General features: G+C 43.2%; 1 protein-coding gene and 1 long non-coding RNA gene across 4 annotated transcripts; one reads left to right on the forward strand and one right to left on the reverse strand.

The window, feature by feature from the left end:
• Window positions 1-29477: 29477 nt before the first annotated feature.
• On the reverse strand, window positions 29478-224992 carry EPB41L1 (erythrocyte membrane protein band 4.1 like 1). 3 transcript variants are annotated; one of them, XM_069752310.1, is made up of 25 exons: window positions 224468-224972; window positions 138551-138583; window positions 88398-88586; window positions 87277-87420; window positions 87076-87180; window positions 85510-85552; window positions 84753-84828; window positions 78614-78832; window positions 75889-75976; window positions 72056-72208; window positions 71813-71910; window positions 69582-69757; window positions 67685-67815; window positions 60573-60605; window positions 57946-58104; window positions 44518-44619; window positions 39272-40480; window positions 37854-37964; window positions 36930-37244; window positions 36311-36421; window positions 34093-34197; window positions 33937-34011; window positions 33039-33119; window positions 30507-30623; window positions 29804-30419 (listed from the first exon to the last, which is right to left on the reverse strand). In XM_069752310.1, the coding sequence occupies exons 3-25, from the start codon at window positions 88560-88562 to the stop codon at window positions 30411-30413; spliced, it is 3825 nt and encodes a 1274-aa protein (XP_069608411.1). In that variant the 5' UTR covers window positions 88563-88586; window positions 138551-138583; window positions 224468-224972; the 3' UTR covers window positions 29804-30410. The 3 variants fall into 3 exon arrangements, with proteins under 3 accessions (XP_069608409.1, XP_069608410.1, XP_069608411.1); XM_069752308.1 differs by lacking the exons at window positions 37854-37964; window positions 39272-40480 and having other exon boundaries at window positions 29478-30419; window positions 224468-224992; XM_069752309.1 differs by lacking the exons at window positions 37854-37964; window positions 39272-40480; window positions 60573-60605 and having other exon boundaries at window positions 29478-30419; window positions 224468-224958.
• On the forward strand, window positions 138947-157839 carry LOC138667610 (uncharacterized). The gene is made up of 3 exons (XR_011318854.1): window positions 138947-139018; window positions 143987-144164; window positions 157687-157839. It is a non-coding gene; the product is annotated as an uncharacterized lncRNA (long non-coding RNA).
• Window positions 224993-288358: the final 63366 nt, after the last annotated feature.

Consider the following 288358-nt stretch of genomic DNA (forward strand, 5'->3'; position numbering starts at 1 on the left):
TCAGTTACAGAGTGTTGGCAATCTTCTTGTAGCTTAGGCCATCTTTGTGTAGAGCAAAAATTCTATTTTTCAGATCCTCAGAGCATTCTTTGCCATGAGGTGCCATCTTGAACTTCCAGTGATCAGTATGAGAGAGTGTGAGAGGTGTACTCACTTTTGTGCTATACTGTAAAGTTACTGTGCACAATGTATGGCTAAATAGAGATGTAAAGGGGACAATAAATTACAAAAAAATAAAGTGTGTAGAGAACTAAAGCAAGAGTATTGTGACGAGGCATTTTAAAAACAAAGAAAAAATAAATTGAGTTAAAAAAAATAAGGGAGCAAAGATTGAGAAAGAGAGGCTCATTACCAAAGAATGCAAAATATGCCACAGTTGTGTTTAGTATGTTAGTCCTTTCAACAACTCTGTGGTGGTGTGCTGTTTGTCACATAGACATATTAGTTGCAGAAGAGCTTGTTGCCACTTCATCAAGGCAGTGCTTCCAGCTTGTGAGTTGACCAATATGGACAATAATTTGGAAATAGAAGATGAGGGGGCACAGGAACTGGTGTAGGAGGTGGGGGAAACCCTGATGGACCTAGGAACCACAACTTTAGTTGTTAGTAGCACATGTACTGTCACAGGGTCCAACTCTTCTCCGGCCTCCACAACGTTCACGTAGTGTGCTGTCAGGTAAATGTAGTGTCCCTGGTCACAAGCACTTGTCCACATGTCGGTCGTTATTGGACCTTCTCAGAAACTGCGTTGGTCAGGGAACGTGTGATGTTATGGGATACGTGCTTGTATAAAGCGGGGATGGCACAACTGTAGAAATAATGGCGGCTGGTGACCGAGTACTGATGGAATAGCCATCCTCCAATGGCTCTGTAAACTGTTGGCCTCTGTTCGCACAGCATGCATTTTGTAGCACTGGGCAGCCCCCCTTTACGTGCGTTACTAATAGGCTGTAAGCCAGATGCTCTGCATTGCCTGTGTGAATAATGCCACATACAGACTATTATCTCTTCTCTTTTTGTGCACTAATACCAAACAGCCAACACTGGATTGAAAGTGGTTGTTTCATCGGTATTTTTTTGCACCTGTGTGCTTGCCATCATTAATCGGGTCTGCTGCACCCTGCTAGTGCATTTGGTTGGAGGCTTCAGCAGGTAAACATCTCTGCTTTTTTCTCTGTGTCTTTTTTCAATTTTTTGGAGGATTTCAAAGTCCTCTTTTTGTGTCGGGCTATTGACCAAGTACCGAGGGACAGCCGCCGCCATGAGGTTGTGGAATACCTAAGTGCTGCCTCGGGGTAACTCTCGACTCTGCCCTGTATTTCAAACCGCAAATCCAAACTCTTGCCACCTCCTGTCGCCTCCAACTCAAAAATATTGCCAGAATCTGTTCCTTCCTCAGCCCACAATCTACCAAAACTCTTGTGCATGCCCTCATCATCTCCCGCCTCGACTACTGCAACACCCTCCTCTGTGGCCTCCCTGCTAACTTTCTTGCACCACTCCAGTATGTCTTCAACTCTACTGCCCGGCTAATCCACCTCTCTCCTCGCTACTCCCCTGCTTCTCCCCTCTGCAAATCCCTCCACTTGGCTCCCAATTCCCCAACGAATCCAGTTCAAACTACTAACACTGGTCTACAAAGCCATCCACAACCTGTCCCCTCCCTATATCTCTGAACTAATCTCCCAATATCTTCCCTCACATAATCTCCGATCCTCCCAAGACCTCCTACTCTCCTCCATACTTATTCATTCCTCACACAACCGCCTCCAATATTTCTTCCGAATATCCCCCATCCTCTGGAATTCCATGCCTCAACACGTCCGACTATCCACCACCTTCGGATCCTTCAGACGGAACCTGAAAATCCATCTCTTCAAGAACGCCTACAGCCTGCAATAACCATTCCGCCGCCTCTCCATCGCCAGAGCCGCCGCCTCTCCATCGCTGCCGCCTCGCCCCTACCTTCTGCCTCTTCCCCACTATCCCATAGAATGTAAGTCCGCAAGGACAGGGTCCTCTCCCCTCTGTACCAGTCTGTCACTGTAAACTTGTTTACTGTAAACGATATCTATAACTCTTTATGTAAACCCTTTCTCATGTACAGCACCATGGAATTAATGGTGCTATATAAATAAATAATAAGTGTCCACAAGATTAAACGGTGGCATTTCCAGGGCAAGTAGTCTAGAAATGTGGCCGTTTAGTGTTTGGGCATTTGGGTGGGTGGCTGCATATTTCTGGTTGTGTTGCAATGCCTGAGGTAGCGACAGCTGAATGCTGCGCTATGACAAGAAAGTGGACGTGGTTGATGATAGTCATTACAAATGTGCAATGACAGGTGCAGGGTGGGAGGTATCTGCATCCTCGATAGGGGATTGGCAAGCACATAGCACAGTGGAAAAGGCAGTGGTGTCACCTGCAGACACTGACTGTGGACAATAGAAAGAATTGGAGTCAACTGGACTGGATTTTGCTTTTATTTTTATTTTTCAAAAGAAAATATAGTGCATACAAAAGAAACATTTACATTGTCGACATGACCCAGTCAACGTGTTTCAACTGCACTAAGCAGTCTTACTCATGACTCATGAGTAAGACTGCTTAGTGCAGTTGAAACGCGTCGACTGGGTCATGTCGACATGTGAATTTTTCTTTTATATGCACTACATTATTGAGCATGACTCCAAAATTTTTTTATTTTCCTTGATGTGAGGCCGGTGTCTGAGCCCCAGATGCATGAGCATAGAGCTACAAGGTGAGCTGGAATCAAGTTTCCATAACTGATTGTTGACCCAGGGGTTTGGCCCACCTAGTCGAGTGGATGACGTGCCTGAGCATGCTGTTGGTGGCCCTCCAGTACTGGCCAGGCCCCTGCTGATCTTAGTACAGTACAGATTCTTGTCAGCACATTCTAAGAAAAACACCAACTGGGGAACACTTCATCCTTGGCCTGGGACCTTGCCGTGTGTAAGTGCTCTGGGGAACAGTTGGAAACCCCACTGCCTCCTATTGTGCTGCGGATCCCTCTACCTCTATGCTGCTGGGCTCGCTTTGCATGCAACTTTACCAGGTTGGGTGAATGGCATCATCATCCACCACCATGTCTTCCATTTCCGCCTCCTGATTTGTTGAAATCATCATTTATCTCTTAAGACACTAATTATCGATTGTGGATGCTCAAATATTTGGGCTTCACTACACACCATCTCCTCATGTCCCTCTTGAAACGTGCAGTGCAAGAATCAATAAATTGAAAAGTAAAGAGCTCCTCGGAGTGTCCGAGTGTGGAATCATTTGTCTCCTGGGACTCGCCAAGGTGGCAGGAAGAAGGATCAGGGTGAGGATTATGTCGTCTAGGCCTGTGGCTAGTGAGACTGGACCATGTGGAAGACAGGGTGGTGCTGGAAAACATACTGGAAGCATTATCTGCCATCCAAGTGATTGCAAAGTTGCAGCTTCTAGAGTGTTGCCCTGTGCCCCACCCCTGCAAAGTGGAGCATGAAGCTAGGTCTTGTGGGTGAGCGTGTTTCTTCCACAGCAGGCACAGTTTCAGCTGACCCATGGTTTCAGCCTCTGCGTGCACCATCAGCAGCACGTCCACTTCCCTGTTCCTTACCCTACGCCTTGCACATATTAAAGTAGGTATGCAGCTAAGAGTGGTATTGACCCCTTCACCTCCGGAGCTTTTTTCGTTTTCGTTTTTCTCTCCCCTCCTTCCCAGAGCCATAACTTTTTTTATTTTTCCGTCAATATGGCCATATGAGGGCTTATTTTTTGCGGGACGAGATGTACTTTTGAACGACATCATTGGTTTTACCATGCCGTGTAACAGAAAACGGGAAAAAAATTCCAAGTGTGATGAAATTGCAAAAAAAGTGCAATATCACACTTGTTTTTTGTTTGGCTTTTTTGCTAGGTTCACCAAATGCTAAAACTGACCTGACTATATGATTCTCCAGGTCATTACGAGTTCATAGACACCTAACATGTCTAGGTTATTTTTTATCTAAGTGGTGAAAAAAAATTCCAAAGTTTGCTTAAAAAAAAATTAAAAAAAATTGCGTGATTTTCTGGTACCCGTAGCGTCTCCAATTTTCATGATCTGGGGTCAGGTGAGCGCTTATTTTTTGTGTGCCGAGCTGATGTGTTTAATACCATTTTGGTGCAGATACGTTCTTTTGATCGCCCGTTATTGCATTTTAATGCAATGTTGCGGCGACCAAAAAAAACGTAATTTTGGCATTTTGATTTTTTTTTTCGCTACGCCATTTAGCGATCAGGTTAATCCTTTGTTTTTATTGATAGATCGGGCAATTCTGAACGCGGCAATACCAAATATGTGTATTTTTTTTTTTTATTGTTTTATTTTGATTGGGGCAAAAGGAGGGTGATTTGAACTTTTATATATTTTTTATATTTTTAAACACTTTTTTTTTTTTATTTTGGTATGCTTCAATAGCCTCCATAGGAGGCTAGAAGCATGCACTACACGATCGGCTCTGCTACATAGAGGTGAAGTACAGATCACCTCTATGTAGCAGAAAGGCAGGTGTACTTTGAACGCCGACCACAGGGTGGCGATCAAAGCAATCGACCATCAACAACCATAGAGGTCTCAAGGAGACCTCTGGTTGTTATGGCAATGCACTGCCATTGGGTGCTGGGTCAGCGGTTTGAGCACTCCCGGCCGCACGGCCGGGAGCGCTAAATGCCGCTGTCAGCGCTTGATGGCGGCATTTAACTAGTTAATGGACGTGAGCGGATCGCGATTCTGCTCTCGCTCATTGCGCGCACATGTCAGCTGTACAAAACAGATGACATGTCGCGGCTTTGAGGTGGGCTCACCGCCGGAGCCCACCTCAAAGCGGGGGATCTGCCAGCTGACGGAATAGTACGTCAGCTGGCAGAAAGGGGTTAATAAAATAAAATAGATGATGATAGCCCTGATAAGGAGTTTTGGTTTTAGGTTTCTCCAGGAAGGATTTTAAGGCTACAAACCATGACTATAAGCCTGAAATGCACTACTATCCCTTCTGCAGTAGCTATCCCTACACCAAATACAGCTAAAAGCAGTATTTATATTGAATAGAATAGATGGAGCCCTGAAAAGGAGTATTTGGTTATAGGTTTCTGCAGGAACGACTGTAAGTCGATATAAACCCTGACTGTAGGCCTGCAATGCAAACTTTCCCTAGATATCCTTACACTAAGTACAGCTAGCTAGCAGCGGTAATTATATTGAATAGAATACATATAGCCCTAATAAGGACTGTTTGGTTATAGGTTTCAACCAGAAGGACTGTTGGGTAATATAAACTCTGACTAAAGAACTGTAATGTACTACTAACTATTCTCCAGCAGCTTTCCCTACACTAACTATAGCTAACCGTGGTATTTATATTGAATAGAATGGATGTCGTTGTGATAAGGACTATTTGGTTATAGGTTTCAGCAGGAAAGATGGATGGGCAATATAAACCCTGACTATAGGTCTGTAATTGTCTGTAATGCAAGCTTTCCCTTCTCCAGCAGCTATCCCTACTGTGTTTCTGGGATACAGTGTGGCGAGCATCACGTTACTGGGTCTTATATAAACCCTATGACATGACTCGCATGGCCAATTAACATCATGCCAGTAGCCAGCATGGCTACGGCATTATTGTGATTGGCAGACAATCCCCGCATGTTTGGTGGCTGAAAAACAGCCACAAAAGATGTGGGGCGGGGACTCGAGCATGGCACTCGTTGTGCAATCAAGCAGTGCCGAGCATGCTCGATCATCACTGGTTCCTACATAAAATGAGAACATTTGGACTAGTGAAAAATATGTGTAACTGGGTTAACAAATTGTAGAAGGCATAGAATTTTAATATTTGCAGATCTATGAAAATAATTTTATGCCCAAAAAAGACAAAAGTATTTTAAGTGTTACCTTTATTGGCTATCACTTAGCCAGTTGTTAACCCAGTTACACATATTTTCTCCCAGGTGCCATTATTCTCATTTTATGTACCAACCTTTGATGTGGCACGGTATCAAACACTTTTCAAAAGTCCATATAGACAACATCCACAGCATTACCCTGGCCCAGTCTGGAACTTCTCTCCTCATAGAAGCTCATCAAATTAGTTTGACAGGACCAATCACTCGTAAACCTAGGTTTATATTTGGTTATGAGGTTATTCTTATTGAGATACTCTAGGAAGCATCTGTATTTTACCCACAGTAGAGGTTAAGCTTACTGGTCTATAATTTCCTAGTTCAGTTTTTGTCCCCTTTTTGAATATTGCCACCACATTTGCTATACACCAGTCCTGTGGTACAGACACTGTTGTGATATCCTTGAATATTAGAAATGGTAGTCTGTATCTCTGTACTTAATTCCTGCAATACTTTGGGGTATACACCATCCAGGTACGGGAGTTTGTCTACTTTAGTATTTTTGAGGCAACGTTGTACTTGCTGCTGGGTTAAGCTGATGACATTTAATTTAGAATTTCTAGCATCCTTAATCATGTAATTTTTCATGGGATTTTCTTGTTTAAATACTGTAGAGAAAAAGTCATTTAGTAGATTGGCTTTCCCTCATCCTCTACCACCATTTCACCCAGACTATTTTTGAGGGGGCCAACACTATGTTTTTGCGCTTATTACGGTTTATGTAGTTGAAGGATATTTTTGGATTGTTTTTTACTTTTTTCAATGAGTCTCTCTGTCTTTGCTAATTACTTTGTGGGGGCACCACAGAACATGAACAATTGGGATCCAACCCTGACCTCAGAAAACAAATCTGCACAAAAACAAGAAAAAGCAGAGGCCATACAAAAAGGGGATCACCAAACCGCATGGATTTGTACAAAAAAACAACACCGCTTTATTAAGGTGCAAATACAGGACAGATCATTTTAAAAAAACATCTAAAAACACTTAGAACAATGCCTATAATATGGCAAGTGCCTGTACACAAGGTGAAAGGGGGAAAACAGGAACACATACAGATATATATCTCAGTGACCTATATGGACAGCATATTAATAAAGTGCAAACAACATGATAACACAAATAAGGCCTAAATAGCTAATAGAGCTGCACATGAAAAAATATACTGTGGTACAGGAAATGTGCTAAAATATGCAACATATGACAGTACTAAACATGGGATCCTGAGATCACTAGTAAGGCCCCATAGATAGATGGCACGTAACGTAGTACACAAATAAACAACACTATCTGAGTATATAAACTGCTAAGATATACAAAATGTGCTGAAGGCATACAGAGTGCCGACATGGGATCCTGAACTCAGTGGTAAGGCCCTATAGATATATGGCACATAATGCAGTAGGGTATTCGCTTTCTCTTTGTGCCTGTAGGTGTTATCTTAGGGCTTTTTGCCCGGAGGTGTTATGGGGTTTTTTTGCTTATAATGCATATTTAGGTACATGGTTTACTGATGGTACTATACTGCTACTTGCTTATTTTTAGGTGTGCATTACTGAGTACCATGGGACATAGGGCCTCTATGCTTGTTCTACTTTATACACCCTTTATGTATAGTTGGATTCATTCTCCTGTTTGAATTTAGGTACTGTTACCAGTGTGTGCGTACTGCATTATGTGCCATATATCTATAGGGCCTTACCACTGAGTTCAGGATCCCATGTCGGCACTCTGTATGCCTTCAGCACATTTTGTATATCTTAGCAGTTTATATACTCAGATAGTGTTGTTTATTTGTGTACTACGTTACGTGCCATCTATCTATGGGGCCTTACTAGTGATCTCAGGATCCCATGTTTAGTACTGTCATATGTTGCATATTTTAGCACATTTCCTGTACCACAGTATATTTTTTCATGTGCAGCTCTATTAGCTATTTAGGCCTTATTTCTGTTATCATGTTTTTTGCACTTTATTAATATGCTGTCCATATAGGTCACTGAGATATATATCTGTATGTGTTCCTGTTTTCCCCCTTTCACCTTGTGTACAGGCACTTGCCATATTATAGGCATTGTTCTAAGTGTTTTTAGATGTTTTTAAAATGATCTGTCCTGTATTTGCACCTTAATAAAGCTGTGTTGTTTTTTGTACAAATCCATGCTGTTTGGTGATCCCCTTTTTGTATGGCCTCTGCTTTTCTTGTTTTTGTCTCTCTGTCTTTGCTACATTCATTTGCTTTTTACACAATACATTTTTTTCCTCTATAATTATTTCATACCTCCTCACCTCTTGCTTTACTTCCCTAAACACTTTCATTCTGTCATTTACAGGTCTGTTTAGCCATAGTGGTTTTCTCCCATTTCTAGCTTGTTTACTCCCATAGGGGGTATATTGGGCACAGGTCCTATTCAAGATGCTAATAAGTGTCCAATTTGCTTTGTGTGCTTTATTTTCAAGGACATTGTCTCAGCTTATGGCACTAACATGATCTCTCAACTGTTTGAAATTTGCCTTCTTGAAGTTTAGTGTCCCTTTAGCCACTCTACTATATATCTTATTAACCCCTTTAGCCCCCAAGCCTGTTTTCTCCTTCATAAACAGACCAAATTTTAAAATTATTACCAGTGTCACTTTATGTGGTAATAACTTTGGAACGCTTCAACGGATCCCACTGAGATTGTTTTTTCGTGACATATTGTACTTCATGATAGTGGTAACATTTATTTGATATGACTTACGTTTATTTGTGAAAAAACTGAAAATTTCAAAAGTTTTGCAGTTTTTAAACTTTCATTTTTATGCTCTTAAATCAGAGAGTTTTGTCACACAAAATAGTTAATAAAGAACATTTCCCACATGTCTACTTTACATCAGCACAATTTTTGAAACATAATTTTTTTGGTTCTGAAGTTATAAGGGTGAAAAGTTGACCAGCGATTTCTCATTTTTCCAACAAAATTTACAAAACCATTTTTTTAGGGACCACATTACATTTGAATTGACTTTGAGGGGTCTATATGACAGAAAATACCCAAAAGTGACACCAATCTAAAAACTGCGCCCCTCACGGAGCTCAAAACCACATTCAAGAAGTTTATTAACCCAACAGGTGCCTCCCAGGAATTTTTTGAATTTGGAAGGAAAAAAATAACATTTACCTTTTTGTCACAAATTTTACTTTAGACCCCAATTCATTTTATTTGTTTCAAGGGTAACAAGAAAAAAGGACCCCAAAATTTGTTGTACAGTTTATCCTGAGCATGCCGATACCCCATATGTGGGGGAAATCTACAGGGTGGGCCATTTATATGGATACACCTAAATAGAATGGGAATGGTTGGTGATATCAACTTCCTGTTTGTTTCACATTAGTATATTGGAGGGGGAAAACTTTTCAAGATGGGTTGTGACCATGGTGGCCATTTTGAAGTTGGCCATTTTGGATCCAACTTTATTTTTTCCAGTGGGAATAGGGTCATGTGACAAATCAATCTTATTGAGAATTTCACAAGAAAAAGAATGGTGTGATTAGTTTTAACATAACTTTATTCTTTCATGAGTTATTTACAAGTTGCTATCAGTGTGTCAAGAGTAGGAGAAGAGGGTTGCATTGAAAATCCAACACAATGGGCAGCACTTTGAACACATTTTATAAGTGGTCATAAACTTGTAAATAACTCATGAAAGAATAAAGTTACATTAAAACCAATCACACCATTGTTTTTCTTGTGAAATAAGTTTGATGTGTCACATGACCCTCTTCCCATTGGAAAAAATAAAGTTGGATCCAAAGTGGCCGACTTCAAAATGGCCGCCATGGTCACCACCCATCTTGAAAAGTTTTTCCCCTCCCAATATACTAATGTGCCACAAACAGAAAGTTGATATCACCAACCATTCCCATTTTATTTAGGTGTATCCATATAAATAGCCCACCCTGTACTGTTTGGGCACACGGCAGGGTTCGGAAGGGAAGGCACGCCATTTGACTTTTTGAATGTACAATTTGCTGGAATAATTATGGGACGCCATGTGTTGTGAATTCTGTGGCAGAGCTCCCTCCTGTGGTCACAAGTGGTACTTCGGCTGATTCTCTCTGGGAGCTTCCGTTTGTGGAGGAAAGTGGTACTGCGGCTTCTGAGTTTCCTCCCTCAGGTGATCTGGTGAGGTCGTTAGGTGCTTCTCTACTTAACTCCACCTAATGCTTTGATCCATGCTTCCTGTCAATGTTCCAGTGTTGGACTTGTTTTTCCCTGGATCATTCCTGTGGCCTGCTGCTCTGCATAGCTAAGTTCTTCTTTGCTATTTGTTTGCTATTTTTTCTGTCCAGCTTGTCTAATTGTTTTGCTGGAAGCTCTGGGACGCAAAGAGTGTACCTCCGTGCCGTTAGTTCGGTACGGAGGGTCTTTTTGCCCCCTTTGCGTGGTTTTATTTAGGGTTTTGTGTAGACCGCAAAGTTATCTTTCCTATCCTCGCTCTGTTAAGAAAGTCGGGCCTCACTTTGCTGAATCTATTTCATCCCTGCAGACTGTGAGCCCTCGCGGGCAGGGTCCTCCCTCCTTATGTACTCGTGTGCCTTGTTATCTGCTCATGTTTAATGTATTTGTCTATATTTGCCCCGTATTCACATGTAAAGCGCCATGGAATAAATGGCGCTATAAAAATGTATAATAATAATAATAATCCCTACGTTTGTCTTTTCATCTTAACTCACAGTCATTATATGTGGGGGGCTGCCTTTTCCTTTGGGGTATTTCTCTGAGGCAAGGTAGGCTTATTTTCTATCTTCAGGCTAGTTAGTTTCTCAGGCTGTGCCGAGTTGCATAGGCAGAGTTAGGCGCAATCCACGGCTGCCTCTAGTGTTGTTTGGAGAGGATTAGGGATTGCGGTCTGCAGAGTTCCCACGTCTCAGAGCTCGTTCTATTATTTTGGGTTATTGTCAGATCACTGTATGTGCTCTGACCGCTATGTCCATTGTGATACTGAATTGCCTATCACAACAGTACAGGAAGCCAAAAGTGCTAATGATTCTCAATAGAGGGAAAAAAGAAGTTCTGAGACCATTTTTTTTTCTTTGCACTGTGTTTTGCCTTTTTTTTCCCCTAGACATTTGGGTGGTTCAGGACACAGGTGTAGCAATGGACATTAAAGGTCTGTCTTCATGTGTGGATCAGCTCACGGCAAGAGTTCAAAATATTCAAGATTTTGTGGTTCAGAATTCTTTGTTAGAACCGAGAATTCCTATTCCAGATTTGTTTTTTGTAGATAGAACTAAATTTCTGAGTTTCAAAAATAATTGTAAACTATTTCTGGCTTTGAAACCTCGCTCCTCTGGTGACCCAGTTCAACAGGTTAGGATCGTCATTTCTTTTTTGCGTGGCGACCCTCAGGACTGGGCATTTTCTCTTGCGTCAGGAGATCCTGCATTAAGTAATATCGATGCGTTTTTCCTGGCGCTTGGATTGCTGTACGATGAGCCTAATTCAGTGGATCAGGCAGAAAAAAATTTGCTGGCTCTTTGTCAGGCTCAGGATGAGATAGAGGTATATTGCCAGAAATTTAGAAAGTGGTCCGTGCTCACTCAATGGAATGAATCTGCGCTGGCAGCTATATTCAGAAAGGGTCTCTCTGAAGCCCTTAAGGATGTCATGGTGGGATTTCATATGCCTGCTGGTTTGAATGAGTCTATGTCTTTGGCCATTCAGATCGGTCGACGCTTGCGTGAGCGTAAATCTGTGCACTATTTGGCGGTATTACCTGAGATTAAACCTGAGCCTATGCAGTGCGATAGGACTATGACCAGAGTTGAACGGCAAGAACACAGACGTCTGAATGGGCTGTGTTTCTACTGTGGTGATTCCACTCATGCTATCTCTGATTGTCCTAAGCGCACTAAGCGGTTCGCTAGGTCTGCCACCATTGGTACAGTACAGTCAAAATTTCTTCTGTCCGTTACCTTGATCTGCTCTTTGTCATCGTATTCTGTCATGGCGTTTGTGGATTCAGGCGCTGCCCTGAATTTGATGGACTTGGAATATGCTAAGCGTTGTGGGTTTTTCTTGGAGCCCTTGCAGTGTCCTATTCCATTGAGAGGAATTGATGCTACGCCTTTGGCCAAGAATAAGCCTCAATACTGGACCCAGCTGACAATGTGCATGGCTCCTGCACATCAGGAGGTTATTCACTTTCTGGTGTTGCATAATCTGCATGATGTGGTCGTGTTGGGGTTGCCATGGCTACAAGCCCATAATCCAGTATTGGATTGGAAATCCATGTCGGTGTCCAGCTGGGGTTGTCAGGGGGTACATGGTGATGTTCCATTTCTGTCAATTTCGTCATCCACCCCTTCTGAGGTTCCAGAGTTCTTGTCTGATTACCAGGATGTATTTGATGAGCCCAAGTCCGATGCCCTACCTCCGCATAGGGATTGTGATTGTGCTATCAATTTGATTCCTGGTAGTAAATTCCCAAAAGGTCGACTGTTTAATTTATCCGTGCCTGAGCACACCGCTATGCGCAGTTATGTGAAGGAATCCCTGGAGAAGGGGCATATTCGCCCGTCATCGTCGCCATTAGGAGCAGGATTCTTTTTTGTAGCCAAGAAGGATGGTTCGCTGAGACCTTGTATAGATTACCGCCTTCTTAATAAGATCACTGTTAAATTTCAGTACCCCTTGCCATTGTTATCTGATTTGTTTGCTCGGATTAAGGGGGCTAGTTGGTTCACCAAGATAGATCTTCGTGGTGCGTATAATCTGGTGCGAATCAGGCGAGGCGATGAATGGAAAACTGCATTTAATACGCCCGAGGGTCATTTTGAGTATCTAGTGATGCCATTCGGACTTGCCAATGCTCCATCAGTGTTTCAGTCCTTTATGCATGACATCTTCCGAGAGTACCTGGATAAATTCCTGATTGTGTACTTGGATGACATTTTGATCTTCTCGGATGATTGGGAGTCTCATGTGAAGCAGGTCAGAACAGTTTTTCAGGTCCTGCGTGCTAATTCTTTGTTTGTGAAGGGATCAAAGTGTCTCTTTGGTGTGCAGAAGGTTTCATTTTTGGGGTTCATCTTTTCCCCTTCTACTATCGAGATGGATCCTGTTAAGGTCCAAACCATCCATGATTGGACTCAGCCGACATCTCTGAAAAGTCTGCAAAAGTTCCTGGGCTTTGCTAATTTTTATCGTCGCTTCATCTGCAATTTTTCTAGTATTGCCAAACCATTGACTGATTTGACCAAGAAGGGTGCTGATTTGGTCAATTGGTCTTCTGCTGCTGTGGAAGCTTTTCAAGAGTTGAAGCGTCGTTTTTCTTCTGCCCCTGTGTTGTGTCAACCAGATGTTTCTCTTCCGTTCCAGGTCGAGGTTGATGCTTCTGAGATTGGAGCAGGGGCTGTTTTGTCGCAGAGAGGTTCTGATTGCTCAGTGATGAAACCATGCGCTTTTTTTTCCAGGAAGTTTTCACCTGCTGAGCGAAATTATGATGTGAGCAACCGAGAGTTGCTGGCCATGAAGTGGGCATTCGAGGAGTGGCGTCATTGGCTTGAAGGAGCTAAGCATCGCGTGGTGGTATTGACTGATCATAAGAACTTGACTTATCTCGAGTCTGCTAAGCGTTTGAATCCTAGACAGGCTCGTTGGTCGCTGTTTTTTGCCCGTTTTGACTTTGTGATTTCGTACCTTCCGGGCTCTAAAAATGTGAAGGCAGATGCTCTGTCTAGGAGTTTTGTGCCCGACTCTCCGGGTTTATCTGAGCCGGCGGGTATCCTCAAGGAAGGAGTAATTGTGTCTGCCATCTCCCCTGATTTGCGGCGGGTGCTGCAAAAATTTCAGGCTAATAAACCTGATCGTTGTCCAGCGGAGAAACTGTTTGTCCCTGATAGGTGGACGAATAAAGTTATCTCTGAGGTTCATTGTTCGGTGTTGGCTGGTCATCCTGGAATCTTTGGTACCAGAGAGTTAGTGGCTAGATCCTTTTGGTGGCCATCTCTGTCGCGGGATGTGCGTACTTTTGTGCAGTCCTGTGGGATTTGTGCTCGGGCTAAGCCCTGCTGTTCTCGTGCCAGTGGGTTGCTTTTGCCCTTGCCGGTCCCGAAGAGGCCTTGGACACATATCTCTATGGATTTTATTTCAGATCTTCCCGTTTCTCAAAAGATGTCAGTCATTTGGGTGGTCTGTGATCGCTTTTCTAAGATGGTCCATCTGGTACCCTTGTCTAAGTTGCCTTCCTCCTCTGATTTGGTGCCATTGTTCTTCCAGCATGTAGTTCGTTTGCATGGCATTCCAGAGAATATCGTTTCTGACAGAGGTTTCCAGTTTGTTTCGAGGTTTTGACGAGCCTTTTGTTGTAGGATGGGCATTGACTTGTCTTTTTCCTCGGCTTTCCATCCTCAGACTAATGGCCAGACCGAACGAACCAATCAGACCTTGGAAACCTATCTGAGATGCTTTGTTTCTGCCGATCAGGATGACAATTTGACCTTGTCCCAGGAGAAGGCTCAACGTTTCGCTAATCACAGACGCCGTGTGGGTCCCCGACTTCGTTTTGGGGATCTGGTTTGGTTATCTTCTCGTCATATTCCTATGAAGGTTTCCTCTCCTAAGTTTAAACCTCGTTTCATTGGTCCGTATAGGATTTCTGAGGTTCTTAATCCTGTGTCTTTTCGTCTGACCCTCCCAGATTCTTTTTCCATACATAACGTATTCCATAGGTCATTGTTGCGGAGATACGTGGCACCTATGGTTCCATCTGTTGACCCTCCTGCCCCGGTTTTGGTGGAGGGGGAATTGGAGTATATTGTGGAGAAGATTTTGGATTCTCGTGTTTCTAGACGGAAACTCCAGTATCTGGTTAAATGGAAGGGTTATGCTCAGGAAGATAATTCCTGGGTTTTTGCCTCTGATGTCCATGCTCCCGATCTTGTTCGTGCCTTTCATGTGGCTCATCTTGGTCGGCCTGGGGGCTCTGGTGAGGGTTCGGTGACCCCTCCTCAAGGGGGGGGGTACTGTTGTGAATTCTGTGGCAGAGCTCCCTCCTGTGGTCACAAGTGGTACTTCGGCTGATTCTCTCTGGGAGCTTCCGTTTGTGAAGGAAAGTGGTACTGCGGCTTCTGAGTTTCCTCCCTCAGGTGATCTGGTGAGGTCGTTAGGTGCTTCTCTACTTAACTCCACCTAATGCTTTGATCCATGCTTCCTGTCAATGTTCCAGTGTTGGACATGTTTTTCCCTGGATCATTCCTGTGGCCTGCTGCTCTGCATAGCTAAGTTCTTCTTTGCTATTTGTTTGCTATTTTTTCTGTCCAGCTTGTCTAATTGTTTTGCTGGAAGCTCTGGGACGCAAAGAGTGTACCTCCGTGCCGTTTGTTTGGTACGGAGGGTCTTTTTGCCCCCTTTGCGTGGTTTTATTTAGGGTTTTGTGTAGACCGCAAAGTTATCTTTCCTATCCTCGCTCTGTTAAGAAAGTCGGGCCTCACTTTGCTGAATCTATTTCATCCCTACGTTTGTCTTTTCATCTTAACTCACAGTCATTATATGTGGGGGGCTGCCTTTTCCTTTGGGGTATTTCTCTGAGGCAAGGTAGGCTTATTTTCTATCTTCAGGCTAGTTAATTTCTCAGGCTGTGCCGAGTTGCATAGGCAGAGTTAGGCGCAATCCACGGCTGCCTCTAGTGTTGTTTGGAGAGGATTAGGGATTGCGGTCTGCAGAGTTCCCACGTCTCAGAGCTCGTTCTATTATTCTGGGTTATTGTCAGATCACTGTATGTGCTCTGACCGCTATGTCCATTGTGATACTGAATTGCCTATCACAACAGCCATGTCACGTTTGGAGAGCCCCTGATATGCCTAAACAGTGGAAACTGCCCACAGGCGACATTATTTTGGAAACTGGACCCCCTCATGGAAGTTATGTGAATATGTGGTGAGCATCTTGAACCTGCAGGTGCTTCACAGAAGTTTGTAATATTGAGCCGTGAAAATTAAAAAAAAAACGCATTTTTCAAACAAAAATGTTTTTAACCCCAATTTTTTTATTTTCACAAGGAGTAAATGGAATGCAAAATTTGTTGTGCAAATTCTCCCGAGTCTGCAGATACCCCATATGTGGGGATAAACTACAGTTTGGGGGCACGGCAGGGCTCAGAAAAGAAAGAGTAACGATTTGGAATGCAGACTGTGAAGGAATGGTCTGCTGATGTCGTGTTTGGATAGTCCCTGATGTGCCTAAATAGTGGAAAATCCCTCACAAGTGAAAACTAGACCCCTCAAGGATTTATCTAGATGTGTGGTGAGCACTTTGAACGTACGGGTACTTTAAAAAATTTTACAACGTTAATCTGTAAAAATTAAATAATATATATTTTTCCCACAAAAATGTTATTTTAGACCCCAATTTTTTCACAAGCATAGCAGGAGAAAATGGACCCCAAAATTTGTTGTGCAATTTCTCCTGAGTATGCTGATAACCCATATGTGGTCAAAAACTACTTTTGAGGCACACTGCAAAGCTCAGAAGGAAAGAAGTGTAATATTGGAGTTCAGATTTTGCTGGACTGGTTTGAGAGTGCCATGTCACACTGACACAGCCCCTGAGGTGCCAAAACAGCAGAACCCTCCATAAGAGACCCCATTTTACAAACTACACCGCATGTCGGTTACATAATTTTATACCATTGGGCAGTGATGAGAAAAATAGTTACATTTTTATCTCCCAAACTCCAAAGACATACTAATAGGGAATTTAGAATGTGATTCCCAATGGGGAAAGTGATGATGTCTATAAGGCTCCGTGGAATTAATGGCGCTGTATAAGTGAGTAAAATGAATATACTGTGAAGTCTGAACTAGGAAGGGTAATGCTATGGTTTTTGTTCTTCAAGGGAAATCTTTGACAATTGTATGGAGGTCTCAAGCCAGGCCCTCTTGTCCAATACCAGTGTCTAACCTCAAATTTGCAAAAATTCCCACAAGCACTCTAAAAATTTTGTAGAAAGTTTTCCCATAAGAGAGTAAACCCTTATAACTGCAAGGAGCAAACAAACTCCATATTAACTCCTATGGATTTAAAATGGAATGCCATAAAAGCTCCCTTAGGTGTAATGTGGAAGTGTCCATACTTTTGACCAAATAGTGTAGATCCTAAAAATTATTTCACTCTGCTTTTCTTGCTTTCTTAACGGGAACTTGTCATTTTGACTTGCAGTCTGATCTGCAGGATGCATACCATGAAGCAAGAGGAGCTGACCAGATTGATATAAAGGTTTGGAAAGTTAGGAAATTGTAAAGTATAACATGTATATTATTCATTACATTCATTTTCATTTTAGCCTCATGAGTTAAGCGGGTAGTGTTAGAAATGATTGACTGATATCTCTTCTTGTACTATTACTCAAGGAGGCTAGAAGTCATTGAGTAGGAATGCCTACTAGACTCCTAAACTCAGACCGAACAGAGGTAATAAATGTATAGTCATGCTGTAACTACATACAGTGGGGAAAAAAAGTATTTGATACACAACCGATTTTGCAAACATTCCCACCTACAAATAATTAAGAGGTCTGTATTTTTTATCGTAGGTACACTTCAACTGTGAGAGAATCTAACAATAAAAAACTGGAAATCACATTGTATGATTTTTAAATAATTAAATAGCATTTTATTGCATGAAATAAGTATTTGATCACCTACCAACCAGCAAGATTTGTGGCTCTCACAGACTTGTTAGTTTTTCTTTAAGGAGCCCTCCTAGTCTGCGGTCATTACCTGTATTAATTGTACCTGTTTTAACTTGTTACCTGTATAAAAGACACCTGTCCACACAATCCATCACACTCCAACCTCTCCACCATGGCCAAGACCAAAAAGCTGTCTAGGGACACCAGGGACAAAATAGTAGACCTGCACAATGTTGTGATGGGCTACGGGACAATAGGCAAGCAACTTGGTGAGAAGGCAGTAATTGTTGGCACACTTATTAGAAAATGGAAGCAACACAAGATGTGTTGTGAATTCTGTGGCAGAGTTCACTCCTGTGGTCACAAGTGGTACTTCGGCTGATTCTCTCTGGGATCTTCCGTTTGTGGAGGAAAGTGGTACTGCAGCTTCTGAGTTTCCTCCCTCAGGTGATCTGGTGAGCTCGTTAGCTTCTTCTCTACTTAACTCCACCTGATGCTTTGATCTATGCTTCCTGTCAATGTTTCAGTGTGGGACTTGTTTTTTCCCTGGATCATTCCTGTGGCCTGCTGCTCTGCAAAGCTAAGTTTTGCTTATGTTATTTTGTTGCTATTTTTCTGTCCAGCTTGCTTTATTGGTTTTTCTCGCCTGCTGGAAGCTCTGAGACGCAGAGGGACCACCTCCGTACCGTTAGTCGGTGCGGAGGGTCTTTTTGTCCCCTCTGCGTGGTTTTTTATAGGTTTTTGTGCTGACCGCAAAGTTATCTTCCCTATCCTCGTTCTGTTCAGCTAGTCGGGCCTCACTTTGCTAAATCTGTTTCATCTCTATGTTTGTGTTTTCATCTTACTCACAGTCATTATATGTGGGGGGCTGCCTTTTCTTTTGGGGAATTTCTCTGAGGCAAGGTAGGCTGATTTTTCTATCTTCAGGATTAGCTAGTTTCTCAGGCTGTGACGAGGCGCCTAGGTTCTGGTCAGGAGCGCTCCACGGCTACCTTTAGTGTGGTTTGATAGGCTTAGGGATTGCGGTCTGCAGAGTTCCCACGTCTCAGAGCTCGTTCTATTATTTTGGGTTATTGTCAGTTCACTGTGTGTGCTCTGACCTCCATGTCCATTGTGATTCTGAATTGCCTTTCATAACAAAGATGACTGTCAATTTTCCTCTGTCTGGGGCTCCATGCAAGATCTTGCCTCATGAGGTAAGAATGCTTCTGAGAAAGGTCAGGAACCAGCCCAGAACTACATGGGAGGACCTGGTCAATGACCTGAAGAGAGCTGGGACCACAGTCTCAAATACTGCCTTTAGTAACACATTACGCCGTCATGGGTTAAAATCCTTCAGGGCACGCAAGGTTCCCCTGCTCATGCTAGGACATGTCCAGCTCCATTTGAAGGTTTCCAATTACCATCTGGATGATCTAGAGGAGACACAGGAGAATGTCATGTGGTCAGATGAGACCAAAATAGAACTTTTTGGTATCAACTCCACTAGCTGTGTTTGGAGGCAGAAGAAGGATGAGTACAACCCCAAAAACATCGTCCCAGTCGTGAAGCATGGTGGGGGAAACATCATACTTTGGGGGTACTTTTCTGCAAAGGGGAAAGGACGACTGCACTGTAACTGGGAGGATGGATGGGATCATGTATTGCGAGATTTTGGCCAACAACCTCCTTTCATCAGTAAGAGCATTAAAGATGGCTGGTGGCTGTCTTCCAACATGACAATGACCCGAAACGCACCATGTTTCATCAGATTGCACTAGAACCAATATTATGCAATGGTTCAGTGCAGATCTGCAATTTTTTTCAGACTGAATCGGTCTTTTATAAAAAAAAATTGCAGCATGCTGCAAATGCCTCCGGAATTCGGATCACGTGCACCCATACAAGTCTGTGGGTGTGTGTGAAACTGTGACCCCGGCCTTATACATATTAGTAATACAGAGAGATCTCAACATCGACTAACATGTGTAAACCCCTTTAAAAACAATACAGTATATAAAATGCAGTACTATCTCATCCTATTATTATAGTGGTACAGCATTGGACATGTTTGGTCCTTTTGCACTATGCAGAATTTTTGTATCAGTGATTGTGTTTACAATGTTGTATATTATATACCCAAATTAGGGCACACCAGAGATTCCAGGGACAGCCACCGAGGAGCGGGAGCGCCATTGTCGAACTCCTTTAGGGTGCCACCCTCCGCTGATAGGTAGAGTCTCAGAATCAGGTTTCCTAGTAGAGAGAGATAGCATATCTTGGTATAATATCAGTGATTTCTACAGTGTGTTATTTTGTTTGTTTGTCAATTACTGGACGGTAGTCCATTTTAAGTATATCTAATAAAGTATTCCTGACCCCGGCTTTACTCATTTTAGTCAGGGTGCTAGAGACTTAGATCATGGGCGGAAAAGCATTTAGCTACTGACATTTGAAATCAGATAGACAAGCACTTTTAAAACCACGATGAGGACTCAACATTAAGCTCTGGGTTGAGCAAAGTGAACACAAGTGGCTGAACACATGTAAATGATTACGTTTCATTTGGTCAACTTTATTGTGCTTAACGTGTGTTACCAACCAATATTCCCTTTGTTTCCTGCCTTGTATCGAGAAGGTAAACACCAGAAATAAGGGGTGATGTTCTTTGGTCTAGAAGGCTCCTACCTTTTGAGAGAGCCTGAAGAAGAAAATATGACTGCTGTAAGGCAATTGATGGAAAGTGCTGAATATTTTTTTATTTTTGCGATGTCATGTTGTGGTGTGGGTTATACCAGAAATATTCTTCTCTCCATGGAGATTTTTTTCAATTAAATTACTTTCATTGTTCTTTCCATGATTGAATACTTTCCTACTGAGCATAAACTGGCTTGTAAATTGGTCTCCCATGAAACTGGTTTTTGCGTTTGTTAGAGATTATATAAGAAGAAGGGACTGAAGGATAGTATTTTCTGTGCAGAAAAAAATGGAGAAACAAATATTAAAAGGGTTCTGTCAGCAGTCTGGACCCTGCCAAATTGCCAACAGCGCTAGATAGGAGACTTGTTCAGCTTATTAAACATTCCTTTCGGTATTATTATAGCAGCGGCATAAACGAGAAACCCTAGTTTTAATCAAGTACTCGTCTCCTTCAATTGTCCAGAAGGTTGTCCCTAATTCTTAAGTGCAGTTGTCTCTATGGAACAATTGCTCCTTACTGCTGTTATTCACCTGTTTTGGCTCAGATGCCAGCTCTTTTTTTCTTCCCCTGGAGCGAATTCCTTTTCTATAACATCATGCTAGGTTTCTGTTGTGACACGGCAACTAACTTTGACATCATCACACAAGGCCTTTTAAGACCAACTCAGACAGCTATATTCTGTCTGAGTATTCAGTAAACTTTGCATTTAGTTATACAGGTACTTATTGAGTTTGTCTCATCATCCATTTTTCTCTCTGGCTAAAGAAGTAGTTTATCATCTTTCTGTATTCACTTTTAGGCTCAGACCTGTGGTTAACCATCTGTTTGTTGTAAGCATAACAAACTCTTCTCTGCCATACTGGCACTGTTCACTCTACAACACTGCTGCAACCATCTGTAATCATCTCTACAAGCAAGTATCCAATTTGACTGTTCATAACATCTGCCTGCGTTTAAACATTTGTTTGCTGATTGCCTACATGTTTGCCATTCACTTTCTTCTGATAGCATACAACTCTATCATTAACTATTTCTGGACTGACTGTCTACAGTTCCTGTGTATATCCACACTCCTAGCCTTATGTCTTCTGGTATTTCCTGCTTCACTTGTCTTCCTGATTTCCTACATATACTGCAGTCCTAGTCCTTACTGAGTCATTTGTCATCCAGCATGTACAACCCACTGTTCCAGCGTCTTCAGTCCATGCTGCTGTATTGCTCATCTTGACCTACAGCTTAGAGAATTGCGCTCACATGGTGAGCCTATAAGGCTGCCATCACACGCTCAGTATTTGGTCAGTATTTTACATCAGTATTTGTAAGCCAAAACCAGGAGTGGGTGATAACCGCAGAAGTGGTGCATATGTTTCTATTATGCTTTTCCTCTATTTGTTCCACTCCTGGTTTTGGCTTACAAATACTGATGTAAAATACTGACCAAATACTGATAGTGTGACGGCAGCCTTACAGCTTCCCCCTGTTCTTGAGTGACAGCTGTAGCATCCAAATAAGAACCCGCTAAGTAATTTTAACGTAAAAAATATGTTTGTAATGCTTTTTCTTGGTGGAATTTTTTCTGTTTCTTATCTTAACCCCTTTGCAGGAGGTGCATTTGTGCCCAGAGCAGTTCTATTACGGCACCGCAATTGCGCGGCCTCACGCTGAGCGCAGCGGCAATCACATGCGGGTGTCGGCTGTGACAGCTGACACCTCACAGCAACGCTTGCGATCGTTGCTAGCACCGATCATGGGCATTTAACCCCTCTGATGCCACTGTCAGTAGTGACAGTGGCATAGAGAAGCATCCCTGCGCGCTTCCCTCAACACAACGCGATGCGATCGTTTTGTTCTGATGGTCTCCATGGAGACCCCTGGCACCAAGATGGCTGTTGGGTTCTTCCGGGTCCTGCAGGGAGGTGGCTTGTGAGCACCTGCTGAGAGCAGGTATTGGCATGCCTCCTTCCCTACCTGTCAGATCCTGATCTGACACTTTGCTGTGCAAAGAATCAGATCAGCAATGTAATATAGTAATGTCCCATAGTGAGACAATGTAATAAAGCTAAAAAAAATATTATAATGTGTAAAAAAATATATATATTTTTTTTAAAAATCCCCATATAAATAAAATAAATATTTTTCCAATAAATACATTTATTTATGTAAACAAAAAAACCCATAAAAGTACACATATTTGGTATCGCCGGATCTGTAACGACCCGCTATATAAAACTGTCCCACTAGTTAACCCCTTCAGTGAACACCAGAAAAAAAGGCTAAAAACAATGCTTTATCATCATACCGCCGAACAAAAAGTGCAATAAAGCATGATCAAAAAGACGGATGTAAATAAAATGGTACCGCTGAAAACGTCATCTTGTACCGCAAAAAACAAGCCCCCATATATATTTATAGCTCTCAGAATAAAGTGATGCAAAAATAATTATTTTTTTCTATAAAAGTTTTTATTGCGTAAAAGCGCCAAAACATAAAAAAAGATATAAATGAGGTATTGCTGTAATCGTACTGACCTGAAGAATTAAGCTGTCTTACTAATTTTACCACATGCGGAACGGTATTAAAAAAAAAAAAAAAAAAAAAAGCTATTCCTGAATTGCTCGTTTTTGTTCAGTCTGTCTCCCAAAAATCAGAATAAAAAGCGATCAAAAAATGTCATGTGCCCGAAAATGGTACCAATAAAATCGCCAGCTCGTCCTGCAAGAAGAAGCCCTTATATGACTCTGTTGGCCGAAATATGAAAAAATTATAGCTCTCAAAATTTGGTTGATGCAAAAACTAGTTTTCGCAATAAAAAGAGTATTTTAGTGTGTGACAGCAGCCAAACATAAAAACCCCATTTACAGTTACGTCCATATATATTTGGACAGAGACAACAATTTTCTAATTTTGGTTATAGACATTACCACAATGAATTTTAAACAAAACAATTCAGATGCAGTTGAAGTTCAGGCTTTCAGCTTTCATTTGAGGGTATCCACATTAAAATTGGATGAAGGGTTTAGGAGATTCAGCTCCTTAACATGTGCCACCCTGTTTTTTAAAGGGACCAAAACTAATTGGACAGATTAAATAATTTTTAATAAAATGTTCATTCTTAGTACTTGGTTGAAAACCCTTTGTTGGCAATGACTGCCTGAAGTCTTGAACTCATGGACATCACCAGACGCTCTGTTTCCTCCTTTTTGATGCTCTGCCAGGCCTTCACTGCGGTGGTTTTCAGTTTCTGTTTGTTTGTGGGCCTTTCTGTCTGAAGTTTAGTCTTTAACAAGTGAAATGCATGCTCAATTGGGTTGAGATCAGGTGACTGACTTGGCCATTCTAGAATATTCCACTTCTTTGCTTTAATAAACTCCTGGTTGCTTTGGCTTTATGTTTTGGGTCATTGTCCATCTGTAGTATGAAACGATGACCAATCAGTTTTGCTGCATTTGGCTGGATCTGACCACACAGTATGGCTCTGAATACCTCAGAATTCATTTGGCTGCTTCTGTCCTGTGTCACATCATCAATAAATACTAGTAACCCAGTGCCACTGGCAGCCATGCATGCCCGCGCCATCACACTGCCTCCACCGTGTTTTACAGATGATGTGGTATGGTTTGGATCATGAGCTGTACCACGCCTTCGCCATACTTTTCTCTTTCCATCATTCTGGTAGAGGTTGATCTTGGTTTCATCTGTCCAAAGAATGTTCTTCCAGAACTGTGCTGGCTTTTTTAGATGTTTTTTAGCAAAGTCCAGTCTAGCCTTTTTATTCTTGATGCTTATGAGTGGCTTGCACCCCGCAGTGAACCCTCTGTATTTACTTTCATGCAGTCTTCTCTTTATGGTAGATTTGGATATTGATACGCCTACCTCCTGGAGAGTGTTGTTCACTTGGTTGGCTGTTGTGAAGGGGTTTCTCTTCACCATGGAGATTATTCTGCGATCATCCTCCACTGTTGTCTTCCGTGGGCGCCCAGGTCTTTTTGCATTGATGAGTTCACCAGTACTTTCTTTCTTTTTCTTTCTTTCTTTCTTTCTTTCTTTCTCAGGATGTACCAAACTATAGATTTTTCCACTCCTAATATTGTAGCAATTTCTCGAATGGGTTTTTTCTGTTTTCGCAGTTTAAGGATGGCTTGTTTCACCTGCATGGAGAGCTCCTTTGACCACATGTTTACTTCACAGCAAAACCTTCCAAATGCAAGCACTACACCTCAAATCAACTCCAGGCCTTTTATCTGCTTAATTGAGAATAGCATAACAAAGGGATTCCCCACACCTGTCCATGAAATAGCCTTGGAGTCAATTGTCCAATTACTTTTGGGCCCTTTAAAAACAGGGTGGCACATGTTAAGGAGCTGAAACTCCTAAACCCTTCATCCAATTTTAATATGGATACCCACAAATGAAAGATGAAAGTCTGAACTTCAACTGCATCTGAATTTTTTTTTTTAAATTCATTGTGGTAATGTTTATAACTAAAATTAGAAAAATGTTGTCTCTGTCCAAATATATATGGATGTAACTGTAAATCTAGTATCGCTATAATTGCACCGACCCGAAGAATAAAGTCATCTAATCACTTATACCGCACGAGGAACGGCATAAAAAATAAATAAAAACAATTCTTCACATGCTGTTGATTTTTTTCATTCTGCCTTCCAAAGATCACATTAAGGCTCAGCGCACATTTAGCCTGCGCTCTGCATAGAACCAGGGTTTCCATGTAAATCTCTGAAATACATGATTCAGACAGAACCTCTGGTGGAAGATTCCCTATAATGAGGCAGATGGAGGCACTGTGGACGCTGTCTGACCTGTAATCCGGCTGTGTTCATCTTTTTTAGGATTGCATAAAAGTGCCGTTGGCCACAGTTTTGTGCACTACTGAAAAGGACACTGCTGAACAGAGGCCAGACGGAGTCAAGAATAACTCTGCTGCCTCATAGTCAATGGATCTCTGGGGGGTATCATCTGAATCATGTCACTCAGAGATTTTAGATGGAAGCCCCAAAGTAAGTGCTCAGCATAGAGCGCCAGATAACTGTGATCCCAAACGTTATGTAAAATGTTTCCAATAAAAGCTCCCACTCAATCCACAAAAAAAAGCAAGTCCCCACTCAGATCTGTCATCTGTTAATGGAAATATAGGGGGATTCCACGTTTCTGGTAGCACAAAGGCTCTGGAAAAGCAAAATGGCTCCTCACCCTCCAAAAGAAATTCAGCAAATTCTCCGCTCCCAATTGCCCCCCTCCCTTCTGAGCCCCAGTGTGCCTAATCCACAGGTTTGGCATTTCTGTAGTGATGAGAGCCCACCTAATTTACAGGTGCGTATCTCCAGCATGAGCTGGGCATAATGCACTGGTCACTACAGCGTACTGGTCACTACAGCATACTGGTCACTACATCGGCAGATTGCAATTTTGAGGCACATCAGGGGCTCTTCAAATGCGACATGGCGTCCGCTAATTATTCCATCAAATTTTGCATTCAAAAAGTCAAATGGCGCTCCTTCCCTTACAAGCCCTGCTGTGCGCCCAAACAGTGATTTTTCCCCCACATATGGGGTATCGGCATACTCAGGAGAAATTGCACAACAAATTGTATGCAGCAATTTCTCCTGTTACCATTATGAAAATGCAAAATATGGAGCTAAAATAGATTTGAGAAAAAAATTTTTTTTTATTTCCACATCTCCATGCTATAAACTTCTGTGAAGCACCTGTGGGTTCAAGGTGCTCAATACACATCTAGATAAGTTCCATAAGGGGTTTGGTTTCCAAAATGGTGTCACTTGTGGGGGGTTTCCACTGTCTAGGCACATCACGGGCTTGCCAAACGCAACGTGGCAACCGCTAATTATTCCAACATATTTTACATTCAAAAAGTGAAATGGCACTCCTTCCCTTCCGAGCACCCAAACAGTAGATTTCCTCTACATATGGGGTATCGGCGTACTCAAGAGAAATTGCCCAAGAAAATATATAGTCCTCAAAAATAAGTCATGCCTAGGTAAGGCAGCTTTACAAAGAATAAATACATCCAAGAAGAGAAGAAAAAAGCTATTGCCTTAAAAATATCAACAATTTTATTTCAATCAAATTAAACAAGTAAAATGTAGCGAATAAATAGCAAAAAGTTAAAAAATGTGCAGACACAAAGTGCAAAATGTAATCAGTCCAGTCTGTGCAGTAATAGCGCCGAGGCTTATACAATAAATAAATAATAGCATGCAGGTATATGAAAAATCAGTATGCAAAAAAGGTATATAAGGGAAAAAAGTGAAAATCTCTTATATGACAGGCGAAAAAAGCCAAAGTAGTCAAAAACTGCGGTAGTGTAGTGCTGTAGTGCACTGAGCCTAAATAGCAAGGAAAGGCTAGTACGAAAAGAGTGCTGTGCCATATGTAGCAATTAGATGTCTAAGTAAGGGGTGCAGCCTAATGTGGCAGTAAAAAAAGTAACTCAGCCCAAATAGATGAAAGCAGTCATAAATAACCCACTAAATGTAACGCCCAATGGCGAAGGCACATTACCTTTCAGGCATGGACCGATTCCCCGACGTGCGTTTCGCGTGCAGCTTTTTCGAGGGGTGGCTCAGTGCACTACAGCACTACACTACCGCATTTTTTTACTTTTTGCTATTTATTCGCTACATTTTACTTGTTTAATTTGATTGAAATAAGCTTTTTTCTTCTCTTCTTGGATGTATAAAATATATAGTCCATTTTCTCCTGTTACCCTTGCAAAAGTAAAAAAAATTAGGTCTAAAGGAAAATTTTTGTGAAAGAAAAGTAAATGTTTATTTTTTCCTTCTACATTCCAAACATTCCTGTGAAGCACGTGAAAGGTTAAAAAAAACTTCTTGAATGTGGTTTTGAGCACCTTGAGGGGTACAGTTTTTAGAATAGTGTCATTTGGGGGTATTTTCTGTCATATAGGCCCCTCAAAGTGTTTCATAAAGAAATGCAAGTCATATCGAAGAAATTTTAACGCTATCATAAACTACAATATGTCACAAGGAAACAGTTTCATAATCACTGGGATCCTTTGAAGTGTTCCAGAGCCATTACCTTATAAAGTGATAGTGATCAGAATTGTAAAAATTGGCCCGGTCAGAAAGGTGAAAACAAGCTTCGTCTCAAAGGGGTTAATGTGTAGCCGACATACACCTGGTATCATCTATTGTCTCACATAGCTTCTCTGTAGCAGGCTATAATAAATTTTCTTGTATTTGCTATGTTTTCACTAGAGTGGCTATAAATGTCAGTTATTTTTACGAGTAGGGAAAGCCCAACTGTATCTCATTGTCTGCCTTCAGATTGGCTTTTATGTGAAAAATAATCTACTATTTTTTAACTGATAAGTATTATGTTTATATTGGACAACCTCTTCTCAATTGTTATATTCCCCCATGTAAAATGAACAGTCTAAACTCACCTCCACTGCCATTGCCGTTCCAGTGTTTATTATGTCATGTAAGCCTTGCAGCTTATCAGCGCCGGTTAACTCTCACTTCCTTTTGACAAAACACCCAGAAGAAGTTAGAGCTGCTGCTGATTTCTGTCTGCCGTCAAATGTCTGAAAGAAGTGAAAGGGAAGCAGCCGCTGCTTGGCTGCAGGGCTTGAGTGACATAACAACGTCACGCAAGCCCCAGGAGACCAGGCGAACAGAAAGCTGGTAAGGCATGGTTTGGCCACAGCAGAGGCAGCCGGTCGTTTCTGACTTCAGTTACGTTAGACGCTGCCGGCCTGCCCTCTGTTCCTAAGCTGCCGGTGTTCCCCGTGTCCTTGCAGCACATTATATGTAGCAGTTGAGGGCCCAAAAGTAATGAGGTGCAAGCGTGCACTCACCCATTCGTCATCCAACTTTCCATTCCTCCATCTGACCCCTCATTCGCCCAACCACTGGCCCACCCACCTGCTACTGTTCTTGTGCCCCCCTCCCCTGCTCATGCAGTGTGAGGTTTTTCATCAAAGTTTTTATTCTCTTAATATATTGCAGTCATAATATTATATAGCACTATGTTCTTACAATTGCTCATATTGCCCTTCTGCCCAGCTTTTTCTTCTCTTTTTTTTCTGCTCTATGTAGAAACGGGAAGTCTTTTATCCCTGCATTTATCATTCCCCTCTTTAGCTGATCTCTCCTTCCCCTGCCAGAGATTTTTGCAGTGACTGATGTGATATACAGGATAAATTGACCTTGTGTTTTTACATAGAGCTTAGAAGGATTCAGCTAGTCAGATGTTAATCACATGATGTCATAGACTTAATGGAAAAGAGAAGAATTAGCTGAGAAGAAAGGCAAAATGAGCAATTGTAAGTACATAGTGCTATATAATATGCTAATTGCAATATATTAATATAAACATTTTGATAGGAGTGCTTCTAAGCAAAAGAATATACAGTCTCCCATTGGTTTTGCCTGATCTAAATGTCCATAACTTAACTATTAGTGGTATAGGTCATAAAAGCTAAATCCGTAGTGGCTCAAAACAGAGACACCCCCTCACCATCCATAGGACCTTAGCTCCTTTTTAATTGTGAAATATTGTTAAATGGGACAGCTTGTGTCAATAGAAAAAAATATATACATAAATATAATGAAGGTTGATTAGGACCTTACATGTTTTCTGCATCCCATCGGTGCTAGATGAGAGCTATGCCATGATTTATAGTGAATAATGAGATCAAGACCATCCTTTTTTTTTAAAGCCATTATATTGCTGAAATGATCTGTGCTTTTCAAAGTGCCAAGATCTGCTTTCATTAAGACATCATAAAATCCTGAGACAGGGCTCGCAATAGTCTTGAGTTTATTTCCCAGTGGATAATCCGGTGACGTTGTGTGTATAAATACTACCTAGGAACACTGGGGTCTGAATCTGACCAGAACAACAACCGCATGAAGCATGGAAGTTTTCCCTTGGTGTCCTTGGCCTATTCACACATTGTGGTCATTATGTAATTTGTATGCTCTATTATGGTAGCCCCATCTGGGTGCGCAGTTCTCGGGACATAGAAGGAGCTTCGTCCTGCAGGATGGGCATGGCATGTCTCGCCTTTCGCTGCCTCCTTGCTCTTCTCTACTCCCACTGTTTATCTCAATTCTAATATTATTACACATCCCCTTGAAATGATTGATACTCAGAATAAGGAAGAAGTCACATGTCACACTGACTTTGTTTTTATTGGCTATAGAGCAGTGATCACGGTGCACAGGGAGGAGGAGGGACTGGGGAGAGCACAGCATTGCAGTGGATCAGGCCTCCCCCTGTGCGACGTTAAAACCTTTTAACACATATGGCTCAGCCTTTCCCCCCCAACTAGCTAGGACATCTGACTCCACAGCCGGCAACCAATGGGTTAATTGTGCAGCAAGTCCTACTAGCGAGGTCCAAAGAGCAAGAGTCTAATAAGAGTATTTGCAAAATTTCAGTCGCCTTTCATTTCCATATTACTAGCTGTGCCGAACAGAAAATCATACTAAACGGGACCAGGGTCAAACATTGTATTATCAGAACAGACTCCACTGCTGCAATTCTATCTAATGTGACAATTCCACTGCAGATTATCAGAACAGAATCGTACAGCGCTAAGTATCTAGATGAGAGATTTCCTGGCTGAAGTATATCAGGTTTCTAATGCGTATAACAAATGATGAGTTTATGAAGAATTATTAACCCCATTGTTGCTGGAGCACCCTGAAGAATGTTGAGGGATTCCCTTCAGTGAAATCTTCAATATTACAAAGCACAAATTTCCTAACTGCGCAGATCAGATTGACTCTGCAGATGCCGCATGCATTCTAGTCACGCATTGCTAGGCATGCTTCTCAGAAGAGGAGCTGTCGTAGAGCGGATGCACAAGAAGGAAGTGTCCCATAGTCATCTTCACAAGAGATGGTACTCTGCTCCCAGGAAGGTGACAAGTCTTTCATTGTCAGGGAATGCTGTCAGCATGGTTTCAGAGGCCTCCTGCCGATTTTGAGGCTTTGCAGCTGGCATGAGCTGTAGGTTTAGGGAAGGGAGGACAGTCTTTATTTTATGAGACAGGGGTAGAGAAAGGGAGATTGAAGGGAGGATTCACATCCAAAATCCAAGGTCAAGATTGCTAGAGAATGGAAAAAAAAATATATTGTTAATATAAATGATTTTCATGCATCTTAGCCACTGCTCTGTAAAATGTAGGGCGTTCTACCTGCTGTTTCTCGCTAGGCTCCTCAGGAGAAGGTTCTGTTTCACAGTATACCACCGCCTTGGTGACCAACATATCTGGGTGTTGCAGCTTTGCCTCTTTAATAGCCATGGCTAGGGCCTAGAATCAAACAGGTTTAGGATAATGTGGTTCGGTTGATATTTTGTTTAGGATTGCTTCAAATACCGTACATTTTTGTTCGGTGTGTTAAATGCTTTTTAAAAAGTAACAACAGTTTTCTTGGTGGTGATTTTTATTTTGCTACATTTCGAAAGTGCATTTTTTTTCTGACACTTTCTGAGTTCTACGGAAAAGCTACATAGATGGCGTGAGCCACTGAGCTCATTCACTGGCTGCAATAATGTTGACATGATGTCGTCACTGCAGTCATACAATAGAGACTGGTTGGTAGAAGAGGCACAACGCTGGCCCTAAGCAGGGTAAGTAAAGCATAGTTTGTTTTGTTACACACAACGAAAGCTAAGTGCATACTTTTCTATAGTTCTTACATACCAGTTGGCTATCACTCCTGAAGAACTTTTTAAATAGGGAAAAGTGTTGAGTTTTTTGACACTGGATCTGGTTATATAGAGTAAACCTCCCTTGGGACAAGGTTGACTATTTATTTGGCACTGATTTCATTATCTCCTTTGATAGAGGTCGGTCTATGATATTATTTGTAAGTTTCTGATATTGGATCTGATTGTACAATATATATCGCCCATGATAGAAGTTTGTCATGTGTGACACTATACAGTTTACTGATAACAGTTGGTCACTTCAATAATTTGTGCTTAAATTACTATATAGTTACTCTGGACTAGTCCATTGGTTGTATTTGATATTGATCAGTGACATAAGGCTATATCTAACCTATGCAAGTAGAGACTTTGGATACAGAATATTCCAACAGTTTTATGGCTCCATTTTGATTTACCTACCGGTAAGTACAGACTATTGGATACATACTAGTCCATGTGATTATAGTTTAAATAGGATGCAATAGGGGATTATCAAGGTCAGCCATCACTGAGCAGGGGCACCACATGATTTAGAGTGAAATCCTCAGTGGCCAGGCAGGTTAGCATTAGGGATACGATAGGGTGTACCACAGGTCTACATAATCCTACTATCTGGTATAATCCCCTTTGGCATCCATTTCACTCTGTCTTATATGTGTGTTTACCTATATTTAGAATGTATTTTATGTCATTGATTAAACTAGACTTTTTAGAGATTTAATATTAAAATGTATTTTTTAATTGGTACATTTTTTTGGTGAGCCATTATTGTCGAATATGTACTTTACATCTATACATTTTATGTCTCTTTGTTTTGTAAAACCTAACTTGGCCTGGGGAAAAAAATGACTGTTAAAGCGCCACTCAGGCATTTTGTTTTTTTCTTTGTAAGCCCCCTGCCCCCAGTCATATACTCACACTCCGGCGGCGGCCTTGTTTTTAGGCACCACACAGGTCCCGCAGCGCCATCTTATGATCGTAGCTTTTGACTGTCAGTAAATCAGAAGTTACGTCAAAAGAGCTCAATGCAAGACTTGTATTGAAAAGTGACTTCCGCGTCACTCCATGAAACACTGGAGCTGCCGGCAGGTCACTTTTCAAAGGAGACAGACTGGAGCGAAGCTGGAAAAGGATGAAGGCGGTGGCAGGTGAGTATGAGACAAGGGGCAGGAGACTTGGGATCACACATGCGAGAAACGCATCCGTGTCTCGCATGTGAAATCCAAGCTCTGGCGCCGGCACTCCAGAGTGGAGCGTGTGGCCGCATAGCAACACATGGAGCCGCACGCTCCGCTCTGGAGTGCCGGCGCCAGAGCTTGGATTTCACATGCGAGACACGGACGTGTTTCTCGCATGTGTGATCCCGGCCTTATACTTACCCACTGCTGTCTTCACCTTTTTTCAGCACCACTCAGAAGTTACATCACAAGCTCTCCATGTATGAGGCTTTCATAGACTTGTATTGAGTTGTGACCTCCGGCTTGCCCAGCAAACACTGCAGCGATTCAGCAGGTCACAAACTGCTGGAGACCTCCAGGAGCGGGGATAATAGAAGGTGAAGACGGCAGCGGGTAAATGTAAAACTAAGGGCAGGGACCTTACATTAGAAGCATCACTCCAGCGCTGCAATAAAAACAACACAAAAAAAAACAAAACACTGGAGTGGTGCTAAAGGGGTTTCCTCTTTCAGCAATATGTCATTGTCTCTATTTTATAAATAAAGGAAAGGCTGCAGACCAGTTACTGTATCTATGATCTAGTTAAAGTACCTATTCCCATTAATGAACATTTAGTTGAAATGTCGTTCACATAAAAGCTGTCTTTACCAACCCCTTGATATACAAGCAAGAAGGGCAAAAAGTCATTAATTTTAACACAAATAAGGCTTGTGCAAAAATTAGCTTTTAACTCTGAAATTGTTATTTGCCCCACTGAGTCCCGCTTTAAGGAGGTAAGTACTGAAGTACTGCTGTAACATTGCTGTACTCTGAGCGGTCACATACTGCAGCATTACCTGTTCTTGATCCACATCTTCATCTCCAGTAATAATTATTCTCTTCTCTATCCTTGTTTCTGAAAATCCACCTTTTACTGTCTGCTTGGGCATATTGGACAAAGAAATTAGTGAAATCAGCTATACCAAAAGAACAAGGTAAGCACAGCGATATAATAGGTTAACGATATTAATTTTCCACATAATTAATTTATTCACTGTATTCCACATATACAACATACGTTCTCCTAGTTATGTACATATCAGAGAGACTCGCCCTACTCTATACAGGAAAACCTAGTATTAAAGTACAATGGGGCTTGATATGATCAATAGCATTAAGCATTTTCTATGTAGAATTCGGAACTCTGTGAATTTTACCTAAATAAGAATTGTTAAAGGTCACCCCAAATGTGTGATCATCTAAACTGTCTGTGGCCAAGCTTTATAGGAAACTACAATAAAGTGAATAAGTTAGCTATATTTTAAAGAACCGTATATAGCGCAGTTTAAGGGTTTTTTCTGTATGCTGTAAACTGCAGAACACTTGACATATACCAGACAGAGGCCAAAAGGACACTTTTTTACCCGCCGCCTAGTCTTAGTAGGGCTTTTCTGATTTAGGACTGACTAGGGCCTAAGAAACAACACCTGTTTTGTATTCGCTTAGGTATCTACCCATTGCAGGCTGTTCTAATCTACCTGTTATGCCCAGCTACTGTTTCAGCAATTTGGTTCTAAAATATTCTAAATGATTAGTGATCTATGTTCATCAGTCCCAGAAACTAGTCAGGACTAGTAAAAAAAATAAATAATGACAAAGAATAGCAAAAACATTAATCGCCTAATAAATCTGCCAATTTAAGAGTATTAAAAAAATGTGCATAATTTTAGCATGTATTGGCTGAAATGTCCTCACCTTTGTCACATGGGTAGTTGTAGATGATGACAATGTTTCTGCTGTGCCGTGAGTAATATTTGCAGTATGGGAAACCTAAGGAACAAATGTACTTGGTAACAGTTTTTAATCTAACATGAACATCCTAGTGATACTGCGCTTTCTTGTATAACTTACATGTTGGGTACGAGCCACATCGGCTTGTAGAGGGTGGACGCTCTCACCAGATGCTACAGCTTTTGTCAGATCTCCTCCTCCAAGGTCTGTCCTGTTCTCCTCAGCCTGTCAAGGTGCAACAACAATCACTAGCCATATCTTACCGGATGTTTTCTTTATTCCGAGCAGTTTAGGAGTCATGGCTATAGAAAAAATTCTTGAAGTTTTAAAGATGTTATCAGTCTCTAGATGCCATCGGTCTATTGTAGTTCAAAAGCAATTGCATAAATATTACCACCATCCGTACAGAGAGTGGCATACCCTAAAGGTGCCTTCACACTGACCAATTTCACAACGATATCGCTCGCGATCCGTGACGTTGCAGCGTCCTGGATAGCAATATCGTTGTGTTTGACACGCAGCAGCGATCAGGATCCCGCTGTGCAATCGTTGGTCGGAGCATAAAGTCCAGAACTTTATTTCGTCGCTGGATCACCCGCAGACATCGCTGAATCGGCGTGTGTGACGCCGATTCAGCGATGTCTTCACTGGTAACCAGGGTAAACATCGGGTTACTAAGCGCAGGGCCGCGCTTAGTAACCCGATGTTTACCCTGGTTACCAGTGTAAATGTAAAAAAACCAAACACTTCATACTTACATACCGGTGTCTATAGCGTCCCTCGGCGTTCTGCTTCCCTGCACTGTCAGCGCCGGCCAGCCGTAAAGTAGATTACAGCGGTGACGTCACCGCTGTGCTTTACGGCCAGCCGGCGCTCACAGTCAGTACAGGAAAACACAGCGACGGGGGACAGACACCGGAATGTAAGTATGTAGTGTTTGGGTTTTATTACATTAGCACTGGTAACCAGGGTAAACATCGGGTTACTAAGCGCGGCCCTGCGCTTAGTAACCCGATGTTTACCCTGGTTACCAGGGGACTTCGCATAGTTGGTCGCTGGAGAGCTGTCCCCACCGTTCTGCTGCCTTTTCTCTTCTGCACATTTTTTTGCAGTGTTTTTTTACAATAGGTTTCTATGGGCAACCTAAAAAATACCTATAAAAACATAGTCATGCTTTTAAGTGATGAATCTTAGCGTTTCTACACTTCTTAAAAATCTGCACCAAAAATGCATAAAAAAGAATATAATTTATCAAAAACGCAGCAAAAAAATCCAACAGTCGTAGCAGATTGCTAGGGTGTATTTTGGTATGAACACCGACAGAAAAAAAAGGCAATGTAAAAAAGCAGAGTTTTTGCAATTGGGAACATGGTGGGAGGAGGTTAAGAACTGCTGGCACCTGGTCACCACAGGTCATACCGTAATTACTTTCTATCACCTATAAAATATCAGACTTTTAATAGGTGCTGGAGGCTTGGGAGGTTGTTAAAAAGGCAAAATAACATATACTGTGTGTGGTTCTACCCAAACCAGTTGTAGTCTACCAAGTCTCAACCATGTTACTTCCAACAGAATGGGCCTACTCCATCACACGTATTGATGCTCTTCCCAGAGACAGTGTTACACAGAGGAGTAAACCCTATATAATAAAATATTGAGAAATAGAGGAACAATGGGCATGTCATTCACTATTTTTCTTATGAGTGTGGCACTATCCTTGGGCTTGAATGGGAAAGTTATCTGTGCAGGTTTTCCACCCATCGAACACTGAAATAGGGTCAATTTGAACTCTGGAATATCCCTTCTGTGCTCCATAGTGGACACCAAGACTACAAATGATCTTCTAACCAACAATGGTACAGTGCATATCACATTTGGATAGCTTATAAAACACTGTAATTATTTACTCTTAAAAATAATAATATTTTTAATTTCTATAGCACCAGCATATTCTGTAGCACTTTCTATTTAATCAGCATTATATTGGAAAGATCTTTGTCTTATCATCAGGAGATTAACACTGGAGGACTAGTTGTTTCATGCTATGTAGTCCTCCATATTATTGAGTTTTGTATAACCCCAACCCCACTACTGTTTGACAGCTTTCTGTGTACCCTGTGCATAGGCAGAATGCTGTCAATCACTGGTGTGAGTGAGAACTTAGAGAACTGATAGATGTGCAACAGAGAAAACTGTGATATCAAAATGACAGCATGCAGAGTAGTAAGAGACACATCGCTAGAATCAGGACCCTATCTCATTGTGCTCTCAGATTACATAGCAAAAACCTGGTGATAGATTGTCTTTAAATTAGGCTCCTTCATTTTAAAATTGTTACCTGAGTGGTTTGTACCGTAGAAATCTGTGTTTGCGTAATAGTTTCTCCATCTGTTCTGCCGACTGCATCCATACTAGTGATGACCTCGTTCTGCACTGTCTTCAGGTGTGACTATGTGACAAAAGAATAAGGTTACTGGATTTAGACAACTAACAAACATAATAAATAGCTTATGAATACGTGTGATCTAAATAAAAATTGAAAAAAACATGCACAGGATGGGTAGATGATGTTTAATAAAATGATTTACATTAACATGCTAGAAAATCTATTGATGTCATTGGTCAGCACAGATGACATCGTCGACATTACTAAACTGAACAGACGGATGCTTTCAGCATGCACATGGTGGTATCATAGTACAATGACATGCAATTTCTAGTAACAAGCTGGGAATACTAAACACAACAAGGATGGATGATGGATGTAGAGACGTACATAAATGTTGACATGTTTGGCCACATCATGCATTTCCAGCACCTTCGATGCATTTTAATGTTTTTGAGATGTACTGCAAACCTGGGCAGCCAATTTTAGATGCCTCAGGTTAAGTATTTATTGGTAGAACTGACAACATGGACAAGGGTATGTCTGGAAACTCCATGCTGTAACTTTGTACCTCCGTTGTCTCCTCCTCTGACTTGTCTCCATCATGTACTTCCTGGAATGCAGTTGCAAGGTTGTCCATTGCGCCTCCATCACCTTGGTCTCTATGCAACTCTGGCAGGCTACGTCTGAAATCCTCAAAGCCTACATTCGAGTGGTAATCTCCAATGACTGTGAAGTCCACCTCCGCCTCAAGACTGGATGTAGAACTGACGGTAATGCTTGAGCACTTCCTCTCAATGCTCAGTTGGTTGTCTTTGAGGAGCCCTGCACTTTGCTCCTCTTCTACTGATGGACGTCCTTCATCTGCTTCCCTGCTGCTCATTCTCTAAAGGGATTCAAAAAGCCATGATGGCGAAAGGTCTCAGTGCGACATTACTCAAAGATGAGGAGAGTGGCATGGTGAGTTCAGATGGACTTGTGATCATGCCTTTTCATAAAAATGGAAAATCTATGCACAAGACTATTAACATACCATTTTTATAAATTGGTAACCCTTGCAATAGGTATCATATGTAATTTACAATGTAAATAAAATTCAAATCCTACTGCTCCTCCTATGTGAAAATGTTTTGTTCATCAGTGGAAAATAGCAGTTCAGTGTTAGTTGAGGTTATCAAGCATTTTTAGGCTTTGTATATAACACCAGACTCTCATTAGACCCCTGTAAATGTAGTTCTACACCACTGTAACATTATGAAGAAATATTAAATATGTCAGTAAAACTACACTAAAACTGAATATTATGCAGATATAGAATATATTTGTATGTTGTGTTACAACGTTTAACATTTATATATAACAATATATATTTTTTGTATTTTCATAGACCATATTTTGCTTGATATAAACCAAAGGTCACATTTATTCTGCAGCCCCCTGGGTGTACAATAACTAACAAAATGCAAGCAGAATCAGGGCAGGCCATAGCCCTGACCTGAAAAAGGACAATCCCGGATTTTCTATAACCCTGGTCCGGCAGGGAGACCTCTCTGAGAGCTGACGGGATGTCCCTTTCCTCCCAAGATGTTGACTCAAGTGGTTGACTCTAGAGCAGGAGAGAAGGGTTAGAGTGAAGAATTTTCAAGGGGCAGGGAGCAAGACCTGCAGCACAATGCATGAGACTGATGCTGGGCAGCGCAGCATCAAAGCGAGGCTCGAATGGACGCTGATTCACTAAGTTGTATTAAATTGTTACCAAGGGGCCCTATTGGATGTGCATTCTGTTTTTGTATATATACAGTATGAAAAAAGGAAGCGAAACAGTAACTAAAAGGGAATATAGGGAAAAGTCTGATGAATGTAGAAATAAAACAAACAGGTCAGAAGTAATGATGAGCGAGTGTGCCCCTTACTCGATATTTCCGAGCATGCTCGGGTGATCTCCGAGTATCTTGGGCGTGCTCGTAGATTGTTTGTGTCCCTGCAGCTGCATGATGTGCGGCTGCTAGACAGCCTGAATACATGTGGGGGTTTCCTAACAAACAGGCAATCCCTGCATGTTCAGGTTGTCTAACAGCTGCCATGCAGCTGTGGTGACACAAACATAATCTACGAGCACGCCCAAGATACTCGGAGATCACCCGATCATGCTCGGAAATCTCGAGTAACAAGCACACTCGCCCATCACTAGTCAGAAGCCTATAGACATCTCAGTGTGGATAGGTTGGTTCAGATTGTAGAAACGCTTTAAGAATACATTTCGTCGTCTTCCTAGACTTAATACAGCTCAGTGAATCAGTGTCCAGATGCATAGCACAAAAGCAAGAAAACAGCAGCCTCAGTGCAGTGAGTGGGGAGGAGGTGGGATGGAGATTACTAACTCCTTCTTATCCATGAAGGCGCAAATCGCAAGGCGTTTCAATCCAGTTATGCATTTAATGTGGGACATGAACTGCAGGGTACCTGCCAAGCATTGATTTTCCCAGACGACTAAGAAAATTACTGCAGGAGCCAATAAACCACTGTCATGTCATTGAAAGCGCCTGATTCCTGGAGTGGGGAAGATGTATTTTAGTGATGTTACCAGATTAGTTAAGAAGAGGATGTAGCTTCACCTCTCTTCATCTTTCCAACAGCTCTCCTTCCCGTCTCCTCTTTTGCTTCCATGCTTTTCAGACTGATATTTGGGGACGGGGTATTCTAAGCCAGATGGTACTCCAGCCAGAAGCAGATGGTAGGAGAGTATTGGCACAGACAGGCAGACAGATCCCATTATGACACCATGCCCCTTCGGATACACAAACAGGAACCTGGCGTGCTAGCCAAACCACAACACTCCAATGCCAAGCAGGTTTGGTGCCTCCATCCCTCCCCCCTACAAACATGCTACTGATGAGGATTTAGCACAGTTACCGCTGCATCGGTGAGTGTTATTTCACAGCCTGAGTCTGGAGATGAAAGGTCTCCAGGAGTGTCTGTTGTGGATTCAGCAGGACTGGCATTTCCTTCTTGATAAGGACCAGCATGGTGCCTAGGATTTGATTGAACAAGAATTTGCTCACTTTGATTGCTGACTGCAGCTGCCTCTTGATGACCCCGTTCTCTGGGAAGGCTCACTGGCAGTGGTATGATGGTTGGTAGCATAAAGTGAAGCACTGGTGGACCCCAATCTTCCAAAGGTAAATCTTCTGTGCCCCTCTCAGCTGTCATCTGTACACTTGAAGACAAAGGCTCATTCGGACATTTTGATTCCAAAACCTCTTCTGTGTTTTCTCTACCTGTTGCACAGCCATCTTCAATAATTTCTTCAGGATGATCATCTGGCATTAGGATATCAGTCGTGACATATTCCCTTAATGTTTCATCATGTTGACTCTCCCTTCTACCATTAAATACAGATTGCATTTGCTCATGACGATGCTGAAATGATGTAAACATGTCCATTTCCTCTGTATTTTCTGATTTCTTGGGTTGCTGGTACCCAGAACTCTCACACCATATTAACGTTTTTTGTTGGTCTTCCCAGTGAACATCATTGTTCCACTCGCCTTCTGTTTCATCAGCGCTGTCATCAGCTTCTTCTTCGTCACATAAAATAACACGCCTGCTCTCTCCAATTTCCACAATTGTCCTGCTCATATCATGAGACCTTTCTGATGATCCAGAAGCTAGCAATCCCCTCTCTGTCCACTTTATAGAGGGATCTTCTCCATCTACTTCTTCTCCCCTACTCCAGACTTGGCCTTGTTTTACATTGTCCATCTTTATAGCCCATTCTCTGCTATCATCTGCAGGAGCACCATCTGGTGCTGTCCTGGCTTTACTTTCCACTGTGTCCCATTCTCCAGTTACCATTACAAGACGCTGTTCCCTTTGGGTTAACCTGATTCTTCTCTCCACTCCCTTTACCACTGGTACTGCTTTGTCTGTCTCGGCCCCTTTCTCCTTGTGAGGGTCCTCAGTTTCTCTTTCCACCCTATCCATTGGAAGTTGGAAGTGTTCTTCCATGTCGGGGGTCAAATCCTGCCCACTGATGTGGACAGTTTGAGATTTTGGCACCTCTTCAAAGGACGTATTAAAGTTTTCTGTACTCCTTTCTATAAAAACCCAATGCTCCATGCCCTGTACAGTAATCAGAGCAAGATGGGTTAGCTGCTAATGCACAGTGACACTAAAAATGTCCATTATATTATAAGATAACATTTGTTTCTCTCAAAAGGACACGTGTAAACATTGTTGACAAATGAACATTATTGAAGTTTGTGATCATATAAAATTAGACATTTACACACAAAACACAGCCCTGTTATATGTGCAAGGGTGTTGAAAACAATACAACAATAACTAGTAATGAGATAAGTTCCTGTAGCTGCTATGAGCAGTGAGTCAATCAAACTTTCAGGGAATGTGCTCCTCAAATTGATCAGTTGAACAAAAGTGTTATATGGGCTTGCACAGAAAAAACTACCTGTGCTTGTAGTATGAATATAGCTGAAGAACATAACTTCAGAAACAGTCCTCTAGGAGATGAATAACATGAGAAGTAGATTTCAACACAGAATTAAATTCCTTAATGAAACACAATGTCTTATGTCACAAAATTCAGACTGATAAATGTAATTTCTTCTGGAAGTACTTAATAGTAACACAATGCTATCAAAAGGCACGAGAGCTGACTAGAAGCTAATATATAATTATATAATTCATTGTTCTCCCAGGATAAAAACATTTCGCAGGCTATAAAAAATCCTGGCAGCTTATTGCATCACAAAATAATGACTAGCTTTAAAGCCTTCACTGCTTCATTCGCACCTTCCATGTAATGCCACAGTGATCTTTGTTAACAATGCTGCATTGATGATGTGCCATACCAAAACAGGTCTCATCACTTGCCACTGGGATCACAACATACATACTGACATCGCCACTAAGGCCAATGATTGGCTCATTAGTGATGAGTGAATCAAAGTCCGGTGCTATGTTATACATGCATAACACTGCAACAATGATGTTGTTCTGGGCATACAAATCAGAAGTGGTGTCAGGTATTCCAACAGGTAGGAGGCAGTTTGTAAGGTTCCCAAAAAGTGGCCATCGGCCACTGATGCAGCCGATGTAGCAGAGACCAGTGAATCCTACTCATCTCTAGGAATAATATATTGGTACACCATTTCAACATTGCAGTGATGTAAACAGGAGAGTATAAGTCTAGTAGCACTGAAGTAGCTTTTGGTTTAAGAGAAAATTAAAGCCAAAAACATTAACAAAATACTCAATTCTTCTCACTTTTTATGTAATACCTAAGTGTTACATATTTAAAAACTGCATGTGTGAATCTAGGCTTTTTAAGATAAGCCCTTGTGAGCCCTGGTGGATGCACAAACTATTTTTTTTATATATTTTGCTATTTTAAAATATTGGCATACACTATGGGTCAAAATTTGGACACAGCTGTTCGTCCTATGGTTTTCCATAAGCATGAAGGCACACAAACAAGGTGTAAAGAAACATATGTGACATAACCTAGAATGTGTCAAACCTTAGATTCCTCAAAGTACCCCCTTTACTCTGATGACATCTTTACACACCCTTGGCATTCTCTTATGTGGCTTTAACAGGTAGTCATTTGAAATTAGGTTCCAAGAAGTATGCATTTTCAAGAGTTCATTTGTGGAATCACCAGCCTTCACAAAGTGTTTGCGACCATAAACTGTGTTTTGCAGAGGCATTGTTGGCACACAGTTCCATACGGTGCTGAGTCGGGGTCCACAACTGTTCTAAGGCAGAATATGGCAAGAACCACTCAACTAAGTAAAGAGAAAGAACAATCCATCTTTACTTTAAGACATGAAGGTCAGTCAATCTAGAAAATTGCTAGGACCTTGAATGCATCCTCAAGTGCAGTCATGAAAACAATCAATAATGAAAGTGGCTCTCTTGAGAACCGTCCCAGGAAAAGAAGACCTAGAATTACATGTGCTGCAGAGGATAAGTTAATAAGATTTATCAGCCTCAGAAATCCCAAATTGACAGCAACTCTGATCACAGTCCTCATTAATAATGCAAAGGAATCGAATAGCAGATACATATCAACATTAATTGTCAGGCTGAGTTTGCAAGAAGCAGGCATTATTGTTGAATTGCTGATAAGAAGCCACTAGTGAGGACAGCAAACAAGAATTTGTATTGCAAGAGGACTAAGACCCAAAATGCTCCTCCAGCCTATATAATGGCTATGTGACCAAGCGGCTGAGGAATGGAGTGCTGCATCAGATGAGATGAACTCCAAAATCACTCGACCTAAGCCCAATTGAAATGGTTTGAGATGAGTTGGACCACATAATGAAGGCAAAGCTGCCAAAAAGTGCACAGCACATATGGGAAATCCTTCAAGACTGTTGGAAAGCCATTCCAGGTGACTACCTGAAAAAACTGCTTGAGAGAATGCCAGGGGGTAAAAAAGGTTTACAACATATTCTGGTATGTTTGACACATGTTTCTTTACTGCTTGTTTCCATATGTGTCCCCTTCTGGTTTAGCTTCATTCACGTGGAATATATAATGTTCACATCCCAATCAGAACAGGAAAAAATATTGCAAATTTTTGATTAATACTGAACATCAAAATCAGATCATTGATAACAAATACTAATAGAGATCCTTTAATAATGTTTTGGAAAAACTATCAAACTATCAAAACCAGATTGTTTTGTGTGTCTTAAGTTTAAAACTATACATGTTTCATTTAGATTGTCATTTAGATTGTCCTCTACTTTATCATTGACCTTTAGGGTAGGTCATCAATATCTGATTGGTCGGGGTCGGACACCCGTCACTCTCACCAATCAGCTGTTTTCAGTGTCAGATGCCTCTGGCCGGAAGTGCTCAATTGCGGAGCTGCTCCCTATTCAAATCAATAGGAGGCGGATGTGCAGTACCCGATTGCGACAAATATCAGAAAACGGGGCAGCTCCGCAATTGAGCACTTCTGGTAGCAGCCGACACTGAGTACATCTGATCGGCTGGGGTACCAGGTGTCAGATCCTGACTGATCAGACATTGATGACCTATTCCAAGGATAGGCCATCAATGATAAAGAAGTGGACAACCTCTTTAAAATAAAAGATGGGACTAATCTTCTAACTTAAAACACTGTCTTTGATGAAATAAAATAATATTTTTCCTTGCTTGTATTTGAATGGGTCTTTTGTGTATTTAACCTCATATCTGAGTCATGTTTTTTATGCATATATTACAGTGATTTAGTGGTACGCTATGCCGCTCCATCATCCACATGTAAAAAAAAACATGAATATATGAACAACACCGAAACGGGAAAAAAATTATAAACATTAGAGCTTCTACTTCTTTGTAAATACATATGCACATCATAAATATTTAGCAACCCTCAATATGTTTATGTTATATTGGCCTTTTAAACATCAATACCTTCAGATTATCTGTCACCTGTTGAGTATGATGGATGTCATCACTCCGTGATGCCTACTAAGTGTTAAATAGGAAATGATGTGTCTGGGGGCCACTTATCTTTTTTTTTCCTATGGCAATAAACTAAACATATTTTTAGTCAACTGTCAACAAGTATGTAAAGCAGTCATTCTCAACCAGGGTTCCTTGTGTTATTAACCTGGAATATGGTCAGGGGTTTGCTGGAACACAGTAATAAATCACTACTACAGAAAAGAGGGAAACGGTCTACAAATCTGAATATAGTGCTTGACTAGAATTATTGAATGTTTTACCTTTCCCTACATGAGTCTCTTTGGGGTAGGAATGAGGATAAGGGAACCCTGGAAGTTTAGTAATTTTTCAGTGTTTCCCCCATTCTGTTATGATTGGGATTTAATACTCTGAAGTGATGACCAGTTTAACCAAAAATTGCTGTTACAAAAGAATACATACAATACATAATGAGGAACACATAGTCTAAAATGATCAAGTATGAAATTTTAGATTTGGATCGTAGTGAAAGATGTGTAACAGCTGCGCATAATAATGCAAAACAAATCTGTATACAAATGAAAGAATTCTGTTTTTTCAGAGATTTCAGATCCTGGTAAACTGGTCAATTTCTAGATCGAAGAAATCTTTATAACATATTAATCAAAGTAAATAATATACAAAGTAAGGTGAGGCACCTCGGGAGATGAAGCCAAGCTTTTTTGGGTGAAAACATCTGAATCCTGGGCAGCAGCGGTATCATGCTCATCCTCCTCTCTTTTGCCAATTTCTTCTGTGTCCTGTTGAACACCATAAAAAGGAAAATTAAGACACATTACAGCAAGTGGAGGAACTTATCGTCTCATAAGATGAGATGTGGACCCTAAATACAGGGTTATATGCCGTGGACACCTGCATATTTTTTTTTTTAATTATATTTTTTTATTTATATATTGGTCAATTCCAAAAATCACAGTTCTTCAAAATATTCTCCAAAATATTGTCTTTCTTTAGTTATGGGAGCACTATAATAATAACTGGTGGTTATCATGCAACCCATCATCAGACTATCTTGGAATATTTCAGAATATGATAATCATATCTCAGTAAGCATCTGCAAACTGCAATTTGTTGTCTTGCTGATTGTTCTGGCTATAAAATGGTGATGTGCCTGTAACACGTTGATGGGTATTCCACGCATTAGTGCTTTTACTACTTTCTATGTAAATACATACTAAATGATTCTGGACGTCACATATCCCTGTACTGCATTTGTTCTGCACTAAACACTATAAATATTTACACACTCCAATGCATTCTGAACAGTCGGGTGCCAGCTTGCTCAAAATTCAGGGGTAAACTAAATGTTGTGGCATCCAGACAATGCTCAAGAACCACTGGACAGAAGAAACCCACAACCTATAATAAGACAAAAAAAGTCAAATTATGGTCTTTGCATATGTATATAAATCTTTGATATAGATTTTGACCTTTCTCACTTTGCTACACAAATATTGGTGCAGATGTAAACTTTATGCAGAAAGTATTCACAATATTTGGAAGAAATGTATCAGAACAAATGAATAGCCAGTTAACCAGTTCATGAGGGCATTCTTTAAAACAGCGTAGATGTTGCATGTTGGCATTTTGCATTATTTTAGTGTTACTTTATAAAGTGTGGAATCCATAATGATTTACAAAATTCTGTATTAAAGTTGTGAAATAAAATATAAAAAATTATGTCTAAAAATAACATATAAAAGTCACAAATGTTTGTACAATAAGTACGATTTTGCAGAAAAAAATTGTGACTTGTCTTTATGATTCTCACCCTTAGTGTATAACGTATATCTGATATATACAATTGTATACTAAGTGTATCTAACAGTACTAGATGTACTGTATATAAGTATGCTGGGCATCTAAAAGTGCAATTGAGGTATAGAAATAAGTGCCCTTTTGACGTCTATTGTTAAAAAGTACACCCTATATTGAAAAGCAGTTTTAAATAGTTATGCTCATGTCCACTGCCCAAATGCCTAAAATAGACATATGGTGTATACAGTGATTGTACACATTACCACTCATAGTGCAAACCTACCATAACCATGTTTACAGGGGTTCTCTAGTCTCAGAAAAGCCAGAAGCCAGGCGAGACAAATCGGCATATGACCGCAAGTATGGGAATCGCACACATGTGCTCACTTAATTGCCCACCCGCATATAGAATACAGTGGAATCTTGGCAGTTTCAGATCCAGCGCCCCAAAAGACTTTTAAATAAATTACAAATTTAAAAAATCATAATTGCTGTTACTAGCCCCACCCCCGTTAAACTGTGTCAAATATATAAAAATAATTTTTATGGAATGGAGTAAAATTTTAACATGTATTTCAGTGGCCTTGTGATCATAAAAAAGTAGAAAAATAAAAAGAAAGGTTGAAAATATCAAAATTAGATTATATACAGTACAGACCAAAAGTTTGAACACACCTTCTCATTTAAAGATTTTTCTGTATTTTCATGAATCTGAAAATTGTACATTCACACTGAAGGCATCAAAACTATGAATTAACACATGTGGAATGATATACTTAATTTCAGTAGTTTCACACTTTTTTGTTATGTCTTATATTCTAGGTTCTTCAAAGTAGCCACCTTTTGCTTTGATGACTGCTTTGCACACTCTTGGCATTCTCTTGATGAGCTTCAAGAGGTACTCACCGGGAATGGTTTTCACTTCACAGGTGTGCCCTGTCGGTTTTAATAAGTGGGATTTCTTGCCTTATAAATGGGGTTGGGACCATCAGTTGTGTTGTGCAGAAGTCTGGTGGATACACAGCTGATAGTCCTACTGAATAGACTGTTAAGATGTGTATTATGGCAAGAAAAAAGCAGCTTAGTAAGGAAAAAACGAGTGGCCATCATTACTTTAAGAAATGAAGGTCAGTCAGTCTGAAAAATTGGGAAAACTTTGAAAGTGTCCCCAAGTGCAGTTGGAAAAACCATCACGCGCTACAAAGAAACTGACTCACATGAGGACCGCCCCAGGAAAGGAAGATCAAGAGTCACCTCTGCTTCTGAGGATAAGTTTATCCGAGTCACCAGCCTCAGAAATCGCAGGTTAACAGCAGCTCAGATTAGAGACCAGGTCAATGCCACACAGTTCTAGCAGCAGACACATCTCTACAACAACTGCTAAGAGGAGACTTTGTGCAGCATGCCTTCATGGTAAAATAGCTGCTAGGAAACCACTGCTAAGGACAGGCAACAAGCAGAAGAGACTTGTTTGGGCTAAAGAACACAAGGAATGGACATTAGACCAGTGGAAATCTGTGCTTTGGTCTGATGAGTCCAAATTTGAGATCTTTGGTTCCAACCACCGTGTCTTTGTGCGACGCAGAAAAGGTGAACGGATGGACTCTACATGCCTGGTTCCCACCGTGAAGCATGGAGGATCAGGTGTGATGGTCTGGGGGTGCTTTACTGGTGACACTGTTGGGGATTTATTCAAAATTGAAGGCATACCGAACCAGCATGGCTACTACAGCATCTTGCAGCGGCATGCTATTCCATCCGGTTGGACCATCATTTATTTTTCAACAGGACAATGACTGTTATGTTTGCTAATGACAGGTGTTATGAAGGCAATCCAGAAACACAGTGTGCTTAGCGATCAGAGCGCACACAGTGATCTGACAAATACCCAAAAATACAAGAACGAGCTCTGAGACGTGGAAACTCTGTAGACTGCACACCTGATCCTATCCTAAACACAACTAAAAGCGGCTGTGGATTGCGCCTAACAACTACCTAGGCAACTCGGCACAGCCTAAGAAACTAGCTAGCCTGAAGATAGAAAAATAGGCCTGACTTGCCCCAGAGAAATTCCCCAAAGGAAAAGGCAGCCCCCCACATATAATGACTGTGAGTAAGATGAAAAGACAAAACGTAGGGATGAAATAGATTCAGCAAAGTGGGGCCCGATATTCTAGGACAGAGCGAGGACAGTAAAGCGAACTTTGCAGTCTACAAAAAACCCTAAAGCAAAACCACGCAAAGGGGGCAAAAAAAACCCACCGTGCCGAACTAACGGCACGGCGGTACACCCTTTGCGTCTCAGAGCTTCCAGCAAAACAAAAGACAAGCTGGACAGAAAAAAAGCAACAAAAAAGCAAAAAGCACTTAGCTATACAGAGCAGCAGGTCACAGGAACAATCAGGAGAAGCTCAGATCCAACACTGAAACATTGACAAGGAGCAAGGATAGCAGCATCAGGCGGAGTTAAGTAATGAAGCAGTTAACGAGCTCACCAGAACACCTGAGGGAGGAAGCTCAGAAGCTGCAGTACCACTTGTGACCACAGGAGTGAATTCAGCCACAGAATTCACAACAGTACCCCCCCCTTGAGGAGGGGTCACCGAACCCTCACCAGAGCCCCCAGGCCGACCAGGATGAGCCGCATGAAAGGCACGAACAAGATCGGAAGCATGAACATCAGAGGCAAAAACCCAGGAATTATCTTCCTGAGCATAACCCTTCCATTTAACCAGATACTGGAGTTTCCGTCTAGAAACACGAGAATCCAAAATCTTCTCCACAATATACTCCAATTCCCCCTCCACCAAAACCGGGGCAGGAGGCTCAACAGATGGAACCATAGGTGCCACGTATCTCCGCAACAACGACCTATGGAATACATTATGTATGGAAAAGGAGTCTGGGAGGGTCAAACGAAAAGACACAGGATTGAGAACCTCAGAAATCCTATACGGACCAATAAAACGAGGTTTAAATTTAGGAGAGGAAACCTTCATAGGAATATGACGAGAAGATAACCAAACCAGATCCCCAACACGAAGTCGGGGACCCACATGGCGTCTGCGATTAGCGAAAAGTTGAGCTTTCTCCTGGGACAAGATCAAATTGTCCACTACCTGAGTCCAGATCTGCTGCAACCTATCCACCACAGAATCCACACCAGGACAGTCCGAAGACTCAACCTGTCCTGAAGAGAAACGAGGATGGAACCCAGAATTGCAAAAAAATGGAGAAACCAAGGTAGCCGAGCTGGCCCGATTATTAAGGGCGAACTCAGCCAACGGCAAAAAGGACACCCAATCATCCTGGTCTGCAGAAACAAAACATCTCAGATATGTTTCCAAGGTCTGATTGGTTCGTTCGGTCTGGCCATTAGTCTGAGGATGGAAAGCCGAGGAAAAGGATAGGTCAATGCCCATCCTACCACAAAAGGCTCGCCAAAACCTTGAAACAAACTGGGAACCTCTGTCAGAAACAATATTCTCAGGAATGCCATGCAACCGAACCACATGCTGAAAGAACAAAGGTACCAAATCAGAGGAGGAAGGCAATTTAGCCAAGGGCACCAGATGGACCATTTTAGAAAAGCGATCACAGACCACCCAAATGACTGACATCTTTTGAGAAACGGGAAGGTCAGAAATGAAATTCATCGAAATATGTGTCCAAGGCCTCTTTGGGACCGGCAAGGGCAAAAGCAACCCACTGGCACGAGAACAGCAGGGCTTAGCCCTAGCACAAATCCCACAGGACTGCACAAAAGTACGTACATCCCGTGACAGAGATGGCCACCAGAAGGATCTAGCCACTAACTCTCTGGTACCAAAGATTCCAGGATGACCAGCCAACACCGAACAATGAAGTTCAGAGATAAGTTTATTAGTCCACCTATCAGGGACGAACAGTTTCTCTGCTGGACAACGATCAGGTTTATTCGCCTGAAATTTTTGCAGCACCCGCCGCAAATCAGGGGAGATGGCAGACACAATGACTCCTTCCTTGAGGATATCCGCTGGCTCAGATAAACCCGGAGAGTCGGGCACAAAACTCCTAGACAGAGCATCCGCCTTCACATTTTTAGAGCCCGGAAGGTACGAAATCACAAAGTCGAAGCGGGCAAAAAATAACGACCAACGGGCCTGTCTAGGATTCAAGCGCTTGGCAGACTCGAGATAAGTCAAGTTCTTATGATCAGTCAATACCACCACGCGATGCTTAGCTCCTTCAAGCCAATGACGCCACTCCTCGAATGCCCACTTCATGGCCAGCAACTCTCGATTGCCCACATCATAATTACGCTCAGCGGGCGAAAACTTCCTGGAAAAGAAAGCACATGGTTTCATCACTGAGCAATCAGAACCTCTCTGTGACAAAACCGCCCCTGCTCCAATCTCAGAAGCATCAACCTCGACCTGGAACGGAAGAGAAACATCTGGCTGACACAACACAGGGGCAGAACAAAAACGACGCTTCAACTCCTGAAAAGCTTCCACAGCAGCAGAAGACCAATTAACCAAATCAGCACCCTTCTTGGTCAAATCGGTCAATGGTTTGGCAATGCTAGAAAAATTACAGATGAAGCGACGATAAAAATTAGCAAAGCCCAGGAACTTTTGCAGACTTTTCAGAGATGTCGGCTGAATCCAATCCTGGATGGCTTGGACCTTAACTGGATCCATCTCGATAGTAGAAGGGGTAAAGATGAACCCCAAAAATGAAACTTTCTGCACACCGAAGAGACACTTTGATCCCTTCACAAACAAAGAGTTAGCACGCAGGACCTGAAAAACCATTCTGACCTGCTTCACATGAGACTCCCAATCATCTGAGAAGATCAAAATGTCATTCAAGTAAACAATCAGGAATTTATCCAGATACTCACGGAAGATGTCATGCATAAAAGACTGAAACACAGATGGAGCATTGGCAAGTCCGAACGGCATCACTAGATACTCAAAATGACCATCGGGCGTATTGAATGCAGTTTTCCATTCATCTCCTTGCCTGATTCTCACCAGATTATACGCACCACGAAGATCTATCTTAGTGAACCAACTAGCCCCCTTAATCCGAGCAAACAAGTCAGATAACAATGGCAAGGGATACTGAAATTTAACAGTGATCTTATTAAGAAGGCGGTAATCAATACACGGTCTCAGCGAACCATCCTTCTTGGCTACAAAGAAGAACCCTGCTCCCAGTGGTGATGACGATGGGCGAATATGTCCCTTCTCCAGGGATTCCTTCACATAACTGCGCATAGCGGCGTGTTCGGGCACGGATAAATTAAATAATCGACCTTTAGGGAATTTACTACCAGGAATCAAATTGATAGCACAATCACAATCCCTATGCGGAGGTAGAGCATCGGACTTGGGCTCTTCAAATACATCCTGATAATCAGACAAGAACTCTGGGACCTCAGAAGGGGTGGATGACGAAATCAACAAAAATGGAACATCACCATGTACCCCCTGACAACCCCAGCTGGATACCGACATGGAATTCCAATCCAATACTGGATTATGGGTTTGTAGCCATGGCAACCCCAACACGACCACATCATGCAGATTATGCAACACCAGAAAGCGAATAACTTCCTGATGTGCAGGAGCCATGCACATGGTCAGCTGGGCCCAGTATTGAGGTTTATTCTTGGCCAAAGGTGTAGCATCAATTCCTCTCAATGGAATAGGACACCGCAAAGGCTCCAAGAAAAACCCACAACGTTTAGCATAATCCAAATCCATCAGATTCAGGGCAGCGCCCGAATCCACAAACGCCATGACAGAAAACGACGACAAAGAGCATATCAAGGTAATGGACAGAAGGAATTTGGACTGTACAGTACCAATGACGGCAGACCTAGCGGGCAATCGCTTAGTGCGCTTAGGACAATCAGAAATAGCATGAGTGGAATCACCACAGTAGAAACACAGACCATTCAGACGTCTGTATTCCTGCCGTTCAACTCTAGTCATAGTCCTATCGCACTGCATAGGCTCAGGTTTAACCTCAGGCAGTACCGCCAAATGGTGCACAGATTTACGCTCGCGCAAGCGTCGACCGATCTGAATGGCCAAAGACAAAGACTCATTCAAACCAGCAGGCATAGGAAATCCCACCATGACATCCTTAAGAGCCTCAGAGAGACCCTTTCTGAACAAAGCTGCCAGCGCAGATTCATTCCACTGAGTGAGTACTGACCATTTCCTAAATTTCTGACAATATACTTCTATATCATCCTGACCCTGGCACAAAGCCAGCAAATTTTTCTCAGCCTGATCCACTGAATTAGGCTCATCGTACAGCAATCCGAGCGCCAGGAAAAACACATCGACACTACTCAATGCAGGGTCTCCGGCGCAAGAGAAAATGCCCAGTCTTGAGGGTCGCCGCGCAAAAAAGAAATAATAATCAAAACCTGTTGAATAGGATTACCAGAAGAATGAGGTTTCAAGGCCAGAAATAGCTTACAATTATTTTTGAAACTTAGAAACTTAGTTCTATCTCCAAAAAACAAATCAGGAATAGGAATTCTTGGTTCTAACATAGATTTCTGATCAATAGTATCTTGAATTTTTTGTACATTTATAACGAGATTATCCATTGAAGAGCACAGACCCTGAATATCCATGTCCACACCTGTGTCCAGAATCACCCAAATGTCTAGGGGAAAAAAAAAAAATGAACACAGAGCAGAAAAAAAAAAAAAATGATGTCAGAACTTTTTCTTTCCCTCTATTGAGAATCATTAGTTAGGGCTCCTTGTACTGTTATGTTTGCTAATGACAGGTGTTATGAAGGCAATCCAGAAACACAGTGTGTTTAGCGATCAGAGCGCACACAGTGATCTGACAAATACCCAAAAATACAAGAACGAGCTCTGAGACGTGGAAACTCTGTAGACTGCACACCTGATCCTATCCTAAACACAACTAAAAGCGGCTGTGGATTGCGCCTAACAACTACCTAGGCAACTCGGCACAGCCTAAGAAACTAGCTAGCCTGAAGATAGAAAAATAGGCCTGACTTGCCCCAGAGAAATTCCCCAAAGGAAAAGGCAGCCCCCCACATATAATGACTGTGAGTAAGATGAAAAGACAAAACGTAGGGATGAAATAGATTCAGCAAAGTGGGGCCCGATATTCTAGGACAGAGCGAGAACAGTAAAGCGAACTTTGCAGTCTACAAAAAACCCTAAAGCAAAACCACGCAAAGGGGGCAAAAAAAACCCACCGTGCCGAACTAACGGCACGGCGGTACACCCTTTGCGTCTCAGAGCTTCCAGCAAAACAAAAGACAAGCTGGACAGAAAAAAAGCAACAAAAAAGCAAAAAGCACTTAGCTATACAGAGCAGCAGGTCACAGGAACAATCAGGAGAAGCTCAGATCCAACACTGAAACATTGACAAGGAGCAAGGATAGCAGCATCAGGCGGAGTTAAGTAATGAAGCAGTTAACGAGCTCACCAGAACACCTGAGGGAGGAAGCTCAGAAGCTGCAGTACCACTTGTGACCACAGGAGTGAATTCAGCCACAGAATTCACAACAAATGACCCCATACACACCCCCAGGCTGTGTAAGAGCTATTTGACCAGGAAGGAGAGTGATGGGGTGCTACGCCAGATGACCTGGCCTCCACAGTCACCAGACCTGAACCCAATAGAGAAGGTTTGGGGTGAGCTGGACCGCATAGTGAAGGCAAAAGGGCCAACAAGTGCTAAGCATCTCTGGGAACTCCTTCAAGACTGTTGGAAGACCATTCCCGGTGACTACCTCTTGAAGCTCATCAAGAGAATGCCAAGAGTATGCAAAGCAGTAATCAAAGCAAAAGGTGGCTACTTTGAAGAACCTAAACAATTTTCATGGGCATGAAAATACAGGAAGATCTTTAAATGAGAAGGTGTGTCCAAACTTTTGATCTGCAATATGTATATATATATATATATATATATATATATATATACACATGGTCTGCTCTTGAACTAGTTAACCAGAGTAATAGTGTTCTTGTACTTGCACTTATAATTAGCCAGGAAAGAGGCATTGAAGGTTACAGAATGGAACATTATGACAGGAGAAAGATCTGAGCAACAGACTGTTAAGTTATGGTGCCATATGTTAATAAGAGCTGAAAAATATAGAACATGCCATCTTAAAAAATAAAGAAGGCTGAGATGGTTGCAGGGGAAAAAAATACATTTCGACTGCTTTAGGCCAATCAAAATGTGGTGAGCTGCAGCCGAGGCCTCCAATAAAGCTCCAGCCCCTAGGTAAACGCTTTGATAAATCTCTGGGGAGACTAAGAGAAGTAGAAATCTGATCAAGCTGAATTAAGATGTTCCAGACAGAACCTTCAGAAGAAAACTCTCTATGGGGTTCTGGATTAATGAAGCGATTGCCACGCTATATCTACGTGGAAGGATGACTGCAACGTTATTAAAATTCTCTACATGATCACGGACAAATTCTGGCCTCCTTAGACATCAAAGGAAAAACAAAATAATATCTATTCACTACAGCTTGATTATGTCACTGATAAAACGCTAGGACGAACTAAATCCATTTAGATACCATTAGTTATATCTACCGTATTTGAAAATCCCACTTGAGATCCATCTTTTCCATTAAATGTTAGATCATCAGATGCCATTTTGCAATAGGGTGTATATTTTTATTCTCATATACAGAATAGCAGGAATCGAGAATGTTTTAGTAGGAATTATACAGGCAAGACCACTAAAAAATACCGTAGGTAGCATTAGGGCCTGGTGTACAGCATGACAGAGTAAAAGGTAAGCCAAGGTCCTGTGCACAGTGACAGAAGGGAGAAGGATTCATTCTATAGCAGTGTGTGGTTGAGAGGATAACAAAGAACTGCAGCACTTTAGTGCAATCATAGAATCTGTGTTTGACATGCGCTGGTTAACTGAGCAAACAATCAAAGTTTACAACTCATTCCAAAAGAATTACCATTTTATTACAATGTCACCTTTATGATGGATTTTATTTTCTGCAGTCTGCATTTTGAATTGATAGTATAACAGTAAACATCAGATTATTGTCAGTTCAACCTTTTCTTGTAAGGAGTCCCAATTTCCCCCCAGTGACAGATGCTAAATTGAGATTCTGGTTTGGCTATTATCCTAGTCATGTGACAAGGCTCGGTAAAGGGTCGACATTGACTGTTAGGATTGCTACTTCCAATAGGTGGCACTAGAGTTCTAGTTCTCTTCCTCTCTGAAGAGACAATTTGCATATTTCCCAGAGAAGCATTGCGGCTTTAAGTCTCCTCACCTCGACATGCTTATCATGTCACACTCCGCAAGGAGAAACGATACTTCTTGGATCCCGGTCAGACGCCTCTCAATCAGCCAAACCAGATCTCCACTTTGCACTGACGAGGGGCAGTACCCCGAAACACAGTGTCTGCAAATTGAGATTCTGGTTTGGCTATTATCCTAAGTCATGTGACAAGGCTCGGTAAAGGGTCGACATTGATTGTTAGGGTTGCTACTTCCAATAGGTGGCACTAGAGTTCTAGTCCTCTTCCTCTCTGAAGAGACAATTTGTGTACTCAGGGAAGGTAAGCCTCTAGGAATCTGGCATCAGAGGATTCTCCTCTCTACTCAGTCAGGACATACGGCATGCTCGGCCACTTTGAGTGGGCATGTATGGGGTGGTTAGCAAGAATATTTGGCAGCCAAGCAAACATTTGCCCAATAGAAATCTAGTCCCCGATTTATCAAAGCAATAATGCCAGAATTTTGATGTAAATTGCTTTGAAAAGTCACAAAATTTTTATGCAACTCAGAGTTGCGCAACAATTTTGCAACCTCTGGCATTTTCACGCCAGTTTCTCTCGGCTCTGCCAAAATAGGTAGAGCTGGGACGGGACAGAGATACATCAGGGGTGTGATCCTATAGCTCACCTATTTCATGACAAGCTGTGACGTTTCCTAGAGTTTCAGAGACTGGAGTAAGATTTTTTTGGTATATGCCTCTAAATGAATCAAGAGCATCTGACATCAACACACCCTCTCATCAAAGAAAATCACTGGTCTTGTTTTTCATAATGTCATCTCCAAAATGGGATTGTACTAGCTGCTATGATGTTCTGTCGCTCTCAGGAGCATTGGACTTACCCCTCTCCCAATGCTGTTCCTTCTTTAATGAGCTAGTAAAAGGCTCTTATTAGTTTCCAGAGTAAGCTCGACGTGTTATTATAGCCTTAAAGAGAGTATTACAGTCCAAACTGAAAGTACAAAATAAGCACGTAACCTTATAGTGGATGATAGAGAAGAGCGAACATCGTCGGTTCCCTCCTTATTCGGCACACTATGGCACTTCCCGAAGAAGCTGCATCGGGAATCCAGATACCTGTAGCGCTCCCGATGATCAGGTGTCCGGCACCACAGCTGCATGTGTCGCGATTGTGTGACACTCACAACACATGCATGTAGAGCCTGTTATGACTGTCACAATGCCGCGACACATGCAGCTCCGGAGCCGAACAGCTGATCGTCTGGAGCTCTCCAGGTATCCAGGTTCCCGATGCATTCTTTGGTAAGCACTATAGCTTGCCGAATAAGGAGGGAGCCGACGATGTTCACTCATCTCTAATGGATACAACCCCATTGTTCTAGTCACTGTCTCTGTCCTGCAGAAACTGAAGCTTGACCAAACATACTAATTAGAGAGCTTAGTGCACCCTGGGTGTTGCCAAGAAGCTCAGTGCACTGTTCCACCCATTGGTTTTGCATTACCCTCCTCCCTCATTGGTGATTGACAGCAGTCAGTCAAGCCAGCGCTGTCCATTACAACAGAGGAAAAACCAAGCGGAGCAGTGCCATGAGCATCTTTGCCACCTCTAGGGTGTTTCTACTGTTGCAATCATGATGATTTTTTTAAACATTTTTGTGTTGAAAGTAAAATTTTACACTGAAGTGCTGCTCTCAATCAAGCACTGCAGTGGAGCAGTAGAAATATATAATCTGTTACTTTACGTCTTATGATTCCTCTTAATGGGTCTACAATTGACATTGACTTTCATGCTTCCAGTTGTCACTTTTCTGAGAGTAGGAAAGAAAGTGATCCAGCTCCCGGTACGTTATGGATAAAATCGAAGATTTATTCTTGTTCATTTAAAAGAAGATATCCAAAAACATTTACCAAAAATATTGGAGAAAGGGGGAAAACATGGGAGAAAAAACAGTCACCAGACGAGTTTCGAACAGTCCACGGTCTTAGACTTGGTGTGAAGGAAACATGGGAGGAAAAACATATAATCACCGGACGCGTTTTGAACAGGACATGTTCTTAGACTTGGTGTGAAGGACACATCGGAGGAAAAACATATAATCACCAGACTAATTTCAAATAGAACATGTTCCTAGACTTAGTGTGAAGGAAACATGGGAGGAAAAACATATAATCACCAGACGCATTTCGAACAGGACATGTTCTTAGACTTAGTGTGAATTACCAAGTCTAAGAACATGTCCTTTTTGAAACACGTCTGGTGACTATATGTTTTTCCTCCCTTGTTTCCCCCTTTTCTCCAAATCTTTTTGGTAAATGTTTTTGGATATCTTCTTTCAAATGAACAAGAATAAATCTTCGATTTTATCCATAACGTACCGGGAGCTGGATCTCTTTCTTTCCTGCATCTAGTTGAGCGCTCGCAGCGGCGCTGATCATGGACTCCCGGACCTGCTGCAGCTGGTGGAGGGTGAGCTGATTTATTGCCTTGCATCTACTTTTCTGAGAGTGCAGAGATCCTGAAACATTAAAGACAGTGCAATAGCCAGCCATTGAGTGAAAGTGTGAAAAGGTGTCGAAATAATTTTGTGAATTGAAACAAGTACCAACCATAAAAAAGTACGCCAATCACCAACTATGCTATCCAGGCTCTGAACAGTCAGATTTTTATCAGATTAATATATTTTGACACCTCAGATAAAATAATTTATTATGAAAAAAAAGTGATGGAACAGAATGAGTTTCTACCTGTTGGTTGTTATCAAGCTTGTAGGTATGCCTGCTACTCCGACATCTAGTATCACTTTCATTAGCCCTGAAATCTACTATGCATTGAATAAAAATTACACATAAAGACCACATATAAATTACCTATCTACTTTTGGCCAGCTCAAAAACTCTACACATATCCCTAAAGTCTGAGAGTGGATTTATAGCTCACCAAGAGTTCTGTAAATGCCCGAGTTATGGCTCAACTCCGAAAAGGACTGCACAATGGGTAACACTCTGAGCGTTCCTTTAAACGGGGATCCATTACTGACCTCATGTTTAGAGGAAGACGATGTAGGCGAGGAGGGCAGCCTCTTTTCCCGCCCACGCTCTCTGTGGACTAGTTTGCTGTTGGGTTGTTTTAGAGTTCTCTTCAGCTCGTTAATGCTAGCCTGGTGCTTCAGTAGGACATCCTGGGACTTGTCCAGGAACTAAGAAAGGGATAAACAAAAAGGTGTCAGTGCTCAACTCCTAACCCCTTCACTCCACCACATGCTGTAGACCTCTGGCAGTGAAGGGGTTCCTATATTTAAAAGAAATAAAAAAAAAATAACTTGTGATTTATAACATGGCCATGAAGGATGCAGAGTTTCAGCAGACATGTCCACCACGGATCTTCTAAACTGATAATGTTTTATTAAAATGGGGAAATAAATGTAGGAAAGATGCAGGGTGGGTAGGAAATAAAGACAGACGGTGACTTAGAGAGCATTTGTGGCGTGCCTCTATTCTCTTGACTTGACCAGACTTGGCAACTCTGTGATCTATCAAAATTATCTAGTTTCTAGGGGCACTAATATTCAATTTAGGGGCCGACATTCAAGTTTAATTGTCACTTGCTGAACAAAAAATTAGAGAATACCCCAGAATACTCCAGAATCAGAGAATACGTATATATGTCCAGAGTTACTAATAAAAAGACAATGACGTTATTTAAAAAAAAAGGATTTGTAGATTTATAAATCAGTAGACTTTATACATGTAAAAAAATTAAGATCTAAAGTATAAACTGTACACATTTCTACATAGGGTTTTTTTTAGACCCGATAAGGCTATGTAATCCTTGAGTTCAGTAAGAGAATGAGAGAGCTGATATTAAGGTGTATTCATGAGCTAAACTCAATCTGTGTCAACCCACCCAGTCTGACTTGCAATTGCGACTTGTACTGAGCAATGTGAGAGCAGCAGCAGGGAAGAGGGACACTGAGGAGCTGTCATGTCAATCAGGATAGGTGGAAATAACTTGAATTTAGCTTAGTAGTACACTTGCCTCTCTCTTTTCCTAGGCTAATCAAATGCTTATTTTAATATCAAGGATTATACAACCACTCTGACATGGATCAATGTCTTCAGGTCTGAGATTCATTTAATAATGAATGCAATTACCACCACGGTTTATGGCAAAAAGTGATAGTGTCTTCAGAAATTAATCTACTTATGCCAATAATATCTTGTCACTATCCCTTCTATATCTTGCTCTATTTTGGCACTTTTCAGAATATCCTTTGTTGTGAATTACCTTTGCAACATTCCCATAATTTTCTTTAGCATGCATAAGCTCTTCAGCAATAGTCTGTGTGGCCAGATTCTTTTACAATGTCCTGTTCTGTGAACAGACTCTTCCGAGATCCTTTTAAAGGGGTATTCCCATCTGGAACATTTATGGCATATCTACAAAAGATGCTATAAATGTTTGATAGATGCAGCTGTGAGCACTGGGATCCGGATCTCTCTTGGTAATGGAGCCCAGGAATGGAAAGATGGACACACATGCACAGCTATGGCAACTACTCCATTTCTGACAGTGGACAACAGGCTCCTGTTCTCAAAGTATTCTATATTTTTAGCATATTATGTCGATATGCCATGAACGTCCCAGATGTTACAACCTTGTGTGGATATGCTCTAACACAATATTCTAAATGTTATTTCTTGTTGTGTAGATTGTGGTTTATTTGCGATTCCTCAAATGTTCCTTTCAGTACCTGAAAGACACAGTCTTTAAAGGGAACCTGCCACCATGAGCATTCAGTCCAGTCTGCAGGCATCATGTTATAGAGCATAAGAAGATGAGCAGATATATAGTTTTGTGAGAAAAGATGCTGTATAACTTGTATTTTGATCATTTAGTCCTCTGCTCTGTCTGGGATTTTCGGTCCAGTGGGCGGTCCTATCAGTGACTGACAGCCATTTCTGTATGCGCTCCATTACAAAGAAAGCTGTCAGTTACTGATAGAACCGCCCACTGGACTGAAATCCCAGACAGAGCAGAGGATTAAATGATCAAAATACAAGTTATACTGAGTCTTTTCTCACAAAACTATATATCTGCTCATCTTCTTACTTTCTAAATCATGGTGCCTGCAGACTGGCCTGAATGCTCATGGTGGCAGGTTCCCTTTAAGTATGTTTTCCATTTTCTGTTCTAGAGTCTGGGTTAAAATTAGGTTCATATACCTAAATTCAAAAGTGCAATGTAAAGGACTGTAAATTCATCTGTCAGGTATACAACTTTTTCCCGACACTAGACTCCAAAAATTAAAACAGAATTGTCCGCAGTCATTATGACTGTTCTCTAGGACTATGCTATTTTTATTTTTTATTACTGTGTAGTATAATAAAATATACACGTGTGCACACCCATAGATATACTTTCCAGAATAAACTGAGGACCAATAATCTATTACATTAGTCACCAAAGGGCTGATTTAATGCATTTAGAAAAGGGTTAATAGGTGAATAGGATGTAGGATAGATTTTAGGATAGGCTGATGGGATCCACAGTGACAAAAGTACTAAGGTACATCAGGGAATAGATGGGTACTAGCCGGATGCTAGGTTTAGGGAAGGTAAATGGGAACTAGGGTAGGTAAATGGATGTTTGGTTACAGGTGGGTACCTCCTTGTGCCGGGGCGTGCTTTCTTGCTCCGACTGGTAGCAATAGGCAAGAAACAGAAGCAAGCAAGTGTGAGAAACACAGCTGCACATACAGACATACACGGATTCACAAGAGTATAGATAAGCAACAACAAAACATCTAGATCTGTGTTTTACTTGTGGACATAAAATGACATAAATCATATACTCATATCTGAAAATATGCAGCGAGGTAAGTGCACATAAGAATACAAAAGCCTATAAACACACAAGATGCATAAAATACAAAATAAAATACAAAATGCACATGAAATTTCAAGAAACACATGGACAAAATCAAATGGCTTAGGGTGCTTTTAGACTGCGTTTAGGCTCCCGTTCAGTGGTTCCCGTTGGGGCTTATGCCCGAAACCCCCGCAAAACGGGATTCGGGCGTATGTGCCGACGAGGCCGTAGACTATAATGGTGCCGATAGAGTGAACATGCGCTCTGCGGTGTACTATTTTCAGCCGTGTACGCCTACTGGAGGTGGGCACTCAGATGTAGTAGACTGCGTCTGGGTGTCCGTCTCCAGTAGGTGCATATTCCTGAAAATGATGTATGGCAGAGCACATGTTCACTCTGTTAGCACCATAATAGTCTATGGCTCCGTCAGCACATACACACGAATCCCGTTTTACGGGGGATTCAAGCGTAAGCCCCAGCGGGAGCCACTGAACGGGAGCCTAAATGCAGAGGGAAAGCCCCCTTAAAGGGAACCTGTCACCTTGTACATGCAGTACGATATAGAGAATGAGAGACTGAGCAGAATAACATATTAGTTTGTTGGAAAAGATTCAGTATAACTTGTATTTTATTAATTAAAATCCTTGGTATTTGTATGTATTTGAGTCCAGTGGGCGGCCCTACTAGTGATTAACCGTGATCTCTGCATGCACAGTCATACTGGGAAGACTGAATAGGACCGCCCAATGGACTCATACATACAAATACCAGAGATTTTAAGTAATACAAATTATACTGAATCTATTCCCATACAAATGCAATTGATCTGCTCCTCATGCTCTATAACATCCTGCCTGGATGACAGGTTCCCTTAAATACACTTACTGCATAACATCTGTCATTTTCTCTATGCGCAAATCAGAAGCAACCACACAGATTAGCCCAGATACAAGTTGTGCCCGTGCACCATTTCCTTTGGGGCATGGAAGGTTAGGCTTGGGTCCCCGCTACCAAAGAAATAATGTCCTTCATTCTAGTTACATATAGTGAATTGGTTTGGTGGTCCATGCATCTTCATGGTGGGAGGTTTTCTATTGTTTGTGAATATATGTGTAGCAGGCATGAGAACGGTGTCTGCAAGCTACCAATGCTATGGCTGTGCCGTTCTGGTCTTCTCTGCTAGCAGAACTCAAGTTTCGCAGTAAGTGTGGGAATCTTGCTCTGAGGTTTATACGCTTGTGTTCTGAAGTGTTCTGCAGGGAACTTTAGCAACCTGTAAAACCCAATTTGGATTGGAATAGAAGCGTTGGAAATAAAAAAGTCAGTAAATGAATAAATAAGGATTTATTGAGTCTGTATTTTTACAGTTGTGCATTATAGCGTGGTCTTTTTACTGCCTTTACAGTACATTGGATTGTGTGTGGGCAAAGCAAAAATAAAAGACGGCACCCCCTATTACTATGGTATTTCATATCCAAATAATGTAGATGCCAGAAAAATGTTCTCACTTGTCTGTTGGAGATTTGCTTTTACAACTTTCTGAGAGCTAAGCATAATCTTCACCACACCACATGATATGTTACATATTGTACTCTGCATGTTAAAGGCTCTGATATTTAAAGGGGTTGTGCCAAGATTGGAAGTTATCCACTGCCCAAGATAGCCAGCTGATCTTCAGCAGCCCCATTAAGAATGAATGAAGCAGATGTGCACACGGTCGACCAAGACTCCATTCATATTGCGTTCCTCAGAGCCCAAATTCTTGGGATCAGGGATCGGTGGAGGATTCCAACAGTTGGGCCTGCAACAATTTGGAAATGACCCCCTATCCAATGGATAGGGAATAATTTCCAAACTTGATAAAACCCCAACTTTGTCTATTTTATCATCCAAAAGAACCAAGCAAATGCCAAAATGATTATTTCTCACTGTACTGAACGGAATATTTAGTCAGAGATAAATAAGGAAACTTATGTATGGCTTCACACCAGGTCACTGTCTGAAAAATAAGTTAGAAATTTTGTTGCACACCATATTTAGAGCCATGATTGGTTTGACACATTTATTATTCCAAAAATTGGCCAAATCTTAATTTTCTGGGATTGTTGCACCAAATTTATGAGGAGGGGTGCTTTTTACTCTAGTGCAAAAACAGTCCTATGCTGGGTTTAGAAATGCCAGTTTAAGTACATTTTCCTGCAGTCTTTTTGCAGTGTGACAGCTCCATTGACCATGGCATTTCACGGGACTACATTGTGTTGTATATGCATGAAACCTGTAGGATATATTCATATGTAAAGGATACAATATGGATGGTCCTCTCAGATATTCCACCTTACTCGCTGATCATGAAGATGCCCTAGCAGGCATCTATAAACATCACGTCATTGGCACCGCTCACCTCCTGACACGGAAGTGAGCGGCACCTGACAATCCCTTTAATACACCATTCTTTTTTAGTTCACTCGTGGCTTAAAGGGAATCATAGGAATTCCAATTCTTACAACCTACATGCCTATATAGACTGCTTAGGAAGGATGATCCTACTATCAGATTCCCTTTAAGGGGAACCTGTCACCCCCAAAATCAAAGGTGAGCTAAGCCCACCGGCATCAGGGGCTTATCTACAGCATTCTGGAATGCTGTAGATAAGCCCCCGATGTATCCTGAAAGATGAGAAAAGAGGTTAGATTATACTCACCCGGGGTGGTCCCGCTGCGGTCCGGGTCCGATGGGTGTCGTGGTCCGGTCTGGGGCCTCCCATCTTCTTACGATGATGTCCTCTTCTTGTATTCAAGCTGCGGCTCTTGCGCAGGCGTACTTTATCTTTCCTGTTGAGGGCAGAGCAAAGTACTGCAGTGCGCAGGTGCCGGGAAAGGTCAGAGAGGCCCAGCGCCTGCACACTGCAGTACTTTGCTCTGCCCTCAACAGGGCAGACAAAGTACGCCGGAGCCGCAGCGTGAAGACAAGAAGAGGACGTCATCCTATGAAGATAGGAGGCCCCGGACCGCGACGCCTGACCGCCCGCCCGCCCAGGTGAGTATAATCTAACCTCTTGTTCTCATCTTTCAGGTTACATCGGAGGCTTATCTACAGCATTCCAGAATGCTGTAGATAAGCCCCTGATGCCGGTGGGCTTAGCTCACCTTCGATTTTGGGCGTGACAGGTTCCCTTTTAAGCTCACAAAACTGGACCCAAACTGCATAAATGATCCAGACATGAACTCTTCATACAACTTTTTTTTTTTGCAAAAACTATCAAACATGTCAAGGTTGTTATATTGTGCTACTGATGATATTGACCTTGAAGGAAGTCTTGTCATGCCCCAAAAGTAGCCTTAGGCCTTAATCACACGTTTCTATAGGATCGCTATTTGTAAGCCAAAATCAGGATAGGGGGAACAACTATATGGCCATATTCACATGTTCAGTATCTGGTGAGTTTTTTACCTCTGTATCTGTAAGTGAAAACCAGGAGTGGAACAATCAGAGGAAAAGTATAATAGCCACATATGCACCACTTCTGCATTTATCACCCACTCCTGGTTTTGGCTTACAGTTACTGAGGTAAAATACTGAGGTAAAATACTGAAAGTGTGAATGTGACCTATATGAAAGAATCTGATTAAATCTGTTCTGTGTTTTGGAGCCACTTCCGGTTAGCTTACATCTACTGATGCAAAATACTGACATGTGAATGAGGCCTGAAAGTGACAAATGCAATCTAGTTTTCTGCTTGATTGTAATGTAAGCTAGCAATTCTGTTACTGCATTGAAAGAAGCTTTATGACATTTATTAGTCACAACAAATAAGAAAATGTAACTATTGGACACACTCGCAGTTGACAAGGAGCTTTCCGCTACAAAACAAGCATTTGTTACTAATTAACTTCATTCATGTACAAGTGATGTTGCAAGCACTGCTTCATATCTGAATATTAATTACACATATATTTTTTTCTACTGTAGTACTGTGTCATCATTTTAATTTAATTTATAGTATAATGGTTATGCCGCATTGATTTAATAATCACTCTAAACATCCCCTTGTGTCTCATTAGGACAATCACTATGCCTATAATGTTTAGGGGAGATGGATATCCAGGATCCTTCTTGGTAAGTCAGAAAGTGGAGAGCCTCTGCAAAAATCAGCTACCGCTCTGGAAGAATCCGCAGCGCATTGTATGGTGGCCTACTCATTAAAATAGACCGCATGTATTACTACTACATTTTTCCGAAAGCGGCCACTGCAGGAGATGACAATATATCACAGTGAGATTCAACTGCCAGATTAAGACCGCATTCGAAATTTTTTTCTTTTTTGTTCATACGAGAAAAACGGATCTTTTTTCGTCAGTGTGCTGGTTCCAATTTTCAACAATTTTTGGTCTAAGTGTTAGTTTTTACAATCAGTGGTGGCATCTGTTTTCTCTTATCTAATATATAATTGCCTAGAATACTACTTCCTGCAATTTGTGCCAACTTCCGTGGCTTTGTCCGGAGCTAATGTCCGGAGCTAATGTCCGGTGCTAATGTCCGGAGATTAATTGCCTAGAATACTACTTCCTGCAATTTGTGCCAACTTCCGTGGCTTTGTCCGGAGCTAATGTCCGGAGCTAATGTCCGGAGCTAATGTGCGGAGATAATGTCCGGAGCTAATGTCCGGAGCTAATGTCCGGAGATAAGTGACGTCAACAGTGTCCAGTGTCTGATTGGTTGCCGCCTGCTGCGAGCGACCAATCAGAAACGTGCCGTACTGTGACACACTCCGCCCGCCATTTTGGTGTGATTTTTGAATTTTTACCTCACAGCAAGTTTCTACTGCGTGGAGGCGGGCCCAGTGACGTTGCTCTTCAAGCTCCTGCCGAATTTCGTCAAAAAAATGATAATACCATTTACCAAAACTATATATATTTAGTTGTGAAGTGGTTCAGTGACATTTTCACACCAATTTTGAACTTTTGTTTGGTGTTTTCTCCATATACTGCCTATTATTTTGTCCAGTGTCTGATTGGTTGCCGCCTGCTGCGAGCGACCAATCAGAAACGTGCCGTACTGTGACACACTCCGCCCGCCATTTTGGTGTGATTTTTGAATTTTTACCTCACAGCAAGTTTCTACTGCGTGGAGGCGGGCCCAGTGACGTTGCTCTTCAAGCTCCTGCCGAATTTCGTCAAAAAAATGATAATACCATTTACCAAAACTATATATATTTAGTTGTGAAGTGGTTCAGTGACATTTTCACACCAATTTTGAACTTTTGTTTGGTGTATACTGCCATATACTGCCTATTATTTTTGTTCTTTCTTACTATTATTTATTAATTGTATTATTCTTACATTTGAATACATAAAGTATATATGGATTCTAGACTCCCGATTCTTTAGAATCGGGCTGCCATCTAGTAAAGAAAAATAAACATTTCTAAGCTTCTCCTACCTATTAGACAGTGAAATCCAAAGAGTAATAAGATGTCACCTGGATGGCATCTGTCTGCTGTACTTTTTTTATCCAATGACGTCAATGTGAAATTTTGATCCGCAAACCAGATCAAAATTGGACAATTCACTGTTGTTATTTGAAGACCATCAGTGCATGTGAAAATATAGAATATAATGGGTACATGTTCTCTCAGTGAAAAATAAGACTAGAACACGTATAACAGAGACCTACGAGACATCTGAAAAAAATCTTTATGACAGTGAGGGTGATCAATAGGTGGAACAGGTGGCCAAGAGAGGTAGTGAGTTTTCCTTCAACGGAAGTCTTCAAACAGAGGCTGGACAGACATCTGTCAGAGACGGTGTAGTGAATCCTGGATTGAGCAGGTGGTTGGACATGATGACTCTTGAGGTCCCTTCTAACTCTAACATACTATAATATCTATATACTGTGTTTCATGAGCGTTACATATAAATGCGAATGTTGCACCACTCAATGTATTCCTGAAAATTGGAGCTGTTTATCTACCATGTGTATAAAGCTTTAATTCACCAGTTCTTAAGGTACCTTCACACATAACGATATTGTTAACGATATCGTTGCTATTTGTGACGTAGCAACGATATCGTTAATGAAATCGTTATGTGTGACAGCGACCAACGATCAGGCCCCTGCTGGGAGATCGTTGGTCGCTGAACAAAGTCCAGAACTTTATTTCGTCGCTGGACTCCCTGGAGACATCGCTGGATCGGCGTGTGTGACACCGATCCAGCGATGTCTTTACTGGTAACCAGGGTAAACATCGGGTAACTAAGCGCAGGGCCACGCTTAGTAACCCGATGTTTACCCTGGTTACCATGCTAAAAGTAAAAAAAAACAAACACTAGATACTTACCTACCGCTGTCTGTCCTCCAGCGCTGTGCTCTGCTCTCCTCCTGTACTGGCTGTGAGCCGGAAAGCAGAGCGGTGACGTCACCGCTCTGCTTTCCGGCTCCCAGCCAGTACAGGAGGAGAGCAGAGAAGCAGAGCGCAGCGCTGGAGGACAGACAGCGGTAGGTAAGTATCTAGTGTTTTTTTTTACTTTTAGGATGGTAACCAGGGTAAACATCGGGTTACTAAGCGCGGCCCTGCGCTTAGTTACCCGATGTTTACCCTGGTTACCGGCATCGTTGGTCGCTGGAGAGCGGTCTGTGTGACAGCTCTCCAGCGACCAAACAGCGACGCTGCAGCGATCCGGATCGTTGTCGGTATCGCTGCAGCGTCGCTTAATGTGAAGGGGCCTTTACATTGCTAAAAGTTGCAATCATTGTTTTGATCTTTTCTAAGATAATCATTATCTCAAAGGGCTAGCTAATAATTTAATTTACAAATTGGAAAACCTTTTTTTCTGGAATCAGAACTACATTGTACACACTTCAGTATTATTACACAATTATCTGTCCATTAGAAACAACCTACAACTCACCTTCAGCTCCTTGATTTTGGTTGGAGTTGTCACTTCCTCCCCTTCTTCCTCTTCCTCGTGGTGAGATGGTTCATGGTTTTTCTCTGGTGTAGACTCATGGTTTTCATTGACTGCAGCCTGTTTAGAAAATCCTGAAAACAGCAATGAGTTATGTCAATAATAGGGGGCAAAATTAATTTAAAGGGGTCATCCACCCAGTATTTTTTTCTTGCTTAAATGCAAATTATTGAAATCAAATTTGCAATTTCATTAAAAATGTTGCATCATTTTTCATCAGTTGCCTCTGTGTTTCACTGTTGATGCTGGCTGAATAATAAATTAACTGAGAATCCATCAGTAAACTCGCTATGATGGTCTAACAAAGAGTTTTTAAGTGTTTCCTCTGTCTTTTCTTCTGCTCCTCTCAGCTGATTTATGATATGACCACAAACCACATCAACATTGAATGTGTAGGAACACAAAGAGCCTGCAAAAGCCAAATGGAGCAACACGTTTAGTCAAACCCAATAGCAAAAAATAATTTTTAGTGGCAAATACATCCATTTAAGTAAAAAAGAAATCCCAAAGGTGTACAACTCCTTTAAGTTTTAATATGTAACCTGTTGACTATTAAGGGTATGGGAATATGATGTTTTTTACATGGTTTTTAAAGTGGGTAAAGCCCTCACTAGGATCTATTCATTACATTCTCTCTCTATACAGAGACTGTTCCACGATTAGTTTCCTTAAAGGGAATCTGTCAGCAGGTATTTGATATGTAAGCTGAAGACAGCATGAGGCAGGGGTTAAAATACAGATTTCTGGGATGCCTAAAGGTACTGTCACACTAGACGATATCGCTAGCGATCCGTGACGTTGCAGCGTCCTCGCTAGCGATATCGTCCAGTGTGACAGGCAGCAACGATCAGGCCCCTGCTGGGGGATCGCTGGTCGGGGAAGAAAGTCCAGAACTTTATTTGGTCGCTGGACTCCCTGTAGACATCGCTGAATCGGCGTGTGTGACACCGATTCAGCGATGTCTTTGCTGGTAACCAGGGTAAACATCGGGTAACTAAGCGCAGGGCCGCGCTTAGTAACCCGATGTTTACCCTGGTTACCATCCTAAAAGTAAAAAAACAAACACTACATACTTACCTACCGCTCTCTGTCCTCCAGCGCTGTGCTTCTCTGCACTCCTCCTGTACTGGCTGTGAGCGTCGGTCAGCCGGAAAGCAGAGCGGTGATGTCACCGCTCTGCTTTCTGGCTGCCCGGCGCTCACAGCCAGACCAGAGAAGCAGAGCGCCGAGGACAGACAGCGGAAGGTAAGTATGTAGCGTTTGTTTTTTTACTTTTTAGGATGGTAACCAGGGTAAACATCGGGTTACTAAGCGCGGCCCTGCGCTTAGTTACCCGATGTTTACCCTGGTTACCGGGGACCTCGGGATCGTTGGTCGCTGGAGAGCTGTCTGTGTGACAGCTCTCCAGCGACCAAACAGCGACGCTGCAGCGATCCGGATCGTTGTCGGTATCGCTGCAGCGTCGCTATGTGTGACGGTACCTTTACTTATCAAGCTCCGATGTTTTGTTTGCTTACAACGATTGTTTTAGCATCAGGAGTTAATCAATGCTGGGACAAAGCAGCACGAGCCTCCTGGTCTGACACGCCCCCTTTTGTGATAATTACCTCACTGTCTATGAACATGGTATATACAATGCCTGGTGTGGGCGGGGGCAGCTTACTCAGCTCCGCTGAATTACTAAATCTAAAAGCTCTGATTGTGTCAGAACGGCTGCACCCAGTAAACTAAGTGATACATCGTTGGATTCAGCTTCTCTTTGCCTACATCAAGCTGCTCTCAGATAAGGTAGCACAAATCTGTTGACAGATTCCCTTTAAGCCTTTGGACCTATACTCACCTCCTTCATGACTCTGAGACAGTGTGTACCGTTTGCTGGCGGACCGCTTGAAGTTAGGGGCAGGCCTATCTATCAAAGCGCTTGCTTGCTGCGTCTGGGCTTGTGTTCGTCCACTGTATCTGAATTTTGAGCCCATCACTAGGAAACCTTTAGGGGCAGGTTCTGGGGACACCAGTCTGGAATATGAAACGAAAGGTTTTAACGTTTCTTCTTTGCACACAGCACAGAGTGTTTATACAAAAATATTTTCCGCCTGCTGTGTTATTATAGACGTGGCCTGCTCACAGAAAACATTGTCATTCTTCTCCAGCCTACTCTGACCCTACACATGGCGCTGTCACTGCAGTGCCATCATGATCTGCATATTAACTCAGCTGTCATGTGTTGGGATGAGATATGCCAACCCTCTTGTCCTGAACATGAACAAGATGTAACCTGCATATTAATGCTCTGAGCTGCATTCATTATTAGAACCATTTTACAGAATAAGTAGTCTTGTGAAAAACGTGCTCTGGAAGGAGAACAATTCTATTTTTTTATGAAACTCATTATTTTAGTTGTTTAGTGAATTGTTGTTAGTTTCTGGTCGGCTTAAAGGGGGTTGGAGAAAAAAGCCTAAAGGCAGAAAAGGGAATAAAATACCAAATCAACCATTACTTACTGGACATTACTAGTTGATTCAATACCATTGCTGCCAGTCTCTTTATACTTCCCTGCAGAGGTCACATGCCATATACTGTATATCCATGTGACTACTGCTTTATTGGCCTCAGTGGTCTTGTGCCGTTCACCTCACTGTCACAGCGGACGCCAGTAACTGGCAGCAGTGGTCACATAATGGCGTATATAATTCTGATAGAAAAGTAATTTGTGGGGAGCAGTGGTGTTATAGTGGAAGGGGATTCCTCAGGTAAGTCATGGCTATTTGCCTTATGTAGTAAATGGCATAAAATAAACCAAGTACTTTAAATCGTAAAACAAAACATTAAACCGTCATACACTTTATATAAAATCTCTGCTGATTTTGGTTGAATCGGTCAACTCTCCCCAACAGATGATGCTGGCGATGATAAGTGGTTTGACTTTAATGGACGATCATTTTGTTCTGCAGAGAGATAAACGGCTGCTGGATGCGTCTGCCAGCAACTTCCGGTACTCCACTACCCGCCCAGAGGACCCATGAATGCTCAGCACAGAGATAGATTTTTGCCAAAAGGTATCTAATGTTTTTTGATCCTGACTTCACTAGATGTGACCATGGTGGTACAATACAATGGTGTATTTTGCACCAATAAAATTAGAGAAAGTATTCGGGATGCATTTTCTCCTCTTAATTAAATCCCGTGCATTTGGAACGGATTGGTTCAATTTCTTTTTAAGCATCATGTGAACACGTCATAACTTTTTTTTTTTTTACTTTGGATTAATGACCCCAGATGAAGATGTTGGCGAAACCGGCATTTGTTCGGGTGGGTGTTTAAGAGGTCCGCCTACAATTATTTATTCTTTTAATTATCTTGAACATTGGTATTCTTATGTTTTGTATTATCTGGGGTAATGTTTTATATATATAACTACATACTTTTTTTTTCCTGTGCTGAACACATCCGATGATTCAATGTTGAACTAAGAAATTCTTCCTTAAACATTTAGGTGTCCTGCATTGGTTTTTGTTTTATTGCATGTTTTTTTTTTTTTTTTTAATAATTGCTATATATGTGATTGTTTTGTACCATGAGCTCTTTTCTCCTGACATCTGCATGTTGTTGTTTGCTTCTAAACCGATTTGTATTTTTTTAAGGTTCTTGGTATATTCCAAAAAAGAGCTATTTAATTCTTTATGTGAGCTAATATCTTTCTATGTGTTAATTGGTGTTTACTTGGATAAAAAAGTCTAAAAGTACAATTACAGCTTGCCAATGACTATGCCCACTTCTCTCAGCTGATATTCTCTATTGTTATTTTTACAGAAAAACAGAGAATATTCAGCTAGTGTTTGTTGGGATTTAGGGAGGCTCTGATACCATCAGTTGGCCTTCATTCTGTCAGGTTTCATTTGGTGGATGTGACATCATAGTTTGCTACGCTATTCTATCTAGTAAAAATGGAGACCTGAAGGATACTCTCAGTCATTGGGATCTGTCATAGCTTTTGCTTCAATTTGTAATACAATACAAATACAAACTAATGACAATAACCCTCCGCCCCATGATGGAGATTGAAATACTAACCTGAAAAACGTGTGATGTTCTATGCAGACTTTCCAAAGCCGCTTGGCCGCTCTGTGATTAGGTAGTTTGAATCCGATCGTGCTTTCAAACTGCTCATACTACAACAGATAATAAGGAAAAGATAATACTCTAAACAAATAAGAAAACCTCCAGATGAAAGTTGTAGAAATGTTGACACCAATCCTAGATACAACATTCCTCTCCTTTCCTGTGTCTCTCTATAACACTTGTCGGGTCACTTACCTCCCCTGGTCGGATCTTAATGTAAAAGTTGCTTCTTTTGTAAGAAATCTTTAAGATTTTAGGCCATGCAAACCGGTTTATTCGCAACCTGTCTCTGTAGATCAGGAGCCCATTTGCACAAACTCCCAGCATTATATCTATACCTTCAGAGTCCTACAGAGACAAGGAAAAAAACAAGTCAGGATTAGATACATAGGACAACTTGAGCTATTACTAGCCACAAAGAGGTTGCAGTAACATCCTCCATAATCCTCCAATTCCGAACCTCCTACTTCCATCTCCAAGACTTTTCTTGTACTGCACCATTTTTCTGCAATGCACTACTGAAAACAATCAGTTTAGTTCCCAATATCCATAGTTTTAAGAGTGCGCTGATATTTGTAGACTGGCTCATCACATCACCTGATTAATCTAACTGTTCTCAGTTCTCACTTTCTACATTTTTCACAGAATTTGGTCCTTTCTATCTGTTCCCACACCCTCCCAAGCACATAGTAGCACTTTTTATCTGAACACATACAGATATTGGCTGATGACTGGTTCATGCAGATTTAAATTAATGCTTTTATTTCTTATAAAGTTGGCAGGATAGCCGACTACAAGCACTTTTGACCTTGTCTTACTCATTTTCCTTCATACAGTGGCTTGTGAAAGTATTCACACACACCCATCCCCTTTGGCATTTTTTTCTGTTTTCGTGTCTACCTCATAACCTGGAATGCCACTTTTTTATGGCTAGCACCAGTTCCTGTAACGAACATGCCTACAACTGGTTTTCCTTTTATTGTGAAGCAAACAACAAATAGAACAAAATTACTGAAAACGTCAGAGTGCATAACTATTCACCCCTCCCCCACCCAGAGTCAGTACTTTGTAGTGCCTCCTTTTTTCGTTAATTACAGCTGCAAGTCGCTTTGGATAAGTCGCTATGAGCTTTCCACATCTTGCCACTGAGATTTTTGTAAATTGTAAAACTGCTCCAGCTCCTTCAAGTTAGATGGTTTCCTCTAGTGAACAGCAAACTTCAAGTCTGAATACAGATTCTCAATTGGATTAAGGTCTGGGCTTTGACTAGGCCACTCCAAAACATTTACACGATACCCCTAAAACCACTCGAGTATTGCTTTAGCAGTATGCTTTGGGCCATTGTCTTGTTGGAAGGTGAACCTCCGTCCCAGTCTCAAGTCACTGACAGACTGAAACAGGTTTTGCTGAAGAATCTCACTATGTTTCGCACCATCCATGTTCTCCTCAACTCAGGCCATTTTTCCTGTCCTTTTTGCCGAAAAACATCCTTACAGCATGATGCTGCCACCACCATATTTCACTGTGGGGATGGGGTTCTTGGGGTGATGAACTGTGTTGGATTGATGCTAGACACAACATTTACTTTGGTGGCCAAAAAGTTCAATTTTGGTCTTATCTGACCACAGAACCTTCCTCAATACATTTGTGGAGTCCTCTTTTGTCAAACTGAAAACAAGCCTTACATTTTTTGTGCGTAAGTAAAGGCTTTTTTTCTGCCATCTGTTTAGCCCTCTCTTGGCAGGTTTGTTGTGGCACCATGTTCTTTCGATTTGATAATGGATTTGATGGTGCTCCTGGGAATCATCAGAGATTATTTTGTTTTTAATAACCCAGCCCTGACTTGTATGTACTTCTCAACAACTTTGTCCCTGACTTGATTGGAGATCTTCATGGTGTTTGGTTAGTGGTACCTCTTGCTTAATGGTGTTGCAGCTTCTGTGGCCTTTCAGAAAAGGTGTGTATATACTGACAGACTATGTGACACTTAGATTGCACACAGGTGAACTTCCTATCACTAAGCTTGTGACTTATGAAGGTAATTGCTTGCACCAGAAATTTTAAGGGGCGTCATAGCAAAAGGGCTGAATACAAATGCACATACCAAATTTGTTATTGATCCCATAAATTTAATGTATGCCAATATTTTTCTCACTTCACCAACTTAGACTATTTAGTGCTGATGCAGCACGCACAAATCGGATTATAAAAATATTTAAACACAGGTGGTAATGTAACAAAATAGGTAAAAAGCCAAGGGGTGTCTAAAATACCTTTCCAAGCCACTGCAGATATAAGCTCTTGTGCGCAGCACCTCATTCCTATGTTTCCTATATCTTTTTTCAAAAACATCGCCATTCTTGTCCATAACTGTGCAGCTCAGCACTATTCACTTGAGGTGAATTAGCTGCCCAGATATTCCCCACAAACATTGTCATTATTGCTAGAGAACAAATAGACCTTTTTTTCTAATTTAAGACAACCCTCTCAAAAGCAAATGCTTAATTAATCCATTTCTATATTGTTATTATCAAAATGAACTCTGGTGAAGGAACTGGTTCGGGTGATTCAGATGTAATTTGTCAGCTCCTAAGCTAGTAGTCTAAGCTGTTGTAAATCTGCAATTTTATCTTCCTGTCTTCTCATGAAATAACAAAGGAGGAATTGCTGAGATATCTTTTGCTCAAATGCTCCGCCTACTATTAGGGCGCAGTCAGATGGCCGTATAAACCAGAGCGAGATCAGAACGCAGTGCTAGGACTGGCCGATAGCTGTCCCGACCCTAGCGTGACAACGCATGAGGTTTAACAATGATAAATGTAAGGTTATACACATGGGAAGAAGAAATCAATATCACCATTACACACTGAATGGGAAACCACTGGGTAAATCTGACAGGGAGAAGGACTTGGGGATCCTAGTTAATGATAAACTTACCTGGAGCAGCCAGTGCCAGGCAGCAGCTGCCAAGGCAAACAGGATCATGGGGTGCATTAAAAGAGGTCTGGATACACATGATGAGAGCATTATACTGCCTCTGTACAAATCCCTAGTTAGACCGCACATGGAGTACTGTGTCCAGTTTTGGGCACCGGTGCTCAGGAAGGATATAATGGAACTAGAGAGAGTACAAAGGAGGGCAACAAAATTAATAAAGGGGATGGGAGAACTACAATACCCAGATAGATTAGCGAAATTAGGATTATTTAGTCTAGTAAAAAGACGACTGAGGGGCGATCTAATAACCATGTATAAGTATATAAGGGGACAATACAAATATCTCGCTGAGGATCTGTTTATACCAAGGAAGGTGACGGGCACAAGGGGGCATTCTTTGCGTCTGGAGGAGAGAAGGTTTTTCCACCAACATAGAAGAGGATTCTTTACTGTTAGGGCAGTGAGAATCTGGAATTGCTTGCCTGAGGAGGTGGTGATGGCGAACTCAGTCGAGGGGTTCAAGAGAGGCCTGGATGTCTTCCTGGAGCAGAACAATATTGTATCATACAATTAGGTTCTGTAGAAGGACGTAGATCTGGGGATTTATTATGATGGAATAAAGGCTGAACTGGATGGACAAATGTCTTTTTTCGGCCTTACTAACTTACTATGTTACAACATTATATATTTCAAGATATAAAGAGACCAGTAGCGCTTCTAACCTCAAAAAACCCGCAGCAAGTAATGATACAAATCCACCCTTTTGTATCGAAGTCTATAAAAGTGATAAATAATATTATATTATTATTTTTACCCAGCACAGGTATAATATTATTTAACATTATATATTTCCATGCAGCTGTCATGCTCGATTTGGGAGAGTTGACTGCCAATCCATGCACTGCGTTCCCATCTTGCTCCAATTTATATGACCGTCTGACGGCACCCTTAGAGGAATTGTCATTTAAGCAGTAGTTTCCTCTTAAACCAAATCTCATTTGCAGGCCTTTCTTACAATTCTTGAATTTATGAGTATGAAAAAGGATCATTCAAAACCACCTGACTGGGTATTGAGCTTTGTGTCCCATTACCTTGGCATGGTGAAGATCGACTCCATACATTGACAGCTTCTTGGCATTTTCTAGAAAATGAATTTCGGCCTCAGCAGGAGTCATTCCTCTGGTTAGAGATATACAAATATGAAAATAAATAAATGTGGAATACAGCTTAAACCCAAACATATAGCAAAAGCAAATACACGTAGAGTTGTAATGGAAGCTATGTACACTGAACAAAAATATATACTCAACATTTTTGTTTTTGCTCCCATTTTTCATGAGCTGAACTCAGAGATATAAGACTTTTTCAATGTGCACAAAAGTCCTTTTGCCCTCAAAAATAGTTCACAGATGTGTCTACATCTGTGTTAGTGAGCAGTTCTCATTTGCCGAGATAATCTATCCACTTCACAGGTGTGGCATATCCAGATGCTGATTATTTAGCATGATTATTGCCGGTGTGTCTTAGGCTGTTGGAGAGGTGTTCTCCTCACGGAAGAATCCCGGTTTTCACTGTACAGGGCAGATGGCAGACTACTTGTACTACTTGTATGGTTTTGTGTGGGTGAGCGGTTTGATGATGTCAACGTTGTGAATCGAGTGGCCCATGGTGGCGGTGAAGTTATGGTATGGTCTAGGGTATGTTATGGATAACAAGCACAGGTGCATATTATTAATGCCATTTTGAATGAACAGAGATATCATGACGAGATCCTGAGGCCCATTGTTGTGCCATTCATTCACAACCATCACCTCATGTTGCCGCACGATAATGCACATTCCCATGTTGCAAGGATCTGTACACAACTCCTGGAAGCTGAAAACATCCCAGTTCTTGCATGGCCGGCATACTCTACGGATATTTCACCAATTGACCATGTTTAGGATGCTCTGAATCTGCATATACGACAGTTCAAGTTCCTGCCAATATCAGACAACTTTGCACAGCCATTGAAGAGGAGTGGACCAAAATTGCACAGCCTACAATGAACAACCATGTCAACTTTATGTGAAGTATATGTGTTGCACTGCGTGAGGTAAATGGTGGTCACACCAGATACTGACTGGTTTTCTGATCACCCCAATATTGTACAACTGCACATTTTAGAGTGACCTTTTATTGTGTGCACGCCTGTGCAATAATCTTGTCTTATCAGCATCTGGATATGCCACACTCGTGAGGTGGATGGATTGTCTCGGCAAAGGAGAAGAGCTCACGAACACAGAGCTAGACTATTTTGTGAACAATATTTCAGAGAAAAAGGGCCTTTTGGGTACATTGAAAAAGTCTTAGATCTTTGAGTTCACCTCACGAAAAATGGCAGCAATAACAAAAGTGTTGCGTTTATATTTTTGTTCAGTATACATAGGGTGGTGTCAGATAAACTAGTTTTTCCATGTAGATAATCGCAGTCTTCTGAATCCTTAGTAGTGACACAGGACAAACAATGGTAAGCAGTGTTCCCCTATCACATGATACAACATCTGCAGGGGTAAGGTACAGAACTTCCGACCTCACTGCCACATAGAGAATGTTCATTGTTTCTGAAAGGGCCTTAGCTTCTCTGCATCCGTCTCACCTGCCAAGGCAGGACTAGCATTGCTTTTTCTGTCCTCACTCTAGTGTTACAGACTGGAGGTATTTTTTATCCCGCTTTGGCCCTAGGGTGAAAGTGTGGGATGCGTGTATCGATAAGTGCCGCAAGTACTAGCAAAGAAAGTGGGTTACACTTGCAGAACATTGTAAGCAGATCTGAGCATCTATGAAAAATATGCAACAGCTTCATATTTCACTCATAGACCGCAACCAACATTACTATCTTAGGATATGATCTGATCTGAAACCCCTTTGAAAAAACATCCAGAAAATGCTCAAATGAACGAACCCATGCATTTCTATATAAAAAGCAACTGGCTGTCCATATGTTCAGTCTCTTGAGTGTTTTAACTGCTTCAGGTTTCCAAAGACACTAATTGGTTAAAAGAAGCTGCTCAACACTTTAAAATGCAAGTCAATCTGAAGGCTCAAAAGATGCCCGGCTGCCTATCTGAATGTTTTGCCAGAATTTTTGCTCAAAAAACCACTCGTGGTTTCTTCATTATTGAATGGAGTTCAAAACACATCCAGAAAATGATAATATAAAAGATGCCACACAAATAGCAGGAAAAACGCTAAAACAAAACCTACTGGCGAACAAAGAATATGAAAAAGTGCCCAGGAAACTACTTCAAAAGATGCCAAAAAATGCTTCATGAAAAAAAAATGCTGGTGATTCCTTAAGTATCAGTCTAAAAAAAGGAATCATATGCACATACTCAGAGGGTCCTTACACCTTTCAGCTGATTTTTATTAAATATCACACCAATGTCTTGTAGCATTCCTAATTTATTACTTGTCTTATATTCTTCACCTGCATTCACATTTATGCAGCCTTCAGAGCAGAACTCTCCCTGCCACCAGATTGATATGATGATTTGCATTTCAGGAAGCATGGTCCGATCATTCATGACATGTGGTGCACCACATAGCTTTGCAGGAGCTCAGGTAAACTAATAGGAATTTGCTCATCAAATATGTCAGAATTGTGAATGCAGCTCTTGAGTACCTAACTCAGGACCAGTACAATACAAGACATTAACTCAGCCCTTATTATTATTAAGTTCTATCTATATATAAACTGTGATTGAGTTCAATATTAATTATTTAAACAGTCAACCTGGATGCTATTAGCTTTATACCTCATCTATATGCTGTTACCTGTATGTCTTGTGCAGCTCCATTACTCTTTCTTCCAGCTCTCTCGTCTGATTAGGGGAGAATCGAAGTTCACTCACATAATTCCCATGATGTTCTTCGGGGTCATAGTCACCAAGTTCAGCTTGTACAGTATAAGAGCCCAGTAGGGCATGAGTAACAAAAGAGCAGGGTAGGCGGCCACTGATGATGTCCGCACGTAACTGTAGGCACAGATAATACCTGCCAAAAATTATGAAAATAAACTGAAATAGAAGATTTGAGTTTGGACAAAGCTGAGTAATGAAAGCCCTTATTTAAAGAGAACCTCTCACCAGTTTTTGCTCTTATTATACTCTCGATGCCTCCATGAGTATTGCATTTTTGATTTTTTTTTATATTTTTTGTATTTTTTGTATTTCAGACATACAGTTCGATACATATGGGCCTTTTTATTTATTGCACCCAATATTCTATTTTTTATTGTATTTACCAAGGGCACATTTTATGCATTTCATTGCCTATTTGATGCACTAATTAAAAAGGCCGATATCTTTGGAACCATATTCCATATTTAAAAACCAAAAAAACAGAATCTACACTGACGTAGCGGGAAAAGGAAAAAAGAGATAAAGTGGTCAATACTGACCTCAAGACAGGTCCTCCTTAAGAATAAACATGATTGTCACTACTTATTAGAATATAGCAGACTTCATTTTTTTTAAAGATGCATCCAGTATTACTATGTGAGTAGTTTAATAACAGAAGTGTTGTATTTTATTTTGTATTTTCTTTGCTAAGACATCAATTCCTTAATATCTTTTAATTTTTTTGAACGCACCATGCAAACAAAATTAAAGAGGCACAACAAAAAATGTATGAATAGGGGAAGTATTTTCACACCACTGCGTATAGGAAATCTATCATATTGAAAATTCAGCCCAATCTAAAAGCCGCATGATACAGAGCTGGAGAAGCTAAGAAGATTGATAAATGATTTTGTGGGAAAAGTTTCATTGGAACTTGTAGTTTATTAAATTATATCCATGCTCAATATGGAGTTTTTCGTTTTACAATGTGTCCAAAAATATATTGGGTGTCCATGATTTTTTTCAAAGCTGTCCAAAAAAAAAAATAAAGTTTCCAGCTCTGGTGTACGGCCCCATTTCCCTCTGTGTTGGTATCTCTAACACTGAGAGAAAATAGCTTTTACAGACTTGTAACATTTTTGCGAAGCTAGATAAAGTACTTACAGACACTCTGCAACTCCCTAACAGTTGGTCAGATCTGTTTTCTCTGTGTAAGACATGTAACGACAGACAACCCTGCTCTACTCACTGATCTCACTGCCAGCAACTACTGTGATTACAGGTGGGGGAGGGGAGTAGAGCTGAGCTGTGTGCCATTACAAACACTTCTTGCAGCTCTATTTTTTATGGCAGTCAGTGAGTGGGGAGAAAGAGTAAAGCAGAGCTGTTTGCATCTGTAGCTCTCATTTCACAACACTGTTAACTCTGCTCTACTCTTCCACTCCCAAAGATGAATCTTTACTAACGCCCCATTTGGTTTTCTCCAGATTAGAATCTAAACTATAAAAGCTATTATCTACACAATGGAGATAACAAGTTAGATTTTATGTTTTATGTGTCAGCTCTGCAGCCACTGCTTCATGATGTAGCCAGTTTTGCATGCTAAAACGGGAGAAATGTCCTTTTTTTAATGAATAAAATACAAGTGCTACTAAATATTTTCTCACTAAATTATATATTAATCTCTGTGGCTTTTTTCCTACTTTCTGCCATGCTGCCTGCAGATAAGACAGTATTTTCAATGTTTCAGGTTCATTTTAAGCCACCTTCGGAGTTTGTCCCTGCTTTGGTTATGTTTCTGTGGCTAGCGTTACTCATTTTCTATACAATTGTAGAGTAGAATTTATTATGTGTCTAACATTTCTTAAATTAGAGAGGATTTATCACTTATTCAAAAAAGTAGGTAAATACATTTTTCCCTAGAGCTCCTCTGATTCTGCCACTTTTTTCCATTTTCAGCTGCGTCACTTCATTTCAGAGACATTTACAGTTGTTGATTTTGGAGTGCAGTATGTGAAATCTCTTCTTGCAGACCAAGTAGGAGTTTATTCAGCCTTTTCTGGAGGTGTGCACTTTCATCACTCCCAGTTGCTGCCATTCACAAATCGGCAGTTGATCTAGCAGATTTAGATACTGCTAAGCTGTAATAAGCAGTATCTGGGAGTGAAGGGTAAAAGCACTACACTTTAAATGGTGAAGAAACACTCAGATGAACAGCTAGAAGAGATTTCACATACTAGGCTTCACAAGCATCAAAAATGAATATCTCTGCAATGGAGTGACGTAGCACAAAATGGAAAAGAGAGTCAAAATTATGGAAACTCGATTTTTGAACAAGTTATGGGTTGTCACGTACAGTGTAGGAAAGACTAAGTAAAACACGAAGGGATGAGGGGAAGGGAGTCCAACACTAGGAAAGGGAGGAGTGGAGACCGCTAGGTAGATCTAAAGTCACGCTGTCTGCCAAAAACGTCCCTATATAGGTTTTGCACCTATCACTGAGCAGGAAACTACCTGACTCTGGCGATAATCCCTACTTAAGGAATGACGGGTTGTGCACTAGTCGATCCCCACTATCACTAAAGACAATTGGGATAGACGAACAAGGGGAACACTTATCTTGAGTAGAAGGGTTAAGAAGGTGTCTACAAGGCCAAACGCAGAGACCTTCTGCAGATAGATGCAGTGTGACTGTCTGTAGCCTCTGACACACCCATTACATGGGTCCTCTATAAAGAAGATCTGTCAGCTATCCTGACATGCCTATTTTTATAAATCCTTATATTCTCCATGAAATAACAATTCCGGGGCATCTCTTTTCCTAACTCTGCATTGTGATGTTTCTCTGTTATATAGAGTACTAAGAAAAAATGCTCCAGAGTTTACTAAAAGGGACATGTCACATGAGCAGACGGGTCCTATAATATAAGTATCTAATGATAAAGAAATATTTGTACATTACTGTGCATGTAAAACTAAATGGTTGCACTAAATGGTTTAAGCCACCCATGTTGTCACATTATGTGGCAGAGAAACCCAAACGAACCCACACCTCCTCCTTCACCTCCATTATATGAGAAAGATGGCTGAACCCTCAGTCCTGGCTAGGTTCTCCAAACCCATAAGAATAGCATCCGGAACTGTGCCTCTCTATGGGTTTCAAAGCAGGCACAGTAGCTGTTTCTAGGCTACATATGTTCTTGAAGGCAGATACACAGATGGAGAGATTGTGCTCCCTGCAAAAAATATCGATTTGCTTTTATGTTTTCCTACCAGTTTAAGATAAAATAGCATTTTTTTTCCAATTGACAGGCATGGGCACACATTTTGCAGTAATCTATAATATGATCACATAAACTAGCACTGTGATATGCCCAGCTAGTTGCAAAGTAAATGCTAAAATGGATGTGTCAGAGCACAAAAGCAAGCGAGGGTGTGTGAGGTCATTCGTGTATCCTAGCAACAGTTGTACACGCCGTCAAATTCACAATCAAAACGCAAGTTCTTATTCCATCAAATTTTATGTTCCTATGATTGAATCCCAATATTGTAAAGCTGTGTCATACCCCCCATTATAAGATGTTACATACATTATATGGATAAAAGTATTGGGACACAAGTCTTATTCATTCAATTCAGGTTATTTATTCAGTCCCACTGCCACAGGTGTAAAATCCTGCCCCCCGGAATGCAATCTGCCATTACTAACATTTGTGAAAGAATGGCTCATTCTAAAGAGACAACTGACACCAGTGTGGTCCTGTAATAGGACGCCACCATTGTAACAGGTCAGTTCATGACATTTATTCCCTCCTAAATGTTCCAACTGTGGATGATGCTATTGAAAAGTGGAAGAGTTTAGGAACCATAGCACCTCGGCCATGAAGTGTCAGACCACGTAAAATTACTAAGTGGGGTCACTGACTCCCGAGACTCATAGTGCATAAAAGTCGCCAACGCTCTGCTGACTCGATAGCTGCTGGTTCCAAACTTCTCTAGCGCTAAAGGGAACCTGTCAGTCAGTTCATGCTGCCCAAACCACAGGCTGCATTAATCAAAGGATGGTTGCACAATTGCAGCCAGGTATATATTTTTTCCAAAACGCTCTGGAGCTTCACAGAAAGCGAACTTGAAAGATCTGGCCGAAGGGGCAACGTCGGACTATTGTTGCCACTGACTGTGATCCCATTCCAGGTGATTGACAGGTCTCTCCCATAGCAAGAGGCCTGTCAATCACCTTGAGCAGCGCTGTAGTAGTATTAGTCGTTGGATGGGTCTTCTAACTATATTTTCATCGAAATGCCAGATCGTTTCAGAGAAAAATACTCCTGGCTGCAATTGTGCAAACATGGATGAAATGCATGACAGGTTTCCTTTAACGTCAGGACAAAAACTCTACTCTACGAGCTTCATGGCATGAGTTTATATGACCAAGCAGCCACATGCCAGTCTTACATCACCAAGAACAATGCCAAGCATCAGATGGAGAGCTGTAAAGTACATCACCACTGGACTCTAAAGTAGTGGGAACATTCTGTGACATGATGAATCACACTTCTCTGTCTGGCAGTAGGATGGACGAGTCTAGGTTTGGTGAAAGCCAGAAGACCATTGACTGCCTGACTGCATTGTGCCAGCTGTATATTTGTATGGAGGAGTGATAATGCTAAGAGGTTGTTTTTCAGGAGTTGGCCTTGGCCCATTAGATCCATTCAAGGGAAATGTTAATGTTTCAGCATTGCCAAGACGTTTTGGACAATTGTAGTTTCCATCTTTATGGGAGAAGTTTGGTGAAGGCCCTGTTTAGCATGAATGTTAGGGGAGTTTGGTCTAAACACTTGACTAGCCACATTGAGCCCTGACCTCAACCCCATCAAACACCTTCATGATGAACTAGAATGGAGATTGTAACCAAGCCCTCTCATCCAACATTAGTGTCCCACGGCTCTTCTGGACAAATGGGCAAAAATTCCCACAGACACAGTCCAAAATCTAAAACCTTTCCCAAAGACCAGAGACTGTTATAGCTGCAAAATGGGGACCAACTTGTTATTACTCTATAAGGATTTAAGGTGGGGTGTTATAATAGCTCCTACGGGTGTAATGTGCAGGTGTCCCAATACTTTGTACATATATTGTACGTTTTCTATACAGACATAACTATACAATCCAATATACAATATTTTCCCAGCCCAGTAATATTATTATGGATGCCTATGTATTTGGGGTAAGGGTTGCCATCCATTAATATATGTTTTTCTGCTCTGCTCTTTATTATTTGATTTCTAGTGTGAAGCCTTTGCCTGGTATACCTCTGAATATTTATGCAGCACTTTGCCATGTTATGGTTTATAGCCTCAACGCTCCTAGACACCACAGGTGTTTAGTGTAGTCAATAAAGCGGAATCCCTGGTGTTGCTAAGCAACCTTCTTTCTATTGGATATGCTCTTTACCAGCAAAATAGAACTCATGAATCTAAATGAGGAATTCACGAACCTGAATCATCTCAGATTCACTCCTCTTTGATTTGTAGGTCATTGATTGGCCACCAGTTTATCTAACAACCGCAGCATTCAATGAGGCATACAGCTTATTGAACACTATTACATCAGTTATGATTAGTAATGTTACCGTATTTAACTTGGACATGGTGACATTTTCAGTGACACTATTCTACTATAGGTCACTAAAACATTCCCTTTAAACGTCTGTCCAACCTGACATGATCATCCTTTGACTGTAATAGAGACTATAAGGGTATATACACACGCAGTGGAAACAATGCAGATTTTCTGTCCATATTTGCAGGTGAAAAAGCCAGAGAATATTACTGTAGAAGCATGGTGAATTTCAGCTATGCATAATAACGCATTAGTTGATATCCACATCAAAATATACATGTGAAACACATGGAAAATCCCCACTGAAAGATATGTATTCCATTGATTACAGTAGGTACCATTTTCTCCCAAAAATGTCCCCTTAGAATGAAAAATAACTCATCTATTCTTTCACAGTCATTGCCACAATCTTAAAGATGCCGCCTGTACCAGCATTAGTAAATGCCTCATACCTTGTGATGTCTTCTGTGAGTTGAGCCGGATCAGGAGGATAAAACTTCACTGTGAAACCAAATGTCCAGGGAGCACCTGAAGACAGAGGTAGAGCTGGTTAGATATGTGGACAAACATGGCACAAGGACAATGAATATTAAGATTAGAGAGAGGTGTATGGATAGAATAGATATAATCATTATATAGTAGAAAACAATAACATAAGGCCGGATTCACGTCATGTTTTAGCTTGGTCGGGGTGTCCACCTGAAGCCCTGAAAAGCAAGACTCAAGAATGAGGCTGTTGACTTAAATGAAGCTAATGGAATCACGTTGTGCTCTGTCTGACCTGGTTGACTGCGCTTTTGTGCCCTTACCAAAAACAGACAATGCCAAAAATGAGGTCGGACAGAGCACAAAGTGACTCCCCATTTTTCAGGGCTTCAGACAGAAACCCAACGAAGCCACTGACGTGTCTAAGGCTACGTTCACATTAGCGTTTTGCGTGTTTGCGTCGGGCGACGCAGCGGCGACGCATGCGTTTTTTTTGCCGCAAGCGTCGGGCGCAGAAAACGCAACAAGTTGCATTTTTCTCACATCCAAATTTCGGCAAAAAACGATGCATGCGTCGCAAAACGCAGCGTTTTTGCGTGCGTTTTGGTGCGTTTTTATTTGCGTTGTGCGTTGCGTCGCCGACGCAGCGGCGCACAACACAAATGTGAACGTAGCCTAAAACGTGAAGAAAAGGCAATGTCAAGCATGAGTTTCACCACTCACTTCTGATCTGTTTTTTTATTTCCTTGGAAGGATCCAGCCAATTCTGTAAAACCAAAGCGTCAAAGTTAGAACCAAGAAATCACACCGCTGTCTGGTGTTACTGGTGAAACCAAACAATCACTTCTAGAGGGACCCAGCCATATTCTAGTACATGTCCATACAGATGTGGTCAGACAATTCAATAATCCTGTTTATTGCTACTTATAATAGCACAATGCTGATAACTGCTCAACATCAAAATTACTGGGGTGCACAGTTCTAAAAGATCCCTTTTTTCACCAACATTAAATTAATCAAACTACTTAGCCATTTTCCCAGTGATTAGTAGGAAACCCAACTGCAAATGTTTATTTATCTTGTTGCACAAACACAGGTCATATAAAATATTACATACAGTTTCCACTTAAAGGGTTATTCCCATCTGCACTGATGGGTTTAATTGGATATTGCATGCAAATACAAGAAATGTTGTCATTTACACATTATTAAACCTTTGCATTGTTCCCTTGATATTGTAAATAATTTTGCTTTTGTATTGTTTGCTGCCCTAGGGAACGACCACTGATGCTGTCAAACAGTGGTGGCCTAACATGCGCAGTTCTCACAAGCTCTCTTTAACAGAGCTTGTAATTGATGCTCTAAAGCAGGCCGAGATATATGTAGCCAGATTCTTGCTAGCTTCAATGCCAATATGTCTCCTTGCTGCAGATGTAAAGCGGCTCCATATGGCAGCATCAGGAGTGCACGATTTGGGCCGAAGTTGCAATGATGCTTCTGTCCAAACTCTCAATCAATGCAGAGCCCCTGCCCCTCCCCAGCAATCAGGGGGTCAACTGGCTGGGGAGCAGTACACTGCTGATTTGAGTACATGGGAATGATCCTTTAAATCAAGCTAATGTATCTATACAACAGGTTCTTTATCTAGAGAGATTAGTGCTCTTTATAGCCATTTTATGATCTTCTTAATAGATGAGGGCCCGTAATGGCAGATTCCCTCCTCTCTATTATTTCAGAATTCCATAATAGAGGATGCGAAAGTAGGTTTTCTAAACTGAACAACCCCTTTAGGAAGGTGAAAAGGAAACAAGCTGTTAGCTTGGATACAGTCTTGACGGATGACTAATTGGCAGCAAATATATGAGGCCACTGGTCGGCCCAGAGAATAATAATATTGTAGGATGGCCAGATGTTAAGTGCATCCTGTCATTCGACAAGCACACCATTTGGTGGAAACAACCCAAACACGTCTCATGAGAGCAATGTATTGGCCACAGTGGGAGGACCTCTGCATCCACTGTAATGTTACTACAATATGTGCTGCTTCTCAGCCCTAGTCTATGATGCATCTTTTTAAAGGCAACTTTGAAAATGTTTATTATTATTTTTTAAACTCCATTCTGGAGGCATAGGAACATGTACAAGCTGTCCTCAGCTAGTTTTATTTGGAGGCATTAAAAATGGAAAGTATGGATAGCAGTATAATTTATGAAGTAGGAGGATGAATTATCGTATTGCACTCACATCAGACGAGATCCCAATATCATCAGTGGATTGTTGAAGCATTACCTTCTGACTGTCAGAATCACAGAATGTAAGACCAAAGTAATCTTTCTCCAACAGGTTGAGGTGTTCACATACTGTATCAAATAGGACCTGCCCCCTAGCATGTTTCTGAAACACAAGAAGCCACCAGACAAAAGAGCTCTCACGTTATCGATCGGAGACGTAAGTGATAAATTCTCTTCCATTCTGACACTTATTTTTTACCTCCACTTCACATTCATAATGGGAAGAGTCCAGGAGTGTCACCCTACAAACGGCACTCTTGGGTTTTCTAGATGTTTTCTGTGGCGATCGCTGATTGTGAGATGGCGTCGTTCTGTCTTGTGCGACCTCAAGTCTCTCTTCACTCTACAGGTTACAATAATGAGTGTCCAGTTACCAGTTAGAATCTCAGTCAAAATGTATTAACAGAAGGTGAAGCCAATAGATCAGCATGTACTGTTATTTATATAGTTTTGTATTCATATATACCAAATATATAGAATGGTTTTCTTAAATCTCAATCAAAATGAAAACAGAAGGTGAAGCCAATAGATCAGCATGTACTGTTGTTTATATAGTTTTGTATTAGTATATACCAAATATATAGAAGGGTTTTCTCAAATCTCAATCAAAATGTAAAAACAGAAGGTGAAGCCAATAGATCAGCATGTACTGTTATTTATATAGTTTTATATTAGTATATACCAAATATATAGAAGGGTTTTCTCAAATCTCAATCAAAATGTAAAAACAGAAGGTGAAGCCAATAGATCAGCATGTACTGTTATTTATATAGTTTTATATTAGTATATACCAAATATATAGAAGGGTTTTCTCAAATCTCAATCAAAATGTAAAAACAGAAGGTGAAGCCAATAGATCAGCATGTACTGTTATTTATATAGTTTTATAATAGTATATACCAAATATATAGAAGGGTTTTCTCCTCATGTTAAATAGGCATAATTGTACTGCATGTAAAACTTCACAATTTACCTTTTAGAAATTGTTTACTGCTCATTGCTTAGGCAACTGTCCACCTCTGCAGTCTATCAGAGGTGGCCACATGACTGGTGCTCATAGAGATTATCGCACATTGTCTAATTGGGACCACCTGTTTGTTTGGTATTTTCCTTATTGGTCGAATTAGCAAAAATGTCAAAACAATATCAATTGTTTACTTATTTATTTTTTTACAACATGAATGATGACATTCGGTTTTCAATTTATTCATGCTTTTCGAGAAGGAATAACAGAGGAACCACAGGAAAGATACCCCAGAATTATTTTTTTAGCCATCGAATGGTAGTAGGATCTTCTGTAAAATATAATTGAATACTTACTTCCACATGTCTCCTTGAATTCTCATTGACTCCTGTCCGGTCTACATTGTTGGCAGGGGTTTGTGGGGTGTCAGGTGGGAGCAGCGCAGGATTATGTACTCCATCCTGGGCATGACCATCGGCACCAGGATTGAATTCAGTTTCAGCCCCCACCTCTGTGGTCATTATGACTCCTCAGGCTGTTGTAGGCTGCAAGAAAGGAGAAAGGGATAAATTATCTACACACAGACTAGTAATATGGGAGACAAGCATTAAATGTTTGCTGTGTACTGACGGGCATTGGACATTAGTGGACACGTTTCCTATAAAATGCATTATGAAAATTAAACGCAAACATTTAGGTTCATCACTGCCTAAATCTTCACTGACGCAGGGTCATAGCTGTTATACGGGTAATGGAACTGTAACATTGGTGCACAATATCCATTACATTACACCTTTCAGCTGCTGCAGAAATCATTTTTAATAAAATACTACATGCTAACATCAGCCCTTCCCGATTCACTTCAAACCATAGTGCAATCTTCCATTTAGCACTGTAAGACTCATGCTGGTGTGGTAGTTGGAGGCAGGTATATCTCGCCCAGGTGTTTGTCCTATGTGAATTAGGCCACTCAGTATATTCAGGGTGCTAATGGGTTAATGATTGCAGGAATAAAAGATGACCAGCTGGGGGTTTCCAGCGTCTGCCTGGGGCACACAGATTGCCTGCCTGTGTGAGACAAACGTGAGTGAAGAGCTGTGCTCAAGATCTGTGTGATGTTAGCTGGGTGGGAGAAGCCCCCCCAGTTGTTGAGATAGCAACGTATTTGTTTAGATAGTGCCGGACAGGCTAGGATTTATTTTTATGTTTTGTTTTGTTCATGTTGCTTTCACGTTAATAATCTGACCTGAGGTCAGCCTGCTCAGAAACCTGCTGTACGCCTCAGATTCAATGCACAAACCACGTGACCTTTGACCCCAGCAAAGGCGATCCCAGAGTGTTTTGTCACAGCACCAGCCACATTATGCCACCGACACACATATATCTACAGTGTGACCAGTGCTAGTCACAATGTGCTCCCTATAGTGTGCTAGCCACTGACCATAGCCACAGTTCGACCATCCATATTGTGCCAGGTAGTGTGCACCCAGATACATCGCTAGCCACAGTGCACCCCTAAGCCATTCTGCCACAGTATGCCTTTCCCTGCCAGTCACAATGCCCCCAGTGTGTGCCACAACCACACTGAATACCCCACTCCTCTATAGTATCTAGATGTTACAGTCCTCCTCTTTCCAGCTTGTTACATGTGACTGGCCTGTTGGCAATCAATCACATGTGAATCCCTTTTCCGGAAAGAGACATCTGAATGTCGCCTATGGAATGATGATCATCTTTGGATAATCATTAATATAATAATGCATAATTATACCACTATTTTTCAGGCATGACAATTACATACTGCTTCTGTATCATGTATAAACCCAGCAATGTCTGATCCTTTCCTGATAATTTACAGTCAGGAGATCACTGGTGATTATATAGATACTAGCAGTGTCTGGTGGACAAGATAAAGATCCCCAATTCACATCAGGACTACAAGATAGCAGGTACTTTCAGCTGCATCACTTCTAATGTGGTGTACCTAATTATTTGTACTAAATGTCCAACTGGGGGTCTGTATGTGGGGGAGACAGGGGAAAAGCTTAGAACAAGAATGAATTCTCACCGCCACACAATAAGAGAAAAAAGAAAGGATCTACCTGTGGCAATACATTTCTGTCTCTCAAATCATAACATTATGGACATGAAATTACTTGTGTTAAAAGATAGCTTCAAATCTCAGAGAGACAGAAGATTATGGGAATATAAACTGATGATGACCTTTGACAGTCTCACTGCAGGAATGAATGTGTCGCACGGATTTATGTCTTTTTACATCAACTAAGGAACTTGCCCCTCAGACTATGAGGGGTCATCACAACAGAACCAGACCCCAATCAGAGGACAATAAAACAATCCATATCTAAGAACTGGCCCAATATTTATGGACATAACTGTTTATCACTCATGGTAATTCTGCTTCATGTCACCTGTCTTATCCATGGTTTTTCCTTTTTTTTCTGTGCTATGCTGTGCATAAATACGTGATTCCTCAGAATTTCTTTTAGTCTTTGCCTGATGAAGAGACCTGTGTAGTCTTGAAAGCTTGCAATTTGTTACTATCTTTTCAGTTAGCCATTAAAAGGTATCAACCACTGAGGACTCTCAATTCTAAATATTTTTGATCCTGTCCTTCTAATCCATAGTCAGGAAATCACTGGATATTATATAGATCCCAGCAATGTCTGACCCTGTCCTGATAATTTACAGTCAGATCACAGGACATTATGTAGATCCCAGCAGTGTCTGATCCTATTTGATAATGCACATTCAAGTGGTCACTGGACTTTATAAAGAAACCAGCAGTGTCTGATCCTGTCCTGATTATCTACAGACAGGCGAGCACTGGTTATTGTACAGATCCCACCAATATCGGATCCTGTCCTGGTAATCTACAGTCAAGAGATCACTGGACATTATATAGATTACAACAATATCTGATACAGTTGTGGCCAAAAGTATTGACACCCCTGCAATTCTGTCAGAAAATACTCAGTTTCTTCCTGAAAATGACTGCAATCACAAATTCTTTGGTATTATTATCTTCATTTAATTTGTCTTAAATGAAAAAACACAAAAGAGAATGAAGCAAAAAGCAAAACATTGATCATTTGGGCCAGACAAAAGTATTGGCACCCTCAGCCTAATACTTGGTTGCACAACCTTTTGCCAAAATAACTGCGACAAACCGCTTCCGGTAACCATCAATGAGTTTCTTACAATGCTCTGCTGGAATTTTAGACCTTTCTTCTTTGGCAAACTGCTCCAGGTCCCTGATATTTGAAGGGTGCCTTCTCCAAACTGCCATTTTCAGATCTCTTCACAGGTGTTCTATGGGATTCAGGTCTGGACTCATTGCTGGCCACGTTAGAAGTCTCCAGTGCTTTCTCTCAAACCATTTTCTAGTGCTTTTTGAAGTGTGCTTTGGGTCATTGTCCAGCTGGAAGACCCATGATCTCTGAGGGAGACCCAGCTTTCTCACACTGGGCCCTACATTATGCTGCAAAATTTGTTGGTAGTCTTCAGACTTCATAATGCCATGCATACGGTCAAGCAGTCCAGTGCCAGAGGCAGCAAAGCAACCCCAAAACATCAGAGAACCTCCGCCATGTTTGACTGTAGGGACCGTGTTCTTTTCTTTGAATGCCTCTTTTTTTTCTCCTGTAAACTCTATGTTGATGCTTTTGCCCAAAAAGCTCTACTTTTGTCTCATCGGACCAGAGAACATTCTTCCAAAACGTTTTAGACTTTTTCAGGTAAGTTTTGGCAAACTCCAGCCTGGCTTTTTTATGTCTCGGGGTAAGAAGTGGGGTCTTCCTGGGTCTCCTACCATACAGTCCCTTTTCATTCAGACGCCGACAGATAGTACGGGTTGACACTGTTGTACCCTCGGACTGCAGGGCAGCTTGAACTTGTTTGGATGTTAGTCGAGGTTCTTTATCCAACATCCGCACAATCTTGCGTTGAAATCTCTTGTCAATTTTTCTTTTCTGTCCACATCTAGCTAGGTTAGCCACAGTGCCATGGGCTTTAAACTTCTTGATGATACTTCGCACAGTAGACACAGGAACATTCAGGTCTTTGGAGATGGACTTGAGATTGCTCATGCTTCCTCACAATTTGGTTTCTCAAGTCCTCAGACAGTTCTTTGGTCTTCTTTCTTTTCTCCATGCTCAATGTGGTACACACAAGGACACAGGACAGAGGTTGAGTCAACTTTAATCCATGTCAACTGGCTGCAAGTGTGATTTAGTTATTGCCAAAACCTGTTACGTGCCACAGGTAAGTTACAGGTGCTGTTAATTGCACAAATTAGAGAAGCCTCACATGATTTTTCGAACAGTGTCAATACTTTTGTCCACCCCTTTTTAATGTTTGGTGTGGAATTATATCCAATTTGGCTTTAGGACAATTCTTTTTGTGTTTTTTCATTTAAGGCAAATTAAATGAAGATAATAATGACAAAGATTTTGTGTTTGCAGTCATTTTCAGGAAGAAACTGAGTATTATCTGACAGAATTGCAGGGGTGTCAATACTTTTGGCCACAACTGTATCAGATATTGCTGTGATCTATATAATGGCCACAACTGTATGTTTCTAATAATCTACAGACAGGCGATCACTGGTCATTGTATAGATCCCAGCAATATCTCATACTGTTCTGGTAATCTACAGACAGGCAATCACTGGTCATTGTATAGATCCCAGCAATATCTGATCCTGTCCTGGTAATCTACAGTCAAAAGATCACTGGACATCTACTATATAATGATCTAAGGGTCACTTCCGTCTTTCTGTCTGTCCTTCTGTCTGTCACGGATATTCATTGGCCGCGGCCTCTGTCTGTCATGGAATCCAAGTCACTGATTGGTCTCGCCAGCTGCCTGTCATGGTTGCCTTGACCAATCAGCGATGGCCACAGTCCACTTAGTCCCTCCCTACTGCCCTGCAGTCAGCGCCTGGCGCCCACTCCATACTCCCCGCAGTCACCGCTCACACACGGCTAATGCCAGAGGTAACGGACCGCGTTATGCTGCGGGTAACTCACTCCGTTACCGCCGCTATTAACCCTGTGTGACCAAGTTTTTACTATTGATGCTCCCAATATACTCACCTTTCGCGACGCTCCGGTTCCAGTGCCAAGAATGGTATGGGACAAGGACCTGCCATGATGTCACGGTCATGTGACCGCGACGTCAACACAGGCCCTGCGCGAGAAGGACCTGCCATGATGTCAAGGTCATGTGACCGCGACGTCATCACAGGTCCTGTGCGCCTGCGCAAGAAAGACCTGCCATGACGTCACGGTCATGTGACCGCAACGTCATCAGAGGTCCTGCGCGCCTGTGCTAGAAAGACCTGCCATGACGTCACGGTCATGTGACCGAACTACAATGGGCACTCGGAAGGTGTGTATATGTTTAATTTTTATTTTTTAACCTGTGACATACGTGGCTGGGCAATATACTACGTAGCTTGGCAATATACTACGTGACTGGGCAATATACTACGTGGCTCTGTGCTGTGTACTACGTCACTGGGCAATATACTACGTGCCTGGGCAATATACTACGCCACTGGGCAATATACTACGCGACTGGGCAATATACTACGTGACTGGGCAATACACTACTTGACTGGGCAATATACTACGTGACTGGGCAATATACTACGTGGCTGGGCAATATACTACGTGGCTGGGCAATATACTACGTGGCTGGGCAATATACTACGTGGGCTACGCAATGTACTACGTGGACATGCATATTCTAGAATACCCGATGCGTTAGAATCGGGCCACCATCTAGTTATATAGATCACAGCAATATATCATACTGTTCTGGTTCTGGTAATCTACAGACAGGCGATCGCTGGTCATTGTATAGATCCCAGCAATATCTGATCCTGTCCTAATAATCCACAGTCAGGAGATCAGTGGACATTATATAGATCCTAGCAGTGTCTGATTCTGTCCTGATAATTTACAGGCTGGAGATCACTGGTGATTAAACAAATCCTAGCAGTGTCTGATCCTGTCTTTATAATCCATAGTCAGGAGATCACTGGACATTCTATATATCCCAGCAGAGTCTGATCCCTTCCTGATAATCCACAGTCAGGAGATCACTGGACATTATATAGATCCCAGCAGAGTCTGATCCCTTCCTGATACTCCAGTCAGGAGATCACTGGATATTATATACAAACATCCACTAGAACATACATAAAAATTCCTAATTTTATGATCACTTTTTATATTCTGTAGTCCTGATGTCACATATATAAATTGTTCTTATATTCAGTATTGCCGCTGTCATTTAATAAATAAGTATTCTTGTTATATGCCAAGGATTGGATAAGAAAACCACTGCTCTGCTTTTCATCAGTATTTCATACCTTGCTCTTTGCTGTCTATTACTCCAGATTGGCATAGAAAAAAATATCTTTACTACACCCACACAGATGTCTTTTCATGGCTGTTTGGGGGTGTGAAAGAACAAGAGCACCCCCTCCCCTCGCTTACCCATCCATATTAATGCATGCTGCAGGGAGAGCGTCACAGGCTGTAATGCTGACACCTCCTATACAATATATACTGTATATAAGCCTTCCGACCCCCTCCGCACATCAGTTATCCCACCTTCCCTACTGCTGTTCCTCTCAATCTGTGTCTGTTTTCATCATCTGCAAACCCACCCTTCTTCCTTCATCGTCCTTCTAATCACTCAGCCAGTTCTTTTTCCATGACTTTTTTTCTCTAAGGAATAATGGCATTTTGTGCCAAGGAGGGTGTGAGGTGAGACAGTGGTCATTCATCACCACCAACCCTAAATGCAGTGTGAGGCGGTTAGTTATGGACTATGACAAATCCTCCTTCCTCTGCACATGTAATGATGCCAGCCTTGGGGAAAGAAAAATTAGCACCAGTGCAAAAGCTTAACACTATCCGTCCCAACCATTCTATATTCAGTATTTTTATTGAAAAAATGTGTTATGTAATTTTAGGAAAAATAAAAGTGCTGCTCTTCCAGAGGCATCTGCTGCTGAAACACTCTCTCCTAAACTGTCAGTGCCGAGCAGGTGCACTAATCCAGATTCTCGACACCTTACAAAACCGGTGTAAAATGTCTGTCAAGTGCAAAGAAGCAGAAATAAGGTCAAGAAATCCAAGTCTCTGTTTGCACAGATAGCACAGAATGCGTTGTATATTCATTCCATGTCCCCAATAGTTTTTCCTGGCAGTCCATAGAGATAAGCAGCCACTTCTTTCCCGGTTGCCTATATTGCACCAACACATTCTGCATATTCTGCTGCACTGCTGCATCACAGATATCAACAGTCACACCAGCCCCTATCTCAGACATAACAGGGCCGACTTCATAGGAAGCCAAATCAACCAATCAGTGTGCTTTAATTGTATGAAAGGAACCCACGCAAACACAGTGGGAACAAACACTGATCAGACATAACATTACAGCCACTGAGAGGTGAAGGGAATAACACTGATTAACTCGTTACAATGGCAACACCAAAGGTTTGGGACATACACTCCTCAACATTGAAATTGCAACACCAAGAAGAAAAAGTCGTGGAATTAGGGAAACCACAGGATGGATAGTCATATTAGGCTACTTTCACACTTCCGTCAGTACGGGGTCGTCGCCATGCGTCGGCCTGACGTACCGACGGACGTTGTGAAATAAATGAACAACGGGGGCAGCGGATGCAGTTTTTCAACGCATCCGCTGCCCCATTGTAATGTCCGGGGAGGATGGGGCGGAGTTCCGGCCGCGCATGCGCGGTCAGAAATGGCGGACACGTCGCACAAAAAAAGTTACATGGAACTTTTTTTGTGCCGACAGTATGCCAAAACCCGACGCATCCGTCGCACGACGGATGCGACATGTGGCCATACATCGCAATGCGTCGCTAATGCATGTCTATGGAGAAAAAACGCATCCTGCTGGCAACTTTGCAGGATGCGTTTTTTCTCCAAAACGACGCATTGCGACGGACGTCACACGACGCTAGTGTGAAAGTAGCCTAAATGAAATGTAAATGATAAAAAAAATTGAAAGAAACGTTTCAAAATATCTTGCTTTATTCAGTATCGAGTATGAGAGCTACAAGCAGAAATCCCCACATTTACACACCTTGGCTGCTATCAGTGAAGTTATTAATGGTTGTCGGAGGCATGTTCTACCATGCTGAATACACTTAGTCCTGAAAATCATCAAGATCCGCTGCTAGCAGCTCCATTTGCAATTGAAAAACGATTACATCCCAGATGGGGGACAAGTCCACACTTGCTGAAGACCATGGTAGCACGTTTAGGCCACAAAGGCTGCTCATTGTAGCACAAGCAATATATGGTCTGGTGTTGCGTTGAAAAACAGCTTCTGGGACACTTTGGCAAAATGGCGGTACCACTGGTTTTACCACGGAATCAATGGAATGTCAAGCTGTTAGTGTAGCTGGAATAAAGAGTAGAGGGGTCTGGCCACACCATAATCACAAGAAAACAACCAGTGTGACCTTCTCTCCCTCATGGAGATTTCTTCATAGCCTTCCCCACGTGGTCTAGTCAGATTTGAAGAATGGTGCTTAGTAATTAATTTTGTACTTCAAGGGAAATTAGACATGACTTACCAAGCCTAAAGCATCAAAAAGTGTCTACGAAATCATCAGAAGATGTTTGCATGGCATTGGTCTGCGAGTCAGATGTCCAGCTGTAGGTGTTCCATTAACCTTGTGCCACCACTCTCAAAGGCTATCATGATGTTGATCAAGAGGGCAATGGAGGCCGAATCGAGGTCTGTCATTTTGTCGATGAGTTATGCTTTTGCCATGGACACAATGATAGCAGGAGATTGGTCTTCAGACCACGTGGGCAACACCATGAAGAGACATTCACAAAGGAACATGAAAGTGTCTCAGTAGTGTATTTCTATGTGTGGTGCTCATACTTGATAATGAATAACTTCCATTTTTTCATCATTTGCATATAATTAACATGTCTGTCAGTACAATGATTTTCACAATTTCACAACTTTTCATTGTTGAGACTGCAGCCTTCTGTACCTGTGTGTGCCATGTATTGCTCATATTTATTGTACTTGTCTATGTATGCCCCTTTTTTCACATGTAAAGCGCCATGGAATAAATGGCGCTATAAAAATGAATAATAATAATCTTTATCTTTTATATAGCGCTAACATATTCTGCAGCGCTTTACAGGTTGCATACATTATCGTCGCTGTCCCCATTGGAGCTCACAATCTAATTTCCCTATCAGTATGTCTTTGGAATGTGGGAGGAAACCGGAGTACCCGGAGGAAACCCACGCAAACACAGAGAGAACATACAAACTCTTTGCAGATGTTGTCCTTAGTGGGGCTTGAACCCAGGACTCCAGCGCTGCAAGGCTGCTGTGCTATCCACTGCACCACCATGCTGCCCTTTTAACGTTGAGTATATTGTTCTGGAAGTATGAGAATTGCACGGTGATGTTTTAGAAGCTAGAAAATGGGCACTTCTAAGGATCTTAGTCAATGACCAAATTATGATGGCTAGTCAATTGAATCTAAGAATCTCTAAAACAGCAAGTCTTGTGGTATGCTTCCAGTATGCAGTGGTTAGTAGTACCCAGGGCCTGATTTAAGAGGTGGGTGGCCCGGGGCCCATTTTGGAGGGAGGCCCATTTTTCAAGGTGTTGCAATATGTAATGCAAAAACACAAAATGAAAACGAACCCAAGTTTATTTACAAAAATCATTTACGCAAAGTAATTCAGGTAAAATCATTCATATTTTACAATCCAGGTACTTTCCTTGATTTTCGTGCTGCAAAATCACTAATTATGTTACTAAAGTCCAATTCACGCAGTATATCTGACTCGATGCTCATGATAGCCAAATTTACAAGTTGTTCCTGCTTCATGGATGTCCTTAATCGGTTTTCAACTAATTTGAGTTTTGAGAAGGAACGCTCACCACTGCAGTTTGTTGCCAATCCATCAAAATTAGATATATCCTTAGAGCTATCTCAGTAGTCTCAACACAGACAGACACACACACAGGCAGACAGACAGAGATCATACTCCCCCACCGCGACACTGTGAAGACTGAACCACTTCACCTCTGGATCTTCAGTGACTGAAAAATCTGTATAAACGTACCTGTGTGATATTTTTTAATAATAATAAATAATAATAATCTTTATTTTTATATAGTGCTAACATATTCCGCAGTGCTTTACAGTTTGCACACATTATCATCGCTGTCCCCGATGGGTCTCACTATCTACATTCCCTATAAGTATGTCTTTGGAATGTGGGAGGAAACCGGAGAACCCGGAGGAAACCCACGCAAACACAGGGAGAACATACAAACTCCTTGCAGATGTTGTCCTTGATGGAATTCGAATCCAGGACTACAGCACTGCAAGGTTGCAGTGCTAACCACTGAGCCACCGTGCTCAGTGGTTAGCACTGCACTGTGATTTTTTATTATCAGTAGGAATAAAAGGCCGCTATGCCTAGTGTCTACTGGGCATTCCCTAAAGGTACCTTCACACTGAACGATATCGCTAGCGATCCGTGACGTTGCAGCGTCCTGGCTAGCGATATCGTTCAGTTTGACACGCAGCAACGATCTGGATCCTGCTGTGATGTCGTTGGTCGCTGCAGAAAGTCCAGAACTTTATTTCGTTGCTGGACTCCCTGCAGACATCGCTGAATCGGCGTGTGTGACGCCGATTCAGCGATGTCTTCACTGGTAACCAGGGTAAACATCGGGTTACTAAGCGCAGGGCCGCACTTAGTAACCCGATGTTAACCCTGGTTACCAGCGTTAAAGTTAAAAAAACAAACACTACATACTTACATTCCGCTGTCTGTCCTCGGTGCTGTGCTTCTCTGCACTGGCTGTGAGCGCCGGCCAGCCGTAAAGCAGAGCGGTAACGTCACCGCTCTGCTTTCCGGCCGCTGTGCTCACAGTCAGTGCAGGAAAGCAGAGCGCCGGGGACAGACAGCGGAATGTAAGTATGTAGTGTTTGTTTTTTTTAACTTTAACACTGGTAACCAGGGTAAACATCGGGTTACTAAGCGCGGCCCTGCGCTTAGTAACCCGATGTTTACCCTGGTTACCGGCATCGTTGGTCGCTGGAGAGCTGTCTGTGTGACAGCTCTCCAGCGACCAAACAGCGACGCTGCAGCGATCGACATCATTGTCGGTATCGCTGCAGCGTCGCTCAGTGTGAAGGTACCTTAAGAGTGAAATGTTTGGAGCACTCCCATCTATTTGAGTGACAGCTGTATCTGGCAGATGACTACAGCTGTCACTCAAGAGGCAAACGGAGGGATTGTGGGATTATTTACTGCTGAAAGTCCTGGATACTTCCCTGCTAGGGAAAGTCCATTCAATACTTGGCATAACAGTAGTTGCCAGAGAAGCCTCTTTTGCTTGCTAAGTACATCCACATTGGTATATTTAACCCCTTAATCCCATTGGACGTACTATCCCATCAAGGTGACCTGGGACTTAATTCCCAGTGACGGGATAGTACATCCAGTGCGATCAGCTGCGCTCACGGGGGGAGCGCGGCCAGGTGTCAGCTTACTATGGCAGCTGACATCCGGCACTATGTGCACATTAACCCCCGGCACACTGCGATCAAACATGATCGCAGTGTTCCGGCGGTATAGGGAAGCATCGCGCAGGGAGGGAGCTCCCTGCGGGCTTCCCTGAGACCCCCGGAGCAACGCGATGTGATCGCGTTGCTCGAGGGTCTCTTAGCTCCTCCTCCCTGCAACAGGCCCGGATCCAAAATGGCAGCGGGGCTGCATCCGGGTCCTGCAGGGAGGTGGCTTCACAGCGCCTGCTCAGAGCAGGCGCCAGGAAGCCTCCAGGAGTGCACGACAGATCTGACACAGTGCTCAGCGATCTTACACTATAACATGATTTCCCCCCCCCCCCCCCTCCGGGCAATGTTATAGTGTAAAAAAAAAAATATTCACATGTGTAAAAAAAATAAAAATCCTAAATATATATATATATATATATATATATATATATATATATATATATATATATATATACAGTACAGACCAAAAGTTTGGACACATCTTCTCATACAAAGATTTTTCTGTATTTTCATGACTATGAAATTGTAAATTCACACTGAAGGCATCAAAACTATGAATTAACACATGTGTAATTATATACTTAACAAAAAAGTGTGAAACAACTGAAAATATGTCTTATATTCTAGGTTCTTCAAAGTAGCCACCTTTTGCTTTGATTACTGCTTTGCACACTCTTGGCATTCTCTTGATGAGCTTCAAGAGGTAGTCACTGGGAATGGTTTTCAATTCACAGGTGTGCCCTGTCAGGTTTAATAAGTGGGATTTCTTGCCTTATAAATGGGGTTGGGACCATCAGTTGTGTTGTGCAGAAGTCTGGTGGATACACAGCTGATAGTCCTACTGAATAGACTGTTAGAATTTGTATTATGGCAATACAAATGCAGCTAAGTAAAGAAAAATGTGTGGCCATCATTACTTTAAGAAATGAAGGTCAGTCAGTGTGAAAAATTGGGAAAACTTTGAAAGTATCCCCAAGCGCAGTTGGAAAAACCATCAAGCGCTACAAAGAAATTGGCTCACATGAGGACCGCCCCAGCAAAGAAGACCAAGAGTCACCTCTCCTTCTGAGGATAAGTTTATCCAAGTCACCAGCCTCAGAAATCACAGGTTAACAGCAGCTCAGATTAGAGACCAGGTCAATGCCACACAGAGTTCTAGCAGCAGACACATCTCTACAACAACTGTTAAGAGGAGACTTTGTGCAGCAGGCCTTCATGGTAAAATAGCTGCTAGGAAACCACTGCTAAGGACAGGCAACAAGCAGAAGAGACTTGTTTGGGCTAAAGAACACAAGGAATGGACATTAGACCAGTGGAAGTCTGTGTTTTGGTCTGATGAGTCCAAATTTGAGATATTTGGTTCCAACCATTGTGTCTTTGTGCAACGCAGAAAAGGTGAACGGATGGACTCTACATGCCTAGTTCCCACCGTGAAGCATGGAGGAGGAGGTGTGATGGTGTGGGGGTGCTTTGCTGGTGACACTGTTGGGGATTTATTCAAAATTGAAGGCATACTGAACCAGCATGGATACCACAGCATCTTGCAGCGGCATGCTATTCCATCCAGTTTGCGTTTAGTTGGACCATCATTTATTTTTCAACAGGACAATGACCTCAAACACACGTCCAGGCTGTGTAAGGGCTATTTGACCAAGAATGAGTGTGATGGGGTGCTACGCCAGATCTGAACCCAATCGAGATGATTTGGGGTGAGCTGGACCGCAGAATGAAGGCAAAAGGGCCAACAAGTGCTAAGCATCTCTGGGAACTCGTTCAAGACTGTTGGAAGACCATTTCTGGGGACTACCTCTTGAAGCTCATCAAGAGAATGCCAAGAGTGTGCAAAGCATTCATCAAAGCAAAAGGTGGTTACTTTGAAGAACCTAGAATATAAGACATATTTTCAGTTGTTTCACACTTTTTTGTTAAGTATATAATTCCACATGTGTTATTTCTTAGTTTTGATGCCTTCAGTGTGAATTTACAATTTTCATAGTCATGAAAATACAGAAAAAATGTTAAATGAGAAGGTGTGTCCAAACTTTTGGTCTGTACTGTATATATATATATATATTGTAGCATGGCTAAAAGTTGTGTAGTCGACGGGAGATATGTGTCACATAGGTGGCTTGTTGCTGTAACATAACCCTGCCTATCTATGTGTGTTGCAGGACCTGTGGTGGTGTCATAACCACATGTCTAGTCATGCGATGGGTTCCTGAATGTGGTTAGTCCTATGAAAGAAGGGCTAAAGTTTAACACAGCAGATATGTGTGGAGGTGGAACCCTCCTGAGTGTGTTAGGGCTCCAGGACTGAGCCTGAAAGACTGGACACTTGTTCTCTTCACGGAGCCAAAGGCTATTTGTTTTCTGTTATTTTTACCAAATGGTTTATGATGCAATAAACCTTTGTGAACTTTTAAAGGAATGTGCCTCTTGAGTGTCAGCCGTCACACCTGAGTGAGTGAAATCCCTACAATACATTTCTTTATTTAAATTAAAAAAAAACAAAAGTACACATATTTAGTATCGCCGCGTTGGTAGCGACCCGACCTATGAAATTGTCCCATTAGTTAACCCCTTCAGTGAACACCGTAAAAAAAAAAAAAAAAAAAAACGAGGCAAAAAACAACGCTTTACTATCATACCGCCAAACAAAAAGTTGAATAACACGCGATCAAAAAGATGGATAGAAATAACCATGGTACCGCTGAAAACGTCATCTTGTCCTGCAAAAAACGAGCCGCCATACAGCATCATCAAAGAAAAAATAAAAAAGTTATACTCCTCAGAATAAAGCGCTGCAAAAATAATTATTTTTTCTATAAAATAGTTTTTAACGTATAACAGTGCCAAAACATGAAAAAATGATATAAATGAGGTATCACTGTAATCGTACTGACCCGAAGAATAAAACTGCTTTATCCATTTTACCAAACGTGGAACGGTATAAACGCCTCCCCCAAAAGAAATTCATGCATAGCTGGTTTTTGGTCATTCTGCCTCCCAAAAATCGGAATAAAAAGCGATCAAAAAATATCACGTGCCCGAAAATGTTACCAATAAAAACGTCAACTCGTCCCGCAAAAAGCAAGACCTCACATGACTCTGTGGACCCAAATATGGAAAAATTATAGCTCTCAAAATGTGGTAACGCAAAAAATATTTTTTGCAATAAAAAGCGTCTTTCAGTGTGTGATGGCTGCTAATCATAAAAATCCACTAAAAAACCCGCTATAAAAGTAAATCAAACCTCCCTTCATCACCCCCTTAGTTAGGGAAAAATTTAAAAAATGTATTTATTTCCATTTTCCCGTTAGGGCTAGGGTTAGGGCTAAGGTTAGGGTTGGGGCTAGGGTTACGGCTACAGTTAGAGTTGGGGCTAAAGTTAGGGTTAGGGTTGGGGCTAAAGTTAGGGTTTGGATTATATTTACGGTTGGGAATAGGGTTGGGGTTAGGGGTGTGTCAGGGTTAGGGGTGTGGTTAGGGTTACCATTGGGATAAGGGTTAGGGGTGTGTTTGGATTAGGGTTTCAGTTATAATTGGGGGGTTTCCACTGTTTAGGCACATCAGGGGCTCTCCAAACGTGACATGGCGTCCGATCTCAAGTCCAGCCAATTCTGCGTTGAAAAAGTAAAACAGTGCTCCTTCTCTTCCAAGCTCTCCCGTGCGCCCAAACATGGGTTTACCCCAAAATATGGGGTATCAGCGTACTCAGGACACATTTGTCAACAACTTTTGGGGTCCAATTTCTCCTGTTAGCCTTAGGAAAATACAAAACTAGGGCTAAAAATTAATTTTTGAGGAAAAAAAAAGATTTTTTATTTTCACGGCTCTGCGTTATAAACTGTAGTGAAACACTTGGGTGTTCAAAGTTCTCACAACACATCTAGATAAGTTCCTTGAGGGGTCTAGTTTCCAATATAGGGTCACTTGTTGGGGGTTTCTACTGTTTAGGTACATTAGGAGCTCTGCAAACACAATGTGACGCCTGCAGACCAATCATCTAAGTCTGCATTCCAAATGGTGCTCCTTCCGTTCCGAGCCCTCCCATGCGCCCAAACGGTGGTTCCCCCCACATATGGGGTATCAGCGTACTTAGGACAAATTGGACAACAACTTTTGGGTCCAATTTCTCCTGTTATCCTTGGGAAAATAAAAAATTGGGGACGAAAAGATCATTTTTGTGAAAAAATATGATTTTTTATTTTTACGGCTCTGCATTAAAAACTTCTGTGAATCGCTTAATGGGTCAAAGTGCTCACCACACATCTAGATAAGTTCCTTAGGGGGTCTACTTTCCAAAATGGTGTCACTTGTGGGGGGTTTCAGTGTTTAGGCACATCAGGGGCTCTCCAAACGCAACATGGCGTCCCATCTCAATTCCAGTCAATTTTGCATTGAAAAGTCAAACGGCGCTCCTTCCCTTCCAGGCTCTCCCATGCGCCCAAACAGTGGTTTACCCCCACATGTGGGGTATCAGCGTACTCAGGACAAATTGTACAACAACTTTTGGGGTCCATTTTCTCCTGGTACCCTTGGTAAAATAAAACAAATTGGGGCTGAAGTAAATTTTTTGTGAAAAAAAGTTAAATGTTCATTTTTATTTAAACATTCCAAAAATTCCTGTGAAACACCTGAAGGGTTAATAAACTTCTTGAATGTGGTTTTGAGCACCTTGAGGGTTGCAGTTTTTAGAATGGTGTCACACTTGGTTATTTTCTATCATATAGACCCCTCAAAATGACTTCAAATGAGATGTGGTCCTTAAAAAAAATGGTGTTGTAAAAATGAGAAATTGCTGGACAACTTTTAACCCTTATAACTCCCTAACAAAAGAAATGTTGTTTCCAAAATTGTGCTGATGTAACCGCGACGTCATTGAAGGTCCTTCACTCACTGCATTCTTAGGAACAGAGGCAGATGCTAACAGCGCTGTGAGCCAGGGGCCGTCCAAGGGTGAGTATATCCATGTTTTTTATTTTTATTCTTTATTTTTTACATGAATATGGATCCCAGGGCCTGAAGGAGAGTCTCCTCTCCTCCAGACCCTGGAAACCACACGCCGACATCCAGGATCGTTCCCTGCATTCGCCGTACCCGGCGTATAATACAACCCCCGACTTTTGGGATAATTTTTAGGGGTAAAAAAGTCGTCTTATATGCCGGAAAATACGGTATATATCTTTATATTTCATAGAGGGTTCAATTGTCGGATTTTGTAAAATCATTGCAGAACCCGACAGGATATGAGACATGGTTTACATACAGTAAACCATTGCAGAACAGCGGGTCAGGTGGGGAGTCTGCGCATGCTCAGTGACGTCAGCGGTAGTTGGCCTCGCCTGACCTGAGGTGAACTTGACAGCGTGGGAAAATTATCAGAAACTTTCCCACGCTACAGAGATCATGTCTGGTGAGGCGGGGAGGCTGCGCAGGCCGCTTTTGATTCATTCCTCCGTGGTTTACAGCCCGGCCAGTAGCATTAGCACCGCTCCGGGTTGTAAACTATTTAAACTCTTGAGATGGATTTACAGCGTGAGACTTAACTGTACGGTGGACAGGTATGGGATATTGTTGTTTTTTTATTTTGGAATCTTTTACAGGAGAACGAGGGCTTCACTTGGATTGAGAGTGCAATAAAGATGTTAAAACCTGTGTGTTTAATTATTTCATTAAAAGACTTTATTCTTAATGTGTGTGTGTAATTTTAACCCTTTCAAACTATTGGATTAATAATGGATAGGTGTCTTATTGACAACTCCCCATTATTAACCAGGCTGAATGTCACCTTACAATAGCAAGGTGACATTAACCCCTTATTACCCCATATGCCTATGCTACAGGGCAGTGGGAAGAAGGAGGCTAAGTGCCTGAATAGGCGCATCTTCCTGGGGGCAGATGTTTTTAGCTGGGGGGGGGGCAATAACCATTGTCCCTCTCTGGGCTATTAATATCTGCCCTCAGTCACTAGCTTTCACTCTCTGGGGGAGAAAATTGCGCGGGAGCCCACACCAGTTTTTCCATGAATTAATCCTTTAATTTAACACCTACAGCTCCCAAATTTTACACACACACTACTAACTTTATTAGGGAGGGATATATAAAAATATAACGAATATGCAATGGTTTACTGTATGTAAACCAGGTCTCATCCTGTCGGGTTCGGTAATGATCTAGCCAAAGCCGACAAATATATATACACTATATATATGTTTTCACAAATATTTGAGCCCATGAATCCATTATATGTCCATTTTACAAGCCGGCGAGAAAATCTCACCATACGGATGTCACACTGATGCTTAGATGCGAGAAAATCACATCCTCGCACTGCACACGGATGACATACGGATCACTGTTCAGGGAACAATTCTGCGATTCTCGTCCGTGTAAAACGGACCAAATTTTTGTTTTATACGTTGTGTGTGACGCTGGCCTAAGAGAAACTACCACAATCCCTCACACTTAAAATCTGTGCCACTGACCCTCATCCCCCTGCTTCCTCTCTCTGGAGCATTTTGGAATGCCCGCTCCATCTGCAACAAGCTCCATGTGATCCACGATCTCTTTACTTCCCGCAGCCTTTCCTTACTGGCCCTCACTGAGACCTGGCTGATGCCCGATGACACGGCCTCCCCTGTGGCACTGAGTTACGGTGGCCTCCAATTTACCCACAATCCTCGCTCTGGCAACAGTCATGGCAGAGGAGTGGATTTCCTTCTTTCTATAAACTACTCCTTCAACCCTATCCAACCCCCACCCTCTCTTATTCTCCCTTCTTTTGAGGTTCACTTTGTCCGCATCTACTCTCCCTCTAATCTCCAAATGGCTGTCATATACCGACCACCGGGCTCAGCCACTGCCTTCATTGACCAATTCTCCACCTGGCTTCTTCACTTTCTCTCTGCTGACATCCCCACCATCTTCATGGATGACTTTAATATCCCTACTGACACTGGCCAGCCAGCAGCCTCCAAACTCCTGTCCCTTACTTCATCCTTTGGACTTACTCAGTGGTCCTCCACAGCCACCCACACAGACGGACATACACTAGACCTCATCTTCACCCACCTCTGTTCCTTACTTAATCTCACAACCTCTCCCTTCCCCCTATCTGACCACCCTCTACTACCTTCTCATCCTTGTCCTCCTCACCTGCCCTGTTGTGACCTGGTGGTCAGGACAATAATGGACCTGGTGGTTAAGAGCACACGGAATGACCTGATAGTTACTGATAATAAGGACGAGCTCTGGGACGTGGGAACTCTGCTGACCGCAATCCCTAATCCTATCACACACACTAGAAATAGCCGTGGATTGCTCCTAACGCTCCCTATGCAACTCGGCACAGCCTAAGGAACTAGCTAGCCCTGAAGATAGAAAAATAAAGCTTACCTTGCCTCAGAGAAATTCCCCAAAGGAAAAGGCAGCCCCCCACATATAATGACTGTGAGTAAGATGAAAATACAAACACAGAGATGAAATAGATTTAGCAAAGTGAGGCCCGACTTACTGAACAGACTGAGGATAGGAAAGGTTGCTTTGCGGTCAGCGCAAAAACCTACAAAAAGACCACGCAGAGGGCGCAAAAAGACCCTCCGCACCGACTCACGGTGCGGAGGCGCTCCCTCTGCGTCCCAGAGCTTCCAGCAAGCAAGACAACAATAAAAATAGCAAGCTGGACAGAAAAATAGCAAACCAAAGAAAAACAAGCAGGAACTTAACTTCTGCTGGGAAGACAGGTCACAAGAACGATCCAGGAGTGAACTAGACCAATACTGGAACATTGACAGGTGGCATGGAGCAAAGATCCAAGTGGAGCTAAATAGAGCAGCCAGCTAACGAATTAACCTCGTCACCTGTGGAAGGAAACTCAGAAACACCCACCAGAGGAAGTCCATGGACAGAACCAGCCGAAGTACCATTCATGACCACAGGAGGGAGCCCGACAACAGAATTCACAACAGTACCCCCCCCCCAATGAGGAGGGGTCACCGAACCCTCACCAGAGCCCCCATGCCGACCAGGATGAGCCAAATGAAAGTCACGAACTAGATCGGCAGCATGAACATCAGAGGCAAAAACCCAGGAATTATCTTCCTGACCATAACCCTTCCACATGACCAGGTACTGGAGTTTCCGTCTCGAAATACGAGAATCCAAAATCTTCACCACATACTCCAACTCCCCCTCAACCAACACCGGGGCAGGAGGATCAACGGATGGAACCACAGGCGCCACGTATCTCCGCAACAACGACCTATGGAACACATTATGGATGGCAAAAGAACCAGGAAGGGCCAAACGAAATGACACAGGAATGATAACCTCAGAAATCTTATACGGACCAATGAAACGAGGCTTAAACTTAGGAGAGGAAACCTTCATAGGAACATAACGAGACGACAACCAAACCAAATCCCCAACACGAAGTCGGGGACCCACACAGCGCCGGCGGTTAGCGAAACGTTGAGCCTTCTCCTGGGACAATGTCAAATTGTCCACCACATGAGTCCAAATCTGCTGCAACCTATCCACCACAGTATCTACACCAGGACAGTCCGAAGACTCAACCTGCCCTGAAGAGAAACGAGGATGGAAACCAGAATTGCAGAAAAACGGCGAAACCAAAGTAGCCGAGCTGGCCCGATTATTAAGGGCGAACTCAGCCAACGGCAAAAAGGACACCCAATCATCCTGATCAGCAGAAACAAAGCATCTCAGATATGTTTCCAAAGTTTGATTAGTTCGTTCGGTTTGGCCATTTGTCTGAGGATGGAAAGCCGAGGAAAAAGACAAATCAATGCCCATCCTAGCACAAAAGGATCGCCAAAACCTCGAAACAAACTGGGAACCTCCGTCAGAAACGATGTTCTCCGGGATACCATGTAAACGAACCACATGCTGGAAAAATAATGGCACCAAATCAGAGGAGGAAGGCAATTTAGACAAAGGTACCAAATTGACCATCTTAGAAAAGCGATCACAAACCACCCAAATGACCGACATCTTTTGAGAGACGGGGAGATCCTAAATAAAATCCATAGAAAAATGGGTCCAGGGCCTCTTCGGGACCGGCAAGGGCAAAAGCAACCCACTGGCACGAGAACAGCAGGGCTTAGCCCGAGCACAAGTCCCACAAGACTGCACAAAAGAACGCACATCCCGTGACAAAGACGGCCACCAAAAGGATCTAGCCACCAAATCTCTGGTACCAAAGATTCCAGGATGCCCAGCCAACACTGAACAATGAATCTCAGAGATAACTCTACTAGTCCATCTATCAGGGACAAACAGTTTCTCCGCTGGGCAACGGTCAGGTCTATCAGCCTGAAATTTTTGCAGCACCCGCAGCAAATCAGGGGAGATGGCAGACAAAATTACCCCCTCTTTGAGAATACCCGCCGGCTCAGGAACACCCGGAGAGTCAGGCACAAAACTCCTTGACAGGGCATCAGCCTTCACATTCTTAGAGCCCGGAAGGTACGAAACCACAAAATCAAAACGGGAGAAAAATAACGACCATCGAGCCTGTCTCGGATTCAACCGTTTGGCAGACTCAAGATAAGTCAAATTCTTGTGATCTGTCAAGACCACCACGCGATGCTTGGCTCCTTCAAGCCAATGACGCCACTCCTCGAATGCCCACTTCATGGCCAACAACTCTCGATTACCAACATAACAATTACGCTCAGCAGGCGAAAACTTTCTAGAAAAGAAAGCACATGGCTTCATCACCGAGCCATCAGAACTTCTTTGCGACAAAACAGCCCCTGCTCCAATCTCAGAAGCATCAACCTCAACCTGAAACGGGAGCGAAACATCTGGCTGGCACAACACAGGGGCAGAAGAAAAACGACGCTTCAACTCCTGAAAAGCCTCTACAGCTGCAGAAGACCAATTGACCACATCAGCACCCTTCTTGGTCAAATCAGTCAACGGTTTAGCAACACTAGAAAAATTAGTGATGAAGCGCCAATAAAAATTAGCAAAGCCCAGGAACTTTTGCAGGCTCTTTACAGATGTCGGCTGAGTCCAATCGTAAATGGCCTGGACTTTAACAGGGTCCATCTCGATAGTAGAAGGGGAAAAAATGAACCCCAAAAATGAAACCTTCTGAACTCCAAAGAGACACTTTGACCCCTTCACAAACAAGGAATTTGCACGAAGGACCTGGAACACCATTCTGACTTGCTTCACATGAGACTCCCAATCATCCGAAAAGACCAAAATATCATCCAAATACACAATCAGGAATTTATCCAGGTACTCTCGGAAGATGTCATGCATAAAGGACTGAAATACTGATGGAGCATTGGAAAGCCCGAATGGCATAACCAGGTACTCAAAATGGCCCTCGGGCATATTAAATGCTGTTTTCCATTCATCGCCTTGTTTAACACGCACAAGATTATACGCCCCTCGAAGATCTATCTTGGTGAACCAACTAGCCTCTTTAATATGAGCAAACAAATCAGACAGCAACGGCAAAGGATACTGAAATTTGACTGTAATTTTATTAAGAAGGCGGTAATCAATACAAGGTCTCAAAGAACCATCCTTCTTGGCCACAAAAAAGAACCCTGCTCCTAACGGTGATGACGACGGGCGAATATGGCCTTTCTCCAAGGATTCCTTTATATAACTCCGCATAGCGGCGTGTTCTGGCACAGATAAATTGAACAATCGGCCCTTAGGAAACTTACTACCAGGAATCAAATTAATTGCACAATCGCAATCCCTATGAGGAGGTAGGGCACTGGCTTTGGGCTCATCAAATACATCCCGGTAATCCGACAAAAACTCTGGAACTTCAGAAGGAGTGGAAGACGAAATAGACAAAAATGGAACATCACCATGTACCCCCTGGCAACCCCAGCTGGACACAGACATAGATTTCCAGTCCAATACTGGATTATGAACCTGTAGCCATGGCAACCCCAAAACGACCACATCATGCAGATTATGCAACACCAGAAAGCGGATATCCTCCTGATGTGCAGGAGCCATGCACATGGTCAATTGGGTCCAGTACTGAGGCTTATTCTTGGCCAAAGGCGTAGCATCAATTCCTCTCAATGGAATAGGATACTGCAAGGGCTCCAAGAAAATACCACAGCGCCTAGCATACTCCAAGTCCATCAAATTCAGGGCAGCGCCTGAATCCACAAATGCCATAACAGAATAGGATGACAAAGAGCAAATCAGAGTAACAGACAATAGAAATTTAGACTGTACCGTACCAATGGTGGCAGACCTAGCGAACCGCTTAGTGCGCTTAGGACAATCGGAGATAGCATGAGTGGAATCACCACAGTAATAACATAGCCCATTCCGACGTCTGTGTTCTTGCCGTTCAGCTCTGGTCAAAGTCCTATCACATTGCATAGGCTCAGGCCCATGCTCAGATAGTACCGCCAAATGGTGCACAGCTTTATGCTCACGCAAGCGTCGATCGATCTGAATGGCCAAAGACATAGACTCATTCAGACCAGCAGGTATAGGAAATCCCACCATGACATCCTTAAGGGCTTCAGAGAGACCCTTTCTGAAGATTGCTGCCAGGGCACATTCATTCCACTGAGTGAGCACAGACCACTTTCTAAACTTCTGACAATATATCTCTGCTTCATCCTGACCCTGACACAGAGCCAGCAAGATTTTCTCTGCCTGATCCACTGAATTAGGTTCGTCATAAAGCAATCCAAGCGCCAGGAAAAACGCATCAACATCACGCAATGCTGGATCTCCTGGCGCAAGGGAAAATGCCCAGTCTTGAGGGTCACCACGTAACAGAGAAATAATGATCTTTACGTGTTGAACAGGGTCACCTGAGGAGCGAGGTTTCAAGGCAAGAAACAATTTACAATTATTTTTGAAATTCAAGAACTTAGATCTATCACCAAAAAACAAATCAGGAATTGGAATCCTAGGCTCTGACATCGGATTCTGAACCACAAAATCTTGAATGTTTTGTACCCTTGTAGTGAGATTATCCATCCAAGAGGACAGACCTTGAATGTCCATGTTTACACCTGTGTCCTGAACCACCCAGAGGTAAAGGGGAAAAGAGAGACAAAACACACTGCAAAGAAAAAAAAATGGTCTCAGAACTTCTCTTATCCCTCTATTGAGATGCATTAGTACTTTGGGCCACCTGTACTGTTGTGACCTGGTGGTCAGGACAATAATGGACCTGGTGGTTAAGAGCACACGGAATGACCTGATAGTTACTGATAATAAGGACGAGCTCTGGGACGTGGGAACTCTGCTGACCGCAATCCCTAATCCTATCACACACACTAGAAATAGCCGTGGATTGCTCCTAACGCTCCCTATGCAACTCGGCACAGCCTAAGGAACTAGCTAGCCCTGAAGATAGAAAAATAAAGCTTACCTTGCCTCAGAGAAATTCCCCAAAGGAAAAGGCAGCCCCCCACATATAATGACTGTGAGTAAGATGAAAATACAAACACAGAGATGAAATAGATTTAGCAAAGTGAGGCCCGACTTACTGAACAGACTGAGGATAGGAAAGGTTGCTTTGCGGTCAGCGCAAAAACCTACAAAAAGACCACGCAGAGGGCGCAAAAAGACCCTCCGCACCGACTCACGGTGCGGAGGCGCTCCCTCTGCGTCCCAGAGCTTCCAGCAAGCAAGACAACAATAAAAATAGCAAGCTGGACAGAAAAATAGCAAACCAAAGAAAAACAAGCAGGAACTTAACTTCTGCTGGGAAGACAGGTCACAAGAACGATCCAGGAGTGAACTAGACCAATACTGGAACATTGACAGGTGGCATGGAGCAAAGATCCAAGTGGAGCTAAATAGAGCAGCCAGCTAACGAATTAACCTCGTCACCTGTGGAAGGAAACTCAGAAACACCCACCAGAGGAAGTCCATGGACAGAACCAGCCGAAGTACCATTCATGACCACAGGAGGGAGCCCGACAACAGAATTCACAACACTGCCCCCCATGTCCAGCCACTGGCACATCCTCGCAGAAACCTTGCACACCTAGACATTCACAGACTCTCAGACTCTCTTCTACATCTGTCCTCCATATCTTCACTCCACGACACAGACAGCGCCACCGCTTTCTATAATGCCACCCTCATATCAGCCATAGACTCAGTCACCCCACTCATGCATGGCAAAGTGTACGAATCAATAGGAAACCCTGGCACAACAATCTCACCAAAAAACTTCGACAAGCATCCAGGGTTGCAGAGCGGCGTTGGAAGAAAACACGCCTGCCAGATGACTTCACTGCTTTCAAACAAGCTACACTTGCCTTCAAATTAGCCCTCACCTCTGCTAAACAGACTTATTTCACAAAACCTTGTATCTTCATTATCCTACAACCCAAAACAACTGTTCAGCACATTTAACTCTCTCCTCCACCCACCACTGCCACCTCCAACTCCCCTCATCTCTTCCGAGGACTTTGCCACCTACTTCAAAAGTAAGATAGACCAAACAAGGCAAACCTTTACTCTTCCACCACCCCAACTACTCCATATGCCCGACCTCTGCCCTTCCCTAATAACCTCCCTCTCCAACATCACTGAAGGAGAGCTTACTCACCTCCTTTCCAAATCACACCTCACCACCTGTGCACTTGACCACATCCCTTCCCACCTTCCCAACCTCACTAACATGCTCATTCCAGCCCTAACCTATCTCTTCAACCTATCGCTATCTTCTGGTATCTTCCCCTCTGCCTTCAAACACGCCACCATCACACCCATCCGCAGAAAAGCAAACCTTGACCCAACTGCTATGCCCAGCTATCGCCCCATATCACTGCTCCCATTTACTTCAAAACTCCTTGAGCAGCATGTCCATGCTCAACTTTCCTCCCACCTCTCATCTAACTCTCTCCTTAACAACCTCCAATCTGGCTTCCACCCCCATCACTCCACCGAAACTGCCCTGACCAAAATTACTAATGACTTACTCCCAGCCTAAGCCAACAGACAGTTCGCCATCCTTCTCCTTCTCGACCTGTCCTCTGCCTTCGACACAGTTGACCACTGTCTACTGCTACAGATTCTTGCTTCCCTTGGCATCAAAGACCTTGCCATGTCCTGGATTGCCTCATACCTTTCCGACCGCACGTTTAGCGTTTCCCACTCCCACACTATCTCCTCATCCTGTCTTCTCTCTGTTGGTGTCCCTCAGGGTTCTGTCCTGGGGCTCCTACTTTTTTCCATGTATACCCTTGGCCTAGGACAACTCAGAAAGTCCTATGGCTTCCAGTACCACCTGTATGCGGACATCACTCAGATCTACCTCTCTGGCCCAGATGTCACCTCCCTGCTGTCCAGAATCCCGAAGTGTCTATCAGCCATATCCTCCTTCTTCACCTCTCGCTTCCTAAAACTCAATGTAGACAAATCCGACCTCATCATCTTTCCTCCATCTCGCGTATCTTCCCTAACCGATCTATCTATTATGGTAAACGGCATCACGCTCTCTCCTGCACCTGTAATTCGCTGCCTCGGTGTAACTCTCAACTCTGCCCTGTCCTTCAAACCGCACATCCAAACTCTTGCCACCTCCTGTCGCCTCCAGCTCAAAAATATTGACAGAATCTGTCCCTTCCTCAGTTCTCAATCTAGTAAAACTCTTGTGCATGCCTTTATCATCTCCCGCCTCGATTACTGCAACACCCTCCTCTGTAGCCTCCCCGCTAGCTCTCTTGCACCACTCCAGTCTGTCCTCAACTCTGCTGCCTGGCTAATCCACTTCTCTCCTCGCTACTCCCTTGTTTCTCCCCTCTGCAAATCCCTCCACTGGCTCCCAATTCCCCAACAAATCCAGTTCAAACTACTACCACTGATCTACAAAGACATCCACAACCTGTCCCCTCCCTATAGCTCTGAACTAATCTCCCAATATCTTCCCTCATGTAATATTTGATCCTCCCAAGACCTCCTACTCTCCTCCACACTTATTCGTTCCTCACACAACCGCCTGCAAGATTTCTCCCGAATATCCTCCTTCCACTGGAATTCCACGCCTCAACACGTCCAATTATCCACCACCCTCGGATCCTTCAGACAGAACCTGAAAAGTCATCTCTTCAGAAAAGCCTACAGCCTGCAATAACCATTCTGCCTCCTCACCACCACCAGAGCTGCTGCACCCCGACCTTCTGTCTCATCCCCGTTATCCCGTAGAATGTATGTTCACAAGGACAGGGTCCTCTCCCCTCTGTACCAGTCTGTCATTGTAAATTTGTTTACTGTAAACGATATCTATAACTCTGTATGTAACCCCTTTCTCATGTACAGCACCATGAAATTAATGGTGCTATATAAATAAATAATAATCATGTTGATGGCTGCATGCAAATGTAATCTCAGGATGCACTATGGGTTATGTAATGCTGAAAAGTCTTGGGTCTTGGCATTCATATGGAAGCTACTTTGACTCCCAACACCTACCTAAAATTAAAGGGACACTGTCACCTGAATTTGGAGGGAACAATCTTCAGCCATGGAGGCGGGATTTTTGGGTGTTTGATTCACCCTTTCCTTACCCGCTGTCTGCATGCTGGCTGCAATATTGGATTGAAGTTCATTCTCTGTCCTCCGTAGTACATGCCTGCACAAGGCAATCTTGCCTTGCGCAGGCGTGTACTATGGAGGACAGAGAATGAACTTCAATCCAATATTGCAGCCAGCATGCAGACAGCGGGTAAGGAAAGGGTGAATCAAACACCCAAAAACCCCGCCTCCATGGCTGAAGATTGTTCCCTCCAAATTCAGGTGACAGTGTCCCTTTAAGTATACTCTTTCAGCAACAGGATAATGTGTCTTGACATGCTGAAAAAATTGTTAAAGGTTTGACATGGCCCCTAAATTCTCCAGATCTCAAATGTCTTGTGGAGTCCAAGCCTTGACTGGTCAGAGCTGTTTTGATGGCACATGGTGGAACCTACAGAATGTGAGGCTCAAAGATTTAATATTATGGCTGACGTATGCTTATGTTGTGACTGTGAGTAACAATGTTACCCTTGATTAGATTCTAAAGCAGAGCCCTGGTGCCGCAGGGCAACTGTGCTAGCGACTAGTCACCATGTATCTGCTGAAGAACTCTAGAGAGGGGCAAAAGCACAGTAGGGCAGAACACCACTGAAGAGGTGGTTGCGCTCATCTGGTGGTGTTGTGAGAAGGCACAACACCTGTTAAACCTGAATATCTGCTGCTGCAGCCCTGTTGCTGGAGAAGGTATCTTCCATATGTGTATTTACCAGAATGGAGAGAATCATGTTAGGCATTAGACGGGCTATGCTGTGGGAAATGAGAAGCCTTGGTGCTTCAGATAGGTTTTTATTAGCACCAACACGTTTCGGTGCTGGATCGGTGCCTTTCTCAAGTTGATAACAACAAATGACCATGTCTCTGGTGACTCTTGGAACATCAAAAACTGACAACTAATCATTCAGGGTACACTTATACCCCCAGGTCTATGAGAGTGGCAATTCATAACACAAACTGAATTTCACATACAAATGCCATTTAGAAAAGGGTTAACCCACTGCATTTCATTCTGAACATACAGATCGTGTCACTAATCAGTTTTGATCACTAATCTGAGTATTAGAAACTTCATAAAGAATCTCATCTTGCATTATTACAATGTTCACAGCACAGCAGATACCAGAGCCAATTGTCATAGCAACAGCAACAAAATATGCAAGAAAAATGCTTATATTCGAAACATTAACTTGTTAAATGCTATATTTAGCTCTTTAGATAATAGACTACAGAGATATTTTCAAAGTACGGTACCTTAATTAATTTATAGGACATTTCAAAATATATACATAATGAGGACAATATGTAAAAAGATTACTAAACAATTATCCCACTAACTACATAATTCACTTACAGGATTAGTTATAAATGTATGATTGCAGGTAGCCTGACTGCTGGGACCCCCACTGATATCAAGAATGGGGGACCCGAAGTTATCTATGTCAGTCCCATGGAAGTGAATTGAACAGTAGTTGAGCATGCACAAGGTTCTTTGAAACTTCCATTCTTCATATCGGTAGTGGTCCCAGCATTCAGATCCCCTGAGATCATACATTTATCAACTATCTTGTAGGTTTGCAATAAATGTATTTGCAGAAACAACCTCTCTAAGTTGCTCATACACATTTATTAGCTGTTGTCAGCTATTTCTTTCGACTGTGCCATATATATGCATACTCAGATGGGCTTGCGTGTGGATTACATAGTGAGAGGCGAATATGCCACTTCAGGACACCTTTGACAGCAGCTTATCTCCATGGGAACAATGATTGGGCATGTTTAAACTTGACGAGTCTAATTCTTCTTTAACCCAAAAGAAAGAAGAATTGCGACTGTCCCATACACGTGATATAGTTGTCAACTCCTAACAAAATCAGTGACTTTAACTACATTTCCTCGCATGTACAAGGTCAACTTTCAATCAAATGACTGCCATATTGTTAAGCCATTAGTATTAATAAAGTGTGACCATAAGCGTGCCCCAGGATCTGTTTTATATAATATTATGCAGCATTATACTTTCATATCTTGGGCCCAATTCAAGAAATTATTTTTAACAGAACATGTGTATGTCATCTTTCCATGTGAATAAAATCAATAAGAAAATCCCTGAAGAAGCTAACTTAGGTGAAACTTGAGTTGGCTAATAATGTTATTGATGTGGTGTGCTCATTTTTATCCATTATTTGAGACATTATTCCATTGGTGTTGTCTGTAAAATTAGGGAAAGGTTGTAACCAATCACCTACTGAAAATGTATGGCTCCTCTATGGAGATGTAATACATTTGTGTGTCCCACTAACCTCACTGTACATATACAGTTGTGGTGGGTGGAACTTCCTGCACAGTGCCGTAAACACACAGTGCGGGGATAACACAGGCTCAAAAGTACCAGCACTATTAGCAGTGAGAGTCAGCTGTAACATACAACTTGATCTCTACCACTGACATGATCAATAGCTCACTCTGGCAACCAGTCACGCTCTAATTACGTGAAGGTTTCTATAGAGGCATAAAGCTGGCAGGCATAATACACTGCACTCCTTATACTCGGGGATGCTGTTTTATAAAAGAAAAAAAATAGAGAAAATCATTCAAAAATACAGAACCATAAATAATATACCACTTAAATGCAATGCTCAATAATATTAAGTGGGTTTTCCCACGCCTTCATGGCTGAAATGTGCTATACAAAATGAAATAGTACATGCTCAACCTTGGATCCCCATCTGCTCCTCCTTCCTGCTTTCTTCTCCACCTACTCTGGCCAGATCAGTGCCGAATGGTGTTGGTGATGTGTTTGACACAAGTGCAGCCACTGATTGGCTGCAGCGATCACGTGCCGTCCATGAGGAGCAGCGGGGGATCAATGGATGAGTATATGCTATCTCTGCACACTCGGGCCACACGTTTACTGGTACCACAACATTTCACTCATTCTTTTATCAACGGCCTTCACTGTCTCAATATTGTCTCACTTTAATTAGACAGCTACATAAAATCAATTCTAGGAGAGGTAGTTTATGCCAACGATAAATATTTCCTCACTGTGTTAATTACATTTAAATGTGTGTGTTATTGGCTGACATTAAATTGAATTGGGGCTTTTTTTTTCTTGGAGGGCAATATAGAGAATTTAATGTATTCTGTATCAGCGTCAATTTTTTAACATGTGATGTGACTGATAGTCAGCCGTTTTAATAATAATTGTATGAAAGCCGACATCATAAATTGGATTTTCGTTTTTTTGCCACGTTGATTGATTATCATAGTAGTGATAAATATTTATTGGTCAGGAAAGTGTTAAAAGATAAATGCATAATCTTATCTGGAAGAATACAGGCCACTTGTTTTTATATTTTTTTCTGGGTTTATACATGCAAATTACTTTCCTAAAATTGTATTCTACCTCGTGTCATTTGAGGGCTATATAGACTTGTTAAGCAAAACTGAAGTCGCTAGCTCCATTGCAGGTTCACTGGTGCGATGCCATCAATTACTATATAATCAGAATTTAATTTTTCAGGGATTTTTTTACGAAGTTATTTTTGGAGATTTGGGCACATATTTTTAATTGTTTTTTTTTTTGCTTGCCTTTAGCAAAGCATCTAAAATTGGCAGCTTCCCTGTGATGACGACTAATAACATTCACATTTTACCAGTGCTGAACCTGTACATTGGTAACCCTTGTCTCTTTCCAGGTGAGCCAAAAACTATGGCAGGGAAGGTCAATGTCTTTATTATATTGGCAGCAATCTATATCTATTATTGTAAAACCCCTCCCCCACATAAGACTGTGATCATGATTTATTAGGACAATTTACAAGGGTTGCCTCATCAGGGCAACCCCTTTCCACCTCTCCATATGATCTATTAGGGCGTAGAGACATTATTGAAGGGTGTTCTCTGCTCAGGACCACCAATAAGCCACAGCTTAGAGAAATGATAACTGTACATCACAGATTATATTAATTGTAACAAGAATTTGTGAGGCTTAATTTCTTCTGAAATGTAAAACTACTGATTACTTCTCCAGTGATACCCCCAATCTCTGGTGGACTAGTCACTACATGTAGTACATGGATGACCATTCATCTGAACAGCTGACATGTAATGCTACATTCCCCTTGCAATGGTTGCTACAGGACAAGTTTCGCTAAACTAAGCTTCAATCAGTGAAAACAGCTGATCTTTACCAACGGGTTTGCCTTCGTGAGATAACTTGTTTAATAGCATTAAGTTATCTCCTAAACTCCTTTTACTATAATGAGAGATGGTTTAATAGTTGTTATTATATTGAATATAATTAATTACATTTTAAAACTCTACTCTACACCAAGATGAATGTACATTTCACTCCTACTACACTACAAAAGGACAAACACCAACTCTTTTACCCATATGTGCAGCATCTGCCAAGAAACGCCCATCCTGCATTATCTGATGATGATCACTGATACCACATACTTATGAGTTCACAATCACAATGACTTTTGTTCCACAAACACTTCAGCTTTCTTCTAGTCCAGGGTTGGAATGGAAACTTGATTCTAAATTATTCTGCACATGACCGCTGATCAACAAGATATTAGCAAAATTGATTTCCGGGCAAGAATTGATCTCTTTACTATTTACTATATATTTACTACTCATTTCCCAGGATGACATGATCTGCCAGACCAAATTGAATGGGTCCATGCTCCCTTCAAATCCGCACATTAAAAACATAACACTAATGAATAATAACTAATAAATTATTTATTGCTAGGATTTGGAGACCAGCTTCTTAAACATTCAGTCCAGAGAGACTCATGGCATTTATCTTTCTAGCCGTTCTGCACTTTATGGTGTGACAATGTCATACAGGACACAAAACCTACTAGAAGCAAAATGAACATAAACCCTGCTGTAACTAAATAAGTAAAAAGCAAAAGTGCATTTAAATAACACAGGGTTCTTAGTAACAGAACACTGTTTTTCAATCAAAAATAGCATAAAAGCCTTCCCACCAACAGCAAGGTGACCCTGATTGGGACGGTCCTACAATATCTAATATTAAAAACCTTACCATGTGTCAGAATTAACCTCAATGTGTGAATAAAGGCAGACAAAGAACAGGGTCCTGAACTGTGGACACGAGCATAAGGAAGCTTTTAAATGTAATATCCAGCTCAAGGAAGTTTGAGGCCAACTGTGACACATGGTAAGGTTTTTAATATTAGCGTAGGACCGTCCCAATCAGGGTCACCTTGCCAATGGTGGGATGGCTTTTAGGCTATTTTTGATTGAAAATACACTGTTATGCTACTTAGAACCCGGTGTTATTTAAATGCACTTTTGCTTTTTACTTATTCAGTTACAGCAGGGTTTATGTTTATTTTGTTTCTTGTAGGTTTTGTATGCTTCATGGCCAATGTTAACATGCGTTTATGTGCTGCATGTATACCAACTTAAACCAAGCTAAATTTTTGTGTTTTTTAGGGTGCAAGATCAGTGGGTTTTGGTGAAGCCCAAAACAAATGTTTACAGTAATAGGGAGTCTACAAGGCTCCCCAATTCCCTTAGTGTAATTACAAATTTAGCAGAGCTATGCTGTACAATCTTTTGTTGTTTGCTTTTGTCAGTCGCATGGATGTTGAAATCTTGGCGCAAGCAAAACCACCGATTCATTTAAAATCAGGAAGAACAGAAAGCTTGTGACCCCTATTCCAGTGACCAATGGAAACCCTATAATCAGACATCTTATAGATAGTTAATAAATGTTCTTTGTGGAGAAAAAAACCAAAAACTTAAGTGTTTTTCTATTTTCAAAAATTGACAGCTACCCAGAGTGTAGGTAATGTGAGCCTAATCAGTTGGGGTCATAATCACGTTAAGGTCAGGTGCAGATGAACGTTTTCTCTCCATCCAAAAAAAATTGGTCCGATTATACTAATCAGGCTCTGATCAGAGTGGGATTAGTTTTTCCCCATTCTGTCAGTTCGTGAAAATCGGACTGCACTAGGATGCCTTCCAAGTGTGATCTGATTTTTTTCACAGACCCATGGACATGAATGGGGCGAGTGCCAATGCATTCTCAGAGGCAAATTGTGTATGCTGCGATTTTATTCCCCAGACCACTCACTTCAAAGGAAAAATCAGACATGGGCACAGCCCTAGAGAATATCATGGGTACGAGTGCTATCCGTTAAACCCACAGATAGCACTCATCCCATTAAAAAGATAATCTGCACCTGTATTTACAGAGATGAATGAAACAACTGTATGCATGTGTGAACATGACTCCATTCACTGTCATTGGGACTGACAAGGGTAACTGAGCACTGAAATTGGCTAGAAATTCAATGGTGCTGCAGTGCACATGCCTGACAATGGCTCCATGACTCTGGGGTCCCGAAAGTCCGTTCTGATGATCAGTGAAAGTCCCAGGAGTTGGACCCTACCAATCTGACACATTACTCATTCTGCTTTGGTCATGGAAATACCCTTCCAAAGAGGAAGTCTGTTCATGGAAACCATTTTTCAAATATACTGTTGGGTTATTCTTGGTAAGTACAGGGCTCCCTTTCAGAATCCTCAACTACTAGCCATAGCGGAGACTAGCTAGACATTCTCTTACTCTGAAGGACCTGTCATGTCCCTACTTTAAAGCAACAGCCCAGTGATTTCAATGGACACCACCACGTAATATTTCTATCTGCTTTGGTAGCACTGCATGGGAACTGAAAAACTTTTGCCAGGTTCCCCCAAAGATTTCAGCTAACTGCTAGAGGAAAGCTGAATGCCAACCTACATGGTTGTCTTTGCAAGTTCATACTGGTTGCTGAAATCACAATGTAATTGCTTGTGTCATCTTTATATTAGTGCATATGAGCAATCATGTTGGAAGCAATATAATTCTGAGTTGCGTTACATGATTTTGTTTTCCAAAATTATGGTTACAGTAGCAGAAAGCACTTTTACCAGTGTTTGACATTAGGTCCATAAAACTGGTGGTTTATGTAACCATTGGCTACATAACAATTGTTCTAAACACAGGTATTTCCATAAATGTGGCAAGAATCGTAAAAGCAAATACAGGAAGTCAGCTGAAGAACAAGACAGAGACATAGATCTTGTGATAAGTCTAATGCATGAAATAACATCTTAGACACTCATCATATATAATGATAGTAGTGGCGATGATAAAAGAGTAAAGTTAAGGACGCTTTCATGATTTTCTTAGCGCATGACCGATCAAAGCACATTCACTTTTATATCAATGAATATACCTTATTGTTAGGAAAATGCCAAACATAAGATTGCAGCAAAGGGATTTTTTTCTAATACCATGGTCCAGGTTTTCAGATTTAAAGGTATGATTTAATAATTGAGTAACAGATTGTGGATTGTCCTTATTATTGCTTCTCCATAAAAATGACATGATACGGATACCTCATACCCACAGATATCCATACAACTTCAACTGATGTTGAACGACAGCTATTGTACCTGACTTCCCCATACATATCCATACTTGTGTTGGCTGAGTGTGCCCATGTTTTCAGTGGTGAGATGGAAATAAACAATTTGTGGATTATCTCCCCTGAGAACAAAAGGATCAGACATTGAAATATTGAGATATTGCGCATGCGCTGAAGGTTGTATTTACAGAAAAATATCGTATCTATGGTATATATCTTAATATTAGACCAAAAGTCACCGTCACCATATATCCCAATAGATAATTCCATTAAATACTAAAACTAGTCACACAGCTTCTGAAATATCCAGGCAGCAGACATTACACAGCTGACATCAACTCCAAAACCATTACCCCAGTTGCCACCGCACCAGGGCAATTGGGAAGAGCCGTGACTAAGCACCTGAATTGCCCCATTTCTGGAACAGAGGAGGACTGGTGTTATTAGTCTGGGAAGGGGCCAATATCCATGGCTCATTCCCAGCCTTTTAATATCAGCCAACAGCTGGCAGCTGTCTGCTGAGTCTTTGCTGGTTATTAGAAATAGAGGAGACCCCACATCATTTTTATTTGTGAGTGTCCCTCATTTTAATAACCAGTAAAGGCTAGACAGACAGCTGTGAGCTGTTGTAAATGGAAAATACATGGATATTGACCCCTTCCCAGAATAATAACACCAGTTCATAGCTGTCTGCTTTCCCTTAGATGGTTATTAAAAATAACTAGGACCCCAAACCATTTTTTAAAATTGAAATTATTTGTTTAATAGGTTTCATAATGCTTAACACCCTTTAGTGCCACATATATCTCTGTATGGAAGATTGCTTTGTTAGTTTGTAAACTAGCTTTCACTGTGCTAACTGAAACTTCACTGTCACTCATTAGTATTTGACACCCTGACTGCTCAGTACTCTGGTGACAACCTATGACAGCTTCCAAGTTCTTCCATGATCATAGCAGATAAGTGTTCTTTTAACTTTAATCTTGTCAACTATGCTTCTAACTGTATCTCTAGGAACATTCAAAACCTTTGCTGTATTTCTGTATTCTTTTCCTTTTTTGTACAAGGAATTATCTTAGTGGCATTTTTAGTTAAATGTGGAGAAAACACGTCTCATAGCAGTTGTGTAGAACTATTAAAAGTGTACTTGATTCATTAGTTTATTGCAAACAGCAGAACATTTGTAAATTTTGCTAATAAACCTAATTTACAATGGGGATTGAATCATTTTGATTGCAACTACATATACTTCTGCCAGTTATAAGAATTGTTGGCAATGACGAACATCATGAACCAAGGTTTGAAGATGCTTCTATTGAACCACAAATAATAAAGCCTCTATTTTAAAGAAATAAAACACAATGGTGATGACACCAGAGTTGTTGAGGCGCAGATATCACAACCATTCAACTACAGGCCAATATTCCAAACTCCTAGAACCTTCTGAGAACTATAAAGATCTTATGCAGTACTCCACGCAGCCTTGAGCTGACCTTTTACAATGCAGTCACTGACAGATGGAGGTTTTAATGGTTAATATGTCTTCCTGCATTACATTGTCACCTAACTGGCTCTGCAAGGTAAAATGATGAGACTGTTGTTATTCTTTCAGGGACACAACTGTGATTTTAACACTCACTGATCTAAGGTATCAGCTCCCCCCCACAAAAAACTAAAATATACAAATATATTACACTAGATGGTGGCCCGATTCTAACGCATCGGGTATTCTAGAATATGCATGTCCACGTAGTATATTGCCCAGCCACGTAGTATATTGCTCAGCCACGTAGTATATTGCCCAGCCACGTAGTATATTGCCCAGTCATGTAGTATATTGCCAGTCACGTAGTATATTGCCCAGTGACGTAGTATACAACACAGAGCCACGTAGTATATTGCCCAGCCACGTAGTATATTGCCCAGCCACGTAGTATATTGCCCAGCCACGTAGTATATTGCCCAGTCATGTAGTATATTGCCAGTCACGTAGTATATTGCCCAGTGACGTAGTATACAACACAGAGCCACGTAGTATATTGCCCAGCCACGTAGTATATTGCCCAGCCACGTAGTATATTGCCCAGCCACGTAGTATATTGCGCAGCCATGTAGTATATTGGCCAGCCACGTAGTATATTGCCCAGTGACGTATATTGCCCAGCGACGTAGTATATTGCCCAGCTACGTAGTATACATCACAGAGCCACGTAGTATATTGCCCAGCCACGTAGTATATTGCCCACTCACGCAGTATATTGCCCAGTGATGTAGTATATTGCCCAGCCACGTAGTATATTGCCCAGTGACGTAGTATACAACACAGAGCCACGTAGTATATTGCACAGCGACGTAGTATATTGCACAGTGACATAGTATACAGCACAGAGCCACCTAGTATATTGCCCAGCCACGTAGTATATTGCCCAGTGACGTAGTATATTGCCCCGCCACGTAGTATATTGCCCAGCTACGTAGTATGCAGCACAGAGCCACGTAGTATATTGCACAGCGACGTAGTATATTGCACAACGACGTAGTATACAGCACAGAGCCACGTTTTATATTGCCCAGCCACGTACTATATTGCCCAGTCACGTACTATATTGCCCAGTGACGTAGTATATTGCCCAGTGATGTAGTATATTGCCCAGCCACGTATTATATTGCCCAGCCACGTAGTATATTGCCCAGCCACGTAGTATATTGCCCAGCCACGTAGTATATTGCCCAGCCACGTAGTATATTGGCCAGCCACGTAGTATATTGGCCAGCCACGTAGTATATTGCCCAGTGACGTATATTGCCCAGCGACGTAGTATATTGCCCAGCTACGTAGTATACAGCACAGAGCCACGTAGTATATTGCCCAGCCACGTAGTATATTGCCCAGTGACGTAGTATACAGCACAGAGCCACGTAGTATATTGCACAGCGACATATTGCACAGTGACATAGTATACAGCACAGAGCCACCTAGTATATTGCCCAGCCACGTAGTATATTGCCCAGTGACGTAGTATATTGCCCCGCCACGTAGTATATTGCCCAGCTACGTAGTATGCAGCACAGAGCCACGTAGTATATTGCACAGCGACGTAGTATATTGCACAGCGACGTAGTATACAGCACAGAGCCACGTTTTATATGGCCCAGCCACGTACTATATTGCCAAGTCACGTACTATATTGCCCAGTGACGTAGTATATTGCCCAGTGATGTAGTATATTGCCCAGCCACGTAGTATATTGCCCAATGACGTAGTATATTGCACAGTGACATAGTATACAGCACAGAGCCACCTAGTATATTGCCCAGCCACGTAGTATATTGCCCAGTGACGTAGTATATTGCCCCGCCACGTAGTATATTGCCCAGCTACGTAGTATGCAGCACAGAGCCACGTAGTATATTGCACAGCGACGTAGTATATTGCACAGCGACGTAGCATACAGCACAGAGCCACGTTTTATATTGCCCAGCCACATACTATATTGCCCAGTCACGTACTATATTGCCCAGTGATGTAGTATATTGCCCAGTGATGTAGTATATTGCCCAGCCACGTAGTATATTGCCCAGTGACGTAGTATACAGCACAGAGCCACGTAGTATATTGCACAGCGACGTAGTATATTGCACAGCGACGTAGTATACAGCACAGAGCCACGTTTTATATTGCCCAGTCACGTACTATATTGCCCAGTGACGTAGTATATTGCACAGTGACATAGTATACAGCACAGAGCCACGTAGTATATTGCCCAGCCACGTAGTATATTGCCCAGTCACGTAGTATATTGCCCAGTCACGTAGTATATTGCACAGCGACGTAGTATATTGCACAGTGACGTAGTATACAGCTCAGAGCCACATAGTATATTGCCCAGTCACGTTGTATATTGCACAGCGACGTAGTATATTGCCCAATGACATAGTATATTGCACAGTGATGTAGTATACAGCACAGAGCCACGTAGTATATTGCACAGCCACGTAGTATATTGCACAGTGACGTAGTATACAGCACAGAGCCACGTAGTATATTGCCCAGCCATGTAGTATATTGCCCAGTCACGTAGTATATTGCCCAGTGACGTAGTGTATTGCACAGCCACGTAGTATACAGCACAGCCGCGTAGTATATTGCCCAGCCACGTAGTATATTACCCAGCCACGTAGTACAGGTCCTTCTCAAAAAATTAGCATATAGTGTTAAATTTCATTATTTACCATAATGTAATGATTACAATTAAACTTTCATATATTATAGATTCATTATCCACCAACTGAAATTTGTCAGGTCTTTTATTGTTTTAATACTGATGATTTTGGCATACAACTCCTGATAACCCAAAAAACCTGTCTCAATAAATTAGCATATTTCACCCATCCAATCAAATAAAAGTGTTTTTTAATAACAAACAAAAAAACCAACAAATAATAATGTTCAGTTATGCACTCAATACTTGGTCGGGAATCCTTTGGCAGAAATGACTGCTTCAATGCGGCGTGGCATGGAGGCAATCAGCCTGTGACACTGCTGAGATGTTATGGAGGCCCAGGATGCTTCAATAGCGGCCTTAAGCTCATCCAGAGTGTTGGGTCTTGCGTCTCTCAACTTTCTCTTCACAATATCCCACAGATTCTCTATGGGGTTCAGGTCAGGAGAGTTGGCAGGCCAATTGAGCACAGTAATACCATGGTCAGTAAACCATTTACCAGTGGTTTTGGCACTGTGAGCAGGTGCCAGGTCGTGCTGAAAAATGAAATCTTCATCTCCATAAAGCATTTCAGCCGATGGAAGCATGAAGTGCTCCAAAATCTCCTGATAGCTAGCTGCATTGACCCTGCCCTTGATGAAACACAGTGGACCAACACCAGCAGCTGACATGGCACCCCACACCATCACTGACTGTGGGTACTTGACACTGGACTTCAGGCATTTTGGCATTTCCTTCTCCCCAGTCTTCCTCCAGACTCTGGCACCTTGATTTCCGAATGACATGCAAAATTTGCTTTCATCAGAAAAAAGTACTTGGGACCACTTAGCAACAGTCCAGTGCTGCTTCTCTGTAGCTCAAAAGTGGCTTTACCTGGGGAATGCGGCACCTGTAGCCCATTTCCTGCACACGCCTGTGCACGGTGGCTCTGGATGTTTCCACACCAGACTCAGTCCACTGCTTCCTCAGGTTCCCCAAGGTCTGGAATCGGTCCTTCTCCACAATCTTCCTCAGGGTCCGGTCTCCTCTTCTCGTTGTACAGCGTTTTCTGCCACATTGTTTCCTTCCAACAGACTTACCATTGAGGTGCCTTGATACAGCACTCTGGGAACAGCCTATTTGTTGAGAAATTTCTTTCTGGGTCTTACCCTCTTGCTTGAGGGTGTCAATGATGGCCTTCTTGACATCTGTCAGGTCGCTAGTCTTAGGGTACCGTCACCCAGTGGCATTTTGATCGCTACGACGGCACGATTTGTGACGTTCCAGCGATATATCCGTGACGTTCCAGCGATCTCGCCGTGTCTGACACGCTCCTGCGATCAGGGACCCCGCTGAGAATTGTACGTCGTAGCAGATCGTTTGAAACTTTCTTTCGTCGTCTAGTGTCCCGCTGTGGCGGCATGATCGCATGGTGTAACAAAGGTGTGCACGATATTGTATACGATGTGCGCATAATAACCAATGGCTTCTACATCGCACATACGTCATGAAATTATCGCTCCAGCGTCGTACATTGCAAAGTGTGACAGCAGTCTACGACGCTGGAGCGATATAGTTACGATGCTGGAGCGTCACGGATCGTGCCGTCGTAGCGATCAAAATGCCACTGTGTGACGGTACCCTTACCCATGATGGGGGTTTTGAGTAATGAACCAGGTAGGGAGTTTATAAAAGCCTCAGGTATCTTTTGCATGTGTTTAGAGTTAATTAGTTGATTCAGAAGATTAGGGTAATAGGTCGTTTAGAGAACCTTTTCTTGATATGCTAATTTATTGAGACAGGTTTTTTGGGTTATCAGGAGTTGTATGCCAAAATCATCAGTATTAAAACAATAAAAGACCTGACAAATTTCAGTTGGTGGATAATGAATCTATAATATATGAAAGTTTAATTGTAATCATTACATTATGGTAAATAATGAAATTTAACACTATATGCTAATTTTTTGAGAAGGACCTGTATATTGCCCAGTCACGTAGTATATTGCACAGCGACGTAGTATATTGCCCAGTGACGCAGCATATTGCACAGTGACGTAGTATACAGCACAGAGCCACGTAGTATATTGCCCAGCCACGTAGTATATTGCACAGCGACGTAGTATATTGCCCAGTGATGCAGTATACAGCACAGAGCCACGTAATATATTGCCCAGCCACGTAATATATTGCCCAGCCACGTAGTATATTGCCCAGCCACGTAGTATATTGCCCAGTGTCGTAGTATATTGCCCAGCCACGTAGTATATTGTCCAGCTACGCAGTATACAGCACAGAGCCACGTAGTATATTGCACAGTGATGTAGTATATTGCCCAGCCACGTAGTATATTGCCCAGCCACGTATGTCACAGGTTAAAAGATAAAAAATAAACATATTCACCTTCGGATCCGAGGGCTTATTGTAGTTGTAACATACCTTCGGATCTGGCGCAGGCGATGAGCGCGCGGCTGCCACCATCTTCCGTTCCCAGGATGCATTGCGAAATTACCCAGATGACTTAGCGGTCTCGTGAGGCCGCTAAGTCTTCTGGATAATTTCGCAATGCATCGCCGGGAACGGAAGATGGTGGCCGTCGCGAGCGGCTCGGCGGACAACGGAGGGTGAGTATAGCAGGTTTTTTAATTATTTTTAACATTAGCTTTTTTACTATTGATGCTGCACGGAGTGCGTTACCTGCGGCATAACGTGGTCCGTTACCGCCGGCATTAACCCTGTGTTAGCGGTGGCTTGAGGGGAGTATGCGGGCGCCGGGCAGTGACTGCGGGGAGTAAGGAGCGGCCATTTTCTTCCGGACTGTGCTCGTCGCTGATTGGTCGTGGCTTTTTTTTCCGCGACCAATCAGCGACTTGGATTTCCTTGACAGACAGAGGCCGCGACCAATGAATATCCGTGACAGACAGACAGACAGAAAGACAGACGGAAGTGACCCATAGACAATTATATAGTAGATTATCAAATAAATAAAAAATTATCGTCATAGTAATTGGGCACACCGGCTATTGTTTACATTGAATAACGAGCATGTCACATATACAATTATCAAAAAGACTGACCAGCACCTGCAAAAAGAACAAGACAAATGTGAACAAGCGCAAGCTGAGACGACCAAGTCAATATAGCTAAGAAAAAACAGCTGTACTCGGAAATGTTACAATATGTAGACATTGAATATATGAAATTGGAACTGAATTACTGCTATAGAAACTTCATTAAAAATGAAGGTACCGTATTTAGCGCACAAGTTGGCCAATTCGTGAGAGCCTAACAGCCAGCGACAAGTCGTACCCCTTTTTTGGGACCCTAAACCTAATATGATGCCTCTCCCAGGCTATAAGCCTACAATTTTATGGGCAGGCATGGCCAGTCGCTGGCTGTTCTGCTCTGACGAATTGACCAATTTGTGCACCAAGTACCTTCATTTTTAATGTATTTTCTATAGCAGTAATACAGTTCCATTTTCATATATTCAATGTTTACATATTATAGCGTTACAGAGTGCAGCTGTTTTTCTTAGGTTTACTGTCACATATACAGTTCGTTGTCACAACACAATTGTTAAAATTAAAATAAGTGGAAAATTCCCATAAAGGGTGCTTTTCACTTTTAGAAAAGTATGCCCAAACATTTCCTGTAATCTAAAATAACAAAATTAGATAGCACTCACCCGCCCCGAGTCGAGCGCTGTCCCTCCACCTCTGCTCTAAGGGTACCGTCACACAGTGCAATTTTCATCGCTACGACGGTACGATCCGTGACGCTCCAGCGTCGTAACAATATTGCTCCAGCGTCGTAGACTGCTGTCACACTTTGCAATCTACGACGCTGGAGCGATAATTTCATGACGTATGTGCGATGTAGAAGCCGTTGGTTACTATGCGCACATCGTATACGATATATGTTACACCATGCAATCATGCCGCCACAGCGGGACACTAGACGACGAAAGAAAGTTTCAAACGATCTGCTACGACGTACGATTCTCAGCGGGGTCCCTGATCGCAGGAGCGTGTCAGACACTGCGATATCGTAACTATATCGCTCGAACGTCACGAATCGTGCCGTCGTAGCGATCAAAATTGCACTGTGTGACGGTACCCTAAGTGTTTTGGCTGCAGGTGTGACATCGCATGAACAGCTCATGTAACCATTGCAACCAATCACCTAGCTGAGTGCCTCGATATATGTACGAGCCAATGAGTTTAGTGATTGGCTGCAGCGGTGATGTGAGCTGACGATGTTATGTCACACCTGCGGCCAAAACACTGAGACAGGAGGAGTAGCGAAGAGCTAGTGCTGGGCTGGGGAGGATGAGCTCTATCTGCTTTTGTTATTTTACATGACCGTAAACGTTTGTAGTCAATATTTTTAATGGTGGAAAACCCATTTAAGCACGAAACTTCCAATCAAGAGATCATAGAGTAAAAACACATATTTGGCTTTATTCACATGGCAGAAGCTGATAGTAGGGGGCTGCATTGGAACGCACAGAGCTACAGGCACCCCAGGTGACATAGTGCTAGGTGTGATGCTATTTTCCAAGGCTTGTCTAGAAGCAATGCTTTTAGGTGAGATGTGCCTATGTGTTACCAATCCTAAGGTGCATACTACTTTTTTTTTCATAAGTACTAAGGTAGTGCTCTATTTTTGAGGATCCTCAGGGGCAGGGAAGCTCATACACAGCCTTAGGCAGCTAAATAGCATTAACATTTCCTGCAGTATTAATTTTCTATAGATCACTGACTTCAAGAGTGATTTGGATTATTAATAATTGAACATAATGTAATTTTCTAATTCATTAGCCCCTAGACCTTCAAACCATGTGTGATTTATTGTAATAAATTTTATTGTATTCTCAATCAATATTCTGGAAGGTTTGCTTGGAACAAAGCAGTGTAAGCCAAGGGACTCTGCTGTGTTGTTCACTGTTTCACATACCTCATCATTTTTATAATTGCATGTCACCAACTAAATGCTATTTACATTTTATTACATGCAATGGTAGAATAATAGATACATTGTAAGAAGCAGCAGGAGGATGTGGCATTAGGGTTAGGGTTAAAGTCTATGAGGCTGTTCACGTGTCCATGTTTTTTTTATGGAACGTGTCCGTGCAAAGCTCACAGGACATGTTTTTTGGTGCTGTTTTTGATGTGTTCTTTTTCAACGTGGTTTTTGATGTATTTTTAATTATAATATGGGGTGGAGAAACAGGGTGAGTTTTTTTTTGAGTTTCTGCTGCAAAAACTTTGCCAAAAAATAAAACAACAAAAAGAAACGTGTGTTTTGCTGGAATTTAATCATAGAAAACACACTAAAGAATGACGACTATTTTTTTTAAACTCACATTAAAAATGCACTTGACAAAGAAAATGTGAAAATGTGAGTATTATAGGTGCATTTTCTCATTCAAACGAATGAGAATCTTGTTGCAAGCAGATGCAAAGTGTTTTTATGTGGATTTTAATACAGAATCCGCACCAAAAATCAAGTAAAAAATAAAAGACTCCGGGCCTTATGCATCAAAGCTTTCATGCCAGAATGCTATCATAAAAGCTTTGAAAAGTCACAAGATTGAGGTGCAACTAGGACTTGCGTTTAAATTTTGCGACCTTTTGCATCTTCATTAGTGATGATTAGTAATGGACGAACCCGAACAGTAAAGTTCGGGATCCATACCGAACACCTACTGTTCAGGCACGGACCCCGAACACGGTCTTCTCCAGGAAGTCTGTGTTACTGTTTGGGTTCGGCAGTCCAGACATCGGGTGTTTCCCACGCTGTCATCTGCATGACAGCGTGAAAAACACCAGCGGCTCTGATCATTACTGCCGGTCAGAGAGCTGCAGTTCATCTGACAGCTAGCAGCTGTGACTGCAGTTCACCATAAGAAATGTATCATTGTGAACTCACTGAGCTCAGCGCTGCACAGTGAGACTTTTTGTCACGACGCTAGCGGTGATCTCACTGAGGTCACCGTAATTCATCGGCCCGCCTCACAGCAAAGTGAGCTGGGCCTGTAGCCTCAATGACCTGCGGTAACATAACGTCATCGTTAGTCACTGACACATTAACTCCACAAATATGAACCCCACTTGCCACCGCCACAGGGCAAGTGGGAAAAGCCAAGCAAATCGCCAGAATTGGTGCATATAATAGATGCATCTTTTCTGGGGCGGCTGCGGGCTGCTATTTTTAGGCTGGAGGGGTCATTATCCATGGACCCTTGCCAGCCTGAGAATACCAGCCCCAATCTGTCTGCTTTAGCTTGGCTGGTTGTCAAAAATGGTCTTTTTTAATTAAATAAAACAAAAATGGCATGGGGACCCTTCTGATCTTCATAACCAACCATGATAAAACTTACAGTTGATGGTTGCAGCCCGCAGCTTTCAGATTTACCATGCTGGTTATCAAAAATAGAAAGACCCCACGTCTTTTTTTTTTATTTATAGTGCAGGTGCCAACTGATGAATACTCCCATCAGCCGCGGGTGCTCTCGCTGTTATTATCGGCAGCAGGCGCATTCTGATAGGAGTAGTACTCTCGCATCAGCTGACGCCTTTGTGACTGGAGGTAACGTTTTTACTGCCGGTCACAGCTGATGGCTCATGATGTCATCTGACAGCGTGGGAACTGCAGCTCTCTGACCGATAATAATCTTACTGCCGATCAGAGCCAGAGTTTGTTGCGCTGTCATGCAGATGACAGTGTGGTAAACAATAGATGTTTGGGCCCAACATTCATCTGAATGGGGTCTGGGATCGGGTACTGTTCTGGTACCAGAACCGAACTCTTTTTAACCCCTTAGTGACCACACCAATTTTTAAATTCTGACCAATGTCACTTTATGTGGTGATAACTCTGGAATGCTTTAACAAACCCCAGTGATTTTCAGACTGTTTTTCATGGCACACTAAAATTTATGATAATGGCAAATTTAGGTTGATATGTTTTGTGTTTATTTATAAAAAAAATCAGAAATTTGACAAAAATGTAAAAAAAAATTGCAATATTCAAACTTTGAATGATTATCCCTTTAATCCAGATAGTCATACCACAGAAAAACATTAATAAATAACATTTACCACGTTTGCCTTACATCAGCACCATTTTTAAAATGTTATTTTATTTTGTTAGTCTTTTAGAAGGTTTAAAAATGTAGCAGTCATTTTTCATTTTCAAGAAAATTTACTAAATTTATTTTTTCGAGTGACCTATCCAGGTTTGAAGTGACTTTGCAAGTCCTATATATTGAAAAACCCTAAAAGTGATACAATTTTTAAAAAAGCACCCTGCAACATATTGAAAACTGCTGTCAGGTAGTTTATTAACACTTCAGGTGATTTTCAGGAATTAATGCAAAGTGGCATAGCAGGAATGAAAAAATGTTTTTATACCAACTAAATTTCGCTAACTTCCGAAACGGCCACTACAGCTGGGAGACTCTAAGGCTGGATTCACATTTGCATTGGGCAGAGCTGCGGAGGGTGCGTAGTTCCTCCTTAAGCTCCGCCGATTGCCGCAGCTCCTCCATTCAGCACCGCCTACGTTGGCATGCTTCCTGCGTACCTATCTTTAACATTGGGTACGCAGGCCATGCGAATGTATGCGGATGCCTCCGCATGTGTCGTTTTTACGCTGCGCCGAACTGCGTCGAACACATGTTGCATTTTGTTGCAGTCGGCGCAGCATCAAAACGACGCATGTGGAGGCATCCGCATACATTCGCATGGCCTGCGTACCCAATGTTAAAGATAGGTATGCAGGATGCATGACGACATAAGCCGAGCTGAATGGAAGAGGCGTGGCAGTGGGCAGGGCTTAACGGAGGAACTACACAGCCCTCCGCAGCTCTGCCCAACGCAAGTGTGAAACCAGCCTAAGGCATCTATTTCGCCATGAATTGCCATAGCAAACATTAGGACCACACAATCATGATCTCAAGGTGTTGATTAGATTAAAGCAGAAGCTCCCACTATCTATGAATCATTTATTTGATGTAGTCACTTTTGACAGCAGCAACTAAAGGTACCGTTACACTAAACAACTTACCAACGATCACGACCAGCGATACGACCTCGCCGCGATGGTTGGTAAGTCGTTGTGTGGTCGCTGGGGAGCTGTCACGCAGACAGCTCTCTCCAGTGACCAACGATCAGGGGAACGACTTCGGCATCGTTGAAACTGTCTTCAACGATGCCGAAGTCCCCGGGTAACCAGGGTAAACATCAGGTTACTAAATGCAGGGCCGCGCTTAGTAACCCGATATTTACCCTGGTTACCATTGTAAAAATAAAAAAACAAAAACAGTACATACTCACATTCTGATGTCTGTCATGTCCCCCCCCCCGTCAGCTTCCCGCACTGACTGTGTCAGCGCCGGCAGTAAAGCAGATGCCAATACTGATCGTGGCTGATGCACCAAGTTGTCAGCTATAGTGGACAGCTGACAGTTGTTGGATTAGAGGTGAAACGTTCTACCGAAACCCTGTTTATTAGGCAATCCCTGCAAGTGTTGTGGCATATTTTATGAGCACGCCGAAGTCACTCAGTACCAGAGCATGCTCGGATAACAACTTATGCTTATGCTCTAATAGTGGTGCACAGGGCCGCCATCAGGGCAATAAAATATTGTTTGTTCTGGCGCATGGGGCCCGGTGGGTAGAGGGGGCCCGCAACGGGCCCCGTCTCTTCTGCTCACCAGGCCCGGGCCCCAGCAGCAGGCGGCTCCTATCGTGAACCTGCGTCTGAGACGCAGGTTCAGTTTGCCTTCCGGGCCCATGTGGGCAAGGCAATGGTTAAAGCCGCCAGCCAATCGGAGGCTGGCAGCTGACGTCAGGGCGCATCGCCGGCATATGACGTCATTGTCATTCGCCGGCGAGTGTGTGCTGAAATGCCGGGAGGGATCTTCTCTTCGCCGCAGGAGCACGGCCAGGTAAGAAGAAAGTTTTTTTTTTGAATTATTATTTTAATTGAAAGCGGCAATGTTTCAGGATAGAGACACAAGAATGAGAGCAGGATTGGAGACCCGGGGGCAGAATGCAGACACAGGGGCAGAATGGAGACAAAGGGGCAGAATTGCAGACACGGAGGCAGAATGGAGACAAGGGGGCAGAATGGAGACATGAGGGGCAGAATGGAGACATGAGGGGCAGAATGGAGACACGAGGGGCAGAATGCAGACACTGGAGCAGAATGCAGACAGTGGGGCAGAATGCAGACAGTGGGGCAGAATGCAGACACTGGGGCAGAATGGAGACAGTGGGGCAGAATGGAGACAGTGGGGCAAAATGGAGACATGAGGGGCAGAATGCAGACACTGGGGCAGAATGCAGACAGTGGGGAAGAATGGAGACAGTGGGGAAGAATGGAGACAGTGGGGCAGAATGGAGACAGTGGGGCAGAATGGAGACACTGGGGCAGAATGGAGACACTGGGGCAGAATAGAGACACTGGGGCAGAATGGAGACACTGGGGCAGAATGGAGACATGGGGCAGAATGAAAACACTGGGGCAGAATGGAGACACTGGGGCAGAATGGAGACACTGGGGCAGAATGGAGACACGGGGCAGAATGGAGACATGGGGCAGAATGGAGACACGGGGCAGAATGGAGACACGGGGCAGATTGGAGACACGGGGCAGATTGGAGACACGGGGCAGAATGGAGACAGATCGGGCAGGAATATTGGGCAGGATGGAGACAGATGGGGCAGGATCATGGGACAGATGGGGCAGGATGGAGACAGATGGTGTAGGATGGAGACAGATGGGGCAGGATCATGGGACAGGTGGGGCAGGATCATTGGACAGATGGGGCAGGATCATGGGGCGGGATAAGGAGATGATATGGGGCAGGATGGGCCATCACATGGGGGCAGGATAGAACATATAGCTGGAGCCAGGAATGAGACACACGGGGGCCAGGATGGGGAATATTGTTACCATAAGGGCTAATTAAGGGATATTATTACTGCAGTAATGTATTTATTTTATTTTTTGAGGATACCATTTTAAATGGGGGTGGGGCGATCCTGTTACTTTGCAGACCAACACTGTCGCTTTTTTTCTTCATCTGTTGAAGTTTAGAATTTGGGAAAAAAATAAGTAATGTGTTCTGCAAGCGGTGCTCTAGATAACTGTTATTTCCTGCAGAGACGAGCCCTGGCTGGATGAAGTGACGGTGGTCTGTGCTGGATGAATATTAAAAGCAAAGATGAAGGACTTCACCTAGAGACGTCATTGGTGAGTCAGTGTGTTAGCTGTACACTGATGTTATACACTGAATACTATATACAGTGGTCCTGTGTACAATGTCACCAGTGATCACTGAATTACTTTTACATTATACACTATATACAGAGCACCAGTGTATAATGTCACTGGTGATCACTGTATTACCTGTACACAGACACTGCATACTAAGTACAGATCTCCTGTGAATACTGGCACTTATGGTGATATTAATATTGTGTTTTTTTTTATTACTGATCAGTATTGTAGTATTCAGTCACTATGTGGTGGTAATATGTTGTCCGGCCATGGTGTGGCGGTATTTGTTCCTTACATGTGCTATTATTTGGTCACTATGTGGTGGTAATATGTGATGGTAATATGTGGTCTGGTCATGGTGCGGTGGTATTTGTCCCCTGTATGTGGTATTGGTCATTTTAAAAATTGAAAAATAAATAAAAATATACCTAAATTGTATTGGATACTTTAACAAATGTTTAATACGTTAAGAGTAGGGTAGGGCCCGACCCTGTCATGATGGCGACTTTAAAAATCTTTTGACTCTGGACAGTTCAAGGGGTGGAGGCGGGGCTGGGGTGGAGCCTAGGCGGAGTCTCAAGCGGGCCCCGAAAGTTTTGCCAGTATGGGGCCCCGAAATTCCTAGTGTCAGCCCTGGTGGTGCAGATTGCTCATCTATCACATAATTAAGGTCCCCCGTGTGTTTCGCATTTTTCCTGTCTCACTTTCTCAGGGGGTCATTCCTCACTATTTTCAAAATCTTTTCTTGCTGTCAGTGAGTGCGAACCTTCTAGTTAACAGTCAGAGGCTGAAAACTTGTTCTAGCCAAGTTTCAGTTGTGTGCGCTGATATATTTCATCAGTTAAACTTTTGGACGTAAGCAATAATGTTTCTATTCAGTGACCACAAGTAGAATATTGAGATCTTTTTAAAATTGAAACCCAAAGTGATTCATATCCCCATCACACAAACTTTCCAATATTTCTTTTATATTATGTTCATTATAGAAGATATATACAGGTAAAAGCTCATACAATAAGCCATCCACTTGCATTATTACTGCAATATTAGATCTAGGCAGCTCTGATAGGCTAACACGGGAACTGGTTATTTAGCACCATAAATAAATTATGAGTGTCAGGCCGGTCATTAGTAACACGTATTATTGCTAATAAATTCCACCTAAGGTAAAAAGTAAAAGCTAAGAAAGAAAAACACTGGTGATTTCAAATGAAGGGATTAAGGGATCACCTAAAACAATAGGGCGGGTATTAAAGTAGACGTTATGCCATCGGTTACATTGGAATTAATGCAATAATTAGGCTATAGAAGACACTCAGAAATGTCAATGTAAATGTTGTGGGGTGGTACTCACAGCTCCCGTACTCCACAGGGCTCGTCTCAGGGGCTGCAGGAAAACAACAAGAAATCATTAGCTACCGGTTAACATTCCTCTGTTAATGTAAAGCAACAATCTGTACAAGAACTGCCCATACCATTACAGATAGGTCATGACTTCACAGGAGGCTCAATGTGAGGGATCAGATCATAATAAGGGCGAACTGGACCATTGGCAATGAAGGGGTAAGCCCTAGCAATAGGCAGCAAAGCAGTGGGAGTGTACAGGAACTAGAGAGTGATCCTCAAACAGGTTCTGGAGGGCGGTGCTGCAGACAGTATGAAATCAGCACCACCTGCACTTGCCGAAATATTACCTGTGGAACAACTCCACCCCCAGAGCGACCTTCACATACCTGTGACACACACACACACAGCCTCACATCAATACTTCACCTTCATAGCTACTCTCAGTTTAGAACAACGTAACATGACCAGATCTAAAGTAAGTACTGATCCTGAGTGTATAGACACAGCGTTCCCTTATTGTCAGTGCCATGGTGTATAATACTGGTAATCCGGATGGTTCAGGCGGAACGTCATATACCAAGTATTGGGCACCTGTGCAGCTTCACTGCCCAAACATGAACTGAAAGTTCCCTAAATGTCTGAAAAGTGGACACTGCAAATAACGTGCAGCTGACTCATGTGACACGTATGTTTTTGAGATACATGCTTTGGTACCTCATCTGTTTATGTTTTTTAAGGGATTGTCCTCTTTGGATAGTACCCCTTTGTCAAAATAGACTCCTGACAATAAATTGTTCACAAGGTGTTTTGCTCCTCACCGAGATCAGCTATAATCTGTAGGTGAACCCAGTAACAACTGGTCACTTTCCTCGCAGGGAAAGAGAAGCATAAGATCTGGCTTATGGATGGGGATCTTGACTAGAATATGGGGGTCTTCTGGTCAAGATCCCCATCCATAAGCCAGATCATGATTTTAGCCTCATGCTTCTATTTCCGTCTTTCCCTCATTATTAATCCTACGAATTCCTTAATAGTATGTCTGAAAGTAAGTGTTCTAAACAAGATAAAGGGCAGCATAATCATTAGTGCTATATTTATACATTATCATTAACCATTTCAAGATTGGGCCATCTTCCCACAGTTATGACCTAGAACATTTTCGTTTTTTTTTGTTTTCAAACATGAAGTGTTAAGAGCCCTAACATTTTTCCTCATTTGGATATCAACTAATTTTTGCATCTTTATTATTTTATAGGTGGGCCTATTTCTACAGTATGTGTGTGTGTGTGTGTGTGTGTGTGAGAGAGAGAGAGAGAGAGAGAGATAGAGAGAATGTATATATACAGGGAAGGAAATAATTATTTGATCCCTTGCTGATTTTATAAGTTTGCCCACTGTCAAATGCATGTAAAGAAGCTGCGGAGACACCATCACGTGTTTCTCGACGCAAGCAGTTTTACTAGGCACTGCTCCTAATAGCCAGATTCCTACTCCACACTGATGAGGGGCAAACACCCCGAAACAGCTGTCTGTGGATGGATACCATGCTTGGCATAGGTGGCTTTCCTTCATAGGATGCTGCCCTTCCCGTGGTTGTTCCTTCCCGGGGAAAGGCCTGGCTATTCACTGCTTGCGTCGAGAAACATGTGATGGTGTCTCCGCAGCTTCTTTACATGCATCTGCATATTTCCCATAAGGGATGGTGGCAGTGTTCTGGAATCACTGCGTTGAGAAACACGTGATGGTGTCTCCGCAGTGTTAGATGTTTTGGTCTCCCTGAGGCCAATCATCTGTGCCTTTATAGCCTTTTTACTAGGCACTGCTCCTAATAGCCAGATTCCTACTCCACACTGATGAGGGGCAAACACCCCGAAACAGCTGTCTGTGGATGGATACCATGCTTGGCATAGGTGGCTTTCCTTCATAGGATGCTGCCCTTCCCGTGGTTGTTCCTTCCCGGGGAAAGGCCTGGCTATTCACTGCTTGCGTCGAGAAACACGTGATGGTGTCTCCGCAGCTTCTTTACATGCATCTGCATATTTCCCATAAGGGATGGAGGCAGTGTTCTGGAATCACTGCGTTGAGAAACACGTGATGGTGTCTCCGCAGTGTTGGATGTTTTGGTCTCCTCGAGGCCAATCATCTGTGCCTTTATAGCCTTTTTACTAGGCACTGCTCCTAATAACCAGATTCCTACTCCACACTGATGAGGGGCAAACACCCCGAAACAGCTGTCTGTGGATGGATACCATGCTTGGCATAGGTGGCTTTCCTTCATAGGATGCTGCCCTTCCCGTGGTTGTTCCTTCCCGGGGAAAGGCCTGGCTATTCACTGCTTGCGTCGAGAAACACGTGATGGTGTCTCCGCAGCTTCTTTACATGCATCTGCATATTTCCCATAAGGGATGGGGGCAGTGTTCTGGAATCACTGTGTTGAGAAACACGTGATGGTGTCTCCGCAGTGTTGGATGTTTTGGTCTCCCCGAGGCCAATCATCTGTGCCTTTGTAGCCTTTTTACTAGGCACTGCTCCTAATAGCCAGATTCCTACTCCACACTGATGAGGGGCAAACACCCCGAAACAGCTGTCTGTGGATGGATACCATGCTTGGCATAGGTGGCTTTCCTTCATAGGATGCTGCCCTTCCCGTGGTTGTTCCTTCCCGGGGAAAGGCCAGGCTATTCACTGCTTGCGTCGAAAAACACGTGATGGTGTCTCCGCAGCTTCTTTACATGCATCTGCATATTTCCCATAAGGGATGGGGGCAGTGTTCTGGAATCACTGCGTTGAGAAACACGTGATGGTGTCTCCGCAGTGTTGGATGTTTTGGTCTCCCTGAGGCCAATCATCTGTGCCTTTATAGCCTTTTTACTAGGCACTGCTCCTAATAGCCAGATTCCTACTCCACACTGATGAGGGGCAAACACCCCGAAACAGCTGTCTGTGGATGGATACCATGCTTGGCATAGGTGGCTTTCCTTCATAGGATGCTGCCCTTCCCGTGGTTGTTCCTTCCCGGGGAAAGGCCTGGCTATTCACTGCTTGCGTCGAGAAACACGTGATGGTGTCTCCGCAGCTTCTTTACATGCATCTGCATATTTCCCATAAGGGATGGGGGCAGTGTTCTGGAATCACTGCGTTGAGAAACACGTGATGGTGTCTCCGCAGTGTTGGATGTTTTGGTCTCCCCGAGGCCAATCATCTGTGCCTTTATAGCCTTTTTACTAGGCACTGCTCCTAATAGCCAGATTCCTACTCCACACTGATGAGGGGCAAACACCCCGAAACAGCTGTCTGTGGATGGATACCATGCTTGGCATAGGTGGCTTTCCTTCATAGGATGCTGCCCTTCCCGTGGTTGTTCCTTCCCGGGGAAAAGCCTGGCTATTCACTGCTTGCGTCGAGAAACACGTGATGGTGTCTCCGCAGCTTCTTTACATGCATCTGCATATTTCCCATAAGGGATGGGGGCAGTGTTCTGGAATCACTGCGTTGAGAAACACGTGATGTTGTCTCCGCAGTGTTGGATGTTTTGGGCTCCCCAAGGCCAATCATCTGTGCCTTTATTGCCCACTGTCAAAGACATGAACAGTCTATAAGTTTAAGGGTAGGGTAATTTTGACATTGAGAGATAGAATATCAAAAATAAAATCCAGAAAATCATATTGTATAAATTATATAAATTTATTTGCATTTTGCAGTGAGAAATAAGTATTTGATCCCCTAACAGCCATTAGGAGTTCTGGTTCCTACAGACCAGTTAGACGCTCCTAATCAACTCGTTACCTGCATTAAAGACAGCTGTCTTAGATAGTCACCTTTATAAAAGACTTCTGTCCACAGATTCTATTAATCAGTCAGACTCTAACCCATACAACATGGGCAAGACCAAAGAGCTTTATAATGATGTCAGGGACAAGATCATAGACCTGCACAAAGCTGGAATGGTCTACAAAACCATAAGTAAGACGCTGGGTGGGAAGGAGACAACTGTTGGTGCAATAGTAAGAAAAAGGAAGAATTACAAAATGACTGTCAATCGACATCGATCTGGGGCACCATGGAAAATCTCACCTCGTAGGGTATCCTTGATCATGAAGAAGATGAGAGATCAGCCTAAAACAACACAGGGGGAACTTGTTAATGATCTCAAGGCAGCTGGGACCACGGTCACCAAGAAAACCATTGGTAACACATGCCATAAAGGTTTAAAATCCTGCAGTACCTGCAAGGTCCCACTGCTCAAGAAGGCACATGTGCAGGCCCGTCTGAAGTTTGCCAACAAACACCTAGATGATTCTGTGAGTGATTGGGAGAATGTGCTGTGGTCAGATGAGACAAAAATTGATGTATTTGGCATTAACTCAACTCGCCTTTTTGGAGGAAGAGAAATGCTGCCTATGACCCAAAGAACATCGTCCCCACTGTCAAGCATAGAGGTGGAAACATTATGTTTTGGGGCTGTTTCTCTGCTAAGGGCACAGGACTACTTCACAGCATCAATGGGAGAATGGAGGGAGCCATGTAAAATCCTGAGTGACAACCTCCTTCCCTCCGCCGGGACATTAAAAATGGGTCGTGGCTGCGTCTTCCAGCAAGACAATGACCCAAAACATACAGCCAAGGCAACAAAGGAGTGGCTCAAAAAGAAGCACATTAAGGTCATGGAGTGGCCTAGCCAGTCTCCAGACCTTAATTCCATAGAAAACTTATGGAGGGAGTTGAAGCTCCGATTTGCCAAACGACAGCCTCAAAATCTTAATGATTTAGAGATAATCTGCAAAGAGGACTGGACCACAATTTCTCCTGACATGTGCGCAAATCATCAACTACAAAAAATGTCTGACTGCTGTGCTTGCCAACAAGGGTTTTGCCACCAAGTATGAAGTCTTGTTTCCAGAGGGACCAAATACATATTTCTCACTGCAAAATGCAAATACATTTCTAGAATTTATACAATGTGATTTTCTGGATTTTATTTTTGACATTCTATCTCTCAATGTTAAAATTAACCAACCTTTAAAATTATAGACTGTTCATATCTTTTTCAGTGGGAGAACTTCCAAAATCAGCAAGGGATTAAGTAATTATTTCCTTCACTATATATATTGTGGTATGGCGGGTGGTCATGTGGTTAATGGGCGATATGTATCACAGAGGTGGGTGACCCTGTGATGGAAGCCTGGGCTTGTTTTGCTCAGCAGGTCTACTGAGGGTTCCTATAAATTGAGAAGGCTTCCAGGTGACTTGGAGAGATGGGTGGGTCCAGTTACCTACATACCCCACCCAAGGGTGTGTGTCTGAACACCCAAGATGGAGTCTGTGTGTTTGTGCACGTGCAGTGCTGGGTAGGCTGAGCCAGAGAGAACGCCTCTGAGGATAAGAGGTATTCGGGAACCTGTGCGGTCATCACGGATGGTTAACGGACACTAATCTATTTTAGGCACACCAAGGATCAGTGATAACTGTGGGTACTGTAGAGCCGAACGGTGGTCGGACGGTGCACGGGGTGCTGCATGTTACCAAGTACCTGAGATTCGGTTTATGCTGTGTATTAATAAACCAAATGGATTTTTGTTTCAACTCTGAGCATCCCAGCGTATGCCTCAACGACCGGCCAAGTGAGTACTCCCCATCCACAGATAGTGGAGAAATACTACAATATATGCAATTGAAACCAGACGTTTACATACACTATATAATTGCCAGCCTAAGAACACCAACTGTGAAAAACAGGGATGGCAGTATCATGTTGTTTGGTTGTTTTGCTGCAGGAGGGACTGGTGCACTTCACAAAATAGATGGCATCATGAGAAAAGATTATGTGGCAATATTGAAGCAACATCTCAAGACATCAGCCAGGAAGTTAAAGCTTGGGCTGAAATGGGTCTTCCAAATGGACAATGACCCGAAGTATACTGCCAAAATGACAGCAAAGTGGCTTAACCCCTTTACCCTCAAGGGTGGTTTGCATGTTAATGACCAGGCAATTTTTACAATTCGGACCACTGTCCCTTTATGAGGTTATAACTCTGGAACGCTTCAACGGATCCCGGTGATTCTGACATTGTTTTCGCGTAACATATTGTACTGTACTTCATGATAGTGGTAAAATTTATTTGCTATGACTTGCATTTATTTGTAAAAAAAAAGGACATTTTTCTAAAATTTCGCAATTTTCTAACTTTGAATTTTCATGCCCTTGAATAACACAGATATATCACACAAAACACTTAATAAGTAACATTTCCCACATGTCTACTTTACATCAGCGCAATTTTGGAACCAACATTTTTTTGGTTGGGGAGTTATAAGGGTTAAAATTTGACCAACGATTTCTCATTTTTACAACACCATTATTTTTTAGGGACCGCATCACATTTGAAGTCACTTCAAGGGGTCTATGTGATAGAAAATACCCAAAAGTGACACCATTCTAAAAACTGCAACCCTCAAGGTGCGCAAAACCACATTCAAGTCATGTCGCGTTTGGAGAGCCCCTGATGTGCCTAAACAGTGGAAACCCCCACAAGTAACACCATGTTGGAAACTAGACCCCCAAAGGAACTTATCTAGATGTGTGGTGAGAACTTGTTATTCTGACTCATGGATATGTAGAACGTAGTGGTGCCTGGATAGACCCTTCTTTTTAGGCGCTTCCGTATTCACCTGTACTCACGTTCATACCGATTAATCAGACAGCTTAACTCAGCCACGATCCCATGTAAGAAGACTCCAGGAAAAGAGGGTTGCTTTAACTGAAATTCTTGTATTATGATGAAAGTAGCAGGTAAAAAGGAATATTCAACAGAGTAGGATGCATACAGATGAAGGAATGATAACAAAATGGAGAATAAGGGCGTGAACAAACATACATCACAAGACTACAGTGAGAGAGTTGGGACAAAATACAGGGAAAGGCAAACTTCTGCCTAGAAAGAAGGAACGAACACAAGCAATGCAAATATTAAATGATTTCTCAAGTCGTGAGACATGACACTTGTTACCCCCAGGTGTTTCACTAAAGTTTATAACGCCCGGGCGTGAAAATAAAATAATCATATTTTTTCCACAAACATAGCAACATAGTTATTAAGGTTGAAGGAAGACTTTAAGTCCATCTAGTTCAACCCATAGCCTAACCTAACATGCCCTAACATGTTGATCCAGAGGAAGGCAATAAAAAACCATGTGACAAAGAGTAAGCTCCACATTGGGGAAAAAAAAATCCTTCCTGACTCCACATACGGCAATCAGACTAGTTCCCTGGATCAACACCCTATCAAGGAATCTAGTATATATAACCTGTAACACTATACTTCTCAAGAAAGGCATCCAGTCCCCTTAAATGTAAGTAATGAATCACTCATTACAACATCATACGGCAGAGAGATCCATAGTCTCACTGCTCTTACAGTAAAGAATCCGCGTCTGTTATTATGCTTAAACCTTCTTTCCTCCAGACGTAGAGGATGCCCCCTGTCCCTGTTTCAGGTCTAGGATTAAAAAGGTCATCAGAAAGGTCTTTGTACTGTCCCCTCATATATTTATACATTAACATAAGATCACCCCTTAAGGTACCTTCACACTAAACGATATCGCTAGCGATCCGTGACGTTGCAGCGTCCTCGCTAGCGATATCGTTTAGTTTGACACGCAGCAGCGATCAGAATCCTGCTGTGATGTCGCTGGTCGGGGCTAGAGGGCCAGACCTTTCTTTGGTCGCTGGATCTCCCGCTGACATCGCTGAATCGGCGTGTGTGACACCGATTCAGCGATGTCTTCGCTGGTAACCAGGGTAAACATCGGGTTACTAAGCGCAGGGCCGCGCTTAGTAACCCGATGTTTACCCTGGATACCATCCTAAAAGTTAAAAAAACAAACGCTTCATACTTACCTACCGCTGTCTGTCCCTCGGCGCTGTGCATTCCTGCACTCACTGTGAGCACAGCGGCCGGAAAGCAGAGCAGTGATGTCACCGCTCTGCTTTCCGGCTGCCCGGCGCTCACAGCCAGAGCAGAGAAGCCCAGCGCCGGGGACAGACAGCAGTAGGTAAGTATGAAGCGTTTGTTTTTTCTACTTTTAGGATGGTATCCAGGGTAAACATCGGGTTACTAAGCGCGGCCCTGCACTTAGTAACCTGATGTTTACCCTGGTTACCGGCATCGTTGGTCGCTGGAGAGCGGTCTGTGTGACAGCTCTCCAGCGACCAAACAGCGACGCTGCAGCGATCTGGATCGTTGTCTGGATCGCTGCAGCGTCGTTTAGTGTGAAGGTACCTTTAGCCTTTGTTTTTCCAAACTAAATAGCCCCAAGTGTAATAACCTATGCATCCCATTATTTTATTTGCCTTTGTAGCAGCTGCCTGACACTGGCCACTAAATGTGAGTTTGTCATCCACCCATACTCCCAGGTCTTTTTCATTGACAGTTTTGCCCAGAGTTTTAGAACTAAGCACATAGGTATACATCTTATTACTTCTACCCAAGTGCATGACCTTACATTTATCCCCATTAAAGCTCATTTGCCATTTATCAGCCCAAGCTTCAAGTTTACATAAATCATCCTGTAATATAAAATTGTCCTCCTCTGTATTGATTACCCTGCAGAGTTTAGTGTCATCTGCAAATATTGAAATTCTACTCTGTATGCCCCCTACAAGATCATTAATAAATATGTTAAAAAGAAGAGGGCCCAATACTGACCCCTGTGGTACCCCACTGCTAACCGCAACCCAGTCCGAGTGTGCTCCATTAATAACCACCCTTTGTTTCCTATCCCTGAGCCAGCTCTTAACCCACTTACACATATTTTCCCCGATCCCTATTATTCTCATTTTATGTATCAAGCTTTTGTGTGGCACTGTATCAAAAGCTTTTGAAAAGTCCATATACACTACGCCCACTGGGTTCCCTTGGTCCAGTCCGGAACATACCTCTTCATAGAAATTGATCAGATTTGTCTGACAGTAACTGTCCCTAGTAAACCAATGTTGGTATTGGGTCATGAGGTTATTCCTCTTCAGATACTCCAGTATAGCATCCCTTAGAATGCCCTCCAGGATTTTACCCACAGTAGAGGTTAAGCTTACTGGCCGATAATTTACGAGTTCAGTTTTTGTCTCCTTTTTGAATATTGGCACCACATTTGCTATACGCCAGTCCTGTGGTACAGACCCTGTTATTATGGAGTCTTTAACCCCTTTCTGTCATTTGACGTACTATTCCGTCCATGTGGGGTGGGCCTTACTTCCCAAGGATGGAATAGTACGTCCAGCGTGATCGGCCGCGCTTACGGGGGGAGAGCGGCCGATCGCAGCTGGGTGTCAGCTGCCTATCGCAGCTGACATCCGGCGCTATGTGCCAGGAGCGGTCACGGACCGCCCCCGGCACACCATGATCATGTTTGCCGGCGGTATAGGGAAGCGTCGCGCAGGGAGGGGGCTCCCTGCGGGCTTCCCTGAGACCCCGCAGCAACGCGATATGATCGCGTTGCTGCGAGGGTCTCTTACCTCCTTCCTCGCTGCAGGCCCCGTATCCAAGATGGATCCGGGTCCTGCAGGGAGGGAGGTGGCTTACCAAGTGCCTGCTCAGAGCAGGCGCTTGGTAAGCCTGCAGTGCTCTAAGTCAGATCGCTGATCTGACAGAGTGCTGTGCAATCTGTCAGATCAATGATCTGTGATGTCCCCCCCTGGAACAAAGTAAAAAAGTTTTTAAAAAAATTTCTACATGTGTAAAAAAAAAAAAAAAATTCCGAAATAAAGAAAAAAATATATTATTCGCATAAATACATTTCTTTATCTAAATAAAAAAAAACAATAAAAGTACACATATTTAGTATCGCCGCGTCCGTTACGACCCAACCTATAAAATTGTCCCACTAGTTAACCCCTTCAGTAAACACCGTAAGAAAGAAAAAAAAAAAAACGAGGCAAAAAACAACGCTTTATTATCATACCGCCAAACAAATAGTGGAATAACACGCGATCAAAAAGACACATATAAATAACCATGGCACCGCTGAAAACGGCATCTTGTCCCGCAAAAAACGAGCTGCCATACAGCATCATCAGCAAAAAAATAAAAAAGTTATAGTCCTCAGAATAAAGCGATGCAAAAATAATTATTTTTTCTATAAAATAGTTTTTATTGTATAAAAGCGCCAAAACATATAAAAAGATATAAATGAGGTATCGCTGTAATCGTACTGACCCGAAGAATAAAACTGCTTTATCAATTTTACCAAACGCGGAACGGTATAAACGCCTCCCCCAAAAGAAATTCATGAATAGCTGGTTTTTGGTCATTCTGCCTCACAAAAATCCGAATAAAAAGCGATCAAAAAATGTCATGTGCCCAAAAATGTTACCAATAAAAACGTCAACTCGTCCCGCAAAAAACCAGACCTCAGATGACTCTGTGGACTAAAATATGGAAAAATTATAGCTCTCAAAATGTGGTAATGCAAAAAATATTTTTTTGCAAAAAAAGCGTTTTTCAGTGTGTGACGGCTGCCAATCATAAAAATCCGCTAAAAAACCCGCTATAAAAGTAAATCAAACCCCCCTTCATCACCCCCTTAGTTAGGGAAAAATTTAAAAAATGTATTTATTTCCATTTTCCCATTAGGGCTAGGGTTAGGGTTAGGGCCAGGGTTAGGGCTAGTGTTAGGGTTGGGGCTAGGGTTAAGGCTACAGTGTTGTGAATTCTGTGGCTGAGTTCACTTCTGTGGTCACAAGTGGTATTGCAGTCTCTGGGCTTCCTCCCTCAGGTGTTTTGGTGAGCTCGTTGGCTGCCTTGCTATTTAGCTCCACCTGAGTCTGTCTTCCTTGCTCCTTGTCAATGTTCCAGTGTTGGATCTGAGCTACTGCATCTTTCTTTGGGCCTGCTGCTCTGCTAGATAAGTGCTTCTAGTTTGTTTTCTGTTTTTTCTGTCCAGCTTGCTATTATCTTTTGCTGGAAGCTCTGAGAAGCAAAGGGGTGCACCGCCGTGCTGTTAGTTCGGCACGGTGGGTCTTTTTGCCCCTTTGCGTGGTTTTCGTTTTAGGGTTTTTTGTAGACTGCATAGTTCTCTTGCTATCCTCGCTCTGTCTAGAATATCGGGCCTCACTTTGCTGAATCTATTTCATTCCTACGTTTGTCTTTTCATCTTGCTAACAGTCATTATATGTGGGGGGCTGCCTATTCCTTTGGGGTATTTCTCTGAGGTAAGTCAGGCTTGTATTTCTATCTTCAGGCTAGTCAGCTCCTCAGGCAGTGCCGAGTTGCATAGGTAGTGATAGGCGCAATCCACTGCTGCTTATAGTTGTGTGAGGATAGTTCAGGTACTGCAGTCTACAGAGATTCCACGTCTCAGAGCTCGTCCTATTGTTTTTGGTTATTGCCAGATCTCTGTATGTGCGCTGATTACTGCACGCTGTGTTGCCTGATTGCCAGCCATAACAGTACAAGGAGCCACACCAATGATTCCCAATAGAGGGAAAAAAGAAATCCTGACATCATTTTTTTTTCTTAGCTCTGTCTTCAGTCTTTTTTTTCCCCTAGACATTAGAGTGCTTCAGGACACAGCTGTGGACATGGATATTCAGGCTCTGTGCTCCTCAATGGATAATCTCGTTGTAAATGTACAAAAGATTCAAGATACTATTGATCAGAAATCGATGCTAGAACCAAGAATTCCGATTCCTGATTTGTTTTTTTGGTGACAGAACTAAGTTCCTGAGCTTCAGAAATAATTGTAAGCTATTTTTGGCCTTAAAACCTCATTCTTCTGGTAATCCTATTCAACAGGTTTTGATTATTATTTCTTTTTTGCGCGGCGACCCACAGGACTGGGCGTTTTCTCTTGCACCAGGAGATTCTGCATTGAGTAATGTTGATGCATTTTTCCAGGCGCTGGGATTGCTTTACGATGAGCCTAATTCAGTGGATCAGGCTGAGAAAAATCTGCTGGCTTTATGCCAGGGTCAGGATGATGTAGAAGTATATTGTCAGAAATTTAGGAAGTGGTCAGTACTCACTCTGTGGAATGAATCTGCACTAGCGGCTTTGTTCAGAAAGGGTCTCTCTGAAGCTCTTAAGGATGTAATGGTGGGATTTCCTATGCCTGCTGGTTTGAATGAGTCTATGTCCTTGGCCATTCAGATCGGTCGTCGCTTGCGCGAGCGTAAATCTGTGCACCATTTGGCGGTATTGTCTGAGAGTAAACCTAAGCCTATGCAGTGCGACAGGACTATGACTAAAGTAGAACGGCAAGAACACAGACGTCTGAACAGACTGTGTTTCTATTGTGGTGATTCTACTCATGCTATTTCTAATTGTCCTAAACGCACTAGGCGGTTCGATAGCTCTGCCGTTATTGGTACTGTACAGTCCAAATTCCTTTTGTCCATTACCTTAATGTGCTCTTTGTCATCGTATTCTGTCATGGCGTTTGTGGATTCAGGCGCTGCCCTGAATCTGATGGATTTGGATTATGCTAAACGTTGTGGATTTTTCTTGGAGCCTTTGCGGTGTCCTATTCCGTTGAGAGGAATTGATGCTACACCTTTGGCCAAGAATAAGCCTCAGTACTGGGCCCAGCTGACCATGTGCATGGCTCCTGCACATCAGGAAGTTATTCGCTTTCTGGTACTGCATAATTTGCATGATGTGGTCGTGTTGGGGTTGCCATGGCTACAAACCCATAATCCAGTATTGGATTGGAACTCTATGTCGGTAACCAGCTGGGGTTGTCAGGGAGTACATGGTGATGTTCCATTTTTGTCTATTTCGTCATCCATTCCTTCTGACATCCCAGAGTTCTTGTCGGACTTTCAGGATGTATTTGAAGAGTCCAAGTCTGATGCCCTACCTCCGCATAGGAATTGTGATTGTGCTATTGATTTGATTCCTGGTAGTAAATTCCCTAAGGGTCGTTTATTTAATTTGTCCGTACCTGAGCACACCGCTATGCGCAGTTATGTGAAGGAGTCCCTGGAGAAGGGACATATTCGCCCATCGTCGTCACCATTGGGAGCAGGGTTCTTTTTTGTAGCCAAGAAGGATGGTTCGCTAAGACCGTGTATTGATTACCGCCTTCTTAATAAGATCACTGTTAAGTTTCAGTATCCCTTGCCATTGATTTCTGACTTGTTTGCTCGGATTAAGGGGGCTAGTTGGTTTACTAAGATTGATCTTCGTGGTGCGTATAATCTGGTGAGAATCAGGCAGGGAGATGAATGGAAAACGGCATTTAATACGCCCGAGGGTCATTTTGAGTATCTGGTGATGCCGTTCGGACTTGCCAATGCTCCATCTGTTTTTCAGTCTTTTATGCATGACATTTTCCGTGTGTATCTGGATAAATTCTTGATTGTTTACTTGGATGACATTTTGATCTTCTCAGATGATTGGGAGTCTCATGTGAAGCAAGTCAGAATGGTTTTCCAGGTACTGCGTGCTAATTCCTTGTTCGTGAAGGGATCAAAGTGTCTCTTCGGTGTGCAGAAAGTTTCATTTTTGGGGTTCATCTTTTCCCCTTCTACTATCGAGATGGATCCGGTTAAGGTTCAGGCCATCCAGGATTGGACTCAGCCGACATCTCTAAAAAGTCTGCAGAAATTCCTGGGCTTTGCTAATTTTTATCGTCGCTTCATCTGTAATTTTTCTAGCATTGCCAGACCATTGACCGATTTGACCAAGAAGGGTGCTGATTTGGTTAATTGGTCTTCTGCTGCCATGGAAGCTTTTCAGGAGTTGAAGCGTCGTTTTTGCTGTGCCCCTGTGTTGTGTCAACCTGATGTTTCTCTTCCGTTCCAGGTCGAGGTTGATGCTTCTGAGATTGGTGCAGGGGCGGTTTTGTCACAGAGAGGTTCTGGTTGCTCAGTGTTCAAACCATGTGCTTTCTTTTCCAGGAAATTTTCTGCTGCTGAGCGTAATTATGATGTGGGCAACCGAGAGTTGCTGGCCATGAAGTGGGCATTCGAGGAGTGGCGTCATTGGCTTGAGGGTGCTAAGCATCGCGTGGTGGTTTTGACTGATCATAAGAACCTTACTTATCTTGAGTCTGCCAAGCGCTTGAATCCTAGACAGGCCCGTTGGTCGTTATTTTTTGCTCGTTTTGATTTTGTGATTTCATACCTTCCGGGCTCTAAAAATGTGAAGGCGGATGCTCTGTCTAGGAGTTTTGTGCCCGACTCTCCGGGGTTATCTGAGCCGGCGAGTATCCTCAAGGAAGGAGTCATTGTGTCTGCCATCTCCCCTGATTTGCGGAGAGTGTTGCAGAAATTTCAGGCTAATAAACCTGATCGTTGTCCGGCCGAGAAACTGTTCGTCCCTGATAGGTGGACTAGTAAAGTTATCTCTGAACTTCATTGTTCGGTGCTGGCCGGTCATCCAGGAATCTTTGGTACCAGGGAGTTGGTTGCTAGATCCTTCTGGTGGCCGTCTCTGTCACGGGATGTGCGTGCTTTTGTGCAGTCCTGTGGAATTTGTGCTAGGGCTAAGCCCTGCTCTTCACGTGCCAGTGGGTTGCTTTTGCCCTTGCCGGTCCCGAAGAGGCCTTGGACACATATTTCGATGGATTTCATTTCTGACCTTCCCGTTTCTCAAAAAATGTCGGTCATTTGGGTGGTCTGTGATCGCTTTTCTAAAATGGTCCATCTGGTGCCCTTGGTTAAATTGCCTTCCTCCTCTGATTTGGTGCCTTTGTTCTTCCAGCATGTGGTTCGTTTACATGGCATTCCTGAGAATATTGTTTCTGACAGAGGTTCCCAGTTTGTCTCGAGGTTCTGGCGAGCCTTTTGTGGTAGGATGGGCATTGACCTATCTTTCTCCTCGGCCTTCCATCCTCAGACTAATGGCCAGACCGAACGAACCAATCAGACCTTGGAAACATATCTGAGATGTTTTGTTTCCGCTGACCAGGATGATTGGGTGTCATTTTTGCCGTTGGCTGAGTTCGCCCTTAATAATCGGGCCAGCTCGGCTACCTTGGTCTCTCCATTTTTCTGCAATTCTGGGTTCCATCCTCGTTTCTCTTCAGGACAGGTTGAGTCTTCGGACTGTCCTGGTGTGGATTCTGTGGTGGACAGGTTGCAGCAGATCTGGACTCAGGTAGTGGACAATTTGACCTTGTCCCAGGAGAAGGCTCAGCTTTTCGCTAATCGCAGACGCCGTGTGGGACCCCGACTTCGTGTTGGGGATCTGGTTTGGTTATCTTCTCGTCATATTCCTATGAAGGTTTCCTCTCCTAAATTTAAACCTTGTTTTATTGGTCCGTATAGGATTTCTGAGATTCTCAATCCGGTGTCTTTTCGTCTGACCCTCCCAGACTCCTTTTCCATACATAATGTATTCCATAGGTCGTTGTTGAGGAGATACGTGGCACCTATGGTTCCATCTGTGGAGCCTCCTGCCCCTGTTTTGGTAGAGGGGGAATTGGAGTATATTGTGGAGAAGATTTTGGATTCTCGTGTCTCTAGACGGAAACTCCAGTATCTGGTCAAATGGAAGGGTTATGCTCAGGAAGATAATTCCTGGGTTTTTGCCTCTGATGTCCATGCCCCAGATCTTGTTCGTGCCTTTCATGTGGCTCATCCTGGTCGGCCTGGGGGTTCTGGTGAGGGTTCAGTGACCCCTCCTCAAGGGGGGGGTACTGTTGTGAATTCTGTGGCTGAGTTCACTTCTGTGGTCACAAGTGGTATTGCAGTCTCTGGGCTTCCTCCCTCAGGTGTTTTGGTGAGCTCGTTGGCTGCCTTGCTATTTAGCTCCACCTGAGTCTGTCTTCCTTGCTCCTTGTCAATGTTCCAGTGTTGGATCTGAGCTACTGCATCTTTCTTTGGGCCTGCTGCTCTGCTAGATAAGTGCTTCTAGTTTGTTTTCTGTTTTTTCTGTCCAGCTTGCTATTATCTTTTGCTGGAAGCTCTGAGAAGCAAAGGGGTGCACCGCCGTGCTGTTAGTTCGGCACGGTGGGTCTTTTGCCCCTATGCGTGGTTTTCGTTTTAGGGTTTTTTGTAGACTGCATAGTTCTCTTGCTATCCTCGCTCTGTCTAGAATATCGGGCCTCACTTTGCTGAATCTATTTCATTCCTACGTTTGTCTTTTCATCTTGCTAACAGTCATTATATGTGGGGGGCTGCCTATTCCTTTGGGGTATTTCTCTGAGGTAAGTCAGGCTTGTATTTCTATCTTCAGGCTAGTCAGCTCCTCAGGCAGTGCCGAGTTGCATAGGTAGTGATAGGCGCAATCCACTGCTGCTTATAGTTGTGTGAGGATAGTTCAGGTACTGCAGTCTACAGAGATTCCACGTCTCAGAGCTCGTCCTATTGTTTTTGGTTATTGCCAGATCTCTGTATGTGCGCTGATTACTGCACACTGTGTTGCCTGATTGCCAGCCATAACACTACAGTTAGGGTTGGGGCTAAAGTTAGGGTTAGGATTACATTTATGGTTGGCAATATGGTTTGGATTAGGGTTAGGGGTGTGTTTGGATTAGGGTTTCAGTTATAATTGGGGGGTTTCCACTGTTTAGGCACATCAGGGGCTCTCCGAACACGACATGCCGTCCGATCTCAATTCCAGCCAATTCTGCGTTGAAACAGTAAAACAGTGCTCCTTCCCTTCCGAGCATTCCCGTGTGCCCAAACAGGGGTTTACCCCAACATATGGGGTATCAGTGTACTCAGGACAAATTTGACAACAACTCTTGGGGTCCAATTTCTCCTGTTACCCTTGGGAAAATACAAAACTGGGGGCTAAAAAATAATTTTTGTGGGAAAAAAAAGGATTTTTAATTTTCACGGCTCTGTGTTATAAACTGTAGTGAAACACTTGTGGGCTCAAAGTTCTCACATAAGTTCCTTGGGGGGTCTAGTTTCCAATATGGGGTCACTTGTGGGGGGTTTCTACTGTTTAGGTACATTAGGGGCTCTGCAAATGCAATGTGACGCCTGCAGACCAATCCATCTAAGTCTGCATTCCAAATGATGCTCCTTCCTTTTCGAGCTCTGCCATGCGCTCAAACGGTGGTTCCCCCCCACATATCGGGTATCAGCGTACTGAGGACAAATTGGACAACAATATTTAGGGTCCAATTTCTCCTGTTACACTTGGAAAAATACAAAACTGGGGGCTAAAAAATAATTTTTGTTGAAAAAAAAATATTTTTTATTTGCACGTCTCTGCGTTATAAACTGTAGTGAAACACTTGGGGATTCAAAGCTCTCAAAACACATCTAGATGAGTTTCTTAGGGGGTCTACTTTCCAAAATGGTGTCACTTGTGGGGGGTTTCTACTGTTTAGGTACATTAGGGGCTCTGCAAACGCAATGTGATGCCTGCAGACCATTCCATCTAAGTCTGCATTCCAAATGGCGCTCCTTCCCTTCCGAGCCCTCCCATGCGCCCAAACGGTGGTTTCCCTCCACATATGGGGTATCAGTGCACTCAGGACAAATTGGACAACAACTTTTGCGGTCCAATTTCTCCTGTTACCCTCGGGAAAATACAAAACTGGGGGCTAAAAAATAATTTTTGTGGGAAAAAATTTTTGTTTTATTTTTACGGCTCTGCATTATAAACTTCTGTGAAGCCCTTGGTGGGTCAAAGTGCTCACCACACATCTAGATAAGTTCCTTAGGGGGTCTACTTTCCAAAACTGTGTCACTTGTGGGGGGTTTCAATGTTTAGGGACATCAGTGGCTCTCCAAACGCAACATGGCATCCCATCTCAATTGATGTCAATTTTGCATTGAAAAGTCAAATGGCGCTCCTTCGCTTCCGAGCTCTGTCATGCGCCCAAACAGTAGTTTACCCCCACGTATGGGGTATCGGCGTACTCAGGACAAATTGTACAACAACTTTTGGGGTCCATTTTTTCCAGTTACCCTTGTTAAAATAAAACAATTTGGAGCTGAATAAAATTTTTTGTGAAAAAAAGTAAAATGTTCATTTTTATTTAAACATTCCAAAAATTCCTGTGAAACACCTGAAGGGTTAATAAACTTTTTGAATGTGGTTTTGAGCACCTTGAGGGGTGCAGTTTTTAGAATGGTGTCACACTTGGGTATTTTCTATCATATAGACACCTCAAAATAACTTCAAATGAGATGTGGTCCCTAAAAAAAATGGTGTTGTAAAAATGAGAAATTGCTGGTCAACTTTTAACCCTTATAACGCCCTAACAAAAAAAACAAAATTGTGATGTAAAGTAGACATGTGGGAAATGTTACTTATTAAGTATTTTGCGTGACATATCTCTGTGATTTAATTGCATAAAAATTCAAAGTTGGAAAATTTCAAAATTTTCGCCAAATTCCCGTTTTTTCACAAATAAACACAGATAATATCAAAGAAATTTTACCACTATCAAGAAGTACGGTATGTCACGAGAAAACAGTGTCTGAATCACTGGGATCCGTTGAAGCGTTCCAGAGTTATAACCTCATAAAGGGACAGTGGTCAGAATTGTAAAAATTGGCCTGGTCATTAACGTGCAAACCACCCTTGGGGGTAAAGGGGTTAAAGATTAAAAATAATGGTCTATCAATGACTGTACTTAATTCCTGCAGTACTCGGGGGTTTATCCCATCCAGGCCCGGAGATTTGTCAATTTTAGTGATATTTAGACTCCGACGTACTTCCTGCTGGGTTAAGCAGGTGACACTTAATGGGGATTTTTTGTTATCACTGATCATATTGTCTGCCATGGGATTTTCTTGTGTAAATACTGATGAAAAAAAGTCATTTAGCATATTGGCTTTTTCTTCATCCTCATCCACCATTTCACCCAGACTATTTTTAAGGGGGCCAACACTATCATTTTTAGTTTCTTACTATTTACGTAGTTAAAGAATATTTTGGGATTATTTTTACTCTCTCTGGCAATGAGTCTCTCTGTCTCAATCTTTGCAGCCTTGATTTGCTTTTTACAGGATTTATTTAATTTTCTCTATTTATTTAATGCCTCCTCAATACCTACTTCCTTTAATTCTCTAAATGCTTTCTTTTTGTCCCTTATTGGGTCCCTTACAGCTCTATTTAGCCATATTGGTTTCCTCCTATTTCTAGTATGTTTATTCCCATACGGTATATACTGTGCACAGGTCCTATCCAGGATGCTAACAAATGTCTCCCATTTTCTTTGTGTATTTTAATGTCTCAGGATATCGTCCCAGTTAATTGCACCAAGATCATCTCTCATCCGATGGAAATTTGCCCTCCTGAAGTTTTGTGTACTTTTAATCCCTCTAGTACACATCTTACTTAAGTATTTCCAAAATACGGGCCATAAATCATAAGCTCATCCACAGAAATATAAGCATTAAACCAAACGAAAAAAGTGGGCTTTAGAGCATTTCTTGAAAATATATCTAGAATTTTTATTGAGAAAATTCAAATAGCACAGCAATATTACCATAAAAACAACTATATGCAGAGAAAATCAGGGTGTAATGACATCAAGGTGCCACATCCACAAGGCAGTTGGTCATGTTTGTCTAAAAAAGGAATAATACAAATATGCACGTACACTCCCAGAACAGATATCCACGTATAGAATATACCACTAAATCATGTGGTAGTGACCGTCGGTAGTTCCTATTCAAAGATTCATACATAGACCCAAGTTATAAAATAACTGTATAATTCAGGTAAGCATACGGGTCAGAGTGATAAAGGGAGAATAATACCAAAAGTCAATGATCACATATTATCAAATTAGGCCAATACTGAAGAGATTGTACCAAAACATCAATCCATAGATGACACACAGTTTGTTATATCAAACATAATAAAGGGAAAAGGATACCCATAATGAACCAACCTGAATGCGTGGCGTGGAAAAGCGAACTATGGAGGACAGAGGTTCTTTTGGCCCGGGACATATTAAAACTATTGCAGGTCCTGCCTCACGTGTTAGTTAACCGCCCCCACCTCTCATGGGCATCAGTACATATTGGTCATCCTGGACTATGCCACATGCTACACTGAGGCAATTTCCCTGAGAAACTCCTCTGCAAAGAGTATAGCCCGCGAATTGTTACATGTGTTTTCCCAGACAGGTTTACCGAAGGAGATCCTGACCGATCAGGAAACACCTTTTATGAGTAAGGTGATGAGAAAATTATGCAAGGTCCTGCAAATCTCCCAGTTGAAAACTTTAGTGTTCCATCCTCAGACAGATTGCCTTGTCAAAGGTTTAATAAAACACTGAAGAGCATGCTGAGGAAAACCATAGAAGAAGACAGTAGAGACTGGGACTGTCTCTTAGGCTAGGTTCCCATTGCGTTAGGGCAATCCGTTAAGCGCATAGCGCTAGCAGATTGCGCTAACGCAATGCTTCTATAGGGTCGGCGTTCTCCCTCCCCACTAGCGCAGATCCCCGTTCTGAGCTAGTGAGGAACGGGCCTTCGACGCACCACAGACGCTGCAAGCAGCGTCCGAGGTCCGTCACAAAAGAACGGCACATCGCTAGCGCGTGCCGAAAATGGCATGCGCTAGCGATGCGCTTCAGCAAAAAATAACATTGCTGTCAATGGGTGCGCTAATGGACCCGTTGCACTGTGTTAATTGTGACATTTCTGCTGTGCAACGCAGTCCGTTAGCGTGCACAAATTAACGCAATGGGAACCTAGCCTTACCGTATCTGTTGCTCTCCATCCGTGAGGTTCCACGGGCCTCTACGGTGTTCTCACTATTTGAACTTTTGTATGTCCGACATCAGCGAGGTCTCCTGGATATAGCCAAGGAAACATGGGAAGCCGAATTCACGCCCCAAATAAGCATCATTGAGCACGTGGCACTGATGCAGCAGAGGATTGCAAAGGTGATGCCCATTGTAAAATGACATCTCCTCCAGGCACAAGAAGCTCTGGCCAGGGTCTATAAAGGTCAACCAGAATGAGGCAGTTCCATCCGAGAGACAGAGCCCTTGTGCTAATTCCTACAGTGGAGAGCAAGTTCTTGGCCAAATGGTAAGGGCCATATGAGGTGGTGAAGAAGATTGTTCACGTAAACTATAAGATTCATCAACCCGTAAGACGGAAACAATATCAGATCTACCATATCAACCTCATCAAGCCATGGCAAGACAGAGGGCCAGCTGAAACTCCGTGCTTTGCTGGGCATGTCAGAAAGCGAAGTGGGAGGTGCTGCCATAGCGGAGATGCTGACGAAAGCCCAGAAACAGCAGTGCCGGGAGTTGCTCCAGAGGAACAGAGACCTGTTCTCAGAATTACCAGGGTGCACAAGGGTCGTAGAACTCAAAGTCCTGACGGAGCCACATGTGCGTGTAAATGTAAAGCCCTATCGAATTCCGGAGACCCGTCGAGAAGTGACCTCTAAGGAGGTGGAGCGTATGTCTCAGGGTCATGAGGAGTCCAAGAGCATTTGGTAATGCCCAATTGTCCTGGTCCCAAAGCCCGATGGTGAATGGAGGTTCTGCAACGACTATTGGAAGGTGAATGAGGTCTCCCAAGTTCGACGTAGTAGATAGGAGGTATGTGTCACAGAGATGACAGCTTTCTGTGATGTAACTCGGAGTATTTTCTCTAGTGCATGTAAACACTAAGAGGTTCGTTTGGTGCACTTGGGACCGGGTCACCGGTAGTTATGAAAGATGGGCAGGTCTGGCTACCCATATACCTCACCTCTGGGTGTGGTTACAGCCTATATAATGGAGGCACATGGTCAGTGTGTTGGGGGGGTGAAGGCCTCCTGTGTGTTTGGCTCCAGACCGAGCCTGAGTACTGGGCACTACCCCAGCCTGTGTGCCAACAGGCCTGGCGGAGCAGAGCCCTGCTATAGACATTTTGTATTTTGTTTGCCTGATATAAAAACTGTTTGTGTTTTTCTTTTTTGCTTCTGGGGTTTATGAAGCAATAAACCCACGTGAACTTTTAAAGGAACGAGCCTTCTGTTTTCCTCCTGTCGCACCCAAGTGAGTAGAACCTCTACAATATATTTTTTTATAGCTGTTAAAAATATGAATAAAAAAAAGTCTGTGTCTCTCTTTCAACATTTTTAAGTTCAATTTTAGGACGTTTCACACTGGTAACACCCCCTTTTTTATAATAATCTCTGGAGACAGATTCTCATACAGATCTCTGTCCGGTCCATAGTCCTGAAAAGCTCATTTACATAAAAGAAAAACATGGATTTCGTCTAGAATAACACGTCAGATCGCACTTATCAAGGTATCATTTTATTCAGCTTCCTATTATCTGCTTGCTCATATAGATGACTTAGGAGGGTTAATCCTACTGATAGATTGCCTTTAACCCCTTCATGACCATGGGATTTTTCGTTTTTCCGTGTTCGTCTTTCACTCCCCTCCTTCCCAGAGCCATAACTTTTTTATTTTTCCGTCAATTTGGCCATGTGAGGGCTTATTGTTTGCGAGACGAGTTGTACTTTTGAACGACATCATTGGTTTTACCATGTCGTGTACTAGAAAACGGGAAAAAAATTCCAAGTGCGGTGAAATTGCAAAAAAGTGCAATCCCACACTTGATTTTTGCTTGGCTTTTTTGCTAGGTTCACTAAATGCTAAAACTGACCTGCCATTATGATTCTCCAGGTCATTACGAGTTCATAGACACCTAACATGACTAGGTTATTTTTTACCTAAGTGGTGAAAAAAAATTCCAAACTTTGCTAAAACAAAAAAAAAAAAAAAAAAATTGCGCCATTTTCTGATATTCGTAGCGTCTCCATTTTTCATGATCTGGGGTCGGTTGAGGGCTTATTTTTTGCGTGCCGAGCTGGCGTTTTTAATGATTCCAATTCGGTGCAGATACGTGCTTTTGATCGCCCGTTATTGCATTTTAATGCAATGTAGCGGCGATCAAAAAAATGTAGTTCTGGCGTTTCGATTTTTTTCTCGTTACGCCATTTAGCGATCAGGTTAATGCTTTTTTTTTATTGATAGATCGGGCGATTCTGAACATGGCGATACCAAATAGGTGTAGATTCGATTTTTTTTTTATTGATTTATTTTGATTGGGGCGAAAGGGGGGTGATGTAAACTTTTATATTTTTTTTATTTTTTCCACATTTTTTTTAACTTTTTTTTTAACTTTTGCCATGCTTCAATAGCCTCCATGGGAGGCTAGAAGCAGGCACAGCACGATCGCCTCTGCTACATAGCAGCGATCTGCTGTTCACTGCTATGTAGTAGAAAATCAGGAGTGCTGTGAGCGCCGACCACAGGGTGGCGCTCACAGCTACCGGCGATCAGTAACCATAGAGGTCTCAAGGACCTCTATGGTTACAATGGAGACGCATCGCCGACCCCCGATCATGTGACGGAGGTCGGCGATGACGTCATTTCCGGCCTCGCGGCCGGATGCGGTAGTTAAATGCCGCTGTCTGCGTTTGACAGCGGCATTTAACTAGTTAATAGCGGCGGGTGAATCGCGATTTCACCGGCCGCTATTGCAGGCAAATGTCAGCTGTTCAAAACAGCTGACATGTCCCGGCTTTGATGCGGGCTCACCGCGGAGCCCTGCATCAAATCAGGGGAGCTGACATCGGACGTACTATACCGTCTGATGTCAGTAAGGGGTTAATGTAACACAAAAAATTTGGCCCCTGCCACAACAGATATTTTCTTACAGGGAGACTTTGGTATACACAAGTGTTTCCAATAATAACACAGATCTGAAGGGGTAAAATTGTTTGAAAACTAAGATGTGATTGTTTTATACTTTTAATTGCTGAACTCAGTAGAAATCTAAAAACAAAATTCCATCATGTACAGTTTTTCCACACACAGTAACTCCATAGGCTTTTTTTTGCACCATACTTTGACCCCTTTGCGTGACCTTTGGTGGTTGATTTTTCTCAAGACGATGCTCTAGTTTATTGATGTAATGTTCCTGGGCTAATTGAAACATTTACCTTTGAGTACAATGTGAGCAAGTGGAGACTCTATTGATTCATCTAAAAAAGTCTGTTAATGTATGCTTGTATGTAAGTATGCTTCAGAGCCTGTGGGGCATTCTGTGCGCTTGAAGGAAAGCTATGAGAATTTAGACTTTATTCTCAAGAAACTTGACTCCGTGGATCAAGGATGATCAATATATAGTGATCTGAAAGCTCTCTCTTTGGTCCTTGAGCAGCTAGGAGGATATACAAATTACCCATGCTTTTTGAGTGAATTGGACAGACAGGACAGGACTCAGTAATGGAACCAAAAAAGTTGACCAACGAGAACAGAGAGAGAAGAGATGAGTCGGATGTGATTCTCCCCACACCGCCCCTGGAGATTGATAAGTCTCTGCCATGTGTGTACTTGTCAATCACGGGGCATGGAAAAGCCATATCGGACTCATCTCATGTCTCCCTGTCGGATCATTTAACTGTTTTCTCTGAAATGCAGAGGGAAAAACATATTTGGCAGCCATTGTGCACAGTCAGGTTCTGATTCATGCTGTCCACAGTTTAGGCAGCTTGAATAAAGTGACAGGTTCCATTTAAGAGCCTCCATTTGGCACGTAAGCTCCATTCACCTCCGAATTATTTGTTTTGGCACACATTCTTCATTCATCCTGGAACTAGGGTGTACGCTGTGACTCGCTCAGGCTGAAATCCCTTAATTTGTGGCATGAAATGACTTATTAGATTAAGCTATTTCATACAATGGTTTCCATCTCCCACCATCAGGAGGTATACATCAGGTAATCACTATTAAAAAAGAAGAGGATCCATTTAGAGGTCAAGTTCTCTTAAACCTTCTAGAGAACTGACAGTAATGATGTGTAGGTATGAACTAGCCCTAAGGCATCCATACATAGAGGGATGTAATAGACACATGAGGTAATGTCAGCTGCTCAATGATCTTGTGAAGAATCTCATAAATGACTATACAATAGAGATATGGCATAGTCTTATGTAGAAACTGCAGCAATAAGTTCTGTTGCCATCAGTTGGCATTGATTTCTTTGGCTATTAGATAAATCGACACTTTCTTAAGTGTGCAGTGGATTTGCATTGAAATCTGCTCTGGATTTGCAGTTTATGAAAATTCACATGTGAGCCTACCCTAAAAGTCATTTTTTAACCATAGCGGTATAATGAATATAAAGTTCAGTTTTCATGTAAAGCAACACTGCAAGCCTGCCAATAACGGCTGGTCTGTGTATTTCTATCTTTGAGTTGCGGTAATTTTACACTACAGACAGGATAAGACCTTGACTTGGTTTGACGTCGCCTGGCTAGAAAGATAAAAAGAGGATTGCAGCCGAAAGCAATAAAAATATGAGCAACAGATTCAGCTGCACACAATTAAGGAATGATTCCACATAGAGAATACCTTGCAGATTTTCCATTATGCACCATTATGGACATCTGAATGATGCCTAAGCTGCAGATTTTACCTTTTGCGTCTTTTTTCATACGCATTCCGCCTGGAATAGTGCCCCCATAAGATGATCATAATGCACAGCAAAGTAAAAACGACATTGCTGTGCACATGTTCCACCTTATATCACGTCTTTTAATCGTTTGAGGGTTCAGAAACCCTGAACCAGTTAAAAAATGAAATGCTCATTCTTCTTGAAAATATAGATGAAAACTCTGGGAGTGAAGCCACAGTAAGAACAAATGCAAAACCGCAAGAAAAACCAGAATAACAGTTGGCGTTTTCCTGAAGTAGCTTCGCCTGGGAAAAGTTCTTGGTTAAGCTATCGCCTAAAAGACACTGTGTGCACATACAATAGCCTTGGTGAGTTTTATTCTGCAGTGGTTTTCTGCCAAAAAAAATATGGTCAAAATTTGGGAGAAGTAAATGAGGAGCACAAAATTTTATAAGTAACGTCACTTTCTGGTGTTGAATTGCTTAATTGTTTTTGAGGTTTCGGAATTAGGTTAAGGCTACGTGCCAGAAAAAGTTCACAGACAATGTATTAGCCTTATTTGTAATTGCAGCACAACTATGTAAGTACAATTCTAGTTTGATAAGGCTATCCTAAGGGTATTAAGGGTATCCATGTCTAAACGTGTTCTTCTTAACAATTGTAAATCTGTGCTGTACAGGAACATATTAAAGCGAACCTTAATGGTGAAAGGTATGTGAGAGCCTGTAAGGTAAAGGTCATAGCATCACGTCAACTGCTGGGTACTGCAGATCAGCTCCTGGAAACAGTTAAGTGGTGGTGGTGCCAGGTGTCAGATGCCAATACCGATATGATTACTAATGACTTAAATTAAAACGACCTATCACCAGTCTAGAGAGGCTGTACTGGGCCCCCGGCCATCAAGGGAGGCCGACATGACGAGGTGACGTGGGAATATAGGGAGCTGGCAGGGGTAGGATCTAGTTTATGGGGTTAATGGTATGGAAATGGGAGAAGCGGAGTTTAGGTCTTGGGAGTAGGAGGGGTCAGAGGTGGGGTTAGGGGGACCATATAAAAAGGGGCGGCCATGTTAGAGATGCAAGCATTTTAGGTACTCACCAGCCAAGATAAGAAGCTACAGGGTACCTGTCGCAGGGATGGACATGGAGGCCTTGCTGCAACAACTGAGGGATGCAGCAGGCACTCAGGACACAGGTTGGCTGCAGGCTTCAGTCAATGGCTTGCTTCAGGGGACAGTGACTGGAGCTCCCAACGTTCCATCAGCTGGCCACGGAGGTCTAGGCTTCCGGTGCGCTTAAGTCCAGAAGTCACTCCCCAGGTCCGGCACCGTATTAGGAGCCTGTTGTGAGTTCTGTTTTTGGGCTCCCTCTGGTGGTTACTGATGGTACTGGGTGACTTGTCTTTCCTGGGTCTCTGGGTTCCACCTGTTCCATCAGGATATGGGAGTTTCCTATTTAACCTGGCTTTGCTGGCATTTCCTCGCCGGTTATCAATGTATCCAGTGTGTCTTGTTACCTCTGCTCCCTGCTCCTAGAACCTTCTGGTCAAGCTAAGTTTGGATTTTCCTGTTTTGGTGTTTTGCTTTATTTGGTTTTTTAGTCCAGCCTGCAGTTATGTGATTCTTTGCTGCTGGTTGCTCTAGTGGGCTGAAATTGCTCCTCATGTACCATGAGTTGGCACATGAGTTCAAGTAATTTCAGGAGGGTTTTTTGAAGGGTTTTTCGCTGACCGCGCAGTTCACTTTTGTATCCTCTGCTATCTAGCTTTAGCGGGCCTCATTTTGCTGAAACTGTTTTCATACTGCGTATGTGCTTTCCTCTCATTTCACCGTCATTATATGTGGGGGGCTGCTATTTCTGTGGGGTATTTCTCTGGAGGCAAGAGAGGTCTGTGTTTCTTCTAATAGGGGAAGTTAGATCTTCGGCTGGAGCGAGACGTCTAGGATCATCGTAGGCACGTTCCTCGGCTACTTTTATTTGTGTGTTAGGTTCAGGGTCGCGGTCAGCTCAGGTTCCATCGCCCTAGAGCTTGTTTGTATCTGTGCTTGTCCTTTAGTGATCCCCTGCCATTGGGATCATGACAGTATAACCGGCCCACAAAGTGTTAATTGTATTGGCTGAAGCAGGAGGATAAGTAGTCTGAGGAATTTTTTTTTTTTTTTTCTCTTTCCCTCAGAGTTTGCTGCCTAGCCTTATTGCAGCCTGGCTACTTCCTCCTCCTCTTAATCTTTGAATGGCTCTGATCCCAACTGTTTATCATGGACGTCCAGAGTTTGGCTTCCAGCCTGAATAATCTTGCCGCTAAGGTTCAAAATATACAGGATTTTGTTGTACATGCTCCTATGTCTGAACCTAGAATTCCTGTCCCAGAGTTTTTTTCTGGAGATAGATCTCGTTTTCTGAATTTTAGGAACAATTGCAAGTTGTTTCTTTCTTTGAAATCTCGCTCCTCTGGAGACCCTGCTCAGCAAGTCAAGATTATTATATCTTTTCTGCGGGGTGACCCTCAGGATTGGGCATTTGCATTGGCACCAGGGGACCCTGCGTTGCTTAATGCGGATGCGTTTTTTCTGGCATTGGGTTTGCTCTATGAGGAACCTAACCAAGAGATTCAGGCTGAAAAAGCTTTGTTGGCCCTCTCTCAGGGGCAAGATGAAGCAGAAATTTATTGTCAAAAATTTCGGAAGTGGTCGGTGCTTACTCAGTGGAATGAGTGCGCCCTGGCTGCAAAGTTCAGAGATGGCCTTTCAGAGGCCATTAAAGATGTTATGGTGGGGTTCCCTGCGCCTACTGGTCTGAATGAGTCTATGACTATGGCTATTCAGATTGATCGGCGTTTACGGGAGCGCAAACCTGTGCATCATTTGGCGGTGTCGTCTGAACCGTCACCTGAGATAATGCAATGTGATAGAATTCAGTCCAGAAGTGAACGGCAAAATTATAGGCGGAAAAAAAGGTTGTGCTTTTATTGTGGTGATTCAGCTCATGTTATATCAGCATGCTCTAAACGCACAAAAAAGGTTGATAAGTCTGTTGCCATTAGTACTTTACAGTCTAAGTTCATTCTGTCTGTGACTCTGATTTGTTCATTATCATCCATTTCCGTCGATGCCTATGTGGATTCAGGCGCTGCCCTGAGTCTTATGGATTGGTCATTTGCCAATCGCTGTGGGTTTAGTCTGGAGCCTCTGGAAGTCCCTATTCCTTTGAAGGGAATTGACTCTACACCTTTGGCTATGAATAAACCTCAGTACTGGACACAAGTGACCATGCGTATGACTCCTGTTCATCAGGAGGTGATTCGCTTCCTGGTACTGTATAATTTGCATGATGTCCTAGTGCTTGGTCTGCCATGGTTACAAACTCATAATCCAGTCCTTGACTGGAAATCGATGTCTGTGTTAAGCTGGGGTTGTCAGGGGGTTCATGATGATGCACCTCCGATTTCTATCGCTTCATCTACTCCTTCTGAGATTCCTGTGTTTTTGTCTGACTATCGGGATGTTTTTGAGGAGCCTAAGCTCAGTTCGCTTCCTCCTCACAGGGATTGCGATTGTGCTATAAATTTAATTCCAGGCAGTAAATTTCCTAAAGGTCGTTTGTTCAATCTGTCAGTGCCAGAGCATACTGCTATGCGGGATTATGTTAAGGAGTCCTTGGAAAAGGGACATATCCGTCCATCTTTGTCCCCTTTGGGAGCAGGTTTTTTTTTTTAGTGGCCAAAAAAGATGGTTCCTTGAGGCCTTGTATAGATTATCGTCTTTTGAATAAGATTACCGTAAAATATCAGTATCCTTTGCCATTGTTGACTGATTTGTTTGCTCGCATTAAGGGGGCTAAATGGTTCACTAAGATTGAACTTCGGGGTGCGTATAATCTTATACGAATAAAGCAAGGTGATGAGTGGAAAACCGCATTTAATACGCCTGAGGGCCATTTTGAGTATTTGGTAATGCCTTTCGGACTTTCTAATGCTCCTTCAGTCTTCCAGTCCTTTATGCACGATATTTTCCGTGAATATCTGGATAAATTTATGATTGTGTATTTGGATGATATTTTGGTTTTTTCTGATGACTGGGAGTCTCATGTTCAGCAGGTCAGGAAGGTGTTTCAGGTCCTGCGGGCCAATTCCTTGTTTGTAAAAGGCTCAAAGTGTCTCTTTGGAGTCCAGAAGATTTCTTTCTTGGGGTATATTTTTTCCCCTTCTACTATTGAGATGGATCCCGTCAAGGTTCAGGCTATTTGTGACTGGACGCAGCCTACATCTCTTAAGAGTCTACAGAAGTTCTTGGGCTTTGCTAATTTCTATCGTCGTTTTATAACTAATTTTTCTAGTGTTGTTAAGCCTTTGACGGATTTGACTAAGAAGGGTGCTGATGTTGCTGATTGGTCTCCTGCGGCTGTGGAGGCCTTTCAGGAACTTAAGCGCCGGTTTTCTTCTGCTCCTGTGTTGCGTCAGCCAGATGTTTCGCTCCCTTTTCAGGTTGAGGTTGATGCTTCCGAGATTGGAGCGGGGGCGGTTTTGTCACAGAGAAGCTCCGATGTCTCAGTGATGAAGCCATGCGCGTTTTTTTCTAGAAAGTTTTCGCCGGCTGAGCGGAATTATGATGTTGGTAATCGGGAACTTTTGGCCATGAAGTGGGCATTTGAGGAGTGGCGTCATTGGCTAGAGGGTGCTAGACATCGTGTGGTGGTCTTGACTGATCACAAAAATTTGATTTACCTTGAGTCTGCCAGGCGTCTGAATCCTAGACAGGCTCGTTGGTCACTGTTTTTCTCTCGTTTCAATTTTGTGGTTTCATACCTGCCAGGTTCAAAGAATGTGAAGGCGGATGCTCTTTCTAGGAGTTTTGTGCCTGACTCCCTTGGAAATTCTGAGCCCTCTGGTATCCTTAGGGATGGGGTGATTTTGTCTGCTGTCTCCCCAGACTTGCGACGTGCTTTGCAGGAGTTTCAGGCGGGTAAACCTGATCGTTGTCCGCCTGAGAGACTGTTTGTTCCGGATAATTCGACCAGTAGAGTCATCTCCGAGGTCCATTCTTCTGCGTTGGCAGGTCATCCTGGAATATTTGGTACTAGAGACTTGGTGGCCAGGTCTTTTTGGTGGCCTTCCTTGTCGAGGGATGTGCGTTCTTTTGTGCAGTCTTGTGAGGTTTGTGCTCGGGCTAAGCCTTGCTGTTCTCGGGCCAGTGGATTGTTGTCACCTTTGCCTATTCCGAAGAGGCCTTGGACGCACATTTCCATGGACTTTATTTCGGATCTCCCTGTCTCTCAAAAAATGTCCGTCATCTGGGTTGTGTGTGATCGCTTTTCTAAAATGGTTCATCTGGTACCCTTGCCTAAGTTACCTTCCTCCTCTGAGTTGGTCCCTCTGTTTTTTCAGAATGTGGTTCGTTTGCATGGGATTCCTGAGAACATCGTTTCTGACAGGGGATCCCAGTTTGTGTCTAGATTTTGGCGGACGTTCTGTGCTAAGATGGGCATTGATTTGTCCTTTTCGTCTGCATTCCATCCTCAGACGAATGGCCAGACTGAACGAACTAATCAGACCTTGGAAACTTATTTAAGGTGTTTTGTTTCTGCTGATCAGGATGACTGGGTTACCTTTTTGCCGCTGGCCGAGTTTGCCCTTAATAATCGGGCTAGTTCTGCTACCTTGGTTTCTCCTTTCTTTTGTAATTCGGGGTTTCATCCTCGTTTTTCCTCTGGTCAGGTGGAACCTTCTGATTGTCCTGGAGTGGACATGGTGGTGGATAGGTTGCATCGGATTTGGAGTCATGTGGTGGACAATTTGAAGTTGTCCCAGGAGAAGGCTCAGCAGTTTGCTAATCGCCGTCGCCGCGTGGGTCCTCGACTTCTTGTTGGGGACTTGGTGTGGTTGTCTTCTCGTTTTGTTCCTATGAAGGTCTCTTCTCCTAAGTTCAAGCCTCGGTTCATCGGTCCCTATAGGATCTTGGAAATTCTTAACCCTGTGTCGTTTCGTTTGGATCTCCCGGCATCGTTTGCTATTCATAATGTGTTCCATCGGTCGTTGTTGCGGAAGTATGAGGTACCTGTTGTTCCTTCGCTTGAGCCTCCTGCTCCAGTGCTGGTGGAGGGAGAATTGGAGTATGTTGTGGAGAAGATCTTGGATTCTCGTGTTTCCAGACGGAAACTCCAGTATTTGGTCAAGTGGAAGGGTTATGGTCAGGAGGATAATTCTTGGGTGGTTGCCTCGGATGTTCATGCTGATGATTTGGTTCGCGCTTTTCATAGGGCTCATCCTGGTCGCCCTGGTGGTTCTCGTGAGGGTTCGGTGACCCCTCCTCAAGGGGGGGGTACTGTTGTGAGTTCTGTTTTTGGGCTCCCTCTGGTGGTTACTGATGGTACTGGGTGACTTGTCTTTCCTGGGTCTCTGGGTTCCACCTGTTCCATCAGGATATGGGAGTTTCCTATTTAACCTGGCTTTGCTGGCATTTCCTCGCCGGTTATCAATGTATCCAGTGTGTCTTGTTACCTCTGCTCCCTGCTCCTAGAACCTTCTGGTCAAGCTAAGTTTGGATTTTCCTGTTTTGGTGTTTTGCTTTATTTGGTTTTTTAGTCCAGCCTGCAGTTATGTGATTCTTTGCTGCTGGTTGCTCTAGTGGGCTGAAATTGCTCCTCATGTACCATGAGTTGGCACATGAGTTCAAGTAATTTCAGGAGGGTTTTTTGAAGGGTTTTTCGCTGACCGCGCAGTTCACTTTTGTATCCTCTGCTATCTAGCTTTAGCGGGCCTCATTTTGCTGAAACTGTTTTCATACTGCGTATGTGCTTTCCTCTCATTTCACCGTCATTATATGTGGGGGGCTGCTATTTCTGTGGGGTATTTCTCTGGAGGCAAGAGAGGTCTGTGTTTCTTCTAATAGGGGAAGTTAGATCTTCGGCTGGAGCGAGACGTCTAGGATCATCGTAGGCACGTTCCCCGGCTACTTTTATTTGTGTGTTAGGTTCAGGGTCGCGGTCAGCTCAGGTTCCATCGCCCTAGAGCTTGTTTGTATCTGTGCTTGTCCTTTAGTGATCCCCTGCCATTGGGATCATGACAGGAGCCCCTTCGGGAACCCTCCGGCTAGTGACGGAGATGGGAGGAATCCAACTGGGAGGTGGGGCCTGCATCAGGAGTCGGCCTCCCTCGCATCAGATACAGCGCATCACAGGCTGTCGGGACCTGGAACGGCGGGCGCCTGGGTGGCAGCAGGGCCTGCTCATCGGAGTGGACCCCGGGAATCGAGGAGCGGGGGCCCTGCGGGTCGGCCCCTTGGCACCGGGAGCACAGAGGGCGGCAGCTGGCTGGCCATGTTACAAGCGTGTTGCGGTTGGAAGCGCGGGACAAGCTTGGGCATCACACTGCATGACTGATGGAGGGGGCGGCGCACATGACAGCTGGAGAAGGCGGCCAGCAGTTGGCTGCCTCAGGCAGCAGTTCAACAGCTTCATTCCTGGATACAGGGGATGTATCTCAGGGCAGGCAGCAGGATACCAGCAGAACAACCAGCGCAACAACAGCTCCGTGGTTCTCAGCACAGGTAGCCAGCACAGCTTCAGAGGGGGGTTGGCGGCCTGGGAGGCAGGGAGACCCGGGAGCTGCCGAAGCAACAGTGGACCAGCTCAGAATGGGAGCAGCGCATCCACGTCAGGATTCGGGATGTTCGGCTGCTGGGTTCACAGTGCCCAGGCAGCCAGGTGAGATTGCCCAATTCTTTACATTTAACCCTTGCTTAGCTTCCCTGAGTGTAGGGATCGGGAGATGTTTTCTGGGGTTGTTAGCGGGGGTATGGGGTTTATACTGCATGGCCTTAGGGATTTAGCTAGATTTTGGGGGTACGGTGGGGTACAAGGGGGGTATCTACGTCAGCCACATGGTAAGGGAATTCTGGGTTGTCTACGGGGCTGGGGGGGATCGCTGGGAGCCGGGGGGAGGTTTGGTAAATTTTGGTCAGGGGACAAGTGTGTCAGTTTCGTCAATGGGTGGCGGCGGGGCATCTGTGAGTGGCGACTTGGAAAGCACGGGTCAAAGCATGGGGGCTGGTGGGGAAAAGTAGAAGGAGGATGCGATACGTTTGGACGATACTGCTAAGGGCAAGATGTATGGGTGCTCTGAGGGACCACTTGGGCTCATTTGAAACAAGAAGTGAAGGAAAAGATATGGAAGGGGGAATATGTTGATATATTTTCCTTATTGCCATTGGAGCGTTTTAATCTCGATAGGCTGAGGAGAGAAGATTCAAAAAAAGGAAGATGAAGAAAAGAGTAGGTATCGATTAATTCCTAGAACCTTCTCTAACTGGTTGCAGGCGTTTGCCATTTTAGCAAGTGTGATTGGGGAAAAGGCGCTCAAGAATAGTTCGGGTCTTTTTTGCTATATGGACGTGATAGGTGAAGCTTATCGGGTTTGCGGTGGTCAGGGTTGGCTGAGATATGACGAGCAGTTCCTTCAGCGTAAAGCGGTTCCGCCTAGTATTCAGTGGGACCATAAGGATATAGCCTTGAGGATGAGGGTGATGGCTCCGTCTAGGGTGGGTCAGAGTGGTCAGCCTTTGCAAGGGGGCATCGGGAGTTCAGGACTGTCAGGACATTAGGTGGCAATGCAGAGGGGACTGTGTTTTTCATTCAATGAAGGGACCTGAAGATTTGGGATCAAATGTAAATTCAAGCATGAATGTTCAGCATGTGCGGGCACACATGGTTCAGCAAAATGTCTCAAAGGGAACAGACAAAGAGGGGGAGACACAGGGACATCTGGAAGCGATGGTGAGATACCTAAATAGGTACCCTGAAACGTCAGCGGCAGTTTTGTTGAGGGATGTTTATGGGGAAGGTTTTAAGATAAGATTACATTTGTTGAGCAAGAAGTTTGGTTATAAAAAAGAATCTAAAGTCGGCACTGCAGTTTCCGGAAGTGGTTTCTGAGAAGTTACAAAAAGAGGTTGCTTTGGGTAGGATGGCGGGTCCTTTTTACAACGGCTCCCCTCAGTAATTTGAGGGTATCACCGCTTGGGGTGGTTCCAAAGAAAGAGACCAATAAATTTAGGCTTATTCACCATTTGTCGGGATCGATCCTCAATTGTGTTCGATTCAGCGATGGATTAGGTTTGGTTATGCGGAAAAGGGACGTGCCTGGCAAAGACGGACATAGAAGCTGCATTTCGCTTGTTACCAGTGCACCCCAATAGCATACATTTGTTAAGCTGTTTTTGGGATGGGGTTTTTTTTGTTGATCGTTGCCTGCTTTCGTGCGCGTATTTCGAGACGTTTAGTACATTTTTAGAATGGGTCGTTAAGGATGTGTCGGGCTTGAATTCTTTTCAGATTGTTCAATTTTATTGCGCACAATGGAGAAAGTGGCAAAAAGATTTGGGGTTCCGCTAACAGCCGAGAAGACAGTTGAGCCGGTAACTTCGCTGAGTTTTTTAGGTATAGAGATTGACCCTGTGGCGATGGAATGTAGACTGCCTGAAGAAAAACTGACTGCTTTACGGGAGGAGGTTAAAAAAGCATGCAGCTCACGGAAGATAACTTTGCACGATCTGCAATCGTTGTTGGGTAAGCTGAATTTTGCTTGCAGGATTATGCCGAAGGGGCATGCTTTTTGTTGGTGTTATCCCTGGAGACGGCGGAGGTGAAATCCCCCTTGCATTTTATCAGATTAAAAAAGAAACTGAAGGAGGATTTGAAGGTGTGGGCACTTTTTCTGGAGGATTAGAACGGCAAATCCATTTGGATTCAGCCAGTTCAGAGTGTGGACGATTTGGGTTTCTTTACCAAGGTGGACGAAAACCATGGTTTCGATTTGTACTTTCAAGGTGACTGGTTAGTGGCGGAGTGGCCGTGTGCATGGCTTGAACAAGGATTGTTGTCAAATCAGATTTTGCTTCAGTTATTCCCAAGGGTCGTGGCATTATCGGTGTGGGGAGGAATGGTAAAAATAAGAAAATTTCCTTTCCGGCGGTTGGGAGAACACTGCAGCATTTGGTTTTTCTGTGCCTGATGTTTAATTTATGGATTGTGGCCGAGGTTGGGGCAGGTGTGATTAATTCTGTTGCTGATGATCTTTTTCATTCACAGTGGGATCAGTTGTGGGAGTCTGGACCTCATACGGAGTCAGTGGGCCTGGATTGTCCAGCGGAATTGTGGAATCTGCCATTCGAGCCATGAAGGAATTCTTTTCTAAGTCATTGTCTGACATGTCTTGGAAACAATATGGTCAGGCTTGGCATACATGGCAGGCTTGGAGGGCGTTGTTAGAGGTTGGAATGGAGGATGAGAGCAGGCTATTGTTGCTTGTGGGTCATTGTTAGGCAGGCTGGTCGGTGTCCAAGGTGAGTAAGTTTTTGGCGGGATTATCCTTTGGTTTTAAGGTGAGAGGGATTAGGGACAAGACAAAATCGTTTTTGGTGCTTCACGTAGTTAGGGGCTGAAAAAAGGGTGGAAGTCGATGGATGGCAGGCAACCGGTCTCTTACGAGGTGTTATTAGATGGGGGTTTGTTCTTCAGATTGAGAGGTGGACTTGCTTCGTGCAGCTTTTGCGTAGCTTTTTTGGGGCTTTTCATTTGGGTGAGTTGGTCAGCCCCTCCAGGGTTAAAGGGAACCTGTCACCTGAATTTGGCGGGACCAGTTTTTGGTCATATGGGCGGAGTTTTCGGATGTTTGATTCACCCTTTCCTTACCCGCTGGCTGCATGCTGGCCGCAATATTGGATTGAAGTTCATTCTATGTCCTCCGTAGTACACGCCAAAAACTGGTCCCGCCAAATTCAGGTGACAGGTTCCCTTTAAGAAGAGAAGTTTGTTGTGGGAAGATGTGGATGTTGCTGAGGATAGGGTGGCAATTTTCATTCGCTCTTCGAAGACGGATGTGACGGGTAAGGGATGTAAAGTAGTGTTGTTTGGTGTTCAAGGGTCTCCTTTATGTCCTGTGGTTTGTGTGAATAATTTCATGAAACGGGGTGGTGTATTGGATGAACCATTGTTGGGTCCATGCGGATGGCTCTTTTTTGTCACGCTTCCAATTTATTTCGATTTTCAGATTTGTTTGGAATTGTGGGATCCTGGCATGCATAGCAGGGTCTTACAATACTCCATGGCCCCCATTGCTGCGAAAGCGCAAGATCTCATGTTTTGAACTATATCAGCACTTCCGCGTTATTTACTCTGCTCTAATGAGGCTACCAATTGGTAACATCATAGGAAAGGATAAAGCAGCACTGTTTTAGCTCACAGCACAAGATCTCGCAATATCACACTAGATCTCGTGCTTTTACAGATACAGTATAAATTTATTCCACAACCTGGAAATGTGGACCCAACTTATGCTAGATAGTCAGGTTCTTTAGCATTTTTGACAGCTTTTTTGTGACTTTTTTGGTAAAATCATCAGTCTGGGGCTACCCAACTTTTTTTTTTAAATAAAGTGGGTAGCCACAGCCCGGTGATAGGTACTCTTAGGGCTGCATCATCAATATCATATGACTGAACAATCCCTTTAAATATCTATGTCATGATACGTATTCATGTCCAGAGCCTTGGCATTGGTTTGGAAAGCTGTGGGTAGATTTGGATAAATTAGGGGTTGAAGGACCATTGCAGCCAAACTGCAAAGTCCATGATTCAGTTTAGCTACCCCTTATTTGCTATTGCGCCTCATGAAAAGTCATACAGGGATTTAGGAGGCTTAGGTCCATGGTACTCTATTGCAGGACTCATGCACTGAAAAGCTCCTTTAGCTGCCCCTGTAACTTTGGAATTGACAAGGTGGGAAAAAATAGTCACTATTTTATTAGGGAATTTGATTCTCAAGTGACCACATTGTTTCTACTACGTCAGTTCTGCAGGTCCAGGGTCACTTAAAGAACACAGGTGCTTCTCACAAAGTTAGAATATCATCAAAAAGTTAATTTACTTCAGTTCTTCAATGCAAAAAGTGAAACTCATATATTATATAGAGTCATTGCAAACAGAGTGATCTATTTCAAGTGTTTATTTCTGTTAATGTTGATGATTATGGCTTAAAGTCAATGAAAACCCAAAAGTCATTATCTCAGTAAATTAGAATAATTAACAAAAAACACCTGCAAAAGCTTCCTAAGCATTTAAAAAGGTCCCTTAGTCTGTTTCAGTAGCTCCACAATCATGGGGAAGACTGCTGACTTCACAGAAGTCCAGAGGGCAGTCATTGACACACCCCACAAGAGGGTAAGCCACAAAAGGTCACTGCTGAAGAAAACGGCTGTTCACAGAGTGCTGTATCCAAGCATATTAATGGAAAGTTGAGTGGCAGGAAAAATTGTGGTAGAAAAAGGTGCACAAGCAACCGCAATAACGGCAGCCTTGAAATGATTAAGAAAAGGCCATTCAAAAATTTCGGGGAGATTCACACAGAATGGACTGCTGCTGGAGTCATGGTTTCAAGAGCCACCACACAGACGTATCCAGGACATGGGCTACAAGTGTCGCATTCCTTGTGTCAAGCCACTCATGACCAATATACAACGCTAGAAGCATCTTACCTGGGCCAAGTAGAAAAAGAACTGGACTGTTGCTCAGTGGTCCAAGGTGTGGTTTTCAGATGAAAGAGTGGAGAGGACATAATCCAAGCTGCTTGTGGTCTAGTGTGAAGCTTCCACAATCAGTGATGGTTTGGGGAGCGATGTTATCTGCTGGTGTAGGGCCACTGTGTTTTATCAATACCAAGTCAGCACAGCCGTCTACCAGGAAATTTTAGAGCACTTCATGCTTCCCTCTGCCTACAAGCTTTTTGGAGATGGAAATGTAATTCTCCAGCAAGACTTGGCACCTGTCCACACTGCCAAAAGTACCAATACCTGGTTTAAAAACAACAGTATCACTGTGCTTGATTGGACAGCAAACTCGCCTGACCTTAACCCAATAGAGAATCAATGGGGTATTGTCAAGAAGAAGATGAGACACCAGACCCAACAATGCAGACGAGCTGAAGACAGCTATCAAAGCAACCTGTGCTACCATAACACCTCAGCAGTGCCACAGGATGATCGCCTCCAAGCCACGCCGCATTGATGCGGTAATTGATGCAAAAAGAGCCCCGACCAAGTATTGAGTGCATTTACTAACCGTACTTTTCAGTAGGCCAACATTTCAGATTTTAAAATAATTTTTAAAGCTGGTGTTATAAAGTATTCTAATTTACTGAGATAATGACTTTTGGGTTTTCATTGGTTGTAAGCCATAATCATCAACATTAACAGAAATAAACAATTGAAATAGATCACTCTGTTTGTAATGACTCTATATGAGTTTCACTTCTTGTATTGAAGAACTGAAATAAATTAACTTTTTGATAATATTCTAATTTAGTGAGAAGGACCTGTAAGTGCCCAAAAGAACAACCATCAGCTTGTAAACAAAATTATACAAATACACGCACATAAAATACTGCATATAAGATGTGTATGCATGACTGCGTTATCATATACACACAGGAGATATCATCAATAAGGTCAAATTCTTTTGTTGGGAATCAACTTATAAAAAAGCCAAGGTTTTAACAACCGTAATTACTTTTTATGCGATTAATGTAGAAAAAAGTGATTGCCAAGTGTTAGCCTATATACATCACATGTACTATATCTATCTTCCACTGACAGATTACTATTTTGTAATTCTGTAAATTTTTGCACAAACATTTCTATGTAAAACCAAATAAAAGATATAGGAAAACATCAGCATCTGCAATTTTGCTGATGTATGCAAGTCTAACGTGAGGATCCTTTGCCAAAAATAATTATGACAGTACTGCATAGATAGCAAAAAATGAATTGCTTAGAATATGGACATGAAATTAGTATGACACAGATTATTTCTGTTATCACAGTATCATGAAATGGAGACATGTTATACCATGGCATCTATACAATGTCATAAGGGTTTAGAGTCTTTAGAAAGATTATGCAAAGAGTTTTCCCTATCCAGCTCACAAAAACTGAATTTTGTAGCGTGAGAGCTATGACTGGCTTCCTGCTGAAAAGGACAATTGCTATCTACAGGATAAGTTGCTGTTAGGTTTAATGTGGAAAAAAGGTGGGTGCATTGTGATTCAAATTTTTAAATGTCTTTTAAAACCTTTTTTTCCTATTTTTTACACTAAATTTTAGTTTAAGAGACTTGAACTTGTGATCATTTGATTGCTTAAACTATATGTTATGTATAAAATGCAGTCTCCTATAAAACTTAGCCTTTGAAAGACCGACCTATTTAAAAGCGGCATTTAATGCAGATTGTCAGTAACATCTAAATGGTTAACAGAAGCAACTGGAGCTCAGCTCCTCTCGCTACTATTAGAGACAGGTGCCAGCTATTTAGTACAGCCAGCATCTCCTCTGTCACTTCCATACTTTCAGATCCCAGACTACTAACATAAAAGTTTTGATGAAAGTTTCATAACTTTCCATGTTGGGCAAAATTATATAGTGGGTAAAATAAGTATTTGATACACTGCCAATTTTGCAAGTTTTCCCACCTACAAAGAATGGAGAGTTCTGTAATTTTTCTAGTAGGTACACTTCAACTATGAGGGACAGAATCTTAAAATAAAACCAGAAAATCACATTGTATGATTTTTACATAATTAATTTGCATTTTAGTGCATGCATGAAATAAGTATTTGATCACCCATCAACCAGCAAGAAGTGCACCTACGATAAGAATTACATATCCTTCCACTCTTTCTAGGTGGGAAAGCTTGCAAAATCAGCAGTGCATGAAATACTTATTTTACCACTGTCCATATTATATATATATATATATATATATATATATATATATATATATGTATATATATATATATATATATATATATATATATATACACAATTGTCTAAGGGTCACTTCCGTCTTTATGTTTATCCTTCTGTCTGTCTTTTTGCCATGGATATTCATTGGTCGCGGCCTCTGTCTGTCATGGAATCCAAGTCGCTGATTGGTCGTGGCAAAACAGCCGCGACCAATCAGCGACGGCCACAGTCCGGCGGCAACATGGCCGCTCCTTCCTCCCCGCAGTCAGTGCCTGCTCCGTAATCCCCTCCTGTCAGCGCTCACACAGGGTTAATGGCAGCATTGACCGCAGTGTAACGCACTCGGTTAACGCTCCTATTGTGTGACCAGTTTTTACTATTGATGCGGCCTATGAAGCATCAATAGTAAAAAGATCTAATGCTAAAAATAATAAAAAAAATAAAAAATAGTTATATACTCACCTCTCCTTTCCCGCTCCTCGCGACGCCCCGGTGACCACTCCATGCATTGCGGTCTCGCGAGATGATGTAGCGGTCTCGCGAGACCGCTATGTCATCATCTCGCGAGACCACAATGCACTCTTCAGACTGGAGCGCGCGAGGAGCGTCGGTAACCGCTTCGATCCAGGGGCAAACGGAGGGTGAGTATATAACTATTTTTTATTTTAATTCTTTTTTTTAACAGGGATATGGTGCCCACATTGCTATATACTGCGTGGGCTGTGCAATATATTACATCAGCTGGGCAACATACTACGTGGGCTGTGCAATGTAGTGCGCGGGCTGTGCAATATACTACGTGGGCTGTGCACTACAGTATGCGGGCTGTGCAATATAGTACGCGGGCTGTGCAATATAGTACACGGGCTGTGCAATGTACTACGCGGGCTGTGCAATACACTATGCGGGCTGTGCAATATACTAGGTGACTGGGCAATATACGTGACTGGGAAATATACTACGTGGCTGGGCAATATACTATGTGGCTTGGCAATATACTATGTGACTGGGCAATATACTACGTGACTGGGCAATATACTACGTGACTGGGCAATATACTACGTGACTGGGCAATATACTACGTGGGCTGTGCAATATACTATGTGGCTGGGCAATATACTACGTGACTGGGCAATATAGTACGTGACAGGGCAATATACTATGTGGCTGGGCAATATACTACGTGGCTGGGCAATATACTATGTGGCTGGGCAATATACTACGTGACTGGGCAATATACTACGTGGGCTGTGCAATATACTACGTGGACATGCATATTCTAGAATACCTGATGCATTAAAATTGGGCCACCATCTAGTATATATATATATATATATATATATATATATATATATATATACAGTACAGACCAAAAGTTTGGACACGCCTTCTCATCTAAAGATTTTCCTGTATTTTCATGATTATGAAAATTGTAAATTCACACTGAAGGCATCAAAACTATGAATTAAAGGGAACCTGTCACCTTAATTTGGCGGGCTCTGTTAACGGTCCGATGGGCGGTGTTTTCTGTTCTTTCATGCACCCCTTCCTTTCCCGCTGGCCGCAATATTGTCTTGAATTTGATTAGGTTTCCTCCGTAGTACATGCGTGTGCAATGCCATCTCACCTTGCGCATGCGCAGTATGCTTTGCCCAACTGCGGGCAAAGCCGAAAAGCATTAGTGTGCAGGCGCACTATGTCCCGGAAGTATTTCACTGTGTTCTGGGACGTAGTGCGCTGGCGCATGCGCACTAATGCTTTTTGGCTTTGCCCGCAGTTGGGCAAAGCATACTGCACGTGCGCAAGGCGAGATTGCATTGCGCATGCGTGTACTACGGAGGAAACCTAATATATATATATTGAAGGGGCTATTTTATATACTGGCAAAAATGCTAGATAAACAAGTCCAGCACAAAGCAGTATTTTGTCCAGTAAAATACAGACCCATACCAGAAGTCATTGGTATCTGTCATGTCAGGGTTCTGACATTAATTATCTTTATTTTTTCTATGACAGAGCACAACAAAGGAATAACAAGGGCAGATGTGAAAAAAATCCTACAAGTTTAGGGGTTTCCAAAATGTCTGCTACATCACCTCTATCAATTCTGTTTCCGGACATGTGCCTCCAAGACATGGCATGCAAACATAAGATTATTATCAGAAATGTAGTGTGAGACGATAATAATATGCAAGGAGCTTCAGGTTGCTCTACAGGTTCTTCAGCAAACACAAGCTTTCCATTGAGTTTAAAGGTACTTTCACACTGAGCAACTTTAGAACGATAACGATAGCGATCCGTGACGTTGCAGCGTCCTGGATAGCGATATCGTTGTGCTTGACACGCAGCAGCGATCAGGATCCTGCTGTGAGATCGCTAGTCGGAGCTAGAAGGCCAGCACCTTATTTCGTCGCTGGATCACCCGCTGACATCGCTGAATCGGCGTGTGTGACGCCGATCCAGGGATGTCATCACTTGTAACCAGGGTAAACATCGGGTTACTAAGTGCAGGGCCGCGCTTAGTAATCCAATATTTACCCTGGTTACCATTGTAAATGTAAAAAAAAAAACACTACATACTTACTTTCCGGTGTCTGTCGCGTCCCCCAGCGTCAGCTTCCCTGCACTGTGTCAGCGCCGGCTGGCCGTAAAGCAGAGCACAGCGGTGACGTCACCGCTCTGCTTTACGGCCGGCGCTTACACAGTGCAGGGAATCTGACGCCGGGGGACGCGACAGACACCGGAATGTAAGTATGTAGTGTTTTTTTTTTACATTTACAATGGTAACCAGGGTAATCATCGGGTTACTAAGCGCGGCCCTGCGCTTAGTAACCCGATGTTTACCCTGGTTACCCGGGGACTTCGGCATCGTTGGTCGCTGGAGAGCTGTCTGTGTGACAGCTCTCCAGCGACCACACAACGACTAAACAGCGATGCTGCAGCGATCAGCATCGTTGTCTATATCGCTGCAGCGTCGCTTAATGTGACGGTAACTTAAGGCACATGCTCAATCTGTGCTTCAAATGGAAAATATCTTGTGTTCATATACAAATTAGCTAAAAATTGGAGTAGTATTCAATTCACAATCGTATGTACAACATAGTGATTCCATGGTTAATACTGCTGACTTGCAGCATTGGATTCCTTAACAGATATTTCACCAGTGGTACATAGAGAGGAGTTTGCATGTTCTCCTTATTCACCAACCTTAGAATTGTCAAGGATCCTCATGCAAAGCCAGAATTCTTGTCAACATTGACCGCTGACCACCCTACTAAACTGTTTGCACTCTCTAGCACTAAATTTTACTACCAGAGATTACTAGCATGTTAGCGTCCTCTGGTTGGTAGCTTCCATTGCACCTACTAGAAAACATTTCAAATTCTGGAAGAAATGAAGGCTAGACGCTGGCCATATTTATGGTGACACTCTGTCTGGCACTATTGTGGATAAAATGTAGAAACATGAGGTCCAGTTTGTGAAGGTGTTTTGACAGTTTTCTAACATAAAACAACTTCAAATTTTGCAAAATTTTTGCACAACACAAAGTTGCCCAAAAATTTTGAAACTTTTGTCTTTTCTATGCCACTTTTGTCCAGCTCTGCCAAAATCGCGGACCAGGAACCGGATGGTACATGGCAAAGCCCCCCCTGAGAAATTCACGTAAACTTGTGGCATAAATAACTGGAGAAACATCTCTGATGGAGGCGCAACGGAAGTACACGTAATGTAATAATGAATTTGGCACTTTTTACTCTGGCATGCCCATCACTACATCTAGCATGCACAACACGAGTCTTAATGAATCGGGCACGTGGTCTTTATTTAGGGATACACCATTGTGTCAAAGATGGTAAGTTGCTCCCCCCACATTAAAAAAATGAACTGGCTAATTGGCTGATTTCATTGATGCTATAGTATATCATTACCATACAACATTTCAAATTTCAAAATGGACAACCGGTACAAAAGAGACAAAGTATGTGGAATAGTCTGCAGCCACGAAAGGTGCTGCAGCAAATTGTAATTATATAGTATTATATATATACACACACACTGCTCAAAAAAAATAAAGGGAACACTTAAACAACAGAATATAACTCCAAGTAAATGAAACTCCTGTGAAATCAAACTGTCCACTTAGGAAGCAACACTGTTTGACAATCAATTTCACATGCTGTTGTGCAAATGGAATAGACAACAGATGGAAATTATTGCCAATCATCAAGACACCCTCAATAAAGGAGTGGTTCTGCAGGTGGGGACCACAGACCACATCTCAGTACCAATGCTTTCTGGCTGATGTTTGATCACTTTTGAATGTTGGTTGTGCTTTCACACTCGTGGTAGCATGAGACGGACTCTACAACCCACACAAGTGGCTCAGTTAGTGCAGCTTATCCAGGATGGCACATCAATGCGAGCTGTGGCAAGGAGGTTAGCTGTGTCTGTCAGCGTAGTGTCCAGAGGCTGGAGGTGCTACCAGGAGGCAGGCCAGTACACCAGGAGACGTGGAGGGGGCCGTAAGAGGGCAACAACCCAGCAACAGGACTGCTACCTCAGCCTTTGTGCAAGGAGGAACAGGAGGAGCACTGCCAGTGCCCTGTAAAATTACCTCCAGCAGGCCACAAATGTGCATGTGTCTGCACAAGCGGTTAGAAACCGACTCCATGAGGATGGTCTGAGTGCCCGACGTCCACAGATGGGGGTTGTGCTCACAGCCCAACACAATGCAAGATGCTTGGCATTTGCCACAGAATATCAGGATTGGCAAATTTGCCACTGGCACCCTGTGCTCTTCACAGATGATAGCAGGTTCATACTGAGCACATGTGACAGACGTGACAGAGTCTGGAGACACTGTGGAGAGCGATCTGCTGCCTGCAACATCATTTAGCTTGACCGGTTTGGCAGTGGGTCAGTAATGGTGTGGGGTGGCATTTCTTTGGAGGGCCGCACAGCCCTCCAGGTGCTCGCCAGAGGTAGCCTGACTGCCATTAGGTACAGAGATGAGATCCTCAGACCCCTTGTGAGAATATATGCTGATGCGGTTGGCCCTGGGTTCCTCCTAATGCAGGACAATGCCAAGCCTCATGTGGCTATAGTGTGTCAGCAGTTCCTGCAAGATGAAGGCATTGAAGCTATGGACTGGCCCGCCCGTTGTCCAGACCTGAATCCGATTGAACACATCTGGGACATCATGTCTCGCACTATCCACCAACGTCACGTTGCACCACAGACTGTCCAGGAGTTGGCAGATGCTTTAGTCCAGGTCTGGGAAGAGATCCCTCAGGAGACCATCCGCCGCCTCATCAGGAACAGGCCCAGGCGTTGTAGGGAAGTCATGCAGGCATGTGGAGGCCACACACAATACGGAGCATCATTTTGACTTGTTTTAAGGACATTGCATTCCACTTTAATTTTGTGTGTGACTCCAAATCCAGGCCTCCATTGGTTAATAAATTTGATTTCCATTGATGATTTTTGTGTGATATTGTTGTCAGCATATTCAACTATGTACAGAACAAAGTATTCAATGAGAATATTTCATTCATTCAGATCTAGGATGTGTTATTTCAGTGTTCCCCCTTTTTTTGATCAATATATATATATATATATCTACTATATAATTGTCTAAGGGTCACTTCCGTCTTTCTGTCTGTCTGTCTTTCTGTCTGTCTGTAACGGAAATCCCAAGTCGCTGATTGGTCGCGGCAAAACAGCCGCGACCAATCAACGACGGTCACAGTCCGGCAGCAAAATGGCCGCTCCTTACTCCCCGCAGTCAGTGCCCGCTCCGTACTCCCCTCCAGTCAGCGCTCACACAGGGTTAATGGCAGCGCTAACGGACCGCGTTATGCAGCAGTGTAACGCACTCCATTAACGCTGCTATTAACCCTGTGTGACCAACTTTTTACTATTGATGATGCGTATGTTACAAATAATAATAATAAAAAAAAATCGTTATATACACACCATCCGTCGGCCCCTTGGATCCAGAACAGGCCTTTCCAGCTCCTCGCGGTGATCACACTCCGGTGATCAGTCCATGCATTGTGATCTCGCGAGATGATGACGTAGAGGTCTCGCGAGACCGCTACGTCATCATCTCACGAGACCGCAATGCACTCTTCAGACCAGAGCGCGCGAGGAGCGTCGGTAACCGCTTCGATCCGGGGGCCAACAGAAGGTGAGTATATAACTTTTTTTTTATTTTAATTCTTTTTTAACAGGGATATGATGTCCACAATGCTAAATACTATGTGGGCTGTGCAATATACTACGTGGGCTGGGCAATATACTACGTGGGCTAGGCAATACACTACGTGGGCTGTGCTATATACTACGTGGCTGTGCAATACACTACGTGGGCTGGGCAATATACTACATGGGCTGGGCAATATACTAAGTGGGCTGGGCAATATACTACATGGGCTGGGCAATATACTATGTGGGCTGTGCTATATACTACGTGGCTGTGCAATATACTACGTGGGCTGTGCTATATACAACGTGGGCTGTGCAATATACTACGTGGGCTGTGCAATATACTACGTGGGCTGTGCAATATACTACGTGGGCTATGCAATATACTACGTGGGCTGTGCAATATACTACGTGGGCTGTGCAATATACTACGTGGGCTGTGCAATATACTACGTGGCTGTGCAATATACTACGTGGGCTGTTATATACTACGTGGCTGTGCTATATACTACATGGCCGGCCACGAACAATCAGCGACAGGCGCAGTCCAGCCCCGAATTGGCGCGGGATTTGAACCACGCTTCGCTAGTTGGTCGCGGCCGGCCAAATCCTGTGTATTCAATGTATTCTAAAATCTTCATAAATAAACTACATACATATTCTAGAATACCCGATGCGTTAGAATCGTGCTACAATCTAGTATATATATATATATATATATATATATATAGTTCTCTTACTTGCTTTGTGCTTTGTTGGCTAATACAGCTTAGTCTGAGGCAGAACATATTATACCCATTCATCATATGTATTTATTTTGCTTTTGTTGTAATAAAAAAAATGTCAACACTAATTTCAAATTAGGTTTATTTGACAAATTTACAAACTTTCCACTGTTTTTCCTAAATAATCTAAATCCACCATCTTTATATTGTCATGAACAGAACTCCAGCAACCTGTTTAAAGGTCATGTTCACATGTGCAGTATTTGGTCAGTATTTTACCTCAGTATTTGTAAGCCAAAACCAGGAGTGGGTGATAAATAAAGGAGTGGTGACATGTTATTGAGGTAAAATACTGATCAAATACAGTACTGAATGTGTGGACAAGTGGCATAAAAGTTCAACTGTCTGCATGTCAAAGAACATACCCTTTATAATCCTGTGCCATAGCCTAACTCTGTTCTCGCATTCGCTGGGTCTCCTGTCTGTGGGTGACATCTTCTACATCAACAATTTCTGCAAATCATGTGCCTGCGCAGTAGGAAACAATAGCTGTCCAGGCACAAAAGACTCTGAGGATGACATCAACCATGGCAATTAAGACAAGATGGCACGCACTTAGGGCAGATTGGTTGCTGTGCACAGAACAGCGACTCCCTTTAGACAGCCCAGGGCCAATTAGCATATGGCATAGGAGGATTATAAAAGATATTTTCTTTGATACACAAGGGAGTTGGGTTCTTATTAAAAGACTAGATGGTGGCCCGATTCTAACGCATCGGATATTCTAGAATATGTATGTATATAGCAGCCACATAGTATATAGCAGAGGCCACAACATATTCTTGAATACCTGATGCATTAATACAGGCCACGCAGTATATAACAGTGGCCACGCAGTATATAACAGTGGCCACGCAGTATATAACACAGGCCAAGCAGTATATAACACAGCCCACGCAGTATATAACATTGCCCACATAGTATATAACACTGGCCACATAGTATATAGCAGCCATGCAGTATACAACGCAGCCCACGCAGTATATAACATTGCCCACATAGTATATAACACTGCCCACATAGTATATAGCAGCCACGTAGTATATAACGCAGCCCACGCAGTATATAACATTGCCCACATAGTATATAACACTGCCCACGTAGTACATAGCAGCCATGTAGTATATAACGCAGCCCACGCAGTATGTAACACAGCCCACGTAGTATATAGCAATGTGGGCACTATATGCGTTGTTAAAAAAGACTTAAAATAAAAAATAAACATATACTCACCTTCCGAAGGCCAATTGAAGTCCTGGCGCCTGTGTGCGGTGCACGCGGCAGCTTCCGGTCCCAGGGTTGGCACAGGACCTGTGATGACGTCACCGTCACATGACCGTGACATCATGGAAAGTCCTTCTCGCATAGCATCCTTGGCACCGGAACCTGCCGCTTGCACTGCCGAGGACAGCGCGCCACGTCGGAGGGTGAGAATAACCTTTTTTTTTATTATTATTATTTGTAACAATAGATCTTTTTACTATTGATGCTGCATACGCATCATCAATAGTAAAAAGTTGGTCACACAGGGTTAATAGCTGCGTTAATGGAGTGCGTTACACTGCGGCATAACGCGGTCCATTAACGCTGCCATTAACCCCGTGTGAGGGCTGACTGGCGGGGAGTATGAAGCGGGCACTGACTGCGGGGAGGAAGGAGCGGCCATTTTGCCGCCGGACTGTGCCCGTCGCTGATTGGTCGTGGCAATGGTCGTGGGCGTTTTGCCACGACCAATCAGCGACTTGGATTTCCATGACAGACAGAGGCCGCGACCAATGAATATCCGTGACAGACAGACGGAAGGTGACCCTTAGACAATTATATAGTAGATTGAAGGACTTAAAGTTGGTGTATTTATTTTATATAGTGAAAATTTGATGACATGTTCCTTTTAAATACAGTATATCAATACAATTAAATTTACAAGTCAATTCTCCAAAGATTTGATGAGAGCAGGCACTGAGTTTTTAGTTTGCACAGTAAGGCACAAACTAAACGCTTCAGGTCCTCATGCCAATATTTGAATTTTGTTCTGATCCGGTATGTCTGGATATGAAAGAATGATGAATACTGAAAAGAACACCCTGCCTACAGTGACGCACTGATTGGTGATGCCTAAAGTGAAGCATGGTGGTAGTTTTGTAATGACCACAGTAAAGCATTGCAATGGCTCAATGGTGTCTACACTAAAGCTTTGCGGGGACTCGGAGATGTCTACAGTCAAGCATTGCTATGGCTCCATAATACCTGCAGTGAGGTTTTGTAGTAGCTCGATCTTGGTTATGTCTACAGTGAAGCATTGTGGTGGCTTGGTGATGTCTAAGGTGAAAAATTGTGGTGGCTCGGTGATGTTCTGGGACAGCTTTGCTTCCTCTGGCACTGGAAACCTGCTGAGTGTAGAAGGCTAAATAGATTCTATCTAGCACCAAGAAATCCTAGGAGAAAACATCATGCAAAAGTGAGTAAAAGTGAAACTTTGAGTTCAATTTGGATAAATCACTTGTTATATTAGTTGTATTGAGCTACACTTACATTGTTCTTAATTGATGGATTTATTGCAAACAGCAGAAAGTTTGTACATTTTGCTAATAAACCTAATTTACATCGGGGGATGAATTTTTATTACAACTGTACAGTAATGCACACTATTAATAGAATATCACACTAGATGTCTGGTCATGGAAGTGGCCTTACTCTGTTGCATGTTAGTCTTCAAGAAAACAAAAGGCAAAATGACTCATTATAGGTCACTGTCTCTAAGAGCATAAGTACTAAATAGGAAACGTCTGAGAACTGTGCTTAAGCAGGCCTCATATTTGAGAACTAGCACAAGCAAAACGGGAGAAGTTGCCATGGCAACCAATGAGATCACTTTCTTGTATCTAAACTGTATGAACAAAATGACAGCTAGAGCATCACTGGTTGCTATGTCCACCAACGTCAACCTAGGAATGAGAAACGATAAGAGAAAGCTGCTTATGTACAACGAGAAAGGCATGATCCACCTAAAAGAGCTATCCTTTCTTTCCTAATCCCAACTGGACCGAACCTTCAAAAAAGAACTTTACACATTTACATAATTATTCATGTTATTTTCTTCTTAAAAAAAAACCCATTGAAGCCTTTATTTTAGAAAACCATCAGTGGTTCCCACTTTGAGATTGAATCCGGAGTAATGGAAAGTAGGCCTTTTTGGAGGGAGGGTGTGACTCTGCTACCAGTGAGGCTATTGTTCAGGGAGAAAATTGAATTGCATAACCCAGAAACCAATGGGCATTCTCACCATATATGTAACATAGACCTGCCTACACCGCCAGCAGAAGTCTGAGACAGAGGGGGAGATCCTAGGTAGCACAGTGGGGAAATGGTACCATCTAGATAGAAAATGGTTCCCACTTAGACCAGTTTTTGAGGTAGACTCTTCTAAAGATTAATAACTCTTATGGTAAAGAAGGTCGGTTTGTTCTGGAAATTGAATCTTTCTTTCTCCAAATGGAAGGGAGTCCCCCTTGTCTTTTGAGGGGGGTTTACACGAAAAGGCTTTTAAAGAGAACCTGTCACCCCCAAAATCGATGGTGAGGTAAGCTCACCGTCATCAGGGGCTTATCTACAGCATTCTGTAATGCTGTACATAAGCCGCCGATGTTACCTGAAAGAGGAGAAAAAGAGGTTAGATTATACTCACCCAGGGGCGGTCCCGCTGCGGTCCGGTCAAATGGGTGTCTCAGGTCCGCTCCGGCGCCTCCTATCTTTATTCCATGACGTCCTCTTCTGGTCTTCACGCCGCGGCTCCGGCGCAGGTGTACTTTGTCTGTCCTGTTGAGGGCAGAGCAAAGTACTACAGTGCGCAGGCGCCGGGCCTCTGTGACCTTTCCGGCGCCTGCGCACTGCAGTACTTTGCTCTGCCCTCAACAGGGCAGACAAAGTACGCCTGCGCCAGAGCCGCGGCGTGAAGACCAAAAGAGGACATCATGGAATGAAGATGGGAGGCGCTGTTCCGGACCTGAGAGACCCATTGGACCGGACCGCGCCTGGGTGAGTATAATCTAACCTCTTTTTCTCCTCTTTCAGGTAACATCGGCAGCTTATCTACAGCATTACAGAATGCTGTAGATAAGCCCCTGATGACAGTGAGCTTACCTCACCATCGATTTTGGGGGGTGACAGGTTCCCTTTAACCATACTTTTTCTATGTGCTATTTATGTACTTGTACAAGTTACTCATGCCCCCCTCACATTTTTCTACTCAAGACTAAATCAATGTTAGTCTTTCTCCATAACTAATGGCCCCTTCACATTAAGCGACGCTGCAGCGATACCGACAACGATCCGGATCGCTGCAGCGTCGCTGTTTGGTCGCTGGAGAGCTGTCACACAGACAGCTCTCCAGCGACCAACGATCCCGAAGTCCCCGGGTAACCAGGGTAAACATCGGGTTACTAAGCGCAGGGCCGCGCTTAGTAACCCGATGTTTACCCTGGTTACCAGCGTAAAAGTAAAAAAAAAAAACAAACACTACATACTTACCTACCGCTGTCTGTCCCCGGCGCTCTGCTTCTCTGCACTCCTCCTGCACTGGCTGTGAGCACAGCGGCCGGAAAGCAGAGCGGTGACGTCACCGCTCTGCTTTCCGGCTGACCGACGCTCACAGCCAGTACAGGAGGAGTGCAGAGCACAGCGCCGGGGACAGACAGCGGTAGGTAAGTATGTAGTGTTTTTTTTTTTTTACTTTTACGCTGGTAACCAGGGTAAACATCGGGTTACTAAGCGCGGCCCTGCGCTTAGTTACCCAATGTTTACCCTGGTTACCAGTGAAGACATCGCTGGATCGGTGTCACACACGCCGATCCAGCGATGTCCACGGGAGATCCAGCGACGAAATAAAGTTCTGGACTTTGTTCAGCGACCAACGATCTCCCAGCAGGGGCCTGATCGTTGGTCGCTGTCACACATAACGATTTCCTTAATGATATCGTTGCTACGTAACAAAAAGCAACGATATCGTTAACGATATCGTTATGTGTGAAGGTACCTTAAGGTCCTCCATGGCCTTTATCAGTTTTGTGGCTCTTTTTTTGTACCTTTTCTAGCTCCAGGACACACTTCCTATGAACTGGAATCCAGAACTGAACTGCATATTCCAGATGAGGTTTTACTAATGCTTTGTAAAGTGCTAGCAATACTTCCCTGCCCTGCGAGTTTATACCTCTTTTATTACATTACAATGTCCTGCTGGCATTACAAGCTGATTGACATTGCTTGCTGTTAGTTTGTGATCTACAGGAAGACCCAGATGCTTCTCTACAAGTGACTCTCCTAGTTTTACTCCCCCTAGTACACATGATGCTCTCATACCACTAGTGACCACATGCGTAACTTTACATTTCTCCACACTGAACTTCATGTGTCAAGTGGATAAGTAGATGTCCAAACACTCAATTTATCAAAATCAGGAAGATCTTCCATAGACTGCACTATAATATATAGTTTGGTGTGGTCTTCAAAATTAGAAACAACAATTTTAATCCCATCCCATTAATAAATAAGTTGAATAATAGCAGAACCATCACTGAATCTTGGGGGTACACCACTTACAACCAAGAAGCATTCAGAGAAGCAGTCATTCAGCACAACTCTCTTGGTGCAGTCTTTGAGACAGTTTTCAAATTTAAATATATATTTATATAGACACATGTGGCCACACAAGCCATTCCTATAGAACAGATTGCTCATAGATGGGTATACAAGTAAGGCTGGGGGCACACTTGCGAGTGCAATGCGAGAAACTCTCACGAGTCTCTCGCATCAATACCTGGCACTGCCGCCGGCACTCGGGACCGGAGTGTTCAGCTGCATAGAAATACATGCAGCCGCACACTCCGGTCCAGAGTGCCGGCATCAGTGTCGGGTATTGATGCGAGAGACTCGTGCGAGTGTCTCGCATTGCACTCGCAAGTGTGACCCCGGCCTAAAGGTGCTTTCTCATTGCCTTTAGGCACTCATTCAGTGGCTCACTTTGGGGCCTACGTCCAACCCCCACACAAAATGGGATTCGGGCGTATGCACCATCTGAGCTATAGACTATAATGGTGCAGATAGAGCAAACGCGCGCTCTGCTGTGCTTCCTTTTCGGGCATGTACACCTACTGGAGGCGGACACCCAGATATAGTAGACTGCTCTCTGCCTGTCTAGACTTCTGCAATCTTCCTCTATCACTGACTCCACACTTGCTCACTTTGCTATGTCAGTGAGGACCAGACAAAGAGGTCAAATCAGGATTAAGGGAATAAGAAAATTACGTAACTGCCTATACACTGTCTGATTATCTAAAATTCTGCCCTTACTAGGGCTGATTATTGTTTTTTTTTTTCCTTTTTATGAATACTTCCTCACAGAGTTAGATTAGTGCCAGTAGAACCCTACATAGAAAACAAATACTTGGCCCCAGGATGCCAATTCAATATCACCGTGCTAGACAGATAAAGCCTAATTGTTAATTAGTTATATTTCTTTTTGCAACCACATGCAAAGTTGATTGCAAAAAAAAAACATTATAATTTATCCAGAGAAGTTAAGATAAACGTAATTTATTTTCTTAGCCTTTACCATGCACAGAAGAAACTCAAACGACAACTTTGTCTCTGTTACATCTGTATGTTACAGGGACAAATAATGGCGATATTTGATGATACAAGGTATACTGTGTCAGTGACAAGCCAGCATAAGCACAGACTGCTCTTACAGGAGGTGACTGACCGAGAGAACATGTATTTATACTAAAAGTATGCAAAGTTTACAGGCTATAAAAGCGACAGACGGAGCACTTGCTGCCTATTATACAGTCACACAATGTACTGCACACATCATGGGGGTATTTAATGTCGTGTACCATGTGTGCAAATACTGCTGTTTATAATGCAGGTAAATACACTAATATATGTATTTTGTAAATTTTGCAACGGGTTCTCAGCACAAGTTACCAAGTTACACCCCTCACACACTGGTCTGTGTATTATATTGATAAATAGGCTTTACAATTGATACCATGCCTAGAAATACACATATACCTCTACACATACTACATAGACAATGCTAAACACACATACCCACACATCGCACTGTTTATTACATGGATACACACAGTGCACTGTATACAAGACGGATAAATAACACGGCTTACAATACAGATACACAGAGAGTACTGTGCAACATAAATACTAACATTGCTCCCAAGAATGAAGTGACCCAGTCATGACCGGGTCCTTGTGCGTGAAGTTGAAGTTAGCTTAGTAAATGTTTGACACAACTTTTGTAACCTCAATGAAAAGCCCTAGTAAATGTCACCACATTCCAATAACGCAGAAAACTGAGGAATGTCATATGACATGTCAGATGGTATAGTAAAATGGAAATTTCCAGAAGCTATTGCTAATCCATAAGGTGCCAATACACATTAGACTAATGTTGTCTAAACCTGCCTATCTCAACTGATTCCGCTGACAGTTTAATGGTGGCCCCCAATTCTTCCCTGACAGATGATTTGCTGAAAAAGATAAGCTTCCGGCATGTCTGATTTCGAACTGCAGATCCTTTTGTTCTCTACGCCATCGCCTGATATGTCTGGCAGCGGCTCTCTCATAGGGAATGCAAGAGCGAGCGCTCCTGTGTATGGGAGAGTTGGGAAAGACAGCTGTCTGCTGATCTATAGGGTATGGGGGCATTAGAGTGGATTCAAATGCGTCAGATTTTTTTTGCAGAAGCTTTGGCACCTAAAAATCAATTCAATTCATTTGACAGGGGTTGTTTCATACAGAGGAACAGAACATTCAGACTGTTTGGCAAAACACAAAGAAATAAAAATCACAAAAACAAGGCTAAGCCGATGCGCTTCAGATCAAACCTTGGAGACAAGAAAGTCAGTCAAAAAAAAAAAATGGGGGTGATGAGGGGGGTCACTTAAATTTTGTGAGTGGTACTGTTGCCACTCAAGTAAACCAATCCATAAAAGCTCTCAGGTCAGCCTGCTGCTTCCAAACCTGGTCGTCCTGGAGTCTGGATACCGTAACAATGAAAACCAGCCAGAAGGAAAGAAACAAGGAGCGACAGCTGACAGATCTAAACAATTAATCCAACCAGATCCTGGCATATAATGGAATCCAGCACTTACTCGGTTGGGATAGGGAGAAATTTACCATAGACTCCCCCTCCTCCAGATGAACCTTTCAACCACATGTGATCAATGCTTTTCTGCAACGTAATAGAACACACACCCACGCGGTCAAAGCGATCCAAACGTCATTAAGGTGCATATGAACACATAAAACAATCCACGCGTTTTGATGATCATCCTGACGAAGGGAATCCCAAAACACGTAAATTGTTTGTAGCTATTAATGGTCGCTACTTTGAGGGGGGGAGGAGCAATATAGCACTATTTTTGAAGTGTTGATTAAGATCCGGATGTGGTTCGCAACACATTTTCAAAGCGAAATGTGACTCTCCAGGTAAGAAAGACTGAGGACCACTAGACTAGACTGTCATGAAGACAAACCCTAAGTAGCAGGCATTATTTTACTGTTCATCAGAATGGGAAGAAGGAAGACAGGACTTAAAGGTACAGTGTTATCATTAAATTAACTATTGTTTATTAAAGTTTTATGTTTAAATTATTTTTTTTTATTTTTAGTGATTCATTTGAATTTTTCTATCACTAAATTAAAAAAAAATAACAGCAACAACAAAAAATATGATGATTTTCTTTGGCTACTAATATTAAGCTTTCACCTACTGTTCTTTAAATATAACTTTTCAGCAATGATCTCATTATCACCACACAGCATTACAATGGCAGATAACACCTTTATGTACATACACAATAAATGGAAGTCACAATTCACCTCCTACCTCTCCCTGCACAATGACCTCCGCGCAGATCACAGAGCATGCCTGATCATATGCATGATCACAGAGCACAGGAAAGATCTCCTACAGAAGTCTGTGAGTTATCTCCTGTCCACTGCTTCCAATGTCCATGTGGCTGCTGAAATACATTTCTCTAAGCAGTGTCGGTCTGAGTTGGCAAAGGCCCACCAATAACATTGATTCTTGGGCCCACTGTTCAGCCACATGCAAAAAGAAGCTGACCTTATTACACAAATGTACTCTTGCTTGTATGTAATAATAATTTGGCTAGCTTGTTTATTGAAGGAATAGATTATACCTTTTTCTGCAAATTATGAATCAAGTGTAATAGCACTACTCATTAGCATTCCAACACAGGGGTCTACTGGAGGATTCGCCTGTTCTCTTGTGGGCCAATCTGAGCCTGTCTCTAAGGCTGGGGTCACACTTGCAACTGCAATGCAAGAAACTCACGCAAGTCTCTCGCCTCAATACCCGGCAGTACCGTCGGGACCGGAGCGTGCGGCTGCATGTATTTCTATGCAGCTGAACGCTCCGGTCCAAACCACTGCCGTGGTTACTGCCAGTACCGGGTATCGAGGCGAGAGACTCACGCGAGTTTCTCGCATTGCAGTTGCAAGTGGGACACCGGCCTTAAAGGTACCGTCACACTAAACGATATCGCTAGCGATCCGTGACGTTGCAGCGTCCTGGCTAGCGATATCGTCCAGTGTGACAGGCAGCAGCGATCAGGCCCCTGCTGTGATATCGCTGGTCGGGGCAGAAAGTCCAGAACTTTGTTTCGTCGCTGGATCTCCCGCTGACATCGCTGAATCGGTGTGTGTGACGCCGATTCAGCGATGTCTTCGCTGGTAACCAGGGTAAACATCGGGTTACTAAGCGCAGGGCCGCGCTTAGTAACCCGATGTTTACCCTGGTTACCATCGTTAAAGTAAAAAAAACAACCACTACATACTTACCTACCGCTGTCTGTCCCCGGCGCTGTGCTTCTCTGCTCTGGCTGTGAGCACCGGGCAGCCGGAAAGCAGAGCAGTGACGTCACCGCTGTGCTTTCCGGCTGCCCGGCGCTCACAGCCAGAGCAGAGAAGCAGAGCGCCGGGGACAGACAGCGAAGGTATGTATGTAGTGGTTGTTTTTTTTACTTTTAGGATGGTAACCAGGGTAAACATCGGGTTACTAAGCGCGGCCCTGCGCTTAGTAACCCGATGTTTACCCTGGTTACCGGCATCGTTGGTCGCTGGAGAGCTGTCTGTGTGACAGCTCTCCAGCGACCAAACAGCAACGCTGCAGCGATCCGGATCGTTGTCGGTATCGCTGCAGCGTCGCTTAGTGTGACGGTACCTTTAGGATGGGACTTAACAGTGCAGATGGCCACTCTGGCCTGTTACAGGTGGGTGGAAAGTTAGCGCACTATCAGGCCATACCCTTTATGTTTACATCAAGATAATCATGTACAAATAAAAAAATTTATGAAAAACTAAAAACAGATTGAAAAAATATATATATTCATCACTATCTGATTTTAATTATAAGAAAAGTTTTATATATAGTACAATGACTTTGTGTCACCCAATGTCCAAAAAACTTAGGATGGCAAGTCTGCAATAGGAAAAATAAGCTAACAGCAACAACAAGATCAATCATCAGAATATCTATCAATTTATATATTAAAGGGTCATTCCCATCATCAGAAATGGGTATTGCCACAGTGGTTAGAAATACAAGCAATTATGCAATTTACTGATTATTCAATTTTTCAGTTGTTCTTGAGATATTAACAGCATTTTCTTTTGTATACAGCTCATTGCCCTGGAGACCAACCACTAATTGCTTACTTTCCTGTTCTGGACATAATGTGGTCAGATTGGGCTGAGTACCCAGATCATATCATGCACGTACAAGATACATCCGTTGTGTAATGTAGATCGTGGAGAACATAGTAAAAGCGAGATTCTGTTTACTTAACACAGATATATGGCTTCTTACATAACAAAACGTCTGCAGGTCTAAACTCTTTACACACCCTGAGATGCCCCTTCAACGCCCTCACTACGCAGGTTCAAACACGAGCAGCACACCTGGTACCAACCATGGAGAAACACCTAAAAGCTGCTGTCAACAAAGTACACACCCTTCAACCAGTCCAGGGGTGGTTCCCTGAATTTCAGGTCTTTCCTTCTGGACCATTGAATTACCCTTCTTTATGCTTACTATAGAGGAAGAACATTCAATGAATAATTCACTTGCTGGGAATAGGAACTTCATGTATCATCTTCACCCCCTCACATTTATGAGCACATGTTGCTTTCCATACTACAGTACTATTCTGTATTTCCCACGTTGGACATTAGCAGATCGGCATACCAGTAATTTGTTTTTGGAGTGGTGATCTGAACTGCAGTTATTAGTAGAAAGAAATTTAGGAAACAACAGTTCTTAAAGGTGCTGTCTGGCCTTAGGCTACAAGTAGTCACTCTATGGAACTGCAGACTTGTGAATCCTCACATCACATGAACTATGCACTGAGGATTTGCCCGGGTCGGGAGCAGGCGGTCACATTCCAACTAGACTTGTCAGGCCTCGCTCAATACACTTCCTGTGAGCGAAGCAATGCCCATCTAGTCTGCATGTGACCGCATGTATGCAAATCACATACTTGAATACACGAGCCCGCCACTCCTGGCATCAGAGAATCCTCACAGAATGCAGTGCACATTGCAGTGAAGATTAAGAAGTCTGCAGTCATGTAGAGCAGGGGTCCCCAACTCCAGTCCTCAAGGCCCACCAACATGTCATGTTTTCAGGATTTCCTTAGTCTTGCCCAGGTAATAATTGCATCACCTGTGCAATGCAAAGGAAATCCTGAAAACATGACCTGTTGGTGGGCCTTGAGGACTGGAGTTGGGGACCCCTGATGTAGAGTACCTGCAAACTTGTCCCCTAAGTCCGGACAACCCGTTTAAATATGTGTTATGTCACTGTGCCATATATTTTAGCTGCTTTGTAAGTTTTTTGCTCTATTAAAGTACTTCTGCAGGCCATACACATTATTTTTTATTTATTATTATTATTTATTTATATGGCACCATTAATTCCATGGTGCTGTACATACAAATTACAGATATTGCTTACAGTAAGCAAACTAACAATTACAGACTGATGCAGAGGGGCGAAGACCCTGCCACATGCTAATTAAAGTGGTTATCCAGTACAGAAAACCCATTTTCACAAGCTCCACTAGGGAATTCTGAGTCCATACAGTAGGATCTTTTGTCCAAAGTGGATCCATTAGTAGATTTAATTATCCAAACTGTATACTTTATTAAATAGCTCTCCTAGACCTAATGTGGTTGGTGTATTTACTTTGAAAATCAATGTCAAAATGGCTGTATACTTCTGATATTACAATGAGCATTTTATGAGTCCAGCTTTAAAATGAAATAGCTCATGAGTCCAAGTGTATTCAGTGTCTGGCCACACAGCCTGACTGACCGCTGCAGCAGCCAAGAGGAGGGACACTCAGGTGCTGGTCACTTAGTCTAGGTTCACTTAGTCTAGGTGAGCAAGGAAGTGGAAAAACTTTCAGACAGCATTCTACAGCTATTCTAAGGGTACCGTCACACAGTGCCATTTCGATCGCTACGACGGTACGATTCGTGACGTTCCAGCGATATCGTTACGATATCGCTGTGTCTGACACGCAACAGCGATCAGGGATCCTGCTGAGAATCGTACGTCGTAGCAGATCGTTTGGAACTTTCTTTCGTCGCTGGATCTCCCGCTGTCATCACTGGATCGGTGTGTGTGACACCGATCTAGCGATGCGTTCGCTTATAACCAGGGTAAACATTGGGTTACTAAGCGCAGGGCCGCGCTTAGTAACCCGATGTTTACCTTGGTTACCAGCGTAAATGTAAAAAAAAACAAACAGTACATACTTACATTCCGGTGTCCGTCAGGTCCCTTGCCGTCTGCTTCCCGCACTCACTGACTGCCGGCCGTAAAGTGAAAGCAGAGCACAGCGGTGACGTCACCGCTGTGCTGTGCTTTCACTTTACGGCCGGCAGTCAGTGAGTGCGGGAAGCAGACGGCAAGGGACAGACACCGGAATGTAAGTATGAACTGTTTGTTTTTTTTTACGCTGGTAACCAGGGTAAACATCGGGTTACTAAGCGCGGTCCTGCGCTTAGTAACCCGATGTTTACCCTGGTTACCCGGGGACCTCGGCATCGTTGGTCGCTGGAGAGCTGTCTGTGTGACAGCTCCCCAGCGACCATACTACGATTTACCTACGATCACAGCCAGGTCGTATCGCTGGTCGTGATCGTAGGTAAATCGTATAGTGTGACGGTACCCTATATAAAAAACATTGATGTGAGCTGCCCCATAGATGAATACTGGTCCAAGTGCTATGCAATGTTTTATCGCATCGCACTCATCTATATTCATCGCTAGTGTGATACCGGCCTAAAACTAAATATTGCCTGATAAATACATGAAATTGAACATTACCTGACCAACCCAAGGGCCAACCAATGTGTGAAAGTAACCAGTGTCCGCCCTACAAAATACACTGCTTACGGTATGTCTTAGGTAAACTATTCAAGACCAACTCATTTCCCCCCGCTGTTGTTACATTTGTAATTACCGTATGTATTTTTTCATAAATTTTTCTTGTTCAGAATTGTCACTATTTTTTCAGACATAAAAATCTTTTTCCACTAAAGAATTTAATCAGTTTGTCCTTTTTTCCAAAAATGTTTTATGGTTTCACATAAGTTGTGTTGTTCATGCTTGCAAGGTGTAAGCGAAGCTAAACGTTGGGATCCTGAAAAACACAGCAAAAAAAAACAGCAAGAAAATCAGCAAAAAAAAAGCCAGTAAAACCTGCTTTTTGCCTGCGGATTTTTTATGGCCAAGAGATCAGGTTTTCTGGATGCAGAAAAAAAGCAATGTGTGAACATAGCCTTACACTTAGGCCTAAGAGTCTATTTAATAGTGTATACAGTTTGTATTGTGAAATATGGCAACAGATCTGCTCTAAAGGGGTTGTCCGGCACCTAAAATGTATTTTCTAAATATCTTTCCCTAACCACTTTTGTAATTAGCCTTATTACACAATACCCTACACTTTTTCCTATCTATCTAATCATTAAATGTGTTTGTTTTTGGCTCTGTGCACACGATACAGATTTTGCTGCGGATCCGCAGCTGTGGGTCCGCAGCAGTTTCCCATGAGTTTACAGTACAATGTAAACCTATGGGAAACCGAAAACGCTGTGCCCATGCTGAGGAAAAAAACTGCGTGGAAACGCAGCGGTTTACATTCCGCAGCATGTCAATTCTTTGTGCGGAATCCGCAGTGGTTTTACACCTGCTTCATAATAGAAAAACCGTAGTGGAATACGCAATAACTCCGCAGGAAAAACGCAGTGTTTTTGCCCTGCGGATTTATCAAATCCGCTGTGAAAAAATCTGCAGTGGACCATTCTACCTGTGCACATACCCTTCCTGTCCTTCCTGTGATGATTTGTTTGAGAGGAGTCTCAAACGCGATGCCACAGGAGGCTGGGACTGCACTTGCTCCCAGCAGTGTCCATCACTCCTCCTGGAACAGGACGTCATCAGGCGGCAGTGCTGCAGTTACTCACTAGTGAGATGTGAGTGCAGCGCTGGCACTCTGCTTCTATATCCGTCTCAGCTGGAGCATCTAACTGAAAGAAGACATTGTCAAGGGGCTGAGATATAAGCTTTGCGTGACACCAATGCCGTCCCACAGCTTTTAGCACTGTCCCCAAACAAACTGTCATCAGGGGCTCACTTGAACTGCAATAATGACTTGCACTGGTAACTGTACTGGCAGTATACTACCCATTTTGTATTTGGACAGCACACAGATGTTTGACCCCTTCATGCTTTTCTGTATTCTTCCACTTTCGTTTTTTTTCTCCCCGTATTCCAAAAGTGATAACTTTTGTATTTTTCGTCCCTATAACCATATGACTGCTTGGTTTTTGTGGGTCAAGTTTTTCTTTTGAATTAAACCATTCATTTTATCATGTGATGCACTGGAAAGTGGGAGAAAAATTCCAAGTGTGTTGAAATTACAAATAAAGTGCAATTCGACTATTGTTTTTTTTTTGTAAATTAACCTGGAATATTATTCTCCAGGTCAGTACAATTACACAGATAGCAAACATGTATCTGGCGCCACATTCTGCAGGAGGTAATTACAAATGTCTCTAATACCTTTTGTATTTTACTCTCTATCCTGTATGATGTTTATTACTGCAGACAGCCTTTAACCTTGTGTGCCAGAACCATACACATTATTTTGTCACTTGACTATATAACTTATTTACGTGTATAGGTCCTGGTAAAACACATTCCACACCAGCTGTTTTACCTTATTTATTTAGAGACTAGATGGTGGCCCAATTCTAACGCATGGGGTATTCTAGAATATGTATGTATGTATATAGCAGCCACATAGTATATAGCAAAGACCACGTAATATATAGGAGCCATGTAGTATATAGCAGACAAATACTACGTGGCCTGTGCTATATACTATGTGGCTGCTATAAACATACATACATATTGTCGAATACCCGATGCGTTAATACAGGCCACGCAGTACATAACAGTGGCCACGCAGTATATAACACAGCCCAAACAGTATATAACACTGCCCACACAGTATATAACACAGCCCAAACAGTATATAACACAGCCCACGCAGTATATAACACTGGCCACGTAATATATAGCACAGCCCATGCAGTTTATAACACAGCCCACATAGTATCTAACACTGGCCAGGTAGTATATAGCAGCCACGTGGTATATAACACAGCCCACGTAGTATATAACACTGCCCACGTAGTATATAGCAACTATGTAGTATATAACACAGCCCACGTAGTATATAACACAGCTCACGCAGTATATAGCAGCCACGCAGTATATAACATAGGCGACATAGTATATAATGCAGGCCACGCAGTATATAACACTGGCCACATAATATATAACACAGGCTACGCAGTATATAACACTGGCCACGTAATATATAGTACAGCCCACGCAGTATATAGCAGCCACGTAGTATATAACACTGCCCACGCAGTATATAGCAGCCACGTAGTATATAACACAGGCCAAGCAGTATATAACAGTGGCCACGTAATATATAGCACAGCCCACGCGGTACATAACACAGTCCACGCAGTATATAGCAGCCACGCGGTATATAACACAGCCTACGTAGTATACAGCAGTGTGGGCACCATATAACTGTTAAAAAAAATTAAAATTAAAAATAGTTACATACCCACCCGCCGGGATCCAGCGAAGCTGCCGCCATCTTCCGTTCCCAGGATGCATTGCGAAATTACCTAGATGACTTAGCAGTCTCGCAAGACCGCTAAGTCTTCTGGGTAATTTCGCAATGCATCTCTGGGAACGGAAGCTGGCGGCAGCCGCGCGCGCCTGGGCGGACTACGGAAGGTGGTGAGAATAGCAGGTTTTTGTTTTTTTATTATTTTTAAGAGTAGATCGTTTTACTATTGATGCTGCATAGGCAGCATCAATAGTAAAAAGTTGGGGACACACAGGGTTAATAGCAGCGCTAGCAGAGTGCGTTACCCGCGGCATAATGTGGTCCGTTAACGGTGGCATTAACCCTGTGTGAGTGCGGACTGGAGAGGAGTATAGAGCGGGCGCCGGGCACTGACTGCAGGGGAGTAGGGAGGGACTTATTCTCGGCCAGACTGTGCCCGTCGCTGATTGGTCTCGCCAGCTGCCTGTCCTGGCTGCCACGACCAATCAGCGACGCGGGATTTCCGTGACAGATGTTGCCGACAGACAGACAGAAGGACAGACAGAAAGACGGAAGTACACCTTAGACAATTATATAGTAGATTATGCAATCACCTGTAAATCTGCCATCCATTGGCTTCCCACTTTTTAGTTTTCATTTTTTAAATTTTATAATTTGCATGTTGTTATTGTCTAATAAATATTTACTCTTCCCCCATCTCACTCTACCCTTCCACCAGACCTATCCATCAATGTCAATGGCTGCTCACTTTCCCCAGTCCCACACGCCCGGTGCCTCGGGGTGATCCTCGACTCTGCCCTCTCTTTCAAGCCACATATCCAAGCCCTTGCCTCCTCCTGCCATCTCAAACTCAAAAATATTTCCCGGATCCGTGCTTTCCTTGACCGCGACACCGCTAAAACGCCAGTGCATGCCTTTATCATCTCCCGCCTCGACTACTGCAACCTCCTACTCTCTGGACTCCCCTCTAGCACTCTGGCACCGCTCCAATACATCCTACACTCTGCTGCCCGACTAATCTACCTGTCTCCCTGCTATTCCCCAGCCTCTCCCCTATGTCAAGCCCTTCACTGGCTTCCTATCGCCCAGAGACTCCAGTTCAAAACCCTCACAATGACATACAAAGCCATCCACAACCTTTCTCCTCCATACATCTGTGACATGGTCTCCCGGTACCTACCTACACGCAACCTGCGATCCTCTCAAGACCTCCTTCTCTACTCCCCTCTCATCTCTTCTTTCCACAACCGCATCCAAGACTTCTCCGGTGCTTGCCCCATACTCTGGAACTCTCTACCCCAACACATCAGACTCTCGCCTACCATAGAAACTTTCAAAAAGAACCTGAATACCCACCTCTTCCGACAAGCCTACAGCCTGCAGTGATCCTGAAGTTACTGAACCGCCGCGCAACCTGCCCTACCCTCTCCTAGTGTTTCATCACCCATCCCCTGCAGACTGTGAGCCCTCGCGGGCAGGCTCCTCCCTCCTTATGTACCCGTGTGCCTGTTATCTGCTCATGTTTAATGTATTTGTCTATATTTGCCTCGTATTCACATGTAAAGCACCATGGAATAAATGGCGCTATAAAAATGTATAATAATAATAATAATACCATGTTTCGTTTAGTACAATTTATTTTGCAGGATTATGTTCTCTTTGTGTACCGAACCCCATTTACTAATTTCATGTAAATATTTTTGGTAATATATTTTTTCCAATAATGTGTACTTGCCTTTTTGTCTGCTCCCTTCTGTTTCAGATACCAAACATGTATTTTTTTTATTTAAGTGGCGAAAACAAATTCAGAAATTTGAAAGAAAAAATTTTTTTGCTTATGTTGCCATTTTCCGAGACTCATACGGTTTTCATTTTTCAGGAATGGGGCTGTATGATGGCTTATTTTTGTGCCCTGACCTGATGTTTTTATTGATACTATTTGGGGGTAGATATGATGTTTTGATCTCCTCTTATTTAATTTTACTGCTATGTTGCAACGACAACAAAAACACGTTATGCTGTTTACCGCTTAGTTTATTTTATATTTCGTTAGACTTTTACAAACACAACAATGCCAAATGTCTATTTTTTATTGTTTTATTTTCAAAGGGGCAAATGGGGTGATATTTAAATTTTGTGTGTTTTTTTAACTTATTTTTCTCACTTTCTGTTGTATTTAAAAGTTCCCTTAGGAGACTTGAAGCTGCGACTGTCCGCTATACATAACAGTGCTTCTGCTGTGTATAGCAGAAATAACAATCTCCTATGAATGCCCGCCACGAGATGGCGTTCCACGAGGATGATAACAACAGGCACAGGGTCATCAGCAGTGCTGTCATGACAATCAATCGGCACCCCACGATCATGTGACAGGGATGCCGATGGGCTTCCAACCAGTGCGTGTTAAAGGTCGTGGACAGTGATTCACAGTGGGATTTAATTGGTTTACAGTCGCAAGTGGAGCTCCGGTACACCCACCCACATCTGTTAAAGGCACATTATGGCTGAGTAAATCAGCTGTTGTGTGATGGGAAGGACTCAGGTTCAGTGCGTGAGCCTACATCAAAGGCCGGTGTCACACTTGCAACTGCAATGCGAGAAACTCGCGCCTCAATACCTAGCACTGCCGCCGGCGGTTCGGACCGGAGCGCTCAGCTGCATAGAAATACATGCAGCCGCACGCTTTGGTCCCGAATGCCAGCGGCAGTGCCGGGTATTGAGGCGAGAGACTCGCGCGAGTTTCTTGCATTGCAGTTGCGAGCGTGACACCGGCCAAAGGCAGGAAAACGACCTTTGACGTAAATACATGTCAAAGATCGTGAAGGGGTTAATACGCTTGTCTGAAGGATGGAGCTTCTGCCAATGTTAAGATGTATTAAGATATTAACCACTTCACCACCTTGCGATGATTTTCCGTTTCTGCTTTTCGCTCCCCTTCTTCCCAGAGCCATAACTTTTTTTATTTTTCTGTCAATATGGCCATGTTAGGGCTTGTTTTTTTGTGGGACGAGTTGTACTTTTGAATTACACCACTGAATTTACCATATAGTGTACTGGAAAATGATTAAAAAAATTCCAAGTGGGGTGAAACGTTCACTACCATATTTACTAAATGCTAAAACTGGCCTGCCATTATGATTCTCCAGGTCATTACGAGTTTGCAGACACCAAACATGTGTAAGTTCTATTTTTATGTAAGTGGTGAAAACAAGTTCCGAGATTTGGGAAAAAAAAGTCTTTATTTTTCGTGATCTGGGGCTGTCTGTTAGGGGCACATGTCAGCTGATGAAATCAGCTATGGTGTGCCAGAAAGGATGCGAGCTTAGCGCCGAAGCCAGCATCAAACAGGGGGAAGCGACATATGATGTATCTATAGGTCGTAAAGGGGTTCAAAAAATTATCCACTACTTATCAATAATGACCTATCCCTGGGATAGGTCATCACTATATGGCTGTTCAGGGTCCAACACACTGCACCCCAGCCACCAGCAGGATATGCTCAATTGCGGAGCTGCCCTATTCTCTGATAGTGGCTGTGGCTGGGTACTGCCTCTGATCAGCCATTAATAACCTATCCCTAGGTTAGGTCATCAATGATAAAGTAGCGAAAAACCTCTGTAAGCCAATGTTATAACATCGCTTGTACTTGGAAATCCTAGGTACATGAAAAAACACAAAGAAACTAAGACTAAGATTCTTGTATCAGCTTCAATTATTATCATAGATATTGTGTATTTACCTAGGATTTGTCTCTTTTGAAATAGTGAAACAATTGCACACACATGAAATTTCAGCTCAAAGCTGCTCTAAAATGTATCCATGGGGCAGTTATGTTCTGCCAAGGGAATAATATGTTGATCCAACACCCTTGGCACAGATATCTGATTATTATGTTCTATAAATGATCAGTTTGAAATATGAAGAGAAACAGTCACCCAGCTTTCTCTCTATTTGTCTGCATCTTGGGTTGTGTTCACAATATATTTTTGCAGCTTTTTCTAATTTACATTATCACCGCTGTTCCAATCGGGGCTCACAATCTAATTTCTCTATGAGTATGTCTTTGGAATGTTGGACGAAATCTACACAAATATGGGGAGAATATACAAACTCCTTGGAGATGTTGTCCTTGGTGGGATTTGAACCCAGGACCCCAGAACCCCTTAAAGTGCTAAACGCTGAGTTACCATGCGCTGTTCTGCCCATCTATCGATATATCATCCATCTACTCCAAGCTTCCTCAAGGTAGGTCTAGGAGTTGGGGTTCCTCAGAAATGGAGAACATTTTTAAAGGTTCTCTTATGATAAATACAGTAGGTACTAGACTATGGGGTTATTCTTGACATGGCTAGATCCAGAACTGTCCCTGTATGGATATTTTAAAGAAGCACTCCCATCAAAGTTTTTTCCTCTTAATATATTGTAGTCATCATATTATATGGCACTGCGTACTTACAATTGCTCATTTTGCCTTTCTACCCAGCTAATTATTCTCTTTTCTCTACTTTATTTTAAAAAAGGAGGTATCTTGTCCCGGCAGAAATCATTCCCCTCTTCAATTACTGACCCAGCTGCTCTGCCCCTCGTCCCGCCACAGCCTTTTGCAGTGACTTATGACTGATACAGGGAAAATTGATCTCCTGTTTCTACATAGAACTTAGGAGGATTCAGCTAGACAGTTTTTAATCACGTGATGTCATAGACCTAATGGAAAACAGAATAATTAGCCTCGTAGAAAGGCAAGATGAGCAATTGTAAGTATATAGTGCTACAGTGGGGAAAAAAGTATTTAGTCAGCGAACAATTGTTCAAGTTCTGCCACTTAAAAAGATGAGAGAGGCCTGTAATTGAAATCATACGTAGACCACAACTATGAGAGTCAACATGAGAAAACAAATCCAGAAAATCACTTTGATTTGGCAAGATTTATTTTGCAAATTATGGTGGAAAATAAGTATTTGGTCACCTAAAAATATGCAAGATTTCTGGCTCTCACAGACTTATAACTTCTTCTTTAAGAAGCTCCTCTGTCCTCCACTCATTACCTGTAGTAATGGTACCTGTTTGAACTTGTTATCAGTATAAAAGACACCTGTCCATAACCTCAAACAGTCAAACTCCACTAGGGTGAAGATTAAAGAGCTGTCGAAGGAAACCAGGAACAAAATTGTAGCCCTGCACCATGTTGGGAAGACTGAATCTGCCTTAGGCAAGCAGCTTGGTGTGATGAAATCAACTGTGGGAGCAATGATAGGAAAATGGAAGACAAGCAAGACCACTGATAATCTCCCTCGATATGGGGCTCCACACAAGATCTCACCCCGTGGGGTCAAAAGGATCACAAGAACGGTGAGCAAAAATCCAAGAACCACACAGGGGGACCTAGTAAATGACCTGTATAGAGCTGGGACCACCGTAACAAAGGCTACCATCAGTAACACACTACACCTCCAGGGACTCAGATCCTGCAGTGCCAGACGTGTACCCCTGCTTAAGCCAGTACATTTCCAGGCCCGTCTGAAGTTTTCTAGGGAGCATTTGGATTATCCAGAGGAGTATTGGGAGAATGACATATGGTCTGATGAAATCAAAGTAGAACTGTTTGGTAGAAACAAAACTCGTCGTATTTGAAGGAGAAAGAATGCTGAGTTGCATCCAAAGAACACCATACCTACTGTGAAGCATGGATGTGGCAACATCATGCTTTGGGGCTGTTTCTCTGCAAAGAGACAAGGATGACTGATCCGTGTACATGAACGAATCAATGGGGCCATGTATCGCGTGATTTTGTGTGCAAACCTCCTTCCATGGTCTTTCACCATGATAATGATCCCAAGCACACCACCAGGGCAATGAAGGAGTGGCTTCGTAAGAAGCACATGAAGGTCCTGGAGTGGCCTAGCCAGTCTCCAGATCTCAACCCCATAGAAAACCTTTGGAGGGAGTTGAAAGTCTGTGTTGCCCAGCGACAGGTCCAAAACATCACTGCTGTAGAGGAGATCTGCATAGAGGAATGGGCCAACATACCACCAACAGTGTGTGCCAACCTTGTGAAGACTTACACAAAATGTTTGACCACTGTCATTGCCAACAAAGGATATATAACAAAATATTGAGATGAACTTTTGTTAATGACTAAATACTCATTTTCCACCATAATTTTCTAAATAAATCCTGCCAAATCACACAAGGTGATTTTCTGGATTTGTTTTCTCACTTTGACTCTCATAGTTGTGGTCTACCTATGATGTCAATTGCAGGCCTCTCTCCTCTTTTTAAGTAGGAGAACTTGCACAATTGGTGGCTGACTAAATACTTTTTTCCCCACTGTATATAATATTATTGCAATATATTAAGAGGATAGAAATTTTGATGGGAGTGCTTCTTTAAGCAGCATACACTGTAATGCCTGAATAACTGTGCTATACATTGGCTAAAAAACTCTTGCAAAAAATAAAAATGCTATACGGTGCTGTTACTACTATACTGTGCAAAAAAAGTTTAATGTCCAGTGCATAAGTGACAGTGCCACAAAATGCTTAAGGTCACAAAACAGAAGTCAAATAATACCCACCTTTGGTATCTAAATAAGGCTACTTTCACACTAGCGTCGGTACGTACCGACGCATGCTGTGAAGTAAAATCACAACGGGGGCAGTGGATGCAGTTTTACAACGCATCCGCTGCCGCATTATAAGGTCCGGGGAGGGAGGGTGGAGTTCCGGCCGCGCATGCGCGGTCGGAAAAAGCGGACCCGACAGACAAAAAAACGTTGCAAGCAACGTTTTTTTGTCCCGACGGACTGCAATAACACGTCGCATCCGTCGCACGACGGATGCAACATGTGGCAATCCGTCGCTAATTAAAGTCTATGGAGAAAAAACTCATCCTGCAAGCAACTTTGCAGGATGCGTTTTTTCTTCAAAACGACGCATTGTGACGTGCGTGGAACGACGCTAGTGTGAAAGTAGCCTAACAGCTCCATACATAATCTAATAACTGTGTAATACCTAGCCTCAGGTTATGAGCCTTCGGTTGTCCACCTTCAGCAGGTGTGTCCGCCCTGTGCAACCACACAAATCACACACCCCAATTGCTTTTCCTGGCTTCTGAGTCATTAGCTTTTCGATAGAGAGGAATGTAACTACATAACAAAACAGAGAAGTCGATGATGGGAAGGTAGCAGTAACCAAAACAGCATAATTCTATTACTCACAGATAAATGAACATCTAATAAAAAGTAATTCACTGTTCTGAACAACTTTGAACAACATGATACACAAATAAATCTGTAAAGATTAGTATCTCTCCAGGAATATAAAAAAAGTCCTTAAAGCCAAGAACATACCCAGGAAACTATGAATAATATTTAGAGATATATGAAATTTCAAAATGGTTATACTGAAGAAGGGAGATTAGAGTTAGAAGATTCGACCAGGAATCATAGCCAGAGACGAGACTAGTCCAGCACCGTCCCTAGCCGGCTCTTTCCAGAGCTACTACCAGATGTCTCCCTATGTACACGTAAGGGACAGACCTATCAATCACCTGCAGCAGGGCTGGGAGAAGACTTTGTGGGCGGAGCTGGACTAATCTTGTCTCTGCCTATGGTTCCTGCCACCTGGATCTTCTAATTACCATATATTTTATCTGAAATTCATGCAGCCAGGCTACGATTTGCGCTGACAATGGATTGGGCAGCATGAATAAGCTGAGAGATTGCAAAATCTGGTGACAGGTCCCCTTTAAAACTCACCCTTCTCCTTTATTCTAATCACTTTCACCCCACAAAGCTAACATAACAATTCTTCCCAATCATGTACTTAGAGAACTTGACACGCCCTTGCTTAATATGCATTGTTAGAAAATTATGAGTAATGTGGTTGCCTGTTTTCAGAAAATTGAGCTCAACAGATCGTCCCCTCTTCATTGACAGAACTGCTGAGCCCAGTGATTGGCTGCAGTGCTGTTGCCTTCACCACTCCAGCCAAACAGCAGAGATTGGGGCAGAAGTGGACACACAGGGCTGGACTCGAGGATGGTAAAAAACTTGATATTTTACAATAAGCTGAACCTATAGAGAAACGTTTTCCGAAAAGGAACATCCGCTTTAATAGAAGAGAGTTCCATTGACTCTTATCCAATGACCAGAGTGGTGAGCAGATACAAAGAGTGTCTCTTGTTCTGGAGGACTTGTTCTGTCCTTCATTACACCAGTAACCGATGGGGCCGTGAAAAGATTGGACCACACTTGGATGCTTCTGATGAAGCCAGATGTGAAACGTGCATCAAGGGGCACTCAGTGACACATGAGACCTTGAATTCAGGATGTGTCTATGTGACTGTGATAACCATGCACTGTGCACTTTATCTCTTTTGATTACAAATAATTATACAGGTCATTGGTTACCTCAATGAATTATTCTTATAACATAGGTCTACTATTTACATATACCAGGCACCTTATATTTTCATATGGGCCCCTCCATAGATGATATCTATCTCATTTTACATATAGCATTGATTCCCTTTCTCTAAATGTACAATCTATGCACCATAGTAGCATTATTACAAAAATGTGCACCCCATAGGGGTGGAGCCGCATATTCATGACTGTAATGGGCGGCACCACGTGACCGCTCATACAGGAGAAGCTGCGGCGAGGACAGGACGCTGCGAGGGAGCCGGGTGAGCATTTTATTAACAGCGGGCGGGCGCACAGGGGGTGGAAGTGGGGTGGGGCCAGGGATCTTTATTTAAAACACGACAAAAAAAAAAAAGGGATTTTTCATATCTTCTTTCCAGCGAACGCTGCTGGAGAGAAGATATGAATGGCGGCTTCAGCACCAGATGCAGGGGACAGCGCTTATCTCTAGCGCTGTCTCCTGCACGCTCCGTGTGGTACCCAGTCGGCAGACGGATGGCCTACGTGAGCTCACGGACATACGGACACGGATAACTCCGGTACCGATTTTTTCGGTACCGGAATTATCTGGACGTGTGGGACAGGCCTTATACTTTTCCTCTAATTGTTCCACTCCTGGTTTTGGCTTACAAATACTGATGTAAAATACTGACCAAATACTGATAGTGTGACCACCTATTACTCGTAATGCCCATTTGGCTCTATAGTGTGAATCCAGGCTAATCGAGATCAGAACTCCAAAACTCAATTACATCACCAATGCCACCATATGCATTTTTTTTATAAACTGTGAAATAAGCTGTGATTTTCAATGACTTTTTTTTACTTTGTGATTTTTCAAAACATTTTTATGTGCGAGCATTGTTGGTCCCAGTGTTTTACTTTAAAAAGCATGAAAGAACACCAGAACACAAAGAACTGTGTTTTTTTTCTACAGGTGTCCACACCAAAATACAAAATAAAATTAGAGCAGATTGCTTTCTTTTTTTTTTTTTTGCTGCCCTTTTCCCATTAATTTTTTTATGTTGCATTTTTAATGCAGACTTAAGTAGAGTTTTTAAAATGCATTTTTTAGTGTAGCAACTGAAGTATAACAGGAATAAACGCACCAAAAATTCAACAGCATCTTTAAATACACAGTGCGTACGATTTGTCATAAAATCACATCCACTTTTCTTGATATGTTAAATGCTGCAGATTTTATAAAAAAAAAATAAAACATAAATCAAGGGGTTATGCCAAGTTAGATCATAGCATTTAATGCTCTGCCATTGTTTAATGATGCATACAGGGAAACATTAAAAAGAATTTTAAGGCAATTGTTTTAATCAGCTTGTTCTGCTGTATACCATGACCATTCTGTGCAGAATACTGACATAAACTGACAGTGTTGCTGCCAGAAGTAACATCATCCTGCTGTGACTGGGATGAACGATGTGCCATGTATTCCATAACACCCTCTGTTTCCTACCCACTAATATGCTTGCCAGAGACAAAGGAGGCCAACTGTGACCTGCGTTTGGTAGTACTCCTGCCCGCACAGCCGGGCCTGGTGGGATGATGGTGCTTCTTGCATGAGTATTCCATATTCTTAGTCATGATATGGATCTTTTTATTTTACACTTCCCTGTCCACTGCTATTGCTATGTTACCATATATTTACTACTACAATTAACTTCTGACAATCTTTTCAACCCCAATTATTTAACTCTTACGAAAAAAAAAGTATGTATGTAACAACAAATACTGGGTAGGTTGGTACACGCACAGAAAATGAAATGTGGCAGCAGGCATTAGCATAAATGTAGCAGGAATGGTTATTAAATTGGATTAGTAAAGCAGGTGTGCAAAACCAGACATGCACAGTTATGCCGGTTTCACACGTCAGTGGCTCCGGTACGTGAGGTGACAGTTTCCTCACGTACCGGAGACACTGACTCACGTAGACACATTGAAATCAATGTGTCTCTGCACATGTCAGCGTGTTTTGACAGACCGTGTGTCCGTGTGCAAAACACGGAGACATGTTAGTGTTCGTGGGAGCGCACGGATTACACGGACCCATTAAAGTCAATGGGTCCGTGTAAAACACGTACCGCACACGGACGCTGTCCATGTGCCATGCAGGAGACAGCGCTACAGTAAGCGCTGTCCCCCAGCGTGGTGCTGAAGCCGCCATTCATATCTTCTTTCCAGCAGTGTTCGCTGGAGAGAAGATATGAAAAATCCTTTTTTTTTTTCGTGTTTAAAATAAAGATCCCTATCCCCTCCCCCCTCCCACCCCCTGTGTGCCCGCCCGCTGTTAATAAAATATTCACCCGGCTCCCTCGCAGCGTCCTCTCAGTGCCAGCTTCTCCTTTATGAGCGGTCACGTGGTGCCGCCGATTACAGTCATGAATATGCAGCTCCACCTCCCATTATCTGGACGTGTGAGACTGGCCTTAAATGTCAACTTTTTGTCCACTTAAATTTCACAAAAGTCAGTAAAAATAAATGCTACAAGTGCTTCTCACAAAATTAGAATATCATCAAAAAGTTAATTTACTTCAGTTCTTCAACACAAAAAGTGAATCTCATATATTATATAGAGTCATTATATGTCATTCTAAATAGAATATACAGTTATATGAAAAAGTTTGGGCACCCCTATTAATCGTAAGCTTAATGTTTTATAAAAATAGTTTTTTTTTGCAACAGCTATTTCAGTTTCATATATCTAATAACTGTTGGACACAGTAATGTTTCTGCCTTGAAATGAGGTTTATTGTACTAACATAAAATGTGCAATCTGCATTCAAACAAAATTTGACAGGTGCATAAGTATGGGCACCCTTATCATTTTCTTGTTTTAAATACTCCTACCTACTTTTTACTGACTTACTAAAGCACTTTTTTTGGTTTTCTAACCTCATTGAGCTTTGAACTTCATAGTCAGGTGTATGCAATCACGAGAAAAGCTACTTAAAGTGGCCACTTGCAAGTTGTTCTCCTGTTTGAATCTCCTCTAAAGAGTGGCATCATGGGCTCCTCAAAACAACTGTGTAATGATCTGAAAATAAAGATTATTCAACATAGTTGTTCAGGGGAAGGATACAAAAAACTGTCTCCGAGATTTAACCTGTCAATTTCCACTGTGAGGAATATTGTAAGGAAATGGAAGAACACAGGTACAGTTCTTGTTAAGGCCAGAAGTGGCAGGCCATGAAAAACATCAGAAAGGCAGAGAAGAAGAATGGTGAGATCAGTCAAGGACAATCCTCAGACCACCTCCAGAGAGCTGCAGCATCAACTTGCTGCAGATGGTGTCATTGTGCATCGGTCAACTATACAAACGCACTTTGCACAAGGAGAAGCTGTATGGGAGAGTGATGCGAAAGAAGCCGTTTCTGCAAGCACGCCACAAACAGTGTCGGCTGAAGTATGCAAAAGCACATTTGGAGAAGCCAATTTCTTTTTGTAAGACGGTCATGTGGACTGATGAAACCAAGATTGAGTTGTTTGGTCATACAAAAAGGCGTTATGCATGGCGGACAAAAAACACAGCATTCCAAGAAAAACACTTGCTACCCACAGTAAAATTTGGTGGAGGGCCCATCATGCTTTGGGGCTGTGTGGCCAATGCCAGCACTGGGAATCTTGTTAAAGTTGAGGGACACATGGATTCCTCTCAGTATCAGCAGATTCTTGACAATAATGTTCATAAATCAGTGACAAAGTTGAAGTTACGCAGGGGATGGATCTTTCAGCAAGACAATGATCCAAAACACCGCTCCAAATCTACTCAGGCATTCATGCAGAGGAACAATTACACTGTTCTGGAATGGCCATCCCAGTCCCCAGACCTGAATATCATTGAACATCTCTGGGATCATTTGAAGAGGGCTGTCCATGCTCGGCGACCATCAAACTTAACTGAACTGGAATTGTTTTGTAAAGAGGAATGGTCAAAAATACCTTCATCCAGGATCCAGGAACTCATTGAAAGCTACAGGAAGCGACTAAAGTCAGTTATTTTTGCAAAAAGAGGATCTACTAAATATTAATGTCACTTTTCTGGTGGGGTGCCCATACTTATGCACCTGTCAAATTTTGTTTGAATGCAGATTGCACATTTTCTGTTAGTAAAATAAACCTCATTTCAAGGTAGAAACATTACTGTGTCCAACAGTTATTAGATATATGAAAGTGAAATAGCTGTTGCAAAAAAAACAATTTTTATAAAACATTAAGCTTAAGATTAATAGGGGCGCCCAAACTTTTTCATATAACTGTATGAGTTTCACTTTTTGTATTGAAGAACTGAAGTAAATTAACTTTTTGATGATATTTTAATTTAGTGAGAAGCACCTGTAGGTAGATACACGTCCAAATTCCAGAATCTGTAGCACAGCGGTATGCTAGACTGGTCTGGACTATACGGTATAAAATTGGAGAAGTAAAACAGATGAGTAAGAAAAAAAATTAGGTGTAACGCACACACTTTTTGTAAGGTTAAATTTATGCTTACATTTAAATTTTGGGATTTTGTGCAATTTTCTTTGACAAAAAAAAGAATTATTACTCTCTTCACAAAATGTATTGCACAAGAAATGCAAATACTCAGCACAGTTGCTTGTGACAAACAAGCCCACTTTCTCTGATTTACACTGATTTCAGATATTTTTAAAAAATATTGTGTTGCCTTCTGGTGCATTATGAATTTAAAAAAATAAATAATTGTAATTCAAATGCAACAGGATAGCAATCAACACTATGTCACTAATCAATCACAGTGATTCTGGCACTGCTGCTGGCAACTGTGCTATTTCTCCCCCCCCATCAATAATGGATTATTTGTAGACTAGTACACTCATATTTTTCACAGCTACAGTTGTACTCACTGTCTGTAGTATTTGTCTAATGTTTTAATGCTTTCTCTTCCTATCTCTATTGCTGAGCTGTGAGCGCTGATATTCTCTCACTATCCTAAATCCCCCATAAATGGCTGCTTCATTCCCTGTCTCAGCTTTTATACAGGCTATGACAGTCCCTGCTTGTTGGCTTCATTATACCAAGCAATGTGATAACTGCAAGACATTATATGGAGACCCACATGTTTGCACTTGAGGTCATGTAAGCCTTCTGTGGCTGATGAAATCGTCAAAGGTGGTGAGCATTTTTTTTATTTGTGTAAATCAAATAGTAATTTGTACGAATTCACTGAAATCTTTGAATTTCAGAAGATTTGACACAGATATGATTTGCATCAAATTTGGTAACTTCTAAAACTTCATATCGTATCATTCTATGGGTTGAGACATCTGATAAATGGAAATCTGTACCTAGGTGGTAAAATAGTACATGGTCACATGAACTGTTTTTACCATATGCAATGGCATGTCATGTAGAAGGTAGTAGAATACAAAAAGTACTGTAGGATAAAAATAATTTTTCTTTTAGAGGTCTGTAATCAGATCGCTATTCCTGGACCTGTGTGGGATGTCATATTTTAGTTTAGACAGAGTTTCTTGTTTGTTTTATGCTCTAAAACCATCAGGACTGAGGTAAACCTCACTTGCTTGCAGGGTGTGCTGGGACTTATGGTTCCCTGACGGTTGAGGAGTAACAGGTATGAGGGTAAATGATGAAAATATTAGGAAAATCTTTAACGGGATCTCTTATATGAACAATAACCCCTTATGATGTAGATCCCTGGACCATAAGCTGTGTGTGGGAGTACTAATTACCCCTCCAGGTAATGAAGCATTACAGGGCAGCTATTGAAATCAATGGCTTATCTGTTTAATGTAAAGATTAGCTGCGCCCTCTGAAAAATTATTTGCAGCAATATTATGTGTTTGCTAACACATTCAGTGGCATGTAAACATTTGGGCACCCCTGGTCAACATTACTGCTATTGTAAACAGTTAAGCAAGTTGAAGATGAAATGATCTCTAAAAGGTCTAAAGAAAAAGATGATACATTTACTTTGCATTTTAGAAAAAAATATATACACTGGTATTTTTTTCATTTTAATAATTACAAAAAGTAAATGGGCCAACGCAAAAGTTTGGGCACCCTTGGAGATTTGTGTGCTCAGATAAGTTAAACCAAGGTTTTAAACACTAATTAGCTTGTTAGGCTTATGGCTTGTTCACTATCATTGTTAGGAAAGGCCAGTAGATGCAAATTTCCCAGCTTTGTAAAAACCCAGCCTCCTCTAACCTTGTGCCAAAAAACAGCAGCTATGGGTTCTTCTAAGCAGCTGCCTAACACTATGAAAATGAAAATGGTGGAGGCCCACAAAGCAGGGTAGGCTATAAGAAGATAGAAAAGAGTTTTCAAGTTGCCCTTTTCTCAGTTTGAAATGTAATTAAGAAATGGCAGTTAACAGGAACAGTGGAGGTCAAGATAAGGTCTGGAAGACCAAGCAAAATTTCAGTAAGAGCTACTCGTAGGATTGCTGGAGAGGCAAATCAGAACCCCCGCTTGATTGCAAAAGACCTTCAGAAAAATTTAGCAGACTCTGGAGTTGGGGTACATTGTTCTACTGTTCAGAGACACCTGCACACATATATCAATAATTGAAAAGTCATCAGAAGAAAATCTCTCCTGTGTCCTCACCATAAAATGCAGCATCAGAAGTATGCAAAAGAACATCTAAAGCAAGCCTGATGCATCTTGGAAATAAGTCCTGTGTACTGATGACGTTAAAATCAAACTCTTTGGCTACAATGATGACAAGTATGAATGGAGAAAAAATGCAGAGAATTCCAGGAAAAGAACATCTCGCCAACCATTAAGCATGGGGATGGATCAATCAAGCTTTGTGGTTGTGATGAAGCCAATGACATGGTGAACATTTCACTGGTAGAGGGAAGATTCAATGAAATTTCAACAAATTCTTGATGCAAACATAACACCATCTGTAAAAAAGCTGAAGTTGAAAGGAGGATGGCTTTTACAAATGAATAGTGATCCTAAACACACGTCATCCATAATAGAGTAGCTCAAAAGGTGCAAGCTGAAGATTTTACAATGGCCCTCACAGTCCCCTGATCTGAACATCATTGAAAATCCGTGGCTAGACCTCAAAATAGCAGTGAATGCAAGACGACCCAGGAATCTCACAGAACTGGAAGAATTTTCCAAGGAAAAATGGATGAAAATCCCTGAAATAATAGTTGAAAGACGATTGGCTGAAAAAACCATTTACAAGCTGTGATACTTTCAAAAGGTGCTACCAGGTACTAACCATGCAGGGTGCCCATTGGCCCATTTAACTTTGTGTAATTTGTAAAATGTAAAAGATGAAAATATGTATATATATATATATATATATATATATATATATATATATATATATATATATATATTTATTTATTTTTTTATTAAAAAGGAAGTGTGCCATCTTTAACTTTAGCCCTTTCAGAGATCATTTCATATTCAAATTGCTTAATTGTTCACAATAACAGTAATTTTGACCAGGGGTGCCCAAACTTTTACATGCCACTGTATGCTTTATTAAAGGGGTTGTCTAGGTTTAGAACAAAAGTCTGCATTCAAGAATTACTCGGTATTCCTTTTGCTAATTGTTGGTCACGTGACCACATATATGCAATTTGCATACTTGCTGTCAAGTGCCAACTAGACTTATTAAGCTTCTCTCAATAGAAGTGAATTAAGAGAATCTGGATGATTCTAGCTGGCATGTGACCCCAAGTATGTAAATCACATATATGTCACATAGCCACCCACTCTCACAGGGGAATCATGACATTGTACGTATCTCACGCTATCACAAATCAGCATTCTGCAGTGACATACAGTGACTGCAGAGTTTTATCACTAGCCTGGACAACCCTTTTAAAGGGAACCTGTCACCTGAATTTGGCGGGATCGGTTTTTGGTCATATGGGCGGAGTTTTCGGGTGTTTGATTCACCCTTTCCTTACCCGCTGGCTGCATGCTGGCTGCAATATTGGATTGATGTTCATTCTCTGTCCTCCGTAGTACACGCCTGCACAAGGCAATCTTGCACCTTGCGCAGGCATGTACTACGGAGGACATAGAATGAACTTCAATCCAATTTTCCTGTGTACTATTGATTTATATAATAAAAATTAAACCAACAGTTATCCTTAAATGTTTTTCTGGAATTTTCTGTAGTTTTTGATTGCATTTTGTCCCCATTTTGAATGCATTCAGATGATACATTTAACTATTTTGCAATATGAAATCCAGTATATACAGTGGGTTTGGTTTTAGTGACCTTTTTAGGGTCAGAGGAGTCTTATCATTTTAAAACACAACATGCTCCAGGTATGGTATTTATTCTGGAGGTTTTCTTGTTTTTGAAAATATTTATCAATAAAAACACCATGAAAACCTCTACAAATTTGCATTAAAGGGTTATTACACCTACTATCTGTACGTAATGAGAACATTTAGTTTACCGATCCTCACCTAAAAAGGCCTAATGTGGCTGAATATGAGAACACACGTACGTCTGCAGCTCTTTCTAAATTATTTTTTGGGTGTTAAGGCCCCTACGTCAATACAAGCTGAGTTTGGTGGGTCCAGCTAACCAGCCGATCTGTTTGGATCTCCCAATTCTCCCCTGGCAGATGATGTGAAAGGACAGTAGGGATTTCAATGCCTGGTCCTTCAGCTTTTAAAAACCACCATAGGTCGCAATTGATTGCCAAAATGGAGTTTGCAATCCCATTCTTTCACAACAATTATGATCTTCTCTGCTGTCCACAGTTAATGTGTCTACAGTTGGAATACCTCGTTGATATCTAGTTTGAAGTTATTTTAGAGATTTTCCGAGTAAATTCTTTGACGGCATATTGAAAGGATATTCAATTATTGCCTGATAATGCATGATCCAACCACTCTTACCCCAGTTTGAGAGTACGGGTGCTTACACGTTGCCTTCTGGTACACGTTTGTTGGTCCAGTCAGGTGGTGCCAGAAGAGTGAACCTGCGCTCTGATGTGCATCACTTTCAGAAGTATGTGCCACCTGGAGACAGACACTCAGACACAGTCTACTACGTCTGGGTGTCCGCCTCCAGTAGAAGTACACTCCCAAAAATGATGCACGTCAGAGCGCACGTTCACTCTGCTGGCACCATTATAGTCTAAGGTCCCGTTGGCGCATATGCCTAAATCCCTTTTTTGCGGAGGCTCGGATGTAAACCCTTATGGGACCAATGAACGTGTGCCTGAACGCAATGTGAACACACCCTAAGAACTGAGTGATCCCATCTGCACATCCACTATCCATGCCAGGAACAGAAGACGTTGAGATTGGCAAAGTCTCATTAGTAGGACTCCCTCCAGGCAAACATTTAATGACCATCCTATCAATATATCATAAATGTTTATTACACGCCATGACAGGAGAATACTGAAGTCATTTATCACAGTCTTTATTTGTGTTGTGTTGTGTTTAAATATGCGTCAAAATACAATGAAAACCTCAGCAGCACAAAGTGCCCTGAAGGTAACCTGTCGTGTTGAAAATGGTATCTGATTTGCAGGTTCGAGGTCGTAGAGCAGGAGGAGCTGATCAGAGTGATATATATTATTGTGGGAAAAATTTCAGTAAAATTTGCATTTTACTAATTGAAATCACTGTATGTATATGAGTTCAGTGGGCGGTGCTAATAAGTGATTGACAGTTTTCCCAGTATGACTGTGCATGCAGAGATAGCTGTCAATCAGTAGTAGGGCCGCCCACTGGACTCGTATACATACAAATAACAGGGATTTCAATGAATAAAATACAAATTATACTGAATCTTTTCCAACAAACCTGTTTATTAATCTTCACAGCTTCTCCTACTTTATACCATGCTGTCGCCAGATCAGACTGCATGTATAATGTGACAGGTCCCCTTAAAACGCCCCAATGTACCACTGTAAGGCGACTGCAGGGGATTATAAATCTGGACAAGCGCAGAAGATGAATATTGTCCTAAACTGGAGATTTCTGCTTGGAACAAGCCATGTTTCCCCACGAGACAAGCAGTGGCAATAGCGTCTCCTAATCATGGTCTCGTGGACCACGGCTATGTCATGTGCATGGCCAACATATGTCACCACACTCAGTCATAATAGTTCTCAGATATAATATGCAATTGCTAGTTATGCAGCTGCCCAGAGCTGTTCTTTGCATGCATTTACACCAGGTTCTACTTGTTTTTCTTTCTGTGTTTCATTGTAGCTGGAAAGAATCTGTACTGTGATATCTGTACAAACACACAGAACACACAGACAGTGGAGCCGGCCCGTTTAACCCTTTCCACGCTCCTGACCCCGAGACGAATAGTCAGATGAGTAGTTTATCTTGTGCAAATGATCTTTTATTTGCACAGTGAAAAACTCTTTCGACCAAACACAGAGAGCCAGGATTGCAGATGACAAAGATGCCTTTCAGACATAACCCACCCCAATATAATAATCTACATGACTCCATCCCAGCTCCTGATCTGTTTGTTTTTTTTCCCGCCCTCTCAGGAGCGGTAATAATCACGCCTTTTGCTGTCAAACCAACTTAAAAATACCAATGGATTCTTTGTTTTGCTGGAGGGGATATTTAAATATGGCTGACGTCGTGTTTGGGCCTTGTGACCTCAGCTGCAGGCAGATACGCCTGCATAGCAGAGACGATCAAACAGCAGATGCTATATTAACCTCTGACAGTTCCAGAGTTATTCTAGCTGAGAAACCAATAGCTGCATGCTGGGTAATCATTGTACAAAGGAATCTAAGCACATTTGTGCGATTCAATTACTTTACACCCCTATACATTCTTCCCCGCTATCCACACAGTACTATAGGATTCATGCTGCTCACGGTTCGGGCGGTGTGAATCTGATGACAGGTTCCACAGATCATTATAAGATATCATTTTACATCATTGTCGTATTGTTACGATTATTAATATTATTGCAAAATTTTCAGCTAATGGAACTTCTCAAAAACAACGTAACGAGGGGGGGGGGGGGACCCATTATAGGAAGTCCCTATCATCATTTAGCTTGTGGAACGAAACTCCGTAAGTACCAACACCAACTAGGATAATTGAATGCCCAAGATCGTGTTCTCCACCCGAATGCCCTGAAAAATGTACTGAACAAGGATGCGGCCTATCGCTGCCCACTAGGTATCCAATAAAACGTTCTGCATCACTCCAAACCAGGCGGCCATAGATCTGTGGCTTCCTACAACCGAAGCTTAGGGAGATCTAGTTGTGCTTCCATCACCTAACTGAGCTGACAACCCAGTGGAACTAGGATCTCAGTCTAAGTTGGCTCTCATCTCGAAGGAGTGGAGTCTGGGGTATTGCAGGGGAAAGCAGAACCTGATCGCAACACACTTCTTCCACAGACTGATCAGGAGGGAACCCATAATGGTACTAAATCCTGGGATGAGTCCTTGTGACAGACACAAGGACAAAAACAATTGAAATAAATAGTCAAGGTGTTTACAGTGTAAATATTGATTGGACCTTTGCCTGGAAATATTAAAATCCCCCATTCTGGTCAAAAGCCCCAGAATAAGGGAAAGTGCTTAAAAAGAGAGAGAGAAGTGCATGCACATCTGCCATAAAACTCAGTTGGAGTTGACACCCATTTAGTTCAGGCACCCCAGGAGAGCCACTCCTGAGGCATTTCTGCACCTCAAGGTTTCAAACTTAACCTGACCTCATGGCTTCAATCATGGGGTCGGGGTCAACTGTCTGGATGTCTATATAGGCCACCAGGCGTCCAGGCGTACACCACGGACCTTCCACCCAGTGTGTGTATGGCTTTGCATCCGCAGGTAAGGCCAAACCCAATGAGACCAGTAAACACTGCATCTGATCTAACCCTAAAGGCCAAAAAGCCAAACAGAACTTTCTTGAATTGTACCCAACATACTTAGACTATTTTTGCATGGAAAAATAATAGGCCAGTTTCAAAGGAGCATATCTGCGACTATACTACAAATGCAAGTCCTAGCCCGACTCCAGGGCTAAAGACCTGAACTATCAGCTTCATAGAAATCTACTGACCTAAAGCTGAGACCACAGTTCCCACAATGCACTGCATGCTGTAGTCAGTATGTACATGACTCCTCCATCAAGCTCCTGACCAGAATGGAACAGAGTACAGTAAGGACACCACATGTGTGTAAAGTACACCCCTCCATCCAGAACCAGTCATAACTAGTGATGTCCTGTATACAGGGCTGGGACCATCAGCTCCTCAGTCATGTGACCCTATACAGGACGTGACTAGAGCAAGAAGAAGTGATGATGTCACAGCTCAGGTGGTACACGGCCAGAACAAGGCGCTTTTTGATACAAATCTATAAGAAAATTAATTTTTCCTAAGACTTAGAATAGGTGAGAATAAAAAAATGTGGAAACCCCTTTAAACATTGCATGAAGCCTAAGCTGCATAGACGTCCACTGATGTGAAGGTATGGCAGCGTTCTTTACAGACAGGAGCTGGTGGCAGCGGTATGTATCAGAGTGGAATTCCCAAATCGAGGGATCCTTCTATATCCGCTCAGATTTCCCTAAATCGCACAACACCCCCCATCCAAAAAATATATTTATACTATCAATAGCCATCTTAATTCATGCCATCAATCAGAATGGGCATCGATTGAAAAAATGTCAGAAAGTGGGAATATTGTATTACGGCAATCTATTTCACTGAATATCCAGTGTCTTTTATAATATTAAAATGGAATTATGACAAATTTAACATCAAGTAATTCAAATATAATACATTCATTTGAATAAAATATATAAAATATCATATTAAATATATGCAACTTAATGTAAACATTACTATAATTTATAATCATTTTCCAAGAAGGTTCTATGCAAATGACATAATCCTGATTTATTGGGCACTATAATTACTATTATTACCGAATAGTGGTGATCATATACAGAGTAAATGTTCTGGTGTTTTTTCATATACATTGATGATTTGTATTAATGTCCATGTTGATAATTACTGACTATAAATATGTGTATGTCCCTGATACATATGTCCTTGATATTAATATGGCATGGGTGCTCTACTATTAATGCAGAATAAATGGATTCATTGCAATAAGAAAGGACACAATTTATTAAGATATTATGACCGGATTGCGTTGTGCAAGGAAATTAGGTTGCATGTGTCACACCCTATGTGTACAAAGAATATCTCTCTCCTTCTCTCCAGATTGCACAGGGAGTGGTTGGGAGATTATATGTGTGTCTGTGTGCATGATGGCTGTGCGAGGCATGCACACAGGTGTGTGTTCATATACACCGTGTGTGTATGGGTGTGGAATTCTGCACACTGGAATGTGGAATCTAATGACTTTATAATGAAGGCGTGTGAACCGATCAATGGGCAGGAAGGCGATAGGCAAGGCATGAGTGGGCTTTCCGTGTAGATTTGTGTCATCGTACCTATTGTGCCTGCATATTCACCGTATAGGAAGGGTGTGTATGTACCTCCGCACATCGGTAGGTGTGTGATCACAGATCATCCCTACGCATTGTGTGGTTGTACAATGTATTAGTAAAAATGGCAGATTCCTAATGAAACAGCCAAGATTCTGCGAAGAGCAGTAAAGTGCCAGCAGGTATCCAGTAGGTGACATGGATGGTGTGGGATGACAGATTTCAGTGTGCAGGCACCGCAGCCACAGACAGATGTGTACTGGATTATCTGACGGCTGGTGATGTGCAGAATCCAGGGTGGTGGAGGGGTGGTGGTTAATGTGGCGATGGATCCAGCCGCTGCGTCCCCCCCATACAAACACTTTAGGATTATCGGTGTGTTAGAAATATCACAAAACGCCTACTTATCTGTACGAGGTTCGTAAACGTTCTAAAAATTATCGTTTACATTTTTCGATTAATTAATTAAAAAAAAAGTACTTTTATTCTGCATACAGCGGTTAATTATTATTACGGGAGTTCGCTAACGTTCACATTGGACCAACAACCGATCCGTAAAAAAAAAAAAGGGCCAGTCAGCAGGTAGGCCTGGGTTAAAGCTGCAAAATGACACATACTCTGCATGTGTGACAGCAGCTGATTAACCGCTTCCACCCCACAGAAAGCGCTGTCACTTACCTGTCAGCACAGAGAGAGAGGGCTATGGGTGGGTTTCCCTTCAGCGAGCCATAGATCTCTTCTAATACATCCTCCACATGCAGGGCAAAGCGAAATGGGCAATGGGAAGGTGGCAAATGGGAGCAGCGAAGAAAACCGTGACTGTGCCCACTATGCAGCCCAAATCCTCTCCCTTCAGAATGAATAAAGCAGCTAAAAATGCAGCACAGAGAGACACTGCAAAAGGTAGTGCTACCAGAAGAGGCTGGGCAGTGCAGGAAAACAAGGAGGCAGGAGCAGAGAGAGAGAAAGAGAAAGGAGAGAGGGAGGGTGAGAGAGAGGGAGGGAGAAGGGAGGCTGGGCACAGTACACACACATCCAGCCTCCACAGATAGAAAAAAGATTTTTCTGGTGTGAATGCTGGAGAGTAATATATATACATAATGCCCCACCTAGTGCATGTGCAGAGTCAGTGCCCTATCCAGAGCTGTGCTGCTGTCATGTCTGATGTCATGGACTGTCCCCTGCTGATTCATCCAGCTTCCCAACTGTATCCCGGCAGGCTGCAAGGGGTTAATGGCCTCATCTGGATTGCAGGGACTCGGAATGACTGCAATCAAGCTAATAGGCTCTGCAGCTGAACTGCTGGCATCCTCGTCCTGTCTATGGGCAACAACGATACAACTACTGTATATGTGTGCGTATGTGTAATATATATATATATGTATATATACATATACACATACACACACTGCTCAAAAAAATAAAGGGAGCACTAAAATCCCACATCCTAGATATCACTGAATGAACTATTCCAGTTGTAAATCTTTATTCATTACATAGTGGAATGTGTTGAGAACAATAAAACCTAAAAATTATCAACGTAAATCACAACAAACACCCCACGGAGGTCTGGAGTTGGAATGATGCTCAAAATCAAAGTGGAAAATGAAGTTACAGGCTGATCCAACTTCAATGGAAATGCCTCAAGACAAGGAAAAGATGCTCAGTAGTGTGTGTGGCCTCCACGTGCCTGTATGACCTCCCTACAACGCCTGGGCATGCTTCTGATGAGGCGGCGGATGGTCTCCTGAGGGATCTCCTTCCAGATCTGGGCTAAAGCATCCGCCAACTCCTGGACAGTCTGTGGTGCAACGTGACGTTGGTGGATGGTGCGAGACATGATGTCCCAGATGTGTTCAGTCAGATTCAAGTCTGGGGAACAGGCGGGCCAGTCCATAGCTTCAATGCCTTCATCTTGCAGGAACTGCTGACACACTCCAGCCACATGAGGTCTGGCATTGTCCTGCATTAGGAGGAACCCAGGGCCAACCGCACCAGCATATGGTCTCACACAAGGGGTCTGAGGATCTCATCTTGGTACCTAATGGCAGTCAGGCTACCTCTGGCGAGCACATGGAGGGCTGTGCAGCCCTCCAAAAAAATGTCACCCCACACCATTACTGACCCACTGCCAAACCGGTCATGCTGAAGGATGTTGAGAGCAGCAGAACGCTCTCCACAGCGTCCCCAGACTGTCACATCTGTCACATGTGCTCAGTGTGAACCTGCTTTCATCTGTGAAGAGCACAGGGCTCCAGTGGCGAATTTGCCAATCCAGAAAGGCCGTACTGGGGGGCCCACGGCACTTAAGGGGAGGCCACCATGACGGGGTTACGTGGGACCTGGGGAGCTGGAGCAGTTTAGAGGGGGTACAGTGGTAAGGGTTAACCGGAATTCGAGGGGTGGCTTAAGGGCATTTTTTGAATGAAGGGGGTGGAACTATGGGACTGCGGGGAGGGGGCACATAAAAAGGGGCATCCATTTTAGGTGCCTGCGTGACAAGTGAGGAATCTCCCACCCGCCCTCCCTTTTTTGGTTCGGGTAATGGGGGTGAAGTCGGCCCACGAGGGTTTTTTGGGTACGGTTTTAAGAGGCGCCTATATGTATTTGTTCTGTTCTGTGAATGCTGTTAGGGTATTGTCACGGCAGTTTGGCGGCGTGGAGGTCCTCGAAGTCGGTGGAAATGGTAAATGGTGGTTCAATGGAGGGGGGGGATCTTGAGAGATCCTGGACCCCCCATGAGAGAATTTAACAAGGCGTGGTACGGTTATCCCGCGTGAGGTGGATTTATGGGCCCCTGGCATGGGGGTGGGTTCGGTGGACCAGGATTGGTTGTTAGCTATCCCTGAGCTGGTGCTTTACGGCTGGGGGTAAGACTTATCCTGGGCTGAACATTGTGGAATTTTGGGATGCTGAGTTTTATAACTTTGGGGCTTCGAGGACCGCCCCTCATATTCTGGGTTGTTATAAAAGTTATGTTATCTTTTATTTTAATAAAATGGCTGCTGTGGCCAATTAAATCCAACATATGTCTCAGTCTGTTGTTTTGTGTACGATAGAAGTTTATTCTTTAGGTTGTTATGGGGCCTGTTTAAGGGGATTGGGGGAATTTTTTCCAGGTCACGGAACTCACGTATACCCTATGTTATGATGTTCTGTGGCAAATGCCAAGCGTCCTGCACGGTGTTGAACTGCTAGCACAACCCCCATCTGTGGACGTCGGGCTTATCCTCAAGGAGTCGGAATCTAACTGTGCAGATGCATGCACATTTGTGGCCTGCTGGAGGTCATTTTGCAGGGCTCTGGCAGTGCTCCTCCTGTTCCTCCTTGCACAAAGGCTGAGGTAGCAGTCCTGCTGCTGGGTTGTTGCCCTCCTACGGCCCCCTCCACATCTCCTGGTGTACTGGCCTGTCTCCTGGTAGCACCTCCAGCCTATGGACACTACGCTGACCGACACGGCAAACCTTCATGCCACAGCTCATATTGATGTGCCATCCTGGATGAGCTGCACTACCTGAGCCACTTGTGTGGGTTGTAGAGTCCGTCTCATGCTACCACGAGTGTGAAAGCACAACCAACATTCAAAAGTGACCAAAACATCAGCCAGAAAGCATTGGTACTGAGATGTGGTCTGTGGTCCCCACCTGCAGAACCACTCCTTTATTGAGTGTGTCTTGATAATTGCCAATAATTTCATCTGTTGTCTATTCCATTTGCACAGCATCATGTGAAATTGATTGTCAAACAGTGTTGCTTCCTAAGTGGACAGTTTGATTTCACAGAAGTTTGATTTAGTTGGAGTTATATTCTGTTGTTTAAGGGTTCCCTTTATTTGTTTGAGCAGTGTGTATATATATATATATATATATATATATATATACATATATATATATATACTAGATTGTGGCCCGATTCTAACACATCGGGTATTCTAGAATATGCATGTCCCCGTAGTATATGGACAATGATGATTCCACAATTCGCGGCAGACTGTGCCTGTCGCTGATTGGTCGAGGCAACCTTTATGACATCATCGTCGCCATGGCAACCATTATGACATCTACGTCGATACTATGCCCGTCGCTGAATCAGAAACGCGGGATGTCTACGTCCTTTATGACATCATCGTTGCTGTGCCCGTCGCTGATTGGTCGAGGCCTGGCGGCCTCGACCAATCAGACGCGGGATATCTACGTCCTTTATGACATGATCGTCGCTGTGCCCGTCGCTGATTGGTCGAGGCCTGGCGGCCTCGACCAATCAGAGACGCGGGATTTCTACGTCGATGCTGTGCCCGTCGCTGATTGGTCACCAATCAGAGAGGCGGGATTTCCAGGACAGACAGACAGACAGACAGACGGAAAAACCCTTAGGCAATTATATATATAGATATATATATCTATATATATATATATATATACAGTATATATATATATAAATTCCACTGGTCTCATATGATGCAATACCTCCCCAAATTCAATTCTAGTGTGCCTCATATTCAATTTTATCTAATAGTATCACTAATGGTCCAGAGGGTAAAGCAGAATATATAGGCTGGACGTGTTGGGTCAGCAGCCTGGAATGATTCATACTGGCTAATTTGACCTGTCGGGGTCATCTCATCTATATACACATGGACCAGTATAAAATGAACTGACCTCTTCCATCATTCTCATAGCATTTTCACAATAAAATATCAATAATCTTTTGGCATAGATTAACCAAACTTTCACGTCCCACTAGAGGGGGAGGGGGCTATTCTGTATACTGGACCGGTGCTGGCAGCAGCAGCATCACCTGGGGGGAGACATCCATACAAAAGGTTGTTCTCCACACTCAGAGCTACCAATGTCAGTAGGGAATTGGCCAGCTTTCACTGTACCGGACACATATTGTTGGATACCGGGCAAAGTATACAATCCTGGCAATGTGCAAAATGTAACTTTTGGCTTCCAAAGTGTTGAAATTGCCAATCAAATGTTTAAAAAAAATAAAGAGTTGATTTCATCCTCCCTGAGGACAACTGTCGAGCATTCTGACTGAATCACCCTTCCTTTTATAAATACGGAAATCTCTGACAGTACTGCATTCATTTCCTGCCTTGTGACTTTATCAGCAGGCTGTATTTCAAGGCTGTCTCTGTATATTGAGAGTATCCATGACATCTCTGCGTGACAGGGGCTTGCAAAAAAATTTTTCAGCAGTAATCTGAAAAATGTAGATGGGTAATACCATTCATTCAACAAAAATGTTGTAAATGAACTTTTATCCTTAGTACTATCACAGCTTATACATGGCAATTACATTAGAGGGGTATTAGCTCTTGCATATTTCTTATAAATATTACTTGCCTTCAAAATATTACTCACCTCTCCTGGTTACAGCACCATCAGTATTCATGGCCATGTACACAGTAAAAGTATCACATTTGGCCTGTGAATTTGGTTTTCTGCCACTTCCATTATGCACCATGCACATACAAGAATTTAACACAGCTGGATAATTTCATGACTTTTGGATATGGGACGGACCCCACTCCATCTTAAAACAACCATAGCTACAGTAAACCTAGGCACTGGAATAAATACACAAAACACATTATTCTGGTTGTCAAAATGGCCACAGCTTTATTTAAAGCATAGGATTAAAAAGATCACAATAGGAGTCAGGTGAAGTGCTAGTACATTGAGATTCACAAGTACTGTGATATCCCCAGCTGTCTGACATACAGCACCAGGACAGACAGCCATAAAGGGGCGGCATGCACTGGTGGCCATTCAAGCAGAGCCAGTAAACTTTCAGGGCCCCAATGACCCTATTATCTCGACTCCCATCAACCATACTTAATAAAGCCATCAACCAGTTCTACATGCTATGGAAAGACTGTGCATACAAGTAACAAAATTCCAGAGCTCCGACAAAATAATTTTATCAATGCAACTCTACCAAATTGTGATCGATAATATGGTAATTACGGCAAAAAACAGTTGCTAAACGTCTTGCAATGAGGATCCCGTAATGGGGAATTTGGAAAGTAAGTGTAACACCCCAGGTAACCGGTTGTTGCAGTGATGTTGCTGTTACGGAGAAGCGGGGTCAGTGGGTACTCTTGTCCGCTGGCCCAGCTGTCTTTAGCAAGACTGCATGGACCACGGCTCATACCACTGAACGCCCGCTCTATCTCCCAGTGGGCAATACACTACACAAACAACACAGGGTTAAGGTAAACCAGGGTGGCAATACTTTATTGAACCACAGCACACAATAGCAAACAGAGCATTCCCAACATGCCTGGAATTGTATGGGTACATGGGGGCATATAAAATATCACTGCGTCTCCACGTGTTTCCAGTATGACATGATGCCAGAGCTCCCAGGGTCGCTACTCCATCTGTGGATGAACGCACAGAGAAGGGGCAACGACAAGCATAGGGAGATGACCAAGAACTGTCCATAGAGTCCATACCAGGTCCAAAGCCAGTTGACATGATATCAGAGCTCCCAGGGTTGCTACTCCATCTGTGGATGAACGCACAGAGAAGGGGCAGCGACAAGCATAGGGAAATGACCAAGAACTGTCCATAGAGTCCAAACCAGGTCCAAAGCCAGTTGACATGATGTCAGAGCTCCCAGGGTCGCTACTCCATCTGTGGATGAACGCACAGAGAAGGGGCAGCGACAAGCATAGGGAGATGACCAAGAACTGTCCATAGAGTCCATACAAGGTCCAAAGCCAGTTGACATGATATCAGAGCTCCCAGGGTCGCTACTCCATCTGTGGATGAACGCACAGAGAAGGGGCAACGACAAGCATAGGGAGATGACCAAGAACTGTCCATAGAGTCCATACCAGGTCCAAAGCCAGTTGACATGATATCAGAGCTCCCAGGGTTGCTACTCCATCTGTGGATGAACGCACAGAGAAGGGGCAGCGACAAGCATAGGGAAATGACCAAGAACTGTCCATAGAGTCCATACCAGGTCCAAAGCCAGTTGACATGATGTCAGAGCTCCCAGGGTCGCTACTCCATCTGTGGATGAACGCACAGAGAAGGGGCAGCGACAAGCATAGGGAGATGACCAAGAACTGTCCATAGAGTCCATACAAGGTCCAAAGCCAGTTGACATGATATCAGAGCTCCCAGGGTCGCTACTCCATCTGTGGATGAACGCACAGAGAAGGGGCAGCGACAAGCATAGGGAGATGACCAAGAACTGTCCATGGTGCAGAGATGGTCACTGGATCAGATCTGTGTCCTTCCAACCGGAGCCAAAAACTCTTAGGTTGTATCTTATAGAATCCTAGATCATTGTCCCTTGTGATGGTGCCATCATGAATTGGCTGCAGGCCTTTCTCTTGTCTCTTGGGTGGTTTGCAGAATGTCCGGCTGGTAGCTCTGTATTACTTCAGACTCTTAGGATGTGAACTCTGAGTCAATTTATACCCAAGGCATGTAAGCTATTTTTAGAATTACCCAGTGTCCTTTAGTTCAACATCAAGATATGGCAAACAATGGTGATGGGATTAAGTAGCACTATTAGCATATAAGCACACATCAATAAACAAAGCTTAACCCACTCAATGTACAGTCACTATTACAGACTTACACTGTATGTTAAATGGTATCAGTTTGCAAGTCTGTCTTCTTGAACCACCAGACATAAACACTTAAATGCACAAGCCAATATACAAATGAAAAGTCAGTTCTTATTGGTTTGCCAAAAGGTAGCTGTCTGGGTAATTAAGATACAATCTGGTTTTTTCACAGTTGCCATTCTTTCGGGGAGGGCGATATCATGCTTGGAGGCAAGGAGGATCCTCTTTACCAGGTAACGCACCCACATTCAGCATATTCCATATCCAGGTCAGAAGGGGGAGCTCAGGACCTGGATTCAAGGGAGCTTACCCAGCTTTAAGTGTTCTGGTCTGTAGGAGGAGTTAGTCAGTCTGTTGGAGGGAGAGGAGAGAGAAGGAAGTCTGGAACTGAGGGCAGACAGCGGAGCCGTGCAGCCAGGACTGAGCTGCAGCTCCAGGGAAAGGAAGTGAACCCGAGGGGTTGAAAGTGGTGGAGCTACTGAGGAAAGGAGCACAGAGAAGGAAATGGGCTCAGAGGGGAACTGTGACCGGGAACCCTCAGAGCCGAAGCACAGGAATCGGGCATCAGGAGCCTGAGGCTGTGTTGTACTCTAGGACACATAGCAGAACCGGAGGGTATAGGACTGTATGTTATTTGCCCACACCACGCCTGAAGGCAAAGCAGCACCTGAAGAGCCCCGGGTTGTGATAGAGACCCTATAAAATGTCTCAAGCTGCCCACCTTACAGGTACTTGTCTCAGGGCAGGAGGGAGAGGACTTTGCCAGCAGCTACAGGCAGCAGGGATCTCGCACACTAGCGCGAGTAGGAAGGCTTACGGACCTCACCTGGGAAAGGGATTCACTCTTGCCTCCAGGCCGGCCGGACCATACCATCACCTGTTCCTGGTACCCTGGACTGTGGACTACTACTGCCAGTAAACCAGGTAAAGACTTTACAACTTTGTGTTCTCCACTTATTTGCTGGCATACACCATCCTTGCCCATACACGTTGGGAGTCCTGGGGACCCCGGTTCACTTGTGGGAAGTGTCACCATCTTGCTGCAACATCACCCCAGAGGACCTCTTTAAGCAGTGTTGGTTCCCTCTGACTGAGAACCACAGGTGGCGTCACAAATAGACTTTATTCCAAAATACCCCTTAAAGACCTTTCCCCTTTTAAGCGAGCGCCCAGGGCCACGGACAGGGTCGCAGCCACCATGACATCCCCTTTAAGTGCGACCGGACCCGGTACCGAGTATCCCTATTGCCCTGGTGGGCAACTCATAAGCCATAATAAAGTGGGGAGCCACAATCTGAATACCTGTATAATGACATCTGTCATGCCTCAAAAAGTATTATAATGCATTGTAAGATTGTAGTAGCATCATACGTAGTGAAGAGGCAGTGACCGACAAAGTTCAAACACAAAAGTCTCTTTTAATGTGTTTCTTCACAGCATTAAAGTCCAATTCACATAAATGCTTATAACTTCAATGTATATTATCAGTATTCAGTTTACACCAGTTCATAGTAATACAAATCATATGGCTTTAGATTGCGGTCCCTAAACAGGCCAGACTTCGCTTGTCCAGTTTTCCCTGGGCGACCGCACGCCATATTACAGTCTCCATACACACAGCCTCATATGTTGCAGACACTACACACGCCAGCCCTCCTCTGACTTGTTCTCGTGGGCGTCCTGCATCGCTGTATCACAGTCTCTTTACTCACACAGTCGTACACAGACCAGGATATCCTCTGGATAGCAGCCGGGCACCATATCCACCTGTTTGCAATCGTTACACATGCTAGTCCTCTTTCGGGCACAGGACATCCACCTCCAGGCACAGGACTTGTCCACATCCGACTCCTGCGGGCACAGGACATCCACCTCCGGGCACAAGACTTGTCCACATCCGAGACCAGTACCATGGACGACTTGCATCACTGTATACGCTGCGGGTGCCAGGCTGTTCAGCTGCCCTAGGTGCTGGCTCTGCTGGCCTGTGCCTCCATGCACTCAGCCAGCACTCTGCAGGCCTCTGCTCTGCACACTTGCACACAACAGACTGACACTGACGTGCACCTCAGATACCTGACACACCCATACCCCTTACTGCAGGGCTTTTAAACACACAAACCTGTGGCCTTAAACCACATGGAAAACTCGGACCGGAAATCCGTGACTTTCATGCACACCTATGGACTTTATCTGTCTGCATGCACAACCTGGGGAGAACAAACAGCGCCCCCTAGCTGTATCAGAGGCCACAGCCTGACATATCCTCCCCCATTCATACCTGTGGGGTTGAACACTTGTCACCCCGTATGGTTGCGAGATAAGGCATCCGTATTACAATGTGACATCCCCGCCCAAAACAACATTTCCAGCTCCTCCTGCCAATACCTCTAGGGGGAGCCTATCGGGATTACTCTCTGACCCTAATTTGCTGACCCCTATGGCAGGTATCTCAACATTTTCAGGTTCTATGCCCAAAACAGTACATAAACACATTCTCTGCTGCAACGGCAGCGCCTCTAGCTGCTGCTGCCAGAACTGCAGCTCCTGCTACGCAGACTTCGTGGACCCACCAATCCACAGCAAATCTTCATAACCCCACAGAGTTACCGCCAGAAGCCTTCAATCTTCGTGGCCCCGCCGAGCCACAGCAAGCTGTCTTGAAAAAATCTTTCCAGCAGATTTTGCACAACACTATTCAGCACGCTTTGGGGTATGACTCAGTTCACACTGCCCGCATTCTCCACCATATGTAAGATTGTAGTAGCATCATACGTAGTGAAGAGGCAGTGACCCACAAAGTTCAAACACAAAAGTCTCTTATAATGTGTTTCTTCACAGCATTAAAGTCCAGTTCACATAAATGCTTATAACTTCAGTGTATATTTTCAGTATTCAGTTTACACGAGTTCATAGCAATACAAATCATATGGCTTTAGATTGCGGTCCCTAAACAGGCCAGACTTCGCTTGTCCAGTTTTTCCTGGGCGACCGCACACCATATTACAGTCTCCATAGGTCTCCATACACACAGCCTCAAGTTGCAGACACTACACACGCCAGCCCTCCTCTGACTAGTTCTCATTGGTGTCCTGCATCGCTGTATCACAGTCTCTTTACTCACACAGTCGTACACAGTCCAGGATATCCTCCGGATAGCAGCCTGACACCATATCCACCAGTTTGCAATCGTTACACATGCTAGTCCTCTTTCTGGCACAGGACATCCACCTCCGGGCACAGGACTTGTCCACATCTGAGACCAGTACCTTGGACGACTTGCATCACTGTATACGCTGCGGTTGCCAGGCTGTTCAGCTGCCCTGGGTGCTGGCTCTGCTGGCCTGTGCCTCCATGCACTCAGCCAGCACTCTGCAGGCCTCTGCTATGCACACCAGCACACACCAGACTGACACTGACGTGCACCTCACACACCTAACACACCTATACCCCTTACTGCAGGGCTTTTAAACACACACAAACCTGTGGCCTTCAGCCACATGGAAAACCCAGACCGGAAATCCGTGACTCTCATGCACACCTATGGACTTCATCCGTCTACATGCACAACAAGGGGAGAACAAACAGCGCCCCCTAGCTGTATCAGAGGCCACAGCCTCACAGCATGTATTGTAGCCAGCTCTAATGATTCACCAATTCACAGGTTTTTGGTTTTAGAAACCACCATTATGTACAGTAGCTGTGCTGTGCAGTAATAATGTCTTAAACTCACTTACTACTACTACTGTTGTGAATTCTGTGGCCAAGCTCCCTCCTGTGGTCGTGAGTGGTACTTCGGCTGGTTCTGTCTATGAGCTTCCTTTGGTGGATGAGAGTGGTACTGCGGCTTCTGAGTTTCCTTCCTCAGGTGATGAGGTTAAGTCGTTAGGTGCTGCTCTATTTAACTCCACCTAGTGCTTTGATCCTGGCCTCCCGTCAATGTTCTAGTATTGGTCTTGCTTTCTCCTGGATCGTTCCTGTGGCCTGTCTATCCTGCATAAGCTAAGTTTTGCTTGTGTTATTTTTGTTTGCTATTTTTTCTGTCCAGCTTGCTATATTGGTTTTTCTTGCTTGCTGGAAGCTCTGGGACGCAGAGGGAGCACCTCCGTACCGTTAGACGGTGCGGAGGGTCTTTTTGCCCCCTCTGCGTGGTTGTTTGTAGGGTTTTGTGTTGACCGCAAAGCAATCTTTCCTATCTTCGGTCTGTTCAGTAAGTTGGGCCTCACTTTGCTAAATCTATTTCATCTCTGCGTTTGTATTTTCATCTCAACTCACAGTCATTATATGTGGGGGGCTTCCTTTTCCTTTGGGGTATTTCTCTGAGGCAAGCTAGGCTTATTTTTCTTTCTTAGGGCTAGCTAGTTTCTCAGGCTGTGCTCGAGGCGCATAGGACTGGTCAGGAGCGCTCCACGGCTACCTCTAGTGTGGTTGAATAGGATTAGGGATTGCGGTCAGCAGAGTTCCCACGTCTCAGAGCTCGTCCTATGTTTTTGGTAATTGTCAGGTCACTTTGTGTGCTCTGAACTTCAAGGTCCATTGTGGTTCTGAATTACCTGTTCACAACAGTACTGGAGGCCCAAAGTACTAATGCTTCTCAATAGAGGGGAAAGAGAAGTTCTGAGACCATTTTTTTTTCTTTGCACTGTGTTCTGTCTTTCTTTTCCCCTTTACATCAGGGTGGTTCAGAACACAGGTGTGGACATGGACATTCAGGGTCTGTTCTCTTTGATGGATAATCTCGCTATAAATGTACAGAATATTCAAGATTTAGTGGTTCAGAATCCTATGTTAGAACCTAAAATTCCTATTCCTGAGTTATTTTCTGGAGATAGAGCTAAGTTTTTGAATTTTAAAAATAATTGTAAACTATTTCTGGCTTTGAAACCCCGCTCCTCTGGTGACCCAGTTCAACAAGTTAAGATCATTATTTCTTTATTACGTGGCGACCCTCAAGACTATGCATTTTCCCTTGCGCCAGGAGATCCTGCATTATGTAATATTGATGCGTTTTTTCTGGCGCTCGGATTGCTGTATGATGAACCTAATTCAGTGGATCAGGCAGAGAAAAAATTGCTGGCTCTGTGTCAGGGTCAGGATGAGATAGAGATTTATTGTCAGAAGTTTAGAAAGTGGTCCGTGCTCACTCAATGGAATGAATGTGCGCTGGCAGCTATTTTCAGAAAGGGTCTCTCTGAAGCCCTTAAGGATGTCATGGTGGGATTTCCTATGTCTGCTGGTCTGAATGAGTCTATGTCTTTGGCCATTCAGATCGGTCGACACTTGCGTGAGCGTAAATCTGTGCACCATTTGGCGGTATTATCTGAGCATAAACCTGAGCCTATACAGTGCGATAGGACTTTGACCAGAGCTGAACGGCAAGAACACAGACGTCAGAATGGGCTGTGTTTCTACTGTGGTGATTCCACTCATGCTATCTCCGATTGTCCTAAGCACACTAAGAGGTTCACTAGGTCTGCCACCATTGGTACCGTACAGTCGAAATTTCTTTTGTCCGTTACTTTGATCTGCTCTTTGTCTTCCTATTCTGTCATGGCATTTGTGGATTCAGGCGCTGCCCTGAATTTGATGGACTTGGAGTTTGCTAGGCGCTGTGGGTTTGTCTTGGAGCCCTTGCAGTGTCCTATTCCATTGAGAGGAATTGATGCTACGCCTTTGGCCAAGAATAAGCCTCAGTATTGGACCCAGCTGACCATGTGCATGGCACCTGCGCACCAGGAGGATATTCGCTTTCTGGTGTTGCATAATCTGCATGATGTGGTCGTGTTGGGGTTGCCATGGCTACAAGTCCATAACCCAGTATTAGATTGGAAATCAATGTCTGTGTCCAGCTGGGGGACATGGTGATGTTCCATTTCTGTCTATCTCATCATCCACCCCTTCTGAGGTCCCAGAGTTCTTGTCTGATTACCGGGATGTATTCGATGAGCCCAAGTCCAATGCCCTACCTCCGCATAGGGATTGTGATTGTGCTATCGATTTGATTCCTGGTAGTAAGTTTCCTAAGGGTCGACTGTTTAATTTATCTGTACCTGAGCACGCCGCTATGCGGAGTTACGTGAAGGAGTCTTTGGAGAAGGGTCATATTCGCCCGTCATCGTCGCCATTGGGAGCGGGGTTCTTTTTTGTGGCCAAGAAGGATGGTTCGCTGAGACCTTGTATTGATTACCGCCTTCTAAATAAAATTACGGTCAAATTTCAGTACCCCTTGCCGCTGCTGTCTGATTTGTTTGCTCGGATTAAGGGGGCTAGTTGGTTCACCAAGATAGATCTTCGTGGTGCATATAATCTTGTGCGTATTAAACGGGGCGATGAATGGAAAACAGCATTTAATACGCCCGAAGGCCATTTTAAAACCTAGTTATGCCATTCGGGCTTTCTAATGCTCCATCAGTGTTTCAGTCCTTTATGCATGACATCTTCCGAGAGTACCTGGATAAATTCCTGATTGTATACTTGGATATTTTGGTCTTCTCGGATGATTGGGAGTCTCAAGTGAAGCAGGTCAGAATGGTGTTCCAGGTCCTGCATGCTAATTCTTTGTTTATGAAGGGGTCAAAGTGTCTCCTTGGTGTTCAAAAGGTTTCATTTTTGGGGTTCATTTTTTCTCCTTCTACTATCGAGATGGACCCTGTTAAAGTTCAGGCCATTTATGATTGGACTCAGCCAACATCTCTGAAGAGTCTGCAGAAGTTCCTGGGCTTTGCTAATTTTTATCGTCGCTTCATCAATAATTTTTCTAGTATTGCTAAACCGTTGACTGATTTAACCAAGAAGGGTGCTGATGTGGTCAATTGGTCTTCTGCTGCTGTGGAAGCTTTTCAGGAGTTGAAGCGTCGTTTTTCTTCTGCCCCTGTGTTGTGCCAACCAGATGTTTCGCTTCCGTTCCAGGTCGAGGTTGATGCTTCTGAAATTGGAGCAGGGGCTGTTTTGTCGCAGAGAAGTTCTGATTGCTCGGTGATGAAACCATGCGCCTTCTTTTCCAGGAAATTTTCGCCTGCTGAGCGAAATTATGATGTTGGCAATCGAGAGTTGCTAGCCATGAAGTGGGCATTCGAGGAGTGGCGTCATTGGCTTGAAGGAGCTAAGCATCCAGTGGTGGTCTTCACTGATCACAAGAACTTGACATCTCGAGTCTGCCAAACGGTTGAATCCTAGACAGGCTCGTTGGTCGCTGTTTTTCTCCCGTTTTGACTTTGTGGTTTCGTACCTTCCGGGCTCTAAAAATGTGAAGGCGGATGCCCTGTCTAGGAGTTTTGTGCCCGATTCTCCGGGTTTGCCTGAGCCGGCGGGTGTTCTCAAAGAGGGGGTAATTTTGTCTGCCATCTCCCCTGATTTGCGGCGGGTGCTGCAAAAATTTCAGGCTAATAGACCTGACCGTTGCCCAGCGGAGAAACTGTTTGTCCCTGATAGGTGGACGAATAAAGTTATCTCTGAGGTTCATTGTTCGGTGTTGGATGGTCATCCTGGAATCTTTGGTACCAGAGATTTGGTAACTAGATTCTTTTGGTGGCCTATCAGCCTGAAATTCCCGAAGCACCCGCCGCAAATCAGGGGAGATGGCAGAAAGAATCACCCCTTCCTTAAGAATGCCAACCGGCTCAAAGACTCCAGGAGAATCAGGCGAAAAACTCATAGAGAGGGCATCAGCCTTAACATTCTTAGATCCCGGAAGATACGAGACCACAAAATCAAAACGGGAGAAAAACAGGGACCATCGAGCCTGTCTAGGATTCAGCCGCTTGGCCGACTCGAGGTAAATGAGATTCTTATGATCGCTCAGGACCACAACGCGGTGCTTAGCTCCCTCAAGCCAATGTCGCCACTCCTCAAACGCCCACTTCATAGCCAACAACTCCCGAGTGCCGACATCATAATTGCGTTCCGCAGGCGAAAACTTTCTGGAAAAAAAAGCATACATACATAGTAACATAGTAACATAGTTAGTAAGGCCGAAAAAAGACATTTGTCCATCCAGTTCAGCCTATATTCCATCATAATAAATCCCCAGATCTACGTCCTTCTACAGAACCTAATAATTGTATGATACAATATTGTTCTGCTCCAGGAAGACATCCAGGCCTCTCTTGAACCCCTCGACTGAGTTCGCCATCACCACCTCCTCAGGCAAGCAATTCCAGATTCTCACTGCCCTAACAGTAAAGAATCCTCTTCTATGTTGGTGGAAAAACCTTCTCTCCTCCAGACGCAAAGAATGCCCCCTTGTGCCCGTCACCTTCCTTGGTATAAACAGATCCTCAGCGAGATATTTGTATTGTCCCCTTATATACTTATACATGGTTATTAGATCGCCCCTCAGTCGTCTTTTTTCTAGACTAAATAATCCTAATTTCGCTAATCTATCTGGGTATTGTAGTTCTCCCATCCCCTTTATTAATTTTGTTGCCCTCCTTTGTACTCTCTCTAGTTCCATTATATCCTTCCTGAGCACCGGTGCCCATACCATCAGACTCCCTCTGAGACAAAACGGCCCCTGCACCAATCTCAGAAGCGTCGACCTCAACCTGAAAAGGAAGAGAAACATCCGGCTGACGCAACACAGGGGTAGAAGTAAATCGGCGTTTAGGCTCCTGAAAGGCCTCAACAGCCGCAGAGGACCAATTCTTCACATCAGCGCCTCTCTTCGTCAAATCAGTAAGGGGCTTAACCACACTGGAAAAGTTGGCAATGAAACGGCGATAGAAATTAGCAAAGCCCAAAAATTTTTGAAGGCCCTTCACAGATGTGGGTTGAATCCAGTCATGAATAGCTTGGACCTTAACAGGATTCATTTCTATAGACGAGGGAGAAAAAATAAAACCCAAAAAAAGAGACCTTCTGAACTCCGAATAGGCACTTAGACCCCTTCACAAACAAAGCATTATCACGAAGGATCTGGAACACCATCATGACCTGCTTCACATGAGACTCCCAATCATCGGAAAAAATCAGAATATCATCCAAATATACGACCATGAATTTATCAAGATAATTGCGGAAAATATCATGCATGAAAGACTGGAACACAGATGGAGCATTAGAGAGCCCAAATGGCATCACAAGGTATTCAAAATGACCTTCGGGCGTATTACATGCAGTTTTCCATTCGCCACCCTGTTTAATACGAACAAGATTATATGCCCCTCGGAGGTCAATCTTAGTAAACCAACTAGCCCCCTTAATCTGAGCAAACAAATCAGTAAGCAAAGGCAAGGGGTATTCGAATTTGACCGTGATCTTATTAAGGAGACGATAATCAATACAGGGTCTCAAGGAGCCATCCTTCTTGGCAACAAAAAAGAAACCCGCTCCCAATGGTGACGAAGACGGCCGAATATGCCCCTTCTCCAAAGATTCCTTAACATAACTCCGCATGGCGGCATGCTCTGGCACAGACAGATTGAAAAGTCGGCCCTTAGGGAACTTGCAACCAGGAATCAAGTTAATAGCACAATCACAGTCCCTGTGCGGTGGAAGGGAACTGGACTTGGGCTCATCAAATACATCCTGGAAATCCGACAAAAACTCAGGGACCTCAGAAGAGGGGGAAGAGGAAATTGACATCAAAGGAACGTCACTATGTACCCCTTGACAACCCCAACTAGTCACAGACATAGTTTTCCAATCCAGCACCGGATTATGTTCCTGTAACCATGGAAAACCCAGTACAACAACATCATGCAGGTTATGCAACACCAGAAAACGGCAATCTTCCTGATGTGCTGGAGCCATGTACATAGTCATCTGCGTCCAGTACTGAGGTTTATCCTTGGCCAAGGGTGTAGCATCAATACCCCTCAAAGGAATAGGGCTCTGCAAAAGCTGCAAGGAAAAACCACAGCGCCTGGCGAATTCCAAGTCCATTAAGTTCAGGGCAGCGCCTGAATCCACAAATGCCATGACAGAAAATGACGACAATGAGCAAATCAGGGTCACAGATAAGAGAAATTTAGGCTGTATAGTACTAATGGTAACAGACCTAGCGACTCTTAGTACGCTTAGGGCAATCAGAGATAACATGAGCAGGATCACCACAGTAAAAACACAGCCTATTCTGACGTCTGAATTGCTGCCGTTCTGTTCTAGTCAAAATCCTATCACGTTGCATAGGTTCAGGACTCTGCTCAGAGGACACTGCCATATGGTGCACAGCTCTGCGCTCGCGCAGACGCCGATCAATCTGAATGGCTAGAGACATAGATTCGCTCAAACCGGCAGGCGTAGGAAAGCCCACCATAACATCTTTAAGGGCTTCAGAAAGACCTTTTCTGAAAATAGCAGCCAGAGCCTCCTCATTCCATTTAGTGAGCACAGACCATTTTCAAAATTTCTGGCAGTATAGTTCTGCCGCCTCCTGACCTTGACACAAGGCCAACAGGGTTTTTTCTGCACGATCCACAGAATTAGGTTCGTCATACAATAAGCCAAGCGCTTGAAAAAATGCGTCTACATTCAATAATGCCGGATCCCCTGTTTCAAGAGAAAAAGCCCAGTCTTGAGGGTCACCACGCAGCAAGGATATGATGATTTTTACTTGCTGAAAGGGATCACCAGAAGAACGGGGTTTCAAAGCAAAAAACAATTTGCAGTTATTTTTAAAGTTCAAAAACTTGGATCTGTCCCCAAAAAACAAATCAGGAGTAGGAATTCTAGGCTCTAAAGCCGGAGTCAGGATAACATAATTTTGGATACTCTGTACTCTTGCAGCAAGTTGATCCACACGAGAAAACAAACCCTGAACATCCATGCCAGAGCATATATCCTGAACCACCCAGATATCAAGAGGAAAAAAGAGACAAACCAGAGCACAGAAAAAAAAATGGTTCAGAACTTTCTTTTCCTTCTTTTGAGATGCATTTAATTCATTTTTGGCCACTTGTACTGTTATGATACGGTGGTTTAGGAGCAACATGGAGCGAGCTCTGAAGAAAGTGGTAACTGTACTGACCGCAGTCCCTAAGCTCAACACAACACTAGAAGTAGCCTTGGGATGCTCCTAACTCTCCCTAGGCACCTCGTCACCGCCTAAGAGCTAACTACCCCTAAAGATAGAAGCAGGAAAACTATCTTGCCTCAGAGAAAATCCCCAAAGGATAGATTAGCCCCCCACAAATAATGACTGCAAGTGGAGAGGGAAAAGACATACACAGAATGAAACCAGGATGAGCACAGGAGGCCAGTCTAGCTTGATAGATAGGACAGGATGGAATACTGTGCGGTCAGTATAAAACACTACAAAAAATCCACGCAGAGTTTACTAAAAATCTCCATACCTAAAGGTGTGGAGGGTAAATCTGCTTCCTAGAGCTTCCAGCAAGACAGAATTAATTCATACTGATAACGCTGGACAAACATAGAAAGCACAGAACGGATAAGTCCACAATCAGTGTTCAGAAAAAAGCAAGCAAGACTTAGCTTTGCTGAACTGGTCAGGATAACAGGGAAATCCAAAGAGATGTAAATCCAACCAGGAACCATTTACAAGTGGCACTGGCTGAAGAAAGAGCCAGGCATAAATAGCCGAGCAGAAAAGACGATCAGTGAAAGCAGCTGCTGACAGCTAACTCCAAGGAGCAGCCATACCACTTGAAACCACAGGAGGGAGCCCAGGAGCAGAACTCACAAAAGTGCCACTTACAACCACCGGAGGGAGCCCAAGAACGGAATTCACAACAATATATGTACCCAATGCACTCTCCATAAAATAAAAAAATTGCTTTGAGGGCAGAGCAAAGTACTGTAATGCACAAGCGTGGCGAAAGGCAAAGAGCGACGGTGCATGCACACTATAAAACTTTGCTTCACTCTTGGCAGGGCAGAGAAGGGTGCCTGCCCAGGAGCGTGATGGAGAACACATCATCGAAAAGAAGCAAGAACAGAGGAGAAGCTGGATCAAGACCAGCGATGCCCATTGGACCAGACCGCCCCATAGGTGAGTATAATAAAAACTTTTTGCTTTGTGGCGAGCGCATTGTGGACATATATACAGCATTCTAGAAAACTGTCACATAGGGCTTACAGTTGCTGGCCCTACTTTATATGGGAAATATAGTCAGCACAGTATATACAGTACAGACCAAAAGTTTGGACACACCTTCTCATTTAAAGATTTTTCTGTATTTTCATGACTATGAAAAATGTACATTCACGCTGAAGGCATCAAAACATATGAATTAACACATGTGGAATTATATACTTAACAAAAAAGTGTGAAACAACTGAAAATATGTCTTATATTCTAGGTTCTTCAAAGTAGCCACCTTTTGCTTTGATGACTACTTTGCACACTCTTGGCATCCTCTTGATGAGCTTCAAGAGGTAGTCACTGGAAATTGTCTTCCAACAATCTTGAAGGAGTTCCCAGAGATGCTTAGCACTTGTTGGCCCTTTTGCCTTAACTCTGCGGTCCAGCTCACCCCAAACCATCTCGATTGGGTTCAGGTCTGGTGACTGTGGAGGCCAGGTCATCTGGCGTAGCACCCCATCAATCTCCTTCTTGGTCAAATAGCCCTTACACAGCCTGGAAGAGTGTTTGGGGTCATTGTCAACTAGAAGAAGAGGGGACGGGAAGAAAAACATTAGACTTGAACAAAGAAGATCCAGGAAAACATACTCAGAAGGGAGGTAAGAACATTTCTAAAACAATCCACAGCGAGGAGATTGGAACAAAACAAAATCCTCTAAACTGCATGCTCGCAAACGCCAGAAGCCTGACAAACAAGATGGAAGAACTAGAAGCAGAAATATCTACAGGTAACTTTGACATAGTGGGAATAACCGAGACATGGTTAGATGAAAGCTATGACTGGGCAGTTAACTTACAGGGCTACAGTCTGTTTAGAAAGGATCGTAAAAATCGGAGAGGAGGAGGGGTTTGTCTCTATGTAAAGTCTTGTCTGAAGTCCACTTTAAGGGAGGATATTAGCGAAGGAAATGAGGATGTCGAGTCCATATGGGTCGAAATTCATGGAGGGAAAAATGGTAACAAAATTCTCATTGGGGTCTGTTACAAACCCCCAAATATAACAGAAACCATGGAAAGTATACTTCTAAAGCAGATAGATGAAGCTGCAACCCATAATGAGGTCCTGGTTATGGGGGACTTTAACTACCCGGATATTAACTGGGAAACAGAAACCTGTGAAACCCATAAAGGCAACAGGTTTCTGCTAATAACCAAGAAAAATTATCTTTCACAATTGGTGCAGAATCCAACCAGAGGAGCAGCACTTTTAGACCTAATACTATCTAATAGACCTGACAGAATAACAAATCTGCAGGTGGTCGGGCATCTCGGAAATAGCGACCACAATATTGTACAGTTTCACCTGTCTTTCACTAGGGGGACTTGTCAGGGAGTCACAAAAACACTGAACTTTAGGAAGGCAAAGTTTGACCAGCTTAGAGATGCCCTTAATCTGGTAGACTGGGACAATATCCTCAGAAATAAGAATACAGATAATAAATGGGAAATGATTAAGAACATCCTAAATAGGCAGTGTAAGCGGTTTATACCTTGTGGGAATAAAAGGACTAGAAATAGGAAAAACCCAATGTGGCTAAACAAAGAAGTAAGACAGGCAATTAACAGTAAAAAGAAAGCATTTGCACTACTAAAGCAGGATGGCACCATTGAAGCTCTAAAAAACTATAGGGAGAAAAATACTTTATCTAAAAAACTAATTAAAGCTGCCAAAAAGGAAACAGAGAAGCACATTGCTAAGGAGAGTAAAACTAATCCCAAACTGTTCTTCAACTATATCAATAGTAAAAGAATAAAAACTGAAAATGTAGGCCCCTTAAAAAATAGTGAGGAAAGAATGGTTGTAGATGACGAGGAAAAAGCTAACATATTAAACACCTTCTTCTCCACGGTATTCACGGTGGAAAATGAAATGCTAGGTGAAATCCCAAGAAACAATGAAAACCCTATATTAAGGGTCACCAATCTAACCCAAGAAGAGGTGCGAAACCGGCTAAATAAGATTAAAATAGATAAATCTCCGGGTCCGGATGGCATACACCCACGAGTACTAAGAGAACTAAGTAATGTAATAGATAAACCATTATTTCTTATTTTTAGGGACTCTATAGCGACAGGGTCTGTTCCACAGGATTGGCGCATAGCAAATGTGGTGCCAATATTCAAAAAGGGCTCTAAAAGTGAACCTGGAAATTATAGGCCAGTAAGTCTAACCTCTATTGTTGGTAAAATATTTGAAGGGTTTCTGAGGGATGTTATTCTGGATTATCTCAATGAGAATAACTGTTTAACTCCATATCAGCATGGGTTTATGAGAAATCGCTCCTGTCAAACCAATCTAATCAGTTTTTATGAAGAGGTAAACTATAGGCTGGACCACGGTGAGTCATTGGACGTGGTATATCTCGATTTTTCCAAAGCGTTTGATACCGTGCCGCACAAGAGGTTGGTACACAAAATGAGAATGCTTGGTCTGGGGGAAATTGTGTGTAAATGGGATAGTAACTGGCTTAGTGATAGAAAGCAGAGGGTGGTTATAAATGGTATAGTCTCTAACTGGGTCGCTGTGACCAGTGGGGTACCGCAGGGGTCAGTATTGGGACCTGTTCTCTTCAACATATTCATTAATGATCTGGTAGAAGGTTTACACAGTAAAATATCGATATTTGCAGATGATACAAAACTATGTAAAGCAGTTAATACAAGAGAAGATAGTATTCTGCTACAGATGGATCTGGATAAGTTGGAAACTTGGGCTGAAAGGTGGCAGATGAGGTTTAACAATGATAAATGTAAGGTTATACACATGGGAAGAAGGAATCAATGTCACCATTACACACTGAATGGGAAACCACTGGGTAAATCTGACAGGGAGAAGGACTTGGGGATCCTAGTTAATGATAAACTTACCTGGAGCAGCCAGTGCCAGGCAGCAGCTGCCAAGGCAAACAGGATCATGGGGTGCATTAAAAGAGGTCTGGATACACATGATGAGAGCATTATACTGCCTCTGTACAAATCCCTAGTTAGACCGCACATGGAGTACTGTGTCCAGTTTTGGGCACCGGTGCTCAGGAAGGATATAATGGAACTAGAGAGAGTACAAAGGAGGGCAACAAAATTAATAAAGGGGATGGGAGAACTACAATACCCAGATAGATTAGCGAAATTAGGATTATTTAGTCTAGAAAAAAGACGACTGAGGGGCGATCTAATAACCATGTATAAGTATATAAGGGGACAATACAAATATCTCGCTGAGGATCTGTTTATACCAAGGAAGGTGATGGGCACAAGGGGGCATTCTTTGCGTCTGGAGGAGAGAAGGTTTTTCCACCAACATAGAAGAGGATTCTTTACTGTTAGGGCAGTGAGAAGCTGGAATTGCTTGCCTGAGGAGGTGGTGATGGCGAACTCAGTCGAGGGGTTCAAGAGAGGCCTGGATGTCTTCCTGGAGAAGAACAATATTGTATCATACAATTAGGTTCTGTAGAAGGACGTAGATCTGGGGATTTATTATGATGGAATATAGGCTGAACTGGATGGACAAATGTCTTTTTTCGGCCTTACTAACTATGTTACTATGTTACTATGTCCTGTTGAAAAATAAATGATGGTCCAACTAAATGCAAACCGGATGGAATAGCATGCCGCTGCAAGATGCTGTGGTAGCCATGCTGGTTCCAGTATGCCTTCAATTTTGAATAAATCCCCCACACCATCACACCTCCTCTTCCATGCTTCACGGTGCGAACCAGGCATGTAGAGTCCATCCGTTCATCTTTTCTGCGTCGCACAAAGACACGGTGTTTGGAACCAAAGATCTCAAATTTTGACTCATCAGACCAAAGCACACTTCCACTGGTCTAATGTCCATTTCTTGTGTTCTTTAGCCCAAACAAGTCTCTTCTGCTTGTTGCCTGTCCTTAGCAGTGGTTTCCTAGCAGCTATTTTACCATGAAGGCCTGCTGCACAAAGTCTCCTGTTAACAGTTGTTGTAGAGATGTGTCTGCTGCTAGAACTCTGTGTGGCATTGACCTGGTCTCTAATCTGAGCTGCTGTTAACCTGTGATTTCTGAGGCTGGTGACTCGGATAAACTTATCCTCAGAAGCAGAGGTGACTCTTGGTCTTCCTTTCCTGGGACGGTCCTCATATGAGCCAGTTTCTTTACTTAGCTGCTTTTTTCTTGCCATAATACAAATTCTAACAGTCTATTCAGTAGGACTATCAGCTGTGTATCCATCAGACTTCTGCACAGCACAAATGATGGTCCCAATGCCATTCATAAGGCAAGAAATCCCACTTATTAAACCTGACAGGGCACACCTGTGAAGTGAAAACCATTCCCGGTGACTACCTCTTAAAGCTCATCAAGAGAATGCTAAGAGTGTGCAAAGCAGTCATCAAAGCAAAAGGTGGCTGCTAACCTAGAATATAAGACATATTTTCTGTTGTTTTACACTTTTTTGTTCCACATGTGTTAATTCATAGTTTGAATGAGAAGGTGTGTCCAAGCTTTTGGTCTGTACTGTAGATATACAGTGGGGCAAAAAAGTATTTAGTCAGTCAGCAATAGTGCAAGTTGCACCACTTAAAAAGATGAGAAGCGTCTGTAATTTACATCATAGGTAGACATCAACTATGGGAGACAAACTGAGAAAAAAAAATCCAGAAAATCACATTGTCTGTTTTTTTAACATTTTATTTGCATATTATGGTGGGAAATAAGTATTTGGTCAGAAACAAAATTTCATCTCAATACTTTGTAATATATCCTTTGTTGGCAATGACAGAGGTCAAACGTTTTCTGTAAGTCTTCACAAGGTTGCCACACACTGTTGTTGGTATGTTGGCCCATTCCTCCATGCAGATCTCCTCTAGAGCAGTGATGTTTTTGGCTTTTCGCTTGGCAACACGGACTTTCAACTCCCTCCAAAGGTTTTCTATAGGGTTGAGATCTGGAGACTGGCTAGGTCACTCCAGGACCTTGAAATGCTTCTTACGCTTCGTAAGAAGCATTTCAAGGTCCTCCTTCGTTGCCCTGGTGGTGTGCTTTGGATCATTGTCATGTTGAAAGACCCAGCCACGTTTCATCTTCAATGCCCTTGCTGATGGAAGGAGGTTTGCACTCAAAATCTCACGATACATGGCCCCATTCATTCTTTCATGTACCCGGATCAGTCGTCCTGGCCCCTTTGCAGAGAAACAGCCCCAAAGCATGATGTTTCCACCACCATGCTTTACAGTAGGTATGGTGTTTGATGGATGCAACTCAGTATTCTTTTTCCTCCAAACACGACAAGTTGTGTTTCTACCAAACAGTTCCAGTTTGGTTTCATCAGACCATAGGACATTCTCCCCAAACTCCTCTGGATCATCCAAATGCTCTCTAGCAAACTTCAGACGGGCCCGGACATGTACTGGCTTAAGCAGTGGGACACGTCTGGCACTGCAGGATCTGAGTCCATGGTGGCGTAGTGTGTTACTTATGGTAGTCCTTGTTACATTGGTCCCAGCTCTCTGCAGTTCATTCACTAGGTCCCCCCGCGTGGTTCTGGGATTTTTACTCACCGTTCTTGTGATCATTCTGACCCCACGGGGTGGGATTTTGCGTGGAGCCCCAGATCGAGGGAGATTATCAGTGGTCTTGTATGTCTTCCATTTTCTAATTATTGCTCCCACTGTTGATTTCTTCACTCCAAGCTGGTTGGCTATTGCAGATTCAGTCTTCCCAGCCTGGTGCAGGGCTACAATTTTGTTTCTGGTGTCCTTTGACAGCTCTTTGGTCTTCACCATAGTGGAGTTTGGAGTCAGACTGTTTGAGGGTGTGCACAGGTGTCTTTTTATACTGATAACAAGTTTACAGGTGCCATTACTACAGGTAATGAGTGGAGGAAAGAGGAGGCTCTTAAAGAAGAAGTTACAGGTCTGTGAGAGCCAGAAATCTTGATTGTTTGTTTCTGACCAAATACTTATTTTCCACCATAATATGCAAAAAAAATGATAAAAAAACAGACAATGTGATTTTCTGGATTTTTTTTCTCAGTTTGTCTCCCATAGTTGAGGTCTACCTATCATGTAAATTACAGACGCCTCTCATCTTTTTAAGTGGTGGAACTTGCACTATTGCTGACTGACTAAATACTTTTTTGCCCCACTGTATATATCTATCTATATATATATATATATATATATGTATATATATATATATATATATATAGATAGATATATAGATATATATATATCTATACATATATATATATATATTAACCCCTTCAAGACCCAGCCTATTTTGACCTTAAAGACCTTGCCATTTTTTGCAATTCTGACCAGTGTCCCTTTATGAGGTAATAACTCGGGAACGCTTCAACGGATCCTAGCGATTCTAAGATTGTTTTCTCGTGACATATTGGGCTTCATGTTAGTGGTAAATTTAGGTCGATAATTTTTGCGTTTATGTGTGAAAAGATTGGAAATTTGGCGAAAATTTTGAAAATTTCGCAATTTTCAAATTTTGAATTTTTATTCTGATAAACCAGAGAGATATGTGACACAAAATAGTTAATAAATAACATTTCCCACATGTCTACTTTACATCAGCACAATTTTGGAAAAAAAAAAAATTTTTTCTAGGAAGTTATAAGGGTTAAAAGTTGATCAGCGATTTCTCATTTTTACAACAAAATTTACAAAACCATTTTTTTTAAGGACCACCTCACATTTGAAGCCAGTTTGAGGGGTCTATATGGCTGAATATACCCAAAAGTGACACCATTCTAAAAACTGCACCCCTCAAGGTGCTCAAAACCACATTCACGAAGTTTATTAACCCTTCAGGTGTTTCACAGCAGCAGAAGCAACATAGAAGGAAAAAATGAACATTTCACTTTTTAGTCACAAAAATGATCTTTTAGCAACATTTTTTTTATTTTCCCAAGGGTAAAAGGAGAAACTGGACCACAAAACTTGTTGTCCAATTTGTCCTGAGTACGCTGATACCCCATATATGGGGGGGAACCACTGTTTGGGCGCATGGCAGGGCTCGGAAGGGAAGGAGCGCTATTTGACTTTTTGAATGACAAAATTAGCTCCAATCTTTAGTGGACACCATGTCGCGTCTGGAGAGCCTCTGTGTGCCTAAACATTGGAGCACCCCCACAAGTGACCCCATTTTGGAAACTAGACCCCCCAAGGAACTTATCTAGATGCATAGTGAGCATTTTGTACCCCCAGGTGCTTCACAAATTGATCCGTAAAAATGAAAAAGTACATTTTTTTCACAAAAATTTTCTTTTAGCCTCAATTTTTTTCATTTTCACATGGGCAACAGGATAAAGTGGATCCTAAAATGTGTTGAGCAATTTCTCCTGAGTACACTGATACCTCATATGTGGGGGTAAACCACTGTTTGGGCGCACGGCAGAGCTCAGAAGGGAAGAAGCACCATTTGACTTTTTGAATGAAAAATTAGCTCCAATCTTTAGTGGACACCATGTCGCGTTTGGAGAGCCTCTGTGTGCCTAAACATTGGAGCACCCCCACAAGTGACCCCATTTTGGAAACTAGACCCCCCAAGGAACTTATCTAGATGCATAGTGAGCATTTTGTACCCCCAGGTGCTTCACAAATTGATCCGTAAAAATGAAAAAGTACTTTTTTTTCACAAAAATTTTCTTTTAGCCTCAATTTTTTTCATTTTCACATGGGCAACAGGAGAAAGTGGATCCTAAAATGTGTTGAGCAATTTCTCCTGAGTACACTGATACCTCATATGTGGGGGTAAACCACTGTTTGGGCGCACGGCAGAGCTCAGAAGGGAAGAAGCACCATTTGACTTTTTGAATGAAAAATTAGCTCCAATCTTTAGTGGACACCATGTCGCGTTTGGAGAGCCTCTGTGTGCCTAAACATTGGAGCACCCCCACAAGTGACCCCATTTTGGAAACTAGACCCCCCAAGGAACTTATCTAGATGCATAGTGAGCATTTTGTACCCCCAGGTGCTTCACAAATTGATCCGTAAAAATGAAAAAGTACTTTTTTTCACAAAAATTTTCTTTTAGCCTCAATTTTTTTCATTTTCACATGGGCAACAGGATAAAGTGGATCCTAAAATGTGTTGAGCAATTTCTCCTGAGTACACTGATACCTCATATGTGGGGGTAAACCACTGTTTGGGCGCACGGCAGAGCTCAGAAGGGAAGGAGCACCATTTGACTTTTTGAATGAAAAATTAGCTCCAATCTTTAGTGGACACCATGTCGCGTTTGGAGAGCCTCTGTGTGCCTAAACATTGGAGCACCCCCACAAGTGACCCCATTTTGGAAACTAGACCCCCCAAGGAACTTATCTAGATGCATAGTGAGCATTTTGTACCCCCAGGTACTTCACAAATTGATCCGTAAAAATGAAAAAGTACTTTTTTTTCACAAAAATTTTCTTTTAGCCTCAATTCTTTTCATTTTCACATGGGCAACAGGATAAAGTGGATCCTAAAATGTGTTGAGCAATTTCTCCTGAGTACACTGATACCTCATATGTGGGGGTAAACCACTGTTTGGGCGCACGGCAGAGCTCAGAAGGGAAGGAGCACCATTTGACTTTTTGAATGAAAAATTAGCTCCAATCTTTAGTGTACACCATGTCACGTTTGGAGAGCCTCTGTGTGCCTAAACATTGGAGCACCCCCACAAGTGACCCCATTTTGGAAACTAGACCCCCCAAGGAACATATTTAGATGCATAGTGAGCATTTTGTACCCCCAGGTGCTTCACAAATTGATCCGTAAAAATGAAAAAGTACTTTTTTTTCACAAAAATTTTCTTTTAGCCTCAATTTTTTTCATTTTCACATGGGCAACAGGATAAAGTGGATCCTAAAATGTGTTGAGCAATCTCTCCTGAGTACACTGATACCTCATATGTGGGGGTAAACCACTGTTTGGGCGCACGGCAGAGCTCAGAAGGGAAGGAGCACCATTTGACTTTTTGAATGAAAAATTAGCTCCAATCTTTAGTGTACACCATGTCGCGTTTGGAGAGCCTCTGTGTGCCTAAACATTGGAGCACCCCCACAAGTGACCCCATTTTGGAAACTAGACCCCCCAAGGAACTTATTTAGATGCATAGTGAGCATTTTGTACCCCCAGGTGCTTCACAAATTGATCCGTAAAAATGAAAAAGTACTTTTTTTTCACAAAAATTTTCTTTTAGCCTCAATTTTTTTCATTTTCACATGGGCAACAGGATAAAGTGGATCCTAAAATGTGTTGAGCAATTTCTCCTGAGTACACTGATACCTCATATGTGGGGGTAAACCACTGTTTGGGCGCACGGCAGAGCTCAGAAGGGAAGGAGCACCATTTGACTTTTTGAATGAAAAATTAGCTCCAATCTTTAGTGTACACCATGTCGCGTTTGGAGAGCCTCTGTGTGCCTAAACATTGGAGCACCCCCACAAGTGACCCCATTTTGGAAACTAGACCCCCCAAGGAACTTATCTAGATGCATAGTGAGCATTTTGTACCCCCAGGTGCTTCACAAATTGATCCGTAAAAATGAAAAAGTACTTTTTTTTCACAAAAATTTTCTTTTAGCCTCAATTTTTTTCATTTTCACATGGGCAACAGGATAAAGTGGATCCTAAAATGTGTTGAGCAATTTCTCCTGAGTACACTGATACCTCATATGTGGGGGTAAACCACTGTTTGGGCGCACAGCAGAGCTCAGAAGGGAAGGAGCGCCATTTGACTTTTTGACATACATAGTGTACATCAGGTTGGTGTGTGTGTGTTGTAGTGTACGTCAGGTTGGTGTGTGTGGTGTATACTGCACCACACACACCAACCTGATGTACACCACACCACACCACACACCAACCTGACATACACTACAACACACACACCAACCTGACGTAGGGTCAGGTTGGCGAGTGTGGAGTAGTGTACATCAGGGTGGTGTGTAGTGTACGTCAGGTTGGTGTGTGTGTGTTGGATACTACACCACACGCACCAACCTGACGTACACTACACCACGCACTAACCTGACATACATTACAACACACACACCAACCTGACGTAGGGTTAGGTTGGCGAGTGTGGAGTAGTGTACATCAGGTTGGTGTGTAGTGTACGTCGTGTACATCAGGATGTGTAGTGTACGTCAGGTTGGTGTGTGTGTGGTGTAGTATACACCACACACACACCAACCTGACGTACACCACAACACACAAACAACCGGACATACACTACAACACACACACCAACCTGACGTAGGGTCAGGTTGGCGAGTGTGGAGTAGTGTACATCAGGGTGGTGTGTAGTGTACGTCAGGTTGGTGTGTGTGTGTGTTGGATACTACACCACACGCACCAACCTGACGTACACTACACCACGCACTAACCTGACATACATTACAACACACACACCAACCTGACGTAGGGTTAGGTTGGCGAGTGTGGAGTAGTGTACATCAGGTTGGTGTGTAGTGTACGTCGTGTACATCAGGATGTGTAGTGTACGTCAGGTTGGTGTGTGTGTGGTGTAGTATACACCACACACACACCAACCTGACGTACACCACACCATACACCAACCGGACATACACTACAACACACACACCAACCTGACGTAGGGTCAGGTTGGCGAGTGTGGAGTAGTGTACATCAGGTTGGTGGGTAGTGTACATGTGGTGTAGTGTATGTCTGGTTGGTTGGTGTGTGTGTGGTGTATACTACACCACACACACCAACCTGACGTACACCACACCACACACCAACCTGACATACATTACAACACACACACCAACCTGACGTAGGGTCAGGTTGGCGAGTGTGGAGTAGTGCACATCAAGTTGGTGGGTACTGTACATGTGGTGTAGTGTACGTCCGGTTGGTGTGTGTGTGTGGTGTATATTACACCACACACCAACCTGACGTACACCACACCACACACCAACCTGACATACACTACACCACACATACCAACCTGACGTAGGGTCAGGTTGGTGTGTGTGGTGTAGTGTATGTCAGGTTGGTGTGTGGTGTAGTGTACGTCAGGTTGGTGTGTGTGGTGTATTGTGTATATCAGCCTGGTGTGGGTGAGTGCTGTAGTCGAATATCAGGATGTGGCTAGTCCACGGACGTGTGATGAATTCTGAAGCATTCATCCAAACACAGTCCAGGTTTGTCGGGACACGTTTCACATTGGAAACGAGTTTCCTTTCTTATCCCCCTTTTATAACATACCCGGCACCTTTTTCTTTTTTGCCCCTCACCGGGAAAATGTTGCCCTGGTACCATACGGGATCCTTGAGTTCCAGCAGTGCTGAGGCCCGCTCCTTCCTCGTCTCCAAACATCAGGGCCTTTATCACCGCCTCCTGGAACTGAAGGAAGGTGTTGTTGGTCTGGCCTGCACATCGTGATAGCACGTATGCGTTATACAGTGCCATTTGTACGATGTGCACAGCCAGTTTTTTATACCACACCTTTGTCTTCCGCATGGCACTATAGGGCTGGAGGACTTGATCAGAAAGATCAACTCCCCCCATGTGTTTGTTGTACCCCAGCGCACAGTCCGGTTTGTGGACCTGTGCTGTGGTACCTCGAACGGTGGTGGCCGTGGTGCCGGGACCATGGATTGTTGTCAAGAAAAAGACGTCCCTTTTGTCTTTGAACTTGACCACAAGCATGTTGCTACTACATTGGGCCCGGCTCTCACCCTTTGGGAGAACCTGCTCAATTAGTGACAAAGGGAGACCCCTCTGGTTTCTGCGCACGGTACCGCAAGCAACGGTAGCTCTGGCAGAGAGGGATTGAAAGAGTGGGACGCTTGTATAAAAGTTATCAACGTACAGATGGTAACCTTTATCAAGCAGTGGGTGGACCAAATCCCACACTATTTTCCCACTCACCCCCAGAGCAGGTGGACATTCTGGGGGCTGGATCCTGGTGTCCTTTCCTTGATAAACTCTAAAGCTGAGAGTGTACCCTGAGGTACTCTCGCAGATCTTATAGAGCTTAATCCCGTACCTCGCCCTTTTGCTGGGCAGGTACTGACGGAACTGAAGCCTCCCTTTGAAGTGGATGAGGGATTCATCCACACAAATTTCCCTTTGGGGAATGTACACTTCAGCAAACTTGTTGCTGAAGTGTTCGATGACCGGCCGAATTTTGAACAGTCTATCAAAATTCGGGTCATCGCGGGGAAGGATGTCCGTGTTGTCCCTAAAGTGGAGAAATTTATGAATCGCCTCAAAACGTTTGCGATTCATAACCATGCCAAATACTGGAGTTTGATATAAAATATCAGTACTCCAGTATTGGCGAAGTTCTGGTTTCTTCACAATTCCCATCTGAAGGACCAGTCCCCAATATTTCAACATTTCTGCAGAGTTAACGGGACTCCAAGCAGAAAATGATGAAACTGGGTTTTGGGCAAAAAATTGCAGGGCATATAAGTTTGTTTGCTCCACCATGAGACTGACGATTGACTCCGAGAAATAGACTTTGAAAAAGTCTATTTCCCTGAGGTTGGCAGTCTCAAATTGGATTCCTGATTGGGGAATGAAATCAGGAATCCGTGGAGCAAAATTTTCAGGGACGGGGGTCCAGGTGGGGGTACTAGTGCTAGGTTGGGCGTGACTAGCACTAGGTTGGGGGTTACTCACACTTGGTTGTGGGTCTTCTCCCCCGGCCTCCGACTCTCCTCCCCTGGGCTCCGGCTCCCCTCCCCTGGGCTCCGGACGATTTCTCGACCTGCGACATCTTGGGGGTGGCGAGTCGGTGTCACTAGAGGAGGAAGAGTGGGAGGAATACAGAAAAGTGGGGTCCTCTCCCTCACTATCAGCTTCGGAGGCAATAAAAGAATATGCCTCCTCTGCCGAGTACAGCCTTTGTGACTGGGACGAGCGGGACATTGTGTGTGCGTGCGTGTAAAAAAACTAAGCTTTATTAGTGTGCGTGTGTGTATGTGTGAGTGTTTAGTGAAACTTTACTGCAGGAGGGGGCTTTCAGGCGTGGGGGGCTGAGGAGATGCAGGAGCCGGCAGCAGCAGTAAGGGGAGCGATCAGCAGGGCACGGGAGCGATCAGCAGGGCACGGGAGCGATCACGCGGGAGCGATCAGCAGGGCGCGGGAGCGATCACGCAGGAGCGATCAGCAGGGCGCGGGAGCGATCAGCAGGGCACGGGAGCGATCACGCGGGAGCGATCACGCGGGAGCGATCAGCAGGGCGCGGGAGCGATCAGCAGGGCGCGGGAGCGATCACGCGGGAGCGATAAGTGGGGCGCGGGGGAGCTGTCAGGCGAAGGGGCCTGAGGAGACGCAGGAGCCGGCAGCAGCAGCGCGGGGGGGGGGAGGGGAGGGGGGGTGATCACTGGGGCGGGTGATCACCGGCGGGGGGAGGGGGGGGCAGGAGGTGGCTGTCAGGTGCGGAGGAAAGGTGGGGGCAGGGGAGATGTAGGAGCCTGCAGCAGGGAAGGGTGATCACTGGGCAGGGGGGTGATTTCCGGGGCGTGGGAGGGAGTGGCGGTTGGGAGGGGGGATCGGACAGCGGGGGGAGCGGGAGGCAGAGAGGGGGAGTACTGGAAGGCGGACAGGCGGCGATCAGCAGACCGGAAGGAGGACAGGCGACGATCAGCGGGGCACGGGGTAGCTGTCAGGCGAAGGGGCCTGAGGAGATTCAGGAGGCGGCAGCAGCAGTGGGGGGGGTGGGGGGTGATCAGGGGGGCAGGGGGTGATCAGAGTGATCACTGGGGCGGGTGATCACGGGGGGGGGGCAGAAGGTGGATGTCAGGGGAGATGTAGGAGCCTGCAGCAAGGAAGGGTGATCACTGGACAGGGGGCTGATTTCTGGGGTGTGGGAGGGAGTGGAGGGGTTAACGGATGGCAGGGGGGGATCGGACGGTTGGGGGAGCGGGAGGCAGAGGGGGGAGTACCAGAAGGCGGACAGGTGGCGATCAGTGGATGGGAAGGCGGACAGGCGGCAATCAGTGGGGCACGGGGGAGCAGTCAAGCGAAGGGGCCTGAGGTAATGCAGGAGCCAGCAGCAGCAGGGGGGGGGTGATCAGGGGGGCAGGGGGTGATCAAAGTGATCACTGGGGTGGGTGATCACGGGGGGGGGAGGGGGGGTCAGAGGGTGGCTGTCAGGAGCGGGAGGGGGGGGGGAGGAGGGGGCAGGGGAGATGTAGTAGCCTGAGTGATTACTGGGCAGGGGGCTGATTTCTGGGGCGTGGGAGGGAGTGCAGGGGTTAACGGATGGCGGGGGGGGGGGGATCGGATGGTGGGGGGAGAGGGAGGCAGAGGGGGGAGTACCGGAAGGCGGCAGCAGCGGCGATCAGGCAGCAGGGGGCGATCTAGCAGCGGCGGCGGCGGCGATCTGGCAGCGGGCAGCGGCGATCTGGCAGCGGGTGGCGGCGATCTGGCAGTGGCGGCGGCGGGTGCGGCACGCAGGGACCTCACTCTCCAGCTTCCACGGAAGGGATGAAGCTGGAGAGTGATGTCAGACATGTTTCACTCCGCCCCTCCACCGCTGATTGGAGTGAAAGCGTCACATGGACGCTTTCTCCAATCAGAGCTGGAGGGGGGTGAAACAGAGGGCACAGGAGCGATCGTGGCCACGGGGGGGCAAAGCCACCCCCCCTGGGGTCAACTAGAGGTCCTCACGTACCTGCGGGTCGGGTGACATTTCATTGACCCCGGTCACCCGACCCGCAGGAACGCGATCAAACCATGACACATACGCTGCGTCATGGGTCGGAATGGCACCGACTTTCATGACGCAGCGTATGCGTCAAAGGTCGGGAAGGGGTTAAGAAGGGGAAACAGCACAAAAAAATTGTAAAAATGGACTTTAATGACCAATGGCGTGGCAATGTTTCGGATATAGTATCCTTTTTCAAGCAGTGAATATACTGGTGATACAGGTTTATATAGAGTGCACAGACATTATTCATTAATAATCAATTAATCATCAATATTAAAAATTATCCAAAAACAGGACAACAATAACATTGTAAATAAAGTGCTTAGTGCATATTCAGATAACTCATCTAAAGTTATTACTCATGTACAAATATGTGTTGCATACAGTGATAAGTGACTTAAAATATCTCATAATGAAGTACACTCAGGTGTCACCTCTTTATGAAACAAGATTAAAACACACATTTCCATATTTTCATTACACGCCAAATCCTCAGCGTCCTCATAGATTCACTGCGCATGTCTGTGATGTCACACTCAGTTTACCCATAGTGCTCAAAATGCGCACTTGCGCAGTGTCCTGCTGAATTCAGCGGCACCATGTCTATTATGCTCAAATCTATTGCGCATGTCTGCAACCACCAGATCAAAATACTGATAGTATTGAGGTCATGCAGTTGCGCGGTATCGCTCAAAGAACACCCTAATAACTCTCTCAGCACGATACGTGCTGGAGCATGCTTACCTGGACATACATCACCGAAGCTACCAACCTCGATGATACATATCTCCCCTCAATGACTTGTCCAGCAGCCATCTTACAGCACATATACCAACTTATGCTTGGACTCATTTCTTTGGTTTTGCTGTAGTTTCTTGTACTTTGTACAAAAAAAGGATGTGGCCCTCTTTCTGAGCTGGGCATTTTGTTTATATAGCTTCCCATGGGCTGTGTCTGAACAGTCAGATCCCTTTCCTGATCTGCCCTTATTCAGGTCAGGTGACAAAGGTTTTAATACTAGAAACAAGATCGGACCGTCCCGACTGAGTACACTTTGTCGCTGTGGGATGGCACACTTTTTCCATCAAAACAGTGTTAAGTACCGTATGTTACAGTACATGTTCTATTACTATTCTCTTAATTACTTGCTATAGAGTATATGCTTATTTTGTTTTTTGCACACCGACTGCATATCAATGGATTTAAAGAGATTATCTCATGTCTCCTGTTCTGAATTAGGCGTACACCACTTCCCCAGTTTTCTGCCTGAGTGATTTTAATAAATTTTAATTTAACTAAAATTTGAATAAAAGGTTGATTGGAGCAGTGCATGTCTTTACAAGAACCATCTGAAAATGACCATCTATGAATAAGGGAATAGTGCTTTAAGTGGATTTGGCATTTTTCATGTTATATATTTTCAATTTATTCTATGTAATTTACACAATAACCTATACACGAATGCTGTATTCTTAGCAGATTGCATATAGACTTTCTTCCTCGCTTACAACCTTTCCCTTCCTTTCCTGCTATAGACTAAAGCTTGTGAAATATTAGATAAAAGTATGTTTACATACTATGCTCCAGATAATGTGAGTGGAAGAGATTACACATTCCCATACAATACTGTGTCATAGGATCATAATTATAATGAGTGGGAGATGGGGAATGAATACATGTAAAATGTATTATGTATTCATCAATCAATCAATCAATCAATCAATCAATCAATCGCAGGGCTTTAAAGTTGTTCTTAATATGTATTTTCCCTCTTAGCAGCTAATATTGCAATTGTCTATCTGTTGGATAATCATGTTACACAGTCCATTGACCAAGTAAATACATAACAACCTTGTTATGACTGAACTCAGTAAAATTTAAATCTGTGTTTTCATTAAACTGTCCATTAAATGTCTCTATTCTCATGCTCTGAAATTTTTCATCCATCCTTTTTGAGTAGGTGGTTCCTCTTTATTGTTTCTGCCAGCACTGTAGGTGCTGGAACTTTCTTTCCCTCACTCCCTATTGTCCATGAACTTGTCTGCCCCAAACTAAAATTCTATTTTTCTGTTATGCCTGTATGCATTTTGACAGACAGTGGTGCAGGAGCAGAGAGAGATTGACTTGCCCCAATTTGCTGTAATCTGTCTCAGCTTCTACAGACAATTTACACTTGGCATCAGGCAGTGGACTGTAAATTGGACAGAAGGAGACACCTAGTGGCTGACATTTTGTATCAATTATTTTGCCTAATAATGCCATTTTTGGTTAAGACAGTACTAGGCTGGGTTTTTTTTGTTAGGGCTCATTCAGACGTCCATGCAAATCGGTCCAAGATTGAACCACAATTCATAGACTAGCCACAGCTCTCGTGACCTGAGCATGAAAGCTTCATAGAAATACATGAAGCTGTAATGCTCAGGTTGGGAACGCTTTCTTTTATTTACAATAACCTTTTAGGCAAATTCTGATGCGGATAAGTGTCTGGCCCATAGTCCTGAACAGCGCATTTACATGTAAGAAATATGTGGAATTCTCTGAAATAAGACATCAGATTGCAGATATCAAAGTATCATTATATTCAGTTTCCTATGACTTGCGTGCCCATATGGATGGGCTAGGATGGCGGATCCTACCAAGAGATTTCCTTTAACCTCTTTCCCACCTTGGATGTATCCATACGTCCCTGTGGCCTAGGTCTTATTGACCTGGGATGTATGGATACGTCCTGGCGATTTTGCACACACGGCACTTTAACTCGATTGCAGTATTCCGGGAGCAGGCAGAGGGATGACAGCCCCTCTGCCCTTGGATCAGAGACCCCGCCACATCACACGGTCCCGATCGTTGCCATGGTGACCCGATGTCCTTATGACGACATCCAGGTCACCAGAGCTAGTAAAGTTGCTAGAGCATGCTCAAAGCATGACCAGCAACTTTATCTGTCAGTGCAGCGCTGACAGCTTGCACAGCATAGGGATGCTCCTGCATCCCCATGCCATACAAGTGCAAGTGATCAGCCTGCAAAATATGAAAGTCCCAGAGAGGGACAATATAAAAAAAAAATTTTTTAAAAGTTAAAAAATGTTAAAAATATTTTAAATAATAATAAAATCTACATATATTGTACCCATGAATATTTTTATGAAAAAAAAAAATTACACATAACTGTTGTTAATTGTTAACGCCACATCCATAACGACCTGACCTATGAACCTGTCCCACTAGTTAACCCCTTTAGTGAAAACAAAAAAAAAAACAAATGCACAAAACTATGCTTTATCATCATACCGCCGAACAAAAAGTGGAATAAAACGCGATAAACAAGATGAATATAAATAAAAATGGTACCACTGAAACTGTCATCTTGTCCCGGAAAAAAACAAGCCATCATACAGCTCCATCAGCGGAAAAATAAAAAAAGTTATAGCTCTTAGAATAGATACAAAAATAATTATTTTTTCTCTAAAATAGTTTTTATTGTGCAAAAGTGCCAAAACATAAAAAAAGATATACCGTAACTGTGGTATCACTGTAATCATACTGACCCGAAGAGTAAAGCTGCCTCATCTTGGTCATTTGAGACCCATACGCAAATGATCAAGATGAGTGTGTTTATCAGCTGAATAAATCAGAATATCATCTAGATATATAACCACAAAGCGTGCCTATAAGGTCAGAAAACACAAAATTAATGAAATTCTGAAAAACTGCTGGAGCATTTGTCAAACCAAAAGGCATAACTAGATTTTCGAACAATCCCTCGGATGTGAGAAACGCAGTCTTCCACTTGTCCCCCTCTTGTCCCCGAATTAGGTTATAGGACCCCACAAATCCAGTTTCGAAAACAATTTGGCCCTAGACATTTGGTTACACAAATCAGGAATAAGAGGAAGCAGGTATGTCTTTCTAACAGTGATCTTATTAAAGGGAATCTGTCACCCCAAAATTCGCCTACAAGCTAAGGCCATCGGCATCAGGGGCTTATCTACAGCATTCTGTAATGCTGTAGATAAGCCCCCGATGTAACCTGAAAGATAAGAAAAACAAGTTAGATTAAACTCACCCAGGCGCAGTTCCGATGCGGTCCGGTCCGATGGGCGTCGCGGGAAGCAAAGAAGAGGATGTCATTGTATGAAGATTGGAGGTGCAGGACCCGGACCGTGACGTCCATCGGACCCGACGGCATCGGGACCGCCCCTGGGTGAGTATAATCTAACTTGTTTTTCTTATTTTCCAGGTTAAATCGGAGGCTTATCTACAGCATTACAGAATGCTGTAGATAAGCCCCTGATGCTGGTGGCCTTAGCTTATAGGTGAATTTTGGGGTGACAGATTCCCTTTAAGTTCCCAAAAGTCGAGACAAGGGTGAAGACCACTGTCTTTGTTTTTTAAAAAAAGAACCACAGGAGAAACAGAAGGGCGAATATGCCCCTTACGGAGACTCTCAGAAATATACTCCTTCATGGCAACCCGCTCAGGACCCGAAAGATTGAATAGAAGGGCCTTGGGCAATTTGGCACCCGGAATCATGTCAATAGTGCAATCAAAAGGGCAGTGTGGTGGCAAAATCTCAGCCTCACTTTCGGAGAACACATCTTCGAAATCGTTTAGGTACTCCGGAATACCATCCAGACCGACAGACGATATAGATGCAGATTTCAAACATTTGTTAACACAATTTGGACCCCATTGAACAATCTCCCAAGATTCCCAATTGATAACAGGGTTGTGACACTGCAACCAGAGAATCCCCAGAACCAACCCCGCATATGTGCTCCATATGTACAGGACCCACTTTGAGGAGAAATACCTCAGAAACAGAAGTGATCCTATCCTTGGTGAGAGTTGTAGAGTTAATAGCCACCACTTTCATGGGAGCACTTAACCTAACTGTCCCTATCTTACAATGAGTAACCAATTTCAAGTCAATAAGAGTCACAGTTGACCCACAATCCACAAAAGCTATAGTGGGAAATAGACAATTAACCACACCAAGTTCCACCTGTAGAAATAATTTACAAGATTAGGAAAAATGAGGGTCTGGGTCAACAGTTACCCAGACATAGGCGTTTGACAACACCTTGGATGACAGGGGGCAGGAAGGGCAGTCCTTTCTCCAGTGTCCCGGGGACCCACAGTAGAAGCAGAGCTTGTTCTCCTTGCGACGTCTTCTCTCTCTCTCTCCTTTACAGAAACAGCTCCCACTTCCATGGGTTCAATAGATGAAGAAGACTCAGCTTTAGTTGGAAATAAAGGAGCATCCCGTTGCACCACTCCCATCTCTCAAAGTCTGCGGTCCATTTTGATGGCCTGTGTCATGGCCTCCTCCAGAGAGTAGGGTGGTGGATGCAGACCCAGTGCGGCCTTTAAATGTTTGGACAACCCTCTGTGGGACAACCCCCTGAGAGCCAAGTCATTCCAAGACACCTCTGAGGCCCAACACCTATATTCAGAACAATACCACTCAGCTCAGTGCTTTCCCTGAGAGAGACTCATAACTGTGTCCTCAGCCAATCTCACACGATCAGGTTCTTCATAGATCTGCCCTAGGGCCTCGAAGAACCAATCCACAGACATTCTCTCAGGGGCAGTGGGAGAAAGAGAAAAAGCCAAAGCCTGCGGACCCTCCCTAAATAGAGACATAATAATCCCCACCCTTTGACTCTTGTCACCCAAAGATCAAGGTCGCAAGGAAAACAACAATTTACACCCCTCTTTAAACACCCCAAATTTATCCTTTTCCCCAGAGACAGTATCCAGCAGTTTAATAGAGGGTTCAGGGGAAAACAGGGAGACATCCGCCACACCACCATCCTAAGAGAGACAGAGGCATTCCGAATGGTTTTAACCATATCTGCCATTTCTCTCTGCACGTGTTGATGAGATTAAACCAGGGCCCTCTGCTCCACTGAGACTTGCTCAGACAAAGCACGGAGAGGGTCTATATTATACAAAAAAAACACAAGTGCCCCCCAAAGAGTTAAATAATGGTCAGTGATAATGTAAAGACACACTAGCTGTGTCTCTAGAGGGAAGGTTTAGGGGACGCTGCACAAGGAACGTAGTCCAGCCAGGTGGCGCGCGGACACTGCGATGTGCGATGTGCACTTGGAGCAGGACTTGGCAGGACACATGAATGCCGAGGAAGCGGCTGGGGGTGGAGCTAACCCAGACGGCTGTCAAATGATGTGCTGGAGACGTAGTCGGAAGAGCCGAGGTCAGAAGCAGGAGAGACATGTAAGTGCCAAAGGATGAGGCAGGAGAATGGTGGGGGGTGAGCCGAGATCAAAAGCCAGACAGAAATATGGGATCCAGAGGGCAAGACAGGGGAAGGTCAGAGGTAAAGCCTAGGATCAGGACCAGAGAGTCCAGAATAATACTGAATCAGAAGGCAGAAGCAGAACCAGGGACTAGCCGAGTAATACACGGGTAAACACACACACAGATGAACAACGATATCCTACAGAGAAACCTGGGTCAGCTACTCAAGCCGATTAATGGAAGTATCATTGACTCAGAGCCTGGCAAGCAGCAGGTCTAAACAGCCCTCCTAGAACCAAAGAGAGGCCATACAAAGTTAACCCCAACCAAGCCAGGATGGGGGAAAAAAAACCCATTCTGAATCATGACAGGGGTGCAGTTTTTAGAATGGTGTCACTTTTTGGTATTTTCTATCATACAGACACCTAAAAATCACTTCAAATGTGAGGTGGTCCCTAAAAAAATGGATTTGTAAATTTTGTTGGAGAAATTGCTGGTCAACTTTTAACCCTTATAACTTCCTAACAAAAAAAAATGTTGCTTCAAAAATTGTGCTGATGTAAAGTAGACATGTGGAAAATGTTATTTATTAAGTTTGAGAATTGCGAGAATATCTAATTGATCCAGTCTTTAATGTAATCAGCTGGCTTAATGTCCTAAGGACAACTGCATAAGTGCTCTATCAGTATCTGTATCTAAAGTGAGTACACTCCTTCCAAAGACTTTATCAACAACCTGGGACGGAGCTGCAATGGACGGATATGTATAAGTGCATTATCAGTATAGTGGATCCATAATTTATAATCATCAAACAGCTCACAATCCGTGCAAGCCAAGGAACCGTCTAAAATTGTTTTTATGGGTTTTGAGCTATAGGGTCCCGTTAGAAATAGGAGTGAACTCTGTATAGGAATAGTGGTTCCCTATTTAGGGCGCAGGATTTATTGCAAATTTAGGGTGCATCTAGTGTTTATCAGGGGCAGCCGCCGGTGAGCGAGGGTGCCATAACGCTATACCCCTAGGGTGCCTACCTCCGCAGTTAAGCAGGGCATCATCCAGGATCAAATAGGGACCTATAGTTTGTTTTTTAAGGTTCATTTTGCGTTTTTTCTTATGGTTGGTGTGCACTCATCACCTTACGGGTGTTTTTTAGTAGAAATAAAATAAAGTACAATTTGTTATGGGTTATTTCTTTATGATTTAAATCACAAAATGTGGTAGTAACAGGTTCATCTAGTTCTAAATTTGGCCGCTCTTTAGCCAGGATGTAGTTGTGCAGAACAACACATGCTTTCACAACCTCATCAATAGTATAAATTTTTAGATTAATGGCTGTTCCCAACATGCGCCATTTAGAAACCAGCAATTCAAAGGCACACTCCACAGTTCTTCGTGCCCTTGTCAGTCGGTAGTTGTAAACCTTTTTTGTGCGATTTAAGTCCCGACTTGAGTACGGTTTTAGGAGGTTGGCACACATTTGGAACGCTTCATCCCCAACAACAACAAACGGCATTGGTGGTCCTTCGGTGTTGGGAAGAGGTTGTGGCGGTGGAAAATTAAAATCATTACCATACAATCGTTGGCCCATGTCAAAGTTTTTAAAAGTTTATGAGTCATTAACTCATCCAAAAGAGCCAATGTCAACGGCGACAAATCTACAGTCAGCATCTGCAATTGCCATGAGAACAATAGAAAAGTATATTTTATAATTGAAAAACTCGGATCCACTTCCAACTGGTTTCCAAATGTGAATGTGTTTGCCGTCCACAGCCCCCAAACAGTTAGGAATATTACAAATGTCCATAAATTTTGCAGCATTTTCCAGCCAGAGATCAGTTGTGGTAATACATGAATAAGGATTGTAGAAGCGTGACAAGAAGGGGAGGTGGTGGTGGTGGGGGTTTGGGGGAGTTTTTCTTGTTATGGGAGCGATGTATTTGGTATATTTAAATTTATTAAAAAATGGGGAAAGTATTATCATTTGTACTCTGCATGCTTATGTATGTAATGTTATCCTTTCTGCTTTCTTCAATAAAAAGTATTTGATTTAAAAAAAGAGTTCAGTTGTGGGTTGGGGGAGGAATTCTGCACTCAGATTGTCACATAAAGCACAGCAGGTGTCCGCAACAATGCCAGAAAGGGTGGACACTCCAATCTGGAATTGGAAATGGAGATATGATGTTTCTCCAGTAGCCAGGAATCTGTGGAACAGAAAATGAAAAAAAAAATCAGTACATGGCTTTTAGAAAATAAAAGGAAAATACATCAGTACATAGCTTTTAGAACAATCATATTAATGACAGGTGTTTCTTTTTCAAAATTACGTACCTTAGGGTCACCAACAGACGTTCCTCAGCAGGAATTGCTCGTAGCTGTGTGTCGTGCCTGGTGATGGATCCTCGCACACATTGCAGTAAGTCATTGAAGCTCTCTTCTGACATCCTGGTGTAGTCAAAAAACTTCTGAGGGTTTGCACGCAGCTCGGTGTACAACAAGTGGTAGACTCCACTGGCTCTCTCGGACTTCAACGATAGGTGTTGCCAGTAGCGACGACGATGTCTTCTCTGTCTTTCTCTTTTTCTTTCTTCATAACAGACAACAGTAAAGGCAAAAGCCAAGTTCAAATCCAAATCCAGATTATGATATAAGCTCTCCATGTGAAGATCCATCTTGCAGCAGGATACAGCAGCAAAAGATGAGGATTTCATCTGCACAAGGGTCTATATAGAGAATTTCCATAAGAAACGCCCATTGGACGTGGCTTGTGTCAAGGAAATTCTCCTGGAAAAGCATTGTCCTATCGAACGCATGTGCATAAATAACGCATATGCATGCTAAAGCGCATGCAAACACAGCGTTTTTTGGCGTCATGCTTAAGATGATGCAGATAAAAAACGCTGGGTTAGCATGGATTTTTACATGCGTTGTGCATGCGGATGATACGCCGTGGACTCATACGCTAATGTGAACCTAGCCTAAGCTACCTTTGTGGTGGTGAGATACTACTACATTCTTGGCTTTAGATTAATTAAGGCAATTGTACAACACTCTACCCAAGTCCTATTTTATTTAATAGGACTTGTGTAAAATACTTGTGTAGTTGCCTCAGGAACTGTACAGCTGCCCCATGTCAAATTAAGTGGGAGATGGTAAGTTTGGTATATAGCTGAATGCTTTTGCAAAATTGTTACCAATCTTAGAGCCTTTGTTCCTGGTTCTGATGGCTCTTTCTTTGCTGTACACAAACCTGCAGTGGGGAGGAGAAAATAGGCACCTACAGTGCCTACAAGTAGTATTCAACCCCCTGCAGATTTAGCAGGTTTACACATTTGGAATTAACTTGGCATTGTGACATTTGGACTGTAGATCAGCCTGGAAGTGTGAAATGCACTGCAGCAAAAAAGAATGTTATTTCTTTGTTTGTTTTTTTAAATTGTGGAAAGTCTTTTCAGAGGGTCATTTATTATTCAACCCCTCAACCCACCAGAATTCTGTTTGGTTCCCCTAAAGTATTAAGAAGTAGTTCAGGCACAAAGAACAATGAGCTTCACATGTTTGGATTAATTATCTCTTTTTCCAGCCTTTTCTGACTATTTAAGACCCTCCTCAAACTTGTGAACAGCACTCAAACATGGTCAACATGGGAAAGACAAAGGAGCATTCCAAGGCCATCAGAGACAAGATTGTGGAGGGTCACAAGGGTGGCAAGGGGTACAAAACCCTTTCCAAGGAGTTGGGCCTACTTGTCTCCACTGTTGGGAGCATCATCCGGAAGTGGAAGGCTTATGGAACTACTGTTAGCCTTCCACGGCCTGGACAGCCTTTGAAAGTTTCCTCCCGTGCCGAGGCCAGGCTTGTCCGAAGAGTCAAGGCTAACCGAAGGACAACAAGGAAGGAGCTCCGGGAAGATCTCATGGCAGTGGGGACATTGGTTTCAGTCAATACCATAAGTAACGTACTCCACCGCAATGGTCTCCGTTCCAGACGAGCCCGTAAGGTACCTTTACTTTCAAAGCGTCATGTCAAGGCTCGTCTACAGTTTGCTCATGATCACTTGGAGGACTCTGAGACTGACTGCTTCAAGGTTCTCTGGTCTGATGAGACCAAGATCGAGATCTTTGGTGCCAACCACACACGTGACATTTGGAGAGTGGATGGCACTGCATACGACCCCAAGAATACCATCCCTACAGTCAAGCATGGTGGTGGCAGCATCATGCTGTGGGGCTGTTTCTCAGCCAAGGGGCCTGGCCATCTGGTCCGCATCCATAGGAAGATGGATAGCACGGCCTACCTGGAGATTTTGGCCAAGAACCTCCGCTCCTCCATCAAGGATCTTAAGATGGGTCGTCATTTCATCTTCCAACAAGACAACGACCCAAAGCACACAGCCAAGAAAACCAAGGCCTGGTTCAAGAGGCAAAATATCAAGGTGTTGCAGTGGCCTAGTCAGTCTCCTGACCTTAACCCAATTGAAAACTTGTGGAAGGAGCTCAAGATTAAAGTCCACATGATATACCCAAAGAACCTAGATAACTTGGAGAAGATCTGCATGGAGGAGTGGGCCAAGATAACTCCAGAGACCTGTGCCGGCCTGATCAGGTCTTATAAAAGACGATTATTAGCTGTAATTGCAAACAAAGGTTATTCCACAAAATATTAAACCTAGGGGTTGAATAATAATTGACACACACTTTTATGTTTAAAATTTATAAAAATTTAACTGAGCAACAAAACTTTTTGGTTTGTAAGATTTATGCATCTGTTAATAAATCCTGCTCTTGTTTGAAGTTTGAAGGCTCTAACTTATTTGCATCTTATTAAACCTGCTAAATCTGCAGGGGGTTGAATACTACTTGTAGGCACTGTAATTTTATCTAAAAAAAATGGGAAAACTTAATGACTCGAGTATAAGCCTAGGGTGGGAAATACAGCAGCTACTGGTAAATTTCAAAAATAAAAATAGATACCAATAAAATTACATTGATTGAGACATGGGTCCCATAAGATGTTCCATAAAAAAATATGCCCCATATAATGCTCCTTAAAGTTGATGATCGGCCCCATAAGATGCTCCATATAAAAATATGCCCCATATAATGTCCATAAAGTTGATGATGGCCCGATAAGATGCTCCATACAAAAATATGCCCCATAAAGTTGATGATGTGCCCCATAAGATGCTCATATAATGCTCAATAACTCAGTTTATGCTGATCATATACCCTATATTGCTGCTGCTGCAATTAAAAAAAATGACATACTCACATCTCTCGTCGCTGGCCGGTGCTCCTCAGCGTCGCCCGCTCTCTGCAGTGACTGTTCAGGCAGACAGCGCACACTAATCACGTCATTGCGCCGTCTGACTTGAACGTCACAGTCAGGGGACGCGGAAGACACAGTGCAGCGGTGGAAAGGGGACAGATGAATATCGCAAGTGTCGGGGGCCTGAGCAAGCGGCGGCACTGGCACCTGACCCCCATAACGCGTCGGTGTCCCCACCTGCTCAGGACCCCCGGCAATTGTCCCGGTGCCAACGCTGACCTGTCAGCAGCCACCAGAATACTTACCGAGGCTGCAGGGGAGCACGCCGCACTGCATCGGAGAACAGGTAAATGGGACCATGACTCGTGTATAAGCCGAGGGGGGGCTTTTTCAGCAAAAAAAAAAGTACTGAAGAACTCGGCTCATACACGAGTATATACAGTATATCAGATCAGGGTGGGCACTAAAAAGAAAAGGTTTAAAAAAGGTATTATTGAGTTCATCAAGATGATTCCAGAGGTTTTTTTTGGGGGGGATAAAAAAATATGTAAAGACTTTATTGTAAATTGAAATGAAAACATGACATTCCCAGTACTAGGAAAAATATGTGTGAGTGTTCCTACACGTTTCAGACTAGTACATAATCTTTACTAATGGATCTACTAAAATGAGGTTATAGACAAAGAAAATGAACTCAGTACACAGAGAGTTCACATCCAGCATGTGAAAAAATATATATATATCGGAATGGCAGAACTGCATTATTTTAGGTTGACACTTCTAAAAAAAATACAATAAAAATAGATTAAAATGTTGTATTTACCTCAAAATGGAAGCAATAGACATATTGACTCAAATTAATTTCAAACATTTTTTCACCGCTGTAATAACATAAAAATGGACAAGTTTGGTATAATCTTAATTGCACTAACCTGGATATTCAAGTTGCTAGGTTATTTTTATTGCACAATGAATGGCGTTAAAGCAAAACCCCAAAAACTCAATTGCTGAATTGTATTTTGTTGCACTTTCATGATACTGATTTTTTTTCAGGTTTTTTTTGGTCCATTTTATAGTAAAATAAAAAGTGTTATTCAAAACATGTACAGCAAAAAAGTGAGTCCTCTTATGGCTATGTCGATGGAAAAAAAAAAGTCATTGCTCTTGAAAGAAAAGGAGTAAAAACCGAAAGGTAAAAAAAAAAAAAAAAAATTGTAGATATTAAAAGGGTTAAAGAACAGGAAACAACTTCATATTGTATTAATGAATTAAGAAAACTAGAACTTGAACAATAAGACTAAGGTTATGGATTGTCTAATCAAACATACAAAATGTTCCTTCCTAAACCAGTTAAAATGATCTAGCGACGTCCTTATCAATAATGCGAGTGCATGAATAAATTATTATTCCATGGTGCTGTACATGAGAAGTGGTTACATACAAAATATAAATAACAGTGAACAAAATTAACAATGACAAACTGATACAAAGGAGAGGCGCTGCCCTTGCGGTCTTACGGTCTACAGGATAATGGGGATGGAGACAGTAGGTTAGGGGTTTCAGCAGCTTTGATGGTGGTGAGGTGGGTTATTGCAGGCTGTAAGCTTTTTTTGAAGAGACACGTTTTCAGGTTCCTTCTGAAAGTTACAAATGTGGTGGATAATCAAACATGATAAGTAGGGTTGAGCGAAACGGGTCGAACATTTTCAAAAGTCGCCGACTTTTGGCTAAGTCGGGGTTTCATGAAACCCGATCCGACCCCTGTGCGGGGTCGGCCATGCGGTACGCGACTTTCGCGCCAAAGTCGCGTTTCAATGACGCGAAAAGCGCCATTTCTCAGCCAATGAAGGTAAACGCAGAGTGTGGGCAGCGTGATGACATAGGTCCTGGTCCCCACCATCTTAGAGAAGGGCATTGCAGTGATTGGCTTGCTGTCTGCGACGTCACAGGGGCTATAAAGAGGCGTTCCCGCCGACCGCCATCTTACTGCTGCTGATCTGAGCTTAGGGAGAGGTTGCTGCCGCTTTGTCAGAAGCAGGGATAGCGTTAGGCAGGGTCCATTAACCACAAAACCGCTTGTGCTGCAGCGATTTGCACTGTCCAACACCACCCTCGGTGTGCAGGGACAGTGGAAGTTTTTTTTTTTTTTTTTTCCCCTCAGCGCTGTAGCTCATTGGGCTGCCCTAGAAGGCTCCCTGATAGCTGCATTGCTGTGTGTACGCCGCTGTGCAAACCAACTGCTTTTTTCAAAGCACAAATCCTCTTGTTCCTTCCTTTCTGCACAGCTATCTTTTTTGTTTGTCCACTCTTTTTATTTCATTTGTGCATCAGTCCACTCCTTATTGCTGCCTGCCATACCTGGCTGAGATTACTGCAGGCAGGGAGATAGTAGCTGCCTGCCATACCTGGCTGAGATTACTGCAGGCAGGGAGATAGTAATTGTAGGACATTCCCTGTTTTTTTTTTTTTTTTTTTTTTGGTGGGAGATTAAGATTGGCAATTTGGCATTTCTGCTAGAGTGCCATCCCTGTGTGTGCCATCTCTCTCACATAGTGGGCCATAGAAAGCCTTTTCATTTTTCTGTATTTTTTTTTGTGGGGTGTATAAATTCTCCCTGATAAAAATACAGTGGGAGATTAATATTGGCCTTTGGGCTTGTGTGCCAGTCCTGAGTGTGCCATCTCTCTCACAAATAGTGGGCCATAGAAAGCCTATTTTATTTTTTTTGGGGTTTTATAAATTCTCCCTGAAAAAAAGGGAGATTAATATTGGCCTCTGGGCTTCTGTGCCAGTCCTGAGCGTGCCATCTGTGCCAGTCCTGAGCGTCCCATCTCTCTCACAAATAGTGGGCCATAGAAAGCCTATTTTATTTTTTTTGGGGGTTTTATAATTTCTCCCTGAAAAAAAGGGAGATTAATATTGGCCTCTGGGCTTGTGTGCCAGTCCTGAGCGTGCCATCTGTGCCAGCCCTGAGCGTGCCATCTCTCTCACAAATAGTGGGCCATAGAAAGCCTATTTATTTTTTTTTTTTGTTTTATAAATTTTCCCTGAAAAAAGGGAGATTAATATTGGCCTCTGGGCTTGTGTGCCAGTTGTGAGCGTGCCATCTGTGCCAGTCCTGAGCGTGCCATCTCTCTCACAAATAGTGGGCCATAGAAAGCCTATTTAAATATTTTTTTGGTTTTATAAATTCTCCCAGAAAAAAAGGGAGATTAATATTGGCCTCTGGGCTTCTGTGCCAGTCCTGAGCGTGCCATCTGTGCCAGTCCTGAGCGTCCCATCTCTCTCACAAATAGTGGGCCATAGAAAGCCTATTTAATTTTTTTTTTGGTTTTATAAATTTTCCCTGAAAAAAGGGAGATTAATATTGGCCTCTGGGCTTGTGTGCCAGTTGTGAGCGTGCCATCTGTGCCAGTCCTGAGCGTGCCATCTCTCTCACAAATAGTGGGCCATAGAAAGCCTATTTAAATATTTTTTTGGTTTTATAAATTCTCCCAGAAAAAAAGGGAGATTAATATTGGCCTCTGGGCTTGTGTGCCAGTTGTGAGCGTGCCATCTGTGCCAGTCCTGAGCGTGCCATCTCTCTCACAAATAGTGGGCCATAGAAAGCCTATTTAAATATTTTTTTGGTTTTATAAATTCTCCCAGAAAAAAAGGGAGATTAATATTGGCCTCTGGGCTTCTGTGCCAGTCCTGAGCGTGCCATCTGTGCCAGTCCTGAGCGTCCCATCTCTCTCACAAATAGTGGGCCATAGAAAGCCTATTTAATTTTTTTTTTGGTTTTATAAATTTTCCCTGAAAAAAGGGAGATTAATATTGGCCTCTGGGCTTGTGTGCCAGTTGTGAGCGTGCCATCTGTGCCAGTCCTGAGCGTGCCATCTCTCTCACAAATAGTGGGCCATAGAAAGCCTATTTAATTTTTTTTTTGGTTTTATAAATTTTCCCTGAAAAAAGGGAGATTAATATTGGCCTCTGGGCTTGTGTGCCAGTTGTGAGCGTGCCATCTGTGCCAGTCCTGAGCGTGCCATCTCTCTCACAAATAGTGGGCCATAGAAAGCCTATTTAAATTTTTTTTTGGTTTTATAAATTTTCCCTGAAAAAAGGGAGATTAATATTGGCCTCTGGGCTTGTGTGCCAGTTGTGAGCGTGCCATCTGTGCCAGTCCTGAGCGTGCCATCTCTCTCACAAATAGTGGGCCATAGAAAGCCTATTTAAATATTTTTTTGGTTTTATAAATTCTCCCAGAAAAAAAGGGAGATTAATATTGGCCTCTGGGCTTCTGTGCCAGTCCTGAGCGTGCCATCTGTGCCAGTCCTGAGCGTCCCATCTCTCTCACAAATAGTGGGCCATAGAAAGCCTATTTAATTTTTTTTTTGGTTTTATAAATTTTCCCTGAAAAAAGGGAGATTAATATTGGCCTCTGGGCTTGTGTGCCAGTTGTGAGCGTGCCATCTGTGCCAGTCCTGAGCGTGCCATCTCTCTCACAAATAGTGGGCCATAGAAAGCCTATTTAATTTTTTTTTTGGTTTTATAAATTTTCCCTGAAAAAAGGGAGATTAATATTGGCCTCTGGGCTTGTGTGCCAGTTGTGAGCGTGCCATCTGTGCCAGTCCTGAGCGTCCCATCTCTCTCACAAATAGTGGGCCATAGAAAGCCTATTTAAATTTTTTTTTGGTTTTATAAATTCTCCCAGAAAAAAAGGGAGATTAATATTGGCCTCTGGGCTTCTGTGCCAGTCCTGAGTGTGCCATCTGTGCCAGTCCTGAGCGTCCCATCTCTCTCACAAATAGTGGGCCATAGAAAGCCTATTTTTTTTTTGGGGGGGGTTTTAGAAATTCTCCCTGGAAAAAAAAAGGGAGATTAATATTGCCCTTTGGGCTTGTGTGCCAGTACTAAGCGTTCCATCTCTCTCTCTCTCTCTTAGTCAGTGGGCCATAGAACGCCTATTTTTGGTTTTATTTGTTTTCTAAATTCTCCCTGAAAAAATCATTTTATTTTATTTGGTTTCTAAATTCTTCCTGATAAAATCATATTTTTTTTATTATTTTTTTTTCTAAAGTCTCCCTGAAAAAAAAAAAAAAAAAAAAAAAACAGTGGGAGATTAATATTGGCCTTTCTGCTTGTGTGCCAGTCTTGACTCCTGGGTGTGCCATCTCTCTCTCTCTCTCTCTCTCTCTCTCTCCAATTGTGGTCCATAGAAAGCCTATATTTTTTTTCCTTGATTTGGGTTCCAAAATCTACCAGAGAAAATAACTCCATCAATCATTGGTAGAAAAATATTGGCCTCTGGGCTTGTGTGCCACTCCTGATTCCTGTGTGCGTCATCTCTCAGTCAGTGGGCCATAGAACGCCTATTTTTGGTTTTATTTGTTTTCTAAATTCTCCCTGAAAAAATCATTTTATTTTATTTGGTTTCTAAATTCTTCCTGATAAAATCATATTTTTTTTTTTTTTTTTTTTTCTAAAGTCTCCCTGAAAAAAAAAAAAAAAAAAAAAAACAGTGGGAGATTAATATTGGCCTTTCTGCTTGTGTGCCAGTCTTGACTCCTGGGTGTGCCATCTCTCTCTCTCTCTCTCTCTCTCTCTCTCCAATTGTGGTCCATAGAAAGCCTATATTTTTTTTCCTTGATTTGGGTTCCAAAATCTACCAGAGAAAATAACTCCATCAATCATTGGTAGAAAAATATTGGCCTCTGGGCTTGTGTGCCACTCCTGATTCCTGTGTGCGTCATCTCTCACTCAGTGGCCCATAGAAAGCATATAGTTTGTTACATTTGTTTTCTAAATTCTCCCTGCAAAAATCAATTTTTTTTTTTTGGGGGGGTTTCTAAAGTGTTCCTGAAAAAAATAAAAATAAAAAACAAATAATAGTGTGACATTAATATTAACATTTGTGCTTCAGTGACAGTCCTGCGTGTGGGGCATCTCTCTAATTTGCAGCCACCAAAAAAAGAGTGTGTAACATTGTGCCTGATTTTCGCGGTGGTCTCACCAACCTGTAAAGGGGTAGCTAAATCATACTGAAGTTATAGCTCACCGTGTAAGTTGTGTGACTGCAACAAATAACGTTAGTTTGGTTACGTTTTTAAAACAATGAGGAAGTCTAGTGGAAGAGGTCGTGGCCGGGGGCGTTCATTGTCAGCTGGTAATGAGGGTAGTGGTAGTGGTGGAGCATCAGGTGGTCGTGGGGAAAAAAATATTGCACCTAAGTCTGGAGCTGTGGAGCCAGGTTCGTCGTCCGGCTACACAAGGCCTCGAACGCTCCCTTTTCTGGGATTAGGAAAACCGCTTTTAAAGCCGGAGCAGCAAGAGCAAGTTTTGGCTTATCTTGCTGACTCAGCCTCTAGCTCTTTTGCCTCCTCTCGTGAAACTGGTAAAAGTAAAAGCAGCGCGTCGTTAGTGGATGTTCACGGTCAGGGACAAGTCACTTCCTTGTCCTCTTCAGCAAAAACAACAACAGAGAAGAATGCAGCAGGCGACACAACGGGTTACTCCATGGAGCTCTTTACACATACCGTCCCTGGCTTAGAAAGTGAAGCAGTTAACAGTCCATGCCCATTACAAATTGAATCTGACATGGAGTGCACTGACGCACAGCCACAGCCAGACTACTATGCTGGTCCTTTGACTCAGACCACAACATTGCCCTCGCAGGGTGCTGATCAAGAATCAGACCCTGATGAGACTATGTTGCCCCATCACGAACGCTATACCACCGAACGACACGGTGACACAGACGAAGTTGCGCAGGAGGTACAAGAAGAGTTATTAGATGACCCAGTTCTTGACCCCGATTGGCAGCCATTGGGGGAACAGGGTGCAGGCGGCAGCAGTTCTGAAGCAGAGGAGGAGGAGGGGCCGCAGCAGGCATCAACATCGCCACAGGTTCCATCTGCCGGGCCCGTATCTTGCCCAAAACGCGTGGCAAAGCCAAAACCTGGTGGAGGACAGCGTGGCCATCCGGTTAAAGCTCAGTCTGCAATGCCTGAAAAGGTATCCGATGCTAGAAAGAGTGCAGTCTGGCATTTTTTTTAAACAACATCCAATTGATCAGCGCAAAGTCATCTGTCAAAAATGTTCTACTTCCTTAAGCAGAGGTCAGAATCTGAAAAGTCTCAATACTAGTTGCATGCATAGACATTTAACCACCATGCATTTGAAAGCTTGGACTAACTACCAAACGTCCCTTAAGGTTGTTGCACCCTCGGCCAATGAAGCTAGTCATCAACGCAACATCCCTTCCGGCAGTGTAGGACCACCATTTAGCGCACCACCTGCTGTATCTGTGCAGGTATCTTTGCCAGGCCAAAGCAGTCAGGGTCAGGGAATCACCAGTTTCGTAGTAGGAAACACTGCATCTAGGGCACCGGCGGCAACAATACCATCTCCCACCGTCTCTCAGTCTGCCATGTCCACCGGCACCCCCGCTAGTTCCACGATCTCCATCTCTCCAGTCCAGCTCACCCTACATGAGACTATGGTTAGAAAAAGGAAGTACTTAGCCTCGCATCCGCGTACACAGGGTTTGAACGCCCACATAGCTAGACTAATCTCGTTAGAGATGATGCCCTACCGGTTAGTTGAAAGCGAAGCTTTCAAAGACCTGATGGACTACGCTGTACCACGCTACGAGCTACCCAGTCGACACTTTTTTTCCAGAAAAGCCATCCCAGCCCTCCACCAGCATGTTAAAGAGCGCATCGTCCATGCACTCAGGCAATCTGTGAGCACAAAGGTGCACCTGACAACAGATGCATGGACCAGTAGGCATGGCCAGGGACGTTACGTGTCCATCACGGCACACTGGGTAAATGTGGTGGATTCAGGGTCCACAGGGGACAGCAAGTTTGGGACAGTTCTGCCTAGCCCACGGTCTAGTAAACAGTTGTCTGTAGCCGTTCGCACCCCCTCCTCCTCCTCCTCCTCCTCGTCCTCCTGCAGAAGCAAGAGCTCGTCCACAGACCGCAGTCGCACAAACACTCCATCCGCACCTGCCACTGTTGCACACCAGGTCTCCCATTATGGGGCAGCTACTGGCATACGTCAGCAGGCTGTATTGGCTATGAAGTGTTTGGGCGACAATAGACACACCGCGGAAGTTCTGTCCGAGTTCTTGCAGCAAGAAACGCAGTCGTGGCTGGGCACTGTAGATCTTGAGGCAGGCAAGGTAGTGAGTGATAACGGAAGGAATTTCATGGCTGCCATCTCCCTTTCCCAACTGAAACACATTCCTTGCCTGGCTCACACCTTAAACCTGGTGGTGCAGTGCTTCCTGAAAAGTTATCCGGGGTTATCCGACCTGCTCCTCAAAGTGCGTGGACTTTGCGCACATATCCGCCGTTCGCCTGTACACTCCAGCCGTATGCAGACCTATCAGCGTTCTTTGAACCTTCCCCAGCATCGCCTAATCATAGACGTTGCAACAAGGTGGAACTCAACACTGCACATGCTTCAGAGACTGTGCGAACAGAGGCGGGCTGTTATGTTTTTGTGGGAGGATACACATACACGGGCAGGCAGTAGGATGGCAGACATGGAGTTGTCAGGTGTGCAGTGGTCGAAGATTCAAGACATGTGTCAAGTCCTTCAGTGTTTTGAGGAATGCACACGGCTGGTTAGTGCAGACAACGCCATAATAAGCATGAGCATCCCCCTAATGCGTCTGCTGATGCAAAGTTTGACGCACATAAAGGATCAGGCGTCTGCACCAGAGGAAGAGGAAAGCCTTGATGACAGTCAGCGATTGTCTGGTCAGGGCAGTGTACATGACGAGGTACCGGGCGAAGAGGAGGTGGAGGATGAGGAGGATGATGGGGATGAGTATATTTTTAATGAGGAAGCTTTCCCGGGGGCACGGGAAATTGGTGGCGTGGCAAGGCCGGGTTCTGGTTTTTTGAGGGACACAAGTGACGTAGATTTGCCTGCAACTGCCCCTCAACCAAGCACAACCGCAGATTTGACAATGGGAACTTTGGCCCACATGGCGGATTATGCCTTGCGTATCCTCAAAAGGGACACACGCATTACAAAAATGATGAACGATGACGATTACTGGTTGGCCTGCCTCCTTGATCCTCGCTATAAAGGCAAATTGCAAAATATTATGCCACATGAGAACTTGGAACTAATATTAGCAACAAAACAATCAACTCTTGTTGACCGTTTGCTTCTGGCATTCCCTGCACACAGCGCCCGTGATCGTTCTCACACGAGCTCCAGGGGCCAGCAGACCAGAGGTGTTAGAGGGGCAGAAATCAGAAGTGGCGTTGGCCAGAGGGGTTTTCTGACCAGGTTGTGGAGTGATTTTTCTATGACCGCAGACAGGACAGGTACTGCAGCATCAATTCAAAGTGACAGGAGACAACATTTGTCCAGTATGGTTACAAACTATTTTTCATCCCTTATCGACGTTCTCCCTCAACCGTCATTCCCATTTGATTACTGGGCATCCAAATTAGACACCTGGCCAGAATTGGCAGAATATGCATTGCAGGAGCTTGCTTGCCCGGCAGCTAGTGTCCTATCAGAAAGAGTATTCAGTGCTGCAGGTTCAATACTAACAGAAAAAAGGACTCGTCTGGCTACCCAAAATGTAGATGATCTAACCTTCATTAAAATGAACCACAACTGGATTTCAAAATCTTTTGCCCCACCCTGCCCGGCTGACACCTAGCTTTCCTATGAAAAGGTCTTGCCTGTGGACTATTCTGAATGACTTTTCCAATCTCGTAATTTTCTTCACCTGATTGTCCAGCATACGACATGTTTCCACCTCACGAAATGGCCAAACTCCCCACACGGGGTCGTGCTATCGCCACTTTGCGCTTGGACCCTTGAGAGTGCTGTTTGTCTGAAGAGGTGGGTGTGGCCGCTTTTGGTCGACGGCACTGCCACTGGGTCCCTCATAGTACAATAAAGTGTCTCTGGCGGTGGTGGTGCGCACCCAACGTCAGACTCACCGTTGTAATATGAGGGGCCCTGTGCCTGTACCGCCGGCCACAAGCCAGTTCCCCCCCCCCCCAGCTCAAACAGTGCTCTACCACTAGCAAAATTATCTCTCACAGCTTCACCAATGTGTAGTCTAGGCGCTGACATCCTTCAATGCCTGGCACTGACAATACCATTGTTTTGACATTTTTGTTATGTTAGGCCTTCGAAGCCTGTCTGCGGTCACTCCTTCCACTAGACTTCCACTGACCATACACTGCTGCCCATGTACCCCTGGAACCAATTTAAAGTGCCTACAGCCAGCCCAATTTTGTTATGTTAGGCCTTCGAAGACTGTCTGCCGTCACTCCTTCCACTAGACTTCCACTGACCATACACTGCTGCCCATGTACCCCTGGAACCAATTTAAAGTGCCTACAGCCAGCCCAATTTTGTTATGTTAGGCCTTGGAAGCCTGTCTGCGGTCACTCCTTCCACTAGACTTCCACTGACCAGACCACTGCTGCCCATGTACCCCTGGAACCAATTTAAAGTGCCTACAGCCAGCCCAATTTTGTTATGTTAGGCCTTGGAAGCCTGTCTGCGGTCACTCCTTCCACTAGACTTCCACTGACCAGACCACTGCTGCCCGTGTACCCCTGGAACCAATTTAAAATTGCCTACAGCCATGTGTTAATATTTTAGGCCTTCGATGCCTGTCTGTGGTCACTCCTTCCACTAGGCCTCCACTGACCACACCACTGCTGCCCGTGTACCCCTGGAACCAATTTAAAATTGCCTACAGCCATGTGTGATTATTTTAGGCCTTCGATGCCTGTCTGCGGTCACTCCTTCCACTAGGCCTCCACTGACCACACCACTGCTGCCCGTGTAACCCTGGAACCAATTTAAAATTGCCTACAGCCATGTGTTATTATTTTAGGCCTTCGATGCCTGTCTGCGGTCACTCCTTCCACTAGGCCTCCACTGACCACACCACTGCTGCCCGTGTACCCCTGGAACCAATTTAAAATTGCCTACAGCCAGCCCAATTTTTTTATTTTAGGCCTTCGATGCCTGTCTGCGGTCCATTCTTTCAACTACTACTACACTGACCAGGGCACTGCTGCCCAAGTACCCCTGGAACCAATTTAAAATTGCCTACAGCCATGTGTTAATATTTTAGGCCTTCGATGCCTGTCTGTGGTCACTCCTTCCACTAGGCCTCCACTGACCACACCACTGCTGCCCGTGTACCCCTGGAACCAATTTAAAATTGCCTACAGCCATGTGTGATTATTTTAGGCCTTCGATGCCTGTCTGCGGTCACTCCTTCCACTAGGCCTCCACTGACCACACCACTGCTGCCCGTGTAACCCTGGAACCAATTTAAAATTGCCTACAGCCATGTGTTATTATTTTAGGCCTTCGATGCCTGTCTGCGGTCACTCCTTCCACTAGGCCTCCACTGACCACACCACTGCTGCCCGTGTACCCCTGGAACCAATTTAAAATTGCCTACAGCCAGCCCAATTTTTTTATTTTAGGCCTTCGATGCCTGTCTGCGGTCCATTCTTTCAACTACTACTACACTGACCAGGGCACTGCTGCCCAAGTACCCCTGGAACCAATTTAAAATTGCCTACAGCCATGTGTTAATATTTTAGGCCTTCGATGCCTGTCTGTGGTCACTCCTTCCACTAGGCCTCCACTGACCACACCACTGCTGCCCGTGTACCCCTGGAACCAATTTAAAATTGCCTACAGCCATGTGTGATTATTTTAGGCCTTCGATGCCTGTCTGCGGTCCCTCCTTCCACTAGGCCTCCACTGACCTGTCTACTGCGGCCCGTGTACCCCTTGAACCAACCTAATAAAATATTTAAAAAATTAATTTGATTATAAAAAATAAGATCGTGTTGAGATCTCAAATGCAGACATTTTAACAATCAAAACAAACACACAACAAATATCTGGAACTGTACTACAAAGGTCCAACAGCTACAATTTCTTTCTCCTGCAAGAAGTTAACTGAAAGTTTTTTGGAGTTGTTAACACAGATATGGCATCCACCGAGTGTTGTCCTGTCGCGTCTCCTTTAAATTATTTCCAATAAGATGTTAAACTATTAATTTAATAAAATCAATAATTAAAAAAATAATTGAGTAAGTCAAAAGCACATTGCAAATAAACATTAATTACAAATCAAGAAGCATGGCGCGTCCGAGGGTGAGTAGATACCGAATAAGAATATAATCACCCTCGGACGCGCAATGCTTATTTACAACAGCCTTCCTTCCTAAGAATCAGCCCTTCCGTGGTGTAGAGAGAGGTTGTTGTTACACTCCAAGGTGTTCCCCAGGTTGCCTTTCCTGAGCTTCGATCTTCCGGCTCTCGTTTAGTAGCTGTTGGAAACTACGCTGCATTAGGCCTACTAATTGTGTATGGGTGAAACAGTGGCGCATCTGCGGTCCCTCCTTCCACTAGGCCTCCACTGACCTGTCTACTGCGGCCCGTGTACCCCTTGAACCAACCTAATAAAATATTTAAAAAATTAATTTGATTATAAAAAATAAGATCGTGTAGAGATCTCAAATGCAGACATTTTAACAATCAAAACAAACACACAACAAATATCTGGAACTGTACTACAAAGGTCCAACAGCTACAATTTCTTTCTCCTGCAAGAAGTTAACTGAAAGTTTTTTGGAGTTGTTAACACAGATATGGCATCCACCGAGTGTTGTCCTGTCGCGTCTCCTTTAAATTATTTCCAATAAGATGTTAAACTATTAATTTAATAAAATCAATAATTAAAAAAATAATTGAGTAAGTCAAAAGCACATTGCAAATAAACATTAATTACAAATCAAGAAGCATGGCGCGTCCGAGGGTGAGTAGATACCGAATAAGAATATAATCACCCTCGGGCGCGCAATGCTTATTTACAACAGCCTTCCTTCCTAAGAATCAGCCCTTCCGTGGTGTAGAGAGAGGTTGTTGTTACACTCCAAGGTGTTCCCCAGGTTGCCTTTCCTGAGCTTCGATCTTCCGGCTCTCGTTTAGTAGCTGTTGGAAACTACGCTGCATTAGGCCTACTAATTGTGTATGGGTGAAACAGTGGCGCATCTGCGGTCCCTCCTTCCACTAGGCCTCCACTGACCTGTCTACTGCGGCCCGTGTACCCCTTGAACCAACCTAATAAAATATTTAAAAAATTAATTTGATTATAAAAAATAAGATCGTGTAGAGATCTCAAATGCAGACATTTTAACAATCAAAACAAACACACAACAAATATCTGGAACTGTACTACAAAGGTCCAACAGCTACAATTTCTTTCTCCTGCAAGAAGTTAACTGAAAGTTTTTTGGAGTTGTTAACACAGATATGGCATCCACCGAGTGTTGTCCTGTCGCGTCTCCTTTAAATTATTTCCAATAAGATGTTAAACTATTAATTTAATAAAATCAATAATTAAAAAAATAATTGAGTAAGTCAAAAGCACATTGCAAATAAACATTAATTACAAATCAAGAAGCATGGCGCGTCCGAGGGTGAGTAGATACCGAATAAGAATATAATCACCCTCGGACGCGCAATGCTTATTTACAACAGCCTTCCTTCCTAAGAATCAGCCCTTCCGTGGTGTAGAGAGAGGTTGTTGTTACACTCCAAGGTGTTCCCCAGGTTGCCTTTCCTGAGCTTCGATCTTCCGGCTCTCGTTTAGTAGCTGTTGGAAACTACGCTGCATTAGGCCTACTAATTGTGTATGGGTGAAACAGTGGCGCATCTGCGGTCCCTCCTTCCACTAGGCCTCCACTGACCTGTCTACTGCGGCCCGTGTACCCCTTGAACCAACCTAATAAAATATTTAAAAAATTAATTTGATTATAAAAAATAAGATCGTGTTGAGATCTCAAATGCAGACATTTTAACAATCAAAACAAACACACAACAAATATCTGGAACTGTACTACAAAGGTCCAACAGCTACAATTTCTTTCTCCTGCAAGAAGTTAACTGAAAGTTTTTTGGAGTTGTTAACACAGATATGGCATCCACCGAGTGTTGTCCTGTCGCGTCTCCTTTAAATTATTTCCAATAAGATGTTAAACTATTAATTTAATAAAATCAATAATTAAAAAAATAATTGAGTAAGTCAAAAGCACATTGCAAATAAACATTAATTACAAATCAAGAAGCATGGCGCGTCCGAGGGTGAGTAGATACCGAATAAGAATATAATCACCCTCGGACGCGCAATGCTTATTTACAACAGCCTTCCTTCCTAAGAATCAGCCCTTCCGTGGTGTAGAGAGAGGTTGTTGTTACACTCCAAGGTGTTCCCCAGGTTGCCTTTCCTGAGCTTCGATCTTCCGGCTCTCGTTTAGTAGCTGTTGGAAACTACGCTGCATTAGGCCTACTAATTGTGTATGGGTGAAACAGTGGCGCATCTGCGGTCCCTCCTTCCACTAGGCCTCCACTGACCTGTCTACTGCGGCCCGTGTACCCCTTGAACCAACCTAATAAAATATTTAAAAAATTAATTTGATTATAAAAAATAAGATCGTGTTGAGATCTCAAATGCAGACATTTTAACAATCAAAACAAACACACAACAAATATCTGGAACTGTACTACAAAGGTCCAACAGCTACAATTTCTTTCTCCTGCAAGAAGTTAACTGAAAGTTTTTTGGAGTTGTTAACACAGATATGGCATCCACCGAGTGTTGTCCTGTCGCGTCTCCTTTAAATTATTTCCAATAAGATGTTAAACTATTAATTTAATAAAATCAATAATTAAAAAAATAATTGAGTAAGTCAAAAGCACATTGCAAATAAACATTAATTACAAATCAAGAAGCATGGCGCGTCCGAGGGTGAGTAGATACCGAATAAGAATATAATCACCCTCGGACGCGCAATGCTTATTTACAACAGCCTTCCTTCCTAAGAATCAGCCCTTCCGTGGTGTAGAGAGAGGTTGTTGTTACACTCCAAGGTGTTCCCCAGGTTGCCTTTCCTGAGCTTCGATCTTCCGGCTCTCGTTTAGTAGCTGTTGGAAACTACGCTGCATTAGGCCTACTAATTGTGTATGGGTGAAACAGTGGCGCATCTGCGGTCCCTCCTTCCACTAGGCCTCCACTGACCTGTCTACTGCGGCCCGTGTACCCCTTGAACCAACCTAATAAAATATTTAAAAAATTAATTTGATTATAAAAAATAAGATCGTGTTGAGATCTCAAATGCAGACATTTTAACAATCAAAACAAACACACAACAAATATCTGGAACTGTACTACAAAGGTCCAACAGCTACAATTTCTTTCTCCTGCAAGAAGTTAACTGAAAGTTTTTTGGAGTTGTTAACACAGATATGGCATCCACCGAGTGTTGTCCTGTCGCGTCTCCTTTAAATTATTTCCAATAAGATGTTAAACTATTAATTTAATAAAATCAATAATTAAAAAAATAATTGAGTAAGTCAAAAGCACATTGCAAATAAACATTAATTACAAATCAAGAAGCATGGCGCGTCCGAGGGTGAGTAGATACCGAATAAGAATATAATCACCCTCGGACGCGCAATGCTTATTTACAACAGCCTTCCTTCCTAAGAATCAGCCCTTCCGTGGTGTAGAGAGAGGTTGTTGTTACACTCCAAGGTGTTCCCCAGGTTGCCTTTCCTGAGCTTCGATCTTCATGCTCTCGTTTAGTAGGTGTCGGAAAGTAGGCTGCATTAGGCCTAAAAAATGGGGAATGGGGTGGAGAGAGATGGTGTGTTACACTCCAAGGTGTTCTCCAGGTTTCCTCGCCATTGCTTCGATCTTCCGACTCTCGTTTAGTAGTTGTAGAAAACTACACTGCATTAGGCCTACAAAATGGGTATGGGGTGGAGAGAGATGGTGTGTTACACTCCAAGGTGTTCCCCAGGTTGCCTTTCCTGAGCTTCTATCTTCAGGCTCTCATTAAATTGTGGTTAAATGGAACAACTGCATTTGGCGTACTAGTTGGTTTGGGGCCTACTATCGGTGTCTGCCACTCCTTGCTGTTCTCCTGGTTTCCTGTCCTGAAATTCCATTTTCAGCCTCTCGTTAAGTAGTTGTTAATGTTAGACTGCATTTGGCCTACTAGTTGGGTTGGGGCTTACTATCGGTGTCTGCCACTCCTTGCTGTTCTCCTCCACTGAACAAAGCTGTGCCGCCTGTTTACTACGGTTGCCAATTTTGAACTGCATTTCGACTACTTACTGATTTGGCCCTACTCTCTGTGTCAGCCTCTCATTCCAGTTGTCCTCCACTGCAATGCCCCCTGGTTATTCCTGTGTTACCAATTTTGAACTGCATTTAGCCCACTTTATTCTTTGGGCCTATATCTGTGTTTCCACTTCATCGTGCCCATTGCCCAGCCAGTGATAGATGAGTCTGCTGGTACATTGACCCATAACGCAACATTCCCCGTGCACGCTACACAACAACATTGTGACCCTGCTGAAAGTCAGGTTGCTCTTCCCGCATACCATACCACCTTACACGGGGACAAAGAGGAAGGTGCAGATGAAAGTGCAGGTTCCTTCATCAGGTGGGGGGAGGAATACTAGTTGGCGACGTCACTGGCACAGGGCCTCTCATAGTACGCAAAAGTGTTGCTGCCGGTGGGAGGCGCCCCCGCCGTGCAAACACACCGCTGTACTTTGAGGGGCCCTGTGCCAGTGCCAATGCCAACGAGTGGGCCCCCCCTGCTTGCTCAGGATCACAGCACTTGCAAAGTTGAAATACTTACCTCTCCCTGCTCCACTGCCGTGACGTGGTCCAGATTTACTGGGCCCACTAATTACTTGAACCAGCCCTACCCCCCACAACTTTAGCCAAATGACCCCCAATTTCAAATGCCTTCCAATTATTTTAAGGTAAATTACGCTTGACAAGCTTCATTAAGAAGAATGGATGGTTTTGACATTAAAATGGGCACTCTAGGTGTTTTCCTGGCCCCCACTCACTGCCGACTATGCTGCCCCATTGACTTGCATTGGGTTTCGTGTTTCGGTCGATCCCGACTTTACGTCATAATCGGCCGATTTCACTCGACCCGACTTTGGACATAGTCGGGTTTCGCAAAACCCGGCTCGACTCTAAAAAGGTCAAGGTCGCTCAACTCTAATGATAAGGCACAGAATTCCAGAGTACGGGAGATACTCAGGCAAAGCTTTGGAGACGATTGGGTGAGGTACGTATAAGCGTGAAGTAGTGAAGGGGGTCATGGGATGACCGAAGATTACAGGTTGGAAGATATCGGAAGATTAGTTCGGAGATATATGAAGGAGACAGATTATGGATGACCTGGGAGTCAATGAAGGGATTTGCAGAGGGGAGAAGCAGGAGAGTAGCAAGGAGAGATTTGGATTAGTCAGTAAGCAGAGTGAAGCATGGACTATAGAGGTGCAAAAGTGTTGTAAGGATGTAGTCGAGGAGGGAGGTAATGAGGGCATGAACTAACACTTTAGTAGATTGAAGGTTGGGGAAAGGACAGATTCTGGAATTTTTTTGAGTTGGAGGTGGCAGGATGTGTTAAGAGCTTTGATGTGTGGTTTGAAGGACAGGGCAGAGGTCAGGGTTACTCCAAGACAGTGGACTTCCGGTACAGTGGAAAGTGTAATGTCATTTATTGTGAAAGATAAATCGGGTAGGGGAATTAGGTGAGATGGAGGATAGAGGATGAGTTTGGTTTTGTCCACATTGACCTTTAGGAAGCGTGATGAGAAGAAGGATAATATGTCTGATAAACACTCTGGTATTCTGGACAGAGGTTGTCTGGGCCAGAGAGGTAGAAAGTTGTTAGAAAGGATTCCTCCATTCCTCCATCCTGTCTATTGCCATCTATTGCCAGTGCGAGGAGTGTGGGTGAAATGAAGACCACTGTAGCACAGCAGGTGAAGCCATGTTGGGGGTTGTAAGCCATGTTTTGGTGAGGCCCAGGAAGGATAAATTGCGATAGAGGTAAAGAGGTCATGAATGATGTGGAGCTTATGGCATACAGAACAGGAGTTCCAAAGCGCTCCAAAGAAAGGGTGTGGAGAAGTGGGGTCTGGTGGATTGGATTTATGTTGGAAAGATTGCAGTAGTTTCTAATAGGTGGGGAGTGACATGTTTGTTTTGTGCTTTAGTAGAAGTGATGTGAGGTTGAAGAGCATGTCTGCAGATGAGGTCAGATGGGGGGTCGGAGGGAAGGTGAGATAATTATTTGTTTGGAAAGTGATGGGGTTTGGATGTAGTGAAGGAGAGTCATGTTTAGTGGAGCAAAAACTGTAAGGGCATATGTGAGCATGGTGAAAGTATTTGTGGGAAAGTAAAGTAATGGGCAGAGTTAATGAATAGTTGTAGCTGTTACCTTCTGGTTTTTAGTGTATTTATGAGGAGCACTTAAAGCTGCATGCAAGTAAATAATTTCTTCATCATAAAAGATATATTTGTGTACTCTTCTTTATTAAATAGTGAAAAAGGTAATCTACTTCACTTTTAATAGGATTCACAAAAGGTGTTGCATTCTTGTGCCTAGTCCTTTGGTGTATAAATAAATAACTTGCTTTTCTCATTAATTACAGCAGAAGTAAAATGCTAAACTTCTATATTAATAAATAAAGTCCACCCAGGGTATGGAAAAATGATATATCAAATGTATCTTTCTGATGCTACTCTACCAGATGCCAATCATATTGAATCTTAGATCTTTGCCATAAGTAACACTAGATGTCAGCCTGGGGCACAAGCATTTAGAACAACTTTAAAGTCTTGTAGGTGACACTTTGAAC

Source organism: Ranitomeya imitator, chromosome 2 (genome assembly GCF_032444005.1).
Source record: "Ranitomeya imitator isolate aRanImi1 chromosome 2, aRanImi1.pri, whole genome shotgun sequence".
NCBI lineage: Eukaryota > Metazoa > Chordata > Amphibia > Anura > Dendrobatidae > Ranitomeya > Ranitomeya imitator.

Coding starts and splice junctions, on each gene's coding strand:
- EPB41L1 (XM_069752310.1), bottom strand. CDS start 88,562: ATGACCACAGAGGTGGGGGCTGAAACTGAATTCAATCCTGGTGCCGAT. Junction 34,012..34,092: donor ATGTGGCTCGTACCCAACAT/GTAAGTTATACA, acceptor TTTGTTCCTTAG/GTTTCCCATACTGCAAATAT. Junction 33,120..33,936: donor CAACTACCCATGTGACAAAG/GTGAGGACATTT, acceptor ATGCCCAAGCAG/ACAGTAAAAGGTGGATTTTC.